The sequence below is a fragment of the Lithobates pipiens genome, unplaced genomic scaffold (genome assembly GCF_037356315.1).
Source record: "Lithobates pipiens isolate NorthernLeopardFrog02 unplaced genomic scaffold, aLitPip1_a1.2 Scaffold_37, whole genome shotgun sequence".
Lineage (NCBI taxonomy): Eukaryota > Metazoa > Chordata > Amphibia > Anura > Ranidae > Lithobates > Lithobates pipiens.
This window is the reverse complement of record NW_027507825.1, coordinates 21,013,829-21,302,186: the sequence shown is the minus strand read 5'-3', so window position 1 is coordinate 21,302,186 and position 288,358 is coordinate 21,013,829. Positions and strand designations below refer to the sequence as shown.

Below are 288,358 nucleotides of genomic sequence, written 5' to 3'. Positions count from 1 at the left end.
CTACGGTATGATGAACAGTTCCGTCAACGCAAAGCGGTACGGACGTCCATTAGGTGGGACCACAAGGACATCAGCCTGTGGATGAAGTTGATGACTTCGGCCCGGGCCCCGGGACAGTTTTTTCCAGGGGGGGCCGGCGCCGCCGCCTCAGCGGGATCGCTGGCCCCAAAAAAGAAGGGGGTCTGCTGGCAATTTAATGACGGGACGTGCAAGTTTGGTAACGCCTGTCGTTACAAGCACGAGTGTTCGGGTTGCAGTGGAGGGCACCCCTTCGCACGTTGTTTCAGACAGGGAAAAGGTCGTACTGGAGATTTCGCTGGAAAAAGGGATGACGCCGGTGAGGCTGGAAAGGATGCTTCCTTTCCTAAGTAGGTATCCTGATCGTGCGGCGGCGGGGTTGTTGGAGGCTGGTTTTAGGGATGGGTTTCGGATTCCGAGTGCATTGAGGGAGGTTCCCCCGCTGGCCAAAAATTTAAAGTCGGCTTTGCTGCATGAACACGTGGTGTCGGCAAAATTGGCTAAGGAGGTGGCGTTGGGCCGGATGGCCGGCCCATTTCTTACCCCTCCGATGGCGGATCTGGTGGTCTCGCCTTTGGGGGTTGTTCCGAAGAAGGAACCGGGGCAATTCAGGATGATTCACCACCTGTCTTACCCCAGGGACGGATCGGTAAATGATGGTATTGACCCGCAAGCTTGTGCGGTTATTTATACATCATTTGATGCAGCGATAGCGTGGGTGAGAAAGTATGGCAGGGGGGCTCTTTTGGCAAAAACGGATGTAGAGGCGGCGTTTCGTTTGTTGCCGGTGCATCCAGGGAGTATGCGCATGTTGGGTTGTTGCTGGCAGGGGTCGTATTTTGTTGATCGCTGCTTGCCCATGGGATGTTCTATCTCGTGTGCACTTTTTGAGCTGTTCAGTTCGTTTTTTGAATGGGCTGTGCGGGAGACGGCGGGAGTCAACTCGGTCATACATTACCTGGATGACTTCCTGTGTGTAGGGCCGCCAGGATCCCGCGGCTGCGGGATACTGCTGGGGACGTTGCAGCATTTGGCCGAACGGTTTGGGGTTCCCTTGGCGAGGGAGAAGACGGAGGGTCCCAGGTCGGAGATAGTGTTTTTGGGAATCACGATTGATTCCATGGCCATGGAATGTAGGTTGCCTGAGGAGAAGGTGGTGGCGCTGCGGCAGGAGGTGGTCGCGGCGCGGGGGAAACGAAAACTCAGGTTGAAGTAATTGCAATCGCTCCTGGGCAAATTGAATTTTGCTTGCAGGATTATGCCTATGGGGAGAATTGTTTGCAGGAGACTGGCGGCAGCCACAGCAGGGGTGAAGGTGCCCACTCATTTTGTGCGGTTGTCCAGAGAATTGCGGGATGATCTGGGTGTATGGGGGGTGTTCCTGGTGGAGTTTAATGGGAGAGCGATTGTGCAGGAGGGACCGGTCAGCAACGCTGATTTGGTTTTGTTTACTGACGCAGCAGGTTCGGCAGGTTATGGAGCTTATTGCCAGGGGCAATGGAGTGCCGAACCATGGCCGGACTCTTGGAGGGAGGCGGGGTTTTTAACTAACCTGGCGTTACTTGTACTTTTTTCCTATAGTTCTGGCGGTGGAATTGTGGGGGGACAAGCTCCGGGATAAAAAAGTGCGCTTCCATTGTGATAACATGGGAGTGGTGGTGGCCATAAATAATGTTTCGGCCTCCTCCCCCCCCGGTGGTTAGGTTGTTAAGAAGGTTGGTACTCAGTTGTTTACGGATTAATGCGTTTGTTTATGCGGTGCATATCCCTGGGATTGAGAATAAGTTGGCGGATGCTCTGTCTCGTTTCCAGTGGGAGGACTTTCGCAGACTGGCTCCGGACGCAAACAGACGCGGGGACCCGTGCCCTCCAGAGATGTGGGGGATTGCGTTGGAATCATCGGAGGACTGATTCAGCAGTCGTTGAGTGAAGGTACTCGAGCGGCTTATAATGCAGTGTGGAGGGAATGGTCGAACTGGTTGGGTGAGGTTGGGGGGTCGGAGGGCCCGGCTGAGCTGCTGCGGTGGGTATTGGGTTTTATCTGTTACAATTATGTGTCTGGGGTGTCGGGCTCGGCAGTCAGCAAGAAAATGTCGGCTTTGGCCTTTTTGTTTCAATGTAAGGGGTTGGCGGATGTGACTAAGAATTTTTTAGTTAAAAAGGCGTTGAGGGGTTTTAGAAAAGGGGCGGCAAAAAGGGATTTGCGGCGCCCGATTTCTTTTGAAGTTTTGGGTATTTTGTTGAGCCACGTCAGGGAAGTGTGTTCTGTGGTTTTTGAACAAATACTTTTCCGAGCTGCTTTCCTGGTGGCATTTTTTGGGGCGTTTCGGATAGGAGAATTGGTGTCGCCATCTAAAACAGCTCCGGGGGGTTTGGGGAGGGGTGACGTTTCATGGGCCCCTTCTTCGGTGGTAATTTTGGTCCGGAAGTCCAAAACGGACCAGTTGGGTAGAGGGGTGCGGGTAACATTGTTTCGGGGGACGGACCCTAGTTTTTGTCCGGTGGAGGCTTTAAGGGTTTATTTGGAGGTTCGCCCGGACCGGGACGGGGTGTTATTCATGCATGCGGATGGTTCGTGCCTTTCGCGGTTTCAATTTACGGCGGTGTTGAGGAAGTGTTTGCGGAGCGGGGGTTTGTCTCCGGGAGAGTATGCTGCTCATTCCTTCCGGATAGGGGCGGCCACGGAGGCAGCTAGATGGGGATTGCCGGAAGAGGTTATTAAGCAAATTGGGAGGTGGGAGTCTCGGAGGTATCGGCTTTATGTGCGACCGCACCTTTTGTAAGAGGGGTAGGAGTACGGTTCCTTGGCGTGGTCGACTATATGTTTTGGTTGTTTTGGGTTGGGTTGGTTAATTTTTGGTTATGTAATTTCAGAGCCGGGATGTCTCATTTGGATTTTGGGACATTCTTTTGTGTTCTGGGGGGCTTGACGGGCGGATGTACGGCCGGACGGCAGACAACTCAGACTGTCCAGGGATGAAGGCCGGGTTCGATGGATTGGCATCCCGGGACTGATGTGGCACAAGGTGGTGCCAGAGGTTCATTGCTATGCGGGCCTGGATCGGGCACCGGACGTACTGGTCATACATGTGGGAGGTAATGACTTGGTTGTCAGGCCGATGCGCAACATCATAAAAGACATACGGTGGGACTTCCTCAGGCTTCGTACTGCCTTCCCGGACATGATTATTGTGTGGTGCGATATTGTGGCCCGCATGTCTTGGAGGGGGGCCCGGTCTTGTGAGAAGATTAATAAGGCCCGGATAAAGGTGAACAAAGAGGTGGGGAGGTTTGTTGCCCGGAATGGTGGTATTGTGGTGAGGCATTGGGAGTTGGAAGTGGAGACGTGGAGGTATTTACGGGGGGATGGTGTCCACCTTAACCCAGTCGGGATTGACCTGTGGGCTTTGGGTTTGGAAGATGGCATTGGCAGGGCTTTGCAGGTGTGGCGGCAGGCACAAGGGTGAGGTGTCACTCTTGTGCTGCTGTGGCGGTAGGGTCCTTGACGGCTGGTATGCAATTTATCTGTTCCAAATTAGGTTTTGGAAAAGTTAGGACCCATCATGGGTATGGAGTCCTCCCGGGTGGTCTGGCGGCTGGCCAGACTGACGGGCTAATAAGTTGGGGGTCTGTGGTCAATTGGTAAGTCCCCGAGGCAAGTTGGCGGTTGGGGACGAATGCCATAAAAAGTTGGGATTACAGGCTCAAGTTGAAATGGGGTCGTCAGGGATCAACAACTGTTTATCTGATGAGCTGGTTTTGGTTACAGGAAAATATATGGTAAAATAAATGGTTACAGAAGTTTTAAAGAAAAAGTTTTAGTTTGGTTTATTGTTTAAATAAAGGCCTGAAAGGCCATTTACATCCAGCAGGTGTCTGTGTCATTTTTTATAGAAAAAGGTATAAAAGGGGTGTACATGTATGGATTAGCGTAGTAAGGTATCTGGCTACCTTGTCATGAATTGCCTCGGACAGTCCCGCTTTTTACAGGTCTGTTCTGGGTCTCTGGGCACCTTCATTCTGGGAAAATACAGTGTCCCTGAATGAAACTGACACAGTCGCCCTAGCGATGAGCAAACAATGGTATCTGTCACTCATTTCCCAGGGTGTTCATCAGGTGTTCGCCCCATCGATTGGGCAAAGCATTGTTGTTAAGGAGTGGGGCTGGGAAGCTCCACTCCTTAAGAACCAATGAGGCATCAGCTGTCAATGGGCTTCCCTGCTGACAGCTGAATAATAATAAAAATAACAGCGGGAAAAAAAAGTTAAAAAAAAAATGGCAGGGGGTCCCCCCCCCCCTGCAGTAGGCGGCAAGCCTTCATGGACAGCGGGAGTTTTTTTTTTTTTTTTTTTTTCGGGCCAGCAGTGGCAGCGCCAGCGTGATTGGTGATGGATTTACCTCAGGGGACTGTTTTTATTACATTTTGACACTTTTATGGTGAATGGGTAGGGCCACTATGTACCCCATGCTCATTCACATAGAGGGGGGGAAGAATCTGGGGGCCCCCTTGTTAAAGGGGTCTTCCAGATTCCAATAAGCCTCTTGCCCTTCCACAGGCCGGGTAGTGGGAAAGAGACCCTTGTCCTGATTAACAAGAGCCCCCTTGCTCCCCCCCCCCCCCCATGTTGAGGGCATGTGGCCTGGTATGGTTCAGGAGGGGAGCAGGCGCGCGCTCGTCTCCCCCCTATTCCTGACCTGCCAGACTGCTTGCTCAAATAAGGGTCTGGTATGGATTTTGGAGGGACCCCACACCGTTTTTTTCTTTTTAATTTTAGCATGGAGTTCCCCTAAAAATCCATACCAGACCCTTGTATGAACTGGAGGGGACCCCACACCATTTTCATTTTTATTTTCAATAGCTGGGTGCCGGGAATTGTAGCGGTGAGTCAATTTAAATGTGATTTGATTTTTATTTCCTTTATAAATGCCATTTTTGCTGCAGCAAGTTCTATGCATGCTACAGATGCTACATTACTTTACAGGCAGGACCAAAGGCACCCCCCAGGAACTATATTTAAAGGAATTTTTAATTTTTATTGTTGCATTTTAAGCATCATCTTGTTTTGGGAAGAGGGGGGTGTCCTTTAATGACGGTTTGGAAATGTGGTCACCCTACCCTCAGGTGCCTGATGTCCTCCTTGTCAACTTATGATGTCATCAGTTGTTAGGATGCCAGCAGCTGGCCTGCACAGTGCCCATGGATGTAATGCTACAAAATAAAAACCTGTGGCTTTATGTAAAAAAGAAAGGTTTGATCCACCCGTCTGATTATAGATAATTTTTGGCCAATTTGGAGCAATTTTAGGCATTTGGCTAAGGCACCCCTGAAGAATCCAGAAGGCATTCCAGGATGCCATGGCACCCTGGTTGAAAAAAGGCTGGTGTAAAGAATAAGAGGGTTTAGATCCACTTTAAAGTGGTTCTTCAGTCCCCCCCCCCCCCCCAAAAAAAAGTAGCTGCTGACTTTTAATAAAAGAACACTTACCTGTTTAGGGTTCCAGGGCTGTCCTCACCCAAGACAATTCTTTGTTGGTCTTTGGACTCGCCGTCACCACCATGCTAACTGTTGGAAGCTGGCTGTAACTTCTTGCAGCTTCACAGCTAGCTTCCCGCTATGCATGTGCAGACCTCGTTGTACTGTGTGTATGGTCACTTAGCCTTGTGGGATCTGTGACAGGCCCCAAGAGGCTGCAGGCAGAGAGCGGATGGCTGCACTTCCACTCTGATCACCTGGATGGAAGTGGAAGCAGGTACCTGTCAAAACCAAGTACCTGCCCCCCCCCCCCCCCAAAAAAAAAATATGCAAAAGTTGAAAAGAGGGGAGAGGAGGCAGAGAATTGGAACTTCCCCTTTTGGGTAAAGTTCCACTTTAAAGCGGGAGTCCGCCGGGAGTTCTGCCATTTTTTTTTTTAAAGCCAGCAGCTACAAATACTGCAGCTGCTGACTTTTAAAATAAGGACACTTACCCACCCAGTGCGCCCGCGATGTCGGCACCCGAAGCCGATCTCTCAATCGTCTCTCGGGTGCTGCCGCCGCCATCTTGGGTATGGGAATCAGGAAGTGGAGCCTTTCGGCTTCATTTCCCGGTTCCCTACTGCGCATGCGCGAGTCGCGCTGCGCAATAAGGATGGTCCCGTTGCCTCTGGGATCTGTGTGTTTCCCAGCAGGCAGCGGGGGACTTTCGGAAAGGGGCGTAGATTCTTCAGAATCTACGCCCCTTTCCGCAGATAGCTATGCCGGAAGTGGGTGCAGATACCTGTACTGTACAGGTACCTGCACCCCCCTCCCTCCTGAAAGGTGCCAATTGTGGCGCCGGAGGGGAGGAGGATTCCAATGAGCGGAAGGTCCACTTTAGGGTGGACCTCCGCTTTAAGTTAAACTTCCACTCAGTGCTTCCGCATGGCTGACTATCTGCCCCACCTCCATGTGATATCACTGCACTTGGGCAATCACATGCTCTTTTGTACAAGCATATCCTCCTCTCCTAGCAATGGAAGAGTGAATGAAATGTGTATATAAGTGTCAGGGCTGGCTTAGCCCTTCCTTCTCTGGGCTGGCTGCTCAGCTGTTGGCTAATTGCCAGCTCTCATCTCCCTCCACAGTTACCAGCTGTTCCCGATGATGCTCGTCTGACCTGCCTACTTAAAGCTGTCCAGCTCACTTCATCTCTGCCTTCGCCTTGGTCACATCACAAGAAACCATCTCCTGCGGTTCTGTTTAAAGATTGGCTTGCTGACATCCCTTCTGGCTCCTTACCCTGCTTGCTGTTGCTCTACTTGGATCCCTGACTTCTGGCCTGGCTGACTACCCGATCGGTTACTGGACGCTGGCTATGGTTTGACTACGCTTTTTCTATTTACCTTTTTATTTTTATTTAATAAGCAAGTGCGATTTAATTGTACTTCTGTCTCGGTCTGATTCACGGTTTCTGACAATAAGTTGCTGGTTGACTTAAAAGCAAACCTGTTACTCTGTCCTACATGGACAAATCAATGGTTTACTTTAGGGGGTAAACACTCCGACTTATCTCAGTCTAACTGCCATTAGAAGCTTTTGTTTAGATTACGGCATTTATCCAAGAGGAAAGAGATAGGAGAAGCATATTCCATATGGGGCCACCTAAGAGCAGACTTTTACCTTGCTCTATGAGGAGTTAGGCTTTTGAAAATAAGCAGTTTCCTTTAGAGGTTTGCGGTACAATCATAGGTTGTGCAATTTGTAATAAACACAACTGGGATTTGATTTTGTTTCCCCGGCGCTGTGACATAGCATCTTCATATATCAAGGAGCTTCATATATCTTCCTGTCATATCTAAACATCACCTAGAAAGCGTTTTCGTTTTATTACATGAGGTTAACAACAAGCAGCATAGCGGAGCCATCATCCCCTCTATCAACACCAATGCATAAACGCGCAACTCCTTTCCAATAAATCCTCCGCATTCATTTGCCGTTGATTTCCTCACCGATGCCTCCGTTCCATGGAATATTTATGAATAGCTGTGAAATGATAATGATTATTGCTAATTGTGTGTCATCTTATTGGTTTCCCGCAGAGATGAGAGAAAACTAAATATCCCTTTGTGGACATTTGGGCTGACTTGGCTTCTCCAGGAACATTTTCTCTAATGATATTTTCGTCAGGAATAAATTTCTTTTCAGAATAATGCTTTTCAGCCAGTGCCAACAAGAAAGCAAGGTATCATAAAATTGATTTGCTTTGTGGCATCTTTATTGAAATGTGTTTTTATTTTATTGGTCATTTTGACATATTTTTTTGTAGTTTTGAAAAAAAAAATGGTAAATTTAGTTTTATAGTACATTTACTTGCACAGCAAGGCGTATAATAGCGGAAGAAGTTTTATGCGGATTGCTGGGGCGAGACACCGGCTAAAGTCCAAGCTGTGACTTTTTACTGCTCGCCATTGATGGGTGTGTGCAGAACTCTTTTAGAAGAAAAAGAGAACGTTGGGACTTTAAGCCCTTGTACACACGGTCGGAGATTCCGACGGAATGTGTCTGATCGGAGCGTTTTGTCGGATATTCCGACTGTGTGTGGTCTGCATCAGACTGTTTTCGTCGGAATATCCGTCGGACCAACTTTTCCAACTTGCCGGAAATATTTTTCGACAAAATGCTCCGATCGGACATACTCCAATCATGTGTAGCCTACTCTGATGGACAAAGTGCCACGCATGCTCAGATCAAATTCCTAGACCAAAGCTATTGGCTACTAGTCTGAACGTAGTCCCGTCGTAACGAAATAACGCCATCACGTTATGTACAATCGGATTTTCCGACAACTTAGTCCGACCGTGTGTATGCAACATCACTTTTTGACCGCTTCCGGAATTAATCCGTCAGAATTACTCCGACGAATTTGGTTGTCGGAATCTCCGACCGTGTGTACAAGGGCTAAGACCCCTTTCACACCAGGGCATTTTGCAGGCGCTATAGCGTTAGAAATAGCGCCTGCCATCTGCCCTAAAAAAGCTGCACCATTGTCTGTAGTGTGAAAGCCCCCGAGGGCTTTCACACTACAGAGGTGCGCTGGCAGGACGTCAGGGAAAAGTCCTGCCAGCAGCTTCTTTGGAGCGGTGAAGGAGTGGTGTGTTTACCGCTCCTCCACCGCTGCTCCCCATTGAAATCAATGCGGCAGCGCTGTAATACCGCCGGCAAAACGCCGCTATTGCGGCATATTGCTGACGGTTTTAACCCTTTCTCGGCGCGCTAGCGGGGGGCTAAAAGCGCCCGGGCTAGTGGCCGAAATGCGCCGCAAATCCGGCGGTAAAACGCCACTAAACGCCACTAAAACTCCATCCCTATGAACTGAAACAAACAGGATGACTGTGGGTTGGGACTTTAAATGAAGCAGGCAGGTGTAAAACATTTAAATTTATTGGAAAATCAGTGGTAAGTTACAGGGTAATCATGAGAACACCAAGAAAACCAATATCTTCCATTCAATGGATAAACATACAGCAATAACGATTGACCACTAAAAATACAAATCACATGTTACAAGTGATCATTGAATAAGTAAAGCATATAGTTGGCATAAAACATGGCATATAGTAGCTCTATGCATTTCGTGGATTCATCCACTCTTCAGGAGCATGCACGTGGAAAACTGAATGCTGTAATATAATAGTAACAAGAATATCTGTAAGGTCGGACCCTGTCACGGAAAAGAGGAGATTAAAATAAAGTAATTAGAAGTAATATTGGCTAGGATAAACCCCCCAAAACCACTCTCAAAAAGTACTTACATTATCTGTATCTATGCAGTAGCAATGTGCCAACCAGGGCCGTCTTTAATATTGATTGGACCCTGGGCAAAACCTTTCTTGGGGCCCACCCCATGCAGTTTTGCTCTCCACCTGCTCTGAGACATACAATAAATAGCAGCTAGACTCAAAATCAGATCAGGCAGCGATTGTGATTGGTTGCCAGATGTTACAGTGTATCATTACTGCTCACTGACTGGTTGCTAGAGGCTACAGCACACATTACAGCTCACTGATTAGTTGCTAGAGGTTACAGCACATGATTTCTGCTTGTTGATTGGTTGCTAGAGATTACTGTGAGTATGTCCTCAGGGGGGCATGATATGCATATGCTGTCAGCTGCCCCTATTTACATATGAATGCTGTCGCTATTTACATATGAATGACGGTAATTTACATGTAAACACAGGGTCTGCAGGTGAGTCATCTTTACACAACAATAGGGCAGAGCTGGGCAGCATTAGTAGCAGCACTTTACACTGAGATATTGGGACACAGCACAGGACTAAAACCTCAAGGAACAAGGGATTTTAAACCAGGATAGTTGGCAAGTATGAGGCAGATGCTTTGGGCCCCACAACCATGACAGGGCCCAAGGCAGCTGCCCCTTTTGCCCTGCCATAAAAACGGCCCTGGTGCCAACATGAATCAGAATAACCCCATAGGGGTATCACTGGTGGGAGCTGAGGTGGTTAAGGCAGACCAGGACTGGACAAGGATGGTTTCCAAGAAAGGAAATTAAAAAGTAATAATGGTCAACAATGACCATACGTGCTAGAAACAAAAGAGAGATTGTAAAATAGGTTGGATAGAAACTCTTCACACCAGATTTCTAAATATATAAGGCAGTGGTCTCCAAACTGCAGCCTGTGGGCCAGATGTGGCCCTTTGCCAACCTTTATCCAGTCCTTGGGGCATTGGTGCAAGGTACCATTCCTTCCACTGACACTAACAGTGGGGCACTACTCCTCCCACTGACACCAATGATGGGGTATTATTTATCAACTGACACCATTGACGTGGCATTATTCCTTCCACTGACACCAACGATGGGGCACTATTCCTCCCACTGATATAAACAATTCAGCACAGTTCTTCCAACTACCAAGATGGGGCATTACTCCACAAATACCAATGAGGGGGTCTATTCATTGCACTTATACCAATGACAGGGTACCGTTTCTCCAACTAATATCAATGATGGGTCACTACTCCTCTACCTAATGACCACAGGCGCTACTGTATGTCATTATTTTACACCCACTGACCACCAAGCCTGAGACAATATCCACTCCCACAAAATGGCGGGCCATTTTTTACTCTCACAGGCCAGAGACTGCCCTCCACAAAATCTGAAGTAAAGTAAACTGGCCCTTTGTTTAGAAAGTTTGAAGGCCCCTGATGTAAGGCACCATGGTCAATATGTTACCAAGGCTAAGTCATGCACGCCCTTTGGGATGCCCCTGTGTTTGGGATTGGAAACACCACATCTGTGGTCACAGTGTTATGCCCAGTTTCAAATGGCCAAAGGACTACTCTTCCAACTCACGAAAAATACTCTACGCAGAAGCGGTCACTGTGGGGGAGTTTCTTTCTCCAGGATAAGCCTGTACAGGTCATAGGCTGGCCTCCTCTGGTTCTCACTATACATGAGTCAGGGATCCCTTGTCCCAATTAACCCAGACAGTGCCCATGAGTCTAGTCCAGTGGTCGCTAGCCTTTTGGACCTCACAGACCACTAAACTCAAAATTTTGAATCCTGCAGAGCACTAACATGAATTTTACATGCCTTATACACACAATACTCCGGCTCTTTGCCCCACTCTGTCCCTCCCCGCACTCTGCATCACACTGCTGCCTTACACAGACTCATCATTGGATTTCACCACCTTATCCAGCCATGTGCTCAAACTCCGTGCTCCCTCCTACAGTCTATGATCAGTGCTACCATTGCAAGACCCCTCCTTCTTTATCTCCAGCTCTCTGCACTAATCATGACGCCTCCCTCTGAGTTCACAGGAGCCGCAACTTCAGAGGAGGCATCGGGTATCAATGCAAGCTGCCAGTATTGACTGGCAGCACTCATTGAGAACAACACTGGAAACAACACTGGGCGGTATACATCCACCACAATGTTGATTTGTGGACAGAACTCCTGGGGTCCACCAAAATTTTCTCTTGGCAGACCATCAGTGGTCCATGGACCAATAGTTGGCAACCACTGGTCTAGTCCATAGCCTTTGTTTTGCCCTTTTCCAGAACAGACTGGGCATCAGAGCCCACTCAGGCGCCGAGCTCGTTCTCTCTTCATTTTTCCAGCACACTACAGAAGTATGTCTAGTTGAATTCCGTTAAAAGAGAATACCATTTCCTGTCACCTTAAAAAATCTGTTTGCTGGGAAGGTGATGAGGGTTTCATAAAGCCAAACTCCCGTTCAAGGTTTTTATTGCTGTCTGTGTACCCACTGAAATTTGAACCCACTTCTTAAAGTGGTTGTAAACCCTTACAACCAACTTTGACTTAATCTAGGCTTACTTGTAGGCCCAAGAAATATCTCCTAAACCCACACGGTTTAGGAGATATTTACCGAAAGACAGGCACCGCTGTCTACGGCGCATGCGCCGTAGACAGCCGCGCGCAGGCGCACTGAGCACGCCACTGTCAACGGCGATATGCCGCGAGTGGCGGCTCCCGTGCGCATGCACGGGAGTGACGTCACCGCGGCTTCGCTGAATGGACTACAGGGACAGCGGTGACTTCGTTCTCTTCTGTGTCAGGTAAGTGACACATAATGGACTACTATGCGATGCGATGCATAGTTGTCCATTATGCTTTACCTTTGCAGGGAATCAAAGAGGAAGTAAACTCATCAGGGTTTACTTCCTCTTTAAGAATTTCTGGCAATGTATTTCTTGTGGTTTGTGCCTTCCTGTCCTGGTGACAACCCCTCGCCACAATTCTTGTCATGGTGTCATAGAAAAAAAAAATAAAAAAAAATCTCATCAACGGGGTTAGAGAGAAAAAATAAAACAGACATTTTCAATATTTCCCACTTTTTTTTTTCCAGTTTTTAGTTTTTTTTTTACATTTTTTATTTTGACTGGAATTAGGCTTTAAAATTATAGTTCTCTCCAATGTCTGCCTCAGACTCAGAATTTCTGCGCCCTACACAATTTCCATCCACGCAGGTAGAATACAAGTGACTGTTCATTACATCCCTCAGCTTTGTCACTTGATGATTTTTTTCCCTGAGGCTCCACAGGCCTTGACTTTCACACTTGTCACCAAAATCTTGAAACATATCTTGGATACAATATTAGCTCAGAAGGAAATCTGAAGATCAGAGAAATCTTTTTTTTTTTCTGTTTCCCCTGACAGTTTTGTCATTGTCAGGTGGGATCTGGTGTCTCTTTTTCATTCTGTGTGTTGCCTTCAACTCCTGACTTTCATCCTGCAGGCATGACCCCCTGTATTGACTGCCACTGATCAAGCTCTCGTCATGTTCTTTAGGTGGAAGAAAACAAAAGTGTCATGTACCTATAAAGGGAACCTGTCAGGATGGGTGTTGCGGATAAGTGTAGGTTTCTGTTCAGAGCTTAAAGAGGTACTTCGCCCTAATTAGGCCAACCAAATTGTCAGCTCTTTATTACTTGTTCATGTATGGAAACAAAAAAAAACAATCCTTCTAAGTTACTAGTTCATGGAATCCAGCATTATCTTCCTTGCAACTGAAGGTCTGCTTGCTCTGCCCTGCTACTGCACCACCATTTTGAATGATCCTGTTCAGGGAGATCTTAAGCATGTGCACACTCACTGAGGTTCCCTTTCAGGTAGGGTTGCCACCTTATCCCTTTAAAACCAAACACATATTAATTACACAGGATCTGTGGCTGATTAAGGTTGTAATTAATACTCACTTGGTACCTTATCTGCATTAAATTAGCCTCAGAACCTGTGTAATTCATGTGTGTTTGGGTTTAAAGGGAATGAGGTGGTAACCCAACTTTCCGGTTCCATATACCAGGCAAAAAAATGCTGCATGTCAACACTGCCACCTGATTTGTGTGGCATGGTCATTCAAGGAGGCAGCGGTAGGTCAACCTACTTAACCGTCATCTGGGCAAGGAATCAGAAAGTGGCACCATTAAGGTAATATACAGATATTTACATTTCATTAACCCGACCGGCGCACGCTGATGTACGCCGGCAGAATGGCACGGGCAGGCATATTGGCGTACAGGTACATCCATTTCTATATGCCGCCCTGCCATCGCGTGCGTGCCGCCGGTGGCGTGCTTGCGTGCCGGTCGCGGGTCCCGCGGACTCTATCGCCACGGGGATACCAGTGATTGTCTCACGGGGCGGCTGAACAGGGAGATGCTGCTGTAAACAGCATCTCCCCGTTCTGCCTAGCAACAAGTGACACTGATCTCTGCTCCATGTGATTGGAGCAGAGATCAGTGTTCACTAACACAAAGCCCAGCCCCCCCACAGTTAGTAACACGCCCCTAGGGCACACTTAACCCCTACATTGCCACCCCCTGGTTAACCCCTTCACTGCCAGTGTCATTTACACAGGAATCACTGCATTTATATAGCAGTGATTGCTGTATAAATGACAATGGTCCCAAAAATGTGTCAAAAATGTCCTATGTGTCCGCCATAATGTCGCAGTCACAATAAAAATCGGATGCTGGTCGGGACCCCCATGAGTCCAGTCGCGGGTCCCGCGGACTCGATCGTCTCGAACATACCCGCGATCGTCTCACGAGGCGGCTGAACGAGGAAATGCCATTGTAAACAGCATTTCCCCATTCTGCCTAGCAACTAGTGATGCTGATCTCTGCTCCCTGTGATTGGAGCAGAGATCAGTGTTCACTAAAAGAAAGCCCAGCCCCCCACAGTTAGTAACACACCCCTAGGAACACTTAAACCCTACACTGCCACCCACTGGTTATCCCCTTCACTGATTGCTGTATAAATGACAATGGTCCCAAAAATGTGTCCAAAATGTCCGATGTGTCTGCCATAATGTCGCAGTCACTATAAAAATCGCTGATCGCCGCCATTACTAGTAAAAAAAAAAATTATTAATAAAAATGCCATAAAACTATCTCCTATTTTGTAAACGCTATAACTTTTGCGCAAACCAATCAATAATCGCTTATTGCGATTTTTTTACCAAAAATATGTAGAAGAATACGTATCAGCCTAAACTGAGGGGAAAAAAACGTTTTTTTTAATATATTTTTGTGGGATATTTATTATAACAAAAAGTAAAAAATAATGCGTTTTTTTTTTCAAAATTGTCGATCTTTTTTTGTTTATAGCGCAAAAAATAAAAACTGCAGGGGTGATCAAATATGACCAAAAGAAAGCTCTATTTGTGGGGAAAAAAGGATGTCAATTTTGTTTGGGAGCCACGTCGCAGGACTGCGCAGTTGTCAGTTAAAGCGACGCAGTGCCGAATCGCAAAAAGGGGCCTGGTCTTAAGCCAGCAAAATGGTCCGGGGCTGAAAGTGGTTAAAAAAAGAAATGTGAAATTGTGTAAGAAAAAGAAAAAAGGAGGAAGCAGAAGAGAGGAAGTTAATTTCATGGGTGAGTCGCTTTAGGCTCCGGCCGCAGCTTACAGCAGAGGACCCTGTTCACCGATTCAGGTGCGAATTAGGTCTAGATTTTTGCCTGAATTTGCACCTGAATTGGGCCAAAACACACACAGGACACTTTCCAAATGCGGACATTGGCCTCCCCAGAGCTGTGTGAATCGGCTCCATTGAGAGCAGGCCACACTCTCCTGTCATGCAAATTGAATACAGGGAAACCCACATCCAATTTGCATATATGTGAACCCGGCCTTAAAGTGGTTGTAAACCCTTACAACACACTTTGACCTACAGGTAAGCCTAGATTAAGGCTTACCTGTAGGTCCAAGAAATATCTCCTAAACCTACACAGTTTAGGAGATATTTGCCGAAAGACAGGCACCGCTGTCTACGGCGCATGCGCCATAGACAGCGGCGCGCAGGCGCACTGAGCACGCCATGGTCAAGGGCGATATGCCGCGAGTGGCGGCATCAATTTTGACCATATTTCCCTTCTTCTGGCTACTCGACCATGCAGCCCACTTTTCTTCAAGTGCCTCCTTATTGTATCTCTTGAAACAGCCACACCACATATTTTCAGAGAGCCCTGTATTTCACCTGAAGTTATTTGTGTGTTTTTCTTTGCATTCCAAAAAATTTCCCTGGCAGTTGTGGCTGAAATTTTAGTTGGTCTACCTGACCGTGGTTTGGTTTCAACAAAACCCTTCATTTTCCAATTCTTAATTAATGTTTGAACACTGTTGTTTGGAATTATCAATTCCTTGAATATCTTTTTATATCCCTTTCCTGTTTTATACAGTTCAACTACCCTTTCCCGCAGATCCTTTGATGATTCTTTTGCTTTCCCCATGACTCAGAATCCAGAAACGTCAGTGCAGCACTGGATGAAAGATGCAAGGGTCTGTCAGGAGTCCAGAAACTCACTGACCTTTTATACACACACTAATTACAAGTAAACAGATCACAGGTGAGGATGGTTACCTTTAAAGAGGAAGTAAACCCTGATGAGTTTACTTCCTCTTTCATTCCCTGCAAAGGTAAAGCATAATGGACTACTATGCATCACATTGCATCGCATCGCATAGTAGTCCATTATGTGTCACTTACCTGACACAGGAGCCACCGCTGTCCCCTGTAGTCCGGCGCATCCATCTTCTCGGTGGATGTCACTCCCGCGCATGCGCACGGGAGTCGCCACTCGCAGCATGTCGCTGTTGACCGTGGCGCGCTCAGTGCACCTGCGCGCCGCTGTCTACGGCGCATGCGCCGTAGACAGTGGTGCCTGTCTTTCGCAAATATCTCCTAAACCGTGTAGGTTTAGGAGATATTTCTTGGACCTACAGGTAAGCCTTAATCTAGGCTTACCTGTAGGTCAAAGTGTGTTGTAAGGGTTTACAACCACTTTAATAGCCGTTCAAACTCCTTTGTGTCAACTTGTGTGCATGTTATTATGCCAAAATAACCAGGGTATGTAAACTTGTGTAAACTTTTTAAATAATAAAATAAAAATAAAATAAAATTATTAAATGGCTTCAGCCAAACACTAACCATAAATGAAAGAAATCTTTTTGTGTTATCATTCATATTCTCTAAAAAATGGCCAAGAAATCATGAATTCTGACAGGGTATGTAAGATTATGAGCATAACTGTATATGTTTTTTTATTTGTATATGTTTTTTATTATATAGCGCAGTATTCCTCAAAAGTTTGTTAACCACATGCTGACCAGCGCACGACGATATACGTTGGCGCAATGGCATGGCTGGGCAAATGGGCTTACAGGTACGTTCCCTTTAAGAAGTGGCATTGTGGGCATGCAGTCTGTGACCTCGGGTCCCGCGGAGTCAATGCCTGCCAGGTGCCCATGATCGTGTCGCAGAGTGGAAGAACGGGGAGATGCCTTTGTAAACAAGGCATATCCACCTTCTGCCTAGTGACATGACAGAGATCACTGCTCCCTGTCATCAGGAGCAGTGATCGCTGTCATGCGAGTAGTAGCCCACCCCCCCAACAGTTATAATCACTTCCTAGGACACACTTGACCCCTTTATTGCCCCCTAATGTATAACCCCCTTCCCTGCCTGTGTCATTTACACAGTAATCAGTATGTTTTTATAGCACTGATCGCTGTATAAATGACGATGGTCCCAAAATAGTGTCAAAAGTGTCCGATGTGTCCGCAATAATGTCACAGTCACAATAGAAATCGCAGATCGCTGCCATTACTAATAAAAAAATAATAATAATAAAAATGCCATAAAACTATCCCCTATTGTGTAAAGAGGAAGTAAACCCTGATGAGTTTACTTCCTCTTTCATTCCCTGCAAAGGCAAAGCATAATGGACTACTGTGCATCGCATCGCATCGCATAGTAGTCCATTATGTGTCACTTACCTGACACAGGAGCCAGCGATGTCACCGCTGTCCCTTGTAGTCCGGAGCATCCATCTTCTTGGTGGGTCTTGCTGCTCCGCCGCTGTAATTCGACGAAGTCGCGATGACGTCACTCCCGCGCATGCGCACGGGAGCCGACACGCGTGGCATCTTCGTCGTTGACGATGCTGTGCTCAGTGCACTCGCGTGCTGCTGTCTACGGCGCATGCGTCGTAGACAGCAGTGCCTGTCTTCCGGCAAATATCTCCTAAACCGTGTAGGTTTAGGAGATATTTCTTGGACCTACAGGTAAGCCTTAATCTAGGCTTACCTGTAGGTCAAAGTGCGTTGTAAGGGTTTACAACCACTTTAAGCGCAGGCCAATCAATATACGCTTATTGTGATTTTTTTTTACCAAAAATATGTAGAAGAATACATATCGGCCTAAACTGAGGAAAAAAATTGTTTATATATATATATATATATATATATATATATATATATATATATATATATATATTTTTTTTTTTTTTTGGGGGCTATATATTATAGCAAAAAGTCAAAAATATAGCTTTTTTTTTTTCAAAATTGTCGCTTTTTTTTGTTTAAAGCGCAAAAAAATTAAACCACAGAGGTGATCAAATACCACCAAAAGAAAGCTCTATTTGTGGGGGGAAAAAAAGACGTCAATTTTGTTTGGGTGCAACATCGCACAACTCCGCAATTGTCAGTTAAAACGACGCAGTGCCAAATCGCAAAAAAAGTGCTCCGGTCAGGAAGGGGGGGGGGGGGGGGTAAATCCTTCCAGGACTGAAGTGGTTAATTAACTTCTTTTTTAACACTCTGCATGGGAATTTCAACTGAAGATCGCTACTGCCTGCTATTTCTTCCCTTGCCGCTGCATAACAGTCAATTGGCTTCAATAATTAATGTCACGTCTTTTGTGCCACACATAATTTCTCATGTCGATTTCAAGGCTACGGAACCGCGCCTCCATTAAACGGAGGCCTTGACGTTCATGTATAATGGTGCCCAAACAAAGCCCCGATTCACAGGCCAAATTCATCCTCTGCTCCCAGGCTGGATCCCCATATTAATAAGTTGCACCTGCAGTCTTATATTCTATTATTTATTTATTTTTTGCTTTTTGTAGAGGAAGAAAAAATAAAAAATATGAATTTTCTTGCTAATGGCGTACACGTAACTTTGCAGCTGTGCTCCCTTTTGTGTGGGGCGATCAGCGATTTTTGAGTTGGTTTGATGAAGTGGAAAAATAATGATGGATTTTGGGATCCTTTGTCAGTAGGATCTGCCATTTTGACCTCATGTGCATCCTGGCGTAGTTATATCTGATCACACCAGAGAAATTCCAGGTCTCTGCTATTCTCTTGTAATTGAGATAATAAGTTACTTAACCTCTTTCATAACCAGTGTTAACAATTAGGTTAGGTGGTGGAACTTTGAAATGTGTTCTTATTATAGTCATTTATTACTGTGTGGAGACCAAATGATGATTGACTAGCTGGTCAAGTTCAAAAATGCCCAAAGCGAATCTGTGCTTTGCCCGTGCTACTAGTTTGAATGAATGCCCCTTTTTTTTCCCCCATGCTGCATATACTACACCTGCCCTTTGCTTCTCCACCTGGGTCAAAGAGAAATACTGGACACCAGACATGTACTGGCCATCGGGACTACCCGGAGTTTACCCGGTGGGCCGATGGCTCAGTGGGCCGGTTTTAGTGACAGCCAGTGGCATCGCTGGGGGGGGGATTTTGGGGCTATAGCCCAGAATCTGGGGCCCATAGCCCAGAGTCAGTCCAGGAGTCCCCAACGACAGGGTCCCGGCCCACTACCGGGCCCATGGTCTCTCTGCAGCTGTGCAGCGGGCAGCAAGAGAGAGCTGGAGAGCGGGCAGGCAGCTCTCATTGCCTGCCCTCTCTCTGGTGACCCTGATGTAAGGAGGGGCTATCTGGGGACCCTGATGTAAGATGGAGGCTCTATGGGGACCCTGATGTAAGGGGGAGGCTCTCTGGGGAACCTGATGTAAGGGAAATGCTCTCTGGGGATCCGGATGTAAGGGGGAGGCTCTCTAGGGACCCTGATGTAAGGAGGGGCTCTCTGGAGACCCTGGTGTAAGGAGGGGCTCTCTGGAGACCCTGATGTAAGGGGGAGGCTCTCTGGGGACCCTGATGTAAGGAGGGGCTCTCTGGGGGCCCTGATGTAAGGAGGGGCTCTCTGGAGACCCTGATGTAAGGGGGAGGCTCTATGGGGACCCTGATGTAAGGAAGGGCTCTCTGGAGACCCTGATGTAAGGAGGGGCTCTCTGGGGACCCTGATGTAAGGAGGGGCTCTCTGGGGACCCTGATGTAAGGAGGGGCTCTCTGGAGACCCTGGTGTAAGGAGGGGCTCTCTGGAGACCCTGATGTAAGGGGGAGGCTCTCTGGGGACCCTGATGTAAGGAGGGGCTCTCTGGGGGCCCTGATGTAAGGAGGGGCTCTCTGGAGACCCTGATGTAAGGGGGAGGCTCTCTGGAGACCCTGATGTAAGAGGGAGGCTCTCTGGGGAACCTGATGTAAGGGAGATGCTCTCTGGGGATCCGGATGTAAGTGGGGGCTCTCTGGGGACTCTGTTGTATGGGAAAGGCTATATGAGGACCCTAAAGTAAGGGGGGCTCTTTGGGGACCTTGAGGAAAGTGGGTGGCTGTTTGGGGACACTGATGTAAGAAGGGACTCTCTGGGGACCCTGATGTAAGGGGGAGGCTTTTTTTTACGCAATTGCGTACAGTTTATATACTGTTTTTGTGCGTGTTTGCAAAATTAAAGTGGGCCAGTCTGGATGAAGTCCATTGCGGCGATCATTGTCTGACACCCCGCAACTACGATCTCAGTAAAGAGTCTCTGACGGAGACTCTTTACCACGTGATCAGCCGTGTTCAATCACGGCTAATCTCAGTGTAAATAGGAAGAGCCGGTGATCGGCTTTTCCTCACTCGCATCTGTCAGACGCGAGTAGAGGAGAGCCGATCTGCTGCTCCTCTGACAGGGGGGTCTGTGCTGATCGATTATCAGCGCAGCCCCCCGCCCCCCGAGGATGTCCACACTGGACTGCCAGGGACCCCACCAGACCACCAGGGATGCCCAGCAACAGGTATGCCACCCTAGACCACCAGGGATGCAATTCAGTGCCCACAATGGATGCCAATAAGTGCCCACAATGGGCATCACTGATTGGCATGCATTATTGTTTGTCACTGATTGGCATCCATCAGTACAAAACAATGCAATACAATGTCACTTATCAGTGCCCATCCGTGCCACCTATCAGTGCCCAATCCGTGCCACATATCAGTGCCCATCCATGCCAACTATCTGTGCCCATCCATGCCAACTATCAGTGCCCATCCATGCCCATCTGTGCCGCCTATCCATGCCCATTCATGCCGCCTATCCATGCCAATCTGTGCCAGCTATCAGTGTCAATTTGTGCCACCTATCAGTGCCCATCCATGTCGCCCATCAGTGCCACCTATCAGTGCCCATCAGTGCCGCCTATCAGTGCCACATATTAGTGCCCATCATTGCCACCTCATCAGTGCCACTTCATTGGTGCCAGCTCAACAGTGCCCATCAGTGCCGCTTTATCAGTGCCCATCAGTGCAGCCTCATCAGTGCCCATCAGTGAAGGAGAAAATGTACTTATTTACAAAGTTTTGAAACCGAAACAAAAAATAATTTTTTTTTTTCAAAATTTCAAAATTTAACAAAAAATAAAAACTGTAGAGGCGATCAAATACCACCAAAAGAAAGCTCTATTTGTGGGAAAAAAATGATAAAAATTTATTTTGGGTACAGTGTAGCATGACCGCGCAATTGTCATTCAAAGTGCGACATCGCTGAAAGCTCAAAATTGGTCTGTGCAGGAAGGTGTTTAAGTGCCCCCTGGTATTGAGGTGGTTAATGCCATCATCCAAAAATGCAGTCTCTTTGTTACCTTTGGCGGCTTTGCCTCCAGCGTATCCCAACTTTCGTGAAAAGCAAGAGTCAGAGAAGGAAGGATTGAGCATGTTGTGGAACCTTAGATTTTCCTAGCCATGTACTGTCAGTAAGATGAGCGGAACAGAGCTCTGGGTGCTGTAGCACACGTTCCCTTCTTGATGATGTATGGCCATGATTGCTGTATTTATTGGGGTATATTCATCAAACCAGCGATACCATCACCCAGGAGATTAGATCACTTCCTGTTATTCCATAAAGCAGATTTATCAGTGTCTCAATAACTCATAGCTAGGAGAGCCTTCCCCAGGGATGATTAATACGAAATTACAGATAATATCGCTCATTTCATCAATACGCAATTGTGTTTTTTGCCATCAGATGGTTTATTTTGTGCTGTTGCCTGCACTCATTTTCTTTGCTTGAGATTCAAGCGGCTGGTTGGCATTTAAAGGGAAACAATCACATATTTTCTAATAATTCATTTTGTGTTGCTAAACCAGAACTCCGGGCAACAAATGAAATTAATCTATAAAAGAATAGAGGATAAAAAAAAATGAAACCTGGATTTTTGAGGCATCTCATGGATCCTGTTCCTAAATTTCCATATACATTTGTTTTATTTCAATATCCATAAAAAGAGCTACATGTGCATTAAACTGGTTGTAAACCCATCTGGAAAAAAAAAAAAGAAGCAACCTGCAAGGCAAAGGCATAATGAGCTAGTATCAGGACCGTTTTTAAGGCAGGGCAAAAGGGGCAGCTGCCCTGGGCCCTGTCATGGTTGTGGGGCCCAAAGCAGCTGCCTCATACTTGCCAACTATCCTGGTTTAAATTCCCTCGTCCCTTGAGGTTTTAGTCCCGTGCTGTGTCCCAATATCTCAGTGTGAAGTGCTGCTACTAATGCTGCCCAGCTCTGCCCTATTGTTGTGTAAAGATGACTCACCTGCAGACCCTGTGTTTACATGTAAATTACCGGCATTCATATGTAAATAGTGACAGCATTCATATGTAAATAGGGGCAGCTGACGGCATTCATATGCATATCATGCCCCCCTGAGGACATATCCACAGTAATCTCTAGCAACCAATCAACAAGCAGAAATCATGTGCTGTAACCTCTAGCAACTAATCAGTGAGCTGTAATGTGTGCTGTAGCCTCTAGCAACCAGTCAGTGAGCAGTAATGATACACTGTAACCTCTGGCAACCAATCGCAATCGCTGCCGGATCTGATTTTGAGTCTAGCTGCTATTTATTGTGTGTCTCAGAGCAGGTGGAGAGCAAAACTGCATGGGGTGGGGTTGGGCCCCAAGAAAAGTTTTGCCCAGGTTCCAATCAATATTAAAGACGGCCCTGGCTAGTATGCATAGCATACTAGCTCATTATGAATAACTTACCTGAGAACGAAGCCCCCGAAGCGGTCCTCCGTCTTCATGTCTGCCGCTGCCATGGATCCCGGAGTAACTTCCGGGTCTCGCTGCTCTGGCGCTGTGATTCGCCGGAGCAGCGATGACGCCACCCCCGCGCATTTGCGCATGGGAGCCGACACTCGCGGCATATCGCCGTGATCTGCGGCCTGCCCAGTGCACCTACGCATCGCTGTCTACGGCGCTTGCGCCGTAGACAACGGTGGCTGTCTTTTTGTAAATATCTCCTAAACCATGTAGGTTTAGGAGATATTTCTTGGACCTACAGGTAAGCCTTAATCTAGGCTTACCTGTAGGTCAAAGTGGCTTGTAAGGGTAATTAAATACCCATAAAACAACATGGGATATCTTTGTTATCTATAGATGTTGGACATCACAATAGTGTATATCCTCATTCATTAGGGCCGCCCCATTTGTCCTCATCTTGCTGTCCTACGATAAAGAACTTTATATGTATGTCTCAGAGAGTCAACTGCTGGCTTTGGGATCAAAAATGAATGCACTTGACAAGTTTCACAGTCTACGGACAATACTTCATCAGGAATGTTTTTGGTGGCGAAATCACATGACTAATACATTATTTGCAACTGTCTGTCCAACAAGCTTGGCCTACCAAGTGAGGCCAAGTAGTTCCCTATAAAAGGCAGGCACAGGGGTACTAAGAAACCAAGAGGAACACCCCCAGGCACCAAGGACAAGAGGACTTTCTGCCACAAGTTAGAATATCCCAGAAAAGCCTTTTATAGGCTTGCTCATACCATGTCAAGAGGATCTGGGGGATATATTAAGCCAAGGGGTCACCACTTATGCCGCGACTGTTTTTTCCATCAGAATAAACTCTGACAGTCTATCCGACGGAGTTCCGCTGAAACAGACTTGCCTACACACGATCACACCAAAGTCCGTTCCTTTTCGAACGCGGTGACATACAACACGTACGACGGGACTAGAAAAAGGAAGTTCAATAGCCAGTAGCTGCCCATGCGCCGTTTTTGGCCTGTCAGAATAGCATACAGATGAACGGATTTCCCGATAGGAATCGATTCCGTCTGAAAGATTTAAAAGATGTTCTATTTCTAGGTCCGTCAGAATTTTTGAAAAAAAAAAGTCAGAGGAAGCCCACACACACGATCGGAATATCCGATGAAATTATTCTGTCGGACCTTTTCGGCCGGAAAGTCCAGTCGTGTGTAAGCAGCATTAGGTGGAACTTGAGTGGGAGACCGCATTATGTCCTGGCCATTAGATGTTAGATCCCTCATATTGGTATACCTGAAAATCATATAATGGTATAGTATGGAAGGAGAGAAAGGGAAGCCTGTCTGGGTTCCTCCCCGTTCCTTCCTCCCTGTGAACTGTTAGCCCTTGTACACACGGTCGGACATTCCGGCAAACAAATCCGACGGATTTTGTCCGACGGATTTTGTCCAAAACTGTTGCATACACACGGTGGGACAAAGTTGTCGGAAAGTCCGATTGTACATAACGTGATGACGTTATTTAGTTACGACCGGACTACGTTCAGGCTAGTAGCCAATAGCTTTGGTCTAGGAATTTGATCTGAGCATGCGTGGCACTTTGTCCGTCGGAGTAGGCTACACATGATCGGAGTATGTCCAATCGGAGCATTTTGTTGGAAAATTTTACCGGCAAGTTGGAAAAGTTGGTACGTCGGATATTCAGACGGAAACAGTCCGATGGAGACCACACACAGTCGGATTATCCGACAAAAACGGTCCGATAGGACACATTCCGTCGGAATCTCCGACCGTGTGTACAAGGGCTTATTCGTATCTGTGAAACGTTACCAGACACTCAAGCTTACACAAAAAGAAAACGTACATTTTCTTTTGGTCGATTTACAATTTTTTTTTTTTATTCGCCAGATTATACATGGATTTATTGTGTCATTTATATAGCTTTTATAAAATCTGTATTTGAAAAATATACTGTATATTTAAAACAAAGGGGTCAATTAATTAAGAGTTAAATAACAGGCAACAAAATGTGGTAAAACAACGCTTGTGCAATTCACTAAGAATTTTGCAGTAAATAACGAATATTGTATTTGTTTGATTGAGCGGTAATTACCGCATTTTTTTTTATATGGTCATTTACCGCATTGAGCTGGTTGCTAAGGATCGGCCCAGGAAGCCGGCCCCTGCATCCTTAACAATGGATGAGCAATCTGATATTCTGCATGTATGTTCACAAAACAGCCTCTTCACAGCATAGTAAAAAAAAAAAAATATATAAGTACACTAGTGCTAAGGCAGTCCTGCTTGAATACGTGTGTGGGCACAGTGGCATTAGAGTGTTGTGAATGTGAGTGTCAGTGGGTGGGGGTTTCTTCTTACAAAAGAACCTATTTGTTTCCCCGAATGAGCAAAAAGGCAGATTCTGTTTAAACAGAATTTAAAGCGGGACTTTATATATCCACTTAAAGTGGTGTTGCCCCCAAAAAATAAGAAAATGTTTAAAATTCAAAAAAAATAAAATAAATAAAAATAATTGGAAAAAAAAAAAATGCTTACTCACCTCTAAATACCCGTTGCTAGGGTGTCCCTCGTAGTCTGCCTTCTTCCTTGCCCGGGCTGGTGACATCACTTCCCCTCGCGCCCCACAGTCACCTGGGACCTGTGACGTGTCCCAGGTGACTGCACGGCGTATCACGGCGCCCTGCGCCGCTTGCGCATGCGCAGCGGGTGCCCGGCTGTGGCTTCACAGTACGAATGGTGGCGCCGCGAGCGGAGCTGGGAACGAGGGGGGGTGCTTTGTACCCCGCATCGCTAGACCCTGGGACAGGTAAGTGTCTGATTATTAAAAGTCAGCAGCTGCAGTATTTGTAGCTGCTGACTTTTTTTTTTTTAGGGGTACCCCAATTTAAGGACCAGGCCTCTTTTTCAGATTCGGTGTTTACATGTTTAAAACTGTTTTTTTTTTGCTAGAAAATTACTTAGAATCCCCAAACATTATATAGTTTTTATTTTTTTCTAACACCCTAGAGAATAAAATGGCGGTCATTGCAATACTTTTTTTTCACACCGTAATTTGCGCAGCGGTCTTAGAAGCGCACTTTTTTTGGAAAAAATTCACTTTTTTTAATAAAAAAATAAGACAGCAGTAAAATTAGCCCAATTTTTTTTTATATTGTGAAAGATAATGTTACGCCAAGTAAATTGATACCCAACATGTCACGCTTCAAAATTGCGCCTGCTCGTGAAGTGGCATCAAGCTTTTACCCTCAAAAATCTCCATAAGCGACATTTGAAGAATTCTACAGGTTGCATGTTTTGCGTTACAGAGGAGGTCTATTATTGCTCTCCCTCTACCGATCGCGGCGATACCTCACATGTGTGGTTTGACCGCCGTTTTCATATGCAGGCGATACTCACGTATGCGTTTTTCTTCTGTGCACGAGCTCGTCGGGACGGGGTGTTTAAAAAAAAAAATCTTATTTATTTTACTTGATTTATTTTTACGTTTTTAAAAAAAATTAAATAAATGGATCACTTTTATTCCTATTACAAGGAATGTAAACACCCCTTGTACCCTTGTAATAGAAAAAAGCATGACAGGTCCTCTTAAATATGAGATCTGGTCAAAAAGTCCTCAGATCTCATATTTCGACTTAAATGCAATAAAAAAAGAATTAATAAATAAATGTCATTTGAAAAAATGACATTGAAAAAAATGTACCTTTAAGAGGTATGGGCGGAAGTGACATTTTGACGTTGCTTCCGCCCTCCTATGAGAGACAAGTGGGGGCCATCTTAGCCTCACTCGTCTCCATACCCAGCAGATGAAAGGACCCGATCGCCTCCGCCGCTACCGACGGCTCCGGTAAGCGGCGGAGGGCGCAGGAGAGCAACGGGAGGGGGGTGGCACTCTCCCACCGCCGATAACGGGAATCTCACGGCGAACCCGTCGGCGGAGACCACCGTTATCGCACACAAGACCGCCTCCTGTAAAGAGGGATATCTCGGTTGTGGCAGCAGCTCCGGCCGTTACCGAGATATTCCTCTTCAAAGTACCGATGTATATGTACAGGAGGTGGTCCTTAAGTAGATATTTTTATTTTATTTTTTTATTTTAATATGAGCAGTGCTAAATATATATATTTACATATTTTTTTCTGGTAAATAACGATGCATAGCAATATTTAGTATTTCTAGTATTTTATTTTATTTTTATGTTTAGTATTTTTATTTGCCGCTGTCAAGTATCTTTTCACATTTTCCCGTTTCTATTTACCTCCTGTTTACAGAGCTCAGTAGCTCAAGCTAAACGTTATACACACACACACGAATGAGTCACAGCCATGACTCTTCTCTTTTCGGATGTCTGCATTAAAGGTTTCAGCAAGAGAGGGTTATTTACAAAAGGCAAATCCACTTTGCACTACAAGTGCAAACTATCAGTGCAAAGTGCACTTGAAAGTGCAGTTGCTGTAGATCTGAGGGGGACATGCAAGGAAAATAAAAAAACAGCATTTTAGCTTGCATATGATTGGATGATAAAATCAGCAAAGCTTCCCCTCATTTCAGATCTACCCCTTAGATTTACTTCCAAGTGCACTTTCAGCACAATTTCAAGTGTACTTTGCACTTGTAGTGCAAACTGGATTTGCCTTTTGTAAATAACCCCCAGTGTGACTGAAAGGGAAGAACTTGTGCCAAGCTGTCTTTTTTAGCTAACCAATAGTGCTTTGGTAATTCTTTATCATGTTTTAAATGTATATTTGTAAAATGCATTTTATATACTGTAGATATATAAAAATATATGTAAAACATTAGTTTCAAAACACATGAACTTAAAGTGTTACTAAACCCACAACAGTAAAATCAGTCTGTATATGCAGTAAAGCACGCTTGTTATACTCAGTGTGGAACTGTCCTTCTGAACACTGAAGCTGGCACTGATATCCAATCAGGTGACCAGACCAGAGCACCCCCAAAGTAGGTGTAGCACTAACCCCCGAAGGAGCTGCTGGTCATTTTTGGGCTTACCGTTACCTTTCGTTCTCCTTGTGGCACGTCTAGGGGATGTCCCATGGTAGATGGCCCAGTAACTTGACACTGACAATAGATCCACTTGAATGGATTTTATTTGCAAAACTCAGACAATTGAACAGTCTTTCAACTTAGGATCAGAGGGTTGGGAAGGAAGTTCAGGTACTCTTCGTGTCAAAGTCAAAAAACATTGAAGAACTTGCTTACTTTGACTGCATCCAGAGAATAGCCATTCGCAACTGGATGATCACTCAGGTTGGACAGTCCCTCTCTCACAAGGCCTAGTAGCCAACAAGGTGCTTACTCAGGAACAAAGTCTCTGCCAGTAGAACCAGTAGGAAAACTAAGCTTGATAACACTTGTAGGATACCTGGATCTTTCAGCCTGCTTGGCGATATCCACAAGACCGGATTCTCTCGGTTACTTCAGCCCTTCCAGGCTCTTGCTAAGAAAACCAACCCATGCGTGGTGTTCTTCTGAAGAGTCCTCCCCTGGAATGCTTGAAGTACACTGGGTCTCTCCCGAACCGGAGATGTCACCCAACCACCTCAGAATCCTTCCTTTAGTTTCCTTGCGTCGGGCTAGCCAGCCCCGAGACATTAAAGTTGGGTGGGTCCCCACCCCAGGCTACACCCCAGGCCATAGCCTTCCTGAAGGCTGCTCAGGAGGACCAGGACAATGAAGTCAGCACATCATTCTGGACCGGAACTCCGAACCACGTTAAATACCCTCGCCCAGAAAGCACAGCGAGAGAGCGCCACTCCCACAGGGCAGGCTCCGAGAGAGAGTAACTTAAGCGCCTGACCAGACCATAGTTCCATGCCTGCCAGAAGAGACAGTGCCCCCTGTGGCCAGGCTGAGCATCTCACAGTCCAGTCAGACTGATGCTGAGGCCCAATTTAGATAATTGTACCCAAACCAAACTGCAGTTTAGGCAACTTTAACTTTAGAAAAGCGCATTGCGCGTGCTCTTCAAGAGCCGACGCTACATAGGTAAGTACTTTCCTTTACAGGGTAGTTAGCATAAGGCTAAGAAAAGGAGAAGGAGCAGATTTAAGCTTAGTTAGGTTTTGACCGGACTTCTACTTTAAATGACTAAAAAAAACTTTATAGTATCCTTTAACCGCTTCCCGACCAGCGCACGCCGATGTACGTCGGCAGAATGGCATGGGCAGACATATTGGCGTACAGGTACGTCCAATCTTCAATGCCGCCCTGCCATCGCGAGCACACCACTGGTCGGGACCCCAGTGGGTCCGCTCACGGGTCCCGCGGACTCGATTGCCGCGGGGATACCCGCGATCGTCTCACAGGACAGCCGGATGGAGAAATGCCGTTGTAAACAGCATTTCTCCATTCTGCTTAGCAACTAGTGACGCTGATCTCTGCTCCATGTGATTGGAGCAGAGATCAGTGTTCACTAAATGAAAGCCCAGCCCCCCCACAGATAGTAACACACCCCTAGGAACACTTAACCCCTACACTGCCGCCCACTGATTAACTGCACTTATATAGCACTGATTGCTGTATAAATGACAATGGTCCCAAAAATGTGTCAAAAATGTCCGATGTGTCCGCCATGATGTCGCAGTCACAATAAAAATCGCCGCCATTACTAGTAAAAAAAATAATAATAAAAAATTATTAATAAAAATGCCATAAAACTATCCCCTATTTTGTAAACGCTATAACTTTTGCGCAAACCAATCAATAATCGCTTATTGCGATTTTTTTTACCAAAAATATGTAGAAGAATACGTATCGGCCTAAACTGAGGGAAAAAAATGTTTTTTATATATTTTTGGGGGATATTTATTACAACAAAAAGTAAAAAATAATGCGTTTTTTTTCCAAATTGTCGCTCTATTTTTGTTTATAGCGCAAAAAATAAAAACCGCAGGGGTGATCAAATACCACCAAAAGAAAGCTCTATTTGTGAGAAAAAAAGGATGTCAATTTTGTTTGGGAGCCACGTCGCAGGACCGCGCAATTGTCAGTTAAAGCGACGCAGTGCCGAATCGCAAAAAGTGGTCTGGTCTTTGACCAGCAAAAAGGTCCGGGGATGAAAGTGGTTAAATTAAACACAAAAAGAGCTCTGGACTGTCAGCTCTTTTTTTGGAGCTCTGTAATGCCTCAGTATCCATGTAATCACTATTGCAGCAATTTATTTTCTCAAAATACTAGACTGGAATTACAAACAAGCCTTTACCAGCCTGTTTACCCATCATGAAGCTCCAGTTTAGCATTTGGCTTATGCCACAGAAAGCCCAGTATGCTTTAACCTTCGACTCTAAAGCTTTTCGCTGAAAAATCACCTCTCCAGTCAAGCAGAGTGTTTTCTCTGTGCAGACATAATGACATTGTAATCTGGGGTTTGTGTGAAAGCTACACACAGGGATGACAGCAACCAGATAAATGAGACTCGGCGAATACAGTTACCTCTGGATGGTGTCCTTGTGGAATGTTCCCCTTCCTCAGATCAGCTCATTGTTATAGTAACACTTCAGAGCATAAAATAACAATTAAAATAATAAAACTGTTTTGTTTAAAACACTATTTGGCAAAAAAAATGTAAAGTCTAACCCTGGGTTGCGCCTTTTCTTTAGTTTTGGATAGAGTTGGAAAGTTAAAGTGCTTCTAAAGGCAGAAAGTTTTATGCATTAAAGTAAAAAAAAAAATCCATGTAGCTCCACCCCCCCCCTGCTCCGCTATACTTACCTGAGCCCCAGTGGCGGCCCATCCAGTACAAGTGTCAGGGAAATAGGCGCAATCTCACGAGGTACGTTCGTGTTAGCGCGCGTCGGCGCCTACGGAAGCGCAAGGTAGTTTCAAGACGAACGGCCGACGCTACGTCTAACCAGGCGGGCATACGCGGTGATGTTACGAACACACAACGTACTCGACGTAGCCGTACGATCACCTCGACGCGCTCACGGCGTGACCTGGGTACCTCGCCTATTTAAACGTTCGCCTGACAGTGCTGCATCGCTGGATTATCGTCAGCTCCCTTGTGTACCTGTACCCGTGTTTCCTGCTATCGGATCTCCTGTGTACCGACCCGGCTTGCTCGACCTGCTCCTGTTATTCTCCTGGCTCTTACTCCTGGCTTGTACCTGACGTTCCTGGTCTGCTCCCTGCACCCGATCCCGGCTTGTCTTGACTACTCTCTGGACTTCTGCTACTCCACTCTTGGACTTCCTAGCACGGTTGCCCTTAGAGACTTGGCTACCCGGCCCTTGACCTCTGCTGCTGCTACCTGGCAACCTGTGCTACTGTGGGCACTGCATCCCTGTGTCATCTTCAGGGTTGTGCTGCACTCGGCCGCAAGGGGAGCCCTCTCAGCATCTCGGCCTCGCTCCTGATCGTGACAACAAGTGTCCAGGTCCCGCCCCATCTCTCCATGCCACCCCCTATATGAATAATGGATAGCTTGATGCATAGCATCAAGCTATCCATGGCCGCTGCCTCCACCCTCCACCCTCAATTCAGGCATAAGGCCCCTTTCAGGACGCCAGGCCCCTGTTTTTTTTTTAAAGAGGAAGTAAACCCTGATGGGTTTACTTCCTCTTTCATTACCTGCAAAGGTAAAGCATAATGGACTACTATGCATCGCATCGCATCGCATAGTAGTCCATTATGTGTCACTTACCTGACACAGGAGCCAGCGAAGTCACCGCTGTCCCCTGTAGTCCGGCGCATCCATCTTCTCGGTGGGTCTCACTGCTCCGCCGCTGCCATTCGGCGAAGCCATGATGGCGTCACTCCCACGCATGCGCACGGGAGCCGCCACTCGCAGCATATCGCCGTAGACAGCGGCGCGCTCAGTGCGCCTGAGCGACGCTGTCTACGGCGCATGCACCGTAGACAGCAGTGCCTGTCTTTTGGCAAATATCTCCTAAAACGTGTAGGTTTAGGAGATATTTCTTGGACCTACAGGTAAGCCTTAATCTAGGCTTACCTGTAGGTCAAAGTGTGTTGTAAGGGTTTACAACCACTTTAAGCAACTGATTAGAGTCATAGGCTCTAATAGGCTTCAAAATAGGGTGGGCTTGGAGAGCACAGAGCATTGCGCCATGAGCCCACCCAGGTGTTACAACCATAGCTCCCAACTGTCCCTCATTTCGAGGGACTGCCCCTGATTTGGAGCAATGTCCCATTTGTCCCTCATTTTGGTCTGATCTATATAGTTGTGTATAAAATGCACTTTTTATCTTTCAAAAAGTGTTTCCCAGCGCTAAACCTTTCTTCCAAATTCTAAATTGCTACATTTGTAAATTTCAAAAGCCAAAATAAAGGAATAGTAGTGTTAAAAAAAGCACTTGTGGGTTTAACTTTTTTTAGCTTCATTTTCCATTAAGAGGGCGTGGCAGTGGGGCGTGTCCTATGTCTACATGCTTTTGCCGAGTAGGTGTTCCTCATTCCCATCCTAAAAAGTTGGGAGGTATGGTTACAACACTTACGCCGCCAGTGCCCCAGGACGACGTCAGGTGTGACGAAACAGACGTAGGGTGGAGCAACGTGCTGACGTCACCATGACTACACAGGTCACAGGCGCAGTTTGATCTTCCATAACAGAAGATCATTTACATCCGGTAAGAGGCAGTTATCTTAGAGGTGGAGGCACTACTACTTCTCTCACTCATTTCTGGGGTGTTACGTTTTTCTGCCACTGTGAATGATCACTTTGAATAAATATCTTCAACACAAGGACTTCGCTTTGGTTTCAATCTGCCCTGGAATCTATCAGTGACTTTTTTTCATTAATTATATTATATGTTTATATGGCACAGATTGCACAATATTTATTTGTATATTAATCACCAGTTTTGAATAGTATTTTGACTATTCAACCATCAATCAGCGCAACTTGTTTTTTTTATATTTTGTACAGTTTTGTGTGTGTCTCACTTTATGTAGCAACGGAGGTTTTCATTAATGCTTTACATTTTAAATTTAAAAATAATAAAAATACTATAAATCTATCCCCTATTTTGTAGACGCTATAACTTTTGCGCAAACCAATCCAATATACACTTATTGCGTTTTTTTTTTTTTTTTACGAAAACTATGTAGAAGAATACATATCAGCCTAAACTAAGAAAAAAAGAGCTTTTTAAAAAAAAAAATGGGGATATTTATTATAGCAAAAAGTACAAAATATTTTATTTTTTTAAATAAAATTATTGCTTTTTTTTGTCTATAGCGCAAAAAAATAAAAACCACAGAGGTGATCAAATACCGCCAAAGGAAAGCTCTATTTGTGGGGAAAAAGGGACGTCAATTTTGTTTGGGTACAAGGTCGCACGACCGCGCAATTTACAGTTAAAGTGATGCAGTGCCGAATTGCAAAAAAATGGCCCGGTCATTCAGCAGCCAAATCTTCCGGGGCTGAAGTGGTTAAATGAGGTGAATGCGGTTAGCCAACAATTGACAGAGTAAATGCAGTCTCAAAATCTATTAAAAGTGACATGCAAGCATAAACAACATGAATCATAGTCAAGCCACTGAAATGATACATACAGTAGAAAATGTCATTACACGTATTATGGTATAAAATGCAAATTGCAAAGTACACAGGCATGAAAAATATCCCAACACGTTTCGCAAGACCATGCTCGCTTCATCAGGGGAAGATGAGTGTGTGGTACATCAAAGGCTGGATGAGACTACCAAATGCTGAATACCCAGAGGCAGCAGTAATGAGCGTCCGGCTCGGGAGCTGAGGAGGCAGAGGAAAAGCCAACCCAACAGAGCTCAAACCCAACAGAGCTCAAACCCAACAGAGCTCAAACCCAACAGAGCTCAAATGGGGGGCAGACATGCAGGGCTGTCTTTATTATCGATTGGACCCTGGGCAAACATTTTCTTGGGCCCCCTCTTCCATGCAATTTTGCTCTCCACATGCTCGGAGACATACAATAAATAGCAGCTAGACTCAAAACCAGTTTACTCAATCAGATCGGGCTAGCAATTGCGATTGGTTGCCAGAGGTTACTGTGTATCATTACCGCTCACTGACTTGCTGCTAGAGGTCACAGCCCACATTATGGATCACTGTCTATTTTCTAGAGGTTACAGCACATGACTTCTGCTTGTTGATTGGTTGATAGAGAGTACTGTACATCAATACTTCTCACTTATTGATCGTTAGAGGTTACTGGACATCTATAACACTCACTAATTGTTTGCTAGAGGTTACTGCACATTATTACTGTTCACTGATTGGTTCCTAGAGGTTACTGCATAGCTTTACCGCGCAATGACTGTTGGCACATGCACCAAAATTCAGGGTGCTGTGGCACCATGCTATTTTGAAGAAGGGTTCCACCTCCAATTTGCTTACCTTTGTAGAACCGGCTGATGTTCGGCTTAATGAATATAGTTGTCGGCAGAACTTTCAAGCATGCTCCTTTACCTCCCCAGTGGGCAACATTCAGCAGAAATGATGGTAGATATGACCTCAGGGGGACATTATATACATACAGTATGAATGTCGCCTCTGTTTACATATCAATGCCTTGGTCCACGACTATTTACATATTAATGCAGGTTATTTACATGTAAACACAGGGTCTGCAGGTGAGTCACGTGTACATGGCAAAAGGGCAGAGCTGGGCAGCAGCAACAGAACTTTACACTGAGATATCAGGACACAGCACGGGACTAAAACTTCAAGGAATAAGGGAATTTAAACTGGGATAGTTGTTGGCAAGTATGAGGCAGCTGCTTTGGGCCCCACAACAATGATGGGACCCAGGGCAGCTGCCCTTTTGCCCTGCCTTAAAAACGGTCCTGCAGACATGGCTGGGATGGGGGTGTGTGTCACCAAAGATCTCCCATTATCCATTAATAATGCCAACTTGAATAAAGTGAAACTGCTGCGTGTGAGTGAAACAGGAAACAGAAAGTTTCACTTCATTCAAAACAAACACATTTTTTGGGCAGCGCACATGTCTACTAGCGCGAGGTTTACCTTTAAATGTATTAGGATGCTGTGCTGTGACTAGACTGAATTACAAATAGGTAAGTACACATTTCTAAGAATAGTTAGAGATAGGCTTAACTACTACTTTAAGTAAGACTTATGCCCCGTACACACGGTCAGACATTCTGACCACAAAATCTGTCTGATTTTTTCCGACGGATTATGGCCGAAACTTGTCTTGCATACACATGGTCGCACAAAGTTGTCGGAAAATCTGAACGTTCGGAACGAGGTGACGTCGAACACGTACGTCGAGACTATAAACGGGCCAGTAGCCAATAGCTTTCGTCTCTTAGTTTACTCTGAGCATGCGTGGCACTTTGTCCGTCAGAATTGTCTACACACGACCGGAATTTATGCGATCGGATTTTGTTGTCGGAAAATTTTAGATCCTGCCTTCGAACTTTGTGCGTCAGAAAATTTGATGGAAAAAGCCAGATGGAGCCCACACACGATCAGATTTTCTGACAACATGATCCGATTGCACATGTTCCGTCAGAAAATCCAACCGTGTGTACGGGGCATTAGACGGCTTTCACACTGAGGTGCTTTACAGGCGCTACAGCGCTAAAGATAGCGCCTGTAAAGAGCCTCTCCAGTCTCTCCAGTGTGAAAGCCCGAGGGCTTTCACACTGCAGCGGTGCGCTTGCAGGACGGTAAAAAAAAAGTCTTTGCAGCTCTGTAGGAGAGGTGTATACACCACTCCTAATGCGCCCCTTCCCATTGAAATCAATGGGGCAGCGCCGCTTTTCCGGCAGTTTTAACCCTTTTGCAGCCGCTACTGGGGGTTAAAAGAGCCCGCTAGCAGCTGAATAAATGAAGGTAAAGAATTGCTAAAAATAGCAGCGCTTTACTGCCGCTGACACCTCGGTGTGAAAGCACACTTAGCCCTTGTACACGCCGGATTTTGTGTGACCGATTTTGTCCAAAAGTTGTGTTGCATACACACGGTCGGACAAAGTTGTCGGAAAATCCGATCATTCATAACGTGATGACGTTTTTTCGTTATGACGGGACTACCTTCAGGCTAGTAGCCAATAGCTTTGGTGTCGTAATTTGATCTGAGTATGCGTGGCACTTTGTCCGATCGGAATTGTTTACAAACGATCGGACAAAGTCCCATCGGATCATGTTGTCAGAAAATTTTATAGCCCGGTTCTAAAACTTTGTCGGTCGGATATTCTGACGGAAACAATCCGATGGAGCCCACACACGGTCGGATTATCCGACAACACGGTCCGATCGGACATTTTCCGTCGGAATGTCCGACCATGTGTACAAGGGCTTACAGGTCTTGTCCCTTCCCCAGCCTGTGACTAGACAGTGAAAGGAGTAGCAGCCAGCTGATAAATGTGTCTACTGTAGCTATCATTCTGCATTTTCCTCCTATTAGCATATCCCTTGTTAGAATATTGCCCCGTACACGCGATCGGATTTTCCCACAACAAATGTTGGATGTGAGCTTGTTGGCTGAAAGTCCGACCGTGTGTACGCTCCATCGAACATTTGTTGTTGGACTTTCCGCAGACAAATGTTGGCTAGCAGGTTCTCAGATTTTCCTCCAACAAAACGTTGTTGTCGGAATTTCCGACTTGTGTACACAAGTCTGACGCACAAAAGTTCACACATGCTCGGAATCCAGCAGAAGGAGCTACACTGGCTACTGAACTGCCTTTTTCTTGGCTCGTCGTACGTCTTGTACGTCACCGCGTTCCCACGTTCGGAATTGTTGGCCAACATTTGTGTGACTGTGTGTATGCAAGACAAGTTGGAGCCAACAACCTTCCAACAAAATTCCATTAGTTTTGATGTCGGAAAGTCCGATCGCGTGTAAGGGGTATACGAGTACTCCAGCCCAGCTGATTGGCTCCTTTTGCTGCCCCTCCTTCTCCCAATCTGAATTCTACTGTACAGCAACCGCAATAGGCTCATGCCAAGTCTAAGCCCTTGTACACACGATCGGAGATTCCGACGGAATGTGTCCGATCGGAGCGTTTTGTCGGATATTCCGACTGTGTGTGGTATGCATCGGACTGTTTCCGTCGGAATATCCGTCAGACCAAATTTTCCAACTTGCCGGAAATATTTTCCGACAAAATGCTCCGATTCGGACATACTCCGATCATGTGTAGAGAATTCCGATCGGACAAAGTGCCACGCATGCTCAGATCAAATTCCTACATCAAAGCTATTGGCTACTAGCCTGAATGTAGTCCCGTCGTAACGAAATAACGTCATCACATTCTGAACGATCGGATTTTCCGACAACTTCTTCCGACCGTGTGTATACAACAGTTTCGGAACAAAATCAGTCGGATGAAATCCGACGGATTTGGTTGTCGGCATCTCCGATCGTGTGTACAAGGGCTAATTTAGATACCTACGTGTTTGCATTACAAAAAAAAAAGACATCTAATGATGAATTCATTCATGAAAAGCTGTGCTAATGTGTGTCTTTTTATATCCGAGCTATGTCTAAGCAACAACGATGTTGTGAAACGCGTCGGCTCTTTGTCCTGCTTCTGTTGTCACATGAACGTTGACCATTCATTACAATAAAGGCTTTTATCAGAGTGCGGCTGTCCAGAATCCATTTCTTCAATATGTCTTTTATATCTGCCCGGAGTTCAGCTTTAACATTGCCTATTATCACGACGAAATAATTACGAGCTGTAACAATCGCTGAAAGCGTAGCGTTACTGACAATCGCTTATTAATAAGATTAATTGCACAATCCATTAAGAGCCTCAAATGTTTTTGACTGTAAACCCTCTTTCCGCAGAGCATTACGGAATGACTCCGCATTAAGTAGCAGACACTTTGATATTCCAGGCAGGCTGTCGATTCTGCCAAATAGTGCATTTTCAGGAAAAGGACAATTAACATACGGAGTATGATTCTCTACAAGCCGATGCAGAGCATTTAATAGAATCCCAACTGTGGAATTAATGCATTGTATAAAAACATGATTGCTACATAATGGTGACCTTATGAAAGCAAGCATGATTATGTTATGGTTTTATTATTACCTCCCATTATTGTGTCTTGTAATGTACTGTTTACAAAAAAAAAAAAAAAAAGGAAGACAAAAAAACTGCCTGCTAGTCAGTAACATTAAAGGGGAAATATGTGTTTTCAGCAAGCAGAAAAGTTTTTTTTTTTTATTTATTTTTATGTGACTGCCATTACAGCGCGACTTGTTCAAGCTCCAACTTAGTTGGGGTAGGCGGAACACTTTGGTGGGGGTGGGTCAGCCCGACACTTGACCTTTGACCTCTGGGGGACACGCCTCCTGACCTTTGACCTTTGGGGGAGGTCCCTATTCAAATCCCTGAGTCCTAACCTTGTTCTTCTAGGGGAAACCCTAACCCGCAAACCCTAACCTCTAAACCCTAACCCACAACATTAACCCTAACTCTTAACCCTAACCCTAAGTCTTAACCCTAATCCCAAATAACCTTTGACATATGAAGCTCGGCGGCGTGTTGGCTTTTTTTAGAAAACATTTGCGCGAAGCGCAAATGCGTAAAGCGCAAAGCGCTTACCCCGACTTGTTCAAGCCCCGACTTGTTCATGCTCCGACTTAGTTGGGGTAGGCAGAACACTTTGGTGGGGGTGGGTCAGCCCGACACTTGACCTTTGACCTCTGTGGACACGCCTCCTGACCTTTGGCCTTTGGGGGAGGTCCCTATTCAAATCCCTGAGTCCTAACCTTGTTCTTCTAGGGGAAACCCTAACCCGCAACCCTAACCCCTAACCCCAACCCTAGCCTTCTTGTTTTGTTGTCCATGTTTTTGTTTGTTGCTTTTGCTTTTTTTTTCAGTTTTGAATAGAGCAGTGAATGGTTAAATACCTTCCAAAATCAGATGTTGAGAAGCAAGGCCACCCTGAAAAGGTTTTTGTTATGGCAAAAAAAAAAATGGGTGTGGCTAAATTGCACTGAATATTGGGTGTGGCCTAAGGCTCCATGCACACTGGAGCTCATAAACTGCAGTTTATTGGAGTTTGGGCATTTTTTTTTTTTTTAAAAGCCCATAACCATATGTTAGCCTATGTGTCCCATGCACACATGGAAGTTTTTTTCAGCTTTAATGAGAAGTGGAGTTTATAGGGTTTTTTTCTGAACGCCAGAAATTCGCGTTCAAAGTGCCGTTTTTCACCGCCAAAAAATGTCAAACGCCAATAAACGCTCATAAACACCCGGTAATTAGCATTCAGCATTCTATTTTTCCAATACATTGTGGGAGTTTGGAATGCACTGTGGGATTTTTGGAGTCTCCTCTGTGTATTTTTATTAAAAACACGCATAAACGCTAACGCTAATAAACACTCATAAACGCTCATAAACACTCAGCGTTTTCTGCCAGCAATCTGGCGTCCAGAAAAAGCTTTTTTGAGCTTCAGTGTGCATGGAGCCTAAGGCTTATCCCTATTTGGCAGTAGGGTGCGGCAATGTTTCATGAACTGTGCCGTGGAAAGGGGAGTACTGGGGAAAGGTAAAAGTGGACTATCCCTGGGTTTAGCCACAGTGATCACCATGAGCTGATCTGAAACTGTGACCGGGGCCCAGGTTTTGCTGGTATCGAAAAATGTAATGCCAGTACCGGCTCCTGACTGCTGCATTTTGCAAGCAACCAGATGCAACCGGAAATGATTGGGTACCTATCTAACTGGTAGATCAAGAGTGTGCGGGATCTCGGAAATGGCACGTAACGTGAGAAGCGTCACCCACACAAGAGAAACATTGACAGAAAATGGAGGCTAGAGGGCGGGCTTCAATACAGCCTGACTCCTCCCGCAAATTCAGGCTGACCTGCGGTCAGCCTTCCCACTTGTTCGTCCCTGCTCTGCAGACAGTCAGCCAGAAGCAGGCCGAGGTACAAATCTAGTCTGTATGCTGCTCATTGATTTTTCTTTAACTTCTTTTTAAATATCCAGCTACATTCCTGCGATAGTCATTGATTCTGCATGCTGGTTTTTCGCGGCAGGGTGCTCAATTAGTGCTAGAAGTGGAAACTAATGAAAGCAAATTGGCTTTACATGTTTTAAAAAAAAAAACGTTTAGCGTTTAAAGACTTTACTGTAGATTATAGATTACAAGCAACTGACTTCTAACAACTTGAATAAGATATAGATTTATAGTACATCAGGAAAAAAAATTTTTTGTATATCTTTGAAGACAAAAGTCATAGGAAAGAACTTCTGAAAACTTCTATTAAATCCATAATTGTACCCACTGACTAAATGCTGAAGTCAATTTTACATGGTGCTGTGTGACTACAATCCTTCCTTTATTAAAGTGTAACTAAAAGTGTTTTTTTTTTATTAGAATAACAAACATGTCATACTTACCCACTTTGAGCAGCCCTGATCCTCCTCTTATGACATATGACACACAGAGCTGGACTTGGCCCCGCCCCCCCCCCTTCCTCCTCACTGGCTCTGATTGACAGCAGTAAAAGCTAATGGCTCCTGCTGCTGTATCTGGGCCAATGAGGAGCGAGAGAGCTGCTGATCTCATATACATCACTGGATCAATATCAGGTTCAGGCTCAGCTTAAAGCGGTTGTATAGTCTTTATTTTTTTTTACTTTTACCTACAGGTAAGCCTATAATAAGGCTTACCTGTAGGTAAAAAAAAAATCTCCTAAACCTGTATGATTTAGGAGATATTCCCCTTGCAATGAGCCGCTGACTGCAGCGGCGCATAGGGGATTCTCGGCTGGAAGCCCGGCAGACGCCAGACCCTGTCGGAAAGAAATCTCCCGCGCACACGTGCGGGAGTGACAATATCGCTGCTCTGGCCACTCATAGCGCCGGAGCCGCGATATCCGGAAGACACGCCAAGGGAACATGTCGGCTCCCTCGGCGTGTAACAGTTGAGATGTCGGGGCCGCATTCTAAGGTAAGTATTTCGTAATGAGCTAGTATGCAGTGCATACTAGCTCATTATGCCTTTTTCCTTACAGGTCTGAAAACAAAAACAAAAAATGTCTGCGGGTTTACTACCGCTTTAAGGGAGCTGCACACAGAAGGTTTTTTGCATTACTGTATAGAATGCAGTGTAGCACCCTCTAGTGTGCTAGAGTTGTTAGTGTAGGCAAAGTTATTTTAGCTCAGGGCTATGCCTGAGCTGGGAATCTGGGTCAAGTTTCAGTGACTTAGGGCTGGGTGACTCATCCTAGAAGCCTCTCTGGTGCCTCCCCCTGTCTTTTGGCACATTGGAGAATGTTCCAGACATAGTGGGTGGAGGCTAGGAGGAGCTGTTCGGAATATTTATGAGGACCTCATACAATCCCTAGAAAAGGGCTGGCAATAAACTTGCCACCTCATAAATAGGCATTAGTCATGCCAGGAGGGGCAGTCAGGTGGAAGATAGAGATGGAGTGCTGAGGTGGCTGTTGGTAGCCCTTGAGGGTGCCCCCTAGTCTGGGGGAGGGATGACCTTGGGCCAGGGCTTGGGTGCTGGAAGGATCCACCAAAACACATGGAGGAAGCCCTTCCTGGAGGCACGGGAGAAAGAGAGAGGACAGCAGGAGCAGGACAGCATGTCTGGGAGATCTTCTGAGAGTCAATTTTTTGCTGGCGGAAATTCGGACAGCTAAATTCCGATGGAGCATACACACGGTCGCATTTTCTGATGAAAAGCTCTCATCTGTTGGGGGGTAGTGATGGCCGAACGGTTCGCCCGGCGGTCGTTTCGCGGCGAATTTCCGACATTCGCGGTCCGCACGTTCGAACGCCTTTTTCCGTCGTTCGCCGCGGCGGACTTACGTGTTTAATGTATACAAGAACTTTAACCTTTGGTGACACGTTTATCATGTGATACAGGACAGCCAATTGAGACATGACAGCACATGGACACTTGTACATTCCCCCTAACCTATAAATACACCCGATCCGGTGGCCATTTTACATTCTTTCTTCTGTTAAGATAGGGACAGGTTCCTGTGTGGAGTAGGGAGAGATAAACCACTAGCTATTTGGTACACAAAAGTTCTTTTCAGGACTGGTATAGGTGTTAGGTGTTGATAGGTTTGCTGTGCTGCTGATTCTTGCAGCAGCCTGAGTGTCTTTTGTTAGTTTAGAGAAAGGGAAAGGACGGTGTATGCTACAGGGACAGCCAGATTAGTCTTTCATCATCATCATCATCATCATCATCATTAGCTGTTACTATCAAGGTCCACAAAAGAGCTGTTCCAGTAACCACTAATCGTTCTCTTTTTTTGCCAATTTGTATAGGGACAGGAAGGAAGCAGTGTTGTCAGGCAGTGAGGGTAATTTTAAAGACTTGCTGTTATTATTAGTTCCACAAAGGTTCTTTTCAGGACTGGTATCAGTGGTACAGTAATAGGCTTGTACATGTATAATATTCTTTCTTCCAAATATAGAAAGGATATTATACTTGACTGCTGCCCTTCTGCTGCAGTCTGCTAAACATTCACAACTCACTTGTTCCACAAAAGTTCTTATAAGGACTGGTAACTTGGTATAGGGTGCTACGGTACATAGGCTTGAGTGCGGTACAGTCTGCTGTTCTGTAAGGACCGCTATCGGTCCACAATAGATAGGGTTGACGTGCACCACTGCTGACCGCTGCCCTATACTGCAGCAGTCCTTCAGCGGTATAGGGACTGACGTACAGTCTGCTAATCACTAACACACAACCTGCTTGTTCCACAAAAGTTCTTATAAGGACTGGTAACTTGGTATAGGGTGCTACGGTACATAGGCTTGAGTGCGGTACAGTCTGCTGTTCTGTAAGGACCGCTATCGGTCCACAATAGATAGGGTTGACGTGCACCACTGCTGACCGCTGCCCTATACTGCAGCAGTCCTTCAGCGGTATAGGGACTGACGTACAGTCTGCTAAACACTAATACACAACCTGCTTGGTCCACAAAAGTTCTTATAAGGACTGGTAACTTGGTATAGGGTGCTACGGTACATAGGCTTGAGTGCGGTACAGTCTGCTGTTCTGTAAGGACCGCTATCGGTCCACAATAGATAGGGTTGACGTGCACCACTGCTGACCGCTGCCCTATACTGCAGCAGTCCTTCAGCGGTATAGGGACTGACGTACAGTCTGCTAAACACTAATACACAACCTGCTTGGTCCACAAAAGTTCTTATAAGGACTGGTAACTTGGTATAGGGTGCTACGGTACATAGGCTTGAGTGCGGTACAGTCTGCTGTTCTGTAAGGACCGCTATCGGTCCACAATAGATAGGGTTGACGTGCACCACTGCTGACCGCTCACCTATACTGCAGCAGTCCTTCAGCGGTATAGGGACTGACGTACAGTCTGCTAATCACTAACACACAACCTGCTTGTTCCACAAAAGTTCTTATAAGGACTGGTAACTTGGTATAGGGTGCTACGGTACATAGGCTTGAGTGCGGTACAGTCTGCTGTTCTGTAAGGACCGCTATCGGTCCACAATAGATAGGGTTGACGTGCACCACTGCTGACCGCTGCCCTATACTGCAGCAGTCCTTCAGCGGTATAGGGACTGACGTACAGTCTGCTAAACACTAACACACAACCTGCTTGGTCCACAAAAGTTCTTATAAGGACTGGTAACTTGGTATAGGGTGCTACGGTACATAGGCTTGAGTGCGGTACAGTCTGCTGTTCTGTAAGGACCGCTATCGGTCCACAATAGATAGGGTTGACGTGCACCACTGCTGACCGCTGCCCTATACTGCAGCAGTCCTTCAGCGGTATAGGGACTGACGTACAGTCTGCTAAACACTAATACACAACCTGCTTGGTCCACAAAAGTTCTTATAAGGACTGGTAACTTGGTATAGGGTGCTACGGTACATAGGCTTGAGTGCGGTACAGTCTGCTGTTCTGTAAGGACCGCTATCGGTCCACAATAGATAGGGTTGACGTGCACCACTGCTGACCGCTCACCTATACTGCAGCAGTCCTTCAGCGGTATAGGGACTGACGTACAGTCTGCTAATCACTAACACACAACCTGCTTGTTCCACAAAAGTTCTTATAAGGACTGGTAACTTGGTATAGGGTGCTACGGTACATAGGCTTGAGTGCGGTACAGTCTGCTGTTCTGTAAGGACCGCTATCGGTCCACAATAGATAGGGTTGACGTGCACCACTGCTGACCGCTGCCCTATACTGCAGCAGTCCTTCAGCGGTATAGGGACTGACGTACAGTCTGCTAAACACTAATACACAACCTGCTTGGTCCACAAAAGTTCTTATAAGGACTGGTAACTTGGTATAGGGTGCTACGGTACATAGGCTTGAGTGCGGTACAGTCTGCTGTTCTGTAAGGACCGCTATCGGTCCACAATAGATAGGGTTGACGTGCACCACTGCTGACCGCTGCCCTATACTGCAGCAGTCCTTCAGCGGTATAGGGACTGACGTACAGTCTGCTAAACACTAATACACAACCTGCTTGGTCCACAAAAGTTCTTATAAGGACTGGTAACTTGGTATAGGGTGCTACGGTACATAGGCTTGAGTGCGGTACAGTCTGCTGTTCTGTAAGGACCGCTATAGGTCCACAATAGATAGGGTTGACGTGCACCACTGCTGACCGCTCACCTATACTGCAGCAGTCCTTCAGCGGTATAGGGACTAAGAGTTTTGTCACAGGGTCATTTAAAAAATGACATGCAGAGGAAGAGGCAGGCCCTTCCGCAGGGGTGGTAGGGGTAGGGCAGGAGCAACAGGCTTGAGCCAAAGTGGGAAGTTGCAGAAGGTGCGTTCAATTACTTTAAAGGATGCACCAGACTTGGTTGAGTGGCTCGCTCAGCCTTACTCTTCTGCACCCTCCTCATCCTCTCGATCTGCACCCTCTTCTTCACTCTCTGCTATGTGCACCCCCAAAGACACTACCACCAACAACACGACCACCACCACCACCACCACATACCTTCCGCTTGAGTCACTGGAATTATTTTCCGATCCATATCAAGAGGACATTTCTGATGCGCAGCCACTCTTGGTATTGGATCAGGAAGAGGAGGTAGCAACAAGCGCTACTCAGCAGTCTGACGCCAGTACCCAGATCAGCCCAAGGAGGAGGTTGGTCCCCGGTGTTGCTGCCTACTCTACTTATAGCGGTGGGGAAGGTGACGTTGATGATGACGTGTCTAGTGATGTCACGTGGGTGCCCACAAGAGAGGAAGAGGAGGGGAGTTCAGAGGGAGATATGGACCAGCAGATAGGGAGGAGAAGCAGCAATGACTTACATTGCACAGCAGGGACAAAGCAGACTGCAAATGTATCAGGAGCGAGTCATCGACCATGTACGGTCACATCTGGCGCTCCCAGGACACCGGCACATGGCTCCGCAGTGTGGGCTTTTTTTAACGTGTCCGCTGCTGACAATAGCGTTGCCATCTGCAATCTTTGCAGTCAACGCGTTAGTCGCGGTAAGCCCAATACTCACCTAGGGACGACCGCCTTAAGAAGGCACATGAGCAGCCATCACCGAGCCCAGTGGGAGCAACGGAACACACAAAGCCACACTGCAGGCTCTCACCGTCCAGCCTCGTCTTCTACTTCTCCTTCTCCTCTCTCCTCACAATTGTCCTCCACTCCACCTTCCATCACGCCAAGCTCACATTTTTCTGCAAAAAGGCAGGCTTCCGTGGGCCTAATGTTTGAGCGTAAAAAAATGATGACGCCGGATAACCCTCTTGCCCAACGGTTGGCGGCTGGCTTGTCAGAACTCATAGCCCGCCAACTACTGCCATATAAACTGGTGGACTCGGAGGCCTTTCGCAAATTTGTGGCCATTGGAACACCACAATGGAAGGTCCCAGGAAGGAAGTATTTCTCAGAGAAGGGCATCCCAGAGCTATATGGCCATGTTCAGCGGCAAGTGAATGTATCTCTGGCACACAGTGTCGGTGCCAAGATACATCTGACCACAGACACGTGGTCTAGCAAACACGGGCAGGGAAGGTATATCAGTTTTACTGCCCACTGGGTGAACCTTCTGACGGCCGTCAAGCATGTAACCCGTGGCACCCGTGTAGATTTGGTTTTACCGCCACGGATTGCATGCAGGCCTGACTCTTCTTCTCCTCCTCCTACTCCATCCTCCTCCCTCTCCTCCTCAGCTGCCTCCTCCTTTTCCGCTGCTAGCGTCTCTTCCACTGCACCGCCCAAGCTCCCCAGAACCTATTCCACATGCCAGGTGAGACGTTGCCATGCCGTGCTGCGTCTGTTGTGCCTGGAAGCAAAGAGCCACACTGGCCCGGCACTCCTTTCAGCTTTGCGTTCACAGGCAGATGAGTGGCTAACACCGCTCAATTTGACAGTTGGTAAAGTGGTGTGTGACAACGGTGCCAATCTGCTTAGCGCATTGAAACAGGGCAAAATCACGCACGTGCCGTGCATGGCACACGTCTTAAACTTGGTCGTGCAGCGATTCCTTGTCAAATACCCTGGGGTCCAGGACATCTTGCGGCAGGCAAGGAAAATCTCGGCCCATTTCAGAAGATCTTACACGGCCATGGCTCGCCTTGCTGACATTCAGCGGCGACACCATCTGCCGGTCAGACGTCTTATTTGCGATTGCCCGACGCGATGGAACTCAACCTTCTATATGCTTGATAGGCTGCTCCAGCAGAAACGTGCAGTTAACGTCTACCTGTATGAACTCTGCGAAAGAAACGGTTCTGGGGAGCTGGGTTTTTTTTCACCGCGCCAGTGGCTGCTCATGCGCGACACATGCAGACTTCTGCGGCCATTTGAGGAGATCACCAAACTGGTCAGTCGCAGCCATGGCGCCATCAGTGACATGGTACCTTATGCCTTCTTTCTGGAGCGTGCATTGCGTCGTGTCATTGATCAGGCTGTGGAGGAGCAGGAGCGGGAAGATGAGGAAGTCGCAATGCTGGATGAATTCCCAGGGGGGGCTACTCTATCTGAGACAAGTCAACAACAGGAGTCTGATGAGGAGTCAGAGGAGGATGGTGCCGGGGCGGATGAGCAGGAGCAAGAAGAGCATGCTTTAAACCTTTCTGGGATCCCTGTTGTGCGAGGATGGGGAGAGGAGAATGAAGAGGACGACATTATCCTGGATGATGAGCAGGAGCCAGGCCACCACACCGCTTCCACTTTAGTGCAAATGGGGGCCTTCATGCTCCAGTGTTTTAATAGGGACCCCCGTATAAAAAGCATGAGGGTCAAGGACCAGTACTGGGTGGCAACGTACTTAGACCCCCGGTACAAACACAAAATGGCGGAAATGTTACCGCCGTCGCAGAGGGCTGTCAGAATGCAGCACTTCCAGGCCTTGCTTCGAGAAATGCTGCATTCTGCTTTTGCGTGCGCTGGCAGAGGAGCAATTCCCACTCCCAGAGAAGGATTTGCGGGTACCAATCCAACAGCGCCTGCAAGAAGAGGCCGGTTTGAAGATGTGTTGGTGACTTCGGATATGAGGTCATTCTTTCAGCCGACCCATCGACAGGTGTCATCCGGATCCAGCATCAGGGAACGCCTAGACCGTCAGGTGTCCGACTACATTGGGTTAACGGCCGATGTGGACGCTCTGAGGAGTGATGAACCCCTAGACTACTGGGTGGGCAGGCTTGACCTCTGGCCAGAGCTTGCCCAATTTGCAATCGAACTGTTGGCTTGCCCCTCATCCAGTGTCCTGTCCGAAAGGACGTTCAGCGCAGCAGGGGGGATTGTGACCGATAAGCGTACTCGCCTAGCTCACCACAGTGTTAACTACCTCACATTTCTAAAAATGAATGAGGCATGGATCTCGGAGGAATTCAACACATGTGATCAGTAGACCATGTATATGTCTATAAACAATTTTTGGAATCAAGCACACAGACCTTCTTAATTCATTTGGCTCACTTCCCTGACCCAAAAAAGCACACCGTACTATATGCCCCTACCCTCCTCTTTGAAGAGGTTGAGCGGTGTCATATTTCTACTGGGGCTGCTTATTATGAGGGGTTCCCACCATCCCTGTGCTGTGCTGACTTCCTCCTGGGTGTTCTTATTATGAGGGGCTCCCACCATCCCTGTGCTGTGCTGACTTCCTCCTGGGGGTTCTTATTATGAGGGGATCACACCATCCCTGTGCTGTGCTGACTTCCTCCTGGGGCTGCTTACGGTGCTGCTGTCAGCGCTGTATGTCACGGAGCTGCTGTCAGCGCTGTATGTCACGGAGCTGCTGTCAGCGCTGTATGTCACGGAGCTGCTGTCAGCGCTGTATGTCACGGAGCTGCTGTCAGCGCTGTATGTCACGGAGCTGCTGTCAGCGCTGTATGTCACGGAGCTGCTGTCAGCGCTGTATGTCACGGAGCTGCTGTCAGCGCTGTATGTCACGGAGCTGCTGTCAGCGCTGTATGTCACGGAGCTGCTGTCAGCGCTGTATGTCACGGAGCTGCTGTCAGCGCTGTATGTCACGGTGCTGCTGTCAGCGCTGTATGTCACGGAGCTGCTGTCAGCGCTGTATGTCACGGAGCTGCTGTCAGTGCTGTATGTCACGGAGCTGCTGTCAGCGCTGTATGTCACGGAGCTGCTGTCAGCGCTGTATGTCACGGAGCTGCTGTCAGCGCTGTATGTCACGGTGCTGCTGTCAGCGCTGTATGTCACGGAGCTGCTGTCAGCGCTGTATGTCACGGAGCTGCTGTCAGCGCTGTATGTCACGGAGCTGCTGTCAGCGCTGTATGTCACGGAGCTGCTGTCAGCGCTGTATGTCACGGAGCTGCTGTCAGCGCTGTATGTCACGGTGCTGATGTCAGTGCTCTGTATTACGGTGCTGCTGTCAGTGCTCTGTATCTCCTGCACCCTCTTGTTTGCCTACCCTGGTCCCTGACCTTCCCTCTCCTCCATTGCCTTCATTAGCTCCATAGTCCTGAATTGTCAGAACAATTTCCCAAATAAAAAAAAAATGCTTGTAGTTATCGATCCCAAATTCACCTCATACATGTATTATGCTATTGTCCAGGTGGTGGGACTACGTGCTACCCCCTAATAATTACCCCGTGGCCGCAAATTCGACCTAAAGGTTTGCGAAATTCGCCTCCCATTGAAGTCAATGGAGCCCGCGGCGAACGGTCGTTTTCGCGAACGTTTGTGTCCGTTCGCGTTTCGCGTTCGCGAAACGTCCCGTCGGAAGTTCGTCCATCACTATTGGGGGGTACTTGGGTGAGCGGGGATCACACATCCAGCTCCTGCCAGCTACATTAGGATATCAGATGGTAGCTATTTTTTCTTAAGCATTCATTTGGGCAAAAAAAGTAAAAAACTATATGCAGTACTTCTCTTTAATACATGCACATTTCTTGTTTTGTTTCCTTAAATCTCAGCAAAAAATACCCGTTACCCTGCCAGAATTCCTTTACTGCTGCTTTTGAACTGACAAAGCCGAGCCTCTGTTGCAGCCTTGTTCTCTAGTAATGGATCATAGGTGTGCCCAGCCTATTGCATTGGGGTGTGCACCACAAAGCTCAAACATTAGGCATGGGCGCCGTCAATAAATTCGTTTCGTTCTGTTCCGTTTCGATTCGTAATAAAATTAATTCGTAATTCTTATTTCGTGTCCGAAATTTCGTTCTATTTCGTACGAAATACGAATTTTCGTTAACGTGTACGAACGTTCTTTACGATGAATTTAAAGGCAAAAACATTGCTCATTATGCTTATTATGACTTGCAAAAGACTTCTGTGATAGAAGTCAATGTAAGTTGCCTGAAGACATCAGTGAAGGACTTTCCTCCTCTCTGGGCTGCCAAGAAAAGAACAAAATGATACAATGTTTCTTCTTCAATGGTCTGAACTATGTGTGTAGAAGTTCTCAGTTTAACCATTTAAAGACTAAATCTTTTCTGACACTTGTTGCTTACAAGTAAAAATCCAGTATTTTCTGCTAGAAAATCACTCAGAAGCCCCAAAAATTATGCATATATTTTTTAGCAGAGACCCTAGGGAATAAAATAGCAGTTGTTGCAATATTTTATGTGACGCGGTATTTGCGCAGAGGTCTTTCAAACGCAAGTTAGCCCTTTTTTATCCGGTCGACCTCTAGAGAGCACTGACATTAGCAGCGTGACATACAGCAATGACACCTGCACCGTGATAGAGTGATCTGACACCAGCACCGTGACATAACACATGTATGAGGTGAATCTGGGATCGACAACTACAAGCATTCTTTTTTTATATGTGAAATTCTGAAAATTCAGGAATCTTGAGACAATGGAGGCGAGGGAAGGTCAGGGTAGGCAAAGAATAGGGTGCAGGAGATGATCACCAGAACCAGCACCGTGATATAGAGCACTGACACCTGCACCGTGATAGAGTGATCTGACACCAGCACCGTGACATAACACATGTATGAGGTGAATCTGGGATCGACAACTACAAGCATTCTTTTTTTATATGTGAAATTCTGAAAATTCTGGAATCTTGAGATAATGGAGGCGAGGGAAGGTCAGGGTAGGCAAAGAAGAGGGTGCAGGAGATGATTCTTTGCCTACCCTGACCTTCCCTCACCTCCATTATCTCAAGATTCCTGAATTTTCAGAATTTCACATATAAAAAAAGAATGCTTGTAGTTGTCGATCCCAGATTCACCTCATACATGTGTTATGTCACGGTGCTGGTGTCAGATCACTCTATCACGGTGCAGGTGTCAGTGCTCGATATCATGGTGCTGGTTCTGGTGATCATCTCCTGCACCCTCTTCTTTGCCTACCCTGACCTTCCCTCGCCTCCATTTTCTCAAGATTCCTGAATTTTTAGAATTTCACACATAAAAAAAGAATGCTTGTAGTTGTCGATCCCAGATTCACCTCATACATGTGTTATGTCACGGTGCTGGTGTCAGATCACTCTATCACGGTGCAGGTGTCAGTGCTCTATATCACGGTGCTGGTGATCATCTCCTGCACCCTTTTCTTTGCCTACCCTGACCTTCCCTCGCCTCCATTATCTCAAGATTCCTGCATTTTCAGAATTTCACATATAAAAAAAGAATGCTTGTAGTTGTCGATCCCAGATTCACTTCATACATGTGTTATGTCACGGTGCTGGTGTCAGATCACTCTATCACGGTGCAGGTGTCAGTGCTCTATATCACAGTGCTGGTTCTGGTGATCATCTCCTGCACCCTCTTCTTTGCCTACCCTGACCTTCCCTCGCCTCCATTATCTCAAGATTCCTGAATTTTCAGAATTTCACATATAAAAAAAAGAATGCTTGTAGTTGTCGATCCCAGATTCACCTCATACATGTGTTATGTCACGGTGCTGGTGTCAGATCACTCTATCACGGTGCAGGTGTCAGTGCTCTATATCACGGTACTGGTTCTGGTGATCATCTCCTGCACCCTCTTCTTTGCCTACCCTGACCTTCCCTCGCCTCCATTATCTCAAGATTCCTGAATTTTCAGAATTTCACATATAAAAAAAGAATGCTTGTAGTTGTCGATCCCAGATTCACCTCATACATGTGTTATGTCACAGTGCTGGTGTCAGATCACTCTATCGCGGTGCAGGTGTCAGTGCTCTATATCACGGTGCTGGTGCTGGTGATCATCTCCTGCACCCTCTTCTTTGCCTACCCTGACCTTCCCTCGCCTCCATTATCTCAAGATTCCTGAATTTTCAGAATTTCACATATAAAAAAAGAATGCTTGTAGTTGTCGATCCCAGATTCACCTCATACATGTGTTATGTCACGGTGCTGGTGTCAGATCACTCTATCACCGTGCAGGTGTCATTGCTGAATGTCACGCTGCTAATGTCAGTGCTCTCTAGAGGTCAACCGAAAAAAAAGGGCTAACTTGCGTTTGAAAGACCTCTGCGCAAATACCGCCTCACATAAAATATTGCAACAACTGCTATTTTATTCCCTAGGGTCTCTGCTAAAAAATATATATATAAAGTTTGGGGCTTCTGAGTGATTTTCTAGCAGAAAATACTGGATTTTTACTTGTAAGCAACAAGTGTCAGAAAAGATTTAGTCTTTAAGACTAGGCTCACACCATAGCGATGCGGGAACGCCGCGAATCCGCGGCGTTTTCCCGCATCGCATGCCTCCCGCTGGCAGTTCACACTGCCCTATGCGGACTGCTGGGAGTGTCAATGAAATCTTAATGACACCCCCAGACCAGTCCGCATATCGCAGTGCGATCTGCAAACTCGGACAGGAATCGGATCGCATGGTGTGAACACCCATGCGATCCGATTCTGCTGCGGACCAAAAAAAGGGTCCTGTGCGAGTTTGCGGCGGGTGCGATGCGAATTCAGCCATACTATCTGTATGGCTGAACTCGCATCGCACAGACAGATCGGATGTGATTTGCACTGCAGTGCGGTGCGAATCACATCCGGATCTCTCACCCGCAGCGGTGTGAACCCAGCCTAAATGGTTAAACGGAGAACTTCTACACACAGAGTTCAGCCCATTGAAGAAGAAACATTGTATCATTTTGTTCTTTTCTTGGCAGCCTGCCCAGAGAGGATGAAAGTCCTTCACTGATGTCTTCAGGCAACTTACATTGACTTCTATCACAGAAGTCTTTGCAAGTCATAATAAGCATAATGACTGAGATCCGGAATTCGTAAACAAAAGTTCGTATTCCGTACAGAATTCGGACGCACGGCAATTCGTATTTCGGATCCTCCCGAACGTACGAATTTTGAGAAATTCGTACGAATTTGAGATTCGTACGAAACAAATCGCACATGTCTATCAAACATACATGACTTTCTCTGCAGCCTCAGCTGCACTGGACAATGATTCGATCGTAAGTGCTTTGTGCTGAGTGGCTACCTGTTCATTCACAAATTGCAGCATAGTAAACAGTTTACTATGCTTCCTTTGTGAATAAACACAGTGAGTGACAGTGTTTCTGTGTTCATTCAGAAAAGGAAGGGGCTGGTAAATTAAATATTGATTAGCTTCTTTCCCCGCTCTGCATCCTGAAACATCCCCCTGCAGCAGCCAGGGGGAAAGGTGAGGAGGGAATCCAGCGGCACTGTAGGTGGGGGGAGGCACAACATGGGGGGGAGCCCTGGCAGGAGTCACAGAATCGCATGTAGTGATTAGGGTGTGCCCAGCCACATCTGGCACAACCCCTGCGCATGCCTAGTTTGTGAGGAAAATTCACCTGAGACCACACTCTGGAACAAGTTAAGACGTCTTCTCTGACTCGTATGAGGAGACAAGTTACGGACAGATATTTGCCCATTGGTTCTGATCTCTATGACCCATGCAATAGGGCAGCATACAGAGTTCAGCCTTATGAGCTCCTATCTGACTTGTCTGACTAACAATTGTAGAGCTTGCATTTATATACCCTTTTTACAAGCCTTATCTTAATCATCTCTCCTACGTGTGATTGGTCGCTAAGATCTACATCAATGTAACTAACCATAAATCTGACACCTGTTCTACAACCAGATAAACTTAATTATTCCCAGAATTCCTACATGTTCATTAAAGTGATTTATAACTGCTTTTGTCCAATTAAAAACACCTGTATAGAGACAGTATGGCACCCAGCTGTGTTATCAAACCCTCCTTATCTTTATAAGATTTAACTAAGTTTAAGAATTACAGATTTACGACCTTGAGAGAATGAACTTTCAATAACCCCACAAGATGTGTTACATGTGTTACTGCACAATCCTAGGTGTAAAAGCACTGTACCACCTACAGTATGTGTGTGTGTATATATATATATATATATATATATATATATATATATATATATATATATATATATATATATAGATATATATATATATATATATATAGATATCTATATATATATATATATATATATATATATATATATATATACAGGTCCTTCTCAAAAAATTAGCATATTGTGATAAAGTTCATTATTTTCTGTAATGTACTGATAAACATTAGACTTTCATATATTTTAGATTCATTACACACAACTGAAGTAGTTCAAGCCTTTTCTTGTTTTAATATTGATGATTTTGGCATACAGCTCCTGAAAACCCCAAAATCCTATCTCAAAAAATTAGCATATTTCATCCGACCAATAAAAGAAAAGTGTTTTTAATACAAAAAAAGTCACCCTTCAAATAATTATGTTCTGTTATGCACTCAATACTTGGTCGGGAATCCTTTTGCAGAAATGACTGCTTCAATGCGGCGTGGCATGGAGGCAACCAGCCTGTGGCACTGCTGAGGTGTTATGGAGGCCCAGGATGCTTCGATAGTGGCCTTAAGCTCATCCAGAGTGTTGGGTCTTGTGTCTCTCAACTTTCTCTTCCCAATATCCCACAGATTCTCTATGGGGTTCAGGTCAGGAGAGTTGGCAGGCCAATTGAGCACAGTAATACCATGGTCAGTAAACCATTTACCAGTGGTTTTGGCACTGTGAGCAGGTGCAAGGTCGTGCTGAAAAATGAAATCTTCATCTCCATAAAGCTTTTCAGCAGATGGAAGCATGAAGTGCTCCAAAATCTCCTGAGAGCTAGCTGCATTGACCCTGCCCTTGATAAAACACAGAGGACCAACACCAGCAGCTGACATGGCACCCCAGACCATCACTGACTGTGGGTACTTGACACTGGACCTCAGGCATTTTGGCATTTCCCGCTCCCCAGTCTTCCTCCAGACTCTGGCACCTTGATTTCCGAATGACATGCAAAATTTGCTTTCATCCGAAAAAAGTACTTTGGACCACTGAGCAACAGTCCAGTGCTGCTTCTCTGTAGCCCAGGTCAGGCGCTTCTGCCGCTGTTTCTGGTTCAAAAGTGGCTTGACCTGGGGAATGCGGCACCTGTAGCCCATTTCCTGCACACGCCTGTTCACGGTGGCTCTGGATGTTTCTATTCCAGACTCAGTCCACTGCTTCCGCAGGTCCTCCAAGGACTGGAATCGGTCCTTCTCCACAATCTTCTTCAGGGTCCGGTCACCTCTTCTCGTTGTGCAGCGTTTTCTGCCACACTTTTTCCTTCCCACAGACTTCCCACTGAGGTGCCTTGATACAGCACTCTAGGAACAGCCTATTCGTTCAGAAATTTCGTTCTGTGTCTTACCCTCTTGCTTGAGGGTGTCAATGATGGCCTTCTGGACAGCAGTCAGGTCGGCAGTCTTACCCATGATTGCGGTTTTGAGTAATGAACCAGGCTGGGAGTTTTTAAAAGCCTCAGGAATCTTTTGCAGGTGTTTAGAGTTAATTAGTTGATTCAGATGATTAGGTTAATAGCTTGTTTAGAGAACCTTTTCATGATATGCTAATTTTTTGAGATAGGAATTTTGGGTTTTCATGAGCTGTATGCCAAAATCATCAATATTAAAACAAGAAAAGGCTTGAACAACTTCAGTTGTGTGTAATGAATCTAAAATATATGAAAGTCTAATGTTTATCAGTACATTACAGAAAATAATGAACTTTATCACAGTATGCTAATTTTTTGAGAAGGACCTGTATATATATATATATATATATATATATATATACACACACATACATACACATATACACAAAGCCAATTACTTATTCAATACTGTCTAATTATTAACAACATTAATAATTAACAACATTATTAACATATTAATTATTAACATATATATATATATATATATATATATATATATATATATATATATATATATACATACTTCCTTATTCAATGCATTTTAACAGTTTTAATGAGGGCTCAAGCAGACCTTTTTTGACCCTGTCAAACTTAAAGCGGAGGTCCACCCTAAAATGGACCTCCGCTCATCGGAATCCCCCCCCCTCCGGCGCCACAATCGGCATCTTTCAGGGGGGAGGGGGGTGCAGTTACCTGGATAATCCAGGTAACTGCACCCACTTCCGGGCTAGCTCTCTGCGGAAAGGGGCGTACGTTACGCCCCTTTCCGCAAGCGCCCGCCCCCTTCAGCAAGTGCCCTGCTGCCTGCTGGGAAACACACAGCTCCCAGAGGCAGCGGGGACCGTCCGGATTGCGCCGCGCGGCTCGCGCATGCGCAGTAGGGAACCGGGAAATGAAGCCGAAAGGCTCCATTTCCTGATTACCATACCCAAGATGGCGGCGGCAGGACCCGCCAGACGAGTGAGCGATCGGCTTCGGGTGCCGACATCGCGGGCGCGCTGGACAGTAAGTGTCACTATTTAAAAGTCAGCAGCTGCAGTATTTGTAGCTGCTGGCTTTAAAAAAAAAAAAAACGCGGAGTCCCGGTGGACTCCCGCTTTAATTAATGTACTACACATAACTTTCCCTTATTCCACCTAATTATTTTAAGCACCTGTTTTCTTATCTTATCTTGTCTGATTTATATGCATTTCTAGGACTTGGGACAATTCTATATAACTTTAACCCAGTAAACTCTCTTATAAAAAGTATGAGAAAGAGGCAGAGAGGTCATTTAAAGTTCAGCATTTAAAACTTCCTCTATATTTATATATTAATAAAGATTAATAACTATTGCTTTAGTATTTAATAATAGTATTGATAAGACCACTACTATATTATAATAATAACAATAATTATATTATCAATAAAACATATGGAAATCAATATGAATAATATGAAATACATTGGCTAATGTGAGATTCTAGAACAGGGGGCGGAGACAAGACCAGTCACCCTGCATAAGAAGAGAGAGCAACAGTGATCAGTCTTTATTACAGGAAGCTCCTGCACAGAGGGAAAGTCTCACACTGGATTACTGTACAGATTTGGAAGAAATACACAAAGCACACCAGGATTCAAGCACGATTACTCATTGCTTCTATATTTAAACAATATTTGCTTAAATACGGCAGGGGCAGCTCAAACAGGAAGTAGTTACTCATTAGATTTCTAAAAGATGAACAAGTAATTACCTGCACTTTTAGCATTTTAAAGGATTAACCATGGGGAAACTTTAATGTATTGCAGCTTAGAGGTCGACCGATATATCGGCCGATATTTGGCGCTTTTTAATTAATCGGCATCGGCCGATTGTGCTGTTAAAAAAGGCCGATGATATATTCAGCGCGACTTGCAAATGACTTCAGTAATAGAAGTCAGTGCAAGTTGCCTGGAGACTTGAGTGAAGTGACTTGTCTCCTCTCTGGGCAGTCTGCCAAGAAAAGATCTAAATGATACAATGTTTACACTTGAATGAATGAACTCAACTCAGTGTGTAGAGTTCTCAGTTTAACCATTTAAAGACTAAATCTTTTTTGACACTTGATGCTTACAAATAAAAATCCTGTATTTTCTGCTAGAAATTCACTTAGAACCCCGAAAACTTATATATTTTTTTTTTAGCAGAGATCCTAGGGAATAAAATAGCGGTTGTTGCAATATTTTATGTCACACGGTATTTGCTCAGCGGTCTTTCAAACTAATTTTTTTGGGAAAAAATACAGATTTAGAAAAAAAAAAAACAGTAAAGTTAGCCCATTTTTTTTCATACAAAAGTTTTGATTACCTGGTTTTGTGTAATATATAAAAAAATAAATATATATATATATCTTATTCTAAATTATACATACAAGTGAACTGTTTGGATGTTTGTTTTGTTCAATAAATGTAAGAAATCTTCTGTATCACTTGAGGCTGCTTTCACACTGGAGCGAGCAGGCGTTGATGGCAAAACGCTGCCAGTTTTAGCGGCGCTTTACCGTCATTTTAGCGGGGCACTTATAATCCAGCTAGCGGCCCAGGAAGGGGTTAAATGTGCCCGTGAAGCGCCGCTGCCAAATCGCATTGCAGGTGTTTCGGCAGCGGTGCCCATTCATTTCAATGGGCAGGAGTGGTGGAGGAGCGGTATACAACACACGAAAGATGCTGCTTGCAGGACTTTTTTTTAACATCCTGCCAGCGCATCTCCTTGCTTCCACACAGACTGCAGGGGAGCCGTTTTGCAGGCACTTTACAGGCGCTATTTTAAAGCGCCTGAAAAGTGCCCCAGTGTCTGTTAGATTTTATTAGATGAAGGGGAAAAAATAAATAATCGGCCTAACATATCGGCCCAAAAAAATCGGCGATTTCTAAATATCGGTATCGGTATCGGCATCGGCCAGAGAAAAACCCATATCGGTCGACCTCTATTGCAGCTATATACTGCATGTATAGGTACTGTTTTTACACACACATCCCATCAAACCTGCTTACTGCTTCATGCCACAAAAAATAAAAAGTTCAGTAAATTTTCCATCCTGTACAGTCACATTGTCTGAAGTGATGTACCTAGCTGCTGATATATGGGCTGCTTCCCGTTTTAATATAAAGGAAAATGATTAAAAATGTTAAATACCAACTAACTAACCTAGAGCTCAAATAGATGCACATTTTTAATGAAGCGCCCTGTTTTTGACAGGTTCCGTCAGATTAATGAGCTAGTGTATTTATCCAGCAGAGATGATGCCTTTGTGTTGGATGACTAGAGGCTGCTTGTGATCATCCATTCAAGGCAGAAATCACACGATGGGTATTCGGAAGATAATGTATTTTCACCCTTATTCGTACATTTCTTAGTGACCCACCAAGAACATGACATGTTATAATTTATGCATGGTGGGGAAAAGCTAAGAACAGATGATACTGCAAAACAATTAATTCCAATTAGATTAGAGTTTTATCCTAAATAAATGTTTAGAATGTGTAAATAGAACCCTAGGTTCAGTGACACATGATGGTTCTTTGAAAAATTCTGAAAATGTAAAAACTCTTGGCTGGAGTTTGGGTTTGAAAAGAGAGGCCAAGTTAGTTTTTCAACCTTCTTGTAGGTGGGTACACGATATTTATATCTCCCACACCGTCTAGTGTGTGTGTGTATATATACTGTATATAACATTTTGACCATCCACCATAACCAGTCATGGACTCAACTAAACCTCTGAAGGGATGCTAGGGTATCCATCAGTAGCAGATACTTTAAGACCTCTAAGTTGCATCCTCCATGGATCAGGGATTTTCTTTCAGCACATCCCACAGACAGGGCCCCTGATAAGCCAGTACAACTGGCCCTGTTGTACTGGGCCCAGCCAGCAGGGGGGCCCGGGCAATCTGACAGAAGAATGCATGTAGAATAGAGAAAAAAATCTTCATCCAGCACACCTCCAGCACACCTCCTTCAGTGGCATACAGGGCCGATCTAAGTGCATAATTCTCCCTCCTCTCCCTCTCTCTGCTTGTGTAGCTAATCGCACACAGAGGGAGATGGAAATCTCCTCCTGTGTCGTGGAGCTGGAGTCTCAACTGTTCAGCGGCCGTCCACTCACTGTAACAAAGCCCCGCCTCCATGGTCATGATAGACGGAACACTGATCCAATGCTGGGAAATTGAATCAGTGTTCCATCTATCATAATCTAGGAGGCAGGGCTTTATTACAGTGGAAGGCCACCGAACAGTTCATACCCCAGCTCCACGACACAGAGGGAGATTTCTGTGTAATACTCTGTGTAATCAAGGTACTGATGAGGCTGTAGATGGGCAAAGTAAGGCTGAAATGGGCACAGAGAGGCTGCAGATGGGCACAGTGAGGCTTCAGATGGGCACAGGAAGGCTAAAATGGGCACAGTGAGGCTGCAGATGGGAACATGAGGCTGAAATGGGCACAGTGAGGCTGCAGATGGGAACAGGGAGGCTGAAATGGGCACAGTGAGGCTGCGGATGGGCACAGTGAGGCTAAAATGGCCACAGTGAGGATGCAGATGGGCACAGGGAGGCTGAATGGGCACAGCGAGGCTGCAGATGGACACAGGCTGAAATAGGCACAGTAAGGCTGCGGATGGGCACAGTGAGGCTGTATTGATGGCACAGGGAGGCTGCAGATGGGCACAGTGAGGCTGCAGATAGGCACAGTGAGGCTGCATTTATGTGCACTGATGAGGATTAAATGGGCACAGTAAGAGTTCAGATGGGCACAGTGAGGCTACATTAATGACACACTAAGGCTGCATTGATGGACACAGTGCGGCTGCATTGATGGTCACTGATAAGGCTGAAATGGGCACAGTGAGGCTGCAGATGGGCACAGTGAGGCTGCATTGATGGGCACAGTAAGGCTGTATTGATGGGCACAATGAGGCCACATTGATGGGCACTGATAAGGCTGAAATGGGCACAGTAAGGCTGCATTGATGGCACAGTGTGGCTGCATTAATGGGCACTGATCAGGCTGCATTGATGGGCACAGTGAGGCTGCATTGATGGGCACTGGTGAGGCTGCATTGATCTCTTGCATCATGTCTGCAGCCTCTTACCATCTATTGTATCATGTCGGCAGCCTCTGACCATCTCCTGTAGTATGTCTGTAGTCTCTGACCATCTCCTGTAGTATGTCTGCAATCTCTGACCATCTCCTGTACAGTGCCTGCAGTCTCTGACCATCTCTTGTATCATCCCGGTATTTCTTTTGGATAATTAAACTGTCTGGAGAAAGATAAATATCACCTGATTTAATTCAAGGCAGGTTCTGGGGAGGGGCCAGGGTGGGGCTGAAGGAGGGACCATGGGTGGGGCTGAAGGGGGCCCCATCAGGTAGGCTGTACGGGGCCCTGTGATTTCTATCAGTGGCCCTGCCCACAGATGCTCAATTGGATTGAGATCTGTAGAATTTTGAGTCCACAGCCCAAACTTCTTGTTGTGTTCCTCAAACCATTCTTGAACACATCAGACCAGGCTACCATCTTCCATTGCTCCGTGGTCCAGTTTTGATGCTCATGTGCCCATTGTGGCTATGGTCATGACATAAGTACAGTGACCGGTCTGTGGCTACGCATCCCCATATGCAACAAACTGTGATGCACTGTGTGTTCTGACACCTCTCTATCGGAACCAGCAATAACTTTTTCATCAATCTGAGCTACAGTAGTTCTTCTATTGAAATCAGACTACACTGCCCAGCCTTCTTTCCCCATGTGCATCAATGAACCTTGGCCACCCAAGACCCTGTTGCTGGTTCAACAGTTTTCCTTTTCTGTACCACTTTTGGGAGGTCCTGACCACTGCAGACCAGGAACATCCTACAAGAGCTGCAGTTTTGGGTAAGCTTTGACCCACTTGTCAAGCCAATACAATTTGGCCTTGGTCAAAGTCGTTCAGATCTTTGTTTCATAATTTTTCTGCTTTCAACAAATCAACTTCAGGGACAACATTTTCACTAATATACAGTCTCACAAAAGTGAGTACATCCCTCACATTTGTGTAAATATTTTATTATATCTTTTCATGTGACAACATTGAGGAAATGTCACAGTACATGTTGGCATTCATGGTTCCCTCAATGAACTGTAGATTCCCAGTGCCGGCAGCACTCATGCAGCCCCAGACCATGGCACTCCCACCACCATGCTTGACTGTAGGCAAGACACACTTTTCGTTGTACTCCTCACCTGGTTGCCGCCACACACGCTTGACACCATCTGAACCAAATACGTTTATCTTGGTCTCATTGGACCACAGGACATGGTTCAGTAATCCATGTCCTTAGTCTTCTTGTCTTCAGCAAACAGTTTGTGGGCTTTCTTGTACATCATCTTTAGAAGAGGCTTCCTTCTGGGATGACAGCCATGCAGACCAATTTGATGCAGTGTGCAGCGTATGGTCTGAGCACTGACAAGCCCTTCAACCTCTGCAGCAGGGCTGACAGCACTCATACGTCTATTTCCCAAAGAAAACCTCTGGATATGACGCTGAGCACGTGCACTCAAATTCTTTGGTTGACCATGGCGCTGCCTGTTCTGAGTGGAACCTGTCCTGTTAAACTGCTGAATGGTCTTGGCCACTGTGCTGCAGCTCAGTTTCAGGGTCTTGGCAATCTTCATCTTCATGTAGAGCAACAATCCCTTTTTTCAGATCCTCAGAGAGTTCTTTGCCATGAGATGCCATGTTGAACTTCCTGTGACCAGTTTGAAAGAGTGAGAGTGATAACACCATATTTAACACACCTGCTCCCCATTTACACCTGAGACCTTGTAACACTAACGAGTCACATGACACTGGGGAGGGAAATGGCTAATTGGGCACAATTTGGACATTTTTACTTAGGGTTGTACTCACTTTTGTTGCCAGCGGTTTAGACATTAATGGCTGTGTGTTGAGTTATTTTGAGGGGACGGCAAATTTACACTGTTATACAAGCTGTACACTCACTACTTTACATTGTAGCAAAGTGCCGTTTCTTCAGTGTTGTCAGATGAAAAGAAAAAGAAAAAAATGTTACTGAGGGGTGTACTCACTTTTGTGAGATACTGTATACACCTACTTTCAGGTGCCATTCTAAAGAGATAATCATTGTTATTCACTTTACCTGTCAGTGGTCGTAAAGTTATGGCTGATTGGTGTATATATATGTTAACATAAGGGAACTGCATGTGCTGTTTTATGTGCGGGTTAAAGTCACCCGCAGGCCAAATTACTTTACCAGGACTGACACACAGAAGTATAACATCTTATACACTTGCCAGTGACACCTGCCCTGGCACTGACTATGGTGAAATTTTGAAGGAAATAGCAGTGAGTGCTGACCAGGGCTTTTTTTCTCAGAGAATAGGTGTGGGAACTCCTCCCTTCTGAGTCAGTCCTGGATACCACCCCCTACCCACCCGTGAGCACCGTTCCTTGGTTCCACCCCTTACCCACCTCCGAGTACCACCCCTTTTAGAGAATACAGAGACATGTATCATTTTGCGGTGCCAAGTATTGTATATGGAATTTGTTAATGATAACAAAAAAGTCAGTAAAATAGATCTAGTAACAATAGATACACCCCAGCAACAATGAATCCCCAACAGTCCGTCAGCATCAGTAGACCAACAATTGACTCCCTGCAACACAGGACCCACCCCCAGGAAAAATAGATCCCCCACCAGCAACAATAGACCCCCCTGCAAAAATAGATCCCCTCCAGCAATAATAGATTCCCCAGCATCCAGCATCAATGGACCCTCCAGCAGCCAGCAACAAGACCCCTCCCTCCCAACAACGATTAAAGTGGTTGTAAACCCTTACAAACCACTTTGACCTACAGATAAGCCTAGATTAAGGCTTACCTGTAGGTCCAAGAAATATCTCCTAAACCTATACGGTTTAGGAGATATTTGCCCGAAGACAGCCACCGCTGTCTACGGCACATGCGCCGTAAACAGCGGCGCGCAGGCGCGCTGAGCGCGGCATCGTCAATGACGAAGATGCTGCGCATGTTGGCTCCCGTGTGCATGCGCGGGAGTGACATCATCGCGGCTTCGCCGAATGACAGCGGCGGAGCTGCAAGACCCCACCGAGAAGATGGATGCGCCGGACTACAGGGGACAGCGGTGACTTCGCTGGCTCCTGTGTCAGGTAAGTGACACATAATGGACTACTATGCGATGCGATGCGTAGTAGTCCATTATGGTTTACTTCCTCTTTAAGTCTGCATATATCAGCGTGCCAGCCAACCAGCTGGCATTTTCAGAAAGAGCAATTAGGTCTCCTTTCAAAACATTTCCAACAATTATACTTATTTGGCATTTCACACTAAATTTCGCTTATTCGTCCTAGTTGCAATTTTGTGTATCGGCTCAATATGCTAAGTATTGCAGGCAGATTACTGAGGGTTCAAGGTCATCCATTGTCTGTATACTGAACTCTTAGCATCAGTTTTTTTTTATTGCTAGCTTGAGAAGATGAAGTCTGGCATTTTAATTATTTTAATTATAATAGTAAAGTATGCATTTATTAGAAGGAAAATACATCGACATCAGCAGTTCTATGGCACATCATTCTTTGTCAGTTAATTACTCTGACCTATACATATCTGTGAACACTTGAAGATTAATATGTGCACCGTATTTTAGGTATTTTCGGGATATTTTACAACTTCATGTGGATGGACTCCAAGGATTAGGAGTTGTGTCTGTCCGTGCCTAGTCTCATATCTCCATATGATCTTAAAGGGGAACTCCAGGCACAGAAATTTTTGCAAAACTTGATGTGTAAAAAATGCTACCTGAACTGTAAGAGCCGGTTCACACAGGGGTGACTCAGATCCGACTTCAGGTCGCCCCTAGTCGCCTCAAGTCACGCTACATGTAAAAATCAATGTAAGTGAATCAGAGCCATCTTAATGCACACTACTGAAGTCGCTCCAACTTCAGAAAAGGTTCCTGTACTACTTCAATCTGACTTGTAGACGACTGGTACCCATTGATTTCAATGGAGGTCGCCTCCAAGTCGGATCTCCGTCTATACGGAGGCGACTCTCACAGAATTATCAGCTCTCCAGAGGGAACTCCACACCAAATTTATAAAAAAAAATTGGTGTGGGTTCCCCTTCCGAGAGCATACCAGGCCCTTAGGTCTGGTATGGATTTAAAGGGGAACCCCCCACGCCGTTTTTTCAGCCCCCAGATCCATACCAGACCCTTATCCGAGCACACTACCCGGCCGGCCAGGAAAGGGGGTGGAGACGAGCGAGCGGCCCCCTCCCTCCTGAGCCGTATCGGGCCGTTTCCTCGCCGGCCGGGTAGAGTGCTCGAATAAGGGTCTGGTATGGATCTGGGGGGGGGACCTCCATGACGTTTTTTTGGCGTGGGGGGTTCCACTTAAAATTCATACCAGACCTAAGGGCCTGGTATGCTCTCGGAGGGGGAACCCACGCCAAATTTTTAAAATAAATTTGGTGTGGAGTTCCCCCTTCAGAGCTCATTCTCTGATTGGCCACGGCAAAAGTCGCCTGGCCTGGGGTGGCTTAAAGTCGTGTTGTAAGTCGCACCAAGTCGTGTTGATAAGTCGTGTCCAAGTTGCCTCCAAAAGTCGTGTTGAAAGTCGTGTTGCCCCTGTGTGAACTGGCATTAATACTCCTGGGTTGTAATACATGGCCGTATCACTGCATAGTAGTTTAAAAATCAATATTTTTGCTGGATTGTACAGCTCCTGTGTACATCTAATACGAGAGCTGCTGGTCTTATAGACTGGAATACTTCTGCGTTTTTTCTGTCTCCCCCTTTTCATGGTGTTGCCCTTCGCCATTCGCAGAATGCCGTGTATTTTCCGTGAATCCTTACGGACTTAACTGATATGGGCGATGCTTTGTGAAATAAAAGTGCTTTATGGACTTCACTTCTTCAGCTTCCATCAATTTGAAGACCCCTGTTGCACTGGCAAACGTGAAAATCAACTAACTGTTTGCCTTTTTGGCTGCCTTTGTCTAACTGAAACTTCAAACAGAGACACTTATGTAGAAAAGTGGAAAAATAGCTCTGAACTAATAAGGTTACCTTATTGGTATTGCTATCTTAAAGTACTGATGTTGATGTGGATAATCTGGCTCCCGGACAGGCAACTTCTCCATGATCTCCTTGTCTTGTAATGTAAAAAAAAATGGAAGTCGAATAAAAGCAGGCTGCAGATACCATGTCTACCTAAAGGATCTCCCAAAAGCCTAATGATATCTACTCGGGAGGTTCTCTGTTCATATATGACCTGACTCACTATCTGAGAGGGTGTCCTGACCAGCTGGCTTCTTCTCAGATCCTCATAGCCTTCTTATAGATGTAGCGGCGGGCTCCTGAAGAGCACGCGCTATGCGTTTTTTCAAACGTAAACTTTACCCAAACTAAAGTTTGGTTTGGGTCTATTTGCCTGAATTGGATTTCTGTGTCAGTCTGACTGGGCTGTGAGATGTTCAGCCTAGCCACAGGGGGCACTGTCTTTTGTGGCGGGCGTGGAACTACGGTCTGGTCAGGTGCTTAAGTTACTCTCTTTTGGAGCCAGGTCAGTGCGAGTGGCCCTCTCGCTGTGCTCTCTGGGAGAGGGTATTTAAGATATGGACGTCACGTGGTTCGGGGGTTCCGGTCCAGTATGATGTGCTGACTACTTGGTCCTCGTCCTCCTGACCAGCCCCCAGGAAGGCTATGGCCTGGGGTGCTGATCCACCCAGCTTTAATGCCTTGGGGCTGGCTAGCCCGAGGCAGGGAAATTAAAGGAGGATTCTGAGGTGGTTGGGTGCCGTCTCTGTCTCGGGAGAGACCCTGAGTACTTCAAGCATTCCAGGGGAGGACACTTTAGAAGAACACCACGCACGGGTTGGTTTTCTTAACAAGAGCCTGGAAGGGCTGAAGTAACCAAGAGAATCTGGTCTTGTGGATATCGCCAAGCAGGCTGAAAGATCCAGGTATCCTACAAGTGTTCTACAACTTAGTTTCCTAGGTGTTCTGCAACAACGTCTGTGACAAAGACTTTGTTCCTGAATAAGCACCTTGTTGGCGGCTAGGCCTTGTGAGAGAGGGACTGTCCAACCTGAGTGATCATCCAGCTGCGAATGGCTATTCTCTGGATGCGGTCAAAGTAAGCAAGTTCTTTAACGTTTATTGACTTGGACATTGCGAGTACCTGAACCTCCTTCCCAACTCTCTGATCCCAAGTTGAAAGACTGTTCAATGGTTTGAGTTTTTGCAAATAAAATCCATTCAAGTGGATCTATTGTCAGTCTCAAGTTACTGGGCCATCTACCACGGGACATCCCCTAGACGTGCCACAAGGAGAACGGAAGGAGACAAGGAGAACGGAAGGTAACGATAAGCCCAAAAATAACCAGCAGCTCCTTTGGGGGTTAGTGCTACATAGAATTCACCAATTTTCTTATACTACACCAATATCTCAGCAGGTGGTCCCCTGTGGCTTTCGCCTCCCTCTGATAGTGGAATTGTTCATAGTGGTGGCGTCCGCAGCTATCCCTGATTTTATATGCAGCGTTGAAATCCTTTCATTTATCTCTATTGCTAGGCAGTGTTTTCCTGCTACAAACACCTCTGAAGAAGAGTCCTCGAAATGCATCAGGTGTCTTCATCTATATCACTTTGAGATTGTTCCCCTATAATCGCTGTTCTTTTATCTCATTTTTGTATTATGTATTTATACAGTATATATATATATATATATATATATATATATATATATATATAATCAATCACTGTGGACAATATGTATTCTAGGATGTCTATTCAAGGATGCGTTTTAACTTTTTGTACCAATAAATTACCAAAAACTCCAATCTTTAGTTTGTGCCTTTATAGTCCCATTCCTAAGGCAGGCCATACATGGGTCGAATTTTAAAAATCTAAGAATTTTAATTCGTATTTCGCACCATTAGTGGGCGGCAGCAACAGCCGATTTTCACATGACAATCAAATTTGAGCAATCGAACATGTTGGAAATTTTTTGAAACAATTTTCTAATCAATGATGGGAGAATCGTGCGAGAAATGTAATCGAAAAAGAAATGCGCATGTGCAAGAAAAGAAAATTCCCGGAAATAGAAGAAGATTCCCGGCCACGAAAATTATTTTCTGTAGCAACGTGAGGTGAAATTGAAGGCTTAGTTGGCCAAATTTCGAACTCAATGGTGGCACCATCGGATCACAAAACGCACACATTTTCTGATTTTCAAAAGAAAATTATTTTGAAATTTGACCATGTATGGCCAGACTTAGAGGGGTATCTGTTCTATATATGTATTCTGACTCCGATTTGTTGTGAAGCGACTATCCCTTGTGAGACCTCTATGCCTGGCCTGTATAAGATATAATCACTGAGGACAATCCTCATCAGATAGATTGAACTCACCAAATACCGAATCCATCCACAAGACGCTTTTAGTCTGAACATCAGGTTACAGCAGATGACAGGATACAAACAGATGAACAGGTTGCAGTATTTATGCGGTCAAAAGATGATATTGTCTGTAGCTTACAATGCAGAATACATGTGCCCTGCTACATGTGGCTTGTTGCTGCATCCATGACACAGGAAGTACAAAGACAGGAAGAAGGGTGGAGCACTACATATCAGGCATGTACTGGCCATCGGGACTAACGGGAGTTTCCCGGTGGGCCGATGGCTCAGTGGGCCACTCTGATGTAAGGGGGCTGGTGATGGGACACTCTGATGTAAGGGGGCTGCTGATGGGACACTCTGATGTAAGGGGGCTGGTGATAGGACACTCTGATGTAAGGGGGCTGCTGATGGGACACTCTGATGTAAAGGGGTGCTGATAGGATACTCTAATGTAAGGTGGTGCTGATGGGACACTCTGATGTAAAGGGGTGCTGATGGGACACTCTGATGTAAGGGGGTGCTGATGGGACACTCTGATGTAAGGGCGGTTCTGATGGGACACTCTGATGTAAGGGGGTTCTTATGGGACACTCTGATGTAAGGGGTGCTGATGGGCCACTCCGATGTAATGGAGTGCTGATGGGACACTCTGATGTAAAGGGGTGCTGATGGGACACTCCGATGTAATGGGGTGCTGATGGGACACTCCGATGTAATTTAGTGCTGATGGGACACTCTGATGTAAAGGGGTGGTGATGGGACACTCTGATGTAAAGGGGTGGTGATGGGACACTCTGATGTAAAGGGGTGCTGATGGGACACTCTGATGTAAAGGGGTGCTGATGGGACATTCTGATGTAAGGGGGGTGCTGATGGGACACTCTGATGTAAGTGGGCCGGTCTGGATGAAGTCCAGGGCCAAATTTCTGTCCCAGTCCAGCCCTGCTACATATAAAGGAAGTGCGTCATTACATAAGGGAAAATAAACTTGAGAAAACAAGTGCATTACCACAAAAGGTCATTAGATGGCAGCATGTGAATTAAATATAAACGTCCATAGAAAATGGTGAGGAAAACAGTCTATATCAATTCTATGCCCCGTCAGGGCAACACAGTATGTATTTAAGGGAATGACGGCACAAGGCAATATTTGTCCAGCTCTCTATATACTTTTTTTTGGTTTTCCTTCAATCTACAAGGATCTGGAGGACTGGACGCATTCAGTAGTAGAAATTCAAATGCGTGATTGCTAGTTCATGTTAGTTCAGGCTGTTCATTCACCATGGAAATCTGCTTTCACAGGGAAGGTTGATCATTTTCTGAAATTATCATTCTAAATAGTGCTTAGCAAAGATTTTGATTAAGATGGAGACTGAAAAAGCCAGGGGGGGGGGGGGGGCCTTTAATGATGTGCTGTTCAACTCATCATAAATAATTTCTCCACTGGAAACTCTGCTCTAATTAAAACGGCATTCATTTATCCAGCTTGTTCCATAAATCTATATCAGCAGATTAAATCTGTTTTCTTTGGGTGATTCGGGATCGCCATGCTGCCAGGATGTGCTGAGACTTGTAGTCCTTTAGTGGCAGTGAGGAGTGTAGGTTGCCAGGTTCTGAGGTTGATAAGACCACATAAAACCAAAAAATTGTTTTTGACTTGGCTATTGATAAATGATTAGATGTAATGAATGACAGCATGGACTTCTCCCACAACAAAGCATGTACAGACCGATGCAATCATGTGAGTAGAGTATCACTATGTTAGACATCGGAGATTGAGAACAAAGATCTGCCTGCAGCTATAACCGCTCTCTGAATATGTAGAGTATATGAGTATATGTAGAGTAGCCTTTCTGTATTGTGGCAGTTAAACTGCACTTGACTGTTCAAAGTGGAATTTATCATCAGTACAATACTTGGATGTATTGTGGCAGATGCAATGTTGTGTAATGGCAATTCACTCTAATTTTGAATAGAAGAAAATATTCATTTTCCTTTTTTCTATATACTAATTAGGCTGCAGATGTATTTCTTAAGGGTCGTTTAGCTACTAAAACTTAAAATCCAATTTTCACCCAAAAACACAAAAAAAAGGATCCACCAGCAGCTTCTATAAAAACAAAACAAAAAAAAAACAACTCCAGCTGCAATTTTCACCTTATTTCCGATGCTATTCCTCACTAATGCCGCGTACACATGAGCGGACTTTACGGCAGACTTGATCCAGCGGACCGCAGTCCGTCGGACAATTCAATCATGTGTGGGGCTCCAGCGGACGTTTTTTCCCCAAAAGTCAGACGGGCCTAGAAATAAAACTTGTTTCAAATCTATCTGATGGACTCAAGTCCAATGGACTAAAAATCAGGAAAACCGTTTGTCTGTGTGCTGATCCGACAGACCAAATATGACACAAAGCAGCACAGTGGTGTAGTGGTTAGCACTTTCACCTAGCAGCAATAGGGTTGCTGGTTCAAATCCCAACGACGACACCATCTGCCTGGAGTTTACATGTTCTGCCTGTGTGGGTTTCCTCCGGTTTCCTCCCACACTCCAAAGACATGCTGGTAGGTAAATTGGCCATAGTATGTGTATGTCAATGTTGTAACTGTGTCGGGACCCTACAGGTTAAAGGGCCGCATAAAAAAGCTGCAGATGGACTGGTGGCAAGAAAGCGCCCTGAGGCGATTCAGTTTGCATAGGTAGCGCTATACAAGTCATTCATTCACAAGCGTGGCTATTGAACTTCCTTGTTCAGTTACATCACTTTGAAAATGACTGGATCTAGTCCGGTTGTGTGTAGCCAAGTCCACTTTGTTCAGAAAGTCTGTCGGTCCTCCGCCGAAAGTCCATCAGGAAGACCATTGGACCTAGTCCGTCGAAAAGTCCGGTCGTGTGTACGCGCCATTACAGAACCACTTAATGTCCAAATTTCACCCAAAAAAAAAAAAAGGATACCCAAGCAGCTTCTTAAAAAAAAAATATATATATATATATATATATAGTAGCTCTAGCTGCAATTTTCACCTTATTTCCGATGCTATTCCCCACTAACAGAACCGCTTAATGTCCAAATTTCAACCAAAAAAAAAAGGATCCCCAAGCAGCTTTTAAAAAAAAAAAAAAAAAAAATTGTAGCTCTAGCTGCAATTTTCACCTTATTTCCGGTGCTGTCCCCCACTAACAGATCCACCTAGCATCATTCAACCTCTGAAGTAGTAGAGTCCATAAAGAATTTTTAATTTTTAAAAACACTAAGCATATCACTTGGGCCAGCACTGCAGTCTAATGATGGCCGTACATGCTTGGATTTTCGATTTGTTTAAAGCAATCGAAATAGCAAACAATCAAAGAGCTCTAAATGGTAAAAGTAAACAGGGTCACTTATCTAGCGCTCAAGATGATAGAATATATCGGACTAAGCAGCTGCTATATATAAAAATATAACATTTAAAAAGAAGGCAAAAAAGTTCCAAGAGAGTAGGTTCTTTCTAGCTTAAGCAGCGCTGTTTAAAGAGGAAGTAAACCCTGAAGAGTTTACTTCCTCTTTCATTCCCTGCAAAGGTAAAGCATAATGGACTACTATGCATCGCATCGCATCGCATCGCATAGTAGTCCATTATGCGTCACTTACCTGACACAGGAGCCAGCGAAGTCACTGCTGTCCCCTGTAGTCCGGCGCATCCATCTTCTCGGTGGGTCTCACTGCTCCGACGCTGTTATTCGGCGAAGCCGCGATGACGTCATTCCCGCGCATGCGCACGGGAGCCGCCATTCGTGGCATATCGCCGCTGACCGCGGCGCGCTCAGTGCGCCTGCGCGCCGCTGTCTACGGCGCATGCGCCGTAGACAGCGGTGCCTGTCTTTCGACAAATATCTCCTAAACCGTGTAGGTTTAGGAGATATTTCTTGGACCTACAGGTAAGCCTTAATCTAGACTTACTTGTAGGTCAAAGTTGGTTGTAAGGGTTTACAACCACTTTAAAGCTAAAAAAACGTACATGTGTGCATGGACACATAGGCTAACATAGAGTGGAGTTTATGGGCTTTTAAAAAAAACATCCAAACTCCAATAAACTGCAGTTTATGAGCTCCAGTGTGCATGGAGCCTTACTAAAGCCCCTATGAAGAGGGAGTCTCTTTGACCCTGGAAGCGTGTTAGATTCTTTGTAGTCATAACTAATAAATGGATTTGACCCTTTTATTTTTTGGCTTCCTTTTATGCATGTTTTTTTCTGGTAACTTTGCATAAGGAAAGCTGCCCAGCACGGGACCTGTTGGGATTTCTCCAATGTGGGGAAGTTGGGCTCATCCCTCACTTTCATTGAGATTTATTAAGCATTTCCTAAACAGACAGGCAATCAGATATATTGTCGGCATTCCTATCTATATTAGAAAAAAAAAAAACTTTTGCAAGGATCATCACTTTCTGAAAAGTTTCTAAACAACATCTATCAAAATTTCTTTGAAATGAAAAAAATCCCGCAACAAACTATATTTTTCACAGTAAAATGCTTACAAAGAGTTAGCTCTGTATTTTTTTTTATTTTTTTATATATATACAAGAACCCAACAATCTCTGTCTGTTTCAAAGTAAATGCTCTATTTCCCTCTCTGTGTTTAATGTCCCTTTTAGCAATTTCATAGCATTGTACCCACTCAGGACTCGGGGAAAACACATGGCCCATTAGCTATTTTAAGGTGAGATTTTAGCTGCTTTGAGAGACCTGCAGACATGTTGGTGCAGGGCTCTGTGAGTTTTCATAACCATAGCTGGCTTTCAGATGAGGAACCAGCGTGAACCAAATTGTCATTGCTTCGGGAAAGATCGCTACTGTTCATTAAATGCACACAAATGCACGCAGCGGGAGGTGGGCCTATCTGTAATACATTCAACTGATACTCTCTCTGATCCAGCAGCAGCTCTTACATGAAACAGCTGCAGCTACTAAACATTTCTGGAAGGTAGTTTTGCCCAGATGTTAGCAGAGATGGTGCAGGATGAGGCCGGTAATCAGGGCAGGACTTACCATTGGGCTTGACTGGGCTCAAGAACAATGGAGCCCCGCCGAGATACATAGCCGAGTGTACTTGGTTCGGCTCCACTCACAGTCACGCTCAGTCCCGCCCTATGATGGACATAACACCGCGACTGGGTATGACTGTGAGCCGAGCCGAGTACACTCGGCTACTCTCGGCTCCGATTGGGATTGCGAGAGGACCAGAGAGCTGCCGGAAGGACCCAAGAGCCACCAGGAGGACCAAGAGCCGCTGAGAGGACCCGAGAGCCGCCAAGAGGACCAAGAGCTGCCGAGAGCCGACCAAGAGCCGCCAAGAGCTGTCAAAATGACCCAAGAGCCGCCGATAGCTGCCGAGATACACAGGACTGTGTATTTTTAAACTTCAAGACTGCAATGACAAGGCTGCAAATGACACTGGGCAAGGCTGCAAATGACAAGGCTACACTGACAAGGCTGCAATTACACTGGACAAGGCTGCAGATGGATGGGAAAGGCTGCAGATGGACACTGATAAGGCTGCATTGATGGGCGTTTAAATGTAAGTTTTTTTCCTTAAACTTCCTTCCTAAAAGTTTTGTTCCTTTAAAATTCCCTCCTAAACTTGGGGTGCGTGTTATACGCCGGCGCATGTTATACACCAATAAATACAGTAATGTATAGAAGGTAGGGCACCAAAGTGACTCAAGCCCAGGGGCCCCCACCACCCTACGTCCTGCCCTGCCCGTAATCCATGGTTTTTGGCGCTCTCACCCTGGCCGTCAGTTGTGCTATGCAGATAAACCATGAACAAAACTGTGGTCGTTAGTAGAACTTCAAAGGATACGTCAAAAAAGGTGTGAGCGATGAGACCATCCCTCCAGTTTAGATGTACTCATTTCTGGGTGGGAGATCAGTAGGTAAAAGCCAACACAATTTGAGGACTCACAGCACCCCTTCATTAAGGCTTGGCTGGCGGTGATAGGAGGAATACTGGAAAATTAGAATTGAGGATTAAGACAGAAGGAACACTAGACACTGAGAACGAAGGACACAGAGAGGAATACAACTGAACAATGAGAACTGAGTGTAAAGATAGAAGGGACGGGGGGCGTGGCCAAGATGGCGGAGTGAACGGACATGCTAACGGAGCTCTCCTAGAGTAAGATCCTCTATTTAACCCGTATCTGACACTTACATCCTGTTGGCAGACTCGGAGGTCTCTGGAAGCCTTCCAGGACCCCAGGGACTCAGAAGAGGGGCAAGAAGAATAAATTCTCCCCGTCCGTCTGGCCTGAGGCTAGCGCGGCCTCCTCTGCCCAGGGCCTGTCACCGCTCTTCTGCAACATGGCGTCTCAGACGGACCACGAGGAGGAGCAGCCGTCGGACCCCCCGGGATTATCGGAGATACTGTGGGCAATTACCTCCTGCCGGGCAGCGGTCTCGGACTGGCAATCTACCCTGGCCTCGAAAATTGAGGGGGTTCGGCTGGACATTGGCCTGATCCGCCAAGATCTGGACAAGATCCGCTCGCGGGTGTCTGCGGCTGAGAGGCGGGTTGGCGAAACAGAGGACGTCGTTTCTGAACATTCGGCCTCCATCCATACACTGCAAATGAAGGTGAAAGCATTAGAGTACAGAGCCGAAGATGCCGAGAACCACAGTAGGAGGAACAACCTCCGCATCGTGGGTCTGCCCGAGGGGGTTGAGGGACGCTCTCCGGTCCGTTTCGCTGAGGGTTTGCTGCGATCTCTGCTACTGGAGGCCTCCCTCTCCCCATACTTTGCAGTGGAGAGGGCCCACCGTGTGCCGCTCAGACCCGGACCGGAGGGGGCACCCCCCCGAACTTTCATACTCCGTCTACTCAACTTTCGGGATAGGGATGAGCTACTCAGGGCCGGTCGGGCGGCGAAAGACCTTCCCTATAAAAACAGCCGCCTTATAATGTTCCCGGACTATACGGTGGAGACGCAACGGCAGCGCCGTTCATTCGATGGTGTCAAAGCTGCCTTGAGAAGGAAGGGTCTCAAGAACAGCGTCCTGTTCCCGGCTAAGCTTCGCGTGGTGGATGGGGAGACGGTCCGCTTTTTTACCAACCCCAGAGAGGCTTCGACATGGCTGGAGACTCTTCCATAACGGTTGGTCATTGACCCCATGAGATGTACTGGACATGCGGCCCTATATGGTTCGTTGCTAGGTATTGTGCTGGGTACCCTTTTGTGACGCTATGTCTGCAGTGCTTCTGGGCCCCTGTGCCTTTTCTAACTGTACCCGACGCTGATGACCCTGTTTGTGTTGTGGTCCTGTACACTTTGTCTGGTTGCCCTGCTAAGCACTGAACGGACTGCCTGGGCGGGGGCCATCCGCCCCCTGTAAACGTAGCTGATCGCGGGGACGGTGTACACTTGAATGGGCTGATGGGGCTGGGACCGCGGCCTTCGTGGTATGCCCTCTGCGATAAATCTCCTTGTGTCAGAAGTTATCTCAGCTGCATGGCTGTTACTCTACTCCATGGACTCCGAACAGAACTGGTGTTCTATTTTTTCATTGTTCTGTTATTTTACTTTTTCCTTTTTGTTGTTTTTCTATTGGTCCTTGGCTTGCCTAACTACGGTGGGCGAGCTACTAGGTCATGTTGACCCGTCCATGGTCTGCACCCCTAACCTAGGTTACTACTTGTTACACTTGGGGTTTTATGGGAATTATGTGCTCCTTGGTTTTTTGGAGGGTGCAAGGGGAGGGGGGAGGGGGGGCCCGTTGTGGCTACACTTGGTTGGTTATGGGATTTTCTTAGGGTGTTTTTTTTATTTTTGGTTTTGCAAGGGTTGGTCTCTATGGAAAGATGATGAATATTACTTTTGGGTATTAGGTCCTGGTGGGGTGGACAGGGAGGACCGTCCTGCGGTTCCCACGGGTGACGGCACAGCTCCCGGCACAGACCCCTCGCACGTTGTTATGAGAATAGTAATATGGCACAGTGTGTAGTGGTATCGTGGAATGTGCGGGGGCTCAACTCGGCGGTTAAAAGATCGCTGGTACTTAACTACCTCCGTAGGCTGCGCCCGCAGATATGCTTTTTGCAGGAGACCCACCTGGTGGGCTCTCGGGTGTTGGGTGTTAGGAGGGCGTGGATTGGGAAGCACTATCATGCCACATATTCCAACTACGCAAGAGGGGTCAGTGTACTAATTCATCGGTCATTACCATTTCAATTGTTAGACGTCAAAACTGACCCGGGTGGCAGGTATGTTCTCCTCCACGCCCTCCTCTTGGAGATTCCTGTGGTGCTAGTGGGGATCTATTTGCCTCCCCCGGCCGATGTGCAGTTGTTACATGACCTAATGCAGACAATCACTTTGTATAATGTTGACAATGTGCTAATTCCTGGTGATTTTAATATGGTGATGAATTAGGATATGGACAGGCTGCAGGCCTCGGCCTCACGGCGGGATGATCTCGCCCGCTGGGCTGCGGTCTTTGGCCTCTCGGACCTTTGGCGACATTTCCATCCCCCTGATAGGGAATTTACGTGCCTGTCTGCCACGCACCGGACTATGTCCCGAATAGATTTGCCTCTTCTAGTTTGCTCTGCAGGGTGACTTCGGCTGAGATACTCTCGCGGGGCATCTCGGACCATGCTCCGGTGTCGGTGGTGATACGGCTCTCTGGGGGTGGGGGTGAGCCGACTTGGCGCTTGTCCAGGTTCTGGGTCATGGACCCTGAGATCCACATGGCCATTCCTGAGGCTATGTGTGCTTTTTGGCTGGCTAATGGCGATTCAGGTAATCCTTTGGTGGTCTGGGACGCTTTTAAAGCTTGGCTGCGGGGGGAATATATGTCCCGCATATCTGCAAGGAGGAGGATGGCTGGGAGGTCTCTGGAAGCGCTAGAGGAGCGGGCCAGGATAAAGGAGGCAGAATTTGTGCGCCGCCCTGACGGGGCTCAATATGTGGCCTGGCAGGACGCCTTACGACACCTATCATTACTTAGAGTTGATCTCACCCATAAGTCTATGGTTGAGAGTGCCCAGAGGGTGTTCGAGTTCGGGGACAAAAATGGGAGACTGCTTGCGTGGTTGGCCAAGGGCCAGCGCGGTGTCACCCATATTGCCCGGGTGAGGGATCGGTCGGATGGACTCCTGACTTCGCCTCCTGAGATTGCGGAGAGATTTCTTGAGTTCTATCAGACACTGTACTCCTCTAGGGTGACCTACGACGACTCGCAACTTGCTCAATATTTGGAGCAGATTGAGCTCCCTGTCTTGGATCCGGACCAGCGTGCCGAACTCGACAGGGATATCACCCTGGAGGAGGTACAGGAAGCTCTAGGTACTATGCACTCGGGGAAGGCCCCGGGGCCTGATGGCATACCCGTTGAACTGTACTCTGTGTATCAAGAATTCTTAGCCCCTAGATTCACATCCCTAGTTCACAAGAGCTTAGAAGCGGACGCGCTCCCAGATTCATTAGCTGAAGCGGTGGTGGTCTTGGTGCCTAAACCTGGTCAGGACCCGGAGGAGTGTGCGTCGTATCGGCCTATCTCCTTGATAAACGCAGACGCTAAGCTGATGGCCAAAATTCTGGCCCTTCGCTTGAGGGGGGTCATTGAGGATTTGATACATACGGACCAAACCGGGTTTGGAGCCTCGGCTGTCGCTGCGGTGGGTTGAGGAGTTTACTTACCTGGGCATTAAAGTAACAAGGGACCTCCAGTCGTATCAACATCTGAATGTCCGCCCCCTGATACAGCAAATGAAGGATCATTGTGCCAAATGTGCCAAATGGACCTCTCTCCCTTTGAATTTATTGGGACGTATTAGCATTATTAAAATGGTCTATCTGCCTAAATTTCTTTATTTCTTTCACAATTGCCCAGTGGGGTTGCCCCGGTCTCTTTTCAGAGAACTGGAGGGATACTTGGGAGGTTTTCTATGGCAGGGCTCCCCCCCTAGATTGGCCAGGGCTACTTTACAGCTGCCGGTCAGCGGAGGGGGGCTGGCAATGCCTAACCTGTTGCTGTATTACTGGGCAGCCGTGCTAGTCACGGTGCGATGGTGGCTTGTTGGGAACAGGGGGAATGCTGCAGTTCGCCTGGAGGCAGCTATGGTCGGGCCCCTAGTGGAGATGAGCGGTATGGTACACTCTGGATCCGCACATCGCCCTGCGCTTGCGGGCCCCACCAGATCCGTGATACGGATCTGGGAGGCCGCGGTAAAGCGATTCGCTGGTCCTAATAGGTGGTCCCCCCATTGTCCCTTGTGGGGAAACCCGTTACTCCCCCACTTCAGAACCATCCCGGACCCGCAGCTGTGGATCAGGTATGGCATTAGGACCCTGGGGGATGTAATTTCCAATGGGACTCTGGTCCCTTTCCGGGAGCTGGTTGGGAGGCATGCTGTGCCTGGTAGCATGCTTTTTCGGTATTGGCAGTTGCAGCATGCCTTTAGAGCACAGTTTCGGGAACCACCATTTCTTGAACTGGATGCACTCGAGGACCTATTAGCTCAGGATTTAATTAGGAAACCCCTCTCTGAACTCTACTTAGTGCTGATTAATAACTCATCCCCTAGATTGGAAACTTTATGGGAAAAATGGAGAGGAGACATTCCAACTTTAGATAGAGAAGACTGGGAGGACTGCTTAGAGGGGAGTATCAGACTGCTAATATCTTCTAAAGATAGGTTGATACAAACGAAGATTTTACACAGGATACACTTCACGCCTCAGAGGCTACACAGAGTCTTTCCAGACAGATTTCCACTCTGCCCCAGATGTCGCTCCTCTGTGGGCTCCTTCTTGCATATGTTCTGGACATGCCCGCGCATATCGCAGTACTGGTCTGCGGTGTTGGACTGTATTAATGAACGGCTTCAGTTGAGTGTCCCATTGACAGCTGAGCTGGCACTCTTGGCTATACATGATGACGTACAGAGGCCCAGACACACCAAAACATTGATTTTGCTATTGCTCTTTTATGCCAAAAAGCTAATTCTTATTAAATGGATCTCGCCTCTCCCGCCTACTAGGAGAGCCTGGGAAAAGGCTGTTGATGATGTGTTGCCAATGTATAAATTGACTTATGCTAGCAGGGGCTGCCCCCAGAAATTCACACGGGTGTGGCAACCGTGGGTGGGCTCAATGGAGTAACAGATTTTGTTCCTCATTCTCCTAACTCCTGGATGGGTGGGGTGCGCTGGGTACCTGTCTTCCTAGCCCACCTCTCCCCTCCCTCTTTTCTTCCCCCACCTTTTCTTCTCCCCTACTGATGCCCCCTTCTTTCTCCTTTTCCTTCTCCTACATCCCCTATGTCTCTTCCCCCCCCCCCCTTCTTCTTTTCTCATGTCCTCCATCTGGGGTAGGTGACTCCGGTATTAGTAATATGGTTGAATCTCTGGCTTTTCGTTCTAATATGTGATGTACTCTGCAGCTGTGATATGTACTGTTACTGTGTACTACTTGTCAATTATTCGTTCTATCTCTAATAAAAACCAACCCTTTTTTGTTAAAAAAAAAAGATAGAAGGAACACTGGGCGATGAGAACAGAGAATAAAGAGAAGAGGAACACTGGACAATTAGAACAGACGTTAAAAAAGGAGTAAAACTGGACAATGAGAATGAAGGATAAAGAGAGGAGGAACATTGGACAATGAGAACAGAGGATAAAGAGAAGAGGAACATTGGACAATGAGAACAGAATATAAAGAGAAGAGGAACATTGGACAATGAGAGCAGAAGTTAAAAAGTAGGAAAGCTGGACAATGAGAGCGAAGGATAACGATAAGAGGAACAGTGGGAAATGAGAACAGAGTATAGAGAGGGGAGAGACACTGGAACATGAGAATATACCGTATATACTCGAGTATAAGCCGAGATTTTCAGCCCCTTTTTTTAGGCTGAAAGTGCCCCCCCTCGGCTTATATTCGAGTCACCGCCGTCTGCCTACCCGATCAGCGTGTCGTGCAGACAGACGGCGGCCATTCCACTATTCAAAAGCCGCGCCTCCCTGTCTGTGATAGGCGGAACACTCAATTTCCCAGCAGTCAGTGGTCCGCCTATCACGGACATCCGCTCATCCTCATACTACGGACGAGGATGAGAGGATGTCCGTGATAGGCGGAACACTGACTGCTGGGAAATTGAGTGTTCCGCCTATCACAGACGGAGGCGTGGCTTTTGAACAGTGGAATGGCCGCCGTCTGTCACAGACGAGGAGGAGAGGTGCGGCTTTTGAATGGCATGGCCGCCGTATGTTTTTTATACATGCAGATCGGTGCAAAATGGCACACAGAGGCTGCAGAAGGACACAGAGGCTGCAGAAGGACAAAGAGGCTGCAGATTGGCACACGGAGGCATGCACAGGACACAGGTAGGCTGCAATGGACACAGTGATGGTCACAGGGATGGACACAGGGATGGACACAGTGATGGACACAGGGATGGACACAGGGATGGACACAGTGATGGACACAGGGATGGACACAGGGATGGACACAGTGATGGACACAGGGAGGTATACAGCTGCAGATGGGCATTGTTGACCCTCTTTTCCACTCTTTTAAGCTGTAACAGTAGCTGCTGCATGTCTCACCCTCGGCTTATACACGAGTCAATAAGTTTTCCCAGTTTTTTTGTGGTAAATTAGGGGCCTCGGCTTATATTCGAGTCGACCTATACTCGAGTATATACGGTAGGCTATAGAGAGGAGCAACACTGGACAATTAGAACAGAGGATAGAGGCGGAACATTGATCAATGAGAACAGAGGATAAAGAGAAGAGAAACATTGATCAATGAGAACAGAGGATAAAGAGAAGAGAAACATTGATCAATGAGAACAGAGTATAAAGAGAAGAGGAACATTGGACAATGGGAACAGAGGATTAAGAGAAGAGGAACATTGGACAAGGAGAACAGAGGATAAAGAGAAGAGGAACATTGGACAATGAGAACAGAGGATAAAGAGAAGAGGAACATTGGACAATGAGAACAGAGGATAAAGAGAAGAGGAACATTGGACAATGAGAACAGAGGATAAAGAGAAGAGGAACATTGGACAATGAGAACAGAGGATAAAGAGAAGAGGAACATTGGACAATGAGAACAGAGGGTTAAAAAAAAAAAAAAAAGGAGCACCGGGCAGTGAGAATAAACGATAAAGAGAAGAGGAACATTGGAAAATGAGAACAGAAGTTAAAAAATGAGGAACAAGGGCAGTAAGAATAAAGAGAAGAGGAACATTGGAAATGAGAACAGACTATAAAGAAGGGAGGAACACTGGACAATGAGAACAGAGGATAAGGAGAAGAGGAACATTGGACAATGAGAACAGAGGGTAAAGAAAGGCGGGAACACCCATCTAGTATAGATCTATTAATCTGGATTAAGGATTAGTAGTTAAAAGCCAATACAATTTGAGGACTCACAGCAACCCTTCATGAAGGCTTGGCTGGCAGTAATGGGAGGAATACTGGGCAGTGGGAATTGAAGATCAGGAAAGGAGGAACACTAAACATTGAGAACAAAGGATAAAAAGAGTAGGAAAACTGAACAATGAGTTTTGTGCCCTCTCAGATCTAGACATGTGCAGTTCGTTTCGTTCCGAAATAATATTCCCACAAACTTTTCGTTATTGGGAGATTTGGATACAGCCAAATGCCCGAATAACATTATTTATTTCAGGTACTTATATACCGCCGTCAATTTACGCAGCACTTTACATATACATGGTACATTCACATCAGTCCTACCCTCAAGGAGCTTACAACCTAATGTCCTTAACACACATTCATTCATATACTAGGGCCAATTTAGACCAGATCTGATTAACCTACCAGCATGACTTTAGAGTATTATAAACAAAGTTCATCGAATGCCCCGAATAACGTAAATTCAAATTGAAATTAGAATTTTACATCGAATTCCTTTTGAATTTGAACTGTAAACATATTTCTGAATTCAAAGACTGTGTGTGTTATCAGAGTACCATTTCAAAATAATGCTGTTTTTGTTAAGCCAAAGGTTATTTAAAGAGTCATACAAATCATTTGGTTATGAGTTTTCTTTTTTTTTTTTTTCCCTTTGCCACATCCGAATTGAAAAAAATATAGCATTTTCACTTCAACTGATTTGAACTTTATCGATTTTAAACGTTTCAAATCGAAAAAATTTGTAAATTTGAAGAAAATTTGAAAAAAGACAAAATGAATGGCGAATACGAATTTTGAATAGGAATCCCAAAAACAAATTTACAGAATCAACCGAATTTAATAAAACGAAATAACTAGATTAACGAATCGAAACGAAACAAAACAAAATTTTTTTTTTCATCATGCACATTGTCTACTCAGATCTTCTTCTCTAGGTCTTCCCAGTACCTGGTAAGCTGTAGTCAGAAGGGTCCACGATCCCCAATCATATATGGCACCTTGTGGGCTCATTGTTGACCTCCCATCATCTGTACTCCTGATTTGGACTATATATGTTAATGCTCTGCATAGGCACTGTGACAGTGTCTCTTTAATAAGAGCCCAGTGATTGATAAGTAAGTAAAACTCTTTAATAACAATGTACAAAGTATCACACATTGGACAATTAGAACAGAGGATAAAGGAGGAACATCGGACAATTAGAACAGAGGATAGAGGAGGAACATTGGACAATGAGAACATAGGATAAAGAGAAGAGGAACATTGGACAAAGAGAACAGAGGGTTAAAATATTAAGGAACACCGGGCAGTGAGAATAAAGGATAAAGAGATGAGGTACATTAGAAAATGAGAACAGACTATAAAGAGATGAGGAACACTGGAACATGAGAACAGAGGATAAAGGGAGGAGGAACATTGGACAACATTGGACTCCCCACTGCTGGAGGATATATTAGTGCCCTAGTTGGAGATTCGTGGGATCTTGGGACTGCAGCTTTGGACGTTACAGTCATTGCTGGGGAAGTTTAATTTTGCCTGTCACATTATCCTAAAGGGTAATTTTTTTTGCAGATAGCTATCGGCGGCTACAGCAGGGATTAAGGCCCTGAAGCATTGTATTCGTCTTAATAAGGAAAATCGAGAGGATTGGAAAGTGTGGCACACATTTTTGAAATCATATAACGGTCAATCGGTCCTGATGTCCAGCCCAGTGAGTAATTTTGACTTGGAGCTAGTTACAGACAAAGCGGGTTCTGCCAGCTATGGGGCCTATTATCAGGGACACTGGGGTGTGGAACCTTAGCTAAGGTTCTGGGTGCAAGCGGTTTTCCTTCGTAACATGGTGCTTCTGGAACTTTTTCCGGTGGTTCGGTGCAGTGTTTTTAGTGTTGGTGTTATCCTGTGTTTTGTTTGTTTTTAATTTAGATGGAGTGCACATACGCCTCGTCTGGATTATGGGGCATTCCTATGTCTTTTGGGGGACCAGGAGAGCAGATGTTAGATCAGATGGCAGACAGCTAGATATCTCTAGGCGGGAGACATGTATTCGCTGGCTAGGGAGTTGGTCGTGCCGGAAATGCATCGTTATGCAAGGCTGGACCGGCCACCAGACATTTTGGTTCTTCGTGTGGGCAGAAACAATTTGGGGGTCAGGTCCATCAAAGAGCTGATTTTAGACATCAAGTTGGATTTTTTTGAGGCTCTGCATGGCTTTTCCTGACATGCTGTTGTTGTGATCCGACATTGTTGCTCAGAAAACCTGTCGCATGGCACGATCGATGGTGAGGCTAAACAAGGCTCACATAAAAATTAACAAAGTGATGTTTCTCGGAATGGGAGCATGGTCATCAGACACTTAGAGTTGGAATCTAATGTTGGCCTGTATTTGTGAGGTGATGGCTTCACCTATCAGCAGTGGGGATTGACCTATGGGCACTGGGTCTGCAGGACAGGATTCAGCAGGTCCTGCGGGTGTGGAGGGGTCTTTAAGGTTAAGGTGTTATACTTGTGGGCTGTGGCATAGTTTTGGACTTTGATGGTGTCAGAAAACATAAAAGATGGAAGTGTTGGGGGGCTCATCCGTAGTATGTGCCCCTCTGGTGTATTTGAACGGTTAGCTGGAATACAGTAATAGTTGCGCTGCAGGAAGGGTGTTGTCTTCAAGCTGGTGTGGTTTGGCTGGAGGCCTATCATGGAGAAAATGTCCCGCAGTGTAGTGGTGGAAGATGTGTGAAGTTGGGGTCCCGTCAAAGACCAAAAGACTGAGGGTGGACAATTGTCGTTACAGATGTTGTATGTTAAAAGTGTTTGAACTATGAAAATTTTGTTAATAAAAGGCTGCTATGGCCATTTATACTCCAAATTGAGGTGTGGTCTCGTTAATTTAGAAAGGTAAGGGGGGGGGGGGGGTTATGGAGTATGAGTGCTTGGGCAGTTTAAGAAGGTTGGGGACATCTGGGCTACACTGGTCAAGTGAGACCCAGAATGAAAAAAGAAAGAAGAAAGTAGTGCAGGGCCGGGCATGACAGTGTGCAGACAACAAATGGTCAAGCAGGAAAGTGTGAAAGAAAGGGGATGGTACGGCTTGGAGAAGACAGAGTGGGAGGAGCGGTATTTATTAAGGGGGGGGGGGCAGGACTTCTGGGAAGCAATTTCCCACCCACCTTCCCCGTGTTATTGGTTTGTTCGTTTTTGTTTGTTTTGTTTTTATTTAATTTCAGGTGCAGTGAAATCTGTATCGTCATAGCAATGAAGTAACAGCAGTGTTTTTGGTTACTGGACATTGAACTTTCTTTTTTAGTCCTGTCTTACGTCATCACGTTCAAAAATAATGGACTTTTGAACTGGCTTAGTCCGTTCGTGTGTGGCAAAGTCCGTTTGTTCGGAAAATCCGTCGTAACTCCGCCGAAAGTCCGTCGGAAAGACCGTCTGACCTAGTCTGTCAGAAAGTCCAGTCGTGTGTATGCGGCATAATGGTTTCATTGTGGGAAGGGGGTTGTCTCCAATCTGGCGTAGTACGGCTGGAGGCCCATCATGGAGAAAAGGTCCTACAGTGTAGTGGTGGAAGATGTGTGAAGTTTGTGGTGCCGTCAAAGACCAACAGACTGAGGGTGGACAATTGTCGTTACAGATGTTATATGTTAAACGTTTTTGAATTATTATTATTTTGTTAATAAAAATCTGCTATGGCCATTTATACTCCAAATGCAGGAGTGGTCTTGTTAATTTAGAATGGTAAGAGGGGGGATTGTGGAGTATGAGTGGTTTGGCAGTTTAAGCCCTTGTACATACGGTCGGAGATTCCGACAACCAAATCCGTCGGATTTTGTCTGACGGATTTTGTCCGAAACTATTGCATACACACGGTCGGACAAAGTTGTTGGAAAATCTGACGTGATGACGTTATTTCGTTACGACGGGACTACGTTCACGCTAGTAGCCAATAGCTTTTGTGTAGGAATTTGATCTGAGCATGCGTGGCACTTTGTCCGATCAGAAATTCTCTACACATGATCGGAGTATGTCCGATCGGAGCATTTTGTCGGAAAATTTTACCAACAAGTTGGAAAACTTGGTCCGTCGGATACTCCGACGGAAACAGTCCGATGGAGACCACACACAGTCGGAATATCCGACAAAACGGTCCGATAGGACACATTCCGTCGGAATCTCCGACCGTGTGTACAAGGGCTAAGAAGGTTGGGGGCATCTGGGCTACACTGGTCATGTAAACCTTAAGCCGCGTACACACGTGGCGGACTGTCTGGCCAACTTAGTCCGTCAGACAATCCGACGGACAGTCCGTCATACTTTCGAATGAACGGACTTGCCCACACACGGCACTTTTTGAGCGGACTAATACGGCGGACTAAGTCTGCCATACTATCCGCCCTACTTTTGAAATGAACGGACTCGCCCGCACACGCGGAGGAAAGTCCGCTCATTTCGAGCGCGTCTCCAGGTAGGCGGGGCCCGCGAAGGAGACGTCGCTGACCCCGCCGCCTGGTATGGACTTAAAGGGGAACCCCAACACCGAAAAAAATCAGCGTGGGGGTCCCCCCCAAGTCCACAACAGACCCTTGTCCGAGCACGCTACCCGGCCGGCCAGGAAAGGGGGGCGACCGCGCGGCCCCCCCACCCCAAAGCACCTTGTCCCCATGTTGATGAGGACAAGGGCCTCTTCCCGACAACCCTGGCCGTTGGTTGTTGGGGTCTGCGGGCGGGGGGCTTATCGGAATCCGGGAGCCCCCTTTAATAAGGGGGCCCCCGGATACCGGCCCCCCACCCTATGTGAATGAGTATGGGGTACAATGTACCCCTACTCATTCACCTGTGAAAAAAAGTACAAAAAAAACACAACACAGGGTTAAAATATTTTATTGCACAGCTCCAGGGGTCTTCCGTCTTAGGGGGTCTTCTCGCCGGACTCCTCCGCTATCTTCTTGTAGCTCTTTAGCTAGCGGAGGAGTCCGGCTTTCTTCCTCGCCGCCGGCCTCTTCTCCCGACTTCGGGGGTCTTGTCCCCCTCTTCGGTTCTTCTGCCGGGCCACCGCGCCTTCTTATAGCTCTTTTACAGGCGGTGCCCCGGTCTTCTTCTTCTTCTTCTTCTTCTTCTCCAGGAGATGTTGCCTCGACGCTCTCTCCGGCCGAAATGCCAGGGACGCGCTCCGCTGCCACTTATATAGGGACAAGGGGCGGTGTCACATGGCTTTATGTCACATGGGTTGGTCACATGGTGACCCCGCCCCCTTACGATGTCATAGTCCCCATGTGACATCAACCCATGTAACCAACCCATGTGACATAAAGCCATGTGACACCGCCCCATTGTCCCTATATAAGTGGCAGCGGAGCGTGTCCCTGGCATTCCGGCCGGAGAGATCGTCGAGGCAACATCTCCTGGAGAAGAAGAAGAAGAAGAACGGAAGGGGGCGGCGACGGTGGCGACAGAAGACCGGGCCACCGCCTGTAAAAGAGCTATAAGAAGGCGCGGTGGCCCGGCAGAAGAACCGAAGAGGGGGACAAGACCCCCGAAGTCGGAAGAAGAGACCGGCGGCGAGGAAGAAAGCCGGACTCCTCCACTAGCAAAAGAGCTACAAGAAGATAGCGGAGAAGTCCGGCGAGAAGACCCCCGAAGACGGAAGACCCCCGGAGCTGTGCAATAAAATATTTTAACTCTGTGTTGTGTTTTTTTTTGTACTTTTTTTCACAGGTGAATGGGTAGGGGTACATTGTACCCCATACTCATTCACATAGGGTGGGGGGCCGGTATCCGGGGGCCCCCTTATTAAAGGGGGCTCCCGGATTCCGATAAGCCCCCCGCTCGCAGACCCCGACAACCAACGGCCAGGGTTGTCGGGAAGAGGCCCTTGTCCTCATCAACATGGGGACAAGGTGCTTTGGGGTGGCTTTGGGGTGGGACAAGGCACCCCCCCATGTTGAGGGCACGCGGCCTGGTACGGCTCAGGAGGGGGGCGCTCGCTCGCCCCCCTTTCCTGGCCGGCCGGGTAGCGTGCTCGGACAAGGGTCTGTTGTGGACTTGGGGGGGACCCCCACGCCGATTTTTTGGGCGTTGGGGTTCCCCTTTAAGTCCATACCAGGCGGCGGGGCCAGTGACGTCTCCGTCGCGGGCCCCGCCTACCTGGATACCCGCTCGAAATGAGCGGACTTTTCTCCGGGTGGGAAAAGTCCGCTCATTTCAAAAGTACGGCGGACTGGCACACACACGGGCGGATTGTCCGCCGAAATGCGAGTCCAGCGGACAGTATTTCCAACATTCCGAAATACTTAGTCCGCCAGACTGCACGCTGAAAAAGTCCGCTGAAGCCCACACACGAGCGGACTGTCCGCTGAAATGTGTTTCGGCGGACTAAGTAGGCCAGACAGTCTACCCGTGTGTACGCGGCTTTAGAAATCTGCTGACAGCGTTTGTACATTGTGCCCACACATCCCCTTAAAAATTGAAGCATTTTACTTTGCCTGTCCTTCAATATGATCCACTCTAATAAGTTTTGATAGTTAAGTGGTTGTTACATGCTGTCACCTTTCATCGCATTCCCAACTTTTATTTGAGCTCACTACGTCCGCGTTCCACTTTGAATGTGCCAGCAGGCCAAACTTGACGGAAGAAGTCCTGAAATATTGATGCCAGAACGAAGCGATGCCTCTTTTTTTTTTTTTTCAGCTTTCAAAATAATTTCGCTGTCAAAAACATCAGGACAGAAATTTTAGCAACAGCCCCAGGAACGACATTTGCAATTATCGAGACGCAGAGAATTGAACTAAACCATTCTTTCCTGGAGCCGTTCAACCTGCAATCGCCATTCCTATCACGGAGGTTATTATGATTTTTTTTTTACTTGGGACTGGCGAGACAGGTAAAATAAACGTAATTGGCGATCCTGAGTTCCCAAGTGTTTGATGGTCGTGATAAATAAAACCTGCTCCTGCAAAAACAGGCTGCGTAACAAATTGTAGAGGGGACGTGTACGAGGAAAACAAATAGAACGCTATTTTTTTTTAATACGGGCTGCAAACCTTTGGTGTGAAGTTATTGTTATCATTATCATAATGATCTGGGTCTCATTTGCATGTATGCTGTAATTGCTTTGCATCATGGTCATTAGAATGAGTAACAGAACTGGTCCTACATAAGCGTGGCTATGTACATTTGCCATAATCACTCAGATTAAGCGTTGTAATAATTTTCACAGCAAGCTGACCGATGGTTTCCGTTTCAGAAGAGCAAGACTGCCCCCTCTAGTAATATGCTGGATCAGATAAAGCGTTCATATCTATTGTATGCCAAAACACTTATTTAAAACTGAACTCCAGGCAAACAGCTAAATAGCATACACAAAAAACGAACAAAAATATCGCACTTGGGGCAAAACCTAAAAGCTGCAACAAAAAAAAAACATCAAATATCAATTATGGATCAAATCAGGAAAAAATTATGTGTAAAGTTGCGCTAAATATACGTGAAATCTATAGTGTAAAAAGTAATGAAATCCAATATAGATTATATATAAAACATGAGTCAAAAAAATACACCATATAAGAAATTCAATCAAAAAAGTCCTTATACGAAAAAAAATCCTGGTTATGACTAAAGTCCCCAAATAATAGAGAACAGGGAAATCAGTTCTTCTCAAAGGTTTGATGAGACCTTCCTGGTTTTGCCAGTATCACTTCCAGACCGGAAAAAAGTTGGACTCTTACCGCAATGGATGGACTCCAAACCAACGGAGTCGTTAGCGCTGGCAGACAAACCCTCCGCAGGGATCACAGATGCGTACTCCGCTCTCACACGCCGCTGAGGGCGTGAGCACGTACAGATCTTTCCGAAGATTACCGACACGGGCTGAAAGATTCTGGAACCAGCCGATCGTCCTGCTTTCCTCTCGCTCAACACGAAGCAGATAGGCAGGGTGGCCGTCCAATCACTGTTAATTTCCGGAGTAATGCAAAGCTCTCCGATAGGCTATCATATACGAAGGTTCTTCAGTGAACAAACTCTATATTGCTAGCTAAATACATGCACAGATCAAATACACATATGGGAGCTGTTTTCTGTGCCAAAGGATTTGTATTTATGTCCGACCAGATTTGAGATTTACACAGATCTGCCACCCAGCAGAGCCCTATCTGGCAGGAGAGGTGACCTGATTTTTCTATGCTGCAGTTAAAGTGGGAGTAAACTCCCGTGCATAATTTTTGCCTACCGTATAGGTAAGTCTATAATAAAGCTTACCTAATCGCATGGGCGTCCACAGAACTTTTTTCAAGGGGGGGCATAATTTTAGGGTCACCCATGCGCCGCCCCTTTTCGACAATGTCATTATCAGATTATCATGGTCAGAGACTGCAGATTTAGTACAATCCCTAGGATAGGTAATGGATAATGGCCAACAGGCCCTCTTACCAGAGCCAGCGAAACAACACCAGTGATCCCTCTGGCTGTCTCTTTTGATTGGCCCTCAGTTATGGCCAATAGGGAAGGAACAGAGCGGGCAGGAACAGTTATGGCCAATAGGGAAGGAACAGAGCGGGCAGGAAGCTGGGCGAGGAACCTGGTGAGAGCCGTCGTCTCTTCTCCCTGACAGGAGAAAGGGGGGGTGGGGTGACCGGGGGAAACCTGATAGCACCGCCGCCGAGTTCTCTGCTGGACTGAGCATGGAAAAGAGCCCGCAGTCACGCTACACTGATAGGGGGGCTTGGCAGAACCTTGATGGTGTCACCCCACTGGCGGGTTGCACATGGGTGTGGGCTGCCCGCACCCCGATAGGGATGAAACTGTGTTGAATTTAAGATCTCATCCCTGATTCCAGGGGGGGGCACTTGACCCCCCTTGCCCCTACCTGCGGACGCCCATGCCTAATCGTATTGTAAATATTTCCTAAACGAGCACCGTTTCGGAGATATTTACAGTAGATGCAGCCAGTGACGTCACCGACACGCGCTGGAGTGGCGTCATCCTGTCCACAAAAGGAAGACCGAGTGAAAATGGAAGCCATGTCAGCAGTGCGCTGCGGGAAGGGCTTCGTTCTAAGGCAGGCATGTCCAAAGTCAGGGCTGTCAGATCAGCCGATCCCTGGCACTGTGAGAAGCTCCGTGAGCTTCAAAAGTGAAAGTAAAGTGCAGAGGATTGTGCTGTGCTCTCTGCTTCCCCCTACAGTGCAGTACCCGGCCGAATGAGGAAGCTGCAAAGGTACGGTACTACAAGCTAGATTCGTGTTAAAAAGGCCTTTATTCGTGTGTGTATGTATGTATGTGTATGCATGTATGTCTGTGTGTGTGTGCACATGTGTCTGTATGTGTGTGTGCACATGTGTCTGTATGTGTGTGAGTGCGCATATGTGTCTGTGTTAGTGCACATGTGTCTGTGTGAGTGCACATGTGTCTGTGTGTGTGCACATGTGTCTGTATGTGTGTGTGCACTTGTGTCTGTATGTGTGTGTGCACATGTGTCTGTATGTGTGTGTGTGTGTGTGTGTGTGCACATGTGTCTGTGTGTGTGTGCGCACATGTGTCTGTATGTGTGTGTTCACATGTGTCTGTATGTGTGTGTGCACAGTGTCTGTATGTGTGTGTGCACATGTCTGTATGTGTGTGTGCACATGTGTCTGTATGTGTGTGTGCACATGTGTCTGTATGTGTGTGTGTGCACATGTGTCTGTATGTGTGTGTGTGCACATGTGTCTGTATGTGTGTGTTCACATGTGTCTGTATGTGTGTGTGCACAGTGTCTGTATGTGTGTGCACATGTCTGTATGTGTGTGTGCACATGTGTCTGTATGTGTGTGTGCACATGTGTCTGTATGTGTGTGTGTGCACATGTGTCTGTATGTGTGTGTGTGCACATGTGTCTGTATGTGTGTGTGTGCACATGTGTCTGTGTGTGTGTGTGCACATGTGTCTGTATGTGTGTGTGCACATGTGTCTGTATGTGTGTGTGTGTGTGTGTGTGTGCACATGTGTCTGTATGTGTGTGTCTGTATGTGTGTGTGTGCACATGTGTCTGTATGTGTGTGTGTGCACATGTGTCTGTATGTGTGTGTGCACATGTGTCTGTATGTGTGTGTGTGCGCGCACATGTGTCTGTATGTGTGTGTGCACATGTGTCTGTATGTGTGCACGCACATGTGTCTGTGTGTGTGCACATGTGTCTGTATGTGTGTGTGCACATGTGTCTGTATGTGTGTGTGTGTGCACATGTGTCTGTATGTGTGTGTGTGCACATGTGTGTGTATGTGTGTGTGTGCACATGTGTGTGTATGTGTGTGTGTGTGTGCACATGTGTGTGTGTGTGCACATGTGTGTGTGTGTGCACATGTGTGTGTATGTGTGTGTGTGTGCACATGTGTCTGTATGTGTGTGTGCGCACATGTGTCTGTGTGTGTGTTTTTTTTTTTTATTGCACTGCACCAAAAGCACCCTACATTTTCCAATGTGTGGGGTACCATTAAGAATTAACGGTGCCCCCTAAAGTGCAGAGCATTCGTCTGTGTGTTGGGAACGAGTGCAACAAAGGTAAGAGAATTCTTGTTGGGCTGTGTATTAGTGCTCGGATGGACACACTTAGACCGAATTTTCAATGGTTCAAAGAATGTCAGGCAAAATGGTCGGCCCTCACGCATGTTCACTTCATCAAATCCGGCCCACTTTGAAAAAAGTTTGGACACCCCTGTTCTAAGGTAAGGTTTACATAATTTTCTAGTATGTACATTATGACTTTACCTTGCAGGTTGGACGAACATCTGTTGACACCCGATATCGTCCGCCTCCGCTATGGTCCGATTCTGCAGGCGGAGGAAAATCCTATTTTTCTATCCATCTGCAGAGCGGATCGGATGAACACGGACAGACGTTCCGTGTTCATCCGATCCCCCATAGAGGAGAGCAGAGATCTGACAGGGTGGTCCCTGCACAGTGTGCCGGGACCGCCCTGTCATCCGTCGACTCAGCTGGGATAAATGGAGTGATCCCTGATGAGCAAGCGGATGTTCATGGGGCGGATCATTACGGATCCGTCCCGTGTGAAAGGGGCCTAAGTAACTCTTAGCCCTTGTACACACGGTCGGACATTCCGACAAGCAAATCCATCAGATTTTGTCCGAAACTGGTGTTGCATACACACGGTCGGACAAAGTTGTTGGAAAATCCGATCGTTCAGAACGTGATGACGTTATTTTGTTACGACAGGACTACGTTCAGGCTAGTAGCCAATAGCTTTGGTCTAGGAATTTGATCTGAGCATGCGAGGCACTTTGTCCGATCGGAATTCTCTACAAACGATTGGACAAAGTCCGATCGGATCATGTTGTCGGAAAATTTTACAGCCCACCTCTAAAACTTTGTCAGTTGGATATTCCGACGGAAACAGTCCGATGGAGCCCACACACGGTCGAATTATCCGACAATGCGGTTCGATCGGACATTTTCCGTCGGAATGTCCGACCGTGTATACAAGGGCTCACATGTCTTGTGTGTCCTCCAGCATGTGACTGGACAGTGAAAGGAGAAGCAGCAGATTGATGATGTTGCATAACATATTATTTTCAATGACACCTCAATGTACCGGCAACACACCTGCACTGTAGTGTACCTGTTCAGGGTCAGATATGGCTTTGACTATGCTGGGGTGCATTGGCAGCCCATTCAAATGGAATGGGTTGCCGTAAATAGACCCACATCAATGTGCAGAGTAACAAGCGCATCGGTCAAATGTGACCAGAGCTTAAAGTGACACATAAAATCGTGTCAAAAAATTCTATCCAAGTTCTTAACTCAGACAAGTCCCTTTTATTACTCCCAGCAACCTCCAATTCATAAAATTCCTTACTTTCTTTCGCAGGGTGCCCCCCTTCCCCAAAGCACCCACCGTCCCATGTTGAGGGCATGAGGTCTGGTACGGCTCAGGGGGGGGGGGGGGGGGGCGCTCGCTCCTCCCCACCCCCTTTCCTGACCAGCCAGGCTGCATGCTCAGATAAGGGTCTGGTATCGATTTGGGGGGCCCCCATGCCGTTTTTTCGGCATAGGGGCTTCCCCTTAAGACCCATACCAGGCGAAGGGGCTAGCAAGATGTCAATCTCGCTGATGGAGGCAGCGAGATTGACTTCCTTCTCTAATCCCATCGTACCTGAAGTCACCTTCAAAATTTATGGACTTTAGTCCATGTGGGGGCAAGTCCGTTCATTTGGAAAGTCTGGCGGACCAGCAAACAGACGAGCAGATTGTCTGCTCGAAAGCCTAGTCCGGCCGACAATTTTGAGTCAAGTCTTCTTTCAAAGTCCGCCGGAATTGTGGGAAAGAAAAAGTCTGCTGGAGTCCACACACGCCAGACTAAGTCCACCGGATAGTCCAATCGTGTGTACGGGGCATCAGGGCTGTCTTTAATATTGATTGGACCCTGGGCAAAAATTTTCTTGGGCCCCCCCCCCCCCCCCAGGCAATTTCACTCTCCACCTGCTCTGAGACATACAATAAATAGCAGCTAGACGTAAAATCTGTTTATTGTATCAGATCAGGCAGAAATTGTGATTGGTTGCCAACAGTTACAGCCTCTCTTTACTGCTTACTGACTGGTTGCTAGAGGTTACAGCACACATTACGACTCACTGATTAGTTGCTAGAGGTTACAGCACATCATCTCCTCAACGCAGGGGGGCATGATATACATATGAATGCTTCCTTTATTTACATATCAATGCCGCAGACCGCAGCTATTTACTTAGTAATGCTGCCGCTATTTACATATGAATGCCAGTTATTTACATGTAAACGCGGGTGAGTCATCTGTACACAGTAGGGCAGAGTTGGGCAGCATCAGTACCAGCACTTCACACTGAGATATCGGGACACAGCAAGGGATTAAAACTTCAAGGGACAAGGGAATTTAAACTGGGATAGTTGGCAAGTATGAGGCAGAAGCTTTGGGCCCCACAACAATGACAGGGCCCAGGGCAGCTGCCCCTTTTGCCCTGCCTTAGAGGCAGCCCTGCGGGGCATAACAGCGCATCAGTGCAAGCCGGCGGGGACTCTTTCCATGCTGCCACCCCTTGCAAAGTGCTGCCCTAGGCCTGGGCCTTGTTGAGCTAGGCCAGGATACAGCGTTGGGTGTATGGTCATAATGTTATGGCTATCAGGATTGTGCTGCAAAGTAGGGGTCACCCGGTAAAAGGCCCGGAACAAGTCACTGGTGCGTGAGAGGAACTAAGGGGGATTTATACATCATGTAGGGTGACAGGAAAAAAAGAAAACACTATGACAGCCTGGATTTCAGAGGAAGTTGGCACGGCTGAGGCCCAAGCAATCGAAGAAATGAGAGGTGATGGATGCAAAATGCTGCTTTATTCCAATAGGTGGAAAGAACAGCAATGTTTGGATGATGGTCCCAGGACCCCTTCTTTCTCCTATGGCTATCCCCTGGCATTTACCTTCTCATTTAGAAGTAATTGATACAAATTTCCCACAAGTGAAGAAAGGTTGTTTATTAGCTCTTCGTTTGATTTCAAGCTGATTAAATGCTTAGCTGGCTGTTTAAATATTCATTTATTGGCACCAATCTATAACTCTAATGGGTTAGTCTACTCCGCACAACAGAGACTGGATTTACTCACTATATTTTTTCATTGTTACTCTGCAGTACACAAACATTAAAAGAGAAGTTCTGCATTTTTTTTTTTTTTTTTTTAAGAATCATACTTGCACAGGTGAATGCTGTATCTGCCCCCCCCTCCCCCCCCCCCCTCGTCTCTACGATCGCTCGGTTCTCAGAGCTCTGTGAGCAGAGAGCCGGCGACTGTCAGTCTCTGGCTCTCTGCTCTGCCTCCCGGGCTGTGGAGGTGGTGGGAGGGGCTTGCTCAGGCTCTCCAGGCTTACTAAGAGGCTGAGCCAGGTGCCAGTCCAGGGTTGTGGGCGGGTCCCGACCAAATTGTCGCCATCCTGTCCCAGCCTGGACCAACGATTTGACCTCAGCCGACAGCACACTTCAGCCAAAACAGCTCTCGCTGTACTTTTTCCTTTAAGTCTGAACTCCATTCAAACCGCTAAATACATACAGTATATGGGGAATGTTCTATCTGCCAAAGCATTAGTATTTCTGTCCATCCAGTCCTGAGATTTAAACAGCTCTGCCACATAACACAGCCCTCTCTGGCACAGGGGCGGATCCCGAGTCTAGTCTCGGGAGCGGCACTGCCAGAAAATATGTTTTTTTGGGGGGGGGGGGGGCAATTTATCGGGGAAATAGCTGGGGTTGGCGGTTCAATCATCCGGGCACCATGGTTGTTATGGTGTCAGGATGATTGAAGCGCATAATTTCTATTATTACATTGTTATATAAAATGAAATAGTTCAACTCACCATAATGTAGAATCAGTGGGAGCCCTGAGCGTGTCACTTGCCATGTTGCCTGTCACCAGATGCTGATTGTCACTTGCCACGTCGCCTGCCACCAGATGCAGATTGTCACTTGTCTGCCACCACATGCGGATTGCCACTTGTCTGCCACCAGATGCGGATTGTCCCTTGTCTGCCACCAGATGCGGATTGTCCCTTGTCTGCCACCAGATGCGGATTGTCACTTGTCTGCCCCCAGATGCGGATTGCCACTTGTCTGCCACCAGATGCAGATTGCCACTTGTCTGCCACCAGATGCGGATTGTCACTTGTCTGCCACCAGATGCGGATTGCCACTTGTCTGCCACCAGATGTGGATTGCCACTTGTCTGCCACCAGATGCGGATTGTCACTTGTCTGCCACCAGATGCGGATTGCCATGTAGCCTGCCACCAGATGTGGATTGTCACTTGTCTGCCACCAGATGCGGATTGTCACTTGTCTGCCACCAGATGCGGATTGTCACTTGTCTGCCACCAGATGCGGATTGCCATGTCGCCTGCCATCAGATGCGGATTGCCATGTCGCCTGCCACCAGATGTGGATTGCCACTTGTCTGCCACCAGATGCGGATTGTCACTTGTCTGCCACCAGATGCGGATTGTCACTTGTCTGCCACCAGATGCGGATTGCCACTTGTCTGCCACCAGATGCGGATTGCCACTTGTCTGCCACCAGATGCGGATTGTCACTTGTCTGCCACCAGATGCGGATTGCCACTTGTCTGCCACCAGATGCGGATTGCCACTTGTCTGCCACCAGATGCGGATTGTCACTTGTCTGCCACCAGATGGGGATTGTCACTTGTCTGCCACCAGATGCGGATTGCCATGTCGCCTGCCACCAGATGCGGATTGCCATGTCGCCTGCCACCAGATGCGGATTGCCATGTCGCCTGCCACCAGATGTGGATTGCCACTTGTCTGCCACCAGATGCGGATTGTCACTTGTCTGCCACCAGATGCGGATTGCCACTTGTCTGCCACCAGATGCGGATTGTCACTTGTCTGCCACCAGATGCGGATTGCCACTTGTCTGCCACCAGATGCGGATTGCCACTTGTCTGCCACCAGATGCGGATTGCCATGTCGCCTACCACCAGATGCGGATTGCCACTTGTCTGCCACCAGATGCGGATTGTCACTTGTCTGCCACCAGATGCAGATTGCCACTTGTCTGCCACCAGATGCGGATTATCACTTGTCTGCCACCAGATGGGGATTGTCACTTGTCTGCCACCAGATGCGGATTGCCATGTCGCCTGCCACCAGATGCGGATTGCCATGTCGCCTGCCACCAGATGCGGATTGCCATGTCGCCTGCCACCAGATGTGGATTGCCACTTGTCTGCCACCAGATGCGGATTGTCACTTGTCTGCCACCAGATGCGGATTGTCACTTGCCTTGTCGCCTGCCACCAGATGCGGATTGTCACTTGCCACGTTGCCTGCCACCAGATGCGGATTGCCATTTGTCTGCCACCAGATGCGGATTGTCACTTGTCTGCCACCAGATGCGGATTGTCACTTGCCACGTCGCCTGCCACCAGATGCAGATTGCCACTTGCCACTTCACCTGCCACACATTGCGGATTGTCACCTGCCATGTCAGCTGTCACCAGATGCGGATTGTCTCTTGCCACGTCACCTGTCACCCGATGAGGATTATCACTTGCCACGTCACCTGTCACCCGATGAGGATTTTCACCTGCCACGTCACCTGTCACCCGATGAGGATTTTCACCTGCCACGTCACCTGTCACCCGATGCGGATTGTCACTTGCCACGTCGCCTGTCACCAGATGCGGATTGTCACTTGCCACGTCGCCTGTCACCAGATGTGGACTGTCACTTTCCATGTCAACTGCCACACATTGCGGATTGTCAGGTGCCGTGTCACTTTCCTGCTAAGGTGGTCCCAGAGTCAGGCAGCAGAGAGATGATGTAATCTGAGCTGTCTGCACAGTGAGGGCAGAAATGCAGGGTGAGCGATGAGAGATGATGCCATCTGTCTGCTCCCCCACCTGCCGGCTCCTATTGGCCATCAGCCTGCAAACACACCAAGCCACCCAGCTGCTTGCCTGCTCTCTCACCCGCCCGCTCACCGACCAAGCCACCCAGCCCGCCTGCACTCTCACCTGCGGAGCTGCCCGCCCGCTCACTCACCCGAGGAGCTGCCCACTTACTCACCCGCATTCTCGGAGGGGGCAATTTTCCCATTGCCCCCCCCCCCTGGATCCGCCCCTGGTTTGGCAGGGAAAGAAGACCTGTACCTGCACTTACAGGCAGGTACAGATTTCCATCATTGGATCCTGTAGGCATACAACTCTTGGCACCCTAAGTAGTGCCCAGGGCAGGACTTAGGGTGGTGGGGGCCCCTGGGCTTGAGTCACTTTCGGGCCCTACCTTCTATATATTACCGTATTTATCGGCTTATAACACGCGCCCCAAGTTTAGGAGGGAATTTTAAGGAAAAAAACTTTTAGGAGGGAAGTTTAAGGAAAAAACTTACATTTAAATGCCCATCAATGCAGCCTTGCCTATCCATCTGCAGCCTTGTCAGTGTCATTTGCAGCCTTGTCATTGCAGTCTTGAAGTTTAAAAATGGCGCCGCCAGAGATACAGAGTCTTGTGTATCTCCGCGACTCTCAGGTCCTCTTGGCGGCTCTCAGGTCCTCTTGGCGGCTCTCGGGTCCTCTCGGCGGCTCTCGGGTCCTCTTGGCGGCTCTCGGGTTCTCTCGCAGTCCCGAGCGGAGCCGAGAGTAGCCGAGTGTACTTGGCTCAGCTCACAGTCACTCCCAGTCCCTGTGTTATGCCCATCATAGGGCAGGACTGGGTGTGACTGTGAGCGGAGCGGAGCCGAGTACACTCGGCTATGTATCTCAGCGGGGCCCCCTATTGGGCGGGACCCATGGGCTTGAGCCCAGTCAAGCCCAATGGTAAGTCCAGCCCTGGTAGTGCCCTTCTGTTAGGACCACCTCTTTTAAAAAGGCTTTTTCCTGGTTTTCCCAGTCCTGACCTAGTTTAGGATATTGTGATATAAAGTAAACTTTATATGAGATTGTTATTACTACTGATCATGTAAAAAAAAATTATTTCCATCAATGATAGAAGGGAAAAAACCCTGTGCTGTCTATTTGCAAATGCTTACTGTGCCTTATGGCAAATCCTGGCCCTGCTTACAGGTCCTGACTCTCCCTGAATCTGCCATTGGACAGTGAAAGGAGAATCAGCAGGCAGATGAGTTCATCTCTCTCTATCACTTTGCTCTCTCCTACTATCACCATGCTCCATGTCAGCACAAGATCATTGTCGCACATTTGATCTCCTCTTTGCGTTGCTTCTCCCTCTTCCAGTCTGGGCTCTGCTGTAAGTGGGCTTCAAGAGGCTGATACCAGGTAAAATTAAAGCTGCCCTCCAGATATTTTCCTTTTTTTTTTTAAACTTGCAATGGTCCAGCTCAGTTACATCGAATTCTTCATATCTCACATCCGGAAGGGACCCTGGGAATGCAAGAACCCAATGTAGTACCTGTGCTACATAAAGTTAGTGCTGGTTTCTCTTGAGTTGCTGCTCGAGTGACTTACCTTCTGCATACTGAACGCAGGAGGTCGATCGCTTGGCACATCCGCCTTACAGAGAATATTGTCTATTTTTTTTTTCGATGAATACTCTCACACTACAAGGTCTAAATGCTCTAGGAGTAGAGGAAAAAGGTGCAACATCTACATTTATTCCTCCCTCCAGCAGGGTTCTTGTATGTTGTGCACCCAGCCCCCCCCCCCCCCCCCCTTCTCTAAGGCACTACAGCTGGCGGTCACATGCTGACGTCATTAGGTACAATGCAGGTCCTTTAGTCCTGCAGTGTACTTGAGGGTGACATAGGCCTGCCCACAACCTGGGGTGCTGGAGAAAAGAGGAGATCACTGGAAGCCTACCAGAGAGAGGACTAAGGTAAGTATTATAGCTTATTCTTCCATCCCTAGACACACTGTGCATTTAACCCTTGCAGTGTGGGGATGTGTTATGAGCCTTATTATTAAAAATGACAGATTTGCCTTCCCCTTCCATGAAGAATACATTGTTTGTAGCGATGACACTTTGGAAAAAGTGTCTGTCATGTACAAATTAAATTTTTGCTTCAGAACAGTAGTGGTGTTCTAAGGGTTAATTATGTAGGTTTAACTTTGACATCAGTTTGGCTGTGTTATGCCACGTACACACGATCGGAATTCTCATCGGAAAAAGCTCTGATGGTTTTCCTGACGGAATTCGGCTCAAGCTGTCTTGCCTACACACGGTCACATCAAATTCCGATCATTTATAACGCGGTGACGTACAACACGTACAACGGGACTAGAAAAAGGAAGTTCAATAGCCAGTAGCCAATAGCTTCCGTCTCGTAGTTGAATCTGAGCATGCGTGATTTTTGGCATGTTGGAATTGCATACACACGATCGGAATTACCGATAGAAAGTTGTTCTGTCTGGATAATTGAGAACCTGCTGTCAATTTTTGGCTGGCGGAAATTCGGACAGCTAAATTCCGATGGAGCGCGCACACGGTCGCATTTCCCGATGAAAAGCTCTCATCGGTCTTTTTCTGGCCGGAATTCCGATCGTATGTACGCGGCATTAGAGTTCTGCCTGGTCATGTGTACAGTTGAGTGCACATGACAGGCCCAGAACCAGGCCTGGTTGGACGCTTTGGCTATCGGCGTTCCCCGGAAACCAATCAGTGGGCGCGCCGGGCCCCACTGAGGAGTCTGGGGAAGATTACTTAAGGCGTTGAAGTCACGTGTTCAGGGTTCGTTCGTGAGGCCCTAGCGGTCTGTTCCTGATTCTGGACCGGGGTAGCCCCGTGAGGGGTCCCGGTCACGGGAGCGCATGTTGCTCCGCAACATGCTTCGGTTGGTTGGCCCCAATAGACCCGCCTGGTCTGGGGTAGGGATCCATCTGTTCCAGAGTCTTGGAACCGGCTGAGGGAGGATTCAAGGTGTCCGGGTGTGCTCTTGGCTTGGAGGGGCACCGCAGCTCGTGGAAGTGACCGGGAGAGGACTCTTTGGAGGAGGGCCAACAAGCTGACATCCTGAGAAGTGCCTGTTTGCTGAGTTGTGAAGGACACTACCGAATCCACGATTTTCCAGTACTGCCAAGGAGACAGAGAACGTTCCAGGTACTGAGGAAAAAGGTTCCTGTTCACTTCGGTTACAAATTACTCAAGGTCAGAGATTTCACAAGTTCTGGATCAAAGTGCTGATTGCCATAAATCTCTGGCTAGAGATTTGTTCAGTTTAGAAGCGCCCAGCTGCGAGTGGCTACTCTCTGGCTGGTATTAGAGACTTTCTGATATTAGCAGTTCAAGGTGCCTGAGTTTCTTCACCCTTGTCCTCTGTTCCCATAGGAGACTGTGTTTGTTGGATGTTACCCCTGCAAATAAAAACCTTTCTAAAGGACTTTTATGGTGTCAGCATCCAAAGTTGTTGGGTATCAACCCTGGGAACCCCTAGACGTGGAAAAACAAGCCGAGCGAAGGTAACCGGCAAGCCCAAAAGTTAAGGCCGCCCTGCCAAGGGTTATGGCCGCTGCATTCGTTTTTGCCACGGTGTGGGATTGCACACACTAATGCTCATCTTATCCCAAATCCTGCAATCTCTCTCTCCGTTGGTGACAGTAGTGAAGACCCGTCAGCTGAGGCTACTCTGTATGTTGGCCTCTGACTAATCTTTCCCCAACAATGTATATGTAGCCACCTTGTCTTAAACAGGACATATTATGTCATTTAAGTTTTTGGCTGAGCTGTATTTAGCTCAGACTCATTGTATAATTTTTCACCTGGTTTTTCCCTAAGCCTGAGTTGGCTTGTAATTTTCATTTTTTCGCCAGTAAATTTCACTGTATCCCTGGTCATAGTTTGAGATTTCACAAACAAAACTTAAGTTATGCATATTTATATTTCCTTCAGCCAATCCAGTAGGACATTTATGTCACTGGTGCATGCTGGGGTGGATATAAATATTTGGTATAGGCCATGTGCCTGCTTTCTTGCCTCAGGCTTATGCCTGAAGAGGTGTTGCTGGATGGAGTTCTGCTATTCGGCACAATAGCCTTTTTGGGGCCTAATGAGTGCTAAAGTGGTGCTGAAGCTATCCTGCTTGGTTTTTAGAGGAAGCTGTGCCAAGGAGAAGATCCAGGAGCGGCCCCTTGAGAGAGCCAGGAAAAAGTTAGGCCTCTTAGAATTGCCTGGTGACACACTTGGAGGATGCACTGAAATTTGGGAACATGCTTACAGTGTTGCCGGGTTGGCCTAAAGGTTTTGGCACTGTGACTCTGGACATTGATCTAGATCTGGAGAGTCTGTGAGTGATCTGCTATGGTATCCACCATTCTGCAATAAAGCTTTAAGAGACAAAAGTGACTGGTGCCCAATATCCTTTCTCTTATCCTCTCTTTGCCCATTTTAACCATGGACCTAGCCCTGGGGGTTAAATGCTAGCCCGCCCCTGCCTTTAGGGTGTCAGAAGGGTGCTAAATAAATAACTAACTAGGATATGGCCACTGATAGGAGAGACTGCCTGCATTCCTGTTCTGAAGAGTGAAGGATCGGCCCGCAGGCTCCCATGGGACCATGTGTGAGTTTTACCATGTGCTATCCCATTCCCCTGCAAGAACAAGTGGTGAACTCTTTCAGGAAGGGAGGGCTTAATTTTGTTCCTTTTTCATTGCTTTAATTAAATAGGGCATTTTAATGTACACAGGTAAGGGGGGATTATTTGTGCCAAAAAATGTGCATTCGGGGCTGTGCACTAATATGAGACTGGGGGCATTGGCTTTTTCCATGCAGTAATTGACATGAATGGAACTGCTTGAACAGGGATGCATGGAACACTTGTGCATCCCCATATGGGTAAACAATGCCCCTTCTATAGGCATACAATGTATTGTAGTATGCCCACGTGTAACTAATAGGGCATAATAGGTATCAACTGTGTGGGGATGTTCGCTGGTAGGTAGAGGTGCAATAGGTTTCCTTGAAGAGATGCAGGGGATAGCTTGGGAGGTTGAGATAGGGAGTTCCAGAGGATGGGAGAGGCTCTGGAGAAGTTCTGGAGGAGCCGATGAGGAATCTAAAAAGCAGGAAGAGCGGAAAGGACAGTTTGGGTGATATTTTGAGATGTGGTTGGTGAGTGATATAGGTGGACGCAGAGTTGTTGATGGCTTTGTATATTACTATTCTGAATTATATTTGTTAGGTGTTCGGGAGCCAGTGTAGGGATTGGCCAAGAAGGGTGCCAGACACTGAGTGGTTGTTAAAATGGATGCATCTGACAGTATCAATCATGGGGCAGCACAGTGGTGTAGTGGTTAGCACTCTCACCTAGCAGTAAAAAGGGTTGCTGGTTCAAATCTCAACCACGACACTACCTGCCTGGAGTTTGCATGTTCTCCCTGTGCCTGCGTGGGTTTTCTCTGGTTTTCTCCCACACTCCAAAGACATGCTGGTAGGTTAATTAGCTTCTGTCCAAAATTGGCCCTAGTATATGAATGGGGACCTTGGATTGTGGGCTCCTTGAAGGTAGGGACCAATGTGAGTGTGCAATGTACAGGGATAGGGACAATTGTAGACACTCACTCAGGTTGGACTTATCATCCCCTCCAAGAGCTTTCATACTATTGATGTTAGACAAACTGGTCTGTAATTCCCAGGGATGTATTTTGGGCCCTTTTTAAATGTTGGTGCTACATTGGCTTTTCTCCAATCACCTGGTACCATTCCAATCAGTAGACTGTCAGTAAAAAATTAGGTACAACAGTCTGGCAATTGCTTGACTGAGTTCCCTAAGTACCCTCAGATGCAAACCATCTGGTCCCGGTGCTTTATTAATGTGTTTGGTGGTTTTATTGCTGAAGAAGGGGCATATGTTCCAGGTGCTATTAGGTGAAGGTGGCAATATTTGGGCATTGATTGGATGTGGAGCTAAAATGAGAGGTCAAAGTTCAGTATTACACTTAGCACCCTGATATGAGGGGAGGTTGGGATATTTAGTTATATTCTCTATTCTCTAATCTATTATTATTATTATTATTATATTACTGATCTTGATGGACAAGTCAGGAGAGGACATATTAAACATATGCATCAAGAAATGGTGCTTTTTTTGGGGGTTTTTTTTTTTGTACGGGGATGAACCTAAATTGTAACTGGTCCTTAAGATGTGAAGGAAATGTGAGGTTTACACAGTACACATAAAACCAAGCGGAGTCATCAAGGGTTAGGAATTAATTTCACAAGAAGTGGAAGGGTCTGATTCACGCCAGAACAGCTCTTGACTCTTTGGGAGCATAAATGTCAAATTCTTGGAGTCATCCATCATCATCCCTTCGACGCCACGTTGTGTTTGATAAGGCCAAATGCTGTGGGGATGATCATAAGAAAGGGAAAAACAACACAAAATGACATTATAAAAACAGTGACATAATCCCCGCAGACAAGATTTCTTTTTTGGAGCCTTCATGTTTAAGCCATCAAAACATGAATATGTATGATTTTTAAGCCTATGCAAATCAGATAAGCCATTTTAAGAGGATCACAAAGGCCCACAACTGTCACAATGTTTCTGATTCATTAACCTCTTGGCTGATCTTATTTGTGTATCACTGGACGTGAGTTAATGTTTCGTAGATTGACTGTTGTCAGGTGTTAGATGAACAGGATCCTCTGCGGTGTTTATGTGCTGGAACTGGTATGATTAAATTAACAGTCATGCATAAGTGAGCTGTAAATGTGATAACTTAAAAGGTCAGCCCATCCAGAACTAATATTTTCAGTTTTGGGGGATGATGGAGAGCTAAACCATCTGCTAGTTTCTTATATCTCTCGGGACTCTACTGAGATCTATATTTGAGTTCCCAGGTCCGCTCTCCTTTTGTGGCCATTATGAGGGGTTCCAATTCTCCCTGCTGGATTTATTTAACATTTTATGTAGCACTGACCCCCCCCCCCAAGGAGCGGCTGATTTTGTTGGGCTTACCTTCTTGGCCTCGTGCACATCTAGGGGGTTTTCCGAGGTTGATGGCCCAAAGAATTGTAGAAACCGACAATGGACCCGCTTTTGGGATTTTTATTTGCAAAAAAAAAGAGTAGACAAAACACAGTCTCTCACTGAGAGGTAGAGCAGGGGTGCCCAACCAGTGTCCCGGGGGCCACATGTGGCCAGCGGAGCCCTCTGATGTGGCCAGGGCAGGACTGGGACAAAAATTTGGCCCTGGACTTCATCCAGACCAGCCCACTTTAATTTTTCAAACAAGCACAAAAACAATATATAAAACTATACGCAATTGTGCAAAAAAAACATAAGTAGCATAACATAAGGAGTCCTCACTAACCTCTTTTATTATTTCACTTATTCTCCTCAGTATTTCTCTCATCTTTCTCACATCACTGCGTGAAGTTGAGGGCGAGCCGCGCAGCCATAACTTTGTCACTGAAACCAGCCCACTGAGCCGTCGGCCCACCGGGAAACTCCCTGTAGTCCCAATGACCAGTACATGCCTGGATGTAGCCCGCAACCTCCTTCTGTGGGATGGCATATTGGCAAGCCCAGATCATGGGTTGCAGACCTGCCATCACAGAGCATCTGTGTTGTTAATGAAGCCGGCAAAGCAAGCAGCTGTGGAGCAGAGGTGATGCTTCCTGTATAGCTCCATCCCTTGCTACAGGCGGAGTGATACCAAATGCACTCTGCCTGGGACAGCAACAGCAGGCAATACCTGAATGGAAGACTGTTATTAAAGGTCAGTTTATTACTAAAATCGCAGTGTATATATATGGGCATATCTGCGCGGTGGTTACTGGGCTGCTTTCAAACTGATCCGTAGGTGCAGGGCACTTTCAGGTTACCTGCACTGAGCCATAGACTTCTGTTATTACCTGCAGGTTTGGTGAGCTTTCAGAAAGTGCACCACAGCTGCAGGATATAATAGAAGTATATGGCAAAGTGTAGCTAACCCACAAGAAAGACACAGGTGCACTGCGCTGCATTAGTGTGAAAGGCCCCTTTCACACAATCAGCACAACTCAATCGGACCCTCCATTCACCTCTATGAAACAGCAGATGTAAACGGATTTGTGTCCTTTTACACCCGCCTACCTGCAATCTGATTCGCTAAAAAAAAAAAAAAAAAAAACAGAAGGGGATCAATCCCCTTCCATCAGGGCGGATCAGAGGATCAGAGGACTCCGGGCGGGAAAAGTCCGCTCATTTCAAAAGTACGGCGGACTGGCACACACACGGCAGGATTGTCCGCCGAAATGCGAGTCCGGCGGGAAGATTGGAGTGCAAAACTACTTTTTAAGTCCGCCGTACTTTCGGGTCAAAAAAGTATGCCGGAGGCTACACACAGGGGGATTGTCCGGCGGACTTGAGTTTGCCGGACTTTTCCACCTGCTTGTTTGATCGTGTGTACGCGGCATGAGACTGCATAGAGGGTTCTTTAATGTAAGAGCGGCAAGGATGTGGAATTCCCTTCCACGGGTGGTGGTTTCAGGGGGAGCATCGATAGTTTCAAAAAACTATTAGATAAGAACCTGAATGACCACATGACATACAGGGATATACAATGTAATACTGACATATAATCACACACATAGGTTCAACTTGATGGACTTGTGTCTTTTTTCAACCTCACCTACTATATAACTTTATAATAGAAGAAGCGATGGATTGATTCAACACATCAGGCTGAACCTTTAACCCAAATATGTCTTTTAGGTGGGCTGATCCTTTGAAGTTTTTATTTGAAACTCCACCTTAACCACTTAAGGACCACCTCACACTGATACACTTTGGCAGAATGGCACGGCTGGGCACAAGCACGTACCTGTGCGCAGCTCTTTAAGTGCCCAGCCTTGGGTCGGGAGCATGCCGCCGGCCGCGCGCTCCCGACCCGATCCTGAGCTCCGTGACTGTGGCCGCGGGACCAGCGGACCCGATCGCCACTGGTGTCCCACGATCGGGTAACAGAGCTGAAGAACGAGGAGAGGTCTGTGTAAACAAACCTCTCCCCGTGCTTCCCTGTGTGGCTGTCACCGATCGTCTCTTCCCTTTTATAGGGAAGAACGATCAGTGACATCACACGCCAGGCCACGCCCTACTACAATAAAAAAAAAACACATAACGTCATACATAACTCCTACACTGCCCCCTAGTGGTTAACTCCTTCACTGCCAGTGTCATTTACACAGGAATCAGTGCATTTAAATAGCACTGATTGCTGTATAAATGACAATGGTCCCAAAAATGTGTCAAAAATGTCCGATGTGTCCGCCACAATGTCGCAGTCACAATAAAAATTGTTGATTGCCTCCATTACTAGTAAAAAAAATATGTTAATAAAAATGTTATAAAACTATCCCTTATGTTGTAAACGCTATAACTTTTGCGCAAACCAATCAATAATTGCTAATTGCAATTTTTTTTTTTACCAAAAATATGTAGAAGAATACGTATCGGCCTAAACTGAGGAAAAAAATGTTTTTTTATATGTTTTTTGGGGGTATTTATTATAGCAAAAACTAAAAAATATAGAATTTTTGTTTATAGCGCAAAAAATAAAAACCGCAGAGGTGATCAAATACCACCAAAAGGAAGCTCTATTTGTGGGGAAAAAAAGACGCCCATTTTGTTTGGGAGAGACGTCGTATGACTGCGCAATTGTCAGTTAAAAAGACGCAGTGCCGAATCGCAAAAAGGGGCTTGGTCCTTCGGCTGCAAATTGGTCCGGGGCTTAAGTGGTTAAAGGCTAGGTTCCTCTTTTTAGTAGAATACACTATGCTGTCAAGGGGTCCCATCGTGTTAGGAAACCACTGGGCATCATTGAATTATTGGGCTTAGTTTAAATGCCTTACCAGTTGGAAACCTGGTTCTCACCTAGAAAGCACCAGTTCCAAGGCCAAAATCAGATGTTGGCAGTTGAAGGGAATCCAAAGGTATTTAAGATCTTTGCCAGTAAGGTTAATAAAATGGTGGCAGGAGGGTTTAGATTATAAGAAAAGGGATGTCAAACTCAATTTATTCACAAACCGATTCTGCCCGCGATTCGTAATTACCCAAGTGTGAACGGGGCCTAATATACAGAACGATGTTCCCCCATAATATAACGTGGAACTCCAGCCAAAACGTTATTTTCCTAGTTTGAAGGGGAGCGGGGATCTAGGAAGTGATGTCAGCAACTCCAGCAGAGTGAGAGCTGTCCAAGTGACACTCTATAGCAAGGGTGTTCAACCTGTGGCCCTCCAGCTGCTGGGAAACTACAAGTCCCATGAATCATTGCAAGCCACTGATAGTTAAAAGGATGACTCCCAAAGGCAAAGACATGATTGGAATTGTAGTTTCACAACGGCTGGAGGGCCACAGGTTGAGCACCCATGCTCTATAGCAAGGGTGTCAAACTCAATTTCAGTGTGGACCATTTCAGCATTACGGTTGCCCTTAAAGGGCCAGTTTTGTCTGTAAGATTAGATGTCCAGAACGCCCACCCCCCTACATTGGATGTTAATGCCCCCCATCACAGTGCACAGAGTTCTGTGCTATTCTCTGTTTCCGACTGCCAGGATGGGGGTAGAGATGAGCCTCTCTGCAGCTGCATGTAGAAGCGCAGGATATGGTGGAGGAGTTCTGTCCTCCTCTCCGCTGCTTGAGTCTGTTGAATGCTGAGACCAGGAGAGGTGGAGACAAGGGGATGCTGCGGCTGCACAGAGGGGTGCAGGATCTGTAGGAGGAGTTTTGTCCTATTCTCTATTTCCGACTGCCAGGATGGGGGTAGAGACGATCCTTTCTGCAGCTGTATGGAGAAGCATAGAATATGGTGGAGGAGTTCTGTCCTCCTCTCCGCTGCTTGAGTCTGTTGAATGCTGAGACCAGGAGAGGTGGAGACAAGGGGATGCTGCGGCTGCACAGAGGGGTGCGGGATCTGTAGGAGGAGTTTTGCCCTATTCTCTGTTTCCAACTGCCAGGATGGGGGTAGAGACGACCCTCTCTGCAGCTGCATGGAGAAGCGTAGGATATGGTGGAGGAGTTCTGTCCTCCTCTCCGCTGCTTGAGTCTGTTGAATGCTGAGACCAGGAGAGGTGGAGACAAGGGTATGCTGCGGCTGCACAGAGGGGTGCAGGATCTGTAGGAGGAGTTTTTGTCCTATTCTCTGTTTCCGACTGCCAGGATGGGGGTAGAGACGAGCCTCTCTGCAGCTGCATGGAGAAGCGCAGGATATGGTGGAGGAGTTCTGTCCTCCTCTCCGCTGCCAACTGCTGAGACAAGGTGGGGGCAGAGATGAAGGGGTGCCACAGATGCAGTAGAGGTAGGAGGGCCACATGAAAAGGCCCGGCGGGCCAGATTCAGCCTGCGGCCCTTGTGTTTGACATATGTGATATAGAAGGATATATAGCTTGTATAAGAAGGGGGTTTTAAGTTCCCTCAGTGTTCTATATTTATTACATTTTACCTTTGCTGTTTTTCTATACCCAAAATTCATAAATCTCAAAAAATGTGGTAGGTGGTTTGCTTACAGGTTAGAAATGTATTTGTCTTTCTGTTTTTCTTTTTTTTTTCTTTTAACAACATGAGCTGAACATTAATCTTAAACTGTATATTTCATGGGCCATTTATAATGAAAAACATGAATTTGTGGATGTTTTCCAAACTATATTATGTACAATGATGGAGCAAGCAAAGGTCAGGCTTGAAAATATAGAGGTGAACTTTACAAGCTTATATTCAATTACCAGAGCTTACCGTAGCCTTGAACAGTAAGTTAGTATACTGGAAGAAAGGGTTGTAAATCCAGTAATGGCTATATACTGGTGTCACCAGTACAAATCCCCTTCAGCGATTGATTTACTGAGCAGGAGATTAGATTCTAAAAGTTTTTTTTTTCATTTTATTTTGCACAAGAAGAGATTGAATATATGCATAATCACTAAACAAAGATGACGTCATGTGCTATGAAAGTATCTTTTATTCTTATTATCTGGTATCAATATTGTGCGTTTATTTTAAAATTAGAACCCCCCTATAGCTCCTTAAAGTGGAACTTCACTCTTTCAATCAACATTGACTATTTTTAATCCTTATGCTGCCAGCATTAGTAAATAGATAGGAAGGAATATTATATTTATTTATATTAAACGTTTGTTTTTATATTTCTTCAGTCATTTCCTGTTTTTTCAGGTCTAGGACAATGATGTCATACATCTAGGGTTACCACTTTTTCTTCAAGGCAAACCCGAACACTTCAGCAAAAATATATATTTTATACACTATAACAGTGGTCTCCAAACTGCGGCCCTTTGCTTGCCTTTATCGGGTCCTTGAGTCATTATTCCTACCATTGACACCAACAATGGACAGTATTCCTTCCGCTGACATCAACGATTGGGCCTCATTTCTTCTAACGTCAACAAAAATTGGGCACATTTCCTCCCATGGACACCAAATGTTTCTGCCCATAATACCAAAGATCGGGCATTGTTTACTCCCACTGGGCACAGTCCGGCCACCCTAAAGTCTGAAGGACATTAAACTGGCCCTTTCTTTAGAATGTTTGGAGACCCCTGATCTATAGGATTGTAACAGGCCTGGGACACCTTTTGGCACTCCAAAGAGAATAGTAATGTGGCATGCATAGTGCCCCCCTCACCCTCCTATGGGGCCCTGTTCTAAGCCACATTCCTGTCTGAATATTGTGTCCGGGTTTCAGGTGGACTGAAACCCAAACACATGATTCAAAACCCGAACTGTCCGGGTGAATCCCGAACAGGTGGCAACCGTACATACATCCCAGGAGTCTTCAGGAGGGGATGAGGGGCTTTTTCAGCTAAGCACACCTGTTTGCATGCCTGAGAGAAGGACAGATGGATTCCAGATAGGTTCCAGGAAGTTTATGAATCATCTGCCCTTACTCAAGATGGCCTCAGCAAAGTAATGCATGGATGGTGGGGTTAGTTTGTTTTTAATATTAAAAATGAATTAAATAGAGTTTTTGGTTTGTGATGCTCTGACGCTGTGTAGTTCCTCTTTAACCACTTAACAACCGCCCATTGCCGATTAACGGCTTCAGGGCGGTTGTTTAACTCTGAGAGGCCGTTAATTAACGGGCTCCCAGAATTCAGCTCTCACGCGCCCCCTGGGGCGCGCACACGAGATCATCCGTGACCGCCGGGTCCACTGATCACGGTAAACGGCCGCTCGTCGCGTCCGTTTACCACGTGATCGCTCCGTCAAATGACGGAGTGATCACTTGTAAACAAACCGGTGTCATGTTCCTCCCTCCCCCTCTCTGTACCGATCGGTACAGCGGAGGGGAAAGAGATCGGTGTCAGCAGCGATGTGGGCTGCATCTGCAGTGCCCACATCGCTGCTCACCGAATTTAACCCCTCAATTCCCTGCCAATACTCTGCAATACCCTGCAATACTCTGCAGTACCCTGCCATTACTCTGCAGTACCCCCCATTACTCTGCAGTACCCCCCATTACTCTGCAGTACCCTGCCATTACTCTGCAGTACCCCCCATTACTCTGCAGTACCCTGCCATTACTCTGCAGTACCCCCCATTACTCTGCAGTACCCCGCCATTACTCTGCAGTATCCCCCAATACTCTGCAGTACCCCCCAATACTCTGCAGTACCCCCCAATACTCTGCAGTACCCTGCCATTACTCTGCAGTATCCCCCAATACTCTGCAGTACCCTGCCATTACTCTGCAGTACCCCCCATTACTCTGCAGTACCCTGCCATTACTCTGCAGTACCCCCCATTACTCTGCAGTACCCCCCAATACTCTGCAGTACTCGCCATTACTCTGCAGTACCCGCCATTACTCTGCAGTACCCCCCAATACTCTGCAATACCCCCCAATACCCCGCCAATACCCTGCCATAAATTGCCATACCCAGCCATACTCGGTGATACCCTGCAATACCCAGCAATAGACGCCCCCCCCCCCCCCCCCACCCCTCACCGCCCTCCGGTGCTTCTACCAACTCGCCAGTACGATCAAAGCCAGAATCTTTTTTTTTTTTTTTTTTTTTTCAGGCTTCCCAGCCTAGAGGTGAGATGTGGGGTCATATTGACCCCCAGATTTCACTGTAAAGAGGACCTGTCACCCCATATTCCTATTACAAGGGATGTTTACATTCCTTGTAATAGGAATAAAAGTGATCAAAAATTTATTTTTGGGGAAAAAAATGTCAAACTAAAATAAATAAAGTAAAATGAACAATAAAAAAATAAAATAAATTTAAAGTGCCCCTGTCCCCATGTGCTCGCATGCAGAATCGAACGCATACGTAAGCCCCGCCCACATATGAAAACGGTGTTCAAACCACACATGTGAGGTATCGCCGCGAACGTTAGAGCGAGAGCAATAATTCTAGCCCTAGACCTCCTCTGCAACTCAAAACATGTAACCAGTAAACAAATTTTAAAGCTTCGCCTATGGGGATTTTTTAAGTAGCGATGTTTGGCGCCATTCCACGGGCATGTGCAATTTTGAAGAGTGACATGTTCGATATCTATTTACTCAGCATAACTTCATCTTTCACTTTATGCAAAAATTGGGCTAACTTTACTGTTTTTTTTTGTTTTTTTTAAGCACAAAACAGTTTTTTCCCCCAAAAAAACGCGTTCGAAAAATTGCTGCGCAAATACCGTGTGAGATAAAAATTTGCAACGAGCACCATTGTATTCTCCAGGGTCTTTGCTAAAAATGTTTTGGGGTTCTCTGTAATTTTCTAGCAAATAAATGATGATTTTTACATGTAGGAGAGAAATGTCAGAATTGTCCTGGGTGCTCCAGAACGCCTGATGGCTCTCCCTGCATGTTGGGCCTCTGTATGTGGCCACACTGTGTAAAAGTCTCACATGTGGTATCACCGTACTCGGGAGTAATAGCAGAATGTGTTTTGGGGTGTAATTTGTGGTATGCATATGCTGTGTGTGAGAAATAACCTGATAATATGCCAATTTTGTGGAAAAAAAAAAAGGAAAAAAAATCTTGATTTTGCAAAGAATTGTGGGAAAAAATGACAACTTCAAAAAACTCATCATGCCTCTTACTAAATACATTGGAATGTTTCTTTCCAAAAAGGGGTCATTTGGGGGGTATTTGTACATTTCTGGCATGTTGGGGTCTCAAGAATTGAAATAGGTCATCAGTCCTTCAGGTGTGATCAATTTTCAGATATTGGCACCATAGATTGTGGACTCTATAACTTTCACAAACACCAAATAATATCCACCAAATTGTACTTATTTTTACCAAAGATATATAGTAGTATAAATTTTGGCCAAAATTTATGAAGAAAAAATTACTAATCTGCTAAATTTTATAACAGAAACTAAGAAAAATTCATTTTTTCGCTGAATTTTCTGTCTTTTTTCTTTTATAGCACAAAAAATAAAAAACTGAGAGGTGATTAAATACCACCAAAAGCCATCGGGGGGGAGGTGACCGGATGTATGTGGAGCGTGGCGTGGTGTGAGGAGTGAGGATGTGGCTGGGTTGAGGTCAGCGAGACGCCGCCACGCTGTCTCTCCCTCGTTCTGTCTGAGTGACAGGCTGCGTAGGAACAGATGAGGTTCGCCGGAGGTCTCCAGGAGAGTGGAAGCGCCGGTATATGCCGAAGCCAGCCGACAGCGGCCGAAGATATCCTGATGTAAGCCGACGCTGGCCGCGGACCATCCGAGTGCAGGAGTGGAGGCACCGACATACATGCCGGCCGATGAGGACTTCCCGGGCGCTGTACGAGCGAAGACACCGGTATCTGCCAGCTGCTAATTTTGGTATCCGTGAGTACCCCCTGTTGGGGAAAATAGCCTGGGAATAGCCCCTCTGGAGGTGAGGAAAAAATGATTTCTCCGGATAACGAACTGTAGTAGCAGCTTCATTTGTTCGTTTTCTCTGGTATACAGGAGTCTAGGCAGTAGGATGTAACCTTATGCCTCTCTATGCTTTTTTTGCTGACGGAACTGAAAGAGTACACATGCCTATACTGCTATCTATTGGTTTGCTACTAGATTCGGTATCTCTCAGGATGATAAGATCTCTCTGGTAAACTGTTTGAATGATATTCCAGTGATATTTAAAAAAAAAAAAAAATTTATTAAGCTTTGCCTCCCTAAGTGCAACTGTACAACTGAATACCCACACTTATTTAAATGTCTCGTAAACGCATCTACGGACGATACAGCTAGGAACGTTTTTTAAAGAAAAAGAAAACACAGGAATATTTTTTTTTTTGTATTTTCTTTCCCCTTCTTCTTCGCTTTCCTTACGCAGCACGGATTTACAGCAATGTCCGAAAGGCCTTAATACTAAGTCTCTCTTTTCTTTTGCTTTATTTGGGGTAACGGCTGCATATAGCATTTGTGTCATAAGTGTTATTGGCCCCCTCGTTAAAAATTTTTTCTTTATTTACTTTTTTATAAGTCAATATGTCAAGGCGAAGAGGGGAGGAACAGCCGCAGCAGGAGGGTGCGGGGGTACAACATCTCCGCTCCTCCAAAGAAAAGGAAAAAAGTAATCAGGCAGCAACGTCAGCTGCAGCAAAATTAGAACGGTTTACGCATACCCCGGCCCAAACACCAACAAAAGGAGGACAGACGACACAAACTAAATCTCACCACGGGGGTCCGGCCGATAGAAAAAGCCAAGGCCAACCGGCCGCTCTGACCACGCTAGTACCTGAGGGTAAGAGCAAAAAGAGCCAGGGGGGTACCCAAGTAGATCTGGAGTCAGACGTGTCTAACAAGCCACATGAGGAGGAGGAGGCCCCAACACTGAAAGATGTATTACAGGCGGTAAACGCATGTAAACATTCCTTGGGAGACTTGGCAGCCCAGCTAACAGGAATGAAGGAGGATATATTGTTAGTTCGACAAGACATTCAAAAAGCAGTTGAAAGAACAACCGCTCTGGAATCGAGAATTAGTCAACTGGAAGATGACTTATGCCCAATCCAGTCGGTGGTTAATAATATGCAAAAGCACTTGGACAGTCACGCTACTAAAATGGACGATTTAGAGAATAGATCTCGCAGGGACAACATTAGGTTGTTGGGCCTACCCGAGAAAAGTGAAGGCCCCGATATTATAAAATTTTTGGAGTCCTGGTTGGTAGACAAGTTCGGAAAGGAAGGTCTCTCACCCTTTTTTTCGATAGAACGAGCCCATCGGTTTCCTTTTAGAGCACCGCCACCCGGAGGGCGTCCCAGACCCGTGCTGCTGAAGCTTTTTAATTATAAGGATAAGGTGACATTAATGCGCAAGTCGAGGGAGATGGGGGATATCTCCTTTAATGGTTCAAGGATTTCACTCTACCCAGATTACTCTCCCGACTTGCAGAGACGCAGAGCGGAATTCCGGACAATTAAAGCTACTTTGCAGTCATATAAAGTATCATATGCACTTTTATATCCAGCAAGACTGCGTGTGATGACCCCGGATGGGGTACAGATTTTTGACTCTGCAGATGCGGCATTAAACTGGCTGGAAACTAATAAGGAGTCCCTACGGAGTAGCCAGGGGGAAAGGGAGGGAAGATAGCAAGGGAGGGGGGTGGTTATATGTTGATTGATAAATTTTCAGGTGGAAATGGAAGTTAAGTTTAGGCAGGATGGGGGGGGGTCAACGGGGTGGCGTCTGTGAGTTTGGGTACTAGGTGGGTTATGGATGTTTCGGTCACGTTAAACTCCCAAAGGGAGCACCTTGTTAGGTGGAGGGAAGGGGGGGAGGGGGTGGTATTAAAAGGGAGGGTAGGACGTTTGGGAGGAAGAGGGGGGGTTGGGTTGGATGGGAGGGGAAAATTGTTAAAAAAAAGTAAACACGTGAAGGGAAAATTCGAATATAGCACGATAAATACACAAGTGAGTAAGAAAAGTAACACTAAACACAACTACAAGATACCACAAACTAGGGTTAAATTTAATTGTAAGTTGCAAATATATAAAGTATGGAAAAGCTAAAGGAAGATGAAATGGAGGTGGGAGCACTTTTTGTATATCGGTACTCCGGTAGGGTCTATATATTATAAGAACTATGTTTATGTACATTGTTTGGTTGCGTGGCACTTTCCGCTAGTTAGTTTGTCCTTTTTTTCTGTTTGATGGTACAGATGCTACAGGCTAAAACCCTCAATATTGGGTCCTGGAATGTAAGGGGCTTGGGCACCCTGGTAAAAAAAAAAGGGGAAAAAAGAGGGGGAAAAAAAAAAAAAAAAATGGTGGTTTTTGTTGTGCTGGAGAGATTTGACGTAGGACTGGCCTGTCCGCAGGAGGCTCACCTAACCAATGTGTCTAAACCACAGCTAAATAATAGGAAATACCAACAGCAGTACCATTCAGTATCTTTTTGTACCCTGGAGGGAAAATATGATAGACGCAGGATAATTGCACAAGAGAGAAAGTATATAAACATAAAGCACTATGATAAGATAATATCTGGGGTTAAATTTAACCCTGAGCTATTAATGTACAAAGTAGAGAAATATAAACTGTATATGACACTAGGGTGGGTGTACTTAATAGAGATAGGTATTCTAGTAGACTTTATATTCTATAAATATCATGTAGTTGCTCTCTGTGTAACTGTGTGGCGCTCTTTGCCTGCAGGTATGTTTTCTTTTAGATCTGATGGTAAATTCGATGCAGGGTAAATCTATAAACATCGGGTCCTGGAACGTGAGGGGCCTGGGTACCCCGGTAAAAAAAGCGATAGTTTTTGCTATGCTGGAGAGATTTGATATTGGACTGGCCTGTTTGCAGGAGACCCACCTTACCAATATATCCAAATCACTGTTAATTAACAGGAAATATCGACAACAATACCACTCAGTATACTCCTCCTACTCAAGGGGGGTAAGTGTGATAATAAAGGAAGGGGTGAGTTTCTCCTGCAACCAGGTCAGTATAGATGAGCAGGGCCGATATATTTTTTTGTACGGTAAACTGGAGGGCAGTAGCTGTATCCTGGCAAATATATATATACCCCCGCCGTTTAAAATGGAAGTTATGTACAGACTGTTGGAATTCATTGGGGATAAAGAGGATACACCAGTTATTGCGATGGGAGATTTCAATGAAGTCCTCGATGTAAATTGCGATAGGTTTCCCCCTAAGGTGCGATCCAGGGACCTAGGTGAAACTAGGCTGAGCTGCTTTCTGAATGAAATAGGCTTGATGGACCTCTGGAGAGAGAGGCACCCGAGAATTAAACAATACTCTTGCTTTTCAGGTACTTACGGTACTCTTTCTAGGATAGATATGGCTATAGGAAATGTGGAAATGGCACAAAACATAACTAAGATAGAATATATGCCTAGGGGTATCTCAGACCACTCCTTGTTAAGGGTCGTGCTTAATACGGGGATTAAAAAAAAAATTCAAGGGTGTTGGAAGATCAGCCCGTTCTGGCTCGAACTTATGAAGGACGAAGTGGAAGTTAAACTAAGCTTAAAAGAGTTTATAGGTTTTAATGCCGGCTCGGCCCCAATGAGCGTGATCTGGGATACCCTAAAAGCGTTTATTAGGGGCGTTTTGATCCAACAGGTAGCTAGAATGAAGAGAAAATCTAGATTATGGGAGGAGAATATTAGGAAGGAACTTCTAGAAGCTGAGAATGCCTATGTCTTGGACCCAACCCCAGAAAACCAAAAAATCTGGCTAAATAAACAACAAGATTATAAAATAGCAATTGTAAAAAAAGAAGAGAGTAAACGAATATTTGTGAAACAGCGCTACTTTGGGGAAGGGGAGGGGGTGGGAAGATTGCTTGCACAGGTGGTTAAGACAAACTCCTCCCCCTCACTTATTTCTAGTATTAGAAATTTAAATGGGGTGATAACATACAAGAGCGAGGAGATAGTAGAAATTTTTGGAAATTACTACAGAGAGTTGTATCAGTCACGAGGCTCAGGGGAGCAGGGGGAAATGGATAGTTTCCTGGAAAATTTAGAAATGGTGACCCTCACTCAGGAGGAACGGGAAATCTTAGATGCCCCGATAACCATTAATGAGCTACAACAGGCATTGGCTGGGATGCCAAACAATAAGGCTCCCGGCCCGGATGGGCTCCCGGTAGAAATTTACAAATATTATGGAGAATTGCTACTTCCCGAGTTGCATAAAACTTTAACAGATTCAGCGGAAGGAAGACACCTTCCGGCTTCAATGACAGAGGCAACGATCATAGTCATCCCCAAAACGGATAAGGACCCGTTGGAAGTGGCCTCATATAGGCCAATATCATTACTGAATGCGGATGAAAAAATCTTAGCTAAAGTACTTTCAAATAGGCTGAATCAGTTCATGTCAAAGCTAGTGCACCCAGATCAAACTGGGTTTATTATGGGAAGATCTACAAGTATGAACATCAGAAGAACCTTCCTAAATATGCAGATCCCAGTAGAGAATGTAGGGGCGAGGGCCATAATGTCCCTGGATGTTTCAAAGGCTTTCGACAGTTTAGAATGGAACTTCCTATGGCGGGTGTTGGAGAAAGTAGGAATGGGCCCCACCTTTATAGGCTGGATTAAAAAGATGTATAATGGCCCTAGCGCCAGGGTAAGGGCCAATGGTAGGTACTCAGAAAAAATTGAAATGAGCAGAGGGACAAGGCAAGGTTGTCCCCTGTCCCCTCTGCTCTTTGCATTGGCCATAGAGCCATTAGCCATAGCTATTAGGGCCAACTCTGGGATTGAGGGATTTCAAAGAAGCGGAGAGAGACAGGAAAAGATTGCCTTATACGCAGATGATGTGTTATTGTTTTTGGGAGATACCGGACCATCTCTGACGCAGGCAGTAACTTTAGTAGAAGGTTTTGGAAACTTCTCAGGGCTGGCTATTAATTGGGAGAAATCTGAACTGCTTCGAGTCGACCCCCAGGATGCTGCAGTTCCGTACCCGGGGATAAGAGTAAGAGAGGTGGATGTGCTGAAGTACCTTGGCATATACTTGACATTGAACCCCGATCAATATATTAATAAAAATTTAATCCCTCTTCTGCATAAATTTAAGTGCAAATACGAGGTCTGGAGTAAACTTCCGCTTTCAGTTATGGGCCACTGCAGCCTGATCAAGATGATCTGGCTGCCACAGCTGCTGTATGTTTTGCATAATGCGCCCGTATGGATATGCAAAAAATGGTTTAAGAAAGTAGACACCCTTTTTCGGGAACTTATTTGGAAAAAGGGTACGGCCCGGATACGACTCCAGACGTTGCAGATGCCAATAGATAGAGGAGGCCTGGCTGTTCCCCATCCTAGGAACTATTACCTGGCGGCGCAGATGCAGCACCTGGCAGGTCACGACTCGGAGCAAGGAAGAAAGCTAAAAGAAGGGATTAGAATGATAGGAGCCCCGCATGAGTTTATAGCTGAGGTCCTGGAGGCTGACTCTTTTCAGTATAGTAATTCGATAACTAAAATGATAGGTAAGGTTTGGAAAGCGGTGAAATTAAAAATGGGTTTCTCAGGGCTGTTGGAAACCACACCCCTATGGGGCAACAAAAACCTACCTGAAATATTTAGTATCGGTAAGATTAAATCTTGGGAAAGGAAGGGTATAACCAGACTGATCCACCTTTATGATGGAGGGGTCTTAAGGACATTTTCGGACTTAAAAAAAGTCTACGATATACCACAACACTCATTCTTCAGCTACGTGCAGATAAGACATGCTTTAGCAGCACAGTTTGGGGGGAAAATGCCACCGTGGGACAAAATACCTCCACTTCAGAAGTTGCTCACCTCAGATAGTATAAAGGGGTCCATCTCAGGTATTTACAATCATTTAGGTATGAATTCGAATGATGAAATTGACCACCCGAATTTGAAGAGGAAATGGGAAGAGGACTTAGGAGAAATCTTAGATACGCAGTGGAGGAGAATAATGGAATTAGGGCCAGTGACCTCGCTCTCTCCTTCTCAAAAGATCTCACAATTGATGCTGGTGCACAGGGCTTATTATACCCCTAAAAGATTACGTCAGATGGGTAGAAGAATAGATGACAAATGTCCTAGATGTCGGGGACAGGGAGATCTCTTACACATGCTGTGGCGCTGCCCGAAGCTCTTTCGATATTGGAGAGAAGTGATGGCGAGTATCAATAGGATCTTTAAGTTAGAATTGGGAATGGACCCGATTTTGTGCGTACTGGGATATAGGCAAGAGCCAAGAGAAGGGAAATATGTCACGGTGGCAGTGGTAAGATGCCTGTTTCAGGCACGCAGATTGATCGCGCAAAGATGGCAAGCTGATAGTGCCCCTACAGTAGGAGAATGGACCCAAAGTATTAATGAATTAGTTTGGAAAGAGAAGACTTTGTTCGTAAGGAGAGGAAATTATAGAGTATGGAAGGGAATATGGTCTCCATGGATAACCGAGATGGGATACCCAATAGATTAGAATGAATAGGAGACATAAGGGTAGCATATTGTTGTTTATGTGCAAACGGGCGCAAGGGAGGGATGTGGAGGGGGGGGCGGGGGGGGTTTGGGATGGGCAGGGGTAGGGCGGGTAAGGGATAAAATTTAGGTAGACTGTTGTTGTCTAGATAGGCCTCAGGAAGGCGGGTAACTTTTTTGTCGGATATTGTAATAGCAATAGCAAAAAAAAACATTGAAAATAAGAATTATAATCCACGATGATGAGATATGATGCTGAGATAAAAATGAGAGGCAATATGATTGTGTCTCAAGCACAGGTCTTCTGACGTGGAGATGGAAAAAAAAAAAAAAAGAAAAAAAAAAAAAAAAAAAAAAATACCACCAAAAGAAAGCTCTATTTGTGTGAAAAAAAGGACAAAAATTTCATATAGGTCCAGTGTTGCATGACTGAGTAATTGTCATTCAAAATGTGAGAGCACCAAAAGCTGAAAATTGGTCTGGTTATTAAGGGTGTTTAAGTGCCCAGTGGTCAAGTGGTTAAAGACAGCACTGATCAAGTGGGAAAGGGTGATGAAGGTTAAATATTGAGTTCACATCCACGTGTCCAAACCTTCAATAGGCTACTTTCTTGTCTCACACTGTTTCCGAGACACGTAGGTAATGTTCCCGTTTCCAGAGATGTCAGAGCTCTAAAGTTAATGAAGGTTGATGGTTGTACAGACTGATGGGCCCCAGAGACGCATTGGACCAAGATTGCTCTGCAGAGATAAGTGTACACTTGCTGGGCTTGTGCACATTTGTCCTTTGGCTCACAAAGTATAACTAACTGCCTTAAAATGTCCATGTGATGGATGTCTAATTGTGTTTTATTAGCTAAAGTATATATAAACCCAAACACAAACACGTAATATCATGCAGCTTACCAGTCCATGTGGTAGACTAGTTTTCTTTTTAGGCTTTAATTCCTTTTTTCCACCCTTATTTCCTAAATTTTTTCCCCATATTTTCACCTGGTAGCAGTGGCGTCGCTAGGGGGTGGCTTTTGGGGCTACAGCCCCGAATCTGGGGCCCATAGCCCAGAGTCTCTGCAGGGGACCCCAAGGGGAAGAAAGGCTCTCTGGGGATCCTGATGTAATTGGGGGGCTCTTTGGGGACCCTGATGCAAGGGGGAGGCTCTCTGGGGACCCTGATGCAAAGGGGGAGGCTCTCTGGGCACCCTGGTGCAAAGGGGAGGCTCTCTGGGCACCCTGGTGCAAAGGGGAGGCTCCCTGGGGACCCTGATGCAAGGGGGAGGCTCTCTGGGGACCCTGATGCAATGGGGAGGCTTTTTTGTATTTTTCTGAAATTGTTCTTGAAAAATTAAAACAAATTCAGCCATCACATCTGTGGTCTGGAAAGCTGCAATATATACAGTTTGTGTTCCATGGTTTAGCTATCCTTTAACCGCTTGACCACCGACTCACACCGATATACTTTGGCAGAAGGGCATGTACAGGCATATTAATGTACTTTTACGTTGCCCTTTAAGAAGCAGATTGCGTGCACGCGTGCCCGCCGCAAGATCCGTAAATGTGATTGCGGGTCCCGCGGACTCAATGTCCGCGGGGTTACCCACGATCATCTCACGGAGAGGAAGAACTGGGGAAATGCTGATGTAAACAAGCATCTCCGTATTCTGCCTAATGGCACTGACACTGATCACAGCTCCCTGTAATCGGGAGTGGTGATCAGTGTCATGTTACACATAGCCCCCCCCCCCCGCTCCACAGTTAGAATCACTCCCTAGGGCACACTTAACCCCTACAGCGCCCCCTAGTGGTTAACCCCTTCACTGCCAGTCACATTTACACAGTAATCAATGCATTTTTAATCCCACTGATCGCTGTATAAATGTGAACGGTCCCAAAATAGCGCCAAAAGTGTCCGATCTGTCTGCCATAATGTTGCAGTCACAATAAAAATCGCTGATCGCTGCCATTACTAGTAAAAAACTAAAAAATATTAATAAAAATGCCATAAAACTAGCTACTATTTTGTAGAGGCTATAACTTTTGCGCAAACCAAGCAATAAACGCTTATTGCGATTTTGTTTTATTTTTTTTACCAAAAATATGTAGAATACGTATCGGCCTAAACTGAGGAAAAAAAATTTTTTTTATATATTTTTTGGGGATATTTATTATAGTAAAAAGTAAAAAATAATGATTTTTTTTTCAAAATTGATGCTATTTATTTGTTTATAGCGCAATAAATTAAAACCGCAGAGGTGATCAAATACAGCCAAAAGAAAGCTCTACTTGTGGGAGAAAAAGACGTACATTTTTTTGGGGAGCCACGTCCGCGCAATTGTCAGTTAAAGCGATGCAGCGCCGAAACGCAAAAAGTGCTCTGTTTTTTTTTTTGCCAGCCAAATGGTCCGGGGCTTAAGTGGTTCAAATCTTGTCCTGCACTACTGCAACATCTAGCCCAACATGCTCCAGGAAGATTGCTGAACTACAGAACAAAAACAAAAAAAAAAAAAAAAACATTGCCAGACACTGGCCAGAGAGAGAACTGTAACATTGACTGCTTGGGATTTCCATGACCTGATTTTTTGCTGCAAAGCTGTCCTTCAACGTCATCTGCTAACCCAGACTTTCTCAACCTTTTCAACACAGAGGAACCCTTGAAGTTGTTCTCCGGTGTCGGGGAACCCCTGATAAAAATTTGAAATCTGCAACTCATGATACATTAGTGTGATGGTCAGTGGGAAGAATGGTCCTCCCACTTGTGGTCATTGGGAAGAATTACCTCCTTACACTTGTGGTCAGTGGGAAGAATGGTCCTTACACTTGTGGTCAGTGGGAAGAATGGTCCTCACACTTGTGGTCATTGGGAAGAATTACCTCGTTACACTTGTGGTCAGTGGGAAGAATGGTCCTTACACTTGTGGTCATTGGGAAGAATGGTCCTTACACTTGTGGTCAGTGGGAAGAATGGTCCTTACACTTGTGGTCAGTGGGAAGAATGGTCCTTACACTTGTGGTCAGTGGGAAGAATGGTCCTCACACTAGTGGTCATTGGGAAGACTGGTCCTTACACTTGTGGTCATTGGGAAGAAGAACCTCCTTATAGATAGCTAAAAAGATCAATGGTGTCGGTGGGAACTTATCTGAGAGGAAGAAATTGCCCAATGCTGAAGGAACCCCTAGCAACCTCTGGAGGAACCCCTAGGGTTCCAGGGAACCCTGGCTGAGAATCACTGTGCTAAACAAACACTTCCAGAAGTATTGATCTCCTGGGTCCCCAAAAGCTCTCATTAAGTCTTCTTGTTGACTTTCATGTCACTTCAGGTTGGCAGAAGGAACCAGCGAGAGCTGCTGGGGACACAGGAGATTGACACTCCCAGACATGTCCATTTCCCCAAAAGATTTTGGGGAACCATTTCTAAAGAAGGGAGCATAAGAGAAGATAAGTATACACTCTTTTCTTTTAAAGGTAAGTGGGGGTTTTAATATTCAAGCCAGCCATAGCCATTCTACTAGCAATTAAAGAAGGTGCACGATGGTGGTTGTTGTATATTTCAAATTAAGGTTTTACTTTAGAGTAGAATCCTAGGCATGGATTGTATTGCATATGTATATTGGTCCATAGTAAATAGACATATGCCATGCCTGTAGAACCACTGGAGAAGTGGAGAATCTCTGTAGCAGTTGACTTGACACTGTCTTCTGGATCCCATGCCAAGTAGCTGCCATGCTGCAGAGTAACCACGTGGTGTCCCTGGTCTGACGCCATTTTCAGAATGCTATGCATTTTTCTTAATGACAGGTGGGGCAGTGACAATACGATCACCACTTTGTCCAAACAGAGAACATTGAGAAAAATGGAAGGTGTTCTGTGAATGGTAGCCATACCGTCACCGAGCAAGTGACGTCCTGTGGTGCAGCAAGGCAATCACTCGATATGGGACCTGGTAGACAATGGCAATGACTGTATAATGGCAATGGCTGTATAATGGCAATTACTGTAGTAGTGTTGACTTCTAAAGAGACTCTATGTAGTAAAATCCATACCTGGAGTTCAGCTTTGGGATTTATTTAGACATTTGCCATGGATTGCTTTTCAGAGGGTTGCTGTCAGGTGGAAGGTAAGCCTTCTTACTGACCATTTTAGTCCTCAGGAGGGTGGGCCACTGCGCTGCAACCACATGCATTGCACTACGGTTGTGCCGCGGCCTCATTAACTTGAATACCGTATATACTCGAGTATAGGTCGACTCGAATATAAGCCGAGACCCCTAATTTACCACAAAAAAACTGGGAAAACTTATTGACTCGTGTATAAGCCGAAGATGAGACATGCAGCAGCTACTGTTACAGCAAAAGTGTGGAAAAGAGGGTCAACAATGCCCATCTGCAGCTGCATACCTCCCTGTGTACCTCCCTGTGTACCTCCCTGTGTCCATTGCAGCCTACCTGTGTCCTGTGCATGCCTCTGTGTGCCAATCTGCAGCCTCTGTGTCCTTCTGCAGCTCTGTGCCCATCTGCAGCTCCGTGTGCCATTTTGCACCGATCAGCATAAAAACATACGGCGGCCATTCCACTGTTCAAAAGCCGCACCTCTCCTCCTCGTCTGTGACAGACGGCGGCCATTCCACTGTTCAAAAGCCGCGCCTCCCTGTCTGTGATAGACGGAACACTCAATTTCCCAGCAGTCAGTGTTCCGCCTATCACGGACATCCGCTCATCCTCATACTACGGACGAGGATGAGAGGATGTCCGTGATAGGCGGAACACTGACTGCTGGGAAATTGAGTGTTCCGCCTATCACAGACAGGGAGGCGCGGCTTTTGAACAGTGGAATGGCCGCCGTCTGTCTGCACGACACGCTGATCAGGTAGGCAGACGGCGGTGACTCGAGTATAAGCCGAGGGGGACACTTTCAGCCTAAAAAAAGGGGCTGAAAATCTCAGCTTATACTCGAGTATATACGGTAGATTGCAGTAGGTGGACAGTTTGGTGGAAGTAAAACCACTGGCTGCCCGTTTAAGCTAAAGACCTAATGATCCTGCCAGAAATCCAGTGAGCTCCTGAATTCCTATGCCCCCCTGCCTCTTATGCACTGAAATCTTGATGCTATCAGCCCTGCTCAGTTATTTTCCTCATGCCCCGTACACACGAGCGGAATTTCCATCGGAAAAATCTTGGATGGTTTTTCCGACGGAATTCCGCTCAAGCTTGGCTTGCATACACACGGGTCACACAAAAGTTCTCTGAACTTTCGACCATCAAGAACGCGGTGACGTGCAACACTTCGACAAGCCGAGAAAATGAAGATCAATGCTTCAGAGCATGCGTCGAATTGTTTCTGAGCATGCATAGGAATTTTGCACGTCGGAATTGGTACAAACAATCGGAATTTCCGATCGGAAATTTTTCCGACCGAAAAATTGAGAACCTGCTCTCAATCTTTTGCTGGCAGGAATTCCGATGGAACGTACACACGGTCGGAATTTCTGACCAAAAGCTCACATCGGATTTTTGCTGGTGGAATTTCCGATCGTTCGTACAGGGCTTTAGAGTACAGAACACCTTCTCTTTATGTTATGGATATGAGGGGTGAGGAAATGTGCTGTGGTCCGAATCAGGAGCAAGCAACCTAGGGTTGTCAACACTGCTCCTCCATAAATATAGTACAATGAGTGAATGTTGTCACCCTAGTAAAGGAAGAGTGTTTCTGGCAGGATCACTAGGTGAAAATAAAGGAAAAGCCCTAAAAATTAAAATGAATGCAGCCCCCGCATCTATGTGGCGGTAAGATGCAATATATCAGTGGCCTCCAAAATGTGGCCCAGGGGCCAGATCCGGCCTTTTGCTTGTTTTTATCCAGCCCTTGGCGCATTATTTCAACCACTGATACCAACCATGGGGCATCATTCCCCCCACTGACAGTTAAATCAGTTGTAAACCCCCCAAAAAAACCTGTAAGACGAAGCCTTTCTCAACCAGGGTTCCTCAATAGGTATGCTGTCTCATATGGTAACAGTCTATAACAGTTCCTAACTCAAACGTAAAAGTCCTTTCAGCTTCATTACAACTGCCTCTTGTAGTTCTTCAACAGTGAGCTCCCGGTCTCTCACTAGACCCTCTGATTCACCGACACTAAATCCTTTGAGCTCGTCCAAGGTTTGCAGTGGTGTCACCCATGCTTCCCTGTTGGGTCCCTAGCTTGGCACTCAAGATACTTTTCAAGTCTCACCCCTGTTAACCAGCAAGGTCCCTGGCTTGACTCACGAGGTTGCTTTGTAAATATCTCCTCCGCGAGTTGGTTCCTTGAATCGATCATCGCCTGAGGTTTCCCAATTCTCCAACGTGCCCATTCGGTGAGAATATGGTTCTGGTTCTTGCTTCAATTACTCACCGTGGTCCCTGCTAAAGGTGGCTGGTTCCTTTGTGGTCACAGCTTCCCTTGTACCTTTGACCACTGACAGGTTCTCCGGCCGGCAGAACCGTTACTTCTGGTTGGACTGCAAGCCGCAATCCCAACCCTGTGCTGCTCACTTACTTCTGGATAGGCCCTCACATGGCCTAGCAGCCATATGCCCCTGGGATAGGCCCAATCTCTGGCCTAGTAACCCGGGGCGTACAACACATGTCCACCCAGACAGCCGTCCAGGTGGGACAGAACATAGATCACCTGACCTCACCCGAATATATAGGTTCTCCCAGCAGGCCAAGGGATTCAAGAAAACCCCTGCCTATTAGGCTTGTGCAATTAGTTTCGTAACAAATCGAAATTCGGCCGAATTTTGCATTTTTCGGACATTCGAATGCATCAGAATGTCCGAATAAAAAAATAACGAATAACAACGAATACGAAAGAAATATAACAAATCAATTCAAATGAATTCGGTAATTTTTTAAAGATCTAATGAAACAAAAGGTCAGCTCAAAGTAAATCTTATAGTCCAATCAGCTAATTAATTTTGTGTCGGAGGTTAGATTACTGGCAAAGTGCATTCCTGAGAACTGAGTGAGAAGGGTGTTGTATTGTATTTGAGCCGAGGAGAAGAGACGTTGTCATTGTGTGTGTTAAAAGATTCAATAAACAAACGATTTTCCAAACTACGAATCATCATCACAAATGTCTATACATACATAAATAGCGAATTTCAACGAATACGAACAAATGAATTCGACAATCTACGAATAATAACGAATTATCCGAAAACATATTAACGTAACATAACAAATGTAACAGAACGAAATGATGTATTTTACGAATGACAACGAACCGAAACTAAACAAAACTTTCCATTGTAAACAAGTCTACTGCCTATTGGCTGAGATACCCCATATATTCATAACCTGACCTTGGGTTGCCCTTCTCATATCTAGTACCACCAAGTACCTGGCTACCTAGTGGTTGAAGAGAAAAGTGCAACAAGATCAAACTTAGGGAGAAATCAATATATTTCTATCAATCGACCAGGACAACTACTCTTGGCAAGTAAGGGTCCTTTCACACGGGGCGGATCAGCACGTGGATATCCGCTTGCTCAGCGGGGATCGCCGGAGCGATCTCTGCTGAGCAGGAAGGTGACAGTTCCGTCTCCGCACACTGCGCAGGGACGGACCGGTCACAGCGCCGCTCTCCCCTATGGGAGACACTGCGGTCCGTCGTCACCCGGTCCGATCCGATGACAGAGGGAAAAATAGCTTTTTCCTCCGTCACACTTTTTCGGATAGGAGCGGGTCGGATGTCAGCGGACATGTCACCGCTGACATCCGACGCTCCATAGAGCTATATCTCTTAATATGAATCAACTTCCAGTGGAGGCACTTACCGCTTTTACCTCTGGAGATCAGTCCATTGGATCAACAGACCATAATGTGATTATGGAGTGCCTCTTAGAGGCCACATGCTTTTTCTCGAATAAAATCATCATTGTATGCCACATCTTACCGATACTTATTGTCTTTTTAGATACCCCACATATACATTTACTCCTGAGGAAGCGAGCAGAGCCCGCGAAACGCGTCGAGTATATAAGCTGTATATGTATACTATGTACTTTTAGTATTATGGCAAATATGTTTATGGTCAAGTTATGGTTCATGATGGTTTTTATACATATTGATTCATGACTATGTCTGTGAAACTCAATGTCAGAGGATCAACAGACTTCAACATCGGTGCTTCCCTGTGCGGCTACGGGGTAGATCAGCGCAGAGGCGCACACGGGTGCGCGATACGGCGGGTTTGCACATCACCTGATCACTCTAGCAGGCCTATAAAAGGCAACCATTTGCTCTGTGTCTTTGCTGGTTTGTCTCCTCAGCTCACCTGTGTTCCTTTGCTTCCTGTTCCTGTTTACCACTTCCTGTTGCGACCCGGATTGCCTGAAGACTACTCTGATTCTCTCCTGACCTGACCCCTGGCTTGTTTAATGGACTTCCTGCTCTTAGCCTTGCTGGCTCCTGGACTGATACATGTGTTTGACCCTCAGCCTGCCTCTGGAATATCCTCTGTCTTCTGCACTTAGCCTTGCTGGCTCCCGGACTGATACCTGTGTTTGACCATCAGCCTGCCTCTGGATTACCCTCTGCATTCAGCCTTGCTGGCTCCTGGACTGATTACTTGTGTTTGACCCTCGGCCTGTTTCTGCACTTTTCTTACCTGTTTTACAGACTGGCTTGCTACTTACCTTCTGGTCCGGTCCATCCTGCACAAGCCCTCTTCCAGACCTTCACATAAGTCAGGTGTTAGAACCCCTGCTGGGAGTTCTCTTCAAGTATATCCCAAGTCCATCTGCAAGGGCATCTCTTCCTTCAGAAGACTTCCTGCATAACAGTCACCTGCTGGCAACCCGTACCCCTTCGTGCCCTGTACCCGCTGTTCCACCCTCAGGGGTACTGTGCACCCAGTTGCAAGGGAAGCCGTTCTCAGCACTTCGGTCCATAGTGAGTACCTGACACTCAAATAAAACCTTTATTATTTCATTATACTTATTTGTTTGGACCTCTATGAACAACTCATTTAAATTCCTATGGGCTAACTCGTTTTGTATTATTTACATCTTGAAAGCAGGCCCCATTCTCATCGAGAATGCCACCCCCTTTCCTAATCAGCATAGAACTATAAACTTCAGTAATGCTTTAATCAGTAACTGTCCTGGCATGTGTGCATGAGTCCATTATTTGAAGAAATGAGCAATCATTTCTCTATCGCAGCCTATTCCAACTAGCTACATGCTCAGTGTCCATGACAGGTTACCGTCCATTAACTTTACTTCAAATGGTCTACATTTCCCAGCAGTTCCTTTTCTTCTTCCAAAGGCAACTCCAGGCACATGACTGCATCTCAAGCAACAAGCAGTCAAGCCAGCATGCAAGGGACCACTCTTCGGGACACAGGCCCCCTTTGCAAAAGTATCTTCAGTCTGTCCACATGACAGCCAAAGACAAAGAGACTTCCTTCATCATTTGCAACCAACAATCTGCTGAAGTCCACAGATCGTTCTTCAGGGTGAAGCACCCCAAACAACTTCATTTCTAGCCAGCTTGGCTCAGATAATCATTTCCTGTAATTGCCAGTAGCATCCAGTCCAGTACAGTTCTGGCAATACAACTTTCTGGGGTATTCCCCGTTAACGATACTTTGAATGGGTGTGCACGGTGGCTGTCAGCATAGCGTCCTTCACATCACACAACCCATATTTGTAATCCACAAGACAGGCGACTTTAGTATCTCCATAACTGTTACTAATAGTACTCGGGTTCGGGCAGGATGGAGGCCTCTCTCTCTTGGCCCTTGTACACACGGTCGGAGAATCCGTCGGAATGTGTCCTATCGGACCATGTTGTCGGATAATCCGACTGTGTGTCAGACTGATTCCATCGGAATATCCGTCGGACCCAATTTTCCAACTTGTTGGAAATATTTCCCGACCAACTGGTTCGATCGGACATACTCCGATCATGTGTAGAGAATTTTGATCGGACCAAGTGCCACACATGCTCAGATCAAATTCCTACATCAAAGCTATTGGCTACTAGCCTGAATGTAGTCCCGTCGTAACGAAATTACGTCATCACATTCTGAATGATCGGATTTTCTGACAACTTAGTCTGACCGTGTGTATGCAACAGTTTCGGACAAGATCCGACGGACAAAATCTGACGTATTTGGTTGTCGAAATCTCCGACTGTGTGTACAGGGGCTTGGAGTTCACCGTAGGGATCAACGTTTTTATATCTGTTGTTGTGAAACTAACGTTATCAGCATCAGTTCAAGGAATGGACAGCAAACAGGTAATAATGGGGCCTCCAACCATCAGTTTTCGATCAAAACTTTTTATAACACCATCAACAGTGAAATATTTCTCCCCGTAGGATTAGGAAATGAACATTACGGAATACAGTCTTTCAAATTTCCTCACACGATAGCAACTTTACACCACTTTTGTCACCATTCCACGAGCGGGCACAATTTTGAAGCATGACATGTTGGGTATCAATATACTTGGCGTAACATTATCATTCACAATATAAAAAAAATTGGGCTAACTTTACTGTTTTTTTGTTTTTTATTCCAAAAAAGTGTATTTTTTTACCCAAAAATTGTGTTTGTAAGATCGTTGCGCAAATAAGGTGTGACATAAAGTATTGCAATGACTGCCATTTTATTCTCTAGGGCAGGGGTAGGGAACCTTTTTGGCTGAGAGAGCCATGAACGCCACATATTTTAAAATGCAAATACAATACGTTTAAAACTAATATATATATTTTTTTTTAAATCGATTAATTGACTAATTTCAATTATAACTGTAATATCCACGTCATCTCCCCCACTGTAATATCCACATCTCCCCTACGATTGTCTGCTTGCTTACCACTACACAGGCAGGCAGATCCACGAGCAGTTGAGGCGGGTGATGATGACGTCTGCGAGCCTCTCACCTAGCCCGCCGTCGGGTGTACCAAGATGGCCGCAGTTCCGGAGCTAGGCCGAAGCTGCGGCCTTTCCTATGGGCTCAATCCACGGATCGGCACACCGTGCAATCTGCGGATTAAGAGGTGAGAGCCAGATGCAGCCATCAAAAGAGCCACATCTGGCTCGAGAGCCATAGGTTCCCTACCCCTGCACTAGGGTGTCTGAAAAAATGTATATATAGTGTTTGGGGGTTCTAAGTAATTTTCTAGCAAAAAAAAACTATTTTAACTTGTAAACACCAAGGGGGTTATTTATGAAAGGCAAATCCACTTGAAAGTGCACTTAGAAGTGCAGTCACTCTAAATCTATGGGGTAGATCTGAGTGGAAGCTCTGCTGATTTTATCATCCAAGCTAAAATGCTGTTTTTTTTTATTTTCCTGTCATGTCCCACTCGGATCTGCAGTGACTTTACTTCCAAGTGCACTTTCAAGAGCACTTGCAGCGCAAAGTGGGTTTTCTTTTAGTAAATAACCCCCCCCCAAGTGTAAAAAAATAGGCCTGGTCCAACCTGTACTGAGATAAAAATCTGGGTTGCCATTGCTGCCCTCCTTCTGAAAATGGTGTTTCCCTGACAGCCAGAGAACTAGCTTTTTCAGACTCGGAAGCAACGGCAGCTTTCACAGTATACATCGTTATTACAGCATTCCTTTAAGAAATCACGCAAAGGATTATTAATAGGACTGGCGAAGTCCCGGCAAGTCAACATGTCATGGTGATACATAGATCAGGAAAGACGTGCAGCGTAGCACAGAACAACATTCAAATAAATACTCCATCAGTGTCACCACTGAGTATAAACAGATTTCATATTAACAAAGATCCTCGTTATAGGCCCCATACAGCGAGAGGGAGGTCGCCATATTTCACGTTGGGAAAGCGCAGATTCCCACGTGATAAATATTTGTCTGAACTGTTTAAAGCGTTGCTCGGCGGCAGGCTGGGAAACTGATTTTATTCTCCAGCTGGGGTGGCAAACACCCTTCCTGCAAAGATCCAGCTTTTTCTTGTGCTGTCGGTATTATTCGGGCTTATTTGATGGTTTGCTTTTTTATTTTTGATCTTATCGTTTTTTTGTTTTTTTTTGATCTGAACATCAACACTGGACCTTGTTGGGTAACCGAGACACGACCATAGGAAACTTCAGAAGCTCGCTGTAAGTTTATTGTATGAGTTGTTTGCACAGTGTTCAAATGTTTGCCATCGTCGCTTAGAAGCATGATCAAAGCTGCTCATAAGCCTAGGTTCACACTGTTGCGGGTGCTGAACAGCATGTAAATCGCACCCACAGGCACCTTTTGCAGACGTGCTGTGTCTGTGCATATGTGAGCTGTACCACCAGTACAGATGTGACTCGATGGGGTTGATTTTCTAAAGGGAAATAGACCCAGTTGCCCTCTGCAAGTGCAGTTGCTCCACAGCTTAGTAAATGATATAAAGCTTCACTTTGCAAGTGAAGCACCCAATTGCGTGCAAGGAAGATGACATAAACAGCATTTGTGCTAACATCATTGATTCCTTGATTCTTCTGATGATCCCTCCTCTCCCCTCACCCCCTCGCTGACTTTACATTAAACTCTTTAATTCCATCTTATAGCGAAGTTCCACCCTAAAGTGGAACTTCCGCTCAACGGAACCCTCCCCCAGACATGTACTGGCCATCGTGACTACCGGGAGTTTCCCGGTGGGCCGATGGCTCGGTGGGCCAGTCAGGTGCAGTCCTGGAGCGATCACTCCGGTGAGTGATCGGGATTTCACTCCTGTCACCAACCCTTGCTGTAGAGAGGATTAAGCTTTCTACTCCCTCCTGGGGGGAGAAAGACAGCCGTCAGACTTTCCTTCTTCTCTCCCCTTATCACTTATCACAGTGACTGGAGAGAGGAACGAGAAGCTGCCTTCAGTACTGTGAGTACACGTGGGAGGGGGAGGAGAGTGGGGACACCATGATCTAAGGGGGCGCCGATGGGGACATGCAGATCTACGGGGGGGGGGTGCCGATGGGGACACTGATCAAAGTGGGCCAGTCTGGATGATGTCCAGGGCTAAATTTTTGTCCCAGTCCAACCCTGCCCCCCCCCCTCCGGTGTCACAATTGGCACCTTTCAGGGGGGAGGGGAGTGCAGATACCTGTCTAAGACAGGTATTTGCACCCACTTCCGGGCATAGACTCCCACAGGAGTCTATGCCTCTTCCTGTCCCTGCGCACTGTCTGCTGGAACACACACGGGTCCCAGAGAGTGCGGACCCCTCCTAGTGTGCTGCGTGACTCGCGCATGCACAGTAGGGAACCGGGAAGGGAAGCCGTAACGACTCACTTCCTGATTCCCTCACCGAGAATGGCGGCAGCCGAGAGCCGAGCGATCGATCGGCCTTGGCTGCCGACATCACTGGATCCTGGGACAGGTAAGTGTCCATTTATTAAAAGTCAGCAGCTGCAGTATTTGTAGCTGCTGGCTTTTAATCATTTTTTTTTTCCGGGTGGACTCCCTCTTTATATTATTCAACCATAAAGTAGATTATAGATTTATATTTATTACTATAGGTAAAGTTACATAAGACATACTTGGGATGGCCGGGATCATTGTCCATCCATATGGGACAAACCAGGCCAATAGCTGGAACCTGGCCCCCGTTTGGATGGACTCCTTTCCTGACGGTCCCTAGATAGATGATCTGTCATAAATAGACAATACTTTGTTTAATCGATCTTTATAAATATTGTACTATTATTCTTCTAGTTTAATCTTAACCTCACCAAGTATTGTACTAACAATAATAATTATAATTTGAAAAGTGCAGAAAAGTTTACACTCGTATACCTTATCTTTTAAGACATGAATTTATTATTTTTACTCTTATATGTTTATTTGAGAAGTTTCTCTATTCATATTATATATCATATATTTTTTTTTTTATATTTTTATGTAATAATAATATGTACTGTATTATCTTCAATAAAATGTTTAAAAGGAAAACAGCATTTTTGCTTGCAAATGATTGGATGATGTAAATCAGCAAAGCTTCTGCTCATTTACTAAGGTCTGGAGCAACTGCATTTGCAGAAGGCAAAGTGCACAGTCCATTTGCCTTTAGTAAATCAATGTGCAGGCTGGGCTGTCCCTTTCTCCATATACAAAAGGCTCAACTAGCAACAATAAAAGACAGATCCTAAAGCGTTTACATACCCATTCAAAAATATCTTATATGCGCTTTATATTCTCATGTCATTTCAAAAATGTTTTTCAATATTTTTAACTTTTAAACATTTATTAAAGCCAAACATTAAAGCAAAAAAAATAAATAAAAATAAGATTTGCCATGTAGTGGGGCTGCATAGGTCAACTGCTAATTTTTGTCTAGAGGATGGCGAAAGCTTTACCTGATCCTCTGCTCTATTGGAGAAGCTCCCCCACCATCCAGTAGTAGACTGTTCCTGACATCATCATGCCCATAGACCAGCTCTGGATGTGATGATGTCAGGAACAGTCCACCACACAAGATGGGGGGGGGGAGGCACAGGGAACGGTCTTGTGCTGGTGAGTCCTCGATTGCCTAGACAAAAATGAGCAGTTGATCCTTGCAGTGCGGGAACAGCCACACTGCATAGGAAAACGTTTTCTTTGTGCTCAGAGTTCAGCTTTAAAGGATAAGTTCACCTTTCCTAACATGTTACACCCTTATTTAGGGTGTAACATTAGAGGTGCACCGAATGGAAATTTTGGTGCCAATACTGAAAATGCAGGATGCACTTGGCCGCCGAAAACTGAAAATGACAGTTTTTAAAAAAAATGTATATATTTTTATATATCTATAAATATAAATATATATATATATATATATATATATAATGTCTGTGTGTGTGTGTATGTATGTATGTATGTATGTATATATATATATATATATAAAAATATATATATATATATATGTGTGTGTGTGTGTGTGTGTGTGTGTGTGTGTGTGTGTGTGTGTGTGTGTGTGTGTGTGTGTGTGTGTGTGTGTGTGTGTGTGTGTGTGTGTGTATGTATATTTTGTATCATATTCAACTTTTTCATTAGTATCATGAATTTAAATGAATATGAATTTGTCAGCCATAATCAGCACCTTTAGCACAAGAAAAGTGTAAGAAATATACCACCCTTTAAATTCTATTTAGGTCTTCACACCGGCCTGTTGCACATCCATTGTGGTGTTAAAAATCCCGCTTGTTGCATTTTTGGTCAGTTGAAAAAAAAAACGGCACCTCCCGATTTAAATGCATTGAAAACGCAGCAAGAACGCATCAATAACGCACCCGTGTTAAGTTTTTGATGCAGTTTTGAGTCACATGACCTATAAAAGACAAACCATAAGCAAAATCGTGGTAAAATTGCGGTAAAATCCAGTGCGTTTTCAATGCCATTACCAGCACCTTCTTCTCTTATCAGAAAACTGCCATTAACACAATTTTTCTGCCAATATGTTTTTCGACCGCTAAAATTTCAGTGCATCTCTATGTAACATGTTAATGTAGATCAATACCGACAGCTTTTGCAGCTGTTAAAGTGGTTGTAAACCCTTACAACACACTTTGACCTACAGGTAAGCCTAGATTAAGGCTTACCTGTAGGTTCAAGAAATATCTCCTAAACCTATACGTTTTAGGAGATATGTGCCCGAAGACGGGCACCGCTGTCTACGGCGCATGTGCCATAGACAGCGGCGCGCAGGCGCACTGAGTGCGGCATTTTCAATGACGGAGCTGCCGTGCGTGTTGGCTCCCGTGCGCATGCCGAATGACAGCGGCGGAGCAGCGAGACGCACCGAGAAGATGGATGCGCCGAACTACAGGGGACAGCGGTGACTTCACTGGCTCCTGTGTCAGGTAAGTGACACATAATGGACTACTATGCGATGCGATGCGATGCATAGTAGTCCATTATGCTTTGCCTTTGCAGGGAATGAAAGAGGAAGTAAACCCATCAGGGTTTACTTCCTCTTTAAGTGCTGTGGTCTTCCTGTCAGTGTGAAACTGCCTGCTCTTATGACATAGCTCCCAACTGTCCCTGATTTCGAGGGGCTGTCCCTGATTTGGAGCAATGTCCCTCTGTCCCTCATTCCTCCTCATTTGTCCCTCATTTTGGTCTGATCTCTATAGATGTATATAAAATGCACTTTTTATCTATCAAAAAGTGTTTTCCAGCGCTAAACCTTTCATCTGATTTCTAAATTGCTGCATTTGTAGATTCCATGAACGAATATAAAGGAATATTAGTGGTAAAAAAAGCACTTGTGGGTTTAGCCAATCTTGTTTTTTTTTTAAATTCTCCTTTGAGGGGGCGTGGCAAGGGGTGTGTCCTATTCCTGCAAACTTTTGCTGATAGGTCTAAAAAAGTTGGGAGGTATGCCTTAGCCCTTGTACACACGGTCGGACATTCCGACAACAAAATCTGTCGGATTTTGTCCGAAACTGGTGTTGCATACACACGGTCGGACAAAGTTGTCGGAAAATCCGATCGTTCGGAATGTGATGACGTTATTTCGTTACAACGGGTCTACTTTCAGGCTAGTAGCCAATAGCTTTGGTCTAGGAATTTGATCTGAGCATGCGAGGCACTTTGTCCGATCGGAATTCTCTACAAACGATCGGACAAAGTCCGATCGGATCATGTTGTCTAAAACTTTGTCGCTCGGATATTCTGATGGAAATAGTCCGATGGAGCCCACACACGGTCGCATTATTCGACAACACGGTCCGATCGGACATTTTGCGTCGGAATGTCCGACCGTGTGTACAAGGGCTTACGGTGTTCGGCCAGACAGCTTACATTGGCAGTCTGTAGGAGTCCTGCATGACACCTGCGATCTGCTGATTGAGGGTGCAATAGTACAGTAAATGCATTTTTTTTTTTTACCTACAAAAAAATGTGCATATTTTTATTTAAAGTGAACTTATCCTTTAAAATAATGCCTGGTAACCCTGGTATAAAGGTCCTTCCTGTTATACGGAGTTATTGTTTCCCAGCTGTGCTCCTGCATTGTTACCCTGTAACATGGGATACAGACTGCATTCTGCATGCATGGTCCACTCTTGTCACCATCAGGAACACCACCCTGACAAATGCTTTGCAATTATGGCTAGAATGCATGTAGACAGGAAGTTCCTGCAAAGAGACAGCAGGAGTTCAGCACCACTGAGATGCAACAGTTATGAAAATCAGGTGAAAACAAACATTTTAATTAAAAAAAATTAAATAAAACCTTAAATGGTGGTCTTTATAATATACAGGACTTTAACAAACTAAATGTAATTCCCTTAGAATTTCCTTTAAAGACACTGGCAGGCTGGATGGGTGCTTACCACCCACACTGTTCAGGGGACAACAGGAACTCTCATTAAAAGCAGAAAAGATCTGCCAATGTGGTCCACATATGTTCAAATTTTCCTCGTCTGCTGTTCAACATCCACGCAGATATCCGTTTGTCCTTATGTAGCACTAACCCCCCCCCCGAAGGAGCTGCTGAATTGATTCGGGCCTGCACTCTGTTAATAAACCCCCCACTGACTTGACTCAGTCCCCTTGACACAGCTGTGGTGCAATATAATACACAATACGATATAATATACCTGTATTATCCCCTCAGGATCCACTGGCTACACCTGCTGGGAGAAAGAACAATACTCCACACAAAGGGGTACTTAACTACTTCCCACACGGCCAATGCACATATATGTGGGAGCCGCCTCCTTCTGACGGGACGTTCAGGAACGTCCATCAGAAGGAGGGGGATCGCGCGCGTGACCGCGCAGCGGCGCGTTCCCGATGCGCTCGTGTCACCCGGACACGGTGCATCTCGGATCGGCAGGAGGGCTCTGTGATTGGCCCTCCTGATCACATGACGGCCGTGTCCAATCACAGCCATCATGTGATGTAAACAAACAGCCGATTGCTAGGCAATCGGCTCCTCCTCTCCTCACACGGAAGTCGTCGCTGAGGAGAGGAGAGCAGATCGCTGCAGCCGGCTGGTGATCAGTGAGTATGAGCTGTTTTTACAGCTTTTTACTCACTGATCACTAGTCTAGTGTAAACCTACAGTGTACACACACATGTCCCCAAAATACACATGTCACCACACATGTCCCCAAAATACACGTCACCACACATGTCCCCAAAATACACGTCACCACACATGTCCCCAAAATACACGTCACCACACATGTCACCACACATGTCCCCAAAATACACATGTCACCACACATGTTCCCAAAATACACGTCACCACACATGTCACCACACATGTCCCCAAAATACACATGTCACCACACATGTCCCCAAAATACACGTCACCCCACATATCCCCAAATAATAAAAAGACATGTCCCCAAATAAAAAAAACACATGTCCCCAAATAAAATCACATGTCCCAATGATTATCTGCACACATCTGTACGTGATCACCTGCACACATCTGTACATGATCATTTGCATACATATGTCCGTGATCACACAAACCAATTATTATACACTTAACGGAATTTTTTTTTACCAAAAACATGTAGCAGGATACATTTTGGCTTAAATTTATGACAAAATTTGATTTTATTGGATTTCTTTTAAAATAGAAAAATTAAATATTGTTTTTTTTCCAAATTTCTGCTTTTTTTGCGCTTATATCGCAAAAAATAAAAAACGGAGTCGTGAATAAATACCACCAAAATAAAGCTCTATTTGTGCGAACAAAATGATAAAAATTTCATTTGGGTACAGTGTAGCATGACCGCGCAATTGTCATTGAAATTGCAAAAGCGATGAAAGCTGAAAATTGGGCTGGGAAGGAAGGGGGTGAAAGTGCCCGGTATTGTAGTGGTTAACCAAAAGTATATTTTACTGTAATTTCTAATAAACAGGTGGTTACAATGATTGTACTGTCATGTTAACATAGAATGACAGGACAATGAATTTTAACAACAATTATACACAGTGTAACTACAATTGAGCTCCCCCTACTTTTATAGCTAGTTGTGAGATCTCATTAAAAGTACACAGTCTTTAACCTTCTTGTCTTCTGCTAGCTATGATGGTTTCTTATAAATTGTAATCCAAAAGGGTAAAAGATTATAATTGACTTAAAGATGATCCTAATACTGCTTCTGTAAATGTTCCAGAAAGTGTTTCCGTAAGTATAGTACAATGCTTAAGATGCAAGAAGAATAATGCCCCGTACACACGACCGGACTTTTCAACATCAAAAGTCTGACGGAATGATTCCGGCAGACTATTCGATCATGTGTGGGCTGCAACGGACTTTTGATTCGCAAAAGTCTGACAGACTTTAGAAATGGAACATGCTTCAAATTTTTCCGCCAGAACTCTGCCGGACCCAGAAATCCGCTCGTGTGTGTGCTAGTCTGATGGACTAAAACCGACGCTAGGGCAGCTATTGGCTACTGGCTATGAACTTCCTTATTCTAGTCCAGTCATACGTCATCACGTTCGGATCCATTGGACTTTGGTGTGATTGTGTGTGGCCAAGTCCGTTCGTCCGGAAAGTCCGTCAGAACTCTGTCAGAACTCCATCAGAACTCCGTCGAAAGTCTGTCGGACTTAAGTCCTGTCGTGTGTACGCGGCATTAGGCCTTATGCCTGCCTAATATCAGTTTCTGTGAACTTCTTCTGTAGGACTACAGGTCCCAGCAAACACTGTATATGAGTATGACTAGATGCAAATGCGTAATGAAACTGTGGGCCGCAACCCACTCACCAACTGGATCTGAAGCTCTGTATAGCAGCTCTGGTCTGGTGACTCCATCACACTGCTCCTTTCCGCTGGGTGAACCGGGTCTTCCGATGCTCAGACGAGTGCCTCTGGATTTTTCCCAATCCGGTCACTATGCCTCTCACGCTGTCGGATCGCTCACACAGTCTGAGTTGCGCTTCGCAATGGCTGTAGGCCGCTCCTTCTGGAGCCCTCCTCACAGGTCTTCACAGGCAGGCCATGTGTCCAGAAGAGACCTAAGATGGCCGCTCGGGGTCCTTTTATGTCCTACCCAGCGTGCAGTGCAAGAGAGGGTGTCCATGGGTAGGTCACCTGGCATTCTGGGAGGTAGGTCAAATATCAAATTAAATAGTCACTTCCTGTATTTAGTTCAATACTCTAAAAAGAAAAGTAATTTGAGTCCACTATCTGTATTTGGCCGCTAGATGATGCCAAATACTAAGCTATAGAATTGTCCATAGACTTACATTATAACAACATTAACATAGGATCAGTAGGCAGAGATGTTAGCGCTACACTTAAAAGATGGCTGTAGCCTAGTTATCACCAGAGATGGTGTAGATCAACTTTTTCTGCAAATCCTCACAGCATTTATGGGTGTGTATGGTGTTGATTTACTAAAGGCAAATAGACTGTGCACTTTGCAGTTGCTCCAGAGCTTAGTAAATGTGGTAAGGTGTCATTTTGCAAAGAATACCCAATCGCGTGCAAAGAAAACAAAAGAAAAACAGCATCTTGGCTTCCACATTATTGGATGATGGAATTTATCAGCTTCTGCTCATTTATTAAGCTCTGGAGCCCCGGAAAAGTCCAACAATAACCTCCTGTGAAGTCCCCCTAATGTAGCTTCCTGTGATGACCTGGCAATGATGCTGCATTCAGTTGTGCTTTTTATATAGAGTGTATCAACTTGTAATACAGTGGGATGGAAAATGTTGTGGGGGTGGGGACGTGACTATCCGCACTGTTCCTGCTGATTAACAGGCCTGTCGTTTTTTATTTAGCACCTGACCACACCTAGTCCTGCCCACTGTTTTCTGGATTGGTTGCCTCTGTTCCTCAAATCCTCCCAGTGTGAGCTGCAGTGTCTTGGAGGGGGGGTGTGTGAGAAACAAATGAAAGAGGATTTGTCTCAGGGAAGGGAAAGGAATTTTTTTGTTTACTTTATAAGGCTTGGGCACAGTGGCGGAACTACCAGGGTGGCGGAGGTCACACTTGAAACCGGGCCCTGGTGTTTCCGCCACTCTGAGGGGTCCTCAAGACGGTAGGAATATACAGTGGTGTGAAAAAGTGTTTGCCCCCTTCCTCATTTCCTGTTCCTTTGCATGTTTGTCACACTTAAGTGTTTCGGAACAGCAAACCAATTGAAATAATAGTCAAGGACAACACAAGTAAACACAAAATGCAATTTGTAAATGAAGGTGTTTATTATTAAAGGTGAAAAAAAATCCAAACCATCATGGCCCTGTGTGAAAAAGTGATTGCCCCCTAAACCTAATAACTGGTTGGGCCACCCTTAGCAGCAACAACTGCAACCAAGCTTTTGCGATAACGTGCAATGAGGCTTTTACAGCGTCCTGGAGGAATTTTGGCCCACTCATCTTTGCAGAATTGTCCTAATTCAGTTACATTAGAGGGTTTTCGAGCATGAACAGCCTTTTTAAGGTCATACCACAACATCTCAATAGGATTCAGGTCAGGAATTTGGCTAGGCCACTCCAAAGTCTTCATTTTGTTTTTCTTCAGCCATTCGGTGGTGGACTTGCTGGTGTGTTTAGGATCATTGTCCTGCTGCAGAACCCAAGTTCGTTTCAGCTTGAGTACACGAACAGATGGTCGGACATTCTCCTTCAGGATCTCTTGGTAGACAGCAGAATTCATAGTTCCTTTTATCATGGCAAGTCTTCCAGGTCCTGAAGCAGCAAAACAGCCCCAGACCATCACACTACCACCACCATATTTTACTGTTGGTATAATGTTCTTTTTATGAAATGCAGTGTTCCTTCTACGCCAGATATACTTGGACACACACATTCCAAAGAGTTCCACTTTTGTCTCATCGGTCCACAGAATGTTGTCCCAAAAGTCTTGGGGATCATCAAGATGTGTTGTGGAGAAATTGAGACGAGCTTTGATGTTCTTTTTGCTCAGCAGTGGTTTTCTCCTTGGAACTCTGCCATGCAGGCCATTTTTGCCCAGTCTTTTCCTGATGGTGGAGGCATGAACGCTGACCTTAACTGAGGCAAGTGAGGCCTGCAGTTCCTTGGACGTTGTTGTGGGGTCTTTTGTGACCTCTTGGATGAGTCGTCGCTGCGCTCTTGGGGTAATTTTGGGCGGCCGGCCACTCCTGGGAAGGTTCACCACTGTTCCATGTCTTCGCCATATGTGGATAATGGCTCTCACTGTGGTTCGCTGGATTCCCAAAGCTTTGGAAATGGCTTTATAACCCTTTCCAGACTGATAGATCTCAATTACTTTCTTTCTCAATTGTTCCTGAATTTCTTTGGGTCTCGGCATGATGTGTAGCTTTTAAGGATCTTCTGGTGGACCTTACTGTGTCAAGCAGCTCCTATTTAAGTGATGCCTTGATTGTGAACAGGTGTGGCAATAATCAGGCCTGGGTGTGGCTAGAGAAATTGAACTCAGGTGTGGACAACCACAGTTATAGTATGTTTTAACAAGGGGGGCAATCACTTTTTCACATAGGGCCATGATGGTTTGGATTTTTTTTCACCTTTAATAATAAACACCTTCATTTACAAATTGCATTTTGTGTTTACTTGTGTTGTCCTTGACTATTGTTTAAATTGGTTTGATGTTCCGAAACATTTAAGTGTGACAAACATGCAAAGGAACAGGAAATGAGGAAGGGGGCAAACACTTTTTCACACCACTGTAGTTTGCAATTATGGGGACAGCGACACTATCGCAGGCGCCCGCAGATAACAAAAAGTGTGTCGTTTCACACTGGGGCACTGCGCAAATGACATAGATCCCACACCCTACCTCGGCTCCTACCCCAGAGGCTGATCAGGTGCGCTCGGGGACTCAATCACTCCTACGGAGAACATCCCCAAGGCGGAGCCTGTGTTGAACGGATTGTGGGAAATTATTCTCCTGGTTATCATGCTGGAACGCATTGATGCTGCACATGGTTTCTGCAGAGGGGGAGAATCTGAACCTCAATGTCCAGGTGCTGGGCCACATTGACATTTGCTGGCCAAGGCACTGAGCACCACCTCCTCTACCACCGCCTTCAACAAGAACCACCAGAGCTGGGATAGGGACATCATCCTGGACCTGGACTTCTCCTCCTTCACCATGCCCAACCCCGAACACCTGAGACACCGCATAAGGCCATCTACAGTTCACCCTAGTGGACTGCCCAGGACATGCCTCCCTCATTAGGGTGAGGGGGGGTGGGGGCACAGGCCAGCATGGGCCAAAAGAGAACCCAGCATGACCTGATAGAAAGTCTTAAGCTGGGGCTACTAGTTCCTTAGCCAACAACACATTGGAAATGATAGATCACTGTCTTCAGGGACACTGGTACTAACAGTTTCCCACCTGTCGGGGTAACACTGGTACTGGTATTTTTCCACCTGTTGAGGCACACTGGGACTAATAGATTCACAGCTGTTCATGCGCCCTGAGATTGGTAGGTTCCTAGCTGTTGGGGCACACTGGACTGCCCTGTCACTATATACTGCTCACTGACTGCCCTGCCGCTATATACTGCTCACTGACTGCCCTGTCACTATATACTGCTCACTGACTGCCCTGCCGCTATATACTGCTCACTGACTGCCCTACCGCTATATACTGCTCACTGACTGCCCTGTCGCTATATACTGCTCACTGACTACCCTGTCACTATATACTGCTCACTGACTGCCCTGCCGCTATATACTGCTCACTGACTGCCCTGTCGCTATATACTGTTTACTGACTGCCCTGCCGCTATATACTGCTCACTGACTGCCCTGTCGCTATATACTGCTCACTGACTACCCTGTCGCTATATACTGCTCACTGACTGCCCTGTCGCTATATACTGCTCACTGACTGCCCTGTTGCTATATACTGCTCACTGACTGCCCTGCCGCTATATACTGCTCACTGACTGCCCTACCGCTATATACTGCTCACTGACTGCCCTGTCGCTATATACTGCTCACTGACTGCCCTGTCGCTATATACTGCTCACTGACTGCCCTACCGCTATATACTGCTCACTGACTGCCCTGCCACTATATACAGCTCACTGACTGCCCTGTCGCTATATACTGCTCACTGACTGCCCTGTCGCTATATACTGCTCACTGACTGCCCTGCCGCTATATACTGCTCACTGACTGCCCTGACGCTATATACAGCTCACTGACTGCCCTGCCGCTATATACTGCTCACTGACTGCCCTGCCGCTATATACTGCTCACTGACTGCCCTGTCGCTATATACTGCTCACTGACTGCCCTACCGCTATATACTGCTCACTGACTGCCCTGCCACTATATACAGCTCACTGACTGCCCTGTCGCTATATACTGCTCACTGACTGCCCTGTCGCTATATACTGCTCACTGACTGCCCTGCCGCTATATACTGCTCACTGACTGCCCTGACGCTATATACAGCTCACTGACTGCCCTGCCGCTATATACTGCTCACTGACTGCCCTGCCGCTATATACTGCTCACTGACTACCCTGTCACTATATACTGCTCACTGACTGCCCTGCCGCTATATACTGCTCACTGACCTGCTACTACATACCATATCATTCATAGCTCTTCGCTGCCGTTTCTTACTACACTGCACTGCATACTTTTGTATTTCTTTAGCCCCATAACTACAACTCTCTTATATTTGTTTAATTGGAGTGTGACACTAGATTAAAAAAATGCCTGTGTAAAACCATGCCCATTGCAAATGTATGCCCCCCCCCCCCCCAAATTAAAGTAATTCTCTGTCTACAATGACTTGCTGAGCACAAAGAGAAAAAAAGGTGTCCCTGAAAATTATTTGAAAATGTTGGTAACTGTGCAGGAAGGGGGCCTGCTGCGGGACAGTGAGGCCCGGAACAAACAAAAAGAGAAACAAAATAGTGCAGGGCCGGGCATGACTATGTGGAATAGGGAGACAACAAAGGGTTAAAAAGTGTGAGAGGTCTTAAGGGGGAGGATTTAAGAAATAAAGGAATCTGAGGGGGAGGAGAGTTTATTTAAAGGGGAGGCGGGGACTTCCGGGAACAGTCAGTGAGAGAGACAGAAGGAGGCCGTTTTACACGTGCTGCTCCTCTGTCAGAGCTTTACGGAGGTCGCTTTTATCACGGCGCGGTGGCGGGCTGCAGCAGCAAGCGGGGGGATAGAGTGGCGTCCAAGTGGCGGTGCGGTATGGGGATCGTGCGGAGGGGGCAGCGCCACGGAGGGAGGGTCGTTTCTGCGCTCGGAGGCCCGGTACACAAGGCATTTCTCGCCCCTGCTCCTCTCCCCCAGCGGCGAGCAGCGCTACTTCGGTGCCCCCCCCCCCTCTTTAGCGGTCCGTCGACCCCACTGGCGAGGAGCACACGGGGGTTTAGCCCCTATGAGGTACAGAAAAAAATCCTTGTCACTGGGGGAGCGAGGGGGGTGGGGCTGTGGGCCGTAATGGCGCCCGTTCCCTGGCAGCGTGCGTAGGCCGGTGGAGATTGCGTTCCCCCCCCTTCAACAGTGCCAGCCAGGGGGGAGAGCCAGCAGGGGAGGTGCTGGGTTACTCTGCGGCTCCACGGGGCCTGTGGGAAGCGCAGAATGGAGGAGGACGGCGGGGCGGCCCACCTGGAGATAGGCAAGCGTGGGGCTTGTGCTGCGGTGGACGGATCCACCGAAAGGGAGAGGCCCACTGTGCAGCTGGGAATCTACGGCCCCCAGGCATGCTGCACCTGGGAGGCTGCTTCCACCTATGGGCCCAGCTCATGAGGTGAGGTCGGGGGAGGAACGGTCCAGTTTGGAGGAAGAGGAGCAGCCTTGGGATCTCGCATCATTGGAGTGGCAGGAGCAGCGGCTGTGGGGCCCTACCTGTCAGCTAGGTAAGATGGTACATTGTCTCACGTCGAGTTTATTGATGCTCTTTGTCAGTTGCTGGAAGTGGGGAAATGGGGGTGCTATGCTGCGGGCACGTACGGATGCAGCGGTTGTCCGCGGGGCGTCGGGCATTTTCGCCTGGCACTTTTGGGACAGTGGGGAAACTGCGCAGTTGTTGGGGGGTTGGTAGGACCTGTTTGGGGGCCCCCGCGGGTAACCCCATGGGTTGCCGGGGGAGAAGAGCAGACAGGGTGTGAGCCCCTGTTAAGGTCCAGATGTGGAGCCCGACTTGTAGGAGGAGACCTCTCTTACAGCGCTGGTTCAGGAGCCGCTGGAATGGGAACAGCGGTCTCGAGAGCACAGTGGGTAGGAGGGCCTGCTGGATAGGGCCGCTGGAGCTGGTAGAAGAGCGGAGATCCCTCTGAAGGCTGAGTGGACTGCGGTTTGCTGGAAGCAGGCAGTAGCTTCAGAAGCCGAAGATTGGAACTGGCAGCAGGCTGGAGAAGAGTCAGACGGTCCGGGTCAGAAGGTAAGCAGACTGGTGGTAACGTAAGGCAGAAGAGGTGTCGGTAAGCAGGCAGAGGTCGGCAACGGAATCACAAGCAGAAGAGGTTTCGAGGTCAGGCAGGCCGGGTCGGGATTGGAGAAGGCAGAGAAGTCAAGCAAGCCGGGTCGATAACGGTAGCAGGTAATCAGGTTCAGGATCAGGTATTCAAAGGTAACCGGGTTCAGGATCAGATATTCAGACACACGGAAGCTGAGACGAAACAGCGCCGCACAGGCGCACTTGAGGGTCCTTTAAACGCTCAGTGGCGGGAAGGAGCGCACGCACGCCACGCACGACCACGTGAACGAGCGCGCGTACGAATCGCCACTCGCGAACGTGCACACTAACGCGTAAACGAACGCGTACGCGAACGCGTACGCGAACGCGCAGAAGACACACGCCGACGCCTGTGTGCACGCAGCTGTACCTGTCTGTTGCTGGTAAGTTCCTGACATTGCCCCCTCCCAAGGGGCAGCCTCCGGATGCCCAACAGGTTCCTCTTTTCTGGATGGGCAGACAAGTATGCGTGAATTAACCGCCTGGCATGGATATTGCTGTTCGGTTCCCAGGAATTGTTCTCTGGCCCAAATCCCTTCCATTTGATCAGAAATTGGATGCGTCCCTGTCTTTTTCTGCAATCGAGGATGGCCTCCACCTCGTACTCCTCATTTCCATCCACTAAGATGGGTTCTGGAGGTCTAGTTCCTCTATCAGGAAAGGGATCAGGGGTGGCAGGTCTCAGCAGTGACACATGGAACACAGGATGAATCCTAAGCGACTCAGGCAGGGTTAGCTCGTAGGAAACTTCATTAATTTTCCTCTTAACCGGAAATGGTCCCATAAATTTAGGTGCAAGTTTCTTGGAGGGACAAGCCATTTTAATGTTATTGGTAGAAAGCCATACCTGGTCGCCAGGTTGTAGGATCAGTTCCCCTCTTCTTCTCCGGTCAAAGGCTCTCTTACTGTCTGCCTGGGCCTTGGCCACTGCTTCCTGCAACACCCGGTTATTGTGGCTGAGGAAATCCACTGTCTTCTGGACCGCTGGAACTGAGGTTTCTGGAAGAAAATCAGGCAAAAAGGTTAAATGAAAGCCATAATTGGCGAAAAAAGGGGACTGACCGGTGGCCGAATGACAAGCATTATTGTAGGCAAATTCTGCCAAAGGCAGCAGGGACACCCAATCATTCTGTACGAATGATGTGAAGCACCTAATGTACTGCTCAAGAGTCTGGTTGGTCCTTTCTGTCTGCCCATTAGTTTGGGGATGATAGGCCGAGGACAGTGCCAGCTCAATTTTCAGGATCTCGCACAGGGCCCTCCAGAAGCGTGAGGTGAACTGCACTCCTCTGTCGGAGACTATATTCGCTGGAATCCCGTGTAGCCTCACAATCTCCTTAATGAACACGTGGGCAGTCTCCACAGCAGATGGGGTGCCTTTTAAGGGTGAGAAGTGGGCCATCTTGGATAGCCGGTCTACAACCACAAAAATAGTTGAACATCCCTCAGAACATGGAAGCTCGACAATAAAGTCCATACTAATCATTCTCCAGGGTCTGTCGGGTACGGGTAGGGGTTTCAGCAGTCCCCAAGCCCGGTTCCTGGGTGTCTTGTTCTGGATACAGACGGGGCAAGAGCTGATGTACTTTTCGCAAAAGTCCTTCAAATTGGGCCACCAGAACGTGCGTTGTACCAGATCAAGGGTCTTGCGGACTCCAAAGTGGCCTGCCAGTGGGTGGTCATGAAGAAGGGACAGCACCTTAACTCGGACATTCTTGGGGACAAAAATTTGACTTCCCCTCCAGAACAAGCCATCTCTGGACATTAAGGTGATTCCGGGGGGTCTAGAGGAGTCAGAGGATGCTTCTCTGATCAGAGAGAGGAGGTCAGGCTGTAAAAGTAAAAAATTCCCGGCAGGTAAGATGGTGTCAGGAACAGATGAGTCCTTGGGATTGTCATACATCCGTGACAGCGCATCCGGTTTCACGTTCTTCGATCCGGGCCGGTACGTGATGTGAAAGGAGAAACGTGAAAAGAACAGGGCCCAGCGGGCTTGTCGGGGTCTCAGTCGCTTGGCAGACCGTAGATATTCTAAGTTCTTGTGGTCTGTGTATATTAGTACCGGGTGAGCAGCGCCCTCCAATAGGTATCTCCACTCCTCCAAGGCGGCCTTAATGGCGAGCAACTCTCGGTCGCCTACGTCGTAATTCTTCTCTGCGGAAGAGAGTTTCCTGGAGAAGAACCCCACGGGATGCATTAGGTCCTTGTTGCCTTGACGTTGGGAGATGACCGCTCCTACGGCCACTTCAGAGGCGTCTACCTCGAGGATGAAGGGTAGAGACGGGTCCGGATGGCTGAGAATTGGGGCGGACGTGAAGAGTTTTTTAAGTCTTTCGAAAGCACTCTGGGCCTCTTGAGTCCAGCAGAAGCGGAAGTTTTGTCTGGTCAGTTGCGTGATGGGCGCAATTATAGCTGAAAAGTCTCTTATGAACTTTCTATAAAAGTTCGCAAAACCGATGAAGCGTTGTACACCCTTCTTATCCAAAGGCGCTGGCCAATCTAGTACAGCAGACACCTTTTGGGGATCCATCCTGATGCCCGTTGGGGAGATCACTAGTCCCAGGAATCGGATGCTCTGTAACTCAAATTCGCATTTCTCAGCCTTTGCGTAGAGTCGGTGCTGGCGAAGGCGGTCTAGGACTTTACGGACGTGTTCTCGATGCTGATCAAGAGAGTTGGAAAATATTAAAATGTCGTCCAGGTAGACAATCACGAACACGTCGAGGAAATCCTTAAACACGTCATTGATTAGGTGTTGAAATGTGGCCGGGGCGTTGCAGAGCCCAAAGGGCATCACTAAATATTCATAATGACCGAATCGGGTCCGGAAGGCTGTTTTCCATTCATGCCCGGCCTGGATGCGAACTAGGTTATACGCTCCCCTTAGATCCAACTTGGTGAATATTTTAGCGGATCTCAGTCTCTGGAAGAGTTCGGGTATCAAGGGTAAGGGGTAGCGGTTCTTAACCGTAATCTTGTTTAAGTCTCTATAGTCCACACATGGACGGAGGGACTGATCTTTTTTAGTGACAAAAAAGATTCCAGCTCCTGCTGGGGAAGTTGAAGGACGGATGAACCCCTTCTCTAGGTTTTCGTCCAAGTAGGTCTTCAGTGCCCCCTGCTCCTTTTCTGATAAAGGGAATATGCGTCCGAAAGGAATCTCGGCCCCAGGGAGTAGCTCGATCGGACAATCATAGGGACGATGGGGAGGCAGAGTGTCTGCTCCCTTTTTACTGAACACATCAATAAAGTCATGGTAGTGCTTGGGCACAGTCTGCAGTAGGTCTTGATCAGAGTCTAAACATAAAAGGGTGGCGGAAGGCTTGGTGGAATCTGTTAGGCAGTGTTTCAAGCAATAGGAAGATGGAAATGTGACTTCTCTGGTAACCCAATTGATGTAGGGGTTGTGGGCTTGGAGCCAGGGTATGCCCAGAATGATCGGGAACATTGGAGAGGAGATGACATCCAACGTCAGAAATTCCTTGTGTTGAGAGGAGATAGTGACAGGTAGAGGGAGAGTCTCTTGAATTACCTTTCCAGAACTGATGCTAGACCCATCGGCCAGAAAAACTGAGAGTTCATGAGCCTTGCCTCGTAACGGGATGCCCTGTCGGCCCGCAAAGGTGGAGTCTATGAAGCAGCGGCATGCCCCGGAGTCAATGATAGCGTTGACTGTCACCGTCCTTCCTTGGAGCTGTAGTGAGAGAGGAACAGCAAGGTGGGTTGAATTGGCAGTCAATGCAGAGAGACTGGTAGAAGCAGAAGGTAGACACTTACTTGTCTTGACAGGGCAATTAAAGACATAGTGACCCGAACCACCGCAGTAGAGGCAGAGATTCTGCTGCCGGCGACGTGCACGCTCTTCTGGAAGCAAAGCGGGGCGCAGTAGTCCTAATTGCATGGGCTCGGAGGTGTCAGGAGCCGTACAGGGCGGAATAGGACTGGACGGAGGTACATAGCGAGAAGCAGGCATTGGGGCTCTCGCTGTCATCCAGACTGGACGGGCTTGCTGAGCGGAGCGCTCTGATCTTCGCTCCCTGAGACGGCGATCAATCTGGATTGTCAAGGAGATCAGGGCCTCCAGGGTTTCTGGTATACCGACTCGAGCCAGTTCATCCTTAAGTCCTTCGGATAACCCCATGCGAAATTGATGCCTTAAAGCCGCATCATTCCATTCCGTGTCTGCGCTCCAGCGTCGAAAGTCCGAGACATAATCCTCAGCCGGTCTGCGGCCCTGCTGGAGCGCAAACAGAGCAGATTCAGCCGTGGCAGTCTTTTGGGGGTCCTCGTAAAGCTGAGCCATGGCCTCAAAGAAGGATTGCAGAGAGAAGGTTGCGACTGAATCTCCTTCAAGTAAACGGTGGGCCCAGGTCTGCGGTTCACCTTGTAGGAGGGAGATTACAAATCCTACCTTCGTGGCTTCCAGGGAGAAAGTCCGTGGTTGTAGGGCAAAATAGAGTTGACAAGCGTTCCGAAAAGCCCGAAATTTGGTTCGATCCCCAGAAAACCTTTCCGGAATGGGTACCCTTGGTTCAGGTGGAAGCATGACAACGGATGGTGAGGCGACGGGCTGTGCTGATAGGGAGGACGGAGCAGGGGCCACGTGACCAGTATCTGTAAGGTCCTGGACCTGTCCTTCAAGCCTGGCGTAGCTATCTTGAAGCGATTTTACCGCTTGGGTAAGGGCCGACAGGTGCGTGCAGATCTCCTTCATGGGAGAGGTCTCTCCTGCGGGCTCAGTCATGGCTGTTTCGTACTGTTAAGGTCCAGATGTGGAGCCCGACTTGTAGGAGGAGACCTCTCTTACAGCGCTGGTTCAGGAGCCGCTGGAATGGGAACAGCGGTCTCGAGAGCACAGTGGGTAGGAGGGCCTGCTGGATAGGGCCGCTGGAGCTGGTAGAAGAGCGGAGATCCCTCTGAAGGCTGAGTGGACTGCGGTTTGCTGGAAGCAGGCAGTAGCTTCAGAAGCCGAAGATTGGAACTGGCAGCAGGCTGGAGAAGAGTCAGACGGTCCGGGTCAGAAGGTAAGCAGACTGGTGGTAACGTAAGGCAGAAGAGGTGTCGGTAAGCAGGCAGAGGTCGGCAACGGAATCACAAGCAGAAGAGGTTTCGAGGTCAGGCAGGCCGGGTCGGGATTGGAGAAGGCAGAGAAGTCAAGCAAGCCGGGTCGATAACGGTAGCAGGTAATCAGGTTCAGGATCAGGTATTCAAAGGTAACCGGGTTCAGGATCAGATATTCAGACACACGGAAGCTGAGACGAAACAGCGCCGCACAGGCGCACTTGAGGGTCCTTTAAACGCTCAGTGGCGGGAAGGAGCGCACGCACGCCACGCACGACCACGTGAACGAGCGCGCGTACGAATCGCCACTCGCGAACGTGCACACTAACGCGTAAACGAACGCGTACGCGAACGCGTACGCGAACGCGTACGCGAACGCGCAGAAGACACACGCCGACGCCTGTGTGCACGCAGCTGTACCTGTCTGTTGCTGGTAAGTTCCTGACAGCCCCCCTCGGCCTTGACAAGGCCCCCTGCCAGGCGTCCTGGTAGGCAGGCTGGTGCAATGTGAGGGGTGCAAGGGGGGGCCCGGGTAGGTTATGATTGCAGAGGCCACGTAGGGGGTTTCCCTATGCTCCGAGGGGCTGTTGGGAGCCCATTTACGGCAGGGATTCGGATCCAGCGCGGTGGGGGTGAGTATGGGGAGTTCTTCTCTTTCTGCACCTTGGAGATTTTGGGACGTTGTGCCTTGACTGCAGGCGTTGCTATGTTGGCGAGCGAGCGGTCAAGGGACAACAGGCACGTTGCTCGGCTCTTGCCGGTTACACTGCGGCCATTGGGGGGGCACATTAGGTTTCGGAGGGGGTCCGCTGGGCTGAAGTATGGTACTTCCTTTACACAGGAGAGGGGTGGTTCGTCGATCTCTCTGGTGGGATGGTGGGATATCGGCCTATGTGGGCGCTTGGGGTTTTAGGCGTGGGACCCCCCGAGGCAGTTTTTCTTCAAGGGGGTGGGGGCTGGGGAGACACCCGCCTCGGTATTTCTATGGGAGCTACGGTGGATTGGGGGGTTACGGCTGTCCTAGGCAGGAGGGCACCTGCTGTGGGGGTTCTTATCCCCTGTCCCGGGTTTTTTCAGAGAAGTTGCGTGTGTCGAGGAGTTGCGAACAAGGGGGATGGTGACGGTGGGGAGAAGGGGAAGTATGCGGCCTTTTCCAACATAGGTACCCTGATTGGGGGGGCGGCTAGGCTGTTGGCTGATGGGTGTGTAGAAGATTTCTTGGGCTGCCGTGTTCCCTGGCGGGGGTGCCGTTTATGGTGCAGTATTTACGGTCTGCTCCGAAACAAATCTGGGGGGGGGGGGTTTCGGTAAAAATGGAGAGGGTGGGGCATGGGGGAGGGCCCTGGTTATGATAATAAAAAAGAAAAAAAAAAAGAAAATAATATGGTGGGATTTGGTTTGTTCACCAATGGGGGTGGTCCCTGAGGAGGAATCAAAGGAGGTTCGTCTTATGCCCCAATTCTTGTTTCCCAGCTGGGATTCGGTTACTGTGGCGAGGGACCCCGAAGCTGGTACGGCGTCTGATTCTGCCTTGACGTTGCTGACAGGTGGGTTAGCGCTATGAGACAGGAACATTCGGGGCTTAGCCTGACATCGAGGTAGCTTTTCATTGTTCTTCGGGGATGCTGGGGCAAGGGACCGTTACAGGAAAGGAGGTCTGGCCAGGGGTTGCTCCATGCCTTTCAAGCAGTTTCATACGTTAGTCACGGGGGAGTGGGTGGTTGAGAATATGTTGGGCCTGTTTCCGTCATCCGCTATTGGATGCCTTTCTGGGTGTGGGGATACCGACCTCGAAAGGGGGGTGCGATTCTCCTGTCTATGTTACGGCACTTTGCAGGTGGGTTCGGCGTGCCATGGGTGGCGGTTATATATACTGAGGGCTCGAGGACAGATATTAATTTTCTGGGGCATCAGGGTTGCCCCGGATCCTCGAGTGGAGGTGGTCGGGATTGAGATTCGGGGATGTCGGGTCAGCAGGGTTTGATTGGGGTTATTACAGTCTTTACTGGGCGGGTTTTACTTTTGCAGGTCGCAGCAGTCCACGTGCGGGGATTTCTGCCGACGGCTGTCGGTGGCAACAGCTAGGGTGCAGGCCCAGGCCCGATTTATAAGGTTTTTCTAAGGGATACAAAGGGGACCGGACTGTTGGGCGCACGTGTTGGAGGAGTATCAGGGGCGATCGATTTGGGCTGGACCGGGGAGTAAGCTGATATTGATTGGTTTGCAGGGTCCAGGCTATGGAGTTGTGGGGGAGACGTGTAGGAACTTGAAGAGTGGGTGGCAGTTTGACACTGTGTGCGGTACAGGTTGTCTACAGCATACCCACGTCCTAACAGGTGGTGGTACGGTTGCTGCACCGTTTCGTATGGGCATTGCATGCAGTTGACCACTGTTATGTATGCTGTACACCTCCTGGGAAGTGTCCATACTCGGTTTGATTTCCTGTCTCGGTTTTAGTGGGCCGAGTTCGGGAGCTAGCTCCATCTGCAGAGAAGGGGGGGGTCCCCGGGGGGTGAGTGGGTCGGCCGGGTGGCTTGCAACGCGGTAAGGAGTGCGTGGATGGTTTTTGTATGGCTTGCTGGGGGCTGTGTGGGTTGGGTCGGAGGTCAGACTGTGGGTGGGGTATTTCCTTCCATGCACATGAAGGTATGGGGGGGCGGTGTCCGCCGTTAGGCGGCAAATGGCTGGTTTGACTTTGTTAATCCACTCTCGGGGGGCCAGATGGACGTCACGGATGGAGTGTTGGGAGCCACACGCGTTTACAGGGCTTCAGTGGTGTCACAAGCATGCGGACCCTTGGCTGCCATTTGCTTTGCGTTCTTTGGGACATGGGGGCCATTGGGGTTCCATGTGTTCCTTGACTTAAGGGATACATTTTTATACAGCTGTTTTACATAGCGTTTTTGGCGCCATTCGAGTGGGAGGGGGGTGTTGGTGGGCCCCTGCAGGCGGAGTAGAGGTTTTTTTTTTACGGCTCTAGAGGTGGATATCGGGGAGGGTAGGGGTTGCGTTGTGCAGGTCTAGGTCAGACCGGAGGGAAAGGGATGAGTGTGCAGCTGTTTACGTTGCCTGGTTCCCAGGTTTGCCCTGGGAGGGTGGTGATGGACTCTTTGAGTGTTCAGTTTGTAGGGGGGTGGGCCATTCTAGTTGCGCAAGGGGGATTCCGGTGTATCCACGTTCCAGTCGTGGTAGCTTATCGGAAAAGCCTTAGGGCGGTGGGGTTGGACTGTATGGGCGACCACAGGGGTGCCAGGGGTTGGGCTGAATGAGGTGGCGGTAATGAGGATTGCACGGTGAGAAGGTAGGTATTTCCGCACTGGCGTTTGCCTACATATTGTTACACACTTGGGAGTGGGCGTGGTACGGGGTTGGAGGTAGCTATCTAATAGTTGGCTTTGCTTTAGTTGTGGAATGTGTTCCATGTTGGTGTTACCCTGGTTTTGTCCATTTCTGTCCTTTCAGATGAAGTGCAAATCTGCCTTGTCTGGATATAGGGGCATCTCTATGTCTGTGGGTGCTACATTTGTTTGTCGTGCTGTCCTTTCAGATGAAGTGCACATACGCCTTGTCTGGATGTGGGGGCATCCCTATGTCTGTTGGTGCTACCCTTGTTTGTCGTACTGCCCTTTCAGATGCAGTGCACATACGCCTGGTCTGGTTATGGCGGCATCCCTATGTCTGTTGGTGCTACCCCTTTGTTTGTCGTTCTGTCCTTTCAGATGAAGTGCGCATACGCCTTGTCTGGATATGGCGGCATCCCTAGGTCTGTTGGTGCTACCCCGTTGTTTGTCGTTCTGTCCTTTCAGATGAAGTGCACATACGCCTTGTCTGGTCGTGGGGGCATCCCCGTGTCTTTGGTGATACCCTTGTTTGTTGTTCTGTCCTTTCAGATGAAGTGCGCATACGCCTTGTCTGGATATTGAGGCATCCCTAGGTTGTTGGGGGGCCAGGTGGGCGGAGGATAGATCAGATGGCAGGCGGCTGGGTGTTTCTCGGGTGGAGGTGTGTATCCACTGGATGGGGACCCCTGGGATGGTGTGGAACAGGGTGATACCGGAGGTGCAACATTAAGCTTGGCTCGGTCAGGCAACTGGGCGTTCTGGTTCTCCGGGTGGGAGAGGATGTTTAGGGGTCAGTCTCATCGGGGGGGTAAGCTCGACTGTTAAGTCAGAAGGTGGCACTCCGGTCACCCTTTCCCTGCTGGGTTCATGGGTGGTCCAACATTGTTGCCCGGACTACAAGATTTGGGCATTATCAGTGGCAACGTATAATAAAGCCTGTATGTGGTGTAAATGGTTGTGGGTGAGTGGTTTCATGTAAGGGGGTTTGGGCTGTTATACACATGGAGTTGGAGCCTAAGGTGGGTATGTTTTCCGGGGGGCGAGGGGATTCACCTCTCAGCTGGGGGTATTGACCAGTGGGCGCTGGGTCTTTAGGAGGAGATTCAGCGGGCCCTGCGGGTGTGGTGGGGCCCTTAAGGGTAAGGGGTTATCCTTGCGGGCTGTGGCGGTGTCTTTGGTCTTTGATGGTGGCAAAATCATACGTGATGGAAGTGGTGGGGGGCTCATCGGTAGTATGTGCCCCTCTGGTTTATTCCAGTGGAACGGTGTCTGCTGGAATACGGTAATGGTTGCACTGCGGGAAGGGGGTTGTCTCCAAACTGATCATTCGGCTGGAGGCCTGTTATGGTGGAAAAGGTCCCGCAGTGTAGTGGTGGAAAGTGTTAAGTTTGGGGTACCATCATTGACCAATAGACTGTGATTTAAAAAGTTGTTGTTACAAAGGTTATATGATAAAATTGGAAAATATTTAATATTTGGTTAATAATAAAAAGGCTGCTATGGCCATTTTTATACTCCAAACTCCTGTGTGGTCTCATTATTTTATGGGGGGTAAAAGAAAAGGGGATTGGGGTAGTATGTGTGGTCCAAGGACAGTAAAAGAAGGTTGGGGATATCTAGACTACACTAGTCATGTAATAAAGGCCTTCACAATGGGAGTAGAAAGCACCAGGCTAAGAGGGAAAGGCCCAGGGATGGGGGGGGGTCAGGGGGGGCCTATCCTGGTTTCTTGCACAGGGACCTTGAAGGTTCTAGTTACACCTCTACTTGGGCATTGCATAGTAACTGGATTTGGAACTTGTTTAGACTGTCATAGAGGAACCTTTAGTTGTCTGACCAGGCTGATAGCAATAAAGTAAAATCTGAATGGTCGCTTATGATCCGAGGATTTTATCCACAATTTTAAAAATCAGGCTTTTTCAAAGGGTAAAAAAAAAATCAGTAGGGATCTGCAAAACCATCAGTTTTCTCTGTTTCACAGTAAAATATTCAAGTGTATGAGAAACTAAACCTAAACCTAAAAAAAAAAAAAAAGAAGAAGAAGTTTTGGCTAGCGATTGTAGCCATGTGCGTGGCTAAAAATGGAGAGTTATGCCCTGTATACACGACCGGTTTTCCCGGCGGAATAAACTCTGAAGGTTTTTCAGACGGAGTTCCAAAAAGAATTCCACTGAAACTGTCTTGCATACACACGATCACACCAAAGTCCGACCGCCAAGAACGCGGTGACATACAACACATATACGCCGGGACTAGAAAAAGGAAGTTCAATAGCCAGTAGCCAATAGTTTTCGTCTCGTACTTGTTTCAGATCATGCGTTGGTTTTGGTATGTCAGAACAGTATACAGATGAGTGGTTTTCCCGATAAGAATTGGTTACATCGGAAATATTTAGAACATGTTCTCTTTCTAGGTCTTTCAGAATTTTCGGAGTAAAAAGTCAGATGAGGCCCACACACGATCGGAATATACAATGAAAAGCTCCCATCTGACTTTTTCTGTCGGACATTCTGCTCATGTGTACAGGGCATAAGAGAAACACTGGCAGATGCTGAACTGGCTAACGGCTGCTTCAGCAAGAGGAGGGAGCTGCTGAGTGGAAAGAGTTCAATAGAATCAGGCCACAATTCACTGTGGGATCAGTTGCCAGAAGGAGGGGAAAGAGCTGCATTTTCCCAGGCTGTGAAGGACTTCCTCTTGCCAGGAGGGAGACCATTGGTGCACATTGCTGTCTAGTGTGAACCATCACTGCTGCATATTGGCAGCCTGAGTGGGATCCGAAGTGCTGAGTTTGGGGGTGCTCCTAGACTTAGTCACCTGGGTGCAGAGCACAGAGTGGACTGACTGCTGTGTGTGAGTGGTGAGCTGCAATATCGCTGGGACTGGTGAGCTGCTGCTGTGGGGATTTACTATCTGAGCCCTTTAGGAATTGATCATACAGCCATCTAGTAGCCCTATTGCTGTGTGCAGGCATGACTTGGATTTTTCTCATGTGCACCAACAAAACAACTGGGCCCCAACCCTAGCTGGCTGATCAGATAGAACTAAAGATTGCCCCTTTACAGCTGCTACACAAAGATCTTTAGCTATTACTTATGCTAAGAGGTACCTCTCAGGGGACATTGCCCTATACCCGTGCCATTCTCCTAGAGTGTACTCTAGGCTAGTTATAGTATTGTTATTCATTTTGCAGTTAATATGCAGTTAATATGCACTGTTTATTGCTGACTTAGCTGCTGTATGTGTTGATTCCAGTCTAGTTTTATAAAAGTCTATTCTAATTTACCTTGGCATAGTGATTATACTGTCTAGAGGACAGTGTCTGAACCTACCTTCTGTATGCTCATTTAAGCTTAAATCACCATTTACTCGAACCCATACCAATAACTTGAGTTAATTTACCACTTAACAGTCAGGTGTCTATTTCCTGATACTAACTCACATTTAAGTTGTAGGTATCGATCTTGGTGTTCTTATAAGTGCTTGCAGTCATTTAACCAGTTATGCCAGAGAGGCTGAGGCTATTCGATGAGTCAAGAGAAAGAACAGAGGACCCAATCAACCAAGCGGCTCCAACGGTGGTAGCGCTACACTATACTGTATATACACTTTAAATGTGATATATTTTCACATTGGACTTGGAAAATATGAGGATATCATCAAGATAAACCACCACACATAACTGCAACAAATCCTGGAGGACATTGTTAATAACTTCCTGGAAACTGCCGGGGCGTTACAAAGGCCAAAGGGCATTACCAGGTATTCATAATGGCCTGTTCTGGTATTAAACACAGTTTTCCACTAGTCACCCTCCTTAATGCACACAAGATGCCCCTCTCAAGTCAAGCTTCGTGAAAACTGTTGCTCCCTTGAGGCAGTCAAATAACTCTGTAATCAATTGAATCGAGTAGGCATACTTAATCGTGAAACGATTGAGACCCCTATAATCTATACAAGGTCTCAGTTCACCACTCTTCTTCTTCACAAAGAAGAAACCAGCACCAGCAGGAGACAAGGATTTGCGGATGAAACCTCGAGAAAGTGCGTCAGCAACATACTCCTCCATGGCCTTATCCTCCAAGACCGACAAAGGGTAAAACCGGCCACAAGGATGTATGGCACCAGGTTGAAGGTCAATTGCGCAATCATGAGACCGGTGTGGAGGCAAGCTACTGGCTTGACCTTTATCAAAGACATCACTAAAATCGCGGTACTCCTCCGGCAGGGAGGGGAGTGAAGAGGTGCACAGGACCTTGGATACCTTCAGGAAGCATGTCTCACTGCATTGTGGTGACCAGGAGAGAAGCTCAGCACGGAGCCAATCAAAAGAGGGGTTGTGCCTCTGTAACCAAGGATAACCAATAACCAGCGGAAACCTGGGTGAGGAAATAACTTGGAATTGGATTATCTCATGGTGAAGAGCCCCTACAGCCATGGACAACAGAACCATCTCATGAGTCACATGGGCAGGCTGTAAAGGTCTCCCGTCAAGAGCCTCAATGGCAAGTGGAGTGTCACGCAGCTGCAGCGGAATCAAGTGCTGCAAAACAAATGCAACATCAATGAACAGGCCTGCAGCCCCAGAGTCGATTAGAGTCTGTATCTTGATGGATGACTCAGCCCTAGAAAGGGTGAGAGAAATCAGGGGCTTATCCTTCTGGATAACTGGGGACGAAACAACACCACCTAAGGTCTGTCCATGACAGGACCTTAAGGTTCGGGCGTTCCCTGGACGGGTAGGACAAGACTTCAAAAAGTGACCTGCTTGGCCACAATAAAGGCACAATCTCTCCCTCCTCCTAAAGGCTCTCTTATCCGCAGAGAGAGCATGAAGCCCAGGTGCATGGGTTCATCTTCACTGACCGACTTGGTACCAGGAGGCATGGGAGGTGAGGGAGGCATGGGTGGGACTATAAAGCTTGGAGGCAAACGTATAGGAGGCTTCCGCAAGCGCTCCTTAAGAGAAAGTCTTTCTCTGAGTCTGGAGTCAATGAGGATGGCAAACGAGATCAAGCTCTCCAGCTCAGTGGGTATATCTCGGGCTGCTATCTCATCCTTGATGGAATCCGAGAGACCATGAGAAAAAGCAGCCACGAGGGCCTCATTGTTCCAAGAAACCTCTGCTGCCAGAGTACGGAATTCAATGGCGTAGTCAACAACAGGAACGTCAAATACCCTTTTAAAGGGGGCCACAAACTCAGGGTAACTCAAGACAACAGGTTTTTGCGTCTCCCATAGAGGGTTAGCCCAGGCCAAGGCTCTCTCAGAAAGCAAAGATATCACGAAACCTACTTTGCTTCTGTCTGTGGGAAACACCTGGGGCAGCATCTCAAAGTATATCTCAACCTGATTGAGAAACCCTCTGCATTGAACTGGATCACCCCCAAATCGCTGGGGGAGTGGAGCAGAACCAGACATACCTCTTATAGAGGTAATACTCGAGGCGGGTGCCTGCACAGAGACTGGTGCAGCAGCAGGGACGGCCTGCGACTCAGGTTATACTGGAGCAGCCACCATGGGGGATTCCAGGTGAGCCGTGCGACTCAGCGTTTGTAACGCCATGGCAAACTGATCCATGCAGGGATCTTGCTCATCCAATCTGGAAAAAATATTACCAACAAGTGGATTGACTGTATCTTCTGAATTCATGGCCTTCGCCTACTGTCAGAAACCATGAATCAGACCAAGACAGAAGTACAATTAAATCACACTTGTTTATTAAATAAAAAGAAAAAGGTAAATAGAAAAAGCGTAGTCAAAGCATAGCCAGAGTCCAGTAACCGGATCGAGTAGTCAGCCAGGCCAGAGTTCAATAACCAGATCGGGTAGTCAGCCAGGCCAGAAGTCAGGGATCCAAGTAGAGCAACAGCAAGCAGGATAAGGAGCCAGAAGGGATATCAGCAAGCCAGTCTTTAAACAGAACCGCAGGAGATGGTTTCTTGTGATGTGACCAAAGCGAAGGCAGAGGTGAAGTGAGCTGGAGAGCAGGCAGGTCAGACTAGCATGATCAGGACCAGCTGATAACCGTGGAGAGAGATGAGAGCTGGCAATTAGCCGACAGCTGAGCAGCCAGCCCAGAGAAGGAAGGGCTAAGCCAGCCCTGACAAAGGGCACAGCTCACCACTGATCGCTGTGCTGCGCGCCCTGGAAGCGCACTTACGCGGCGCAATGTGAAGGACGTCATATGACAGACAGTCAGGATGGCAAAACCCCTGCCCAGCCGTCAATCTGGGAAAGTGTTAATTTAATCTTTTGCTCATTTAAATTGGTAGCCTGGTTTTCTATGTGTTAATACACTGTACCTAGTGCAGCTATATTGTGGCATATAATAAAAGTGTATGTAAACCCTAACACTGAACTCCTCTCATTTGCTCATGTTTGGTCTGTATACCATTGGAAGTGTTTTGTTATATTTGTTGGATAAGTGGAAAACAGCCTGTTGATCAGAGGTGTCCTGTGCACACTTCCTGTGTTATCTCAAAGGGACTACATAGCCCTCTAATGCCTGAATGCCCATATTTTGCTATAGATAAAGCATGTCAGATTTTCCTTTCATTGAACCTATTACTGTTACCATTTAGATAAGGAAAATGTAATATTATTATTATACAGGATTTATATAGCGCCAGCAGTTTACGCAGCGCTTTACAATATAAATATCAAATGAGTCTGTAAAAATTTACAATAAACTGTTTAGCTGATTTGAGAAATAAATTTGAACTTTTTGCCATATTTTATACCGGTAACTTAATTGGCCGTATCATCTAGCTTGACCTTGGCAGGGAAACAGCAGATGTCCTCCCAATGGGCACGGAGGTTTCCCATCAATAGAGATTATCACCATAGTGACGGTGCCATTCTATGCAAACAAATCACCGCATCTTATCCAGGGATTAATAAATCTTTGTGACTCTGCAAAAAGCAATTTAAATGCTTGTTAGATCTAATGGGCTGATGTACAGCAAAATATATATTGCCTTCTGACGATAACAGTGCAAAAAATGAATAGAAAGTGCAGCAAATTTTCTTGTGTCAAATATAATAAGCCAGTAAAAGTGCTCACGGTTTATTATGCGGCATGTTGCAAATTGCTTTAAATTGGATTTTTATCTAGAACCCGCGACTTGAGATAAATAAGTGAGTTCATAAGGGATAAAAATAAAAAAAAGTAAAAATGGTAAAGAAAAAAGTTTTAACTGAAATTGGCTAATATTAAAAGTACAAAAAGGAGAGGAGCACCAAATTCCATATGGAAGTGCCGGTTTGCTGCTTCAGTGCCCCCTTGGTGGTGGCTATTTAAAGGCTCCACCCTGAGTAGGCAGTGCTGGTGTATTATATTCTATATATCTATTATACCAGCCTAGATGATTCCTAAAGACTTTGATCAGGAGACTTTTAACCACTTCAGCCCCGGACCATTTTGCTGGCTTAAGACCAGACCACTTTTTGCGATTCGGCACTGCGTCGCTTTAACTGACAATTGCGCGGTCGTGCGACGTGGCTCCCAAACAAAATTGACGTCCTATTCTTCCCACAAATAGAGCTTTCTTTTGGTGGTATTTGATCACCCCTGCGTTTTTCTTTTTTGCCCTATAAACAAAAATAAAGCGACAATTTTGAAAAAAAACGCATTATTTTTTACTTTTTGTTATAATAAATATCCCCCAAAATATCTAAAAAAACTTTTTTTTCCCTCAGTTTAGGCTGATACGTATTCTTCGACATATTTTTGGTAAAAAAAAAATCGCAATAAGCGTTTATTGAGTGGTTTTCGCAAAAGTTATAGCGTTTACAAAATAGGGGATAGTTTTATGGCATTTTTATTAATAATTTTTTTTCTAGTAATGGCGGCGATCAGCGATTTTTATTGTGACTGCGACATTATGGCGGACACATCAGACATTTTTGACACATTTTTGGGACCATTGTCATTTATACAGCAATCAGTGCTATATAAATGCAGGGATTCTTGTGTAAATGACATTGGCAGTGAATGGGTTAACCAGTGGGTGGCAGTGTAGGGGTTAAGTGTTCCTAGGGGTGTGTTACTAACTGATGGGGGGCTGGGCTTTAATTTAGTGAACACTGATCTCTGCTCCAATCACATGGAGCAGAGATCAGCGTCACTTGTTGCTAGGCAGAATGGGGAGATGCTGTTTACAACGGCATCTCCCCGTTCAGCCGCCCCGTGAGATGATCGCGGGTATCCCCGCGGCGATCGAGTCTGCGGGACCCGCGACCGGACTCACGGGGATCCCGACCGGCACGCGAGGGCAGGGGGCGGCATATAAAAATGGATGTACCTGTACGCCAATATGCCTGCCCATGCCATTCTGCCAACGTACATCGTCATGCGCCGGTCGGGAACTGGTTAAAGTGATACTAAAAGATCATCTTTTATTTTTTTTTAAATAACAAACATATCATACTTACCTCCACTGTGCAGCTCATTTTGCACAGAGTGGTCCCGAACATCCTCTTCTTGGGTCGCTCGGCGGCACTTCCGGTTCCTCCCCACATTAGATAACCCCCTTGGAGAAGCGCTCTCCCCAGGGTGTTACCTTACGGGCGCGCTCCCGAGTCCACTATTCGGTGTGTCCATAGAGTCCATGCAGGACTCGGCCCCGCCCCCAGCGCCCGCATCATTGGATTTGATTGACAGGGGCCAGAGCCAATGGCTGTGCTGTTATCAATCTATCCAATGAAGAGCCCGTGGAGAGAGAGACGGCGGGGATGCGCTGACGAAAATTCAAAAATTCAGGTAAGTAAAAATGGGGGGGGGGGGGTAGGTTGCCGGTGACCGAAAGGTGTTTTTTCACCTTAATGCATAGGATGCATTAAGGTGGAAAAAAACACAAGTCTTTACAACCCCTTTAACACACAAAAAAAATGAATTTCTCTCTTACTACAAGTGTACATTCTAGGCCAGCAATAGAATCATTACTATACAACGTCAATATTTTATTACACTTCCCACATTAAGGTGATCAGGATGCAGGCTTTAATCTAAGAGCCTTATAAAAAATTCATCCTACAGGGATCCCCCACTGCCCCATGGTATTCATTTTTCATAAGTACCCCGGCATTAATGTAGAGGCCCGGTCACATTTTACACATCGCTCTTGGCAGCTGGCAAGTAATGTATATAACAGTAGAATAAAGGACTTTCACACATTCCCGTTCCCCATATAAGATGGTCTAAATGAAGCTATTTAACGTCCAGACTGTTTATGTAACTGCTTTATGATGACAGAATGCAGCAGTAAAGTCCAAGAAACATTGTGTTCTGTGCAGAGGGGATGGATGGTATTAAATATTCAGCAGTTTTTTTTTTTAAGAATATGTGCTTTTAGAAGTTGCTGTTTTCATAGCATTTGAGGATGCTTCCGGCGATGGGTACAAATATAAAACCCACACTGCCAATAGTGTTTGGATTGCTTTTAAAGCTGAACTCTGGGCACAAAAACTTCCATTTAAATATGTTCCTCAATAGCTAGAGAGCATATAAATCCTCATTGTGTGCGCCAAACACTTTTGCAAACCCAGGTATTAACATATAAAGGTAACCGTGACATCATCACTGTGCTGTACATATCCTTTGCACCGAGCAGAGCTGTGGGAGGGGCCCAGCAGGCCCACCCACTACAGGCTGGCTGTAGAAAACTACAGAAGGGGGCGGAGACAAGACCAGTTACCCTACACAAGGCAAGAGAGCAGCAGCGATCAGTCTTTATTACAGGAAGCTCCTGCACAGAGGCAAAGTTTTAAGCTGGCTGACACTCGGGATCTATGTCCAACTGAAGGGCATTTTCCACTACCTGGTAAATAGAAGGTTGAGAGGCCGTTTCCATTGATGTCATATGCCTTATGCCTCAGCATCGCTGAATCTCCTCTCTCCCCTCCCGCTTCCATACATTTCCTATTCCCAGGCTGAGCATTTGGCCCTTCTTTTGGGATCCTTGTGAGAAGCATTCAAGGCCCTGGTGGTTCCATCTCATTCGAGGCCCTGGCGGTGCCATCTCATTCTAGACCCTGGCGGTGCCATCTCATTCGAGGCCCTGGCGGTGCCATCTCATTCGAGGCCCTGGCGGTGCCATCTCATTCGAGGCCCTGGTGGTGCCATCTCATTCAAGGCCCTGGTGGTTCCATCTCATTCGAGGCCCTGGTGGTTCCATCTCATTCGAGGCCCGGTGGTTCCATCTCATTCGAGGCCCTGGTGGTTCCATCTCGTTCGAGGCCCTGGTGGTTCCATCTCATTCGAGACCCTGGTGGTTCCATCTCATTCGAGGCCCTGGAGGTTCCATCTCATTCGAGGCCCTAGTGGTTCCATCTCATTCGAGGCCCTGGTGGTTCCATCTCATTCGAGGCCCTGGTGGTTCCATCTCGTTCGAGGCCCTGGTGGTTCCATCTCATTCGAGACCCTGGTGGTTCCATCTCATTCGAGGCCCTGGAGGTTCCATCTCATTCGAGGCCCTGGTGGTTCCATCTCATTCGAGGCCCTGGTGGTTCCATCTCATTCGAGGCCCTGGTGGTTCCATCTCGTTCGAGGCCCTGGTGGTTCCATCTCATTCGAGACCCTGGTGGTTCCATCTCATTCGAGGCCCTGGAGGTTCCATCTCATTCGAGGCCCTGGTGGTTCCATCTCATTCGAGGCCCTGGTGGTTCCATCTCTTTCCCCCTGGGGGACACTAGTCAGTTGGGAGACCATTTGAACCCTGGTGCACACATATCTCTGACTGTTTTTAGCTGTGATAAGCCCACTGTGGGCCAACCTACTGAGTGCTCTAAATCTGTGATCTTCTCTTACAATTTCCGCTGAAGAAAGGATTCATATTTGCTCCAGAAACGCGTTGGGCATAAGGAGAAGAGAATTGTGCACAACATACGTAATCTTTTTGGGTTATATTTGTACTATGTTTTTATTTAACTCTACGGTGTCAGGGCTGGGCTCAGCCCTTCCTTCTCAGAGCTGGCCGTTCACCTGTCTGCTAATTGCCAGCTCCTATCTCTCCACAGTTACTCAGCTGTTGATGATATCCTGCTCGTCGGTCCTGCCTACTTAAGCCGTCCAGCCCAAAGGATCTCTGCCTTCACCTTGGCCAACAACACAGAGACCATCTCCTGTGTTCCTGTTCAAAGACTTGCTTTACTCCCTTCTGGCTCCAGATCCTGCTTGCTGTTCCACTGCATTGATCCCTGACTTCTGGCTTGTCTGACTATCTGTTCCGGTTACTGAACTATGGCTATGTATTGACTACATTTGTTCTTTTTACTTTTATTATTAAACAAGTGTGATTTAACTGTACTTCTGTCTGATTTCATGGTTTCTGATAAACAGTGATGTATGTACCAATGTTTTTATCTCTACTTGTATATTAATAAACTTTATAATTTTATATTATATTTGCTTTAATATTGTATATCTGCCTATAAAGTCCCAAATACTGTAGCTGCTGAATTTTAATATTTGGACACTTACTTGTACACAAATCAAACGGTGTCTTCACCATCGACTCTTAGGTGCTGCCGCCACTATCTCAGGAAAGGGAAACCAACAGTGAAGACTTGCAGCTTCACAGCCCATTCCCTCCTGCGCATGCGCGAAGCGTGCTGTGCTTTGTGAATGGCCCTTCGCCGGGGGAGGAAATAGGGGGAACGAACTTCCGGCTGAGTTCGCTGCGGTGAGCTCAGCCAGAAGAGAGAGCGGGGACTTGTCAAACTCCCCCCCCCCCTCCCCCCCCCCCGAAAGGTGCCAAGTGTGGCAGTGGAGGGGGGAAGGAGGCAAACAAGGGCAGCTTTCCCATTTTGGTGGAGCTCAGCTTTAAAGTGAATCTGAAAAGGTGAAGATTTTCTATATTATATAGAACATTTAGAATTGTTAATTGTGCAGTACAATAAGAAAAAAGTAATTCTGGATTGAATTAGTTTTAAAATCTATCCTTATTGTGCCTACGCACTCCTGTGCCTTGAGACTTATAGCTATATAACTGCAGTGTGAGATCATTTAAGCCACTGCTGCCTTTGTTTTGCACATAACATGTGTTAGCGTGCAGTAATGTGCAGTTTGCCACGATGCACCACCCTGGAAAGGTATGAACAGGCTCTTAATTCATTTGAATGGTTGGACGAATTGCACATCATATAAAAAAAGGATGCATGTATGACCTGCATTATGTTTCCTGTAGCAACTGCTCAGTTCTTTGTCTTCATTGATGATGATGGCATTTGGTTGCTTCAGTCAGCATTTGTAAGGACACAAGCCCTAAGGATATCATCCATGCCTATGTTTTTCTATCTGAAATGATAGAAGTATGCCAAAGGTGTGGCCCATAGAGTGTTTTTTTCTATATAGAAAAGACTTGGAGTGAAAAGTGTTACCCTATAGCATCTAGGAAGGTTGGGAAGTATTTACTGTATGTGGGGGAGAAAACGCATCTGATATCAGAGGTTCTTAATATATGAACAATTAGCAATAGAAACTTGGCATAAAGTAATGCTCAGTCTTCTCAAGCAGTGGTTCTCAACCTTTTAGAAATCACTGTGGAAGGTGGGTTGGGTGGCACCGTGGAACATGGTTTGAGGTTAGGGTGCATTATGGAGAGTTGAAGGCTCTGCAGCAAGCTGGGGGGCACCATGGGAGGCTTGTCAGCACTGTGTGAAGTTGGGGGGGAACTGTGGGCCACTGTGAGAGGTTAGGGGCTCTATGGAAGCTGGGAGATACTGTGGAAGGTTAGGGCACCTGGAACGAGCCCCTGCTTATAGGTTGAGAACCACTTGTCAAGTCACCTGAGTCCAGGTGACAGATGTCCCCCCTTTGGGGTCTGGAGTGCACCACAAGGGTGATACAGGAGAGCAAGTACTCTGTAGTACCAACACGGATGACATGGGGAGCTAGAGCATGAGATTTCCCAGGTGGCGCGGAATCTAAGAGCCAGCAGTCAGGTCTGATATTCACCAGAGGCCCTAGTTATGGGGATGGATTTAGCTGCAGTCTGGCTCAGGGGCGTACCTAAAGCATTTGGCACCCAGGGCCCATCCTATATCTGGCACCCCCCAACTGTAAAAACACCCACAAAAAAAACCCTCCTCTGCCAAGATCAGTGTTTTTTAATTCTGCTTTCTTTTTTAAATGGCACTGTTGGCTACCGAGTAAACCGGAAGTGACACTGTGCTGTCGCTTCCAGTTTTCTACATCGGAGACCTGATCAAAGGCAAATTCGGCTTTGTTCAGGTCTCTGGCCAGCTGGCTGGTGGCTAAGGTCTGCGGGTGGGATGGGAGACCTGGGCGGAGCTGTGGGGGGATGGGGACATCCCCTCCCGCTCCTTGTAATAAGGCCGCGTACACACGCGGGGACTGTTCGCTCAACTTTGTTTGTCAAACAGTTTCAGCGGACAGTCCGCTCAAACTTAGCATGGACGGACTTGCCCACACACGATGAACGAACAGTCCGCTGAAACCGTGCGCGATGACGTGAACGGCACGTACGACGGGACTAGAAAACGACGTCCTATACACTGCAATGCAACCTTCGGCGTGTAAATCCTTTCTGAGCATGCGCGGAACTTAGTTTGACGAACAAGCCTACACACGAGGGGACTGTTCGCTGAAACAAAGTTTCAGCGGACAGTTTTTCGGAAATTCCGAAAAACTTTGTTCAGCAGACTGTTCGCTGAAACTGTCCGCTGAAAGCCCACACACGAGCGGACTGTCTGCTGAAACACTGTTCAGCGGACAAAGTTGAGCGAACAGTCCCCGCGTGTGTACGCGGCCTTACAGCTGATGCTGTTCATCCATGGCAGCCAGTGACAATAGACGGGACAGGACAGAGGTGTCAGTCACTCAGGTGTGAGCAGATGCCACATTTTTGGACAGATCATGCCAAGGTCAGGAAAGTGGAGAGCTGGACTGGAGCTGCTATGAGGGAGACATCAGAGTGAGAAGGGGAGACAGCTGACAATACAAAGTATGGCCCATACTTTGCATTATCTACTGTCCTCAGGGACAGATCTGATCCAGATATCCCACTGTATGGCGATCTCTGGATCAGATCTGTCCCTGAGGACAGCATTGGCATTGATGATTTGATTCAGATTTGGGAACTGACCTGCTGACAAGGCGTGTTGCTTGCTGGACCATGGATGGGATCTGATGGCCGCAGGGAGGATGGCAAGATGCTGCTGTGACCTGCTGCTTGCTGGACGGATCTGATGGCTGCAAGATGTGGGTGTAAGTCCCCCCTTTATCAGACCAGCTCATCTACTCTATACCTGGTTTGTGAACACAGCACCACCCCCCCCCCCCTTACCAGGTAAGCTCACGGGCCCCGGCAAAAATTTTCTTATGGCCCCCCATGCAATTTCACTCTCCACCTTCTCTGAGACATAAAAAAAATAGCAGCTAGACTTAAAATCAGTTTACTGTATCCGATCAGGCAGCGATTGCGATTGGTTGCCAGAGGTTACAGCATATCATTACCGCTCACTGACTGGTGGCTAGAGGTTACAACACTCCTTAAGGCTCACTGATTAGTTGCTAGAGGTTACAGCACATGGTTTCTGCTTTTTGATTGGCTGCTAGAGATTACTGTACAATAATACTGCTCACTGGTTGCTATAGGTTACAGCACATCATCTCCTCACTGCAGCGGGGCATGATATACATATGAATACTGCCTTTATTTACATATCAATTCCGTTGGCCTCAGCTATTTACATATGCATGTCACTGCTATTTACATATGAATGCCGCTTATTTACATGTAAACACAGGGTCTGCAGGTGAGTCATCTGTACACAACAATAGGGCAGAGCTGGGCAGCATTAGTAGCAGCACTTCACACTGAGATATCAGGACTAAAACTTCAAGGGACTAGGGAATGTAAACTGGGATAGTTGGCAAGTTTGAGGCAGCTGCTTTGGGCCCTAAAACAATGACAGGGCCCAGGGCAGCTGCCCCTTTTGCCCTACCTTAAAGACAGCCCTGAGCATACCCTTTACGTTTAAAGAGTAGGTTAAAGTTTTAAGTATAACAAAAGGCAAAACACTTTCTTCAATAGAGTGGTGACAGGTTAGATGTTGGGGAGATTTGCTTTCTACAATTTTCCTGATCACAACTGTCATGGGTAGAAGAGTAATGGTAAATCCAACATTTTAAGTTGCCAATTGAAAAAGGAATTTTCCAGTGGGGATACTGTGACAAGTCTAGGATGGGTTTTCCAAAAAAAAAAAACATTTTAACAGTTTTAACCCTCCCCTCCTCTATCAAAATGAAAACTGTTTTGGCTTTCAATATGCTCTGTGTGAGGGTCAAGTTAAAGGTTCAAACCTGACTGCACTCAAAAATCTTTCATACTGGACTTGGGCTTTAAGGGTGAATTGGAGGAGCTGCATTAAGTTTTAGGGTAATAGATTAGTTATATTTTAGGGTTCGTCTAAGGTTAGGAATGGGACATTTTTCCTTGTGTTCAATGAAAACCAGAGGACTGCTCCTACTAGAGTGTTTTAAAAATCCAGTAGGTGACCAAACTATACCCAAACCAATCCAAAATCATAAAACCCGTTCTGAGTCGAGTTACTCTTTGACAAACACTGTTGACAAGTTATTATACTGTAGATACATCCGTAAATTTCTTCAAAAGCTAGCTCAGTTTTATAGAGGAAAAATACCTTACATTATTCAAACAAGACCTTAGGTCCAATTCACACTGGCGGTGCAGCAGAAGTGCATTGAAAGTCCAGCATTTCAGTTGGAGGTGCTCTACCAGCTGTTGGACCAATATATATCTGTGGTCTGTTGTGGCTTGACTGCAACCTTCTAGGTCAGCCTTTCTCAATCTTTTTTTTAGCCAAGAGGAACTCTTGAAATAATTTTTAGGTCTTCGAGAAATTTTTGTTAATATCAATTAATCAGGGGTCAGGGGAAAAAATGTGCTGCTGACTCTACCAAGTGGCTTTGTCCTTTGAACTATGCGTCAAGTAGGAGTTCAATCAACCATGGAATAAAAGAAACCCCTAGCAACCTCTGGAGGAACCCTGGTTGAAAATGACTGTTCTAGGTCCTGCAAAGTAGGATCAGGTTCAGGACTATCTGAAATGTGAACATTCCCCCACTTTTAGCACCTTTCAGAACTAAATCCAGAACAAGGAACGTAAGGTTAATGCAGTTTTAAAGGTAAGGTTACTGCAGTTTTAGCGGAAACCTGTCACCTTGGCTTTAGATATATTAATTTGATCCACACTGGTTTAAAATGGCTGTAAACCCTTACAACACACTTTGACCTACAGGTAAGCCTAGATTAAGGCTTGCCTGTAGGTCCAAGAAATATCTCCTAAACCTACACGGTTTAGGAGATATTTGCTGAAAGACAGGCACCGCTGTCTACGGCGCATGGCGCGCTGAGCGCGGCACCCGTCAACGGCGATATGCCGCGCGTGGCGGCTCCTGTGCGATTGCGCGGGAGTGACGTCATCGCTGCTTCGCCGAATGACAGCGGCGGAGCAGCGAGATCCACCGAGAAGATGGATGCGCCGGACTACAGGGGACAGCGGTGACTTCGCTGGCTCCTGTGTCAGGTAAGTGACACATAATGGACTACTATGCGATGCGATGCGATGTGATGCATAGTAGTCCATTATGCTTTACCCTTGCAGGGAATCAAAGCGATAGTAAACCCATCAGGGTTTACTTCCTCTTTAATAGAGGGGTTTTTGGTTCCTTTTACACCACCCCATCATAACCTTTCTAGTTATACCTAGTACAAAGTAATAAATAATAAGTGTTGTTTAGGCCAGTGATTTGAATGTTCTCCGACTTAAAAGAAAATTTAAGACAAACAACCGCAGTGTGGACATGACATCAAGCTCCCCCCGACTGGTGTATTTTGGTAATAAATGGGAAATTCAATGCATTGTTTCATATCTCCTTTTTTCCTTCTGGTATGTTTTACAGCATGCCCTCCAGCTCTGCATTATGGTCTCATATATCTGTGTACTTTTCCATTCGCAATTTATTACGTATGTGTATAAAACATGCATTTTTCCTAAATCCTAGGTGTATAATACCATTCAATTTATCATCATGCACTGTTGAAATAAATAGCACTTCACGTTGATATGAGCCATATGGTGTACAATATTCAAGGCTAAAATCAAGTCATCAACCCTTGTATATATAATGTACTGAATTCGGCTTTTTTATTAGCATACAATATTTAGACTGCCGTCCTCTCTCAGCCGGACCCGTATTCATCTTTTGATTTGTACTCTAAGGGTAGGAGCAAACGCTGATGTCTTTTATTTCTGTTTTGACCCATTTTCTTGTTCTTATTCTTTGCATAAAAGCAGAAAATTGTGGGCCCGTGCATGCAATTTTTATACATGTTTTTTTCCCCATTGGATTTTTTTGTATAATGTACTTTTTTAGTATAAATACAGCTGTTTTAAACTTGGATGCTGTTTTGTTCTGTTGTGGTATAATTTTATGTGCCAGAAGCAAGTAATTGTTTTCCAGGGGTTGAGTGCTGAGTACAAGTGTATACTAGATAATTGGCCAAAAACATGATGAGCTCTACAGTCTATCCCTGCCACTAACTTCACTTGAATCCTAATGCCCCGTACACACGACCGGACTTTTCGAGGGACTAGGTCCGGCGGTCTTTCCGACTGAGTTTTGACGGAGTTCCGACAGACTTTCCGAATGAACGGACTTGGCCACACACAATCACACCAAAATCCGACAGATTCGACCGTGATGACGTACGACTGGACTAAAATAAGGAAGTTCATAGCCAGTAGCCTATAGCTGCCCTCGCGTCAGTTTTTGTCCGTCGGACTAGCATACACACGAATTAATTTCTCGGTGCGGCAGAGTTCCGGTGGAAAAATTTAAAACATTTTCTATTTCTAAAGTCCACTGGATTTTTGGCAAGCAAAGGTCCGATGGAGCCCACACATGATCGAATTGTCCGGCGGACTCGTTCCGTCTGACCTTTGCTGTCAGAAAGTCCGGTCGTGTGTACGTGGCATAACGAATACCCTAACCCAGTGATAGCAAACCTTGGCACACCAGATGTTTTGGAACTACATCCCATGATGCTCATGCACTCTGCAGTGTAGTTGAGCATCATGGGAAATGCAGTTCCAAAACATCTGGGGTGCCAAGGTTCGCCATCACTGCCCTAACCCCTTAAAGGGATTGTAAAGGGATTTTTTTTTTTTTAAATAACAAACATGCTTACTTCCACTGTGCAGCTCGTTTTGCACAGAGTGGGCCCCGAACCTGCTCTTCTGGGGTCCCTCGGCGGCTGTCTCGGCTTCCCCCTGCAAGTACTTCTCACGTTCATGCGAGCTCCCTTGCATGGTGAGAAGCGATTGCGGGCGCACTCCTGTGATACAGCCGGCGGCTATAGCTGCTCACTGTATCACTCGGCCCCGCCCCCAGCACACGCGTCATTGGATGTGATTGGCAGCAGCGCGAGCCAATGGCTGCGCTCCTTTCAATCCATCCACTCCAGCCGATCAATGGCCAGGCTGAGCGGCAAAGAGGATATCAGAGGTGAGCGCAGGTCTTTCGAGGGGCCAGGTAAGTAAAACGGGGGGGGGGGGGGGCTTTGAGGGCCGGTATTGTCTGATGTTTTTTCCCCTTAATGCATAAAATGCATTAAGGTGAAAAAATGTTTACCTTTAACCGGTAAATGTCTCCTGACATGTGTACGGGGCTTTAGGGGAAAAACTGCTAAGGGGATACCAATCACAACATAAGCAGCAGTTCTAGCATTCACCCACTTTACAATTTTTTTCTTGCTTTCTATGTCATTTTTGGAGGGTTGCAGACAGGAGGTGATGAGAGATCTCTCCAATGGGGACACAGACAAAAACAAGTTTCTACCGGGGTAGAAAGTGCAAGGGAAACCTCTGTAATGGAGTCCTTAACAGAGAGTCCAATCCTTCCCCACTCTATCCAAAATGTAAAAAATAAAATGTGGGTAGGGGATGCAAATTAAAGTGGTTGTACACAACTTTGTTCCATGTAAATCAGCATAAAAACACTAATGAACATTGCGTTTAGATATCTCCTTACTTGCTTAGTATTGTTGTAATCCTTTTTGTTCTTTAGAATGACGTCAATGAGCATGCCCAGATCTCCCCTGATTTATGGCACACTCTCTATGTGCTTATCTATCTGTTATCATGATGTCCTACTGCACAATACTGAACTCCCAGGAGGCTGCATAATCACGCAGAGCTTCCTTCACTGACGTGACATCACATGCAGTGTAAACCTGGCCATTACTGCAGTCTTATCAGCTGAAGCTGATAAGACTGACACAGGCAAACATTAGACATTCGGCACAAGTAAATACTATGAAATAAAACAAGTCAGCTATGAACAGGGAAGCAGGGTTGCCATATAAACATTGGGTTGAGAAGGAGGCTTGGTTAACAGTACAGGAAGTGCTCAATGTAGGGGCGGAAATACACTCCTCTGTGGACTTAGAAAACAATACTTAAGATGGCGCTGCCTAACCCCTGGAAACAAGTATTTAAAATTTTCTTTAAACAGTAAGTAATATGCGATTTGGGCTGGATTACAGTGGCTATAGTCTGATAATTACTTATTATAATGGACTAAATGAAAGGAAGCATCAGAGTGGGAGAGTTTACTTCCTGTTTAACCTCCTAGGACATAACCCTTATGTAACGCAACTCTAACATTAACTAAAAAATACCCTACTTACTCATTCCTGTCAGTAAGCATCCATGTGGATGCATGTACATTCTCCTACCGGTGAAAGCGGTTGTAAACCCTCACATATACCCAGTGTAGTCACTAGCCTCAGATGATACACAGAGATGAAACAAATCATCTTAAATATGGTTTACTTGTTTATTTGCAGTCTTCTCTTTTGTACATCCCTTCAAAAGTGCTGATTTTAGATTAAATCCTTCTGCATTTTTCAGAATCACCGAGGAGGGAGTGGAGAGCAGCAGTTAGAGGTCTGAGACACTGTATGAGAGCTGATTGGAGGAACGGAATGCCCTCCCATTCACAGCAAAATAGCTGAGCTCTCCTCCTGGCACAAATTTTATCTCATGAGTTGGGAAAACATATCAAAATTAGCTCATGCTGATAACAGAGGAATGAAGTACCAGATAGAAACTACACTTATGCCACGTACACACGATCGGAATTTCGGCCAGCAAAAGACCGATGAGAGCTTTTTTTCGGAAAATGCGACCGTGTGTATGCTCCATCTGACTTTTTCTGCCCGAATTTTTGCCAGCAAAAAATTGAGACCATGTTCTGATTTTTCAGTCGGAAGAAGTTCCGATCGTCTGTAGCAATTCCGACACGCAAAATTCCTACACATGCTCAGAAACAATTCAACGCATGCTCGGAAGCATTGAACTTTATTTTCTCAGCTCGTCGTAGTGTTGTACGTCACCGCGTTCTTGATGGCCGAAAGTTCAGTGAACTTTTGTGTGACCGTGTGTATGCAAGCCAAGCTTGAGCAAAACCCATCCAAGATTTTTTAGACGGAAAATCAGATTATGTGTATGCGGCATTAGAGCTTTAAAAGGAGTTAGAGCATTGAAGGGAGACAAGTAGACACTACAGATATATGTGCTTTATTCAGATTTCATGACTGAGGTTTACAACCACTTTAAACAATACAGTCCTCGGTGCCAAAATAAAGTTAACTATCTAAAATCTATTCAGAGAGCCTTTTTTTTTTGTTAAAATTATTTTTATTAAACTTTGAGGCATACAAACATACAGTGAAAAGTAGTGGTCCTGACACAACATCAGTCCCTCCATGACCAACGTGGTCAACTTGGACACAACATTTCAAACTACCTAACATAGGTATCTGACTTTGTGTAAACCCTTTCCCTACCCCCCCCTCTCCCCCCAACATCCTATAACTCAGTTCCCCATATACCTCGGATAGGGAGTTCACCATAAAGTATAAAAGGGGTACACCCGGATATATGCTACGGACATATTAAAATGGCCGTCATGTTTATATAGCACAGCACTTCTATCACCAACAGCCTGATTTAGTGTCAAGAGGACATAACTGCTATCATTTAGGCTCCACTCTCAGTCTAGCAGGGAACTGATAGACATCTATTTGGCCCAGACTCCCTGGTTCCTCATATCAATGGATGAACTTGTGTGCAGATCTGTCCTGCAGTTGTGTCAGAGTTGAACCAAGCCTGCCAGACTTTGTTAAACTTTTTCTCACATCCCCTTGAGTTGTACATTGCCTTATAGTAGGGCATCATAGAGTTTACAATTCCCTTCCAGAATGATACACTTGGGGGCAAGGGTTTCTTCCATTTAAGTAAGATATAAAAGAATAGGATGTTCAGAAGCGTTGGACGGAATTCAGAAAGCCTTTTAATACTGAATCTCTTTCTTCGATTGTGTTAACAATTTCACTACATGGCCAAAAGTTTGAAGACACCTGACCAATCTCACCGATATTAGCATGTTAAACGCCCCATAAAAATAATGTACACATTAATGTAGAGTCGCCCTCCATCTTTCTTTGTGGCTACAACCACTCTTCTAGGAAAGCTTTCCACAAGAATTGTTGAAGTGTGTTTGTGGGAATGTGGGCCCATTCAGCCAAAGGAACATTGGTGAGCTCACGTACAGACATTGGGGCAATTGGCACTCCAGTTCATTCCAAAGACATTCATAAGGGCTAAAATCAGGGCTTTGTCCAAGCCACTTAAGTTCCCCCAGTGCAAACCATGTCTTTATGAGGGTGGCTTTGTGCACAGAGGCCTAGCCATGATGGAACAGAAAAGGGCATTCCCCAAACTGTTGTCACAAGGTTGGAATTGCACAATTGTCTAAAATGTTTTCATATACCGTAGGATTAGCAGCACCTAAGCCCTTGTACACACGGTCGGAGAATCTGTCGGAATGAGTCTTATCGGACCGTGTGGTCGGATAATCCGATTGTGTGTGGTATGCATCGGACTGATTCCGTCCGAATCTCCGTTCGACCCAATTTTTCAACATGTTGGAAATATTTCCTGACCAACTGGGCCGGACGGACCTAATCCGATCATGTGTAGAGCATTTTCATCGGACCAAGTGCCACGCATGCTCAGATCAAACTCCTACATCAAAGCTATTGACTACTAGCCTGAATGTAGTCCCATCGTAATGAAATTACGTCATCACGTTCTGAAAGATCTGATTTTTCGCCAACTTTGTCCGACCGTGTGTATGCAACAGTTTCGGACACAATCCGTCGGACTAAATCCGACGGGCGAAATCCGACGGATTTGGTTGGCAAAATCTCCGACCGTGTGTACGTGGGCTAAGACTGGAAACCCCTGAAGTAAACCATTTGGAGAGATGTCATTTTTGGCCATACATAGACTGTTTAACAAGAGTGCAAGTGGAGAAGGGGGCCTTTTACTTGGAGGTCCACCGCTGCCAATAGGTTTGTAAATTTCATAAAGCATAAAAACAAATTCTAGAGCACCAACAAGGACATAAAATAATATGCCATTCGCCTGTATCATTCATAACACTCACTAAACAAAACATCGATAAGAGGCCTCCGTTTTACAAATTGGAAATCTCCGCCATAAAATTTATGGTCCCCCAAATTTCAAGCGCAGACTGAATGCAGCCATAGCACGGTACCCTTGGGTAATGATTTGCTACATAAATATGTATGTGTCGCCTTGAAGGGCTGAAAACGTTGATAATAAAGATAAACTAAGTATATATAATCACAATAGATGTTCTCTTTTTATACGACTCTATTTGCAATAAAACGAGATCCTTCGATATAGGAAAATTGCTAGGTTGGGAAATAATTGAAAGCAGCTTGGGCAGCAACACAAAAACGGAAAAATCTCAAGAGTAATATCATTTAGTAAGTAGTTCACATGTCAGATTTTTTATTTGGCTGTAGACTGGTAGCTGGATCAAACAGTTACACTATTATTTAGCAAATCTTTTTTTTTTTTTTTTTTATGTTTTATGGTGTTCTAGATGTCTTTTTCTGTAATACTTTAGAAAGAATGTCCATCGCAAGCTGTAATATATGGGTCATTTTATTTAGTCTTGTGTCAGGCAACATGCTGTTATTTACTGCGATGGTGGGATTAATTTAAGTCAGCAATGTCATACAAGGACTCCCCGACACTGAATCATATAGTGTTAGTTCTACTTTTTAATGGCTTTCACTTAGAAGGAGGCTGTAAAACAGAGGTTAACCCCTTTCACGCCAATGCAGGTCTCAAGGCGCAATAGTGGTAAACACAAAGGTTTATATTCCCTTGATCCGAGTGCAGGTAGTCCATACTAACCAACTAGATTTACTGAGGTCAGATCAGGTAAAAGGTCATTTTTGATTATTGAGTATGATTTATTGCACCTTATTGATTGTACAATAAGCACCCTTGATTTTCCTTCCCTACACTCCTCCAAATTACTGATAGAGCACCCTAAAATTCCTCTATAAGTTTTAGCCCTTGTACACACGGTCAGATATTCTGACAACCAAATCCGTTGGATTTTGTCCGACTGATTTTTTCCGAAACTGTTGCATACACACGGTCGGACAAAGTTGTCGGAAAATCCGATTGTACATAACGTGATGACGTTATTTCGTTACGACGGGACTACGTTCAGGCTAGTAGCCAATAGCTTTGGTCTAGGAATTTGATCTGAGCATGCGTGGCACTTTGTCCGTTGGAGTAGGCTACACATGATCGGAGTATGTCCGATAGGAGCATTTTGTCTGAGGATTTTACGGGCAAGTTGGAAAACTTGGTCCGTCGGATACTCCGACGGAAACAGTCTGATGGAGACCACACACAGTCGGATTATCCGACAAAACGGTCCGATAGGACACATTCCGACGGCATCTCCGACCGTGTGTACAAGGGCCTAGAAGGTTGAATCTTACACCGGTCTCAAAAATCTCTTCTGCCAACTTGGCAATGGTCACTCAGGCATCGACCACCGAACTTTGGATTGCGTCACATTTAGGGATGCACCGATACCATTTTTTTTCTTTTACAAGTACCTTCTTTTTGTTTTAGTACTTGCCGATACCAATTACCGATACCTACCACAACTTTTTTTTGTGCTTCAGCATCAGCAATGATACAAAGCATTGAAAAATATTTACAAATAACATGCATTTATTTTATTTTTTTTTGCACTTTTTTCAATGTGAAACATGTAAAAATATGTTAATCACTTAAGCCCCAGACCATTTTGCAGCTAAAGGGCCAGGCCCCTTTTTGCGATTCGGCACTGCGTCGCTTTAACTGACAATTGCGCGGTCGTGCGACGTGGCTCCAAAACAAAATTGGTGTCCTTTTTTTCCCACGAATAGAGCTTTCTTTTGGTGGTATTTGATCACCTCTGCGAATTTTATTTTTTGCGCCATAAACAAAAATAGAGCGACAATTTTAAAAAAAATGCATTATTTCTTACTTTTTGCTACAATAAACATCCCCAAAAAATATATAAAAACAACATTTTTTTTGCTCAGTTTAGACCGATACGTATTCTTCTATATATTTTTGGTAAAATAAAATCGCAATAAGCGTTTATTGATTGGTTTGCGCAAAAGTTATAGCGTCTACAAAATAGGGGATAGTTTTATGGCATTTTTATTAATAATTTTTTTTTTACTAGTAATGGCGGCGATCGGCAATTTTTATTGTGACTGCGACAATATGGCGGACACATCGGACAATTTTGACACATTTTTGGGACCACTGGCATTTATACAGCGATCAATGCTATTAAAAATGCATTGATTACTGTAAAAATGTCACTGGCAGTGAAGGGATTAACACTAGGGGGCAGTGTAGGGGTTAAGTGTGACCTAATGTGTGTTTTTTTAACTGTAGGGGGCGTGGCTTGGCGTGTGACGTCACTGATCGTCTTTCCCTATGACGTAAGACGGGACTAAAAAAGGAAGTTCAATAACCAGTAGCCAATAGCTTCCCTTGCGTCATATTTGGTCCGTCGGACCAGCACACAGACGAACGGTTTTCCCGATAGGAATTGAGTCCAACGGACAGATTTGAAACATGTTCTATTTCTAGGTCCGTTGGATTTTTTAAAATGAAAAACATTCGGATTAGCCCACAAACGGTCCGTCGTGTATACGCGGCATTAGGCTCAGTTCACACTGCTGTGTTGTGAGATATTGCATGAGATTCGCACCGCACTGCTGTGCAAATCACATGCAATGTCTGTGTGATGAAAATTCAGCCACACAGATTGTATGGCTGAATTCCATCACATTCGGACCAAAGTAATGCAGGACCCTTTTTTTGTTCGCACCTGAATTGGATCGCATGGGTCCCTGCCCGAATTGACATTTCGCACTGCGATATGCAAATCGATCTCGAGGTGTCATTAAAGAGGAAGTAAACCCTTCCAAACAACTTGGACCTATAGGTAAGCCTAGATTAAGGCTTACCTGTAGGTCCAAGCAATATCTCCTAAACCTATATGGTTTAGGAGATATTTGCCCGAAAATGGGCACCGCTGTCTACGGCGCATGCGCCGTAGACAGCGGCGCGCAGGCGCACTAAATGCGGCAAATCCATGAATGGATTTGCCTAATTTGTCCACTCCCGTGCGCATGCGCGGGAGTGACGTCATCGCGGCTTCGCCGAGTGGCAGCGGCGGAGCTGCGAGACGCGACTCCCGTGCGCATGCGCGGGAGTGAGGTCATCGCGGCTTCGCCGCTGTGATTCGTCGGAGCTGCGAGACGCCACCAGCAACATGGATGCGGCGGACTACAGGGATCAGCGGCGACTTCGCTGGCTCCTGTGTCAGGTAAGTGACACATAATGAGCTACTATGTGATGCGATGCGATGCGATGCGATGCATAGTAGTCCATTATGCTTTACCTTTGCAGGGAAAAAAAGAGGAAGTAAACCCATCAGGATTTACTTCCTCTTTAACTTTCCATTTTAATAAACCATAAACTTGTGTTATGTAATCAATGTGAAAAGTGAAGAAATAATAGAAAACCTGCAGCAGCTGTCCACAAGGTGCTACAACCTCAAAGACCAAATATATGTATATAAACAACTCTTAGGCCGCGTACACACGGGCGGATTGTCTGTCCAACTTAGTCCGCTGAACCGTGTTTCAGCGGACAATCCGCTCGTGTGTGGGCTTCAGCGGACTTTTTCAGCGGACAGTCTGGCGGACTAAGTCTTTCGGAATTTCCGTAATACAGTCCGTCCAAACTTGGTTTCAGCGGACAGTCCGCTCGTGTGTAGGCAAGTTGGATGGACTAAGTATGGCGCATGCTCAGAAAGGATTTACACGGCCGAAGGTTGCATTGCAGTGTATTGGACGTCGTTTTTCTAGTCCCGTCGTACGTGCTGTACACGTCATCGCGCAAGCTTTCAGCGGACTGTCTGTTCATCGTGTGTGGTCAAGTCCGTTCATTCAAAATTTGGACGGACTGTCTGTCGGATTGTCTGACAAACTTAGTTGGCCAGACAATCCGCCCGTGTGTACGCGGCCTTACACTGTTAATAGAAGCAAATATAATTATAAACACACAGTCTCTTGCAATGTGATAAGGTGCTCCATACGTATTGCGTTTCGTCCTTGTCCTTGATGATGCCCTGGAGGAAGGGCGAAGCGCTTTGACGCATTTCCGGTTTTCCAACAAGTGACTTTACTTCCATCCTCCGTGGAATGCACTTTCTCCAGCGGTGAACCCGGATTAATCATTTCTCTGTACTGATGACCTGTTTTTACCAGCAATTTCGTAAGTGGTACTCTAAGTGCGCAATCAATGTGTATCTAATGCCGCGTACACACGATCAGGCTTTTCCGGTGGACAAACCGCCAGACTTTGAAGCGGAGGTCCCCCAGACTTTCCGAACGAGCGGACCTGCCCACACACGACCGGACTTTTGAAATGAACGGACTTGCCCACACACGGAGGAAAAGTCCGTTCATTTTGAACATGGCTCCAGGTAGACGGGAGTAGCGAAGGAATTCAATGTCGCCACCTTCGGCGGCGAGATTGACACCTTGCTGTCCCCGTCACCTGGTATGGAATTAAAGGGGAAGCCTTAAGCTGAAAAAATGGCGTGGGGGTCCCCCCAAAGTCCATATCAGACCCATATCCGAGCACGCAGCCCGGCCGGTCAGGAAAGGGGGTGAGGACGAGTGAGCGCCCCCCCTTCTGAGCCGTACCAGGCCGCGTGCCCTTAACATGGGGGGGTGCTTTGGGGAAGGGGGCCCTGCGGCCCCCCCACCCCAAAGCACCTTGTCCCCATGTTGATGAGGACAAGGGCCTCTTCCCGACAACCCTGGCCGTTGGTTGTTGGGGTCTACGGCGGGGGGGCTTATCGGAATCCGGGAGCCCCCTTTAATAAGGGAGCCCCATATACCGGCCCCCCACCCTATGTGAATGAGTATTGGGGTACCATGTACCCCTACCCATTCGCCTGAAGGGCCTGGTATGGATTTTGAGGGGGGCCCCCACGCCATTTTTTTTTTTTTGGCGCAGTGTTCTCCTTAATATACATACCAGACCCGAAGACCCATAAAGTCGTGTCCAAGTTGCCTCCCAAAGTCGTGCTGGAAGTCATGTTGCCTCTGTGTGAATGAATGGACTGTTATGATACAAGTTCAATAGACACAGATTGTTATTGTCAGAGTCACATCGAATCTCCTATCTGTATCGAACTGTGTCAAAATGAAAATGAAAATAAAGCATTTATTTATGTTGGATCTTTCATTTTTCAGGATTTGTGCTTTCGTTATCGTTTGTAAAAACGATAACGAAAATACCTGAAAATCGGACGAAAACGAATGCACATGTCTACTAAACATCCTTTTTCTGATTCTTATTATATGTTCTTATTACAGTTATACATTCTACGGTACAGACCGAAGTTTAATAGACATGTGCATTTCATTTAGTTCCGAATCGAAATTCGGACGAATTTTCATTATTCGGACATTCGGATGCCTCCGAATTACTGAATTACAATGCTAACGAATTCAACCGAATTCGGACGAAATTTGAATCAAATTCGAAAAATTACCCGAATTTGGGGCCACATATCTCTGGGCCACTGTGCAAACACAGTAGAACTAGCACTACAACATCTCCAAATTTGGGGTTTCTAGCTCCAAGTGACCCCGAGTTATGGGGCCCCAAAGTCGGGTCGCAAAATGTCAAGCCCTTTTCTGCAGCAGATAATGACATTTTGCGACACGATTTTGGGGCCACGTATCTCAGGGTCACTTGGTGCTAGAAACCCCAAATTTGGTGATTTTGTAGTGACCTACTGTGTTTGCATACCAAATTTGGGGTTCCTAGCTACAAGTGGCCCTGAGATACGTGGCCCCAAATTCGGGTTGCAAAATGTCATTCTCTTCTGCAGAAAAGTACTTGACATATTGTCCATATCTCTGGGTCACTTGGAGCGAGAAACCCCATATTTGGAGATGTTGTAGTGCTAGTTCTACTGTGTTTGCATACCTAATTTTGGGTTTCTAGCTGTAAGTGGCCCGAGATACTTGGCCCCAAAGTTGGGTCGCAAAATGTCATTCTCTGCTGCAGAAAGTACTTGGCATATTGCCCATATCTGGGGTCACTTGGTGGCAGGTGACGTGGCAAGTGGACAATCCACAACCTGGTCACATGGCACTCGTGGCCGGTCACATAGCACTCATGTCAGGTCAGGTGGCACTCGTGGCCGGTCACGTGGCACTCGTGGCAGGTCATGTGGCACCCGTGGCAGGTGTCGTGGCAAGTGGACAATACACAACTTGTGGCAGGTGACATGGCAAGTGGACAATACACAACTTGTTAATTTTTCGAATCCGGTTGAAATAGTTTCGAATGTGGTTGAAATAATTTCGAATCATGTTGAAATCATTTTGAATCCGGTAGAAATATTTTCGAATTTGGTTGAAATATTTTCGAATGTGACCGATTTTTTCGAATTCGGTAGAAAACAAAACGAAATCCGAAAATTAATTTAACTAATTTAACGAATATAACTAAACGAAATGAATTCATTAACGAATTAAAACGAAACGAAACTAAACACATTTTTTCCTTTTGCACACGTCTAACGTTTAACACCGCTAAACTGAGGGAGTGGCAAATTAGCCATGAAACATGTCTGTTTGGTAAATGGAATAAATTTGATTGCCCGTTTCTTTTACCATGATGACTCCAATCAATCTATATAATTTGCTTTCTTGCAATATGTATGGCAGGCACCGTAATCCTCCTGTACATGATGAAAGAAAACAAATAACTAAGTGAAGCGCTGGGTCCTGAAGAGCACACGCTATGTTTTTGAAATTTAAGGTTAAGGTTACACCTGAACTGCAGTTTGGTTTGGGTATGATTGCTTAAAATTTAGACCTCAGCATCAGTCTGACTGGACTATGGGATGTTCAGCCTGGCCACAGGGGGCGCTGTCTCTTCTGGCAGGCATGGAACTACAGTCTGGTTGGGGGCTTTAAGATTACTCTCTCTCGGAGCCCGCCCAGTGGGAGTGTCACTCTTGCTGTGCTTTCTGGGAGAGGGTACTTAAGATGCGGATGTCACGTGGTTCGGGGTTCCGGTCCAGAAGGATATTTTGACTCCATGGTCCTGGTCCTCCTGACCAGCCCCCAGGAAGGCTATGGCCTGGGGTACGGATCCACCCGACTTGTTGTCTCGGGGTTGGCTGGCCCAAGGCAAGGAAACTATTAAGGCATTCTGAGGTGTTTGGGTGCCGTCTCCAGTCTGGGAGAGACCCAGTAACTTCATAGCCCTTTATGCGGATCTGTCGTCAGTCTCTCAAGGTACTGGGCCATCTACCACGGGAAACCCCTAGACGGTAATTGAGGAGGAGAAGGTAACGGTAATCCCAATCAAACCAGCAGCTCCTTCGGGGTTAGTGCTACGTAAGTAATAAAAAAAACAAAAAAACAATGCTGTTGTGGCAGAGGTGCCCATGGTGGCACGTGATAGTGATTACAGGAGTGATTATGGTGCCTGCCATACATATTGCTGTCACTAGAACAGAGGGGTGTAGAGAGTGCAAATAGCTCTTGAGCTCAGGAGTCTTTGCCCTGAGATTGAATTCTATACAGAATAAAGCAGGCTCCTTTTTATTATCGGTTTGAACTGCTAGGGGCTTACAAGGATTTTACAAAGGAGAGATTTCACCCAGTTGTATTAGAAACTAACACCTCATTGACTAAGCAGTATAATGGAATATTTTTTTAGTTTGGCTGTCCAACTAACCCCCTCCCCCCCCCTTAGACTTTTGTGGGATTTGAAAATTCAGAGCAATGCAAAAGTGTCAGAACCGTATTGTGTCTGTAGGCTTCCCATAGTTCATTGCTAAAAGGCTAGGAATAGGATTAGAAATATTTAGAATTTGTTTATTTTGGAATTAGAGTTGGGCCGAAATTTGACGCCCCACACTGTTGCGGAAAACTTGGTCTTTGGGTGCATTTTCACACCATAACCTTCTAGAGGTATTCTTGATGAAAACAAGAATTGGCCTTGCTGTAAAAAATGTAACTTTGACGCCTCGGTCACACAGTTCTGGAAAAATTGGTAACATGACTGCCAATTTGTTGTTTATCAATATTCTCCCCTCTCTGTAGGCTCATGTTTCTCCCTTCCTCTACCTGAGAAGCAACATCAGAATCAAGTAAAGTCTGTGCATCCTGAAGAAGCAAGTGGCTGACACTTTGTTCAGATAATTTAGCTGACTCCTCCATGCATCACTAAACAGAAGAAATGATGTCCTGCCTGAGGACTGACCATGTCCACATTTGTCACTATTCAACAGAGGGACAGGAAACTTCTTGTTTTGCAGATCACACATTCCATTTCTCACCCTTTCTTCTGTGTTGCTTAACATATTTGGGGGTTCTAATGTGATGAAAACACATCTCTTCCCTTCATTGTTCTGCCTTGTTTGTGTCCATGTCAAATCTAATTACTGTTTAGCTCTTACCAGCACTAGAGTGAGAGACCCAGGGAATGTGGAATATGTAGTTTTTTCACAGAAAGTGTCAGTTCTTACACTACAGACAGAGATCATGCATTTACCTGTGCAGTGCCATACCACATGCCTCATGTTTGAACGCAAACAGAAACTTCTGAAACAGGAATATGAAGATTTACTCTACTATAGGCTGTGTGTACAAAGCAACAAATGACACCATGTGTCACAGCCAGGGGTCAGGCTTGGAGACAAGTAGCTATAGCAGTAGAGAGGCTCCCTCTGACCAGCTGGGTAAGTAAGGAAGAAGGTCCCCCTGGTGGATGACATGGGCTCATCCGAGGTGCAAGGTCTCAGTACTAACCAGTGTTCACCAGAGCTCCTGATGGTGGAGATGGATTTTGCTATGTGTTAGTACCAGGTTGCGGTCCTCAGGATCGCCCCACCAGGAAGTGAGCAAGCCATTGTGCAGCAGCACATATAGCAGGTTGGGATCAAGCAGAAGCGTAGTCAGTAAATAAGTCAGCAGTCGGAAACAAGTGGTTGAAGGTTGGAATCAACAGAAGTGTAGTTCAGGAATAAGCCAAAGGTCAATAAGGAGTGAGAGCGAGATATTGGCTGGAGAGAGCACAATAATCTAGCAAACAGGAAGTGCAGAGACTTAGCTTAAATCGGGAAGTTAATGGGAGGAGCAAAGGGTTTGATGGTTTGCAAGAAACAAGACATAAGACAAGGTTGTAATCAGGCAGGGAGCTGTCCAGCATCTCAGGAGCTTAGCGAGAAGAGCCATGGCCAGACTCAGTAGAGATCCGAGGTTAAGGTCCAGGCCCTGACACCGTAAAACTACATGATAAATGTATATTTATACAAGTCGATCTCAATGCACTGTTTAATTGGGCAACTAGGTGGAAAATTAGGTTTATTGTTGACAAATGTAAAGTTATGCTCTTGTGAGCTAAGAATATGCATGCATCATACATACTAGGAGGAGTGCAACTGGGGGAATCAATGGTGGAGAAGGATCTGGAGGTTTTGGTAGATCATAAAATGAATAATAACATGCAATGCCAAGCTGCAGTTTCCAAAGTGAGAAAAATCCTTTCTTGTATTAAGAGAGGTATGGACTCCAGAGAAAGAGAGATATCATTTTGCCCCCCTGTACAAATCATTAGTAAGACCTCATCTGGAATATGCAGTTCAGTTTTGGGCACCAGTTCTCAAAAAGGATATCGAGGAACTGGAGAAAGTGTAGAGAAGGGCAACCAAACTGATAAGAGACATGGAGGAGCTCAGCTATGAGGAAAGATTAGAGGAATTGAATTTATTCTCTCTCCTTCGGGGGTTAGTGCTACAAACATTTTCAGGTTTACATCCACTTTAATGGTATATTTAACAAATCAAAAGAGAGAAAATAAGAGACGTTCATCCTTAGAATTGACATACCATTTAACCTTGCCCATTCAGGTTTCTAAACAAAAAACGAAGAGCAATGTGTGCAAAGTGTGCCATCCTTGGTGAACCATTCAGAACTGATCTATCATTTATCGAACATCAGTAAACTGAAATGCGATTGGTTGCAATGAAATATTACATTTCTCTCATTATCAACGCTCTGAGCATTTCTTTTATACTGGCATCAGATCTTGACACTTGCATTGTCTTTACTTAAATCTCCTTCATTGGGCTCTAACGCCCACTTTAATAGATAAATTGATAATTTTTTTACCTTGAAGGGTAACTACACTCTCGAAAGTAATTAAACTTTATTACTCTAAAAAAAACGTTCATTTTTACATGCCACTCAAGTAAAATGGATTTTCCCTGAAGTCTGATTTCGATCAGCACTGAGACATGTCCTTTCAGCACATGAATGAACAGTGAAATAATACCTACTTAAAACATAATTAGAAAAAAGTCTGTTTTAGCCCTTGTACACACGGTCGGAGATTCCGACAACCAAATCCGTCGGAGTAATTCCGACGGATTAATTCCGGAAGAGGTCCGGAAGTGATGTTGCATACACACGGTCGGACAAAGTTGTCGGAAAATCCGATTGTACATAACGTGATGACGTTATTTCGTTACGACGGGACTACGTTCAGGCTAGTAGCCAATAGCTTTGGCCTAGGAATTTGATCTGAGCATGCATGGCACTTTGTCCATCGGAGTAGGCTACACATGATCAGAGTATGTCCGTTCGGAGCATTTTCTCAGAAAATTTTACCGGCAAGTTGGAAAAGTTGGTCCAACGGAAACAGTCCGATGGAGACCACACACAGTCGGAATATCCGACAAAACGGTCCGATAGGAAACATTCCGATGGAATCTCCGACCGTGTGTACAAGGGCTAAGAGCTTTACAATCCTTGAATGATACTGTCTGGCGTAGTTTGGCAGTTACACTTTTGCATAATTTGTCCAAGGAACTTTTTACCAGTAATGGGCAGGTGAGGACTTTATATGGAAGTCTCTGTTTGTGACTTACCAATTTTTGGGCAGGCCATAGACAAGTCAAAAACCGATTGTTCTGTCAATCGAAAAATGAAAAAACTGCATACATATTCACATAGTAGGTGATGTAAAAAAAAGACACAAGTCCATCAAGTCCAAACTATAATTGTGCCATCATTTGTTTCAATCTTCTAAACAAAGTCCATCATGTATGGTCAGGCACTTTAGATTGTGGCACAAAAATCACGTGTCGCAGCCGGCACACTAATAATGACCGGACCCATCTATATCCTACCTTAGATGGGAACTCAAAAAGGTAAAAAAGTCAGCACTAGAAAAAGACAACCTACTGGCAGCTGGCATAAAAAGGTCAATATACAAGTCTCCAGTCTAAACTTTGTGTGTAATGCCACGCTGAAAATTTAAAATATAACATATGTGAACAAATTAAAACACTAAGGTTCGGACCCCTTTACTAGCTCAGTATATACCAGAAATATGGGGTACAAATATTTTTCTAGCACAGGGGTCTCCAAACTTACTAAAGAAAGGTCCATGGCTGCATTCACACTATTGCGAATTGGATGTGGGTTTCACCTGGTTTCGTCAGGAGATTGTGACCGACTTTCAATGGAGCCGATTCACACATCTCCAGAGCGGCTCTGGTGTGGATTGCACAGTCCTGCATGTCTTCTGGTCCATTTCAGGTCCGAAGTCAGCCAAAACTTTGGACCGAAATTGGACCTGAAACAGTGAACAGGGATGCACCGGACCCCTGCTGTGAGGGGCTCCATACTGCAGTGTGAACCCAGCCTCAGACATTAAAGAGGAGCTGCACCTTTAAAAAAAATTATTAAAAGCCAGCAGCTACAAATACTGCAGCTGCTGACTTTTAATAAATGGACACTTACCTGTCCCGGGGTCCAGCGATGTCGGCGGCAGATGACGAGCAATCGCTCGTCTCTCCGCTGCCCCCCCCGCCATCCTCTGTCAGGGAATTGGGAAGTGAAGCGTTCCGGCTTCACTGCCCAGTTCCCTACTGCGCATGTGCGAGTCACGCTGCGCGTCTCCAATGGTCCCCGCTGTGTCCTGGGAACTGTGTGTTTCCCAGAACACAACAGGGGGCAGGGCATCTGCGGCTAGCTTGTCCCGGAAGTAGGTGCAGATACCTGGATTATCCAGGTATCTGCATCCCCCCCCCCCTGAAAGGGGCCAATTGTGGCACCGGAGGGGGGGAGGGATCAGATGAGCGGACCTTCCACTTTAGGGTGAAGGTCCGCTTTAAGAGGGCCAGACTGTGGCCAGTGGGTATATAAAATGCCTCATCTTTGGTATTATGGGAGGAATAGTGCCCCATCATGGGTGTCAGTGGGATGAACAGTGCTATATCATTGCTGTAAGTCGAGGGAATAGTGCCCCATTCATTGGGGTCAATGGGAGGAATGGTGCCCCATCGTTTGTGTTGGTGGGAGTAATAGTGCCCCATCATTACTATCAGTTTGAGGAATAATGCCCATCGTTGGTATAAGTGGGAGGAATAGTGCCCCATCCTTCGTGTCAGTGGGAGGAATAGTGCCCCATCCTTAGTGTCAGTGGGAGGAATAGTGCCCCATCCTTAGTGTCAGTGGGAGGAATAGCGCCCCGTCATTCCTATCAGTGGGCGGAATAGTGCTCCATCATTGGTATTAGTGGGAGGAATAGAGCCCCATTGGTGGTGTCAGAAGTAAGAATAGTGCCCTATTGTTGGTTTTAGCAGGACTAATGCCCCATCATCCCTATCAGTGGCAGGAATAGTGGCCCATCATTGGTATCAGTGGAAGGTACAGTATAGAGCCCCATCATTGATATCAGTGGGAGGAAGAGTGCCCCATCATTGGTATTAGTGGGAGGAATAGAGCCCCATGGTTTTTGTCAGTAGGGGAATAGTGCCCTATTGTTGTTTTTAGCAGGAGGACTAATGCCCCATCATTCCTATCAGTGGCATGAATAGTGTTCCATCATTGGCATCAGTGGAAGGTATAGTGCCCCATCGTTTGTGTTAGTGGGGAGAATAGTGCCACATCAATCCTGTCAGTGGGAGGGATAGTGCCCCATCATTGGTGTCAGTGGGGGGAATAGTGTCCCATCCTTGGTGTGGGTGGGAGTAATAGTACTCCATCATTGGTGTCAGTGGGATGAATAGTGCTCCATCATTGATGTCAGTTGGAAGAATAGTGTCCCATTGTTTGTGTCAGTGGAAGGATAAGTACCCCATCATTCCTATTAGTGGAAGGAATAGTGCCCCATTAGTGTCAGTGGGAGGAATAGTGCCCCATCCTTAGTGTGGGTGGGGGTAATAGTACTCCATCATTGCTGTCAGTGGGGGGGTGAATAGTGCCCCATCATTTGTGTCAGTGGGAGAAATAGTGCCCCATTCTTGTGTCAGTGGGAGGAATAGTGCCCCATTCTTGTGTCAGTGGGAGGAATAGTGCCCTGTTGCTGGAGCCAGTGGATGAATTGGTGCCCCAAGGGCCTGATAAATGCGAGCAAGATCAGATGGGCCGCATTTGGAGACCACTGGCCTAGCACATTCAATGTCAACTGTCAAAGCAGGTTGCTGGCTTCACTCACTTACTGCTTACACACTTTTTGACTTGGCTTACTTTTCTATCCCAATACAATCACAATCAAAATGTCTCTGTCATCTTTAAAGTGTTTGTTACCCCAACATTTTATATTCCTGATATGTGGCTGCTGTACCATGTGCGTGTATGAGAAAGTCTCTGGTTCTCTTTGTATTGCTTCCTTTATGTGAAATCCCTCCTGGTGTTCCTGTCAGGCCCTGTGCGTTCCCATTAAAAACCGACCACACTAAGCAGGAGAGCACATTGTGGTCAGATCTCTAGCTATGCTGGAAGCTTAGTGTGCTCTCCTCCAATGATCAGACTTGTCCTGACACGCCCCCTGCTGAACAGCCATTCATGGTGAAGCTCAATATGCTGCTGCTTCTCCTCCTCCCAGTTCTTATGCAGCTGGGAACAGAGGGAATGTGATCACTTATAAAAAAAAAAAGGGGGGGGGGGATTGTATTTATAATGGTTTTTATTTTTATATCTATACAAATATGTTTTGCCTTTCATTTCTATTTTCAACAGAATAGGTTGTCTTACAAGGTGATCATTTACAATCACTTTAAGCCTTTGTGAATAAGGTTCATTTTCCTTACATCCTATAATAACTGGATGTCCACTTGCTTTTTGCCACACAACCGTACCCTGATTTGAATTCCACCACCGATCCTGAATATAAATCTACAGCCACAAGCACTTAAAGAGGAAGTAAACCCTGATGAGTTTACTTCCTCTTTCATTCCCTGCAAAGGCAAAGCATAATGGACTACTATGCATCGCATCGCATTGCATAGTAGTCCATTATGTGTCACTTACCTGACACAGGAGCCAGCGAAGTCACCACTGTCCCCTGTAGTCCGGCGCATCCATCTTCTCGGTGGGGTCTCGCAGCTCCGCCGCTGTCATTCGGCGAAGCCGCGATGACGTCACTCCCGCGCATGCGCACGGGAGCCGACACGCGCATGATTGGAGCAGAGATCGGTGTTCACTAAGACAAAGCCCAGCCCCCTACAGTTAGTAACACGCCCCTAGGAACACTTAACCCCTACACTGCCACCCCCTGGTTAACCCCTTCACTGCCAGTGTCATTTACACAGGAATCACTGCATTTGTATAGCACTGATTGCTGTATAAATGACAATGGTCCCAAAAATGTCCGATGTGTCCGCCATAATGTCGCAGTCACAATAAAAATCGCTGATCGCCGCCATTACTAGTAAAAAAAAAAATATTAATAAAAATGCCATAAAACTATCCCCTATTTTGTAAACGCTATAACTTTTGCGCAAACCGATCAATAATCGCTTATTGCAATTTTTTTTACCAAAAATATGTAGAAGAATACGTATCGGCCTAAACTGAGGGGGAAAAATGTTTTTTTAGATATTTTTGGGGGATATTTATTATAACAAAAAGTAAAAAAGAATGCGTTTTTTTTCAAAATTGTCGCTCTATTTTTGTTTATAGCGCAAAAAATAAAAACCGCAGGGGTTATCAAATACCACCAAAGGGAAGCTCTATTTGTGGGGGGAAAAAAGGACGTCAATTTTGTTTGGGAGCCACGTCGCCACGACCGCGCAATTGTCAGTTAAAGTGGTTGTAAACCCTTACAACACACTTTGACCTACAGGTAAGCCTAGATTAAGGCTTACCTGTAGGCCCAAGAAATATCTCCTAAACCTATACGGTTTAGGAGATATTTGTCCGAAGACAGGCACCGCGCGTGTCGGCTCCCATGTGCATGCGCGGGAGTGACGTCATTGCGGCTTTGCCGAATGACAGCGGCGGAGCTGTGAGACCCCACCGAGAAGATGGATGCGCTGGACTACAGGTGACAGCGGTGACTTCGCTGGCTCCTGTGTCAGGTAAGTGACACAAAATGGACTACTATGCGATGCGATGCATAGTAGTCCATTATGCTTTATCTTTGCAGGGAATGAAAGAGGAAGTAAACTCCTCAGGGTTTACTTCCTCTTTAAAGCGACACAGTGCCGAATCTCAAAAAAGTGGTCTGGTCTTAAGCCAGCAAAATGGTCCGGGGCTGAAAGTGGTTAAAAATTGCATTGTTTAAAGGTATTGCTTAAGCTGAAGCAGAATCGTAAGAAATCTTAATATAAAAAAAAAAAATAGCAGAAGAGACATGTGAAGGTCCTTGAGGGCAAAGAAGAATATTAAAAAAGAGAAATTAAACTGGGAGAAAGAGGTGAAATATATGCAGAAAATGCACTGAACCGAACCAAATGTCCCGCAGCAAAGGTAATCTCCTTAAAGGGAACTCTGTCTGGGCTGAATTACTTTTATGCATGTTTTCCATCTCAGCAAATGAGACTTGGAAATGGCTCTGACAGTACGATATTAGCAGTGTGATCCAGAGCGTACGCTTTTAAGCCATTTGAAAGCAAATGTTATATTTATTGCATCTTTAGAGGACAATAAAAAGGAAGGAAAAAGTTATATTTCAATGTAATAAAAGGTTACAGTTAACATCACTTTGAAATGGTAGAACTGGATCTACGGGGCAGTGTGCGTGTGTGTGTGTGTGTGCGTGTGTGTGTGTGACAATAAACACACCGAAAAAGTCAGGCTATCAAGGGAGAAGCTGATGGGTTGACCTCCTTCTGAAAATGCTAGTTGCCTGGCTGTAGCCCCGACCCTCTGGTTTTATTAATCTGCAGGTCACTGATCTAGAACAAATACGCAGATCGAAAAAGGTCAAACTCTTCTGCATACAGCCGTGGCCAAAAGTTTTGAGAACAACACAAATATAAATTTTCACAAAGTCTGCAGCTTCAGTGTTGTCAGATCTTTTTTGTCAGATGCTACTATGGTATATTGAAGTATAATTACCGTATTTATCGGCGTATAACACGCACCCCAAGTTTAGGAGGGCATTTTAAGGAAAAAACTTTTAGGAGTGCCGTTTGCAGCTTGCCAGTGTCATTTGCAGCTTGCCCAGTGCCATTTGCAGCTTGCTAGTGTCATTTGCAGCTTGCTCAGCATCATTTGCAGCTTGCCTAGCGACATTTGCAGCGTGCCAGTGTCATTTGCAGCTTGCCCAGCGCCATTTGCAGCTTGCCAGTGTCATTTGCAGCTTGCCCAGTGTCATTTGCAGCTTGCCTAGCGCCATTTGCAACGTGCCAGTGTCACTTGCAGCTTGCCCAGCGCCATTTGCAGCTTGCCAGTGTCATTTGCAGCTTGCCTAGCGCCATTTGCAACGTGCCAGTGTCACTTGCAGCTTGCCCAGCGCCATTTGCAGCTTGCCAGTGTCATTTGCAGCTTGCCCAGCACTGTTTGCCGCCTTGCCCACGTTTAAATTTCCCGCCGCCGAGACAGACCGAGCGAGCGCCACCGAAAAAGACAGAGCCCACTGTACTGTGTACTCGGCTCGGCTCGGCTCCCAGTCCCACCCAGTCTGGGCGCTCTGCAATTTTTCGACGCCACTCGCTATTTTCGGCTCACAGACAGTGGGGATCGGCATATAACACACACCCACGACTTTCCCCCGATTTTAAGGCGGAAAAAGTGTGTATTATACGTCGATAAATACGGTACAAGCATTTCATACGTGTCAAAGTCTTTTATTGACAATTACTTTAAGTTTATGCAAAGAGTCAATATTTGTAGTGTTGACCCTTCTTTTTCAAGACCTCTGCAATTCACCCTGGCATGTCAATCAACTTCTGGATCACATTCTGACTGATGGAAGCCCATTCTTGCATAATCGATGCTTGGAGGTTGTCGGGTCATTTTTATTCACATGACTCTTGAGGAGTGACCACAAGTTTTCAATGGGATTAAGGTCTGGGAATTTTCCTGGGCATGGACTCAAAATAGTTTTTTTTTGTGTTTTTTTTAGGGCTGTGGAAATTAAAGATGAATTCCTCGATTAATCGATTCATTTTTTGATTGATCAAAATTCATTTGATCGGTACTCACCTCTCCGCCGGCTTTCAGGTCTTCAGGGAGTTCCTGTCGGAGATCCGGTGATGTCGAGGACATCGACGTCACTGGACTCCCCCCCCCCTTCCCCAAGTGTCTCCTTCTGCTAACGAAGGGAAGGGGGGAGGAGTTCGGTGACGTCGAAGTTCTGATTGAATGTAACGCGTACGGGGGAGGAGCTACGCATGACGTCCCCCGCTGCTGCCCTACGGAACTAACACGATTGTCGGCTTTACATGCTGTGTTTTTATCATCTTTATGTGAGTAGTTTGTGCTTGAACACAAAAATGTAATCTTATACTTAAGCTTAGATCTTTTCTCTCTACCCATGACCTGCTGTCCTTGCTGAGATCTAAGGAGACGTGAGAGAAGTTTATGGTCCATGTTAACCCTTTTGATACCCGCTTGCATGACCACCTGTTTGCACAGGGGTCCATGCCATAAGGTGAGAGTGATTAGTTAGACTGGAGGTGGAGGGATTGTCACGGTACTGTGGGAAAAAAAAAAAGATTTCCGTCAGTGCTACAGTTTTAATTTAAAACGTATCATGGATTGATACCAAGTCATGGATTGTGGAAACTAACTAGTGTCGGGTGATTTGTATATAGTGTATACCACATTTACCACTGACTAATGCAGAGTTGCAATGCAAGGAGATCAGCTAAAAGTAGTTGGATCTGTATGTGCGTTATCATTAATCGAAATTTGTCGATTAATCGATTTTACAAAAATTGATTAATCGAACACGAAAATTTTAATAGAAACAGCCCTATTTTTTTCCCCAAGCCACTTAGTTATCACCTTTTCTTTATGGAAAGGTGCCCCATCATACTGGAAAAAGCATTGTTCCTCAACAAACTGTTGGATGGTTGGTAGAAGTTGCCCTCGAAGGATGTTTTTGTACCATTCTTTATTCATGGCAGTGTTCTTGGGCAAAATTGTGAGTGAGCCCATTCCCTTGGCTGAGAAGCCACCCCACACATGAATGGTCTCAGGATCCTTTACTGTTGGCGTAACAAAGGACTGATGGCAGCCCTCAACTTTTCCTCTCCTCTACCTTTTGCACAACATCAGTCTGTCCCTGATGTTTTTCCTGGAGAGAAGTGGCTTCTTTGCTGCCCTTCTTGCCACCAAGCCACCCTCCAAATGTCTTCTCCTCACCATGCATACAGATGCACTCAGGGCGGTCTTTAATATTGATTGGACCCTGGGCAAAACTTTTCTTGGGGGGGCCCCCCCATGCAGTTTTCGCTCTCCACCTTCTCTGAGACATACAATAAATAGCAGCTAGGCTCAAAATCAGTTTACTGAGTCAGATCAGTCAGCTATACGATTGGTTGCCAGAGGTTACAGTGTATCATTACCATTCACTGACTGGTTACTAGAGGTTACAGCACACATTATGGCTCACTGATTAGTTACTAGAGGTTACAGCACATAATTTCTGCTTTTTGATTGGCTGCTAGAGATTACTGTGGATATGACCTCAGGGGGCAAGAAATACATATCAATGCTGCCGGCCGCCGCTATTTACAAATTAATGCCACTGCTATTTACATATGAATGCCGGTAATTTACATGTAAACACAGGGTCTGCAAGTGAGTCATCTGTACACAACAAAAGGGAAGAGCTGGGCAGCATTAGTAGCAGCACTTCACACTGAGATATCCGGACACAGCACGGGACTAAAACCTCAAGGGATGAGGGAATTTAAACCAGGATAGTTGGCAAGTATGAGGCAGCTGCATTGGGCCCCACAACAATGACAGGGCCCAGGGCAGCTGCCCCTTTTGCCCTGCCTTAAAACGGCCCTGGATGCACCCACACCTGCCTGCTGCCATTCCTGAGCAAGCTCTGCACTGATGGTGCCCTGATTCCGCAGCTGAATCAACTGCAGGAGACGGTCCTGGAGCTTGCTGGACTTTCTTGGGTGCTCCGAAGCCTTCTTCACAATTGCAGTGGAAATATTTTTGATGGGATTAAATTCATTTTTTTTATGGCAAAGAGGGACTTTAAAATTAATTGCATTTCATCAGATCACTCTTCATAACATTCTGAAGTATATGCAAAATGCCATCATAAAAAGTGAGGCAGCAGACTTTGTGAAAATTAATATTTTTGTCATTCTCAAAACTTTTGGCCACGGCTGTACTTGTCAGTTACCCAAAGTATTGAAGCATAGGGTTCAGAGTGATGGCCAAGGTGCTAGCATTTACAGCAGCGGCCAGCAATCTCGTCACAGGTTCCATTTAAATACTTTCAATCAGAATGCTTTATGGCAAAGGTTACATATACAGCAGATGACAAATGTTTCGTTGTAGGATATCATTGAGTCTGTAAGAGTTTGAATCCCCTGGCTGTGATTGCTCTTTTGCAGATGCCTTCTTCGATTTTACGAAGGAAGCCTCTAGATAAAGCAGATGTAAGTGGCCAACAGAAACCTGAAAGGAGGGTGCGTTTCAGAGAACCAGAGGTAATCTACTTGCATGGTAAGGAAACAGTACATAGCTATGTATGGTAATGTATGGTAATGTATAGTGTATCTTTCCCTATATCTAATTGTATCCAGCAGGTGGCAATATAGAGCTTATGTGCATAGCTGTTTCACCCTACCTAGCTAAAATGTCATTTTCAGTCCCTGATAATTGTTCTTGTATGTAAATCAAAAACATATTTCCTGTAATCCAAAGAGTTCAGCATTGTCCTTCCCCAGTCCAAAGATGTTCTTCGGTGCTGTGCTCCCATATCGCCACCTGGGACCGATATCCTGCACATATGCAGTTATCCTGCTGGTCTCTGCCAGTTCTATTGGTCCTGGTAGAGATCCATGGCATGTCTGTGAATGCATGCAATCCCGGCTGTGTCAAGTCCTATAAACTTGCAGAGATCTGCTGTTCTGAACCCAGACAGGGATTTCTTGAGTCTTTGTGCATGCGCAGACAAGCTACGGATCTCTGCCAGATAGACTCATGGTATGTCTGCACATGGGTGAGATGCCATCCTGGATACAGCATCTACAGTATCTTCACCTAGGCATGGATGCAGAAAGTGAAAGGTGGAAATATATATATATATACAGGCATACCCCACATTTAACCCTTTCATGACTAAGCCTATTTTTGGAATTTGGTGTTTACAAGATAAAATCCATATTTTTTGCTAGAAAATTACTTGGAACCCCCAAACATTATATATATTTTTTTAGCAGAGGCTCTAGAGAATAAAACGGCGATTGTTGCAATATTTTATGTCACACGGTATTTGCGCAGTGGTGTTTTAAACGCAACTTTTTGGGAAAAGGGACACTTTCATGAATAAAAAAAAAACAAAACAGTAAAATTAGCCCAATTTTTTTGCGTAATGTGAAAGATAATGTTATGCCGAGTAAATAGATACCAAACATGTCACACTTTATAATTGCGCGCACTTGTAGATTGACGACAAAGTACGGTACCTAAAAATCTCAATAGGCGACGCTTTAAAAATTTTTTACGGTTACCAGGTTAGCGTTACAGAGGAGGTCTACTGCTAGAATTATTGCTCTCGCTCTGACGATCGCGGCGATTCCTCACATGTGTGATTTGAACACTGTACATACGCGGGCGCGACTTCCGTATGCGTTTTCTTTGCTTCGCGAGCTCGCGGGGACGGCGGGCGCTTTGAAATTTTTTTTTTTATTTTTTTATTTATTTTAAAATGACTAAATTGTTTAAAAAAAAAAAAAAAAAAAATTGATCACTTTTATTGCTGTCACAAGGAATGTAAACATCCCTTGTGACAGTAATAGGTGGTGACAGGTACTCTTTATGGAGGGATCGGGGGTCTAAAAGACCCCCCACCCCTCCTTTACACTTCAATGTATTCAGATCGCCGAAAACGGCGATTCTGAATACCGGATATTTTTTTAAAACCGGCGCCATTGGCAGCCGAGAAAACGGGAAGTGACGTCATGACGTCGCTTCCGTGTTTACGATGAGGAGACTGGAACGAAGCCGATTACGGCTTCGTTCCAGTTCCTCCCCAGCAGCCAGAGCCGACAGATCGCTAATCGGTGCTCCCGATCGAGCGGGAGCACCGGTAACAGCGGCGAGAGGCAGCAGGAGGGGGGGACGTCCCCTCCCGCTCCTCCGGCATAACAGCCGAGCGGCTTTTAGCCGCATCGGTTGTTATGGCTGGAAAGCCAATCGCACGCTGTAAAAAACGGTACCGGGATGATGCCTGCAGGTGCGGGCATCATCCCGGTATACCCCCCGGAAGCCGAGTACGCACATCTGCGTACGCTCGGCGGGAAGGGGTTAAGTACACAATGGGGTTTATTTACTAAAGCTGAAAAGTGCAAAATCAGGCTCACTTCTGCAAAGAAACCAATGAGCTTCCAGATTTTATTACCAAAGCTTATGTGAACAAGCTGGGATTAGAAGCTCATTGGTTTCTATGCAAAAGTGAGCCTGATTTTGCACTTTCCAGCTTTATTAAATAAACCCCATTGTGTACTTAAAAGTGGGGTATGTCTGTATATACAGTATATGTATACATATAGCACTGACCCCCAAAGGAGCTGCTGGTTATATTTGGGATATATTTTTCGGCAGAAAAAACTGTATTTATAATATAAAAGTGCATGCAGGGCACTGCACAGACCACTAGGGACAAAGGGGGTGTGTAATTTTTTTATACAGTACTGTAATCTGTAAGACAGTACTGTGTGTGTTTTTACTTTTTTGAATTTGACGCCGATCTCCGCTCCCGTGCGCCGTAACGTCGCAGGGAACGGAGCTCGGCGGCACTCGGGCACTGTGTGAATTGAGCGGAGGATGGCTTGATCACACAGCAGGGGGACATCGCTGGATCCAGGGGACAAGGTAAGTAACTCTCCCTGTGTCCTCTCTGTATCCAGCGATGCGATCCCCGAGTCTGGCTCGGGGTTACCGTTAGTGGAACTAAAATCCCAACCCGAGCCAGACTCGGGATTACCGCTAAGGAGGTTAATGGAGGGTAGAGGGTTAGGGATGAGTTCAGGCACTTAAATTGCAAGGTTAAAGTATTAAGAGAATCCAGAGAATGAAACTGTTTCACAACTGGATTCAACAACCCCCGGATAGACCTCTCTCACCAGGCCTAGCAGCCAGCGGGATGCTCGCCAAAGACTCTGCCACAGACTTGTGAGATACACTTGAACGTTACTGAGGGATGTGGATGAATTGAAATAACTGACAGACGGTACCAGTTTCTCTCAGCCGATCCGGTGATACCATATGAGTGTTGATCCAGGTTGCGTCCTTCAACTAAGCCTCCAGGCTCCTTCAGAGAAGTCAGCCTTGCACACGGTCTTCTCCTGAAAGAGTCCTCACCTGGGGTTCTTCAGTTGCTGGGCCTTTCCCTTCTGACGAGATGGCATCGGACCATCCCTGGATCAATAGGCCGGAAATTCACTCGGGCCTTCAGTTGCGTTGCCTCAGGCCAGCCAGCCCCAAGACAAAGGATGCATGGTTCCGCACCCCAAGCCAGGAGGGCCAGGGGGCCGGGTCAGGAGGACCATAGACGGAAAAATAAAGAAGAAGACCCTCACCACATGGTGTCGGTACCTTAAATACCACCCCCCAGAATGTACAGCAGGAAAACCCTCCCACTGGGCTGGTTCTGAGAGATAAGTGGCATTCAATGCATCCAGCTAGACTGCGTTTCTACTCTTCCCACTGGTGACAGTGATACCTGCGGTCAAGGAGAACCCAGTGCAACCCAGCTAGACTAGTACTGAAAGTAGAGAAATAATCCCAAAACCCAACTGTAGCTTCAGCCAGGCAACTTAATTTTACAAAAACAATAGCGCCTGCTCATCAGGAGCCTTCGATACCTATATATATATATATATATATATATTTAAAAAATAAATACAATTGTGTAAGTGGGGGGGGTAGAAGAGAGGAAATTGTATTTGTATAATTGAATCCATTTTAAATTTAATTTAACCCATTTTATTTATGGGTGAAGGTCTCCTTTAAAGTGCACATCCAAGCATTAATCAAACTGACCCCCATACCTCCCTTTCCCCTATAGAACATATATCAGCATTATTTTATTTTCTCTTTTACCTTGTTCTTGTAGCCAGAAACAACTTTTGTTATTCCCCATAAAATGCTCAACAGACTAAAATTTCATAGAGGCAGCTGCTATGAACTCATTGACATAGGCATGCCCCCAGAACTACACTGCCCAAAAGCCCTTTCCTTACACTCAGTGTATGGGCAGGTTCTTGGAAGTCAAGGCAGCATCTTTCTTGTGCTGGGAAAGAAATCAATGTATGCATGTGGAGAGGGATAGAGAGGGGCCGGGGATAGGCTGAGTTTTTTAGTCCAGCAGGCAGGGTTTACTTCCTCTTTAAGTGACACAATCAGAAAGCAGGTATAGAAATATTTCTCAAGGGTGGAGTTACATTTTAAACCTCCCTACACAAAATCAAGACTTGTACTCTGAAAATTGCATTTCTATGAAATATTTTTACATTTGTTTTGCTGATTACATTGTAACATCGCCTTGTTTCTAAGGATTGTTTTCTGCTTTTCTTTGCAGCCAGCCACCATTGTTCCGGCGGCGTATTGTCGCTCCTGATAATCGGTGTTTGTGTTTTGCTGATCATGGCCGCGCTTCTGTATTGTCACCACGTGCAGCTGGGCTTCAGCGCGTTCAAATCGAGATTCGTAATCTTCGTTCTCCGCTTAAAACACAATGCTGCAATCTGTTGGAATCTGTTTAGGAAGCAACAATAGTATTTCCACATCTTGTAAGCCCGGAAAAACTGAGCGATTGTATCAACAACAACAACAACAACAACGCATCTTTCACAAAATTCTTTATAAAACTGAAACAAATCCAAAAAAATGTAACAGAGGACATAATCACTCTAATAGTGATGGGGATCATTTCTGCAGAAGAATAGACTACACCCGATCAATGGTGGATAAGGATGAGGACAATCCCGTTTTATCTGCTATATGGACAATTCTGTCTCTTTTCTCCTGAAAGGTTAAACTGTTACTAAAGGACGTTTTTTTTTGTTGTGTAAAAGTATCTTATACACGCTTACTCTGTGCAACAATATTGCACAGAAAGGTCACTTACCTTCACTACTGTCAGTCCCCCCGCCCGCGCTATCTGCTCCTCCCTCCTTAGCAAGTCAGGTGATAAGGATGCACCCATGTGTGTGTGCTTCCGAGCCAGGCTGTGTGCATCCACTGACACACTTAGTGCCAGTGATGTGTGTAATACTGCCCCCCATTGGATAGTTTCCGTCCTGTACTGCGCTTGCGCAGTACGGAGGACAGGGATCAGCTGAACATCCCCGAAGATAAATGGCGCCTGTGCAGTGAGTCCAGGTTCAAGCCACACCATCCAAGTGGACAGAGTGTCAGAATAAAAAATAGCCGAGCGAAGCGAGGCCGTGCCCAAAGCGTGGCGAGCGAAGCGAGGCCGTGCCCAAAGCGTGGCGAGCGAAGCGAGGCCGTGCCCAAAGCGTGGCGAGGGAAGCGAGGCCGTGCCCAAAGCATGGCGAGCGAAGCGAGGCCGTGCCCGAAGCGTGGCGAGCGAAGCGAGGCCGTGCCCGAAGCGTGGCGAGCGAAGCGAGGCCGTGCCCCGAAGCGTGGCGAGCAAAGCGAGGCCGTGCCCCGAAGCGTGGATAGCGAAGTGTGGCGTGCAAAGCGAGGCCGTGCCCTGAAGCGTGGTGAGCGAAGCAAGGCCGTGCCCCGAAGCGTGGCGAGTGAAGCGAGGCCGTGCCCGAAGCGTGGCAAGTGAAGCGAGGCCGTGCCTGAAGCGTGGCGAGCGAAGCGGGGCCTTGCCCGAAGCGTGGCAAGCAAAGCGAGGCTGTGCCCAAAGCGTGGCAAGCAAAGCGAGGCTGTGCCCGAAGTGTGGCGAGCGAAGCGAGGCGAGGGGCCCTGTCACTATGTGCTAACGTATGTCCACTTGGATGGTGGGGTTTGCACCTGGACTCAGTGCGCAGGCGCCGTTCTTCTTCGGAGACTTTCAGAGTCTCTTTGTCCTCCGTACTGCGCAAGCGCTGCGCCTGGACAGTACGGGGCAGACACTATCCGATGGCCGGACAGTTTTTGCAGAACACCGGTAACCCGTGACCCCCGCTCTTACTCTTTACAGGAGCTTTGCTGACAGCAGCAGGAACATAGAAAAACAGGGAGGGCGCACCGACCTTGCAAATTACCAAAGATAAAATGTATTTAAATAATAAAAGCGAGAGTCATACTCACAAACAAACATTGAAAAGAAGATTTAATTTTTTAATTTAAGATTTAACATTGCTCCAAAAATTCGGAACTGTGTCTTCTGGACAATGGTTAGAGCAATGTTAAGCCTTCTTTTCAATGTTTGTTTGTATGACTTGCTTTTATTATTAAAATACATGTTATCTTTGGTAATGCGCAAGGTCGGTGCGCCCTTCCATGTTTTTCTATGTTTCAGCTCTAAGGACACCCATTGTTCTGAGGAGGGCAGCAAGACCTTTGACTTCCCTTATTTTATCCAGAGGGTTGGCTACACCACTTACACAAGGACTACGCTCCTGAGCGCAGCAGATTGTTTTGTGTTGACAGCAGCAGGAGCCCGTGGCTCCACTGCCCTCGGTGTCTCCTGTGAAAGCAGTTTGAGGGGAGCAGTTTTGGGGTCAAGGCATCACTGGAGTGGGGACAGGAGCCAGGTAAGTGTTTAGGGCTGGGGGTGGGTAGGACAGCTGTTGGGTCATTTTTTAATTTAATGCAGAGAATTCATAAAGATAAAAATCAACCTTCAGCGTTTAGAACCACTTTAAGAGAAATGTACTGTATTTTCAATACTTTTATAGATACACTATATTATCAAAAGTATTGGGACACCGGCCTTTACAGACCACCCCTCTCAAGAAGACGCCTATGTTGGGTTGAAACGCGTCAGCCTCATACCTCCACTGTCGTTAATGCTGTATAGTGTCTGTATGAAGTTGTTGTCTGCATATGTACACCCATTTCTTTATTTTGTTCTATTTTACATTATTTGCGCAGAGGAGCTCATGTTTTAACCAATGTGCTATATCTTCTTATATTAACCACTTCAGCCCCGGACCATTTTGCTGGTCAAAGACCAGATCACTTTTTGCAAAACGGCACTGCGTCGCTTTAACCGACAATTGCGCGGTCATGTGACGTGGCTCCCAAACAAAATTGGCGTCCTTTATTTTCCCACAAATAGAGCTTTCTTTTGGTGGTATTTGATCACCCCTGCGGTTTTTATTTTTTGCGCTATAAACAAAAATAAAGCGACAATTTTGAAAAAAACTCATTATTTTTTAATTTTTGTTATAATAAATATCCCCCAAAAATATATAAAAAAAAAAAATTTCCCTCAGTTTAGGCCGATACGTATTCTTCTACATATTTTTGGTAAAAAAAAATCGCAATAAGCGATTATTGATTGGTTTGCGCAAAAGTTATAGCGTTTACAAAATAGGGGATAGTTTTATAGCATTTTTATTAATATTTTTTTTTTACTAGTAATGGCGGCGATCAGCGATTTTTATTGTGACTGCGACATTATGGCGGACACATCGGACATTTTTGACACATTTTTGGGACCATTGTCATTTATACAGTAATCAGTGCTATATAAATGCAGTGATTCCTGTGTAAATGACACTGGCAGTGAAGGGGTTAACCAGGGGGTGGCAGTGTAGGGGTTAAGTGTTCCTAGGGGTGTGTTACTAACTGTGGGGGGGCTCGGCTTTCCTTTAGTGAACACTGATCTCTGCTCCAATCACATGGAGCAGAGATCAGTGTCACTAGTTGCTAGGCAGAATGAGGAAATGCTGTTTACAGCGGCATTTCTCCGTTCAGCCGCGCTGTGAGATGATCGCGGGTATACCCGCGGCGATCGAGTCCGCGGGACCCGTGACCGGACTCACGGGGGTCCCGACCAGCACGCGAGCGCGCCACCGCCGGCGCACACGCGATGGCAGGGCGGCATTGAAGATTGGACGTACCTGTACACCAATATGCCTGCCCGTGCCATTCTGCCGACGTACATCGGCGTGCGCCGGTCGGGAACTGGTTAATAAATATAGAATTTTTTATACAATACTCCTTTAAATTTATTTTATGCTGCCTAAAAACCCCACTGTGGGGGAATTTTTCCTATTCTCTGTTTTTGGGGGTGAGCAGCACTCTCTGACCTTTTTGGTAGTGTCTTTCCGTTGCCTTTTGTACAATATCTAGCTAACTGCAGCTATATATTTCTGTGTCTGATCATGGCCATACAAAAATCGAATCTAACAATTCTTCAGATAATATTATCGAATCAATGAATTGTTGAAAAGACACATACTGGGGGAGATTTACTAAAACTGGTGCAAATAGAATTTGGTGCAGCTGTGCATAGTAACCAATCAGCTGCTAGGTTTTATTGTCAAAGTTTAAAGTGGTTGTAAAGTCTCGTTTAAAAAAATAAAATAAATAACAAACATGTTATACTTGCCTCCTCTGTGCAGTTGGTTTTGCACAGAGCAGCCCAGATCCTCCTCTTCCCTGGTCCCTCTTTTGCTGCTCCTGGCCCCTCCCTCCTATCGAGTGCCCCCACAGCCAGAAGCTTCTTATGGGGGGCACTGGAGCCGAGTCACAGCTCCATGTGTCTATTCAGGCACGGAGCCCCGACCCAGCCCCACCCCCGCTCCCCCTGATTGGCTGACTGACTTTGATTGACAGCCGCGGAAGCCAATGGTGCCGCTACTGTGTCTCAGCCAATCAGGAGGAGTGTCCTGGATGGCTTAGACCAGGGGGTCTCCAAACTTTCTAAACAAATGGCCAGTTTACTGTCCTTCAGATATTATGGGGGCCAGACTGTGGCCAGTGGGAGTACAAATTGCCCCATCATTCGTGTCAGAGGGAGGAATAGCGTCCTATTGTTGATATCAGTGGGGGGGAATAGTGTCCCATCATTGGTGTCAGTGGGAAGAATCTTGTCCCATCATTGGTATCAGTGGGAGAAATAGTGCCACATTATTGGTATCAGTAGGAGAAATAGTGCCACGTCATTGGTGTCAGTGGGAGGAATAGTGTCCCATCATTGGTGTCAGTGAGAGGAATAGTGCTACATTATTGGTATCAGTAGGAGAAATAGAGCCCCATCGTTGGTATCAGTGCGAGGAATAGTGCCACGTCATTGGTGTCAGTGGGAGAAATAGTGCTCCATCGTTGGTATCAGTGGGAGAAATACTGCCACCTCATTGGTATCAATGGTAGGGATAGTGCCCCATCATTGGTATCAGTGGGAGAAATACTGCCACATCATTGGTATCAATGGTAGGAATAGTGCCCCATCATTGGTATCAGTGGGAGAAATAGTGCTACATCATTGGTGTCAGTGGGAGCAATAGTGTCCCATCATTGGTATCAGTGGGAGGAATAGTGCCCCATCATTAGTATCAGTGGGAGGAATAGCGCCCCATCATTGGTATCAGTGGGAGGAATAATGCCCCATCATTGGTATCAGTGGGAGAAATAGTGCCACATCATTGGTATCAATGGGAGGAATAGTGCCCCATCATTGGTGGCAGTGGGAGGAATAGTGCCCCATCATTGGTATCAGTGGGAGGAATAGCGCCCCATCATTGGTATCAGTAGGGGGAATAATGCCCCATCATTGGTGTCAGTGGGGGAGAAATAGTGCCACATCATTGGTATCAATGGGAGGGATAGTGCCCCATCATTGGTGGCAGTGGGAGGAATAGTGCCCCGTCATTGGTGTCAGTTGAAGATGGAATAATGCCCCAAGGGCCGGATAGAGGCAAGCAAAGGGCCACATCTGGCCCTGCAGCCGCAGTTTGGAGACCACTGGCTAAGACAGTGCTCGACAAAACCCGGTCGCCAGGTCGCATTGGCGACTAGAATCAGCGACCTTGCGCCTGGGGCAGCATAGCTGGGGGTATCCCGTCTCCGTGGACCCCCCCCCCCCGCGCGATCGCGTCGGGCCGCACCGCAGGCGGCCGGTAATTGAGCCCCCGGCTTTAAGGCCTTCTGTGATCCTATGGTTCCTTCTGGAATCTGGCGCCCTCTTGTGGTGGCCGTTGGAATTACAACCAACAATGCTAATGGGCCAGTCTTTCTCCATCCCTTTACTTAGAACCCCTAAACAAAACAAAAAATTTTTTTATATATATATATATATATATATATATATATATATATATATTTTTTTTTTTTTTTTTATTATTTTTTTTTTATTATTTATTCTAACACCCTAGAGAGTAAAATGGTGGTCGTTGCAATACTGTCTGTCACACCATATTTGCACAGCGGACTTACAAGCGCACTTTTTTTGGGGAAAAATTTTTTATTTAATAAAAAAATAAAAGACAACAGTAAAGTTAGCCCAATTTTTTTTTTTTTATATTGTGAAAGATAATGTTACGCCGAGTAAATCGATACCCAACATGTCACGCTTCAAAATTGCGCCCGCTCATGGAATGGCGACAAACTTTTACCCTTTAAAATCTCCATAGGCGACGTTTAAAAAATTCTTAAGGTTGCACGTTTTGAGTTACAGAGGAGGTCTGGGGCTAGAATTATTGCTCTCGCTCTACCGATCGCAGCGATACCTCACATGTGTGGTTTGAACACCGCTTTCATATATGCGTTCGCTTCTGCACGCAAGCTTGGCAAGACAGGGCGCATTTAAAACAATTTTTTTTTCTTATTTTAACTTTTATTTTTATTTTTTTCACTGTTCTTTTAAAAAAAAAAGTGTGTCACTTTTATTCCTATTACAAGGAATGTAAAAATCCCTTGTAATAGAAAAAAGCATGACAGGTCCTCTTTTATATATGAGATCTGGGGTCAGAGAGACCTCACATCTCATATTTACACTAAAATGCAATTTAAAAATGTCCCTCTAAGAGCTATGGGCAATGGACTTGGAGACAGGTGGGGGGCTGGGGGCTATCTTCCCCTCACTCGTCTCCATGTCAGGCCAGGGACAGGTCCAGATCGCCGTCACGGACCTGGCTCCTAACTTTTTTAGCTGGCTCCTAGATTCCAAGCAAATTTGTCAACCCCTGGGCTAAGACATTCGTGGACATCGCTTGAGAGAGATGGGGCTCAGGTAAGTATTAGGGGGTGGTGGGGTGGCTGCTACACACAAAAGGTTTTTTTTATTTTAATGCATAGAATGATAAAAAAAAACCTTCTGCCTTTACAACTCCTTTAATAGAACAAGTTGAAGTTAGAAGCTGATTGGTTACTATGCACAGCTGCACCAGATTCTGTGTGCACCGTTTTTAGTAACCCCGCCCCACTGTGTCATCAATCGATTTGGAGAATATTGATCAACCGACTCAAAATGATCAATCTGGAAGGAGAATCAGATCACAGGAAACTAGACAGACTCTGTTAAGGGTATTGTGCATCAAACGATCTTTCGATTTTCTGATATTTTTCTCCTGGTCAGAAAATCGATTGACAATGCGATTGTATATAAAGCATTGCTGTGCATGGCCACCATTGGGCAGAGTCAATGTAGAGGCTAATCTATAAATCTATATTTAACATGATAATATGGGTATGCAGTGCATGTATGATGATGTAAATGTTGCATCAGAAATTATTTTTAACATTGCAGAAAATACCTTAAAATCGCTTAATTAAAATACATTATACTTACACTTTAATTGTTTGTTTTTTTTGACAATAAAGCTTCAAATTAAAAAAAAAAAAAAATTTAAATAAAATAGTCCTGGTAATAATATGGAGGCTGCCATCATTCACCTTCCAAAAACTCGACTTTCTGGAGTAACATGATGATGCTTTGGCTTTAATACTTCCAACGTCTCTTCATTTTGTTATTTGGGCCGTCTTTAATATAGATTGGACCCTGGGCAAAATTTTTCTTGGGGCCACCCCCCCCCCCATGCAATTTCCCTCTCCACCTATTTCGAGACATACAGAAAATATCAGCTATCCTTAAAATCAGTTTTCTTTATCAGATCAGGCAGCAATTGCGATTGGTTGCCAGCAGTTACAGCATATCATTACTGCTTACTGACTAGTTGCTAGATGTTACAGCACACATTACGGCTCACTGATTAGTTGCTAGAGGTTACAGCACATCACCTCCTCACAGCAGGGGAGCATGATATACATAGGAATTCTGCCTTTATTTACATATCAATGCCGCCAGCCGCGGCTATTTACTTAGTATTGTCGCCGCGATTTACATATGAATGCCGGTTATTTACATGTAAACACAGCGTCTGCAGGTGAGTCATCTGCACACAACAATAGGGCAAAGCCGGGCAGCATTAGTAACAGCACTTCACACTGAGATATTGGGACACAGCACAGGAATAAAACTTCAAGGGACAAGGGAATTAAAACCTGGATAGTTGGCAAGTATGAGGTAGCTGTTTTGGGCCCCCCAACAATGACAGGACCCAGGGCAGCTGCCCCTTTTGCCCTGCCTTAAAGATGGCCCTGCTGCAGAGATACGAGTCTTGCCAGTTAATATGCTGCTGGACACATGGCTGAGACCTTTTGTTTTTATTGGAAAATAAGGATGAGCTCAGGCGCATTCGCAGCCCGCACGTGCAGAGCCCGCCATGAAGTCGGCACTGCACATCGCTAATCACGGGCAGCGATTTTCGATCTCTGCAGCCGCAGACCAGGAAAATGTCTCACTTCCTGCAATCTGGGTCGTCTTTAAAGCGGTTGTATACCCGCTGAATTTTTTATTTTTTTTTGCTCATCTGCAAAGCAAAAGGCATAATGAGCTAGTATGCACCGCATATTAGCTCATTATGAAATACTTAGCCTTAGAACGAGGCCCCGACATCTGTCCTGATCCACGCCGAGGGAGCTGACATGTTCCCTCTGCGTTTCTTCCAGGTATCGTGGTGAGTGGCCAGAGTCACGATATCGTCACTCCTGCGCGTGCGCGCGGGAGATTTCTCTCCGGCAGGGTCTGGCGTCTGCCGGGCTTCCAGCCGGGAATCACCTCTGCGTATGCGCCGCTGCAGTCAGCGACGCATTGCGAGGGGAATATCTCCTAAACCGTACATGTTTAGGAGATATTTTTTTTTACCTACAGGTAAGCCTTAGTATAGGCTTTCCTGTAGGCAAAAGTCCCCAATTTGGCTATACAACCACTTTAAAGAGGGATTCCACCTACAAAAAAAAATATTAAAAGCCAGCAGCTATAAATACGGCAGCTGCTGACTTTTAATAAATGGACACTCACCTGTCCCGGGGTCCAGCGATGTCGGCAGCCGAGGCAGATCGATCGTTCGGCTCTCGGCTGCTGCCGCCGCCGTTCTCTGTGAGGGAATCAGGAAGTGAAGCGTTGCGGCTTCACTTCCCGGTTCCCTACTGCGCATGTGCAATGGGAATGGTCCGCGCTGTCTCTGGGACCCGTGTGTGTCCCAGCAGACAGCGTGGCGGGACAGGAAACAGCATAGACTCCCGTGGGAGTCTATGCCCAGACGTGGGTGCAAATACCTGTCTTAGACAGGTATCTGCACCCCCCTCCCCCCTGAAAGGTGTCAACTGTGACACCGGAGGGGGGGGGAGGGTTCCGATGAGCGGAAGTTCCACTTTAGGATGGAACCCCGCTTTAAGGCAGGGCATAAGGGGCAGCTGCCCTGGGCCATGCCATTGTTGTGGGGCCCAAAGCAGCTGCCTCATACTTGCCAACTATCCCAGTTTAAATTCCCTTATAGTTTTAGTCCTGTGCTGTGTCCCGATATCTCAATGTGAAGTGCTGCTACTAATGCTGCCCAGCTCTGGCCTATTGTTGTGTACAGATGACTCACCGGCAGACCCTGTGTTTACAGGTAAATAACCGGCATTCATAACCAACATTCATATGTAAATAGTGGCGGCGTTACTAAATAAATCGCTGCGCCCGGCGGCATTGATATATAAATAAAGGTACGTGCAAATGCATATCATGCTCCCCTGCAGTGAGGAGATGATGTGCTGTAACCTAGCGCATTACCTTTGAGACAATTTAATATTTAAAATGTGTACATCATACTCACAATTGGAAAGCATATGTCAAGCAAAATATATAAAAAAATCCACCAGACGCTCCACTCAGCAAGGTCCCCTGATGGTATGGGTCACAGGATGAAAGTTCAGAGTTGACGCGTTTCGAGGGATGTCCCCTCTTCTTTAGAGCTGGGTTTTATTTTAGAGTTTCTCTGGGTTTCCCTGATCTGTTGTGAGTGGCAGCAGAGCCTTTGTGGTGGCGGCACCAGTGGAGACACACGTTTTCAATCAGCCGCACAGCAACCTCTCAAAGTGCGGGGGCATTTGTGGTTCTCTTTCTATGTTGCCATTCCTAATTATTCATAGGACAAAAAAATTCACCTAACTACACTTTCATACTACAGTACATAATTGTAATCCAGTAGAGCTGCTTGTTTGGACCTCTTGGGAGGTCCATTTCTGTCGTAATTCTCTGTAAGGTTCTGGGAGGTGGACATCCTGCCGTACCATACCGGTGGCCACTAATCGAAGGTCGGTTTTCTTCAGCTGCCTTATTTTTCCAACTTCAGCCACCAAACCAAAGAATCCATTCCTGCATCGCATTACATCACATTACATTTGAATGCAGAACGCAAAGTAGCTGAGACAATCCTGCACATAAATAAATTAGAAAGCTGCTTCTTTGAAAATCCATAAAGTTTAATCGGAACATAAACCCGGCAAGTTTTCGCTCCACAATTTATGATGTAATTATTTCATTAAATCGACAGTCCTGAAAATGTTTATCTGGCACTTTTTTTATTCAGTAGCTATTTAGAATCAACATGATGCCTCAGTCTGTTGCTTCCTAGGCAGTCTTGGGTTAGTCCATAGGCTTCTGTTGTACATTAAAGAGGAACTCCAAGAAGTATAAATGTAAGGACTGTGGGGGGTAAGTGTAATGTGTCAATCATACTGACCTCTGTGACATCCTCGGTGAGACACGGAGCATTTTATTCACCTCGGTCAGCACTGGTCAGGGCAGGACTTAGGGTGGTGGGGGCCCCTGGGTTTGAGTCACTTTCGGGCCCTACCTTCTATACATTACCATATTTATCGTATATTATTATATAACACGCGCCCCAAGTTTAGGAGGGAAGTTTATGGAAAAAACGTACATTTAAATGCCCATCAACACAGCCTTATCAGTGTCTATCTGCAGCCTTGTCCATCCATCTGCGGCCTTGCCCATCCATCTGCAGCCTTGCCCATCCATCTGCGGCCTTGCCCATCCATCTGCGGCCTTGCCCATCCATCTGCGGCCTTGCCCATCCATCTGCGGCCTTGCCCATCCATCTGCGGCCTTGCCCATCCATCTACGGCCTTGCCCATCCATCTGCGGCCTTGCCCATCCATCTGCGGCCCTGCCCATCCATCTGCGGCATTGTTAGTGTCATTGCAGCCTTGTCATTGCAGTCTTGAAGTTTAAAAATGGCGCCGCCAAGATACAGAGTTCAGTGTATCTCTCAGCGGCACTCGGATCTTCTCGGAGGTGTAACGACATATTCGATGACCGATCACAGTTTGCTACGGAAGTGACGTTCTGTCGCCGCCATCTTGGTACACCCCACACTCGTCCACAGTAAGGATACACTAAGAAGGGGTTGTTACACCCACCGGAGTTTTGCATTTCACACATATTTATAACAGTAAAGTCAGTTTATATAGTGATATACAGGACTCAGAAGTCCTTCTGACTGCTTAGATCTTGCATTTTAAAATCAGCGGCAGCCATGCTCATCTCACAGGTTTGCTAATCTGATAGAAGTTTGCTGCTTTTAAAATTCAACATCTAAGTAGTCAGACGGAGTTGTAAGTCCTGTATTTCACTATATACTAACTTTCATGTTATAAATACATCTAAAATACAAAACTGGGGGGGGGGGGGGTGTAACAACTTGTCCGCTTTACCCCTTCTTAGTGTATCCTTACTGTGGACGAGTGTGGTGGCGGCGACGGAACGTCACTTCTGTAGCAAACTGTGATGGGTTGCCGAATATGTTGTTACAGCGGCTCTCGGGTGCTCTTGCAGTCCCGAGCAGAGCCGAGAGTAGCCCAGTGTACTCAGCTCACAGTCACGCCCAGTCCCTGTGTTATGTCCATCATAGGGCAGGACTGGGCGTGACTGTGAGCGGAGCCGAGTACACTCGGCTATGTATCACGGCGGGGCCCCTTATTGGGCAAGACCCATGGGCTTGAGCCCAGTCAAGCCCAATGGTAAGTCCAGCCCTGGTACCATTATATAATTGCCTTTCATCCATGTGCTTGACTTGTATCGATGTATTCAGTCCCATGGAGTTCTATTGTGCTGACCACTTCAGTTCATGTAATGTGCAGGGACTAGAAGGTCATGTGGTACCATTGCGCTGGCAATGGTCTTTTCAAATCTGTGTAAAGAACCCCCCCTTCCCGGCTCGCAAATGATTAGTCCATTCAAATCAATAATCAATGTGCCAATAGTAAGGTCCAGGAGGTGGGCATACCTTGTGAACTGGGGGTGTTGGGGAGAAATATGTATGTTTGAAGCTAATAACCATTGCATCAATGGAGTCTAGGAGCCAGGAAGAGGACAGGCACTGAAGACAACGTAAGACATATTTCATTACCAATAAGCAATGTGTCTAAAGCTGCTGGAATTTTTTTTTTTTTTAGCAAAACTTTAGCTTTACACTAGTTGTAAACCATGAAAAATGAACAAAGCATATCCCTTTATAGTGTGTACTTGTCTCATTCCAAAATGCCTAGTTTGTTCTGTGCTCTCTCTCTTCCCTCTGCTATCTGCATGAATCACTTTGAACATGTTATGTCAATCCTTACAATCTCGGGGGTGGCCCTGTCCCCCCTCTGCACAGGAGGTGATTGACAGCCTCAGCTGTGAACGTTTCCCTATGAGAGTGTGTGTGTGTGTGGTGGGGGGGTGGGCTTTCCCTCCACTTGGGTTTCGGATTACACTAAGCTCCTAGCTCTATCCTGTACAGTGTGTAACATCAGAGCCAAACCTCCTACCTCTGGAAGCTCAGGAATGCTGTTTAAACTGTGTGCTTTCAGAGGCTGTAGAGGAGAGGTGGCTGCAGATAAACAGGTACAACTTATGTAGGAGGATTTGTTTAATCTCTGTGTATCACCAGAGGTTAGTCACACCACTGGGTATAGGTAAGAGTTTACAACCACTTTAAGTTGTCTTATACATATACACTCACTGGCACTTTATTAGGGAAACTTTGCTAGTACCGGGTTGAACCCCCTTTTGCTTTTAGAATTGCCTTAACTCTTTGTGACATTCAAAAAGGTGTTGGAAACATTACTCAGAAAGTTTGGTCCATATTGACATGACAGCATCACACAGTTGCTGCAGATTTGTCGGCTGCACATCCATGATGGGAATCTTCCATTCCACCACATCCCAAAGGTGCTCTATTGGATGAGATGTGGTGAGTGTGGAGGCCATTGGAGGACAGGGACCTCATTGTCCAGCTGTGAGCTGATTGGAGCTTTGTGACATGGGACATTATCCTGCTGGAAGGAGCCATCAGAAGATGGGGACACTGTAGTCATAAAGGGATTGACATGGTCAGCAACAATACTCAGGTAGGCCGTGGAGTTTAAATGATGCTCAATTGGTACTAAGGGGCCCAAAAGTGTGCCAAGAAAATATCCCCCCCACACCATTACACCCCCAACACCAGCCTGAACCATTGATACAAGGCAGGATGGATCTATGCCTTTATGATGTTTTCGCCAAATTCTGACCCTCCCATCTGAATGTTGCAGCTGAAATCGAGACCAGGCAACGTTTTTCCAATCTTCTATTCTCCAATTTTGGTGAGCCTGGGCAATTTGTACGCTTTGTTTCCTGTTCTTAGCTATCAGGAGTGGCACCCGGTGTGGTCTTCTGCTGCTGTAGCCCTTCTGCTTGAAGGTCGGATGTGTTGTGCATTCAGAGATAGTATTCTGCCTACCTTAGGTGTAACGAGTGGTTATATATGTTAGCCCTTGTACACACGGTCGGACATTCTGACGGAAAATGTCCGATCGGACCGCGTTGTCGGATAATCCGACTGTGTGTGGGCTCCATTGGACTGTTTCCGTCGGAATATCCGACCGACAAAGTTTTAAAAATTTCCGACAACATGATCCGATCGGACTTTGTCCGATCGTTTATAGAGAATTCAGATGGGACAAAGTGCCACGCATGTTCAGATCAAATTCCTAGACCAAAGCTATTGGCTACTAGCCTGAACGTAGTCCCGTCGTAACTAAATTACGTCATCACGCTCTGAACGATCGGATTTTCCGACAACTTTGTCTGACCGCGTGTATGCAACACAAGTTTCAGACAAAATAAGACGGATCTGGTTGTCGGAATGTCCGACCGTGTGTACAAGGGTTTACTGTTGCCTTTCTATCATCTCAGACCAGCCTGCCCATTCTCCTCTGACATCAACCAGGCATTTTCCTCCACCAACACAACTGCCGCTCACTGGATATTTTCTCTTTTTTCAGACCATTCTCTGTAAATCCTAGAGATGTTTTTGTGTGACAATCCCAGTAGATCAGCAGTGTGTGAAGTACTCAAACCAGCCTGTCTGGCACCCAACAATCAGGCCACTTTCCTTTTCTTCCCTATTCTGATGATTGGTTTGAACCTTAGCAAGTCGTCTTTACCACATCTAGATGCCTAAAAGGATTGAGTTGATACCATGCGATTGGCTGATTAGCAATTTGTGTTACCAAGCGATGGAACAGGTGTACCTAATAAAGTGTCTGGTGAGTGTATCTTTAAAGTGTATCAAAAATACTATACATTCTCAAAAGCTAAATCCATCTTTTTCATCTTGTTTCCTGTTACACTCATATTTAGGTCAACCTCAAACTGCCCCCTTCCCCCCCCCAACACTTACAAAATCACAGGGCTTGTTGCTCCGCAGTGTCCTGTCATTATCTGAATTTGTGTTGTGTCCTTCATTCACAGAGATCTTAGAATGAAAAATCGTATGCCTCGTACACACGATCGGATTGTTGGCCAAAAAATCCGGGGAATTTTGGCCCGAAGGGGCGTTGGCTCCAACTTGTCTTGCATACACACAACCACACAAATGTTGGCCAACAATCATGAACGTAGTGACGTACTACATTGTTTTTCAGCTCTTTAGCACCACCCTTTGGGCTTCTTCTGCTAATTTTGTGTTAGTAGAAGTTTGGTGAGTGTTGATTTCGCGCTTTTCTTTTCGTTTCTGAACGGCCGTTCGCCAACCAGACATGTTATCTCCTCCGATTCCGCAACGTGTTATTTATTATTGGCCTTGGAGTTATTGCTTTGACATTATTTTTTGGGTTGAATAATAATGATTTGATTTGGTATATTTTCTATATTTTTGGATGCATAGAATGCACTTTTTGGTTAAGTTCTATTGGCAGATAGCATGTCTAATTTTATTTGTTTTCTTTTTTTAATGCACAATGCAAAAAAAAAATTGTGTAGAATAATACTTGGCTGTGTGTTTAACTTCAAAATGGCAGTTTGGGAGTCGGCAGTTACATAAAAAAAAAAAAACAATGTAAAATTAACAAGGGACACCAACATAGTTGTACCTTTGATCTTAAAGTGGATGCCCACCCTAAAATACAAAACTACATTAAAATGTTCCAAAAAATACAGTGCCTTGCGAAAGTATTCGGCCCCCTTGAACTTTTCAACCTTTTGCCACATTTCAGGCTTCAAACATAAAGATATAAAATTTTTATTTTTTGTGAAGAATCACCAACAAGTGGGACACAATTGTGAAGTGGAACGAAATCTATTGGATTTTTGAAACTTTTTTAACTAATAAAAAAATGAAAAGTGGGGCGTGCAAAATTATTCGGCCCCCTTGCGTTAATACTTTGTAGAGCCACCTTTTTGCTGCGATTACAGCTGCAAGTCGCTTGGGGTATGTCTCTACCAGTTTTGCACATCGAGAGACTGAAATTCTTGCCCATTCTTCCTTGCAAAACAGCTCGAGCTCAGTGAGGTTGGATGGAGAGTGTTTGTGAACAGCAGTTTTCAGCTCTTTCCACAGATTCTCGATTGGATTCAGGTCTGGACTTTGACTTGGCCATTCTAACACCTGGATACGTTTATTTGTGAACCATTCCTTTGTAGATTTTGCTGTATGTTTGGGATCATTATCTTGTTGGAAGATAAATCTCTGTCCCAGTTTCAGGTCTTTTGCAGACTCCAACAGGTTTTCATCCAGAATGGTCCTGTGTTTGGCTGCATCCATCTTCCCCTCAATTTTAACCATCTTCCCTGTCCCTGCTGAAGAAAAGCAGGCCCAAACCATGATGCTGCCACCACCATGTTTGACAGTGGGGATGGTGTGTTGAGGGTGATGAGCTGTGTTGCTTTTATGCCAAACATATCGTTTTGCATTGTGGGCAAAAAGTTGGATTTTGGTTTCATCTGACCAGAGCACCTTCTTCCACATGTTTGGTGTGTCTCCCAGATGGCTTGTGGCAAACTTTAGATGAGACTTTTTATGGATATCTTTGAGAAATGGCTTTCTTCTTGCCACTCTTCCATAAAGGGCAGATTTGTGCAGTGTACGACTGATTGTTGTCCTATGGACAGACTCTCCCACCTCAGCTGTAGTTCTCTGCAGTTCATCCAGAGTGATCATGGGCCTCTTGGCTGCATCTCTGATCAGTCTTCTCCTTGTCTGAGCTGAAAGTTTAGAGGGACGGCCAGGTCTTGGTAGATTTGCAGTGGTCTGATACTCCTTCCATTTCAAAATGATCGCTTGCACAGTGCTCCTTGGGATGTTTAACCACTTGAGATCCGCGCTATAGCCAAAGGACGGCTACAGCGCGGATCTCCTTTTGCGGGATGACGTCAATAGACGTAGTCCCGTGCACGAACGCCCTGCTCGCCCCCTGAGGGGTGCGCATGGCGCGCTCTGTGATCAGCGAGTCTACGAGACTCGCCTGATCACCGATCCGTGCAAGGGGTCGATCCCGACCCCTTATCACGTGATCAGCTGTCAGCCAATGACAGCTGATCATGTGATACAATGGAGCCGGTAATCGGCTATTATTCCTCCTCGCGCTGTCAGCGCGAGGAGAAAAAAAAAAAGCCGATCACTGGCGGCCGTGATCGGGACATCAGTCCCGATCATGACCAGCCCTGCTAGTGCCCACCTGTCCCCTGCCAGTGCCCACCTGCCCCCTGCCAGTGCCACATTAAAAAAAGTAAGTGCCCCCCGTCAGTGCCACCCAGCAGTGCCCATAGTGCCACCCAGCAGTGCCACCCAGCAGTGCCCACAGTGCCCACAATCTGCCTCAACAAAGGTGCTGCACCCCAGTGCCACATATCCGTGCCCATCAGTGTCATCTACCAGTGCCCAGCAGTGCCGTCCATCAGTGCCCAGCAGTGCCACCTATCAGAGCCACCTATCAGTGCCACCTATCAGTGCCCATCAGTCCCATCTATCAGTGGTACCTATCAGTGCCCATCCGTGCCACCCATCCGTGCCACCCATCTGTGCCACCCATCCATGCCACCTTATCTGTGCCCATCTTTGCCCATCAGTGCCGCCTTATCTGTGCCCATCGGTGCCGCCTTATCTGTGCCCATCGGTGCCGCCTTAACTATGCCTATCAGTGCCCACCAGTGCAGCCTATCAGTGCCCACCAATGCAGCCTATCAGTGCCCACCAATGCAGCCCATCAGTGCCCACCAGTGCAGCCTATCAGTGCCGCCTCATCAGCGCACTTCAATGAAGGAGAAAAATGACCCGTTTGCAAAATTTTATAAAAAACTATTAAACATGATTTTTTTTTTTTTTTGCATCTTTTTTTGTTTGTTTAGCAAAAAATAAAACTCCGAGCTGTAATTAAATACCACCAAAAGAAAGCTCTATTTGTGGGGAAAAAATGATAAAAATTTCATTTGGGTACAGTGTTGTATGCCCGCGCAATTGTCATTCAAAGTGCATCAGCGCTGAAAGCTGAAAATTGGTCTGGGACTGAGGGGGGTTTAAGTGCCCAGTAAGCAAGTGGTTAAAGCTTGGGAAATCTTTTTGTATCCAAATCCGGCTTTAAACTTCTCCACAACAGTATTACGGACCTGCCTGGCTTGTTCCTTGGTCTTCATGATGCTCTCTGCGCTTTCAACAGAACCCTGAGACTATCACAGAGCAGGTGCATTTATACAGAGACTTGATTACACACAGGTGGATTCTATTTATCACCATCAGTCATTTAGGACAACATTGGATCATTCAGAGATCCTCGCTGAACTTCTGGAGTGAGTTTGCTGCACTGAAAGTAAAGGGGCCGAATAATTTTGCACGCACCACTTTTCAGTTTTTTATTTGCTAAAAAAGTTTAAATTATCCAATAGATTTCGTTCCACTTCACAATTGTGTCCCACTTGTTGGTGATTCTTCACAAAAAATAAAAATTTTATATCTTTATGTTTGAAGCCTGAAATGTGGCAAAAGGTTGAAAAGTTCAAGGGGGACGAATACTTTCGCAAGGCATTGTATATCATTTTTTTTTTTTTAAACTTACCAGAAATACCTGTTGCTAGGCAGATGGTCCTAATCTGCCACTTCCTACTCCGCGGTGATCTTCGGTGGTCTTCAGTCTTCTGGGGAATGGGGCACGTTGTGTTCTGGGAACTGCGTGTGTCCCAAAACACAGCGCGCCCCATTCACAAAATGCTGCGTGACTCGCGCATGCGCAGTAGAAAACGGGGCAGTGAAGCCGCAAGGCTCCGCTGCCTGTTTCCTTAGATAGGATAGCGGCGCCGGGACCCGAGAGCCGAGGGACGGCCAACATCGCGGGCACTCCGGACTGGTAATTGCGCTTATTAAAAGTCAGCAGCTACAGTGTTTGCAGCTGCCGACTTTAAAAAATAAAATAAAAATTCAGCTGGCCCTCCCCTTTAAAAACTACAGGATAATGGTGTTGTGGTAAAAAAAAAGCATAATAATATTATTCTTGATTAATAATTGAATAATAATAATAATATTATAATTACATATAATATTAATAATAATATTATAATTACATATAATATTATTCTTGATTAATAATTGAATAATAATATTATTCTTGATATCACTAGAAAAAAATTAGAGAAAAAAAAAAAACCTTTGAAAATCTTTTGCAAGAACCCCATCAGTATCACCAGCAAAGCAGCTTCATTATTATCCCATTAAAGAAGAAGAGAATTGTGCGCTGCGTTTCGAGATTTCATAATTTGCCGCGTCACGAATGTCAATTCTCCATTACGAACGCTAGTTTACAAGACCGACCACTTCTGCTTCCGAGCGTGCCTGTTTGTACTTTGGACTCTTGGTCGACGGACTTGTGTACACACGATCGGACAGTCCCGCAACAGACATTTGTTGGCGGAGAATTTGAGAGCCTGCCAGCCAACATTTGTTGGCGGAAAGTCAGACAAAACAATTGTTCGATGGAGCGTACACATGGTCGGACTTACCGCCAACAGCCTGACATCTTAAGCCCCATACACACTATCAGATTAACTGCTGATTTTTGTCTTCAGATTTACCAAAACCATGTAATACAAGGGCCTTGCCTGATTGCATACACATTTCAAACTCCTAAGGTTTGACCTCATATTATATGGTTTTGGTAAATCTGAAGGAAAAAAAATCAGCAGAAAATCTGATAGTGTGTATGGGGCTCAACACTTCCCGTCGGAAAGTCCGCTCGGCTGTTATACTGGAGGAGCGAGAGGGGACGTCCCCCCCTCCCGCCGCTCTTACCGGTGCTCCCGCTCAATCGGGAGCACCAATGCACGATCTGATGCCTCCAGCGGCTGGGCAGGGACTGGAATGAAGCCGTAAGCGGCTTAATTTCAGTCTCCTAATTGTAAACACGGAAGCGACGTCATGAAGTCACTTCCCGTTTATTCGGCTGCCAATGGTGCCGGATTTAAAAATATATACAGTATTCAGAATCACCAAAAACGGCGATCTGAATACTTTGAAGTGTAAAGGAGGGGTGGGAGGTCTTTTAGACCCCCGATCCCTCCATAAAGAGTACCTGTCACCACCTATTACTGTCACAAGGGATGTTTACATTCCTTGTGACAGCAATAAAAGTGATCAAAATTTTTTTTCTATTAATTTTAAAATAAATGAAAATAAAAAAAAAATTCAAGCGCCCGCCGCCCCCGCAAGCTCACGCAGCAAAGAAAACGCATACGGAAGTCACTCCCGCATATGTAAACGGTGTTCAAATCACACATGTGAGGTATTGCCGCGATCGTCAGAGCGAGAGCAATAATTCTAGCACTAGACCTCCTCTGTAGCTCTAACCTGGTAACCGTAAAAAAATGTTTTAAAGTGTCGCCTATTGAGATTTTTAGGTACCGTAGTTTGTCGTCATTCCACGAGTGCGTGCAATTATAAAGTGTGACATCTTTGGTATCTATTTACTCGGCGTAACATTATCTTTCACATTATGCAAAAAAAAAATTGGGCTAATTTTACTGTTTCGTTTTTTTTTTTTAATTCATGAAAGTGTTCCTTTTCCAAAAAAGTTGCGTTTAAAACACTGCTGCGCAAATACCGTGTGACATAAAATATTGCAACAATCGCCGTTTTATTCTCTAGGGTCTCTGCTAATATATATATATATATATATATATATATATATATAGTTTGGGGGTTCCAAGTAATTTTCTAGCAAAAAAATATGGATTTTAACTTGTAAACACCAAATGGCAAAAATAGGCCTAGTCATGAAAGGGTTAAAGAGGAAGTAAACCCTGATGGGTTTATTTCCTCTTTCATTCCCTGCAAAGGCAAAGCATAATGGACTACTATGCATCACATCACATCGCATAGTAGTCCATTATGTGTCACTTACCTGACACAGGAGCCAGCGATGTCACCGCTGTCCCCTGTAGTCCGGCGCATCCATCTTTTCGGTGGGGTTTCGCAGCTCCGCCGCTGTCATTCGGCGGAGCCGCAATGACGTCACTCCCGCGCATGCGCACGGGAGCCGACACGCGCGACAGCTCCGTTGTTGGAAAATGCTGCGCTCAGTGCGCCTGCGCGCCGCTGTCTACGGCGCATGCGCTGTAGACAGCGGTGCCTGTCTTCGGGCAAATATCTCCTAAACCGTATAGGTTTAGGAGATATTTCTTGGACCTACAGGTAAGCCTTAATCTAGGCTTACCTGTAGGTCAAAGTGGTTTGTAAGGGTTTACAACCACTTTAAGCGACGATTAACAATACTGATCAATAAAAATCAACACAAAAAACAGCCGTTATTATTGGTCATTATTTATTCCTAAATATAAATCGTCATGTCGAATACTTTACATCCAGCTTTTGTACAGGCAAAAAATAAATACTATTGTTCAATACGAGTTCAAAATATCATCATAAGAAAGGGTTGTCTTGAAGTAATGCATGATTTCGAGTGCAGGAATAAGGCTGTAGCAGAATATAGCAGAACAGGTACAATCATCTGTTATTTAACAAAACATGCTTGAAAGTTCTTTAAAAAAAAAAACATGTTGTAAATAAATGATGTTACACACAAAATAAGATTTTATTTTCTAGGGCTGCATTAGTAGAGCGCAGCAAAAGCGCCTGTACATTGGTCAACATCGCTGCTATACATTGTCATCCCATCTTTTACCTGATCCCCTTTATATAGGAATCTTCAAATGTATGTCAAGGGACAACCTTTTTTTTTTTTTTTCTTCATGTTGGGTAGAGTGTTAATGGGGTAGACCCTCTGAAAGGTTTTTGTTGTTGTCTGTGTCCCCGCTGGGGGTGTCACCCCTCTATCCATCCTAGCGACCAGTCACTGAGACAGGGAAAGTACGAGAAATCTTAGATGTGCCATGAGAGTAGGAGGGTTTGGAAGTCATTTAATCATTTATATCATTTTCTTTCCTTCCAACACGGGTGGAAGAAAGAAAAAAATAGCTTGAGCCGCAAATCAACACACTCAGTGTAAAACTCGCCCGCTGCGCTATTGTGTTCCGCGGCAGGGAGCTTTCCCTGCTGGCAGAACACAATGATTGCTGCTAGCAGCTATAGCCACCAGAAGTGATCGCATGCTAAAAATTGTACAGGCTGGTTGTACTAAAGTCGATTGAATCATCGATTTCAGTACAACCAGCCTGCCCATACTGTAGATGGATGGAATCTCATCCGGACCAGGGGCGTACCTGGAACATTTGTCACCTGGGGCAGATCCTATATCTGGCACCCCCCTCCCCACGGTAAAATGTAAAAACACCCCACTGTACCCCCTGCATACCCCTGCATCCTTCAATATTTCTTTGTCACTACTGTGTACCTCCCCTCCACAACTGCACATCTGGACCCCTTTACATTACACAAAACCATGCATTTCTGGACCCCTTTACATTACACAGCCTACTGCAGCACTGGACCCCTTTACATTACACAGCACCCTGCATCTCTGGACCCCTTTAATTACACTACACAGCCCCCTGTACCCCTTTACATTAAAGAGCACCCTGTACCTCTGGACCCCTTTCCATTACACAGCACCCTGCATCACTGGATCCATTTACATTACACAGTACCCTGCACTTCTGGACCCCTTTACATTACACATCCCCCTGCACCCCTTTACATTACATAGCACCCTGCACCTCTGGACCCCTTTAAATTATAGAGCCCCCTACAACTCTGGACCCCTTTACATTATACAGCCCCCTACAGCTCCCCTGCATGTTACATAGACCCCCCCTTCAGTACAGACCCCCCCATTTAGTGCAGACCCCCTCCCCTCATTCAGTGCAGACTCCCACCTTCAGTGCAGACTCCCCCCCTTTTAGTGCAGATCCACCCACCCATTCAGTGCGGACCCTCCATTCAGTGCAGATCCCCCTTAAGTACAGACCCCCCTATTTAGTACAGACCAACCCCCCATTCAGTGCAGACACCCTCTTTCAGTGCAGACCTCCCCCCTTTGAGTACAGACCCCCCATGCTGTACAGTACAGACCCATAATGTACCTGAGATCAGTGGGACACATACACAAATGGTCCCCTCCCCCTGTTTACACATAAACAGAGAGGGGGGGGAGGCGGCTTGACACTGCTTGGCTGTGCGAGACATCCAGGACTGCTCATACAGCCCGCAGCCATGAGAAAAGGGGATTGTTGATACAGTGGTATTGCCCCTCCACCCTTGCAACACCACTGCAGCTTGCCTCTCCCTGCTCTAACCTGCCCTGTCATTGCGCCGCTGCCTAAACCCACCCCGCTGTCACCGCTTCAGTCGCAGAGGGGGAGCGCCGGCCAGACACCCCCCCAGTGTGTGGCACCCAGGGCAGCCCGCTCCCCACTTGGTACGCCACTGAGCTGGACCCTGATAAACTGGCTGAAATTCAATCCATCTATGGCCGGCTTTAATGAGGACAAATAGTTTGGTGATGACTTAGGCCGCGTACACACGCGCGGACTGTTCGCCCAACCTTGTTCGGCAAACAGTTTGGGCAAACAGTCCGCTCAAAATTTGCATGAGCGGACTTGCCCACACACGAGCGGACTGTTTGACGAACAAGGTTGGGCAAACAGTTCGCTCAACTTTTGAAATGAACGGACTCGCCCACGTAAGGCGGAGGCAAATCCGCCCATTTCGAGCGCGTGTACAGGTAGGCGGGGCCCGCGAAGGAGACGTCGCGGGCTCCGCCGCCTGGAATGGGCTTAAAGGGGAACCCCAACGCCGAAAAAAATCGGCGTGGGGCTTCCCCCAAAGTCCACACCAGACCCTTGTCCGAGCACGCTACCCGGCCGGCCAGGAAAGGGGGGCGAGCGAGCGCGCCCCCCCTCCTGAGCCGTACCAGGCCGCGTGCCCTCAACATGGGGGGGTGCCTTGGGGAAGGGGGGGCCGCGCGGCCCCCCCACCCCAAAGCACCTTGTCCCCATGTTGATGAGGACAAGGGCCTCTTCCCGACAACCCTGGCCGTTGGTTGTCGGGGTCTGCGGGCGGGGGGCTTATCGGAATCCGGGAGCCCCCTTTAAGAAGGGGGCCCCCGGATACCGGCCCCCCACCCTATGTGAATGAGTATGGGTTACAATGTACCCCTACCCATTCACCTGTGAAATAAAGTACAAAAAAAAACACAACACAGGGGAAAAAATATTTTATTGCACAGCTCCGGGGGTCTTCCGTCTTCGGGGGTCTTCTCGCCGGACTCCTCCGCTATGTGTGTAGCTCTTTTACTAGCGGAGGAGTCCGGCTTTCTTCCTCCCCGCCGCCGGCCTCTTCTCCCGACTTCGGGGGTCTTGTCCCCCTCTTCGGTTCTTCTGCCGGGCCACCGCGCCTTCTTGTAGCTCTTTTACAGGCGGTGGCCCGGTCTTCTGTCGCCGCTGTCGTCGTCGCCGCCGCCGCCTTCCGTTCTTGTTCTTCTTCTTGTTCTTCTTCTTCTTCTCCTGGAGATGTTGACTCGACGATCTCTCCGGCCGGAATGCCAGGGACACGCTCCGCTGCCACTTATATAGTGACAATGGGGCGGTGTCACATGGTATATGTCACATGGGTTGGTCACATGGGTTGATGTCACATGGGGACTATGACATCGTAAGGGGGCGGGGTCACCATGTGACCAACCCATGTGACATATACCATGTGACACCACCCCATTGTCACTATATAAGTGACCGCACAGCGCGGCTCTGGCATTCCGGCCGGAGAGATCGTCGAGTCAACATCTCCAGGAGAAGAAGAAGAACAAGAAGAAGAACAAGAAGAAGAACAAGAAGAAGAACAAGAACGGAAGGCGGCGGCGGCGACGACGACAGCGGCGACAGAAGACCGGGCCACCGCCTGTAAAAGAGCTACAAGAAGGCGCGGTGGCCCGGCAGAAGAACCGAAGAGGGGGACAAGACCCCCGAAGTCGGGAGAAGAGGCCGGCGGCGGGGAGGAAGAAAGCCGGACTCCTCCGCTAGTAAAACAGCTACACACACATAGCGGAGGAGTCCGGCGAGAAGACCCCCGAAGACGGAAGACCCCCGGAGCTGTGCAATAAAATATTTTTTCCCCTGTGTTGTGTTTTTTTTTTGTACTTTATTTCACAGGTGAATGGGTAGGGGTACATTGTACCCCATACTCATTCACATAGGGTGGGGGGCCGGTATCCGGGGGCCCCCTTCTTAAAGGGGGCTCCCGGATTCCGATAAGCCCCCCGCCCGCAGACCCCGACAACCAACGGCCAGGGTTGTCGGGAAGAGGCCCTTGTCCTCATCAACATGGGGACAAGGTGCTTTGGGGTGGGGGGGCCGCGCGGCCCCCCCTTCCCCAAGGCACCCCCCCATGTTGAGGGCACGCGGCCTGGTACGGCTCAGGAGGGGGGGCGCGCTCGCTCGCCCCCCTTTCCTGGCCGGCCGGGTAGCGTGCTCGGACAAGGGTCTGGTGTGGACTTTGGGGGAAGCCCCACGCCGATTTTTTTCGGCGTTGGGGTTCCCCTTTAAGCCCATTCCAGGCGGCGGAGCCCGCGGCGTCTCCTTCGCGGGCCCCGCCTACCTGTACACGCGCTCGAAATGGGCGGACTTTCCGAGCGGGAACAGTCCGCTCATTTCGAAAGTACAGCGGACAGGCCCACACACGGGCGGACTGTTCGCTCAAACACAGTTTCAGCGGACAGTTTTTCGGAATTTCCGAAAGACTTTGTCCGTCCAACTGTCCGCTGAATCTGTCCGCTGAAAGCCCACACACGAGCGGACTGTCCGCCCAAACACTGTTCAGCGGACAAGGTTGGGCGAACAGTCCGCCCGTGTGTACGCGGCCTTAGGCCCCATGCAGATGTGACATCCAGCTCCACTACCAGCAGCCTGTAAAACTTAATGAGAGCCTGACAGCATGGGAATTTTCCTTCACTTTGGGAAGATTTCCTCTGACACAGTCAGGGGTCTGGTTCGGGGACCATTAGTTATAGCAGTTGAAAGGCTCCCACGGACCATAAGGATAACAAAACAAGCAGGTCACCCTGGCAGATGATGCAAGCTCACCCAAGGTGCGAGGTCTAAGCACTAACCAGTGTTCACTAGTGCTCCTGATAGTTAATATGTGCTTTGCTGTCCAGTACCAGTTTGCGGTTTTCAGGAGGTCAACCCACCAGGCGGTAAGCAAGCCAGGGTCCAGTAGCAGATATAGCAGGTAGGAATCAAGCAGAAGCGAAGTCAGGAAACAAGCCAAAGGTCAGTAACAAGTGGTAGTGGAGATAAGGACAGCTGCAAGTACGCAAGGGGGCAAGATACCGGCTGGAGAGAGCAAGACAATCTGGCAAACAGGAAGTGCAGAGACATGGCTTAAAGCGGGGTTCCACCCTAAAGTGGAACTTCCGCTCATCGGAAACCCTCCCCCCCTCCGGTGTCACAGTTGGCACCTTTCAGGGGGGAGGGGGTGCAGATACCTGTCTAAGACAGGTATTTGCACCCACTTCCGGGCATAGACTCCCACGGGAGTCTATGTTTCTTCCTGTGCCGGCGCGCTGTCTGCTGTTACACACATGGGTCCCAGAGACAGCGCGGACCATTCCTATTGCGCTGCGCGACTCGCGAATGCGCAGTAGGGAACCGGGAAGTGAAGCCGCAACGCTTCACTTCCTGATTCCCTCACTTAGAATGGCGGCGGCAGCAGCCGAGAGCTGAGCGATCGATCGGCCTCGACTGCCGACACCGCTGGACCCCGGGACAGGTGAGTGTCCATTTATTAAAAGTCAGCAGCTGCAGTATTTATAGCTGCTGGCTTTTAATTTTTATTTTTTTTCCAGTGGACTCCCTCTTTAAATAGGACGTTCATGAGAGGAGTTAAGATTTCAAGGTTCGCCAGAAACAAGAGACAAGGCATCAAAGTCCAAAGGATCAGAAAGGGAGCTGTCCAGCATCGCAGGTGGCTCAGCAAGAAGAGCAGAGGCTGTGGGTCCCGATTCTGACACAGCTCTTGTTGTGTCTCCAGCAGTGCCGGGACAGGGTCATCCAGCACCCAGGGCAAAGATGCCAAAGTGCGCCCCCCCCCGTCCCTTAGGGTTAGGGTGCCCCCTACCCCTGCAATAAACTATTGCGCCAGGGGCAGCCGCCCACCCCTTGTCCCGGCCCTGGTCTCCAGTACAGAAATCAAAGTGAAATCTCCCCAGAAGGATGCAGACAACAAAAATAATCTTTTAGGGGTTTTCCCTATTTTATTCAAAACCAAAAAAAACTTTTGGCTATACATACATTTACCAAACCGGCCTTAGATCCAAATTTAGAAGAAATCGTTATTAAACTGCAAATGTCATTCAAAAGTATATCATTTTGTATAGCGCTATGCAAAACAATTCAAGTACAACACAACAATAAAAGTCTAAAGTAAAGATAGCTAGATAGCTAGATAGATAGATAGATAGATAGATAGATAGATAGAAATAATAGGCCGATTGATGAAAAACGGAACAAAGAAAAGCGGAATGAATGGAAGTCATAGCCCAAACCGACCAATTACACACTTTTACATTCAAAAACGTGCCACCTGCCTGGAGCACAAGTGAAGCTGATTTTCATATTCCGCTCCAGCATTCTTCATGGACATGTTTTCATAACCTTCACGTCAAAGGTTGGTAACCACCAGAATCATTTTTGCACACGTGTTTCTGAAGACTGGAATCACTGAGTTTTATATAGTTATATAAGATATGCAATATATATATATTTCTCCTTGTAAGCCATACAAATCATTATTGGCAGCAAATAGCAATACATAAAAAAATATTTACATTTTATAGACAATAATTGCAAAGCTGTTGCACCAAGCCACCTAAACGGTATATAGTTACTTTTGCATGCACTGCTAATAGGGTTATGTACATCAATGCCATAGCACTGGTTTTGCAAATGGCAAGGCGTTTGGCTGCATTACATTTGTTCTCAGTAACGGGAGCCTGGTGCTGGCTGTTTTTTTTGGTACAAGGCTATTGGAGCCAAGGAACTAGTGTTCATAATGTAGCTGCCCATTGTTTAATTTAATTTAATAACAACATTTTCTTCATAATAAATAATTCCTTAAGACGGAACCCTGCCCTAGCTGAACATCCTACCTAACACTTTAAACGAGCTCTTAGCATTTAACCCCTCCCCCCATCCCTAACATTACCCAACCGGCCGTCAAGACTTAAAGGGTTTGTGAAAGTTTGTTTTTTATTTACTAAATAGGTTCCTTTAAGCTAGTACATTGTTGGTTCACTTACTTTTTCCTTCCATTTCCCTTCTAAATGTTTTTTTTTCTTTGTTTCCTTTGTCTGAATTTCTCACTTCCTGTTCCTCCTCAGTGAGCTGTTCTGGCTGACTAAACACCGCTCGGATGATGGTGTGAAGTTTACTGAGGAGAAACAGGAAGTGAGGAATTCAGACAAAGAAAAAAAAAAACATTTAGAAGGGAAATCGAAGGAAAAGGTAAGTGAACCAACAATGCACTAGCTTAAAGGAACCTAGTTACAAAATAAAAAAACAAAGCTTTACAACCCCTTTAAGGCTGGTACACACATGCTGAGTATCTGCCAGTTCAACAAGCGCTGTTCACTGTGTCCTGGCAGGGGCTAGTCCCCGTCAAAACAGAAAAGCACAGCGGAGGGAGATCACTGTACTGACATCACTTGTGTTAGTACGGTGATCTGCTTTTTTCATTTAGCCCTCATCAACCTCCCATAGTAACACTTGTGGGTGTAAAGAGGTTGTAAAGGTTTTTTTTTTTTTTTTTCTAAATAGGTTCCTTTAAGCTAGTGCATTGTTGGTTCACTTACTTTTCCTTCCATTTCCCTTCTTAAGCCGCGTACACACGGGCGGACTGTCTGGCCAACTTAGTCCGTTGAAACACATTTCAGCGGACAGTCCGCTCGTGTGTGGGCTTCAGCTGACTTTTTCAGCGTGCAGTCTGGCGGACTAAGTATTTCGGAATTTCCGTAATACTGTCCGTCAGACTTTGGTTTCAGCGGACAATCCGCTCGTCAGTAGGCTAGTTCGACGGACTAAGTATGGCGCATGCTCAGAAAGGATTTACACGGCGGAAGGTTGCATTGCTGTGTATTGGACTTCCTATTTCTAGTCCCGTCGTACGTGCTGTACACGTCATCGCGCAAGCTTTCGACGGACTGTTTGTGCATCCGTGTGTGGTCAAGTCCGTTCATTCGAAAGTAGGACGGACTGTCCGTCGGATTGTCTGACGGACTAAGTTGGCCATACAATCCGCCCGTGTGTACGCGGCTTAAATGTTTTTTTTCTTTGTCTGAATTTCTCACTTCCTGTTCCTCCTTAGTAAGCTGTTCTGGCTGACTAAACACCGCTCAGATGATGGTGTGAAGTTTACTGAGGAGAAACAGGAAGTGAGAAATTCAGACAAAGAAAAAAAAAACATTTAGAAGGGAAATTGAAGGAAAAGGTAAGTGAACCAACAATGCACTAGCTTAAAGGAACCTATTTACAAAATAAAAAACTAAGCTTTACAACCCCTTTAAGGCTGGTACACACATGCTGAGTATCGGCCAGTTCAACAAGCGCTGATCACTGGGTCCTGGCAGGGGCCAGTCCCCCTGTCAAAACACAAAAGCACAGCGGAGGGAGATCGCTGTACTGACATCACTTGTGTTAGTACGGAGATCTGTTGTTTTCATTCAGCCCTCATTAACCTCCCATAGTAACACTTGTGGGTGTATTAGTAAAAAAACTGAGTTCATCTCACTTCCTGTTACAGCTCTGAAACAGGAAGTGAGGGAAAAATCTCCCCAATGGTATGCAGAAAGCCAAATATTAATAAAAAAAAAAGATTCAGGTCGCATTACGCATTTCTTTAGCGATCCAATATTAAAAAAATATATGTTTTGGCTTTAGATCAGAACTCCGGGAATCAAAATAATCATTTAGTTCCCTTCTCTACCCCTGGACAATACTGTACACACTTTATTTATTCTAAATTTCTAGATAAATACCTTTCTTTTAGGAATGTCATGTAATGGTCATGTGACCACGCCAGTCCTATTCCTCTCCATCCCATAGTATGGAGGGGGGGCAGAAAGCAGTGGCAACTCATGGACTACATGTCCCAGAATTCTGTGCAATTCAAGCTGCTGTGGTTCTTGCTTAAACAAATTAAACATTGAACCCCCCAAAGCCTCAAAACGAACCTAATCTAACCCAGAACTGATCCCCTACTTTGATGTTACATACAATTTTAAAGCTGGCATGTTGATACTATCAAGTTAATTTACTATGGCCATCGAAACTTCATATGTAAATATATACTACTAGTGGTTTGACTGATTATAAAGTGGATGGTCATCAAAATTACCTGGTAGGATAAGACAACTGGCATCTAAGGTTGCCTTACGCCCCCTATATATGAAGATTAATCCGATACACCCCCACAGAGGTCCTATTTATTCGTTTTATGCCATCTGTTCCTCAGCAAAAGTATATAGTAATTCCCAGGAAGTAAATAACATGATAAAAAAGGGTGCTGACTGAGGTAGCAGAAAATTTAAACAATCAGTGGAGCGTGTCAGATTCTTAGGGGTTGACCACAATAGCTCTGTGACGGGAGTCACTATGGGCGGGTGGCCTGTGGAACCCAGAATTCCTTGGGGAGGTTGGGAAACCCTTGTTTCAGCTCCCCATTCACCTCCTATGTCTAAGTCACTCTGTGTCTCTAATAGGGGCACAGGGTGACCGAGACACCCAATGTGATCTGTTCTAATCGGACTCACTGTACAACCACACTGGAATGATTTCAATGGGGAGCAGCGGTGGAGGAGCGGTAAACACACCGCTCCTTCACCGCTCCAAAGAAGCAGCTGGCAGGACTTTTCCCTGACGTCCTGCCAATGCACCGCTGTAGTGTAAAAGCCCTCGGGGCTTTCACACTACAAACAATGGTGCAGCTTTTTTAAGGCGGATTGCAGGCGCTATTTCTAACGCCCTGGTGTGAAAGGGGTCTAAAAGCTGCTGCAGGAACCTGCCTCTGGTTTGTTGGCTTGACCTGTTGGCAGTTTTTGTAAAGTAACAGAATATTTTAAGCTAATACATATTTTCAAGTTGTTATAGTAAATGTATCTATACATCTTAAAGTGGTTGTAAACCCTCCCCCACAACTTTGTCCCATGTAAATCAGCATAAAAAACCCTAATGATCACTGCTTGTAGATATCTCCTTACTTGCTTAGTATTGTTGTAATCCTTGTTGTTCTGTAGAATGAAGTCACTGAGCATGCCCAGATCTCCCCTGATTTAAGGCACACTGTCTATGTCTTATCTATCTGTTATCAGGACTTCTACGGCACACCACTGAACACTGCTAATCACTCAGAGCTTCCTCCTACACACCATGTGACCATGTGATCTCACATACAGTCTAAACTTGGCCATTACTGCAGTCTTATCAGCTGAAGCTGATAAGTCTGACAAAGCCAAACATTATACATCGGCACAAGTAAATACTATGAAATAAACAAGTCAGCTATGAACAGGGAAGCAGGGTTGCCATAGAAACGTTGGATTGAGAAGGAGGCTTGGTTAACAGTACAGGAAGTGCTCAATGTAAGGGCGGAAATACACTCCACTGTGGACTCAGAAAACAATACTTAAGATGGCGCTGCCTAACCCCTTGAAACAAGTTTATTAAAGTTTCTTTAAACAGTAAGTAATATGCGATTTGGGCTGGATTACAGCGGCTATAGTCTGATAATGACTTCTTATAATGGACTAAATGAAGAGAAGCATCAGAGTGGGAGAGTTTACTTCCTCTTTAAAGTGCTTGTAGCTGAGGCTGATTGAAAGGTAGCAATTGCACATTTAAACACAAACTTGCCTACTTTAAAGGTCATCAATAAGCAGCTATTCTGTCTTGTGACCCAACATTCATGAGAATTTAGCATTGTACTATTATGTCATAAGATTTGATTTTGCTCACAAAATTGCTGCTTCTTTCAAATGAAACGAATCATAAACACATTACATTGTTATAATACTAGCACATTCAAGTTGCTGGATATATTAAGAATTACAGGCACACCCCACTTTTAAGTACACAATGGGGTTTATTTACTAAAGCTGGAAAGTGCAAAATCAGGCTCACTTCTGCATAGAAACCAATGAGCTTCTAACCTCGGCTTGTTCAATTAAGCTTTGGTAATAAAACCTGGAAGCTCATTGGTTTCTATGCAGAAGTGAGCCTGATTTTGCACTTTCCAGCTTTAGTAAATAAAGCCCACTTTTAAGCACACAATGGGGTTTGCCTGTCCATAAAACTCTAATGCTGCGTACACACGGTCGGACTTTCCGACGGGAAATGTTGGATGTGAGCTTGTTGTTGGAAAGACAGACCTTGTGTATGCTCCATCGAACATTTGCTGCCGCCCACAAATGTTTGAGGGCGGGCTCTCAAATTTTCCGACAACAAAACTTGTTGTCGGAAAGTCAGATCGTGTGTACACGAATCCGTCGCATACGCAAAAGTTCTACGCATGCTCGGAATCAAGCAGAAGGAGCAGCACTGTTTTATGAACTTCCTTTTTCTCGGCTCGTCGTACATGTTGTACATCACCGCGTTCTCACGTTTGGAATTTTTGGCCAAAAAAATGGCTGTGTGTATGCAAGACAAGTTAGAGCCAACATCCTTTGGAAAAAATTCCACAGTTTTGTTGTGGGAAAATCCGATCGTGTGTACGGGGCACAAGTGTTTCTCCTCAGCACTATTTGTCCATGGCAGATTATACAGGAGCGCTTTGTTGGAAGCCACATTATAACTCTATGGCCTGTATTTATCCATACTGTACAAAATGCAAGGTGTTCAGTAATCCAATGCAACCAATTGTAGATTCTAATGGTATCCATAAACAATACAGACCAATCACAAGGACTGGGAAACAACCAAAATGTTTATTGGTGCTTTTAGAGCCCAGCTTTTTTTCCTTTATTTTCACCTGGTGATTAAGCCAGTAGCATGCTTCCAATCCCAGGGTGACAACACTCACTGGCCTTCTGTATCAGGCCAACAGAAGCAAGACAGGATGACGGAAGCGTGCCCTCCTCCTATTATCCCTGACATAGAGGGGTGTGGTTCTGCAGTCCTCAGAGAACAATGTAATTGATAACAGTCAGCACATGAACTTAAACTGGCCATAGAAGTTGCGCAATACCTGTGGTTGCAGAAAAGAAAATCACACCCCTCCCCCATCAACATTGTGTTGATGGGTGAATCCCTCCCATTGAGCTATTGTGTTCTCCTGGCAGGGGGGGGCGGTGAGAGGCGCTGACAATATCATAGCTGAAAATCCAACATGCTGGTTGTACCCAAGCCAATCGATGGATCGACTTGGGTACATCCAGCCTGCCCATAGATAATTTTACTCTCAACCAGTCCCTCTTGTGTTCTCCCTGCAGGGGGAGACATCTCTGCCAGGAGAATACAGTCATTATTGCTATAGTCGCTGGTAATAATCGCATGAGGAAAATATGACATGCTGGTTGATTGTACTCAAGTTGATTGATGGACTGGCTAAGATTGAAACCATCTATGGCCGGTGTCTTGTCAAATACTGTCCCCTGTCGGATAGAGTCCACCCTGTATTGCGCTTGCGCAGTATGGACGACAAGGAGACGCCGAAGGTCTCCGAAAGATGAACGGCGCCTGTGCACCGAGTCCAGGTTCTAGCCCCACCATCCAAGTGGACACAGAGTTAGAATAAAAAATTGCAGAGCGAAGTGAGGCCGTGCACGAAGCGCGGAGAGCGAAGCGAGCCCCCGAGGGGCCCTCTTACCATGTGCTCTTTAACATCATCTACTGTATGCCCACTTGCATGGTGGGGCTTGAACCTGGACTCAGGGCAGAAGGTACTAGCAAGTGCGCAGGCGCCGTTCATCTTTGGAGACCTTTGGAGTCTCCTTGTCCTCCGTGCTGCGCCTGCGCAGTACAGGGCGGACACTATCCGATGGGGGGGGGGGGGGCAGTTCTTGGCAAAACACCGGATTCAGCATGTCACAAGATTTTTGGCAAAGATCAAAGGGAATTTTTCAACTTATCAATCAGATATAACAGAAGTCTTTTAATTGTATTCTTAGCAGACCAAAAGAGACCTAATATGTTCCATGTTATGCTTTACATATAGTTTGAAGCAATTCTATCCCAATTTTAAAAACTATAAGCAAAACTTTTTTCTGGATAGAGCGGGGGATGGTTATAACCCCTGTCAGTTTTTTCTTTCTTTTTCTGCTATCTGTTTGTCATTGGGGAGATTTACCTTCACTTCCTATCCCATAGCCAAAACAGGAAGTGAGAGGAAATCCCTGCAAATTAAGGGAATCCCTTTGGGGTCCCCAGGTCACAAGAACTAGTGTCCCCATTGGAAGATTCCCCCTCTCTTATTTTTCTGGGGACGTCCCAAAATTTGGGATTTTCTTTTACTTTGACTTTCGATGATGATGGTAAACAGGACAAATGGAGAGGGTGAATCTCCTCAATAGGGACACAAACAGCAATAAAAGCTGACAGGTAATCAAATTAATCTCCACTACTACTTACCTGTCCCACCTCATAATCTTAACAGGCTTAAAGAGATAAGCTTGCTAAAGAATCTTCAGCACCTTGTGAAACACTGGATGTATATGTGTATGTGTATATATATATATATATATATATATATATATATATATACATACATACATACATACATACATACATACATACATATATATATATATATATATATATATATATATATATTTTAATTATTTACACACTTTTTTGATAATAAGCATTGTTTTTTTTTGAGTCAGGGTTCATATTGACTTGTTACATAGTCGCATAGTTACATAGTCGATAAGGCAAAAAATAAATTTTTTCCTTTCATTTACATGTTGTTCCATTTGCCTGCTCGCCGCTCCCCTGCAGCCTGCCTCCCGCTGTCCCTAACCCTTTTTCAGCCCCTAACGGGGGTTAAAACTGCCCCGCTAGCGGCCGAATACAGCGGCTAAAACGACGGTAAAGCGGCGCTAAGAATAGCGCGACTTTACCGCCGACGCCACTCCCACCCCCCAGTGTGAAAGGGGCCTAAGAAAAACGTGAAAAACAAGCAAATTCTCGTCCAATCTATCCAAAAAGTAAAAAAAAAAAAAAAAAAAGATTCCACGGTAACTACACTTCTGACTGGTTGCGTTGAACTACAGAACACCCTTGATTTCAGTATGTTGATTGAACACTTTTCTTGTTTGCCCCACACTACTCGCCCATTCACAAGAGCAATTTATGGATCCTACAGAAAACAAAAACAAGAAAACACCATACTGTAGCTTTGGCTTAAAGTGGAAGTAAAGTTCCACACATTACTTTTACCTATAGGTAAACCTAAAATAAGGTTTACCTATAGGTGGTGTAAATATCTCCTAAAACGGGAGCGGTTTAGGATATATTTACATTACATGCAGGCAGTGACATCACGGGCGCATGCTCTCTGAAGGAACGGCCAGCTGCGCTGTTCCTTCCGAGCACTGTGCCGTAATCGGTGGCTCCCACGCACATGTGTGGGAGTGATGTCATTGCGGCTCCGGCCAGTCACAGAGCCGGAGCCCACGAACCCGGAAGCAAGACAGGTGAAGATGGGAGCGCCTGCAGCTCTGAGATCTCGGCGCGGAAGGGCTTTGTTTTAAGGTAAGTTTAACATAATGTGCTGGTATATGATATATACTAGCACATTATGCCTTTACCTTGCAGGGTGTAAAAAAAAAAAAAAGTCCAGCGGTTTACAACCGCTTTAAATCAAACTTGTATACAACTGAATTACTTAAAGGCTTAGTTCACCCAACACTGATATTCCTGTTGTTGGTTAGATGCTGGAGAGGTAAACCACCTATATATATATCTCTGGGACTCAATTTGTATGTTCTCAGTGGCGAGTTCCTGGCTCTGCTGTGGGCAATAGAAGGGATTCCCACTTTCCCTGTTGGATTGTAATATTTATTGTACAGAAGGAGCTGGAACACACAAAGGTTAGTGGGAACGCCGTAGTGGGTAGAAGCAGAGCCAGGGACATTATGGCAGGAAGATCTCAGTGTTGGAGTATCTAAGCCCTTGTACACACGGTCGGAGATTCCGACAGAATGTTTCCTATCGGACTGTTTTGTCGGATATTCCGACTGTATGTGGTCTCCATCGGACTGTTTCCGTCGGAATATCCGACGGACCAACTTTTCCAACTTGCCGGTAAAATTTTCAGACACAATGCTCCTATCGGACATACTCCGATCATGTGTAGCCTACTCCGACGGACAAAGTGCCACGCATGCTCAGATCAAATTCCTAGACCAAAGCTATTGGCTACTAGCCTGAACGTAGTCCCGTCGTAACGAAATAACGTCATCACGTTATGTACAAACGGATTTTCCGACAATTTAGTCCGACCGTGTGTATGCAACATCACTTCCGGACCTCTTCCGGAATTAATCCGTCAGAATTACTCCGACGGATTTGGTTGTCGGAATCTCCGACCGTGTGTACAAGAGCTAAGACACATAAGAAGCCAGGGCTGACCCAGCACACTAATTTCCACCTATTAGTAAAATATCACCATTAGGTAGACCAACCTTTTACCCTTAAAACTTAAAAGCATGTAGCTATCTCAGCAAACACTTGATATGACTTGTTGCAATATGGCTGACATGATCTCTTAACAGTGCCAACTGCACATTGACAAATAATGGCAGAGAGGAAAAAAAAAAAACACTGTGCCCCTAGGTAAGAATTGATTATGAGGAAGTAAAGCAAATGAAAGGATACACTGTAGGCTTTCATTTTCAAAATGTCGCAATGTGTTATGGCTTTTCTTGTTGGGTTATATCACTCCACTTTTCTCTTCATGCATAGAATGTCTAGATGACGACTTTCCAATCAAATGTTCCTTCTCTTGAATAAGACTGTCCAACAGGTCCTCCTGTCTGTAATTATGGTAGACCTTCAAAAACGCAAGGACGGAAATTCCCAGCCACGCAAGCCAGGCAGCCCAAAGACCAAACTAGAAAAAGAAAAAACATTATCCTCGTTGGTACACACATTGAAAGCATATCTAAAAAAAAATACCAGGCAGAAACAGCGCCCTTGTCAATTCCAGTGAGCTGAAATAATACGAGGTGTGTCTAAAAAGTTTTGGTAAATGGTATCAGAAAACAAATGTAGCGCCGGCTCCTGACGAGCATGTGCTATATGTTTTTGAAAGTTAATATTCCTGAAACCACAATTGAGTTTTAAGGCTAATTTTACTAAATTATGATTTCAGTATCAGTCCAGCTGGATTGTACTGGGTTCTCCTTGGCCGCAGGTGTCGCTGCCACCGCCGGCAAGTGGTAGAACGCAGTCTAGTTGGGTGTATTGGGTGCCAAGTTTTTCTCTGAACCAGCCCAGTGGGTGTGTTCTCCTGCTGAGCATTCTGGGAGGTGGTATTTAAGGTACGGACATCACGTGTTACGGGGTTCCGGTCCAGAAGATTTTTCTGTCTGTTTGGTTCTGGTCCTCCTGACCAGCCCCCATGGCCCCCCTGGCCTGGGGTGCGGTTCCATGCATTTCCAAGTCTCGGGGCTGGATAGCCTGAGGTGAAGCAACTGCAGGGACAGGCCTGAATGGATGTCGAGGCCTGGTGATTCAAGGGTGGTCCAGTGCCATCTCATCTAAGGAGAGGCCCAGCAACTTGAGAAGCATCCAAGGGAGGACTCTTCAGGAGAAGGCCATGCACAAGGTTGGCTTCTCTGAAGGTGCCTGGAGGCTCAGTTGAAGGACACTTCATGGATCTACACTCATACGGTATCGCCGGACCGGCTAAGAGATACTGGTACCGTATGATAGCTCTATAAATTTGCCTAGGTCCCTCAGTTACGCTCAAGTCTGTGGCAGAGACTTTTTTTTTTCTCAAGTATTCTACGCTGAAGTCTGTGGCAGAGACTTTACTTTACTTAACACCCTACCGGCTGCTAGGCCTAGTGAGAGGAGGTCTATCCGGGGATTGTGGAAATGCAGCTGTGAAACGGTTATTCTCTGGATTCCTTCTATAAAGACTTTCCATTTTTGGCAGTACCTGAACTTCCTCCTAACCCTCTACCCTAAACTGAGAGATCTTGTTTCTATTTCACATAAATACCCCAAAAGAAGATCCAGTGTCAGTTTCTGCATTTCTTTGGGCCATCTACCACGGGAAACCCTAGACAGAGACGAGGTCAAGAAGGTAACGGTAAGCTCAATCAAACCAGCAGCTCCTTCGGGGGTCAGTGCTACACAAACAAAAAACAGAAGATACAAACAAATGACCTTTATTGGCCTTCAAAATAATCTCCATCTTTCCCAACACACTTTTGGCAACATTCATAAAGCTTCTGGAAACTGTCAGCAAAGGCCTCTTTAGGAATCGATCGTAGAACCGCTGCCACACATTCTTGGATTGCCGCCACGTCCGCAAAACATTGTCTTGACCTTGGACTTTTGCAGGCAACTAATTTTGGGTCATGAGGAAGACGATGAATGTCTTTCCATCGATTGCCAATTTGATTCCGGATCGAACTAGTAGCACCAAGTTTCATCCTTTGCGACAATGGTCACAGAAAGGATGGATCCTGATCACACATGGTAATGAAATCTCCAGGGGTTTCCATCCATTTTGCATTCAGTTTGTCACAAACCAGGAACAGATCTTCTGCTTACCAAAATATTCACATATTGTGGTGCGCAGCGCGTCCTTGCTAATGCCCAATTCCTCCGCCATCAATCGTAGAGTCAGTCATCAATTGCTCAATCGCGCTGATTGTCGACAGCCGAACCCGAACGTGGCTCATCCTCAGTCCCTTCTTTCGTAAACACATTTTCTGCTCAGGGCTTCCGTCCCATACATTTCATGGGTCTCTGTCACTGTTTTCCCCAATTTGTAGCAGAATTTGATGTTCACTCAGTGCTCCATTGCACTGTGACCCTACCTCTCACACTGACTACGTTTGACTGCCCGCAGTGGGTTTACCTTGATGGTCACATGTACTCCGAGGTAGGTGGCGCTTCTTGACATGTCTCTGGAAAGCCATTTGCATGTGCATGCACCTGGCCCATGTTGCCATTGAGGTATAGGACCATTCACTAAACTTTTTAGACACACCTCATATATCAAATAATGTTAGCTTTCCTTCAAAGCTTTTTAACCACTTTGTCTCTCACACCTGCTCACCCCTATGGACCAGAGACATTTTTTGCATATCTTCTATGAACTTGTTTATTCAGTGATAACTTTACAATAACTTAAAGGAGTTGTAAAGGCAGAAGGTTTTTTATCATAATGCATTCTGCATATTTTGTGTGTAGCAGCCACCCCAGCACCACTCTAATTACTTACCTGAGCCCCATCTCTCTCCAGTGATGTCCACAAATGTATAAGCCGTCCAAGACACTCCTCCTGATTGGCTGAGACACAGCAGCAGCGCCACTGGCTCCCACGGCTGTCAATCAAAGTCAGTCAGACAATCAGGGAAGAGAGGGGGTGGGGTCGGGGCTCTGTGTCTGAATGGACACACAGAGGTGTGACTTGGCTCCAGTGTCCCAATAGGAAGCTACTGACTGTGGGGTCACTCGATAGGAGGGAGGGGCCAGGAGCAGCAAAGAGGGACCCGGGAAGAGGAGCATCAGGCTTCTCTGTGCAAAACCAACTGCACAGAGGAGGTAAGTATAACATGTTTTTTTTTTGGGGGGGGGGGGGGGGGGGTTAAAACGAGCCTTTACAATCACTTTGAGATAACAAGGTCATACAAATATATTTTTTAAGGACCAACAAAGCTTTCCATAAATTGTGTCTTGCAACAATTTTTTTTCCGCAATCCTAAAACAATTAAATGTAACAAAACTAAACAAAACAAATTTTTTTTCCAGTGTTAATAAATAAAAAGGGTACATTTTACTCCGTAATTTATCCTGTTTAACCAGTTCCCGACCAGCGCACGCCGATGTACGTCGGCAGAATGGCACGGGCAGGCATATTGGCGTACAGGTACGTCCAATCTTCAACGCCGCCCTGCCAGCACTCGCGTGCCGGTCGGGACCCCCGTGAGTCCAGTCGCGGGTCCCGCGGACTCGATGGCCGTGGGGATACCCGCGATCATCTCACGGGGCGGCTGAATGGAGGAAATGCCGTTGTAAACAGCATCTCCCCGTTCTGCCTAGCAACTAGTGACGCTGATCTCTGCTCCATGTGATTGGAGCAGAGATTAGTGTTCACTAAATGAAAGCCCAACCCCCCACAGTTAGTAACACACCCCTAGGAACACTTAACCCTTACACTGCCACCCACTGGTTAACCCCTTCACTACCAGTGTCATTTACACAGGAATCACTGCATTTGTATAGCACTGATTGCTGTATAAATGACAATGGTCCCAAAAATGTGTCAAAAATGTCCGATGTGTCCCCCACAATGTCGCAGTCACAATAAAAATCGCTGATCGCCACCATTACTAGTAAAAAAAAATTATTAAAAATTATTAATAAAAATGCTATAAACTATCCCTATTTTGTAAACGCTATAACTTTTGCGCAAACCAATCAATAATCGCTAATCGCTTACTGTGATTTTTTTTACCAAAAATATGTAGAAGAATACATATCGGCCTAAACTGAGGGAAAAAAAAAAATTTTATATATATTTTTGGGGGATATTTATTATAACAAAAAGTAAAAAATAATGAGTTTTTTTCAAAATTGTCGCTCTATTTTTGTTTATAGCGCAAAAAATAAAAACCGCAGTGGTGATCAAATACCACCAAAAGAAAGCTCTATTTGTGGGAAAAAAAGGACGTCAATTTTGTTTGGGAGCCACGTCACACGACCGCGCAATTGTCAGTTAAAGCGACGCAGTGCCGAATCGCAAAAAGTGGTCTTGTCTTTGACCAGCAAATTGGTCCGGTCTGTAAGTGGTTAAAATGACACCAAAACTATTTACAAACGAAAATAAAGTGGTTTTTTTTTTCTATTTTGTGCTTCTTTTCAATGTGAAACGTGTAAATATATGTTAAATGTGTAAAAAATATTAACAAACCAAAAAAGTTTAAATATTAATAGTAAATAAAATAGCAACAAACTAAAATAAAAAAATCAGCATTAAATTAATAATGGAATGGATAAGGATAATAAGGAGTTAATTAGGGCTGTTTAGCGAAAACTAAGTTAATCAGGGGTTAAAAAAAGAAACGTTTAATTAAAAAAAAAACTTTTTTTATTTTTTTCTTCTGAAGACCGAAGTGCATCCCTTTGATCTGCAGCTGATCAAACAGAAAGATACAAATGCTTCAATATGTAATAGAGCGGGTTATTTACGAAAGGCAAATCCACTTTGCACTGCAGGTGCACTAAATGTGTAGTCGCTGTAAATTGAAGGGGTAGATCTGAAATGAGGGGAAGCTCTGCTGATTTTATCATCCAATCATGTGCGAGCTAAAATGCAGTTTTTTGGGGTTTTTTCCTTGCACGTCCCCCTCGGATCGACAGCGACTTTACTCCCAAGTGCACTTGCAGTGCAAAGTGAATTTTCCTTTAGTAAATAACCCCCAATGCATCTTTGTGTAGGGTCTGAGATCATATGATCACTCTCTACAGTCTGGCCTCACTGCCATAGGAATATGTTTGAACCCAAATTGGGACAGCGAGTTGTCTTGGGCCTTAGTCTGGTCGGGAAAAATTCCAACTCAATGTATTAGTGACGTGTATTAATACACATATTTCTAAATGTAATTTCTGAGTCTCCCCCATTGTTAAATGAATAAACACAAAGGCGTTGGGTAAGGATAGACTGGACGTTAAAAGCCGCCTTGCAATAATAGGTCTGTCAGCCTTTGCTTATATGTATTAAATGAAATTTAAAAGTCATCTTGAAAGTCATATCAGAAGATACCACTGCAAGGTAATACTCTCAAAAGGCAACTTTGCAAATCTATGAATGGAGCCCTTAGAAAATCAATGGCGCGTCTTTTATACCAGCTATTTGCATTTAAATTGGGTAAATGAGATGGGGGGTTTTCAAGAACATGATGCTTTCACAAGGTCAGAATCTTTGTCACTCAATCTTGTAACAATATTTGACTAACCTATAGGTGTCCTAGTGGAATTACGTACATTTGTAAGATGAAGTGACAACATACATGCTGAAGATAAGTATCCTGGTGAAGTGTTATAATAGGGCTGCAACTAACGATTATTTTCATAATTGATTAGTTGGCCGATTATTGTTTCCATTAATCGATTAATCGGTTAATAACCTTAAAAAAAAAAGTGTGGTGTATAATTTAGTTAATAAGTTAAAAAAAAAAAAAAAAAGAAGCTATTTATTCTTAAATATCTCTGTGCAGTAGTAAATATAAATAACCAACTATATGGTTAGGGAGCAAAATATCTAATCCACTCTGAGAATAGCAGACAGAAGAGATATACTGTATATATATTATAGGGGATATATACTGTATATAATATTAGAGGAGAGAGATACTCTATATACCGATACTATTAGAAGAGATATACTGTATATACTATTAGAAGAGATATACTGTATATACTATTAGAGGAGAGATATACTGTATATACTATTAGAGGCTATATACTATTAGAGGAGAGATATACGGTATATACTATTAGAGGAGAGATATACTGTATATACTATTAGAGGCTATATACTGTATATACTATTAGAGGAGAGATATAATGTATATACTATTAGAGGAGAGATATACTGTATATACTATTAGAGGAGAGATATACGGTATATACTATTAGAGGCTATATACTATTAGAGGAGAGATATACTGTATATACTATTAGAGGAGAGATATACTGTATATACTATTAGAGGCTATATACTGTATATACTATTAGAGGAGAGATATAATGTATATACTATTAGAGGAGAGATATACTGTATATACTATTAGAGGAGAGATATAATGCATATACTATTAGAGGAGAGATATACTGTATATACTATTAGAGGGGATATATACTGCATATACTATTAGAGGGGATATACTGTATAAACTATTAGAGGAGAGATATACTGTATATACTATTAGAGGCTATATACTATTAGAGGAGAGATATACTGTATATACTATTAGAGGCTATACTATTAGAGGAGAGATATAATGCATATACTATTAGAGGCTATATACTATTAGAGGAGAGATATACTGTATATACTATTAGAGGAGAGATATAATGTATATACTATTAGAGGAGAGATATACTGTATATACTATTAGAGGAGAGATATAATGTATATACTATTAGAGGAGAGATATACTGTATATACTATTAGAGGAGAGATATACTGTATATACTATTAGAGGCTATATACTGTATATACTATTAGAGGAGAGATATAATGCATATACTATTAGAGGGGATATACTGTATAAACTATTAGAGGAGAGATATACTGTATATACAATTAGAGGCTATATACTATTAGAGGAGAGATATAATGCATATACTATTGGAGGGGATATATACTGTATAAACTATTAGAGATATACTGTATAGACTATTAGAGGAGATATACTGTATATACTATTATAGGCTATATACTGTATATACTATTATAGGCTATATACTGTATATACTATTAGAGGCTATATACTGTATATACTATTATAGGGGAGATATCATTTATATACTATTAGAGGGGATATACTGTATAAACTATTAGAGGAGATATGCTGTATATACTATTAGAGGATATATAGTGTATATACTATTAGAGGAGAGATATACTATTAAAGGGACAATCTAGTAAATATCATCAGACTCATTAACTTTAACCCCATTTTGTTACTGGCCGATTAATCGATTATGAAAATATTAATCGATTAATTTCATAATCGATTAGTTGTCGATTAAATCGATTAGTTGTTTCAGCCCTAGTTATATATAAAACTTGTCAGCAACATAAACATACTAAACTGGTTACAGAAGTAAAATGTAGGCACCTCCCAGGGAATCTATACTACATCAATTATGACACATAGGGTGGAGATTTACTAAAACTGGAGAGTGCAAAATATGGTGCAGCTGTGCATGGTAGCCAATCAGCTTCTGACCTCAGCTTCTTTAGTTAAGCTTTGACAAAAAAAACCTGGAAGCTGATTGGTTTCTATGCAGAGCTGCACCAGATTTTGCACTCTCCGGTTTTAGTACGTCAACCCTATTAAGCCTTGTTTATAAAGTATGGTATAGCCTTACCACAGCCATACTGTTGCTTTAAAAATAAAAATAAAAAATGTATAAAGCACAGCAGAAAGAGGAATAGAGCTCGTCACATGACCTGTCAAAGCCATGTGTCTGGCCTCACCTCCAATCATGCATAGGGAGCTCCATGGGACGCGTACAATGTTCCTTTTATGAATGGCTCCTAAAATGCAGGCGAAGTGTGGAATGCAGAGAGTGGATATTGGTTTCCACTATTAATACGCCAGAGTGCAAATAATTGGGAAAGCAGCAGGCTTGCTTTTAACACTGGTAGGAATATATCAGACTATCTTAGTATAGTGCTGGCTCTTGACGAGCAGGCACTATGGTTTTTTCAGAGTAAATTTTCCTGAAACCACAGTTGGGTTTTTGGTGCTAATTTTCTAAATTTCTGGTTTCAGCACCAGTCCAGCTGAGTTGCACTGGATTCTCCTTGACCGCAGGTGTCACTGCCACCGCCGGCAAGGTTGGAAACGTAGTCTGGCTGGGTGTATTGAATGCCACTATTCCCTGGAAACCATCCCTGTGGGGGGGGGGGGGGGGGGGTGGTATTTAAGGTACCGACATCATGTGCTTCTGGGTTCCGGAGATTATTTTCTGTCTGTTTGGTTCTGGTCCTCCTGACCAGCCCCATGGCCCTCCTGGCCTGGGGTGCGGAACCATGCATTCCAAGTGTTGGGGCTGGCTGGCCCGAGGCAACACAACTGCAGGGACAGGCCTGAATGGAGTTCGGGGCCAATTGATACAAAGGTGGTCCGGTGCCCTCTTATCTAAAGGGAGAGGCCCAGCAACTGGAAAACCCCAGGGGAGGACTCTTCAGGAGAAGGCCGTGCGCAAGGCTGGCTTGTCTGAAGGAGCCTGGAGGCTTAGTTGAAGGACGCAACCTGGATCAACACTCATACGGTATCGCCGGATCGGCTGAGAGATACTGGTACCATATGATAGCTCTTTAAATTTAAATTGTTTGAGGTCACCTTGTTCAGAACGATCGCATTTTCCGACAACTTTGTGCGACCGTGTGTATGCAAGACAAGTTTCGGAAAAAATCTGATGGATTTTGTGGTCGGAAATGTCCGACCGTGTGTACAGGGCATAAGAGCACACAATGTCCTGAGAGAGCAGGTCAGGACACTGTGCTCTTACAATCCCTCTCAAGGTAATTATTTCATCTAAACTTCTTAACCAGTGTTTTAGGAATTATAGGAAGTCTACTTACATTGATCACTATGGGAGAACTTTGTGCGTCGGAAAATCCAACGGATTTGATGCGTGGCACTTTGTCCATCGGAGTAGGCTACACATGATCGGAGTGTGTCCGATAGGAGCATTTTGTCGGAAAATTTTACGGACAAGTTTTACAGTCCGCTGGAGACCACACACAGTCGGATTATCCGACAAAACGGTCCGATAGGACACATTCCGTCGGAATCTCCGACCCTGTGTACAAGGGCTAAGACATCGGTGACGCTATTCTTGCAAATATCTCCTAAACCTTTTAAGTTTGGGAGGTATTTCTTGCACCTACAGGTAAGTCTTAATCTAGGCTTACCTGTAGGTTAAAGTGGTCTGTTAAGCCCCGTACACACGAGAGGACTTATGTCCGACAGACTTCCGAAGGAGTTCTGCCGGAGTTCTGCCGGAGTTCTGACAGAGTTCTGACGGACTTTTCGGCTGAGCGGACTTGGCCACACACAATCACACCAAACTCCGACGGATTCGAACGTGATGACGTACGACTGGATTCGAATAAGGAAGTTCATAGCCAGTAGCCAATAGCTGCCCTAGCTTCGGTTTTAGTCCGTCAGAATAGCATACACACGAGCAAATTTTTCGAAGGGACCGGGTCCGGCAGAGTTCCGTCGGAAAAATTTGAAGCATGTTCCATATTCTAAAGTCCGTCAGACTTTGGTGAATCAAAAGTCCGTTGCAGCCCACACACGATCGAATAGTCTGACGGAATCAGTCCGTCGGACTTTGGATGTTGAAAAGTCCGCTCGTGTGTACACGGCATAAGGGGTTTACAACCACTTTAAATCATCATGTTTTTAATATATCTTGTTAAATAAATACTTTTGCTACTCCTCAAATCACTCTCCAATGCTTTTTGTATAGATATTAATGCCTTTAAAGTCCACTTAAGCCCCATACACACTATCAGTTTTTCTGCTGAGTTTTTCCTTCAGATTTACCAAAACCATATAATATGAGGTCAAACCTTAGGAGTTTCAATGTGTATGCAATCAGGCAGGCCCTTCTACTACATGGTTTTGGTAAATCTGAAGGAAAAACTCAGCAGATAATCTGATAGTGTGTATGGAGCTTCAGGGGTACTATCTTTGTTTATATATTTTTGGATGTGCCATTATATCTATGAGAACACACTGACCTCCCCTGTTCTTCATTGAACACTGACAGGGGTTTTTACAATGATCAGCTTTCATTTATTCATGTAAAATCTTCATCCCAAAAGAAAAGAACTGCCGCTGTAACTGCTTGTGTAACTACAGTGTGAGCTGGATTTTGGCTTCAATTTGTCAGTGTATCTAAATCTGCTAGTTCATCTAACACTCCCCTCCCTGCCAGACTGACAATGCTGCTGTCCAAAAGGTGCACCCTGTGCTCCTTCATCCAGAGTGGGGGGGCACTTTAATACAGGAGGTTGCAAACCAGCATTTCAGTGTGAGTTCGGTGATGATTTGAAAGACATCTGTGCGGGTTCATGCGCAGATGTCTACTGAAATCGCCCCCGAAGTCGCCAATAGCGGTGCAGGAACTACTTTGGGAATTGGTGTGGCGCCGCAAAGTCGGCATTGCACCGATTCGGAGGGTGCTGCGGACAGCAATAGCCTGAGAATTGACATGTTAAATCGCCCAGATGTGAACGGGGGGGCTAACACCTTAATCCAATTAAATCCCGTTCTACTATTTACCAATTCGTGCCATATATGTGTATTTAGAGAGACAAAGGACAGAAGCTCATCGGTTTTATCGAACGTTATATTTGTTTTTTATTAGCTACTTACCTGGGCAATTGCAAACTGGTCATAGAAAGAGGAATTTTCTAGGTTAAGTTCAAGATCTCTGTCCTGGAGTTCTTCACAGCTTTGGGAAATGACAAAAAAAAACATATCATCAGATAAGCCAGAAAGTAAATGATAGAAGAATGATGACGATGTTTATTTCCTGAATTAAGCTACTCAGGCGCCATTCACACCATGGCGTTTCCGGTTTTTGCGGGCACTGCGATACTTTGAGATACCGCCCGCGATTCAGAAACGCAGGACGCCCTTGCAATCCCTGTTACTTTGAATGGCACCCAAATCGCGGTGCGATCTTGCCGCAAATTTGGGTGCCATTCGGGGATTTGCAGCGTTTTTTCCGAGTCGTGGGCAGAATCGCAGCGATTACGCCTGCAAAACTGGACACCATGGTGGTGATGGAGCGTAAAAAGGGCAACAAAATGAGCAGAGCAAATGAATTGAATACAATACGGAAAGGTAGAATCCCTCTTGGATCTTTATTGCTGCCTGTATCCCTGCTGGGGAGATTCACCCTCTATTTGTCCTGGTGACCCCTGTCATCATTGTCACCAGGGCACAAGGCTGTATCCACACCTGAGCGTTGCGTTTTGTCTTTTTTTTTTTGCCAATAACGAAAAATATCATCAGTTTAATCATTTGTTGCTATGCTTTGTAGCTTTTGCATGAATTTGTATTTATTATTTATTTAGTATGTATTTATTCTTTTTTTTTTATGAAAGGGTTAGACATTAGGGTCAGGGGTTCGTTTATTTATGTATTATTATTATTAATTATTTATAATTTATTTATTTATTTACTTATTACTAACATTTCTTTATTTTATTGATAGGGTTAGGGATCAGGATTAGGAGACTAGGGGGTTATTTTTTTTTTATTATTATTAATTATTTTATTTATTATTATTTTTTGTTAGGGTTAGGGATTAAGATTGGGGTTTGACAAAATCCGGGGGGGAGTGCTGCATTTGGTTTGGATTTCGCCTGACCCACGTCCTTTCTCTTTTACCCATACACTTGTTAGTTTGTCTTACATCCACGTGGCCTGTTCCTGCCCACATACGTCTAATTTTGTTGTAAATAAAATTTTCAATAATATACTATACTACTAAGTATTTGTCCTTTCCCTTTAGAGCCCATTCACACAGGGGCAACTCCTGATCCGACTTCAGGTCGCCCCTAGTCGCCTCAGGTCGCCTCAGGTCGGACAACATTTAAAAAGCAATGTAAGTGAATGAGAGCCGTCTTAATGCACACTACTGAAGTCGCTCCGACTTCAGAAAAGGTTCCTGTACTACTTCTATCCGACTTGTAGGCGACTGGTACCCATTGATTTCAATGGAGATCGCCTCCAAGTCGGATCTCCGTTTATACGGAGGCGACTTTGACAGAATTATCAGCTCTCAAGAGGGAACTCCACGGCAAATTTCTGAAAAAAATTTGGCGTGGGTTCCCCCTCCGAGAGCATACCAGGCCCTTAGGTCTGGTATGGATTCCAAGGGGAACCCCCTACGCCGAAAAAACGGCGTGGGGGTCCCCCCCAGATCCACACCAGACCCTTATCCGAGCACGCTACCCGGCCGGCCAGGAAAGGGGGTGGGGACGAGCGGGCGGCCCCCCCCCTCCTGAGCCGTACCAGGCCGCGTGCCCTCAACATGGGGGGGTGCCTTGGGGGAGGAGGGGCGTGCGGCCCCCCCACCCCAAAGCACCTTGTCCCCATGTCGATGAGGACAAGGGCCTCTTCCCGACAACCCTGGCCGTTGGTTGTCGGGGTCTGCGGGCGGGGGGCTTATCGGAATCCGGGAGCCCCCTTTAATAAGGGGGCCCCCGGATACCGGCCCCCCACCCTATGTGAATGAGTATGGGGTACAATGTACCCCTACCCATTCACCTGTGGAAAAAAAGTACAAAAAAAAAACACAACACAGGGAAAAAATATTTTATTGCACAGCTCCGGGGGTCTTCCGTCTTCGGGGGTCTTCTCGCCGGACTCCTCCGCTATCTTCTTGTAGCTCTTTTACTAGCGGAGGAGTCCGGCTTTCTTCCTCCCCGCCCCCGGCCTCTTCTCCCGACTTCGGGGGTCTTGTCCCCCTCTTCGGTTCTTCTGCCGGGCCACCGCGCCTTCTTATAGCTCTTTTACAGGCGGTGGCCCGGTCTTCTGTCGTCGCCGCCGCCGCCGCCTTCCGTTCTTCTTCTTCTTCTTCTCCAGGAGATGTTGACACGACGCTCTCTCCGGCCGGAATGCCAGAGCCGCCCTGCGCTGCCACTTATATAGGGACAATGGGGCGGTGTCACATGGGTTGATGTCACATGGGTTGGTCACATGGGTTGATGTCACATGGTGACCCCGCCCCCTTACCAGTCGTCCCAAGTCGGGCTTGAAGTCATCACAAGTCGTTTTGAAGTCGTCCCAAGTCGCGCTGTGATCTTAACTCAAGTCGTGTCCAAGTTGCCTGACTCAAGTCGCCTACAAGTCGTGTTGCCCCTGTGTGAATGGGCTCTTAGGCTGGGTTCACACTGCTGCGGGGGGAGATCCGGATGTGATTCTCACCGCAAATCACATCCGATCTCCGTAGCGATGCGAGTTCAGCCATACAGATAGTATGGCTGAATTCGCATCGCTCCCGCAGCAAACTCGCACGGGACCCTTTTTTTGGTCCGCAACAGAATCGGATCGCATGGGGGTTCACACCATGCGATCCGATTCCTGTGCGAGTGTGCAGATCGCACTGTGATATGCGGACGGATCTGGGGGTGTCATTAACATATCATTGACACTCCCAGCCGTCCGCATAGGGCAGTGTGAACTGCCGGCGGGAGTAATGCGATGCGGGAAAACGCCGCGGATTCGCGGCGTTCCCGCATCGCAGCGGTGTGAACCCGGCCTAAAAGTCCCAAAGAGGTAACCTTTCTGAAACATAAAATTGGGGTTAGGGGTTAGAATTAGACCCCTTTCACACCACACTGCCCATAGAGTGGGCGGTAAAACACCACTATTTTTAGCGGCGTTTTACCGCTGGATTTACGGCGCATTTCGGCCGCTAGCGGGGCGCTTTTACCCCCGCTAGAGGCTGAGAAAGGGTTAAAACCGCCGGCGATATGCCGCAATAGAGGTGTTTTTCCGGCTGTATTACAGCGCTGCCCCATTGATTTCAATGGGGAGGAGCGGTAAACACACCGCTCCAAAGAAGCTGCTGGCAGGACTTTTCCCTGACTTCCTGCCAGCGCACCGCTGTAGTGTGAAAGCCCTACGTATTCTTCTACATATTTTTTACATATTTTTGGTAAATAAAAAATCGCAATAAGCGTTTATTGATTGGTTTGCGCAAAATTTATAGCGTTTACAAAATAGGGGATAGTTTTATGGCATTTTTATTAATAATTTTTATTTTTACTAGTAATGGCGGCGATCAGCGATTTTTATTGTGATTGCGACATTATGGCGGACACATCTGACATTATGACACATTATGGCAGACATTTTTGACACATTTTTGGGACCATTGTCATTTATACAGCAATCATTGCTATACAAATGCAGTGATTCCTGTGTAAATGGCACTGGCAGTGAAGGGGTTAACCAGTGGGTGGCAGTGTAGGGGTTAAGTGTGTCCTAGGGGCATGTTACTAACTGTGGGGGGCGTGGCTGTGTGTTAGTGAACACTGATCTCTGCTCCAATCACAGGAAGCAGAGATCAGTGTCACTTGTTGCTAGGCAGAACGGGGAGATGCTGTTTACTTCCGCATCTCCCCGTTCAGCTTCCCCATGAGACGATCGCGGGTATCCCCGTGGCGATCGAGTCCTCGGGACCCGCGACCGGACTCGTGGCACTGCGGCAATTTCAAATGGACATACCTGTACGCCAATTTAAATTTGCCTGTCCGTGCCATTCTGCCGACGTACATGGTCGCGCGCCGGTCGGAAAGCGGTTAAAGTGTAATTAAACCCATGTATTTATTGATCAAAAATTATCAATAAATACCTGATGCTCATAATCACTATGAGACCTGTCTTCTGTAGTCTGCAAAAAACACCTGGTTGATCCCGCTATTTTCTGTCTCCCTCTCCTGTTCATGTCCTCACTGCAGTTGGGGATTTTGCAGAGCAGTGTTGGCAGCTCAGCACATGCTCAGTTTTCAGTGAGTTTCTATGCTGAGCATTTCCTTCCTATCACATCTGAGCAGCCCATGTGACGTCAGAGTGACACATGTGGGCATATACATGGTGTTAAAAGACAGCCCACTCCCTCCTCCATACCCTTTAACCAGCTAAGCACAATGGGGTGGGATATTACATCTTGATTGATGGAGGCTTCCCCTTATTCTAAGACACGGGCTGAAATCTGTCCACACCATGTTATTGGCAAAAATAAAAAGATTTGATGTCAAATATATATTTCTATGACCATTTAAAACAGTTTACTGATGTTAAATATTTATTTTTACTCTGTATCCCAAAAGCTGCTTTTTTTCTTTTTTGAACATGTGACCAACAGCAGAGGACTAAAAACTCCTCCTGGCACTGTTTCCCTGCAGACAGGGTGGGAAAGATCTGAGTCATGTGACTGCTGTACAGTATATAATTAGGAAAAAGGTACTTGGATTTTTCTTTTGTTATTAAAATAATTACAGTGCCATCATCCACATACAGAAATAGAAGGGACAATGTAAATTAACCACTTGCTGACCAGCCACCACAGTTTTACTGTGGCAGAATGGCACGGCTGGGCGAAACAACATTATGTTATGTCAGTTCACCCTGTGGACACTAGGGGAACGCGCGCTGTTCAACCCCCGCCCCGAAATGAAAAGCGATCTGTCATCTCCCCTCGGCAGTCCCATCCCCACTTCAGTTAGAACACAGTTAACCCCTTGATCGCCCCCTCGTGTTTAACATCTTCACTGCCAGTGACATTTTTACTGTAATCAGTGCATTTTTATAGCCCTGATCGCTGTATAAATGCCAATGGTCCCAAAAATGTGTCAAAAGTGTCTGATGTGTCCATCATAATGACCACAAATAAAAAAAAAAAAATAATAAAAAAAATCGCTGATCGCCACCATTACTAGTAAAAAAAAAAAAAAATAATAATAAAAATGCTATAAATATATCCCCTATTTTGTAGATGCACTAACCTTTGCGCAAACCAATCAATATACACTTATTGCAATTTTTATTACCAAAAATATGTAGAAGAATACATATCGCCCTAAACTGAGGAAAAAATTTGTTTAAAAAAAAAAAAAAAAAATGGGGATATTTATTATAGCAAAAAGTACAAAATATTGTGTTTTTTTTTTCAAAATTGTCGCTCTTTTTTGTTTATAACATAAAAAATAAAAACCGCAGAGATGAACAAATACCACCAAAAGCTCTATTTGTGGGAAAACAAGGGAATTTTGTTTCAGTGCAATGCTGCAAGACCGCGCAATTTTTCAGTTAAAGCGACGCAGTGCCGAATCGCAAAAAATGGCCCCCGGTCATTCAGCGGCCAAATCTTCCGGGGCTGAAGCGGTTAAATTGTGTGTGTTTAGTATCAATTCAAGAATCTCTTATTTTGACCAGACTGGTGAAAGGAAAAGGTTCACAATAAACTGACAAGTGCTCACATTTGTTGGGTTGCTATAAAGAACAAAATATAATTAGTCTTTGCTCTTCTTAGATATGATTTTTATCCAGGCATGGAGGAGTATCCAACAAAATGTAATTTATAGAGCCAGCTTATAGATTTCAGACTGTCAGTGTGATATTAGGCTCCAGGCTTAAGTCATATAGTCCGGTAAATCTTCACTTAAAAGGATTGGAATCAAATTAATTGTAAAGAGCCAGAGAGTGACCGTTGATACGCTTTTGGGATTAGTAAGACCTAATGCTAACCATAAGGACTGCAGTGCTGACGGTAGAGCACCACGCCACGGGGATTTAATGCAAACCTTTCCTAATAGCATTAAAGGACCTGTCACTGCTAACCTTCTTCTGAAAATACTAGTTACCTGGTTATAATGTAGAACCTCAGGCTTCAATAGTTTCAGTGACCAAAGCCAGAAGTAGTATGCCTATCAGGCAGGTTGGAGAGAAATCAGGGAGCTTCTTGTCTGCTTACTTGTTTCTGAGTCAGTGACTCTAATGCCGCGTACACACGATCGGAATTCCAGCCAGAAAAAGACAGATGAGAGCTTTTCATCTGAAAATGCGACCGTGTGTAGGCTCCATCGGAAAATTTAGCTGTCCGAATTCCCACCAGCCAAAAATTTGATAGCGTGTTCTCAATTTTCCCGACGGAAAAACTTTCTATCGGTAATTCTGATCGTGTGTATGCAATCCCGATACGCCTAAAAATCACGCATGCTCAGATTCAACTACGAGATGGAAGCTATTGGCTACTGGCTATTGAACTTCCTTTTTCTAGTCACGTCGTACGTGTTGTACGTCACCGCGTTCTAAACGATCGGAATTTGGTGTGTCCGTGTGTAGGCAAGACAGCTTGAGACGAATTCCGTCTGGAAAACCGAGGAAAATTCCGATCGTGCATACGCGGCATTAGGGCAATTTCACACTGGGACAGGCAGGCTGTTATTTTTAGTGGCGCTTTAGCATAGTTTTTGTAGTGCTTTTTCGCCCGCTAATGGCCGGAAAAGGGGTCAAAGGCGCCACTGCTGGGGCTTCGGCGGCGCTGCCCACTGATTTCAACGGGCAGTGGCAACTTAGGAGCAGTGTATACCCCGCTCCTACAGTGCCTCAAAGATGCTGCTTGCAGGACTTTTTTGAGCAAAATGCCAGCGCACCGCTCCAGTGTGAAAGCCCTCGGCGCTTTACAGGCACAATTTTTAGCGCTACAGCGCCTGTACAGCTCCTCAGTGTGAAAGCAGCCTTAGGGCTCATATACACTGCTGCTGGTAAACGGACGTTTAGAAACAGTTGGGCATTTTTTTTTCAACTGCTCCTGAACTCTCCTCTAGGTTATCTTATCAGTGCATGTACACAGGGCCGTTTATAGTAGTTTTTAGGCTGTTGAGTTTAGAGGCTTTTTTTTTGGAACGCTAAAATATGGGTTCAGAAGCTGAGTTTGGAGGCATTTCAAGAGCCAAAGCATCAGGAGTGTGCGGGAGCATGTGACAGAATGTACTATTAATTGCGCAGGCTTCGTGTAGAGCTCATGAACAGCTGTTCATGTTCGGACACTTTCAGGATGTCCTTTGTCCCCCGTACTGCGCAAGTGCTGAGCCTGCACAGTACAGGGAGGACACTATCTGATGGGGGGGACACCGGCACTGGGGAGCTACAGCTCCGTGATGTCGTCATGGAGGCGGGGAAGAGGACTCCAGTGGCAATCTGTGAAGCTCTGGTGACCTCCATGCCCAAGAGGGTTAAGGCAGTGCTGGAAAATAATGGTGGCCACACAAAATATTGACATTTTTGGCCCAATTTGGACATTCTCACTTTGGGGTGTACTTAATTTTGTTGCCAGCGGTTTAGACATTAATGACTGTGAAGAGAACAAGAGGTACTGGGCGGGATTATTGCGGTGCTATAGAAATAGAGAAACTATATAATATAAAAATAGAAAAAGGTTTTATTTAATATAATGATAAAAAAATATTTTTTTGAATGAAGATAAATTAGAGATTTTGAAAACACAGATAACAATATCAGTACAATAATTAAGAGTACAAATAACCACAATCCGTCAATTAGTTCAAATCGAAAACTTCTTGGCTATTCTGATGGAATCCCGACATGTTTCGCCTACTACAAAAAATTTTTCACAGTGAATCTCTTTTCTTGTTTTATACACTAATCTATGTCAATTCACTGGCTCCCCTGAAGAAGCCTATGTGTAGGCGAAACATGTCGGGATTCCATCAGAATAGCCAAGAAGTTTTCGATTTGAACTAATTGACGGATTGTGGTTATTTGTACTCTTAATTATTGTACTGATAATGTTATCTGTGTTTTCAAAATCTCGAATTTATCTTCATTCAAAAAAAAATATTTTTTTATCATTATATTAAATAAAACCTTTTTCTATTTTTATATTATATAGTTTCTCTATTTCTATAGCACCGCAATAATCCCGCCCAGTACCTCTTGTTCTCTTCACTTTGTCTAAATTGGGATGAGGTGTGCTGATAAATTTTTGCCCGACCTGGTTTTCTCTCCTTCTTTACATTAATGGCTGTGTGTTGAGTTATTTTGAGGGGACAGCAAATTGACACTGTTATACAAGCTGTACACTCACTACTTTACATTGTAGACAAGTGTCATTTCTTCAGTGTTGTCACATGAAAAGATATAATAAAGTATTTACAAAAATGTGAGGGGTGTACTCACTTTTGTGAGATACTGTGTGTGTAATATATATATATATATATATATATATATATATATATATATATATATATATATATATATATATATATATTACAGCTGCACGTTTCTGGCCAAAATGAGAATCACAATTTTTTTGCTTAGAATAAAAAGATCACGATTTTCACAACATAAAATCTTTCACATTATACAAAAAAAATAAAAAATAAAAAAAAATGGGCTAACTGTACTGTTTCTTTTTTTGTTTTTTTGTTTTATTTTAATTCATTAAAAAAAAAAAATAATGCATTTGAAAGACCGCTGCGCAAACACAGTGTGACATAAAATATTGCAACAACCACCATTTTATTCTCTAGGGTGTCTACTAAAAATATATATATAATGTTTGGGGATTCCAAGTAATTTTTTAGCAAAAAACAAAAACATAATTTTAACTTAAAACAAACAAATGACAGAAAAAAGGTTTCGTGTTTAAGTGGTTAAACATTTTTCACTTACACACAAAGTCTATTCCATTGACAAAATTGTTACAATGTTTATACTTTAGTTCAATTGATAAAAAATGTTTTGATTCTTGGCAGACTGCCCCATATTTTCTCTTCCTTTCTTTTGAGGGCTGTGGCTTCAGAAGAGCAGAGAGAATTCTTTGCATAGAAAGAATTGGGAAACACTTTAATCAAGATCGCGATAACGATTCTTGACGATTAATTGTGCAGCTCTAATATATACACACACACACACACACACACACTTTACACAAAGACACAGAGAGAGAGAGAAAGACAAAGAGAAATTGGGAGATACATGGAGGCTTTGTTTGCTGATGTCCTGGCACTAGCCTAGGAAAAAATGTAAATCAAGACTTCTGACTTTTCTCCAACCTTCCTGATATACATAATATTCCAGGTCGATGAACTATTAGCTCTTGTACACACGGTCGGAGATTCCCGACGGAATGTGTCCTATCGGACCGTTTTGTCGGATATTCTGACTGTGTGTGGTCTCCATCGGACTGTTTCCATCGGAATATCCGACGGACCAACTTTTCCAACTTACCGGTAAAATTTTCCGACAAAATGCTCCTATCGGACATACTCCGATCATGTGTAGCCTACTCCGACGGACAAAGTGCCACGCATGCTCAGATCAAATTCCTAGACCAAAGCTATTGGCTACTAGACTGAACGTAGTCCCGTTGTCACGAAATAACGTCATCACGTTATGTACAATCGGATTTTCCGACAACTTTGTCCGACCGTGTGTATGCAAGAGTTTCGGACAAAATCCGTCGAACAAAATCCAACTGATTTGGTTGTCAGAATGTCCGACCGTGTGTACAAGGGCTAAGAGATATTTACAGTACTTAGGTACAATTAAAAAGAAAGACTTTGCTTCCTCTTTACTTCCTCTTCCTCGGCACAATTACTCCTAATGATACCAACAATGGGGCACCATTTCTCCCAATGATACCAATTATGGGACACAATTCCTCCCACTAACACAAAAGATGGGGCATTGTTTTTTTTTTTCTCACTGATGTCGGGACCTTTTCCACCGCCAATAGCCACAGTCTGGTCCCCCCCCCCCCCCTAAAGTCTGAAGCACAGTAACCTTTTCCGGAATTAATCAGTCGCAATTACTCCGACGGATTTGGTTGTCGGAATCCCCGACCGTGTGTACAAGGGCTTACAGGCATTCGGTGGCCAATATTCCAGTATTTCCAGAAGAAGGTCAGAACTGGCAACGCCTGTCCCAGATAGCAAGCAATTGAGCTGCAAGTTTGAAAATGACTTGCTAAGCTATTGCTAGACTTGCCGGTCTTCACAAGTTTGCTGCACAATTGCAGCAAGTCCGCATTGCATGACTCCAGATCAACGTTCTTTGCAAACATTCTGCAAATCTGCTGCAAGTTCTGGTTCAGTTATCTTGTGCAGTCATGTAGTGTAGTCATCCCACCACAGGGGGGGGTCACTGTGACTTGCAGAGCTCTTGCTGTAGACTCTCCACTGCAACTTTGCTCTTTCTAGAGACTTACCACGCAAAAGTTGCTACAAACTGGAAAAGCGTCAACTAGAACTTGTGCTTCAAGTGCTCTGCAAGTGTACAACTTGCCAGTGAAAATGAGCAGCAAGTTAACAGACTTAAAATATTATTGCTCTCTGGGGATGGGTTTACTTCAAGTGGATACCAATCACACATATGTCCACAAAAACATGAAAAAAAATAAAATAAAACGGTAGACTTGCTATTAAAATGAATTTCTCATTTTCAACTCATACATAAAAGGACAGACATAAATCTTTTCTACCAACCTGTTGGGCATACTTCCTTTCTCCGTAATTGCGTCGCACCACATGTTAAACCCAACGCTGACGATGGTGCTGGCAATAAAGGTAACGAAAACCACAAAGGAGCTGATCAGCATATTTAGGAAGGTGTAAAAGAAAGAGCTGTAATAAAAAAAGAAAAAAAAAGAAAGGCAATATAACTCATGGGAAACTTAAAGAACGCCATAAGCAGACGCTCCAAACAGCATCCAGCCAGCACAGAGCAGGAATAAGTGCTCTCTTAAGGCATCTGTTTTAATTAATAACACAGAGGAGAGACGGGAAGACTTGAGATTACTCTGCCCGAGCCTCATTATCCTTGTCACTTAAATACTCTCATTTTTTTTTTATCTAATGAGATTCTACATCATAAATCCTAAACCATCTTCTAAACATGTATCCTATTGCTCAGCCACAAACGCGTAGAAGACAGGATTCGACACTTACCATAATTAAAGTACGCAGCTGTCCTACATGTTTGTCTTGAATGTTGTTATAGAGGACTATAAAAAAAAAAGACTTAAAGGGGTTGTAAAGGTAAATGTTTTTTCACCTTAATGCATTCTATGCATTAAGGTGAAAAAACATCTGACACTGCCGGCGCACCCAGTCCCCCCGTTTTACTTACCTGACCCCTCGAAAATCCCGCGCTCGCCCCTGCCGTCCTCTTCGCCGCTCAGCCTGGTCGCTGATTGGCTGGAGTGGATGGATTGAAAGCAGCGCAGCCATTGGCTCGCGCTGCTGTCAATCACATCCAAAGACGCAGCGCACCGGGGGCGGGGCCTTGTGATACAGCGAGCGGCTATAGCCGCCGGCTGTCTCACGGGAGCGCGCCCGCAGGTGCTTCTCACCAATGCGAGGGAGCACGCATGAACGTGAGAAGCACCTGCGGGAGGAAGCAGAGACAGCCGCCGAGGGACCCCAGAAGAGCAGGTTCGGGGCCACTCTGTGCAAAATGAGTGGCACAGTGGAGGTAAGTATAACATGTTTGTTATTTAAAAAAAATAAAAAATTTTACTTTACAATCCCTTTAAAGCAGAACTAAAGCCATGAACAAAAAAAAAAAAAATGTTTAAATATTTTAGTTTTCCATTCTTCAGATATGATGGCTGCATTCATTTTTATTTTTTGGGGCGGAGATCGTTTTCAGCAAGTACAGGAAATACCCATTGATCGTGCCATAAATACAACGTCCTATCACTTCCTGCAGGCTTAACCTCCCTGGCGGTGTTCCCGAGTCTGGCTCGGGGTGGAATATCAGTACCATTAGCGGTAACACCCCCCCCCCCCCCCCCCGAGCCAGACTCGGGGTCAAATCGCAGGATACAAGGAAAGTTATTTACCTTGTCCCCTGGATCCTGCGATGTCCTCCCCGCTGTGTGTGCGCTCGAGTTGTCTCCTCGCTCGATTCACACATTGCCGAGCAGGGGCGGTGCTACCACTAGGCAAACTAGGCAGCTGCCTAGGGGCGCCGGCCACTGGTTTTCCTACTCTCTTCTCTCTACAACAAGCAACTAAGTGGACAGCCACCGAACAGTTAAGACTGCATGGCACAGCGGGAGACCCTCACTCGAGTATAAGCTGAGGGGGCTTTCTCAGCATTAAAAAATGTTCTGAAAAAGTTGGCTTATACTCAATTATACTTATAAGTTGGCTTATACTCAATTATACTTATAAGTTGGCTTATACTCAATTATACTTATAAGTTGGCTTATACTCAATTATACTTATAAGTTGGCTTATACTCAATTATACTTATAAGTTGGCTTATACTCAATTATACTTATAAGTTGGCTTATACTCAATTTCTATGTTTTTGGATAGTAAAAAGAAAGTGCAGCATCTAGAAGAAACTCACCAAAATGACATAAGATAACATAAAAAAGTGTCCTTACGATGACTTCAATCTAAGGCCGCGTACACGGGCGGATTGTCTGCCCAACTAAGTTCGTCAGACAATCCGACAGACAGTCCGTTCAACTTTTGAATGAACGGACTTGACCACACACGATGAACAGACAGTCCGCTGAAACCTTGCGCGATGACGTGAACGGCACGTACGACGGGACTAGAAATTCGACGTCCGATACACTGCAATGCAACCTTCGGCGTGTAAATCCTTTCTGAGCATGCGCCATACTTAGTCCGTCCAACTTGCCTACACACGAGCGGACTGTCCGCTGAAACCAAGTTTGGACGGACAATATTACGGAAATTCCGAAAGACTTAGTCCGCCAGACTGTCCGCTGAAAAAGTCCGCTGAAGCCCACACACGAGCGGATTGTTGGGCAGACAATCCGCCCGTGTGTACGCGGCCTAAGCCACCAATTCTAAAACATCTAATGCCGTGTACACACAACCGGACTTTTCGACAGCAAAGGGCTTCATCAAGCCTTTTCTGTCGAAAAATCTGATGGACTTTAGAAATAAAACACGTTTCAAATCTTTCCGCCGGAACCAGTTCCTATCGAGAAAACCGCCCGTCTGTATGCAGGTCTGAAGGACCAACAACGATGCAAGGGCAGCTATTGGCTATTGAACTTCCTTATTCTAGTCCCGTCGTACTTTTTTCGCCTTAAACGATCGGACTTTGGTGTGATTGTGTGTAGACAAGTCCGTTTCAGCGGAACTCCGTCGAAAAGTCAGTTGAAAAGTCCATCAGAGTTCCTTTCCGACGCAGAGTCCAGTCGTGTGTACGCGGCATTAGAGTTGTCCAGTAACCACCAACTTTTAAAGCGTATCCCTGACCAAAACTTTCCTTTTTAGTTCTGAATTGGGTTGGGGGAGGGTTGGAACCCCTATCAGGTTTGTATTGCGCTTTGCGTTCCAGCTGGGGAGATTTACCCTCTTTATTCATCTTGATGACCATTGTCGCCCAGACAAAAAGCAATGGTGAATTCAAACTTGGGAGTTCCTTTAGTTGGCACCTGTTTCAGCGGCAACCATCTCCCTTTACTTCTGGGAGTTTTTCCCCTCACTTCTTTTTGTTCCTTTGGAGTAGAACGTGAAGGGAAAATCTCCCCATTAAACCATAGGCAGCAAAAATAAAACAGATAAAGGGTTTAAGGGTGTTAGCCATTCCATGCTTAATCTGAAACTAAACTGTAAACGAAACTGTAAACTAAACTGTAAACTGTAAACTAAACTGACTGTAGATACATTCTAACCAGTTCCCCACCGGTGCACGCCGATGTACGTCGGCAGAATGGCACGGGCAGGCATATTGGCGTACAGGTACGTCCATTTTTAAATGCCGCCCTGCCATCGGGTGCGCGCCACCGGTGGCACGCTCGCGCGTCGGTCAGGACCCCCGTGAGTCCGGTCGCGGGTCCCGCGGACTCAATCGCCGCGGCGATACCCGCGATCGTCTCACGGGGCGGCTGAACAGGGAGGTGCCATTATAAACAGCATCTCCCCGTTCTGCCTAGCAACAAAGTGATGCTAATCTCTGCTCCATGTGATTGGAGCAGAGATCACTGTTCACTAAAAGAAAGCCCAGCCCCCCCACAGTTAGTAACACACCCCTAGGAACACTTAACCCCTACACTGCCACACCCTGGTTAACCCCTTCATTGCCAGTGTCATTTACACAGGAATCACTGCATTTATATAGCACTGATTGCTGTATAAATGACAATGGTCCCAAAAATGTGTCAAAAATGTCCGATGGGTCCCCCACAATGTCACAGTCACAATAAAAATCGCTGATTGCTGCCATTACTAGTAAAAAAAAAGATTATTCATAAAAATGCCATAAAACTATCCACTATTTTGTAAACGCTTTAATTTTTAGCGCAAACCAATCAATAATCGCTTATTGCGATTTTTTTACCAAAAATATGTAGAAGAATACGTATCGGCCTAAACTGAGGGGAAATTTTTTTTTTTTATATATTTTTGGGGGATATTTATTATAACAAAAAGTAAAAAATAATGCGTTTTTTTCAAAATTGTCGCTCTATTTTTGTTTATAGCGCAAAAAATAAAAACCACAGGGGTGATCAAATACCACCAAAAGAAAGCTCTATTTGTGGGAAAAAAAGGACGTCAATTTTGTTTGGGAACCACGTCGCACGACCGCGCAATTATCAGTTAAAACTACGCAGTGCCGAATTGCAAAAAGTGGTCTGGTCTTAAGCCTGCAAAATGGTCCGGGCTGAAAGTGGTTAAGGATGGCCATAGGTCACATGAAGGACATGACCCCTCAGATTATTGAGTATCAGATGCTTGGGAGCAGATTCAGGGTGGCGTGGAAAATGTGGTTCTGTCCACAATTCTATTGATCTTTGGAGTTGAATATAGATAATCAGTGTGAGAAGGCTCAACACAACCAGATAATTCTATTAGGCACATCAGCACTTCTGGCATAGACCTGCAAACACAGCAAGAGCCCAATGGTTCTACACAGATTGTAATACAAGGCAGAATGGAGAAGAACCAGGAAAAAAATTCAACAGATATATGAAGATGTGATACAGGAGAGAATGGGATGGAGAAGTGAGAGGGATGGAGGAGAGAGAGGGAATGGAGAAGAGAAATAGGGGTGAAGAAGAGAGGGAGATGGAGGAGAGAAAGGCGATGGAGAAGACAGATGGTGGAGGAGAAAGGGGAATGGAGGAGAGAGGGGAGATAGAAGAGAGGGAGGATGGAGGATAGAGGAGGGTGATGGAGAAGGGAGGGTGGAGGGATAGAGGAGAGAGGGGGTGGAGGAGAGGGGAGGGTGGGGGAGAGGGGAGGGTGGAGGAGAGACAGGGGTGGAGGAGAGAGGGGGAGATGGAGGAGAGGGGGAGATGGAGGAGAAGGGGGGTGGAGGAGAGAGGGGGGATGTGGAGAGGGAGGTGGAGATGAGGGGGGGGTGGAGAATAGGGGGGATTTGAGGAGAGAGGAGGGTGGAGGAGAAGAGGGGGATGGAGAAGAGAGGGGGTAGAGGAGAGAGGGGTGTGGAGGGGGGGTGGAGGAGAGAGGGGGATGTAGGGGAGAGGGGGGATGGAGAAGGGGGGTGGAAGAGAGTGGGGATGGAGGAGAAGGGGGTGGAGGAGAAGGGGGGATAGAGGAGAGGGAGGATGGAGGAGAGAGGGGATGGAAGAGAGAGGGGATGGAAGAGAGAGGGGATGGAAGAGAGAGGGGATGGAAGAGAGGGGGGATGGAGGAGAGAGGGGATGGAAGAGAGAGGGGATGGAGGAGAGGGGGGATGGAGGAGAGAGGGGGATGTAGGGGAGAGGGGGGATGGAGAGAGGGGATGGAAGAGAGAGGGGATAGAGGAGAGGGGGGGTGGAGGAGAGAGTGGGGATGGAGGAGAGAGTGGGGATGGAGGAGAAGGGGGGTGGAGAGGGGGGATGGAGGAGAGGGAGGGGTCGAGGAGAGAGGGGTGGAGGTGAGGAGGAGGGTGGAGGTGAGAGGGGTGGAGGTGAGAGGGGAGGTGGAGAGGGGGGTGGAGGAGAGGGGTGATGGAGGAGAGGGGGGTGGAGAGAGGGGGGATGGAGGAGAGGGGGTGAGGGAGAGGGGGGATGGAGGAGAGAGGGGGATGGAAAGGGGGATGAAGGAGAGAGACAGCAAAGTAAAAAAAGACAGGAGAGAAAGAAAAAGAGAGGAGGGGAGAAGAGAGAAGATAGATGGAGAGAAGAAGGAGCTATAAGTTGAATGTGAATGGAGAGGAGATACATTGTATTGTATATGGAGGGAGGTGATGAGATACATTGTATATGGAGGGAGGAGAGGAGAGGAGATACATTGTATATGGAGGGAGGAGAGGAGATACATTGTATATGGAGGGAGGAGAGGAGAGGAGATACATTGTATATGAGGGAGGAGAGGAGATACATTGTATATGTGTATATGGAGGGAGGAGAGGAGAGGAGATACATTGTATATGGAGGGAGGAGAGGAGATACATTGTATATGGAGGGAGGAGAGGAGATACATTGTATATGGAGGGAGGAGAGGAGAGGAGATACATTGTATATGGAGGGAGGAGAGGAGATACATTGTATATGTGTATATGGAGGGAGGAGAGGAGAGGAGATACATTGTATATGGAGGGAGGAGAGGAGATACATTGTATATGGAGGGAGGAGAGGAGATACATTGTATATGGAGGGAGGAGAGGAGATGAGATACATTGTATATGGAGGGAGGAGAGGAGATACATTGTATATGGAGGGAGGAGAGGAGAGGAGATACATTGTATATGGAGGGAGGAGAGGAGATACATTGTATATGGAGGGAGGAGAGGAGATACATTGTATATGGAGGGAAGAGAGGAGACACATTGGATGTGGAGGGAGGAGAGGAGATACATTGTATATGTGTATATGGAGGGAGGAGAGGAGATACATTGTATATGGAGGGAGGAGAGGAGAGGAGATACATTGTATATGGAGGGAGGAGAGGAGATACATTGTATATGGAGGGAAGAGAGGAGACACATTGGATGTGGAGGGAGGAGAGGAGATACATTGTATATGTGTATATGGAGGGAGGAGAGGAGATACATTGTATATGGAGGGAGGAGAGGAGAGGAGATACATTGTATATGGAGGGAGGAGAGGAGATACATTGTATATGGAGGGAGGAGATGGTCGCTGTCCGTGGTGCTGAAATCTCAGACGGTCCATCCCGCCCGTCCCCCCGTCCCCCTGTACTCCCCGGTCCCCGTACTCCCCGGTCCTCCCCCGGTACTCACTGGTCGTGGCCCTTGCAGAGGAGGAAGAGGGACCTCCAGGCCTGCAGAGCGGCGGCCAGCAGGGAGAGGAGTCCGGAGAAGACGCTGAAGCGGCAGGCGCTCTCCGGTCCCCACTCGTCCACAGTGAAGTGTTCCCGGTTCTCCAGGGACACGTTCCCGCTCAGCCACACGCCCTCGGTGAAGAGAAGACATTTGCCGTGGAAGTCGGCGCTGTTCTCGGAGAGCGGGATGACGGCGATGAAGCTGAAGAGGAAGGCCAAGAAATAGAGAATACACTGAGCGAAGAGGAAATTGTTCATCGCCATCTTCACCGCCAGGAGCCACACTGAGCATGCGCGGAGAGGAGGAAGAGAAAGAGGAGGGAGAGAGGAGAGGGGGTGATGAGAGAGGAGGGAGGGGGGAGGAGAGAGAGGAGAGGGGGTGATGAGAGAGGAGGGAGGGGGGAAGAGAGAGATGAGGGAGGGAGAGAGAGAGAGATGAGGGAGGGAGATGAGATGAGAGAGGAGGGAGAGAGAGAGGGAGAGAGATGAGGGAGGGAGGGAGAGAGAGAGAGATGAGGGAGGGAGGGGGAGAGAGAGAGAGAAGGGAGAGAGGTGAGGGAGAGAGATGAGGGAGGGAGAGAGAAAGAGGAGGGAGAGAGGAGGGAGGGAGAAAGGAGGGAGGGAAAGAGAGAGATGAGGGAGGGAGAGAGAGAGAGGAAGAGAGATGAGGGAGGGAGGGACAGAGAGAGAGGAGGGAGAGAGAGGAGGGAGAGAGAGAGAAGGGAGAGAGAGAGAGGAGGGAGAGAGATGAGGGAGGGAGAGAGAGAGAGGAGAGAGAGAGAGAGAGGAGGGAGAGATAGAGAGAGATGAGGGAGGGAGAGAGAGAGAGAGATAAGGGAGGGAGGGAGAGAGAGATGAGGGAGGGAGATGAGGGAGGGAGGGGGAGAGAGAGAGAGAAGGGAGAGAGGTGAGGGAGAGAGATGAGGGAGGGAGAGAGAGAGAGGAGGGAGAGAGGAGGGAGGGAAAGAGAGAGATGAGGGAGGGAGGGAGAGAGAGAGGGAGAGAGAAAGAGGAGGGAGAGAGAGAGAAGGGAGAGAGAGAGAGGAGGGAGAGAGAGAGAGGAGGGAGAGAGATGAGGGAGGGAGAGAGAGAGAGGAGGGAGAGAGATGAGGGAGGGAGAGAGAGAGAGGAGGGAGAGATAGAGAGAGATGAGGGAGGGAGAGAGAGAGAGAGATAAGGGAGGGGGAGAGAGATGAGGGAGGGAGAGAGAGAGAGGAGGGAGGGAGAGAGATGAGGGAGGGAGCGAGAGAGATGAGAAGGGAGAGAGGGAGGAAGGGAGAGAGAGAGGAGGGATAGAGATGAGGGAGAGAGGAGGGAGAGAGAGAGGAGGGAGAGAGAGAGGAGGGAGGGAGAGAGAGAGAGGAGGGAGAGAGAGATGAGGGAGAGAGAGAGATGAGGGAGGGGGAGAGAGAGGAGGGAGAGAGATAGGAGGGAGAGAGATGAGGGAGGGAGAGAGAGAGGAGGGAGAGAGAGAGAGAGGAGGGAGGGAGAGAGAGGAGGGGGGAGAGAGAGAGAGAAAGAGGGGAGAGAGAGAGAACCGAGAGAGTGAGGAGGGATAGAGGGGAGATAGAGAGGAGAGAGAGAGGAGAGAAATAGAGGAGGGAGAGAGAGGGGAGGGAGAGAGGGGAGAGAAGAGAGGAGGGAGAGAGAGAGGGGAGGGAGTAAGAGAGAGGGGAGAGAGTGCGGGGAGGGAGAGTGAGGGAGAGAGGAGAAAGCAGATAGAGAGGAGAGAAGGAGCAGGTGGTAGAGAGGAAGAGAGAGGACAGGCGAGAGGAGTGAGAGGGAGAGGAGGGAGGTGAGAGAGTATAGAAGGAGAATCATAGAGAAGAGGAGGGAGAGGAAGAGGAGAGAGGGGTAGAAGAGGGAGAGGAAGAGAGAGCCATAATTCATCTACTGAACCGAGACCCAGGGCTGGTGCAAGGTTTTTTGACACCCTGGGCAGAACCTAATTTTGCCCCCCTTGGCTCCACCCTGACCCCTCCCCCTCTGCCCCACTCATGTATATCCCAACTTTTTAATGAAGTGCCCATCAAATGCAGCCTCACCAGCGCCCATCAAATGCAGCCTCACCAGCGCCCATCAAATGCAGCCTCACCAGCGCCCATCAAATGCAGCCTCACCAGCGCCCATCAAATGCAGCCTCTCCAGTGCCCATCAAATGCAGCCTCACCAGCGCCCATCAAATGCAGCCTCTCCAGTGCCCATCAATGAATAACCTAGACAGCAGTGCGCCCTAGGCGGCTGCCTAGTTTGCCTAGTGATAGCACGGGCCCTGCTGAGACCTAAGCTGTACCACCGGGCTCATTCTCCATCATCACTACAGAACGGAAGAACACTACATGTCCTGTATGGGGGGGTGACACTACATGTCCTGTATGGGGGGGTGACACTACATGTCCTGTATGGGGGGTGACACTACATGTCCTGTATGGGGGGGTGACACTACATGTCCTGCATGGGGGGGTGACACTACATGTCCTGTATGGGGGGTGACACTACATGTCCTGTATGGGGGGGTGACACTACATGTCCTGTATGGGGAGGTGACACTACATGTCCTGTATGGGGGTGACACTACATGTCCTGTATGTGGGGGGGGTGACACTACATGTCCTGTATGGGGGCGGTGACACTACATGTCCTGTTTGGGGGCGGTGACACTACATGTCCTGAATGGGGGGGGTGACACTACATGTCCTGTATGGGGGGCGACACTACATGTCCTGTATGGGGGCGGTGACACTACATGTCCTGAATGGGGGGGTGACACTACATGTCCTGTATGGGGGGCGACACTACATGTCCTGTATGGGGGGCACACTACATGTCCTGTATGGGGGGTGACACTACATGTCCTGAATGGGGGGGGGGGTGACACTACATGTCCTGTATGGGGGGGTGACACTACATGTCCTGTATGGGGGGTGACACTACATGTCCCGTGGGGGTGACACTACATGTCCCGTATGGGGGGCTGACACTACATGTAATGTGTGGGGGGGTGACACTACATGTCCTGTATGGGGGCGGTGACACTACATGTCCTGAATGGGCGGTGACACTACATGTCCTGTATGGGGGGCGACACTACATGTCCTGTATGGGGGGCGACACTACATGTCCTGTATGGGGGGTGACACTACATGTGCTGAATGGGGGGGGGGGTGACACTACATGTCCTGTATGGGGGGTGACACTACATGTCCCGTGGGGGTGACACTACATGTCCCGTATGGGGGGCTGACACTACATGTAATGTGTGGGGGGGTGACACTACATGTCCTGTATAGGGGGGTGACACTACATGTCCTGTATAGGGGGGTGACACTACATGTCCCGTGTGGGGGGGTGACACTACATGTCCTGTATGGGGGGTGACACTACATGTAATGTGTGGGGGGGTGACACTACATGTAATGTGTGGGGGGGTGACACTACATGTCCTGTATGGGGGGGGTGACACTACATGTCCTGTATGGGGGGTGACACTACATGTAATGTGTGGGGGGTGACACTACATGTCCTGTATGGGGGGGGGGGGGGTTGACACTACATGTCCAGTATGGGGGGGGAGGTGACACTACATGTCCAGTATGGGGGGGGTTGACACTACATGTCCAGTATGGGGGGGAGGTGACACTACATGTCCTGTATGGGGGGGGGGTTGACACTACATGTCCAGTATGGGGGGGAGGTGACACTTCATGTCCTGTATGGGGGGGGTGGGGGTTGACACTACATGTCCTGTATTGGGGGTGACACTACATTTCCTGTGGGGGGGTGACACTACATGTCCAGTATGGGGGGGAGGTGACACTACATGTCCTGTATGGGGGGGAGGTGACACTTCATGTCCTGTATAGGGGGGGGGGGTTGACACTACATGTCCTGTATTGGGGGGTGACACTACATTTCCTGTGGGGGGGTGACACTACATGTCCTGTATTGGGGGGTGACACTACATTTCCTGTGTAGGGGGTGACACTACATGTTCTGTGTAGGGGGGGGACACTACATGTCCTGTATGGGGGGGTGACACTACATGTCCTGTATGGGGGGGTGACACTACATGTCCTGTGGGGGGCGTGACACTACATGTCCTGTATGGGGGGGAGACACTACATGTCCTGTGGGGGGGGGGGGGGGGGGGTGACACTACATGTCCTGTATGGGGGGGGGTGACACTACATGTCCTGTATGGGGGGGTGACACTACATGTCCTGTATGGGGGGAAGACACTACATGTCCTGTGGGGGGGGGGGGGGGGTGACACTACATGTCCTGTATGGGGGGGGTGACACTACATGTCCTGTATGGGGGGGTAACACTAAATGTCCTGTATGGGGGGGAGACACTACATGTCCTGTATGGGGGGGTGGGGGTCACCTTACATTTGCTGTATGGGAATTATAGATGGTATACACAGTATACTATACCTACTATACAATGTTCTGTATGAGGGTTACAGTACAAGCCTTGTATTGGGGTTACTATAGTCTCCTGGTGTGAAGACGGCTCTCGTGGTTCAGCACCATGGACAGTTCCTCCCATGTTCTCATGGCACAACCTTCCTTTCTCTGTCCCCGATTACAGCCTGGGGAGATTTTTGTACAGGTGACCCGTGGTCACTGAGAATGATAGTGTGGGGCAGTGTTTCTCAACCTTTAAAATTATGCTTAACCTCAAGGCACTCCAATCTAAAATCTAAAAAATAAAATAGTTAAAAAATAATGGTTGCTGAATGAGGGCAGGCATCCAAACCCATCCCCCCCCCCCGGTTAGGTTCGTGGCAGAGCATGCGAACGGACCAAAAGTTTGCACAAACATTCAAACCCCATTAAAGTCTATGGGGTCGGAACGCGAAAAATCTAAATTGCAAATTTTAAAGGCTAATATGCAAGTTGTTGTCCTAAAAAGTGTATGGGGACCTGCCCCAGGAGACATGTATCAATGCAAAAAAAAAGTTTTAAAAATAGATTTTTTTTCAGCAGCAGTGATTCTAATAATGCTTAAAGTGAAATATTCCTTTAAATATCGTACCTGGGGTGTGTCTATAGTATGCCTGTAAAGTGGCACGTGTTTCCCGTGTTTAGAACAGTCCCTGCACAAAATGAAATTTTTAAAGGAATTAAAGTAATTTAAAACTGCTTGTGGCTGTAATCTCAGGTCCTGGCAATACGGATGAAAGTTATTGAGAAAAACGGCATGGGTACCCCCCTAGCCCATTATCAGGCCCTTTGGGTCTTGTTTGGATATTAAAGAGAACCCTGCACCCAAATTAAAAAGAAAAGGTGTGGGGCCCCCGGGCCCTATATACTCTGAACAGCAGTATACAGGCGGTCCAAACAAGACAGAGACTGTAGGTTTGTTCTTAAGTTGAATCTGTTTGTAATTTGGAACAGGTACATTTTGTAAGTCAGAAAATTGGGCGTTGGGTGTTGGTGGTACCAGAACACTGTAAGCCCTCACAGTTACTCTTGATGGGCACTGGAACGGGCCCTGCTGTGAAATATTATATCAAGAATTGTAATTACATGCCCCCGTTGAACAGGGGCAGAAAAACTGGGTCTTAGGCAGTGGTGGGGGTGGTGCCACAACACTGTACACCCTCACAGATTCTGTTGTTGAGCGCAGGAAACGAGCCCTGCTGTGAAATATTAGAGCAAATATTGTAATTACATCCCCCTGTTGAACAGGGGCAGAAAAATTGGGCCTTAGGCACTGGTGCCACAACACTGCAACCCCTCACAGATACTCTAGTTGAGCGCAGGAATGAGCCCTGCTGCAAAATATTACAGCAAAAATTGTAATTACACACCCCTGTTTAAAGTGGAGGGCCACCCTGAAAAAAAAAAAATATTAAAAATTACAAAAAAATCTAAAAAAAAAAAATGAAAAAAATATTTTTTTTTTACTTACCAGAAGTGCCTGTTGCTAGGCACATAATCCTAATCTTCCTCTTCCTCCTCCGCGGAGATCTTCTGTCTTCTCTCCTCCGTGCGGCGTCTTCTGGGTAATGGGTCGCGCTGTGTTCTGGGAACTGTGTGTTCCAGAACACAGCGCGTCCCATTCACAAAGCGCTGCGCGACTCGCGCATGCGCAGTAGGAAACGGGCAGTGAAGCCGTAAGGCTCCACTGCCTGTTTCCCTTACAAGGAATGGCGACGCCGGGATCCGAGAGCCGAGGGATGGGTCGGCCTCGGGCGGCTGACATCGCGGGCGCCCTGGACAGGTAAGTGGGCTGATTAAGTCAGCAGCTGCAGTGTTTGCAGCTGCTGACTTTTTTTTTTTTTTTTTTTTAAACGGCCCTCCTCTTTAACAGGGGAAGAAAATTGTCCCTCATGCACTGGTGGTGGTGCCACAACACTGCAACCCCTGACAGATACTCTAGTTGAGCGCAGGAACGAGCCCTGCTTTTAAATATTTAATCAAAAATTTTAATTACACACCCCTGTTAAACAGGGGCAGAAAAATGGGCCTTAGGCACTGGTGGTGGTGCCACGACACTACAACTCCTCACAGATACTAGTTAACAAGCCCTCCTGCAAAATATTAAAGCAAAATTATAATTGTACTCCCCTGTTAAACAGGGGCAGAGAAATTGGGCCTTAGGCAATGGTGGTGGTGCCCTGAAACAAAAATTCTTAAAAGCTATCAATATGAACATTGAGGAGGAATAGGATAGTCACTTAGCATAACAGGATAGTCACTCAGCATAGGCAGGCTTCAAGGGATCTCGCATTCATTGAAAAATTAATCGGTTTCATCAGCATCAGGCGCTTGGTAGCTGCTGATGCAAGACTGATTCATTTTATGAAGGTGAGCCGATCAACTGAAGAAAGAGTGCTGAATGCAGGACAGGCCAGTAGCTCAATTGCATACTGTGCAAGCTCTGGCCAGTGATCCATCCTCAAGACCCAGTAACCCAGAGGATTTTTGGTTGGAAAGGTCTCCAAATCTGATCTTGCCCCTAGGTATTCCTGCACCATGTAAATCAGACGCTGGCGATGGTTGCTGGAACCGATCAGACCTTGGGGCTGCAGACTAAGAAATTATCTGGACGCATCGGTCAGACATGTCTTCAACATGCCCCTGTTGAAGACACTCTTTGTTGAAACGCGTCGGTCTCGCATCTAGCACCCCACATTGCTTTTACCATTACTTTCATTTTTGTGATCACTTGTCATAATTTATGTCCTTTTTATGACTTTTTAATAAATACCTCATGAAAAAAATTTTTTTACCTGCACCATTTGGAGCTTTCTTTCTTCTTCATTACCATCCCTGTGAAAACCCCCTCTATATTTGGGGTTCGAAATTTGAATGGGCCACACCTGATCTGGACTTCTGGAGGGACCTCCTGAAAGACGCCCGCTACGGCTGCTCCACCATTTTGAGTCTCCTGGGAATCCGGTTTGACTACTTCCAATCTACCATCTGGTCTCATGTGTAGACCCCAAGCGTTCCTGACTCTACTGTCGTAAGACTGGGGAGTCCACCTCATCTGGTAAGTAGTGATGGCCGAACGGTTCGCCCGGCGGTCGTTTCGCGGCGAATTTCCGACTTTCGCCGTCCGCGGGTTCGAACGCCTTTTTCCGTCGTTCGCCCCGGCGGACTTACGTGTTTAATGTATACAAGAACTTTAACCTTTCGTGACACGTTTATCATGTGTTACAGGACAACCAATTGAGACATGACAGCTCATGGACACTTGGACATTCCCCCTAACCTATAAATACACCCGATCCGGTGGCCATTTTACATTCTTTCTTCTGTCACTGTAGGGAAAGGATCCTGTGTGGAGTAGGGACAGAGAAAACGCTAGCTATTTGGTACACAAAAGTTCTTTTCAGGACTGGTATAGGTGTTAGGTCAGCAGCCTGAGTTTCTTTTGTCAGTTTAGATAAAGGGACAGAGCGCTGTATGCTGCTATTTTAGGGACAGCTCAGCCAGATTAGTCTTTCTTCATCATCATCATCATCATCATCATTAGCTGTTACTATCAGGTCCACAAAAGAGCTGTTCCAGCTAATCGTTCCAGCCTACTCTTTTTTGCCAATTTGTATAGGGACAGGCAGGAAGCAGTGTGTCAGGCAGTGAGGATAATTTTAAAGACTTGCTGTTACTATTAGTTCCACAAAGGTTCTTTTCAGGACTGGTATCAGTGGTACGGTAATAGGCTTGTACACGTATAATATTCTTTCTTCCAAATATAGAAAGAATATTATACTTGACTGCTGCCCTTCTGCTGCAGTCTGCTAATCATTCACAACTCACTTGTTCCACAAAGCTCTTTATCAGGACTGGTAACTTGGTCTGTCTAGGGTGCTACGGTACATAGGCTTGGGTGCGGTACAGTCTGCTGTTCTGTAAGGACCGCTATCGGTCCACAATACATAGGGTTGCCGTGCACTACTGCTGACCGCTGCCCTATACTGCAGCAGTCCTTCATTGGTATAGGGACTGACGTACAGTCTGCTAATCACTAACACACAACCTGCTTGGTCCACAAAAGTTCTTATAAGGACTGGTAACTTGGTATAGGGTGCTACGGTACATAGGCCTGAGTGCAGTACAGTCTGCTGTTCTGTAAGGACCGCTATCGGTCCACAATACATAGGGTTGCCGTGCACTACTGCTGACCGCTGCCCTATACTGCAGCAGTCCTTCAGCGGTATAGGGACTGACGCACAGTCTGCTAAAACACTAACACACAACCTGCTTGGTCCACAAAAGTTCTTATAAGGACTGGTAACTTGGTATAGGGTGCTACGGTACATAGGCCTGAGTGCAGTACAGTCTGCTGTTCTGTAAGGACCGCTATCGGTCCACAATACATAGGGTTGCCGTGCACTACTGCTGACCGCTGCCCTATACTGCAGCAGTCCTTCATTGGTATAGGGACTGACGTACAGTCTGCTAATCACTAACACACAACCTGCTTGTTCCACAAAAGTTCTTATAAGGACTGGTAACTTGGTATAGGGTGCTACGGTACATAGGCTTGAGTGCGGTACAGTCTGCTGTTCTGTAAGGACCGCTATCGGTCCACAATAGATAGGGTTGACGTGCACCACTGCTGACCGCTGCCCTATACTGCAGCAGTCCTTCAGCGGTATAGGGACTGACGTACAGTCTGCTAAACACTAATACACAACCTGCTTGGTCCACAAAAGTTCTTATAAGGACTGGTAACTTGGTATAGGGTGCTACGGTACATAGGCTTGAGTGCGGTACAGTCTGCTGTTCTGTAAGGACCGCTATCGGTCCACAATAGATAGGGTTGACGTGCACCACTGCTGACCGCTGCCCTATACTGCAGCAGTCCTTCAGCGGTATAGGGACTGACGTACAGTCTGCTAAACACTAATACACAACCTGCTTGGTCCACAAAAGTTCTTATAAGGACTGGTAACTTGGTATAGGGTGCTACGGTACATAGGCTTGAGTGCGGTACAGTCTGCTGTTCTGTAAGGACCGCTATAGGTCCACAATAGATAGGGTTGACGTGCACCACTGCTGACCGCTCACCTATACTGCAGCAGTCCTTCAGCGGTATAGGGACTAAGAGTTTTGTCACAGGGTCATTTAAAAAATGACATGCAGAGGAAGAGGCAGGCCCTTCCGCAGGGGTGGTAGGGGTAGGGCAGGAGCAACAGGCTTGAGCCAAAGTGGGAAGTTGCAGAAGGTGCGTTCAATTACTTTAAAGGATGCACCAGACTTGGTTGAGTGGCTCGCTCAGCCTTACTCTTCTGCACCCTCCTCATCCTCTCGATCTGCACCCTCTTCTTCACTCTCTGCTATGTGCACCCCCAAAGACACTACCACCAACAACACGACCACCACCACCACCACCACATACCTTCCGCTTGAGTCACTGGAATTATTTTCCGATCCATATCAAGAGGACATTTCTGATGCGCAGCCACTCTTGGTATTGGATCAGGAAGAGGAGGTAGCAACAAGCGCTACTCAGCAGTCTGACGCCAGTACCCAGATCAGCCCAAGGAGGAGGTTGGTCCCCGGTGTTGCTGCCTACTCTACTTATAGCGGTGGGGAAGGTGACGTTGATGATGACGTGTCTAGTGATGTCACGTGGGTGCCCACAAGAGAGGAAGAGGAGGGGAGTTCAGAGGGAGATATGGACCAGCAGATAGGGAGGAGAAGCAGCAATGACTTACATTGCACAGCAGGGACAAAGCAGACTGCAAATGTATCAGGAGCGAGTCATCGACCATGTACGGTCACATCTGGCGCTCCCAGGACACCGGCACATGGCTCCGCAGTGTGGGCTTTTTTTAACGTGTCCGCTGCTGACAATAGCGTTGCCATCTGCAATCTTTGCAGTCAACGCGTTAGTCGCGGTAAGCCCAATACTCACCTAGGGACGACCGCCTTAAGAAGGCACATGAGCAGCCATCACCGAGCCCAGTGGGAGCAACGGAACACACAAAGCCACACTGCAGGCTCTCACCGTCCAGCCTCGTCTTCTACTTCTCCTTCTCCTCTCTCCTCACAATTGTCCTCCACTCCACCTTCCATCACGCCAAGCTCACATTTTTCTGCAAAAAGGCAGGCTTCCGTGGGCCTAATGTTTGAGCGTAAAAAAATGATGACGCCGGATAACCCTCTTGCCCAACGGTTGGCGGCTGGCTTGTCAGAACTCATAGCCCGCCAACTACTGCCATATAAACTGGTGGACTCGGAGGCCTTTCGCAAATTTGTGGCCATTGGAACACCACAATGGAAGGTCCCAGGAAGGAAGTATTTCTCAGAGAAGGGCATCCCAGAGCTATATGGCCATGTTCAGCGGCAAGTGAATGTATCTCTGGCACACAGTGTCGGTGCCAAGATACATCTGACCACAGACACGTGGTCTAGCAAACACGGGCAGGGAAGGTATATCAGTTTTACTGCCCACTGGGTGAACCTTCTGACGGCCGTCAAGCATGTAACCCGTGGCACCCGTGTAGATTTGGTTTTACCGCCACGGATTGCATGCAGGCCTGACTCTTCTTCTCCTCCTCCTACTCCATCCTCCTCCCTCTCCTCCTCAGCTGCCTCCTCCTTTTCCGCTGCTAGCGTCTCTTCCACTGCACCGCCCAAGCTCCCCAGAACCTATTCCACATGCCAGGTGAGACGTTGCCATGCCGTGCTGCGTCTGTTGTGCCTGGAAGCAAAGAGCCACACTGGCCCGGCACTCCTTTCAGCTTTGCGTTCACAGGCAGATGAGTGGCTAACACCGCTCAATTTGACAGTTGGTAAAGTGGTGTGTGACAACGGTGCCAATCTGCTTAGCGCATTGAAACAGGGCAAAATCACGCACGTGCCGTGCATGGCACACGTCTTAAACTTGGTCGTGCAGCGATTCCTTGTCAAATACCCTGGGGTCCAGGACATCTTGCGGCAGGCAAGGAAAATCTCGGCCCATTTCAGAAGATCTTACACGGCCATGGCTCGCCTTGCTGACATTCAGCGGCGACACCATCTGCCGGTCAGACGTCTTATTTGCGATTGCCCGACGCGATGGAACTCAACCTTCTATATGCTTGATAGGCTGCTCCAGCAGAAACGTGCAGTTAACGTCTACCTGTATGAACTCTGCGAAAGAAACGGTTCTGGGGAGCTGGGTTTTTTTTCACCGCGCCAGTGGCTGCTCATGCGCGACACATGCAGACTTCTGCGGCCATTTGAGGAGATCACCAAACTGGTCAGTCGCAGCCATGGCGCCATCAGTGACATGGTACCTTATGCCTTCTTTCTGGAGCGTGCATTGCGTCGTGTCATTGATCAGGCTGTGGAGGAGCAGGAGCGGGAAGATGAGGAAGTCGCAATGCTGGATGAATTCCCAGGGGGGGCTACTCTATCTGAGACAAGTCAACAACAGGAGTCTGATGAGGAGTCAGAGGAGGATGGTGCCGGGGCGGATGAGCAGGAGCAAGAAGAGCATGCTTTAAACCTTTCTGGGATCCCTGTTGTGCGAGGATGGGGAGAGGAGAATGAAGAGGACGACATTATCCTGGATGATGAGCAGGAGCCAGGCCACCACACCGCTTCCACTTTAGTGCAAATGGGGGCCTTCATGCTCCAGTGTTTTAATAGGGACCCCCGTATAAAAAGCATGAGGGTCAAGGACCAGTACTGGGTGGCAACGTACTTAGACCCCCGGTACAAACACAAAATGGCGGAAATGTTACCGCCGTCGCAGAGGGCTGTCAGAATGCAGCACTTCCAGGCCTTGCTTCGAGAAATGCTGCATTCTGCTTTTGCGTGCGCTGGCAGAGGAGCAATTCCCACTCCCAGAGAAGGATTTGCGGGTACCAATCCAACAGCGCCTGCAAGAAGAGGCCGGTTTGAAGATGTGTTGGTGACTTCGGATATGAGGTCATTCTTTCAGCCGACCCATCGACAGGTGTCATCCGGATCCAGCATCAGGGAACGCCTAGACCGTCAGGTGTCCGACTACATTGGGTTAACGGCCGATGTGGACGCTCTGAGGAGTGATGAACCCCTAGACTACTGGGTGGGCAGGCTTGACCTCTGGCCAGAGCTTGCCCAATTTGCAATCGAACTGTTGGCTTGCCCCTCATCCAGTGTCCTGTCCGAAAGGACGTTCAGCGCAGCAGGGGGGATTGTGACCGATAAGCGTACTCGCCTAGCTCACCACAGTGTTAACTACCTCACATTTCTAAAAATGAATGAGGCATGGATCTCGGAGGAATTCAACACATGTGATCAGTAGACCATGTATATGTCTATAAACAATTTTTGGAATCAAGCACACAGACCTTCTTAATTCATTTGGCTCACTTCCCTGACCCAAAAAAGCACACCGTACTATATGCCCCTACCCTCCTCTTTGAAGAGGTTGAGCGGTGTCATATTTCTACTGGGGCTGCTTATTATGAGGGGTTCCCACCATCCCTGTGCTGTGCTGACTTCCTCCTGGGTGTTCTTATTATGAGGGGCTCCCACCATCCCTGTGCTGTGCTGACTTCCTCCTGGGGGTTCTTATTATGAGGGGATCACACCATCCCTGTGCTGTGCTGACTTCCTCCTGGGGCTGCTTACGGTGCTGCTGTCAGCGCTGTATGTCACGGAGCTGCTGTCAGCGCTGTATGTCACGGAGCTGCTGTCAGCGCTGTATGTCACGGAGCTGCTGTCAGCGCTGTATGTCACGGAGCTGCTGTCAGCGCTGTATGTCACGGAGCTGCTGTCAGCGCTGTATGTCACGGAGCTGCTGTCAGCGCTGTATGTCACGGAGCTGCTGTCAGCGCTGTATGTCACGGAGCTGCTGTCAGCGCTGTATGTCACGGAGCTGCTGTCAGCGCTGTATGTCACGGAGCTGCTGTCAGCGCTGTATGTCACGGAGCTGCTGTCAGCGCTGTATGTCACGGAGCTGCTGTCAGCGCTGTATGTCACGGAGCTGCTGTCAGCGCTGTATGTCACGGAGCTGCTGTCAGCGCTGTATGTCACGGAGCTGCTGTCAGCGCTGTATGTCACGGTGCTGATGTCAGTGCTCTGTATTACGGTGCTGCTGTCAGTGCTCTGTATCTCCTGCACCCTCTTGTTTGCCTACCCTGGTCCCTGACCTTCCCTCTCCTCCATTGCCTTCATTAGCTCCATAGTCCTGAATTGTCAGAACAATTTCCCAAATAAAAAAAAAATGCTTGTAGTTATCGATCCCAAATTCACCTCATACATGTATTATGCTATTGTCCAGGTGGTGGGACTACGTGCTACCCCCTAATAATTACCCCGTGGCCGCAAATTCGACCTAAAGGTTTGCGAAATTCGCCTCCCATTGAAGTCAATGGAGCCCGCGGCGAACGGTCGTTTTCGCGAACGTTTGTGTCCGTTCGCGTTTCGCGTTCGCGAAACGTCCCGTCGGAAGTTCGTCCATCACTACTGGTAAGAGTATTCCATCTACTTTTTAGAACTTCAGACAAGTTGATACTCCTTGCCACATCTGATCAGTGATACGTCTACTGCATTTGAAGAATGTCTCCTATTTTACCTCACGTGTATTAGTCACATTATAGAGGACTTTATTCTCTGCTTTTTATTTATGATTGTTTTCACCCGGATATTTCACGTGTCCTCCATTTTATGTGTATTAATCACATTATAGAGGATTTTATTTCCTGTTTTTTTAGCACTTATGATTGTTCACATTTGGATATTTTCCCTTAGTGAAGATATCATGATTTAAATTAGCGCTACACTATTTTGTTGTTTATCCTTCCAGTATCAGACAGATACTTCCTTAATGTACTCTCCAGACCAAATCCTAGGTGAATTCCCCCTGTTTGGCTTCATGGATTTAAGCAGAACCCCCCAGCTCTAGCATAGATGGGACCTCGACGAGTTCAGGTAAATTTCAGGTGAACTTCATGCAAAGGTAGCAGCCCTCCAGGCTGGGAACCTCTCTTTCTGGACAAAAACCATACTGATCCAGATGCCAGTTTATTTATGTGCTCTGCAGCACACCTCCCCAGGAATTGGCATACCTCCCCAGGGATTGGCACACCTTCCCAGGGATGTAGACACCTCCCCAGGGATTGACATACCTCCACAGGAATTGGCTGAGACCCCATAAATATTCAGGCTACTCATTTGACCTGCTCCACTCCTATGTTTTAAAGCCTTCCAGAAGACAGGAAGAAGCAAACAAGCCTGGAGTAGGCTTGTGCAATTCGTTTTGTAACTAATCGAAATTTGGCCGAATTTTGCATCTTTCGGACATTCGGATGCATCCGAATGTCTGAATAAAAAAAATAACGAATAACAACGAATACGAAAGAAATATAACGAATGAATTCGAATGAATTTGGTAATTCTTTAAAGATCTAATGAAACAAAAGGTCAGCTCAAAGTAAATCTTATAGTCCAATCAGCTAATAAATTTTGTGTCGGAGGTTGGATTACTGGCAAAGTGCACTCCCGAGAACTGAGTGAGACGGGTGTTGTATTGTATTTGAGCCAAGGAGAAGAGACGTTGTCATTGTGTGTGTTAAAAGATTCAATAAACAAACGACTTTCCAAACTACGAATCATTATCACGAATGTCTATACATACATAAATAGCGAATTTCAACAAATACGAACGAATGAATTCGACACTCTACGAATAATAACGAATTATCCGAAAACGTATTAACGTAACATAACGAATATAACAGAACGAAATGATGTATTTTACGAATGACAACGAACCGAAACGAAACAAAATTTTCCGTTGTGCACAAGTCTAGCCTGGAGCCTGTGAGACCCTGATCAGTCCAAAAAACAATCAGCAACCGCTCCACTGATTACAGGAGAGACAAAAAGAATTACATTTACCAAGCAGCCTAGCATCTAACTATGAGGGCACTACACACGTAACATGCATTAGTGCAATGTAATGGTGTAAATGGCCCAAAGAACACTTTTGCAAGCAAATTTTGCTTAACGAGCTAAATGAGCGTTTTGGAAATATTTTGCTAACAACAAAATTGGTACTGTTACACGCCATTCATTTCATTAAACCATTTCACCCAGGGGGTCCTTGTCTAAATTCTGTTTCAGTATGATGTGATTTTTGGATGAAGCTCTGCCTGTTGTTTAACCACCTGAATACCTAGACGAAGAGAAATCGGTTGATTACAGTCCCCTATGACTCAAATAATAACATGGTAATGGCACGTACAAAAACAGAATTTCCATGCAGATGCCCAGATGCATTGTATGACAGTACGCCGATGAGATCTGGAACTGTCATTGACAGAGTTCAATTACTACTTGTTTTGCATGTCAACTTACTGCTAATTGCTCTTTATAAACAATATTTATGCAAATTATACTCTTTAGTCTTTGAGAAATTATGATTACCTGACTTTTGCTCTTGCAGCAGGTATTCCATCTTGTTCTAAAACACTTGCCCCGGTTACATTAACACATACGACATATTCCTAATTCCTTTGCGGCTGAAAGCTTTCCTGTGAAAGTCACACTTGCCTTAACAACCGTCTCTTTTACCTCTATAATATAATTATTCCCCTTATCTTTCTCCTCTGCATAGCCTGCTGTAATTGCTCCATTTAAATAATTACAGTCATCCGAAACACAAATAAGTGCTGTATTCTTCTGATTATGTGGGAGGTGAAATAATTATCATTTAGAGCTATTTGTGCAGTGCAGAACAAACGCGATGCGCTACAAGTTGTGTAATGTATTGTCAGAAAAAGGAGAATTACACAAAGTAGACCGTTTTTTATTTATTTTTTATACAAAAGCTGTGTATATCCTATATCAAGGAACATCAGCATCGAAAAAATCAGATGGAAACAGAGCAGAAATCACTTTTATTATTTAAAGTGCCACTTCAGTCCCCCGATATTTTGGTTTCCGGGCCGCCTCTCCTAAGGGCCGGTTCACACAGGGGGCGATGCGAGGCGACACCGACTTGCCTCGCCGCGACCTGCCGCGACCTCAGCGGCGACTTGCAAATGACTTCTGTATAGAAGTCAATGCAAGTCGCCCCGAGGTCGCTCAAAAGTAGTACAGGAACCTTTTTTCTGAGTCGGAGCGACTCGAGTCGCTCCTCTCAGAACGGTTCCATTGTACAGAACGGGGGCGACTTGTCAGGTCGCGGCGAGGCAAGTCGTGTCGCCTGGCATCGCCCCCAGTGTGAACCGGCCCTTAGCCACCACTTGTGAAAATCTTGCATGTGCGCCCATGTGCCAAAGGTTAGACATGTGCAAAAGGAAAAAATTTGTTTCGTTTCGTTTTAATTCGGTAATTCATTAATTTCGTTTAGTTATATTCGTTAACTTCCTTAAATTCATTTTCAGATTTCGTTTCGTTTTCTACCGAATTTGAAAAATTGGCCACATTCGAAAATATTTCAACCAAATTCGAAAATATTTCTACCGGATTCAAAATGATTTCAACATGATTCGACATTATTTCAACCACATTCGAAAATATTTTGTGACCCGAATTTGGAGTTTCTAGCACCAAGTGACCCCAAGATACATGGCCCTAAAGTTGGATCACAAAATATTTTCGAATGCGGTTGAAATAATGTTGAATCATGTTGAAATAATTTCGAATGCAGTTGAAATAATGTCGAATCATGTTGAAATAATTTCGAATGCATTCGAAATTATTTCAACATGATTCGACATTATTTCAACCACATTCGAAAATATTTTGTGACCCGAATTTGGGGCCATGTATCTCGGGGTCACTTGGTGCTAGAAACTCCATATAGCTTGGATATATTGTAGTGCTAGTACTATTGTGTTTGCATATCAAATTTGGGGTTTCTAGCTATAAGTGACCCCGAGATATGTGGCCCCAAAATCGGGTCGCAAAATGTTATTAGTTATTAGAGCAGAGAATGACATTTTGTGACCCGATTTTGGGGCCACATATCTTGGTTTCACTTAGAGCTAATAACCCCAAATTTGGTATGCAAACACAATAATACTAGCACTACAACATATCCAAATTTGGAGTTTCTAGCACCAAGTGACCCCAAGATACATGGCCCTAAAGTCAGATCACAAAATATTTTCGAATGCGGTTGAAATAATGTCGAATCATGTTGAAATAATTTCGAATGCAGTTGAAATAATGTCGAATCATGTTGAAATAATTTCGAATGCATATTTCAACATGATTCGACATTATTTCAACCACATTCGAAAATATTTTGTGACCCGACTTTAGGGCCATGTATCTCGGGGTCACTTGGTGCTAGAAACTCCAAATTTAAGATTTAATGTCGAATCATGTTGAAATAATTTCGAATGCGGTTGAAATAATTTCGAATCATGTCGAATTCATTCGAATTCATTCGTTATATTTCTTTCGTATTCGTTGTAATTTGTTACTTTTTTATTCGGACATTCGGATGCATCCGAATGTCCGAATAAAAAAGTAACAAATTACAACGAATACGAAGATGCAAAATTCGGCCGAATTTTCGATTCATTACGAAACGAATTGCACAAGCCTAAAAGGTATCAACCATGTCTTTGGGACCCAGCAAAGATCTGCAGCACATTTGGGTCGGGTGGTTATCGAAGATGTGTCACAGCAATAATTGCTACAATCAAAGAAATAAAATATGGTACACACATAAAGAGCAAACAGCATCAAATACGTGTCACCAAAAAGAAAAAAAAGATAAAATATAAAAAAAATGTGTCCATGCAGAAATAGAGAAAAAACTGCCTTCTCCACGTGAATAAGATTTCCCACAGTGATGTCCTTTATTTCATCCAATCCTGTTGTGCTCATAACTGGTGAAGACAAATAGTTCACCGCAAAGTGCCCATGTATATGGGCTATACCTATATACTTTAAGATAATGCTGCCCGTCTTTATAAATAGATTGGCAGCCTGCACGTCCAATATAAATCCCCCTGAGGAAGACACATGACCCTGTGGCGACACGTGTAGGGGAGGGGCACGGAGGGTGACAACACCAGGAACTGGTGTGGAGCTGGCTACCAACAAGGGTGTTTGCGAGGCTTGTGTGGAATGAGAGAGATGTTTCCTACCACAGAGTTTTAAGCTTGTGGTAGACTGGTGGGCTGGAAGCACCAGTATAATGTGAGTACCCTGTGTTTTACTTCATGCAATAAATCCCTTTTTAAACAATAGAAGCACTATCAGTGTTTCCTTATGTATACTGTGGATGTCACGGGTCATCTGAGAGGAGAAGGTGGAAAGGAGGCTTGGAATGCGCCATGTTACAGCCCTGGAGAGGCTAAAAAGCTGTTTCTGACCCTACTTAGCTGTAGTGGTCGCATTATATCAGGGGAGATTACTCCTGGAGGGGGGGGGGCACTTTGCTGTGACCTATTTGTCTTCAACATTTATGAGCACTACAGGATTGGATGGAATAAAAGACATCACTGTGCTGAATCTTATTTTATTTATCTTTTTTTTTGTTTGTGTGGAGAAGACTTTTGATGCTGTTTGCTCTTTATGTGTGTATCATATTTTAATTATTTTGTTTATAGCAATTATTACAGATTATTTTTAAATAATGTTAATTTGGATACTTTAGCGCTGCGCAGCTTGTTTAATTATTATCTTTGCTACACATTTGGAATTGTGAATAGTGTTAGAGGCTTTTTTACGTTTTTTGCACAGTTTTGATATTTTTACACCTATATAGCAGTAGCATGCAGGTTTATTTGTTATATAAAAACATGACTTAGTACTTGGTGGAGAAACCCTTGTTACCCTTAAGATAAGACGTATCTTGTAGTTGGTGACCAGTAGGGATGAGCTCGGTGTTCGACTCGAACATCGGCCGTTCCTCTGTTTGGCGAATTCAGAACTTTGTGGACCGTTCGCACCAAATTCGTGTGGCACAAACGGCCCACAATGCACTACGCCATCGCAGTGCATTGCTGGCTCATGATTGGCCAGGCATGCACTGTGACCCCGCATGCTTGGCCAATCACAGCGCGGGCAGCGAGGAGAGCCATAATTGGCCACAGGCAGGATGCCTGTGGCCAATTATAGCTCAGGTGGTTTAGTAAACGCCCCACACTATATAAGGCTGCCAGCGCGGCGGCCTTGTGTAGTGTGTTCAGGCGTGCAGGGAAAGAGCTAGATAGGCAGGGACAGTGTGTTCTTTTCTCAGGCATGTTAAAGTTAAAGTGGTGTTGTGTGCCTCCAGCACAGTATACACCTGTATCTACCCTTTATTGCTGTTTTTCTCTAATTAAGGCATCTGCAGGAGTTAGTGTGTGTTGTGTGCCCCCAGCACAGTATACACCTGTATCTACCCTTTATTGCTGGTGTTCTATAATAAAGGCATCTGCAGCAGTTAGTGGGTGTTGTGTGCCTCCAGCACAGTATACACCTGTATCTACCCTTTATTGCTGGTGTTCCCTAATAAAGGCATCTGCAGGAGTTGAAGTGGGTGTTGTGTGCCTCCAGCACAGTATACACCTGAAGATACCCCTTATTGCTGGTGTTATCTGTTGCATATCTTGCATATTAGCTTTTAAAATCAGGCCATGTTTTATGTATTACCTTGGGGAGATGCAGACTAGAATACTCCAATCACTGAGCAGCAAATGATATCACCTGTGATGTATTTCAGTTATCTTGCAAACCTGGCCTGTTAGTGGGTCCTGAGGACAGGACCCAGAGAACCACTGCCCTGGAGAATAAAATGGCGGCCGTTTCAATACTTTATGTCACACCGTATTTGCACAGCATTTTTAAATTGCGTATTTGCAAACTGAATTTTTTGGGAAGAAATACACAATTTAAATAAAAAAAAAGAAAAGAAGAAAACAGTAAAGTTAGCCTAATTTTTTTAAATGAAAAAAGTATAGTGCCTTGTAATTTTAATGTAAATAAAGGGTAATTGGTATCCTCATTATTTAGTATAGAAAACAGGATTGTGAAGGATAATTTTACACCGAGTAAATTGATATCCAATATGTCATGCTTCAAAATTGCGCCTACTCGTAGAATGGACAAGCTTAAAACCTTAAAAATCTCCATAGGAGACAATTAAAAATTTCTACAGGTTAGTGGTTACCAGTTTTGAGTTACAGGGGAGGACTAGCACTAGAATTATTGCTCTTGCTCTAACTATGAATGAATAAATGAATGAAATACTTGTATAGCGCACAATGCGAACTGAATCGCCTCTAGGTGGTGATACCTCATCTGTGTGGTTTGAACACCGTTTACATAGGCGAGCGCGAATTACATATGCGCTCGCTTCTGCGCACGAGCTCGGTGGGGCGGGCGCTTTAAATTTATTTATTTTTTTCTTTGTTTATTTAACTTTTTATTTTACACTGTCCCTTTAAAATTTTGGATCACTTTTATTCCTATTACAAGGAATATAAACATCCCTTACAATAGAAAAAAAGCATGACAGGTCCTCTTTAATGTGAGATCCAGGGTCAAAAAGACCTCAGATCTCACATTTACACTTAAATGCAATAAAACTATTTTTAAAAGTATTTTCTTTCAATAAAAAATGTTTCCCTTTAGGGCCATTGGGCAGAAGTGATGTTTGACGTTGCTTCAGTCATCCAATGTCATTGAGTCGAGCGGGGGCCATCATTCCCTCACTCGACTCACAGCCTCTGAGGGAAGAACATTAGATCGTCTCCACTGCTACCAGCGGCTCCAGTAAGCTATGGAGACCACTTTTGTCTTAAAGCCGACCGACCGCCATTTCAGAAAATACCGGGCTTATGGTAGCTGTCTGCTGTCATAACCCCGATATTCTACGTCAAAGTACCGACGTACAGCTATGGTGGTTTGCGGGAAGTGGGTATAGTGCTAGTTCAACCTTTACATAAAATCTGTAAAGTGAACTTACCCCCTTATCATCGCATCCGGTCCTGCTGACACATCGTATAGCCTCTTTACGGGTCCAGGGATTCGATAACCCCACGGCTTTCTCTCCTCATCTCCAGTAGTGATGGACGAACTTCCGACGGGACGTTTCGCGAAAGCGAAATGCGAACGGACCCAAACGTTCGCGAAACCGAACGTTCGCCGCGGGCCCCATTGACTTCAATGGGAGGCGAACTTTGCAAACCTTCATGTCGAATTTGCGGCCACGTGGTAATTATTAGGGGGTAAAACGTAGTCCCACCATCTGGACAATGACATAATACATGTATGAGGTGAATTTGGGATCGATAACTACAAGCATTTTTATTTTATTTGGGAAATTGTTCTAACAATTCAGGACTATGGAGCTAATGAAGGCAATGGAGGAGAGGGAAGGTCAGGGACCAGGGTAGGCAAAGAAGAGGGTGCAGGAGATGATCACCAGCAGCGTGACATACCGGAATGACACATGCACCGTGATAGAGGCATCTGACAGCAGCACCGTAATACAGAGCACTGACAGCAGCACCGTGACATACAGCGCTGACAGCAGCACCGTGACATACAGCGCTGACAGCAGCACCGTGACATACAGCGCTGACAGCAGCACCGTGACATACAGCGCTGACAGCAGCACCGTGACATACAGCGCTGACAGCAGCACCGTGACATACAGCGCTGACAGCAGCACCGTGACATACAGCGCTGACAGCAGCACCGTGACATACAGCGCTGACAGCAGCACCGTGACATACAGCACTGACAGCAGCACCGTAAGCAGCCCCAGGAGGAAGTCAGCACAGCACAGGGATGGTGTGATCCCCTCATAATAAGAACCCCCAGGAGGAAGTCAGCACAGCACAGGGATAGTGTGATCCCTTCATAATAAGAACCCCCAGGAGGAAGTCAGCACAGCACAGGGATATCATAAGCAGCCCCAGTAGAAATATGACACCGCTCAACCTCTTCAAAGAGGAGGGTAGGGGCATATAGTACGGTGTGCTTTTTTGGGTCAAGGAAGTGAGCCAAATGAATTAAGAAGGTCTGTGTGCTTGATTAAAAAAATAGTTTATAGACATATACATGGTCTACTGGTCACATGTGTTGAATTCCTCCGAGATCCATGCCTCATTCATTTTTAGAAATGTGAGGTAGTTAACACTGTCGTGAGCTAGGCGAGTACGCTTATCGGTCACAATCCCCCCTGCTGCGCTGAACGTCCTTTCGGACAGGACACTGGATGAGGGGCAAGCCAACAGTTCGATTGCAAATTGGGCAAGCTCTGGCCAGAGGTCAAGCCTGCCCACCCAGTAGTCTAGGGGTTCATCACTCCTCAGAGCGTCCACATCGGCCGTTAACCCAATGTAGTCGGACACCTGACGGTCTAGGCGTTCCCTGATGCTGGATCCGGATGACACCTGTCGATGGGTCGGCTGAAAGAATGACCTCATATCCGAAGTCACCAACACATCTTCAAACCGGCCTCTTCTTGCAGGCGCTGTTGGATTGGTACCCGCAAATCCTTCTCTGGGAGTGGGAATTGCTCCTCTGCCAGCGCACGCAAAAGCAGAATGCAGCATTTCTCGAAGCAAGGCCTGGAAGTGCTGCATTCTGACAGCCCTCTGCGACGGCGGTAACATTTCCGCCATTTTGTGTTTGTACCGGGGGTCTAAGTACGTTGCCACCCAGTACTGGTCCTTGACCCTCATGCTTTTTATACGGGGGTCCCTATTAAAACACTGGAGCATGAAGGCCCCCATTTGCACTAAAGTGGAAGCGGTGTGGTGGCCTGGCTCCTGCTCATCATCCAGGATAATGTCGTCCTCTTCATTCTCCTCTCCCCATCCTCGCACAACAGGGATCCCAGAAAGGTTTAAAGCATGCTCTTCTTGCTCCTGCTCATCCGCCCCGGCACCATCCTCCTCTGACTCCTCATCAG

The 288,358-nt window shown here is 46.1% G+C and overlaps 1 protein-coding gene and 1 long non-coding RNA gene across 4 annotated transcripts; one reads left to right on the top strand and one right to left on the bottom strand.

The window, feature by feature from the left end:
- Window positions 1–131,417: 131,417 nt before the first annotated feature.
- LOC143956597 (uncharacterized) lies at window positions 131,418–201,004 on the top strand. The gene is made up of 3 exons (XR_013269961.1): window positions 131,418–131,636; window positions 196,688–196,799; window positions 200,881–201,004. It is a non-coding gene; the product is annotated as an uncharacterized LOC143956597 (long non-coding RNA).
- On the bottom strand, window positions 200,788–265,342 carry TMEM179 (transmembrane protein 179). 3 transcript variants are annotated; one of them, XR_013269960.1, is made up of 5 exons: window positions 265,005–265,342; window positions 258,308–258,445; window positions 247,653–247,731; window positions 237,160–237,394; window positions 200,788–201,046 (listed from the first exon to the last, which is right to left on the bottom strand). XR_013269960.1 is itself a non-coding variant. In XM_077466811.1 (4 exons), the coding sequence occupies exons 1-4, from the start codon at window positions 265,307–265,309 to the stop codon at window positions 237,215–237,217; spliced, it is 702 nt and encodes a 233-aa protein (XP_077322937.1). In that variant the 5' UTR covers window positions 265,310–265,342; the 3' UTR covers window positions 235,105–237,214. The 3 variants fall into 3 exon arrangements, 1 of the variants encoding a protein (XP_077322937.1); XR_013269959.1 differs by lacking the exon at window positions 200,788–201,046 and adding an exon at window positions 227,524–228,012; XM_077466811.1 differs by lacking the exon at window positions 200,788–201,046 and having other exon boundaries at window positions 235,105–237,394.
- Between the last annotated feature and the right edge of the window lie 23,016 nt (window positions 265,343–288,358).

Bases quoted from the DNA above. Each gene is read 5' to 3' on its own strand.
- TMEM179 (XM_077466811.1), bottom strand. From the start codon at position 265,309: ATGGCGATGAACAATTTCCTCTTCGCTCAGTGTATTCTCTATTTCTTG. The intron at 247,732-258,307 runs GTTGGTAGAAAA...CATTTCCCAAAG, and splicing joins AAAGGAAGTATGCCCAACAG to CTGTGAAGAACTCCAGGACA. The intron at 237,395-247,652 runs GTAAGTAGCTAA...TTCTTTTTCTAG, and splicing joins ACCAGTTTGCAATTGCCCAG to TTTGGTCTTTGGGCTGCCTG.